A 278,308-nucleotide genomic window follows, 5' to 3' on the forward strand; every position below is an offset into this window, starting at 1 on the left:
AGTTGGAGTTCAGTTGCAGCCTTGGCTTTCCTGGTTTGGTCCCTGCAGGACCGGACCAGCGTGGAGTAATCCTCTTTGGAGGTGAATCCCGTCCTCCATCCTTTGAAGGCTTTCCTTTTTAGCCACAGTAGGTCCGCTAGGTCTCTGGAGAGCCAGGGGAGCTGCTGTGCTTTCTTGCTGCCTTTCCTCCATGTAGGAATAGATTTAGCTTGTGCACTGAGGATCGCTTCCTTGAGAAGCAACCACTCTTCTTGAACTCCCATCTCCCTGGGGTCACGGTCCCTGAGGGCCTGACCGACAAGCCTCTTGAGCTTGTCACAGTCGGCTTTTCTGAAGTCAGGATCTCTTCTCTCATTTCTCTGCTGGCTCTCTATACCTCTCTGTGTCATTCCGCAAGAAAAGCTCTGCTGCTCACTGTTTGAAATCCAGGAAGAAAGGAAGAAAATCTGTCCTGCCAACAGGTGGTGAGAATGTGGGGATTATCTCCAGGAGAACCTCCAGCCACCTTTATCCTGTATTTTCACATTAGGGTAGGCAAAAGGTCTGAGTTTTGCCACTACATATAGTTGTCTCGATGTTGCTTCCACGCATGCAAGCTAGAATTCGGTGCTGTGATAGTACAATACTTGATGCTTTCTGGATCAGCATTTAAGGAACAATGTGCAGACTCAAACTTAGAGTCCAGATGGTAACACTCCTAGCCTCCAAGAGTGCCATCCATGCCTTTTAGATGGAAGCATGACGTTGAGATAACGTGGCATGGATTTACCAGAGTGCTGAGCTGGTTAAATCTTGGGTACATTTCTTCTAAGTATCTAAACTTTGCAGTAGTTCCACGAACTGAGCCTCTGAAGTTTTATGGCGGTCTCCTCGTGACTAGAGGAAAATCTAATCTCTGCAGAAAAGGACCTTGGGGTTACAGTGGACAATAAGTTGAATATAAGCCAACAGTGTGCCCTTGTTGTGAAGAAGGCTGACAGCATAACGGGTTGCATTGGTAAGAGCGTTGCCAGCAGATCAAGGGAAGGGATTATTCCCTTCTATTCAGCACTGGTGAGGCCACATCTGGAGTACCATGTCCAGTTTTGGGGCCCCCACTGCAGAAAGGATGTGGACAAATTGGAGCGAGTCTAGCACAGAACAGTGAAAATGGTTAGGGGTTGGTGGACATGACTTGTGAGGAGAGGCTGAGGGAACTGGGCTGATTTAGTTCGGAGAAGAGAAGACTGAAAGGGGATTTAATGGCAACCTTCAGCTAACTCCCTGCAGGGGGTTGCAAAGAGGATGGAGCTGGACTGTTCTCAGTGGTGGCAGATGACACAACATGGAGCAATGGGCTCAAGTTGTGGCAAGGGAAGTTGAGGTTCAATATTAGGAAAATATTTAGCACTGGGAGGGTAGTCAAAAACTGGAACAGGGTACCCAGAGAAGTTGTGGGATCTCCATCCTTGGAGGTTTTTAAGACCCAGATAGACAATTGGGATGATCAAGTTGGGGGCGGTCCTGCTTTGAGCAGGGCGTTGGATTAGATGTGACCTCCTGAGGTCCCTTCCAGCCCTCATTTTCTATGATTATGTGATTCTGTGGTAATTCACCTTTCACAACACAGAGTCAGCTCTCTCATACATGTGTGCATGTGCCCCCTAGTGATAGGTCAAATTACACTGTTACAGGAAACAAGGTATATAAAGTAGTCGGTGGTCTAAAACAAGTAGATCAGGAACTTATCTTCGTCTCATAGCATGACAACAAAGGGACACGATTCGATGATATTAAAAAGTGGGGAATTTAAAGAATAGGGAGGAATGTTCTTTTCATACAATGTTTTTTAAGTAAGCCAGTTTCCATGGAAAGTTGCTGAGGCCAAGAGTTGATTCAAAAGGGATTGGACAATTATATCTGGATCTCAAGAATATCCAGAGCGCTAGTATTTATGCAGCAAAATTTTTGGAAGAGATATATTATGTTGTGTGTCAGGTTAGCCTGGCAGCTAAAGACAAGGATGAGATTCCTGGGCAGACAGATTGTCTCTCATTTTACATCTTCTGCTGAATCATCTAGTAGTGTCCAGGATTGAGGATTATATGGATCTTGGCTGGATTTAGTCTTCCAGTCACTGTTGGACTACACTTGCTAGACTTCTTAAGAAGGAAGGTGAGTGTGTATGTGTTTGAAGAGGGTGAATAAGCCAGAGTGGATTGTTAGCAGGAAACGTTGCATTCTTTGACAAAATCCCACACAATGCACCATATTAACGCAAGAGGAAAACACCCATTATTGAACCGCTGCCAGGATGGCGTTCCCACCCATGGAACTACCTAAATCCATGAGATCTAAATCATGACCCAACTTGCCATGATCACCCCAGCATCAGGCAGAATGCAAGATAAACTCAGCACCTATTTTTTGCACATCCAAAGTTTCACTCGTACCCATAACTGCAGAGATTGCATAGCTGTAGAGCTTCGCCATTGACTGTGCAGTGGCTGAGAATACATCATCAGTGCAAGGCTTTGTCACGATGAGGTTTCGTTCCAGGCCTGCTGAGTGACGGTAGCCAAATCACTTCCCTTCTCTGTGCCTCACTTTTCCCCAGCTATAAAATAGAGATAATGATACATTTTGAGACCTACGGATGAAAAATGTCCTGGAAGGACTAGGTGTTGTCATCATTATGATTACTGTATATGTGCAACTGCACCCAGTCAACCAAGATCATTCTTTAACTCCTTTAATTTGAACTAACACAGTCACCGTGGCTACTGGGGTAGACTTGGGAGGAAGGAACTGTGTTACAAGAACGCAGAGCTTCTGAATAACGCCAGGTGCCTAAATCTGTGCGTCTCACCTACTCACCTATTGACTGGCATGTGTGCTGAGGGTACTCACCCTTTCTGAAAAGCAGGCCATTTATTTGGATGGATATGAAGGGATTTAGACAGCTCCCTCACATTGGCCAACGGTGGCATTAGACACTAGAAGCAAATTCAGGGATTGTTCTGAGCTTTAATATGGCTACGCATTATCTCACACGGGGTGGAGGTATTTACCTTCAGAGCTGTCTTTCAGTGGTGCAAATTGGTGGTGACACCTTTCCACCTGCCCCTTCCATTGACGGAAACCAGGTCTAGCTTCATTGGGGCCAACTCTCCCCTCATTCACTCTGATGTAAATCATGAGTTTACCCACTGGGCTCGGTTCTTCTCTCATCCCCCCGGCGTAGCTGATGTTACGCTGATGGAAAAAAGGTGGCAATGGAGGGAGGCTTAGGCCCACCGTGTCAAGGTGGCCACGTGTATGCACGTGAACTTTTGCGTATGCCCTGCTTGATCACCGGCTCACCCATGGGTGCAGGGGCCTGCTCCGTGCATGGTTCCCCATGAGTCTCTGTTTCCTCTCTGGGTGAATTTTATGTACCTGCGTCATAAGCGCGGTCGCATCCGGGGCGGTGCGCCAGTGAAACGTTCCCTGCCTCGTGCTCCTTTGCATGCCTGAATCCCTGCATGGGGATATAGAGAGCGAGTCTTTCTAAATACATACGTACATAAATAAATAAATAAAGCTGGTTGCTGAGGCCCCTCTTTGCATCTCCTGGAGAGAGGCACATTGCCACCTGTTGCTATGGAGAAGCCTCTTTATCATAAACACTAGGTAAACAGCTCCTGCCGGAGAGCCCCTTTCTGCCGTCCCCGGGTTTATATGGAGAAAGTCAATAAGGAAAAATAAACATTCCTCGTCCTTGTGTATATAGATCCTGGGACTCGGCTCTTCCAGCGGTGCTGGGCCGGGCACGCTTGGAGGGCTGTCGGCTTCCAGATGGTTCCCAGAAGCTAGGGTATGGGGCGCTGGCTTTCCAGTCACCCAAGAAGCCGAGGGATTAGGAAGCTGAGGTTTCCAAACATAAGCAGCCTTTGTAAAGTGCCTTCTGCATCCAGATTCACTCATGTAGCTCGCTGAGATTGAGCCTCCACCTTCGCATTCAGACCCAGAGCTGGATGCGGATCATCCAAAGGAAACCCAGATGGGGAAACTCAGAGGCATTCAGGCTTTGGGAGCTGGGGTTTGCCTATTAAAGAGCTACCTGGCAGATTCAGATGGGCACATTCAGGTTCCAGGTCAGATCCCAAACCTTTGGACCCCAACACTGAAAAGTCTCTGAAATGGTGTGCGGTTATTTAACAGCACGCTGGAAGACCACTTAGGAGGCTCTGTCTACCTGGCTACCTATTGCTTTCAATAACTAGGTGGCGTTTCAGTGCTGCCCTCCCAACTGGGATAGACTGGCCAGAAGCTGAGAGGAGATTCTCCATTGTCAAGCGTATTATTTTATTTAATGCTGTCAAGAGTGCCAAGTAGGGCCAATGATGGCAGCTTTTATTTGCAATATGGTCTGGTGATATGGTCCACCTGTTTCACAAAGACTCCTAAGCAGACATTGGCATTGCCCCATGGCGACTTGAGCTCGGCCTCAGCAGAAGATCCAGTGAGAAACATCAGCCTGGTTTATTCTCTGTCTAGGATGTTCCCAGCCATCACTGTCGCCTGTAGGTGCCACCCCGGTAGTCTGCTAGGACTTCCATGCTACCCACTTTAGCCCATGCCAGGTCCTGGAGGTTGGTATCACAGTGCTAATGTAAAGACAAGTCTTTGAAGAGGGTCCCTGCCTGCACTCACTTCCTCCTGGCAAGAGGCACTTGCTCCCGTTCCTCTCCCACAGACATTTTCCTGGAGGCAAGGGAAAAGGCACAGCAGACAGGATCCCCCATTGCGTTGAGAGCTGTAGAGCTGGAGCTGGGAATTAACATGCTCAGGCTGTAATTACAGCTTCAGAGCGGTGACACCTCCACAAGTGTCTTTTTTTAAAAGCAGGTAAATTGAAGGCTTACCAGTTGGTACATGGGGGAGAGTGGGGAAGAAACAGGTTATTTTTAGTACCTCCCTTGCACCACCTGGCAATTCTTAGCATCCTAGGTGATCAGCAATGGCCACTGAGGGACATGGAGACCAGTGAGTGATATACAGACCCCATAACCAGAGCCCAGGTCAACCTACTACCCCATGGAGGCGACACCTGCTTGGCCTGAGATAGAAGAAATCAGATGAACTGACATTGTGTGACATGGGAGTGAAAAGAAGGACTTCTCTCCTTAAGTTGAGTAGATTGCAAATGAAATAGTTTTTGTCAGCCTCCTTTCTATTTGTCTCTCTCTTGACCTTGCTGTCTTCTAATCATGCACCTTCGCATCTAATTCATGGTCATGAGGATGGGCCCAGGGTGAATTTGAGCCACTTTGTCTTAAGCGCCCAGTCACGAGTTGCGAGAACATGTCGCGGGAAAGGAAGGAAGTTCAGATTAACCCACCATATGTTTAAGGGATGTGGGGAGAAGGGCCCACATTTACTGAAGGTGGGTACCTAAGCTACAAATTGTGGACATCTGTACCAACGTGTGGGGTGGCTGGATCTAGTTTGCTGGTTATAGGGAGAGCACCTCAAAATGTGGGTCCAGATGGTAACACCCCTAGCCTCCGAGTTCAGGGACCTTCAAATCTAGGCCCATCTCTAGATTTTTTTTTTTTTTTAAAGCAGCTGTGGCTGCCTATACTCTAGGCAAGGACATTAGTGCTGAGAGGAAAAAAAATTTGATTTTAATGCAAGCCCCAGTAATCAGCTATTTGTGATGGAATTTTATCTGTCCTGGTCTCTAAGGGATGAGAAGCAAGCAGAGAGGGAAGAAGGGTCAGAAATTAGTATGCAGAAATATCTGATCAGCCAAAGTAATTTTCTTTAATAATCGTATTCATACTGGCTGCTCTCCGCTCACTAGAAGAATTAAGTATTTAATAGTAATATATTTCATCTGGCAGCAGTTCCGTTTCGTTAGGAGCTGTGATGCCTCGTTGGGGTGGAGGGGAGGGGAGGGGAGTGGGTAGGTGGGGAGAGAGTGAGAAAAGGGACGGGGGTGAGAGGAGACTAAAAGGGAACAAAGCTCTAGGAAGGCACTGGCCTGCCCTTTGTCAGCGAAGTTCAGGGACCATACAGCCCACCCCTCGTTGAACCAGTGGTCTTCCTGATAACCTTTGTAATGGGGGCTGAGACCAGCTCTGTGCCACACATTACAGATATTGCTGACTTCCAAATCAGGCAGGAACTGTACAGATTTACAGCTGAAATCTTAAGCTAGGACATGGGGGGTAGTGGCACAATAAAGACATTGCCCAGTAATGGATTAGTTCTGGACCAGCAAGTACATTATTTCCAGACATTGGGAGGTGAAGGTAGGTACTGGTGAGAAAGGAAGGATGTATGTGTGTGTGTGGGGGCGGGGGGGGGGAGCTGTCCTTCTTCCTTCATATATATAATATGTATAATATAGACAATATTTATATGCACATGAGTTATAGAGAGATAACCGGCATACATTTGACATGTTGCCCAGTGTTGGAGATACTGTGCAGAATACTTTGGCCTCTGTCAAGCAAGGGGTCAAACTAGATAATCATGATGATTCTGGCCTCGGAATATACAGATCTATAATTTCCTAGGAGACACGCTATTATTGTTATTATTATTATTGGCTTCTATTCAGGAGAGCGTTTTAAACACATGCTTCACTTTAAGCGTGTGCATAAATCCCATGTGCATTAATAGGGCATAAGTACATGCTCAAAGTTAAACATATGCTTAAATGATGTCCTCAGTAATATTTTCCTGGATCAGGGTGGTGGTAGCATCAATATGGATAATGCTGGAAGAGCCCCAGAAGCTGGGCAGTGCAAATTTCTCTGACATGTACCCACCTTTGCGTGGAATGTGGGAGCAGTTTGGTAGCTGCACAGTGACTTAGCAATCCAGGACTGGAAATAAAAAATAAGAGTCTGGTATTCAGCTGGAAATACCTGCTGGGTACGGGCCCGGACAATATAGAACCATCTCGGGGTCCTTGTCTTAAACGTGGTTTCAGACCTTCTCTGAAGTTTAGAAAGGGTTGATATTTATTAAAACTACCATCTTGTTCTTTCCCATTCTCATTGCATGTATGTTCTAGCAAGAAATGAAGGCCCGTGGGGACATATGAGAGAGAGATGGAAAAGACCTATTGGATTAGCAAATCCATGTCTCAGGAAGGGCAGGATATAATCCCCTTCAGAGAATAGTACCACAATCCTTTTGTATAGCCAGAATGTGGCTTGGAAGTGGCAGGGATGTTCTTACAAGATGCAGCCAATTTTTTGCAGACATCCAAGAGTTTCAGTCAATTCAGAGACCCTTCCTGTTGTACTTTGACCCACCAAACGTTTAGTGTTTGCCTCTCACTAAAACAGCAACTTTCAGGGCTTCTTTTTGTCCTTACCTGACTACCTGCTAGAGCTCTGTCTGTCTACACTGGCTTTATTACTGATCTCACCTTAAGCAAATTGTGGTCACATCACATTTCTCAAATGTCGTTGTCTCTTCTGCCTGGGCTTGTGGTAGCTTTATAGAAACAGAGAACCCCCTGCTTCAGAAACACAGCTCTCTGCCTCTTAGACACAAATGACATGTCTACATGTGGTTTTAGGTATGCCTAAACTTAATACACATTTGCCTAATGCGCATTAAGGCGATTTAGACGCGTGTCTACACATGCATGCGCTAAGGTGCATTAATGTAGTGTGTGGACTGGCTTGGGACTAAAGTTAGTCCCAAGTCAGTCCACATACACAGCATTAATGAGCTTTAGCATACATGTGCATTAAGGTGCTTTAGCTATTCACACATAAATTGGATACCTCCTTTTGCAAGTATCAAATGTAGGCATCAATAGCCTAAAATCACCCATTTTTAAGGCACATTAAGGGCATGCACGTGTAGACCTGTGCCATGAATGCACTTTACAAATGGCTAATGTGCCTTAAATCAGCATGTGTAGATGCGCCCAAAGGGAATTTCATTTGTTCTTAGCGGTATAGGGCCTGTGACACACAGTTGAGCATGTCTGATTCCATGCACCAGAAGACAGGGATTCGAAACACATACAGTGCTAGGAGTTACATCACCCTCTCCAGTCATTGTCTCAGGTGATGTGGCAAAGATTTGGGGTGAACAAGAAGGAGGGGAAGCATCAACAGGCCAGGAAGAAGAAGCTCTTGACCTAAGGGGATTTGGAAGTGGGGTGGGTCTGGTGACGATCCAAAAATCAGGACCATTATCCATATATGTCCTTGTGGCCTTGTGATAGACTCCAGAGTTATCGTTCTCCAAGCTGGGCTCTCTTGGAGATGCCTTTTCTAATTCTCACTGGAATCTGCACAGGGAAGGCCCTGGAGAGAAATACCAGGGAGAAATTAATGCAGCTGTGCTTGAAGAGAGAGAGCGAGAGAGAAGCAGAGTGGTTTGCAAATTCAAATCTGAGTTCAAATCTTCTGTGCTCTTTTAACAGAGAACTATATAAACAGATGAAAAGTGGTGCTGGCATTTTGGGTCACCTGACAGGCTAAAATTAAGCACCAGTCCATTAAACTGATCTATCTCCGGTCATGGGGAAGAGGAGAACAGACCTCACAGTACACAGGGATTTCAGGATGGCTTGCTTCTGTATTCATGAGCGATTCTGGCTCTACAGTCCCATCCCTTAGTGATTCTGAGTTAGCCCTTCAGCCCCTTGGAGACACAGTGGCTTACAAGGGAACATCAGGGATTCATGACATACCTGAGTCAGAAATAATAGACTATTGCAGAGCAAATAATGGTAATTAATAAAACTTAGTAGTATTGTTGCTTTGCATGGATGTTGGATTGATAATAAATAGATAATGGATTCATAATAAATACTCTGTATATTAGTAATATATATAAATACTCTGTATATTAGAGATGATGCCCTTGACCACTGTAGTACCTGAGTTTCTCGCCATCTTTATCCTCATTACCCCATTGTGAGATCTTGCCCCAGATACAGCAATATCTCAGGGTCTAGATGTTAGAGTAGAGAGCTGGAAGTCAGGACTGTGGCTTCCTTTCATTCATTTATCCCATTTGTTTCATGGGGTGTTTCTCAAGTTTTCAAATCTGACCAGGTGGCTGCACATATTAGCTGCTCAATATTCAGAATATCAGCTGTGTGGCTGGTCATGGTTCATCAGCAGAGTGGCATGAAATTGTTTCTTTCCCCCAATTGGATGGCCATGAGAATGTAACCCACAGCAGACACACCTCGCTCCTTGTTCCCCTCTCTCGGCCAGTCCTAGATAGATGTAACATTTGGCATTTGGAAGTAGCTGTGCTCACTGCTTGGAAATTAGCTTTCTGCGTAAGTTTGTGCTGTTTAGACTGTATGTCCAAAAGTGTGGTGCAGACCAACACCAGAAGAAGCCATACAAAGAGGGAGGAAGCAAATCAACTAATATATACAAGCAGAATGTTTCTGCAGTTCCACTCTGGGTGACACTCTTACCAACTCTGATGATAAATATACTCGGGGATAGTAATACTTACTGAGACATAAAAGTAGTGATAATAAAGAGTGAGCTTTAGGGACAAAACTCTTTTAGTGATAATAATAGTGAACTCTAGTAATAAATATATTACTCCCTGGAGTGATGATGATATTCGAGTAATGCTAATAGCCCACCTGAGTGATAAAATGTCTATGGTGAGAATAATACTGAGCTGTACTGATAAATAGACTCTAGGTATGGCAATACTGAATGGTTATGATTGAAATATTCTAGCAATAATAAAATTGAGCTCTACTGGTAAGCTTCAACTGGAGTGGTAGTACACTCACAATAAATAACCTCTAGTGATAGTATTGGGGATGCTATGCACTTTCCTCGGTTCACGTTGCAGAGTGGTTGGGATACGTTGGTGGAAGGCAGCATATGGTTTCATAGGAGTTCCTTCCTAACCCAAGCTTATTTTCATTTGACTTCAATAAGGACATGTCTATGGTTGGGAATGCTCTTTTCTAAATGCTCTGCTTCAGGCCCCATGACCCTCATCTACAGTGATTCCCAAGTAGGTTTAGCAGCCACTAGGTGCAGACAGAAGTTACGTTTGTCATGTGATTGGCCCTTTGAAAGTGCTTTACAGCCAGGCACTGACAGAAGTGTGTGGCTACAGAGAGCGTTAAAAGTGCCCAATTGCGGGACAAATTAAACCCTCATTAAATGAAGGTTCAGATGAAGGTGCTTCAATTCAGAGCACCTTCATTAACTTCTGTTTGTCCCTGGCCAGGAGCTGGGCAGGGTTGATGCAGCCCAGTTCCACCCCCAGTACTGTCTCAGAAGGCAGCACAGGAGCTGGGAGATGGGAACGGAGCTGAGAGAGAGATTCTGCAAACACGCAGCCTCTCTCTGGATTGGCTTCACAGTGGAGCTCGGTCACCCACCCTTCCGACTCAACAGCTAACATCTGTCAGGTTGGGAGAGTCAGTCTAATTCATGACGCTTTCTGTGAAGCGCTATGAGTTAGGCTGAGGTGCTGCACATCTGTCTGCCCCTACTGGTTCTAGCCAACTGGTGAAATAATATTGTAGATAATAATGACTGCAGTTCATTACACACATTTAAATTAGCTACGTTGGGGCACACAAGGTAGAAATCCCATGCCCCATGGTTTCACATTGCAGTGGGTCCCAGCATTGAGAACCCTTTAAGTTATGTCAGACACCCCAAGTTTTAAGATTGTGACATGGCACCAGACTGTGTCTCCTTCCCAGTTTACCTTCAACCCCTTAGAGTAAGGTGGTAGCCTGACATTAGACTCAGTAGCTCTTGTAACACCACTGGGTGTGGGTAATCTTTGCTTTATACCCTTCACTGCATGTTGTAAGGCAGCTGCCTGCTTTTGCCCAGCTCCCATTGACTTGATACTTGAGCTCATTCAGAAATGCCTGCAGTGTTTTAAGACCAGGCCCTGAACACTGCTTCTCTTGTAAGACCTCAGGGAGCCCGTGCCGGCTGGCCAGCTTCCCAGAGAACTCCCTCTTCCCTCTCTGGATCTGCTGACCCAGGGCATCCGTCCCACATGCTTCTTCCTTCCTTCCTTTCTTTCCTTCCCCTCCTCCCCAAAGTGCTGTCTGCAGAGCGCGTGTTTGTGAGCTCACAAGGAACGACGGGACACGGGCCTTTCTCTCGGCTCTAATGAAACCCTTTAATCATATTCAAATAGGTTACTGTTCAGGGGGAAAATAGAAATATGGATTTGATAGCAATAAATTTCCCTGGCTGGCTAAGCCCAGTTCTTAATTGTCCTGTCCCAGGGCTCGCACATTTCATTGTTCGTTAGGTGCTTAAGTCCCTGCACTCATTTTGTGGCGGTGACATTACCGCTGATGGCTCTAATACTCTCATAATTTGAAAGGGGATTTGCATGATAGAACGCAGAGTATTAAAAGAAAAAGAAAAAAGGAGAGTTAAAAAAAAGAGGGAGGGGGTTGAAGAAGGAGTGCAGGGGGGGTGGGAGGACTGGATTCAGCTTTCACTTAAAAAAAAAAAGTCACTTTCTTCAAAGTCAAATCATTGTTTTCATTAAAGTAGGGGGGGGAAGTGTCTCTTCTGCACAGTGAGTCTGTCCGGCCACTGGTATTATCCTTATTGTTGCTAATGGTTATTAATTATTATTATCCTGCTGCACAGTGCACTGCGGACGTGATGTCCCCAATGTCCTTGGGACAAAAGGGAAAAAAAAATGAAGGAGGGTGCCCAAATGGGGGAGGACTCTTTGCTGCTGGCGATGTGCAGCGGGAGGGGTTTGGGCATCTTTTTCGGTGCATGTTGGTTCCAAAGCCACGGGGGATTTTAGGGGCGTTCATGATGAACAAGACCTCCTTCTCAGGGAGGGGTGGTTTTATTCCTCTTGTTCCTTGTTGCTGCGTACCCCTGGCCTCCTGGATTGGAGGAGCGTTGGTGGTTTGATGGGAAAATAAATACCGTCTCCCCCTGCAAACACCCCGTTTGGCCCAAACTGTGGCAAAAATGTTTCATTGTGTCCAAATACACAATCATTCTTCAACCTCCAGAAAGAATCGGGATCCAAACCCAGAGCTGGGCCCGACCTTTGCAGTCGCCCCCTTCTACCTAGCACGAGCGTGATCAAATTCCAACATGCAGAGGTGGATAGAAAGTCCAAACCATAACTCAGATCTGAATTTTCCTAGTCAGATGTTTTAAGGCCAGAGAGAACCATTATGATCATTTGAATAGGGCAAATGCCCCTCAACCCGAATGCCCTAAGCACTGCAGGGCTGTTTGAAATCCCGTTCTGGATTTTGCACCTGTCTTGGTATAAAAAGTGGGACACATCTCCTGGTTCTGAATTAGCAACCTACAGCTCTTTGTAGCAGTGACACTGTCTAGTTTGTCCTGAATCCTGAGGAACTTCCACCTCTATCTATGCGTCAAGAAGGTTTGGCATTTGACAAATAAAGGTGGACCAAAGGCAGAAAGTTTGGGACCACACTTTGGATTACCGCCAACATTTGGTGGACGTTTGGAAGTGGAGATCTCAGTCAGGCCCATCTCTGCTTTTTGTCTTGAAGGAAGAAGAACATACCTTGTTCTCACCAAGATACCATTTGATGGTAATAAATAATAATGTAGAATCCAGAAACCACAAACTTCATACAGGCCTCCAGATTAACACTGGGGTAAAACCTTCTTTTTGAATCTTTGTGGGGAGACAGTTGGTACTTCCTGTACTTAGCTTGGAATTAAATAGCTATGCTTTAACACGCACACGCTCACATTCCTATTATGCCGTATGTAGGAATCTATAAGACGGCTTTAACCGTCAGTCATTTATTTTCTAACTGATAAAGGGGATAATAGGGAATATATTAATTATTATTGTTATGTCTAATACCTTCATAGAGATCATTTTTTGGCTTCAATTCCTCCCCCTCCTCCTTCCACCCGATAAATCTGTATCTCTCATCAGTTAATTTAGTGTCATTCAAGATACAGAGGTCTCTGCTGGCATAACTCAGCATGGCTCCACTGATCTCAGTGAAGGTAAGGGTCAGAATCTAGCCCGTGGGCTAGAAACAAGATGCTACCCACACACTTCTTCTCATTCCATATTTTTAATACATTCTAGATGCTGGGCAGAGCTGGGCAAATCATTTATTCATTGAATTCAGCCACTTTCCTTTTCCTGATTTTTCTGTGAACGTATGTGCATCTTTCCTTATTTCAAATTATTGTTCAGACCATTAACGTGAATCTGTCTGAGCTTCTCAGTCACTCATCAACTGTTGCCTATGGCTGTGGTCTCCTGGATTTGCCAGATAGAATTCGCCTTTTTCTGTTATGTGATTGGGCAGTGAAGTCACATCGTCTTGGTCCTGCTCTCTGATTGGATGAGAGGTAAACCTACCAACAGCGTTCACGATGGCTTCATAAACATCCCAAGTGTGAAGACTCATGGAAGTGCACATTCATGAGAGCGTCTGCAACCTGAATATCTCGGCAAACAAAATTGCGCCCTGTGCCATTGAGGCCCTGCAACGCGGACGTGAACTTGATCTTAATTTGTATTCCAGTGATACTGAAAGTCCCCAGATAGGATCAGGGCCATGGTATGCCAAGGAGCATATAAAGACTTTTATGCCCCAAAGAGCTTCCAGTCTGATTCCCCAAATCAAATGAGTGTTTGCCATGCCGTGCTGATCTTGCCCGTTCAGTTTGAGCTGCAAGTAAATCCCCTGGCCAAGAACTATGGTAGCCGTCTTGCCTTCTGATTCAATCAGTGGAATCACAGAGGGAAGGGAGCTGTGTCTAGGAGAGGGAAACCTGATAGTTATCCCAGGTCTAGGTAGGGAAAAAGAAGAAGAGAGAGGGTTAAGGCACGGGCTTGGCTGTGAGCCTTGGTGCGTTGCATGGGACAGAGTTGACTTGTTTTAGGCGAGCGGTGCTCAACCTTTCCAGTTCCCTGGGCAAGATGAGTAGCCCAGGATGGACGTGCAGGCTGGATCTCGCATAGGGTCCGTCCATGGAGGCAGCCCAGCACACCAGCCTGGCCGCATGCACCAGATCTGATACCCATGTGAGCCCAACCCCATACGCCCAACTCTGACCACAAGAGTGACCCCATGTGCCAGCTGCCATGATCTAGCATGCAGGGCCATGTCATCCAGCCCACAGGGCTCTGCACGAGTCTGGAAATGTGGCAGCAGGGGAGTAGCAATTCATGCAGCCACCTCTCCCCTGCCACCACATTTCTGAACCCAGGAGAAGACCCGGGGGTCCTCTCTGGGCTGAATCTGGCCTGTGGTTTGGAGGCTGAGCATTATGGTTTTCGACAGTTCCTGGCTGAAGCAAAACTACCCATTTGCAGAAACAGCTTCCAGCAGGGTTTGAAGTAGGGATCCTGATCACAGTTGTCCGGCTTGAGACCCTAGAATAGAATAGAATTGAATATTCAGGTTCCTGTTCTGTGCCCATCACCCTGATATCAGGTCACCTCCCTGTAATGTATTTATTATGCGAGGTGACGATCATCTGCCTCCCCTCTATTAAAAAGCCCTATTATTTTCTCCCATGAGTCTTCGCCCTTGGGAGTGGAACGAAAGGATGTCAGTCAGTTTGAGGGAGGCCCTAAAAATGGGTCATACCCTCCAGGAGAGCATTCAGACCCGACAAACTGGAGCATGCCGAGAGTCCGGGGACTTGGCATTTTGGATTCAGCTGCGCAAATGATCCTGAGGCACTTTTCTGCCGAAAGCAGCAGTTTCAAACAGCCCCATGCTGGCTGCCAGCCCCCACCATGGAGCGACTCACTCCCCAATTACGTCACCCTGCATGAAAGGGGATTATTCAGACCTTGGTTTCAGCTAAAACAATACTGCAAATTAGCTAAACGTGTGTTCTCCTCTCCTCCCCCCACCCCGCACCAACCATCTTCTAAGGAACAAGGGCTGTGTGGTTCAGAGGAGGAGGGCAGGTTGAAATTAGACCTGCTCCAAGGTTCAGGGGATTAAGTCACTGAATCCGATTTGGTGGGGTTTAGAAAAACGCCCATTTCCTTTGGAAAAACAAATGACTTTGAAAACAAGACCCACCAAGAGAGGCAGGCAGAGCAGCTGCTTTGCGCCAGGGAGATCCCCACAGACCCAGTGCCTCTGACCCCTGTGCCTTCCCAGCCAGCCGAGCCAGAGACTGCAATGGCAGGATCCCCACATCTGTCCTGCAGTTCCCAGAGTGTCTTCTAGCATTGCAACACCTCTGCACTTCCTCATCCGTGGCATGCAGCGCCCTCCTAGCCTGGGATCTCTGGAGACCCAGTGCCCCGGGCCTTGGAGCCCTCTGTCTACCCTATAACCCAGTGCCCCTAGCATCCCAGGCCTTCCTGTCCAGCCCTCCACGCTCTGAGATCCATGCAGTCATTGCTCCCCACCTGAAGACCCCATGGATGCCCCTGTTCAGCAGACACAGTGCCCACTCACATGACACCTGGCGGCAGAAAAAGTGCTCCCCAACCTGCATCCCCTTACCCATCTGGCCAGCCAGCACCTTGGGACCCTCTGTGCCCCCGCAGCACACCCCACATCCCTCCTCCATCCTGGGCCTCCCCACCCCACGCACAAGAGCCAAAGTGAAGCTTAAATATTTTTGTTCGCTCCATTCACTTGGGGACAGGGAGGGGTGGCGTGGGGGAAAGCAAGAAGAAGGGGGGGGGGGACAAAGGGGGTTTAATAGGCTCCAGTGACAGCACAATGTCCACATTGGGAAAAGATTAATGACGAAAATTAATCGCATGACCTTTCTTTCGAGGAGCTGGAGGTGAGGCGAGCCATTAAAGCCTCTTATGTTGTAATTAACGTTTGAGGGGAGAAAAGACTGCCTTCAGAATGGATGTGATCATTTAATTAGGGTTATGCGTCAGTGCCACAACAGGTTCAGAGAAGTCATAATTTAACTATAGCTTTAAATTACACAGTCAGAATGCGGATGGCAGGGTTTAATGGCAGAAGAGCCCTGCTACCAAGGAGTAGGGAAAACAATTAAATAAACACCTCAAATGGGAGAGGGCGAGGGGAGACAGATGCCGAGGCAGCGCGGGGAAGCTGGGCAGGGAGCGCGGCGGCATTGACAGCTTGGGTTTGTTTTAAAGGGAATCCTCTAAAAGCAGAGAGGCGCAAATCCTGAGATCCCCATCAGCCAGGCACATGGGGGTGCTGCTGTAAATCAGGGTGGGCAGTGGGCTGGCCTCTCCGCTTCCTCACCCAGGTGTAAATCAGGAATGGTGGCTTCAAGCTCGGTGTAAATCTGGAACGACTCTGGGTAAATCCAAGGCAATGGAGACATAGTAGTGTGGAGCTGGTGGATGCCCAGAATCTGGCTCTTTGGAGCTAGTTGGCATCTGTGGTGATCTTTCACCTAAACTGGTATAAACCTGAGCACAGAAATTGTCACGCTGGATCCAAATGGCGTTCTGTCTCCTGTCTCGCAGGCTGATCAGTGTTGATCGACGAAAAATTCAGGGACAAAAAATTATGCAACAAGAATTCCCTCCCACTGGCTGGAGGGTTGTAAACACAAAAGGAAAGGCTGGGGACTGCGTGTGCCGTGAAGAGTATGAATAGTCCCTTGCACAAGTCATCCCATTATATGTTTTCAGTGTGCGTGAGTAACTTCTGACTAACAGCCTGGCCTGTCATACGCTGAAACTGCACCTGTAAAGTCCCATGCTATCTGGCAGGAACAGGATTTTTTCTTTATGCAGGGATGCAATGGCATTCAGTGTAATTCTGGCAGTAGCTTCCTAAGGCATCAGGGCTATATTTTACATCACTACAGCATGTGAAGTAGGGTTCATATGAGAGATGCTCTCCAAAAATAATGACCTGAAAGCAGAGGCAGAGTTGCTACCTATGATAGATTCCTTTTGGTGAACGAGACATTTTAATAGTTGCCCATTGGCATGTGCTTAGCGGATGTAAGCATGTGAGAAACTATTAGCTCTGTATATATATATATGTATATGTATTTTTATATATATATATTTTTTTATATATATATATATTTATATATAACATGCTAGACCCTGTGAAACGTATGAATTGTTTTAGACACTGAAAGGATAAATGAAAAATAAACACATTAGGGAGACTTTTTTTCTCCAGTATATATATAGGCATATCTAATACAGGAAACGCACCAGCTATTTCAGTGCCGTTGGTAAAAGCAACTCTTTTCATCCGGCAGAAGAAGAACTAAGTCTTGCAGGTCTGCAACCAATAATGTAACCGAAAAGGCTCATCACACTGATAAAGTCAGGATATCAGAGTCCAAGTCCTATGGGGATTTTTTTTTCTTACAGGGTCTTGTGAGTTTGGTTTGAAAGAAAAAGTAACATTCAGTTTGATTTTGGTGCACTAGCTCCTGGGTTCAGTTTGGACAGGGTGATAGGGTGGATTGGAGGAAGCGGTGGATGTGAAAAATCTTGAGGGCCCCTGTGTCAGAAACATACTCAAAGCCAACATGATATATATGAGACGGGTTCCTTAAGGTCTTAAAATTCCCATAATATGGCCAAAAAAATCATGAATCAGCCCTCTCTCCCCCAAAATCATGGTTTTGTCTTTAAAATGTTGGGATTCTAAGAATTTTTTTAAAAATTAGGAACCTGTTTATTGTGATTCTGATTCTTGGAGTATTCACTGATCACATTTGCAAGCTTTTATGCAACTACAAGGGTCAGAAAACTATTATTCCATTAATAATGTCAGTCGAGGTTCTCAGCGGATTCTGTTGCTCTGAGTTTTAAGAGAAACACCAGTTATCATGAAACCCATGATAAAATCACAGGAGTCAGTGACAGAGTTTCAGAAGTAGGGAAACCGAGCAGTTATGATCCCCCGAAACAAAGCTAAATCTGCCACGCTGCACAGAATAGACGGTTAAAAAAGACAATGGCAGGTTAAATATTATGGGCCGGAGCCTAAACTTATTAACATCGGTGCTAATCAGTGACTTGAATGGCACTCCACAGGTATAAATTTGGAGTAAATAAGTACCCAAATCCAAGCCTGTATTTAAAATAAATGTCTGCATGTGTGTTCCTGGTAATAATAGCGGAGCGTGTGAAAAGCAAAGGAATTGTAAACCTTTCTTTACTCCCAGTATCAAATCTATTTTTTCCTTTCATCTGCATTTAGTCCTGGGCGCTGTTAATGCGGTGGTGCGAGCTTCACTTTGTGTTCTTCTCAGTTTTACTTTTTGGTTTTCCTGCCCAAGCCCAGGGTCTCATGGGTTGGGGCTGGGGCTGGGGTTGTGGGGGTGGGGAGCATGTTTTGCTCTTAGATGGGATAAGCACTGAAATCCGTTAAACAGATTAAAAAACTGAAAGCAAGCTGAAGTTAGGCATAGTGGTATTAGGCTTCAGAACAGCCCTCCGGACAAAAAAGGTTGTGTGAAAGAGCCCTTATAACATGCTGCTCATGTGTTGGGGGGCAAGTTACTGCTCTGGGGAACTTTTGAATTGATGTGAGAAGCAGTTTGTCACTCTCTCACATTGCTTGAACTCTGTGCTTCAATGAGGCCACTCCAGTTTCACACCAGAGTAGGAGGAGAATAAAAGCCCCGGTCTTTTCCACATCATAATGCCACAACAGTCAATGGGAGCATTCCCCCAGGTGGCAACGGGAGCAGAACCAGATCTTTAAACTCTTAGCTTTCACGTTGCTTCCATGTGATGTTGTTTGGGAGGGGTGAGGATCATGCTGCCTTCGTGTTTTGCTTTTTTCTATATTGAAGAAAAGTGACAGAGAAAGGTGCATTTAAATGATAGTCGACGGGGGCCGCAGCCATTGTGCAGTCTTATGCAGAAGCACAGATGCTGCTGCTGTTTTCCCTCATGCTCTAAGCTGCCTACTTCTGTGTTGTTGCAAGACTTACTGCTCCAAAGCTGGGAGCGTGCCTTTTTAATTACTCTGCCAACCTGCATTTCCATCCTCTGCCTCACCACTTCTGTAACTGCAATGTTGCTGTAGCTCCAGATCACCTCTTCCCCCAGCTACCTCCGCCTGCGTAAGGTAAGGCCTTGCCTTTGCTAATCAGAGGCGCATCGGGAGAATGAAGCAATGAGATGCTGCCAGCTGTTGGGATAGACCAAAGGCACCCTGTGACAGCTTGGCATGTCTGATGTTGGTATCAAAACATGGCTCTGTATTATTCCATGTCACCATTCATGCTCAGAGATGGATGTCTGTATTTTCTCTGCAGTTTTCCTGGTTTCAAGGTCTCCCAGTCAGCAAAGCATGTGGCTTTACCTTTCCGGATGCGCTTAAGTCCCTGCACTTGAGTTGAAGTGCTTTGCTGAATCGAAGTCCAGTACAATTTTAGGCTGCTTACACAGAGGCATCCGGTAGAGCTCCTCACATGCTAAAAGACCATGCTTATGTGCTGTGATGAGCCAAAGCCTATGTATGAAAGAGAGTCTTGCTGTGCAGCCGCATTCACCGCGTCAATGGTTTGATTTAACTAGGTCCCTGGGACATAGCAGGTGAAAACCAGCCCCGTTCCACAGGGGATTGAATGTCACTGGCATCCAAACCACCTCTGGACCCAGCTTTGCAAAACCAAAAGCCTTCACAGCTCGGCCTGTCCCAGCAATCTTACATGGGCACTGACCGATCGTCCCCAGACTTGGCTTTTTCACTCAAACTTGTCAAGGCAGTCCAGGATTCAGCCCTGGAAAGGTCTAATCTGTGGCCTGGCCAGGATTTTTAGTTCTCACGTGGCCTCGTAACCACGATGCATGGCTGTGTTGGGAGTTTTTTCCCCTGCTAAATGAAAGTGCAAATATTTGGGGGGGGGGGGTTGTCTCTTCTCATAAACAGAATAAATAACACGCCAGTACAAATGTCAGGCAGTGGTCCCATCAAGAAGTACTGGAAGCTTTAAGAATGATAGCAATGATTTTCAGGGTACTTTCACTTACAACAGACTGGCTTAAACAGGGGGCTGGATATGAGGACTCCTGATTTCTGCTCCTGCTACTGTGTTGGAGCAAGTCATTTCCCCCTGCTGTGCCTCAGTTGCCCCATCTGTAAAATGGGGCTAAAGGAACTCACCTGCTGGAGGACGAGAGGTGCAGCTTCACTTAGTCAAGAGTTTTACATCCTTGAGCAGGAAGCAAGCACCCAGGGCCACACACTACAAGTGCAGAGGAAGCTTCATGGCTGGAGTGAGACCCCAGACAGGAGCAGTTGACTGATACCTTCATTAATTATCATTATTCAGTACTGCTGCAGCACACAGAAGCCCCAGCTGAGACCAGGACCCCACTGCATTGGGTGCTGTGCAGGCATGGACAAAAAGACCATCCCTGACCCCGCAGGCTTTGCAATCTAAATAAGTTAGGCAGAGGATGGGTGGGAAGAGTGGAGGCACAAAGGAAGTGACCTGTACAAGGTCAGCTACAGGTCAGCAGCGGAGCCAGGAACGGATCCAACGCCCCCGCTGAGCTGGACCATGCTGCCGCTGTGATAACAGGATGGGGGTCCCTGAAGTCCCCAAACCAGCAAAGCCTCTGAGTTGTGAGCTCCCCTGAAATGCTCAAATGCTTACAGTGAAGGACCTGCATTGGTGCATTCTTGGAGCTCAGCTTAAGTTCCCATTTCCTCTGAAATGCCCATGGGCCAGGGGGTCAACCTGGCCTGGAGGCCTCCCCGCATCGCCCCGCATTCCTGACATCTCAGAGGGGACTTAGCCTTGACAAGAGCCACCGTCAGGAATCAGTTGGTCGCCCAAGGAGCAGATGCTTCCCTGACCCCAGCTGAAGCTCCTGGATCTCCGGCCACCTCTGCCCAGGCCCTGGTGCTCCCCCTGCCCTCTAAGAACCAGGTTTATGGGTCCACATGCCAGCAGACGCAACCCTCGTCAATCTTCCCCGCTGACTGCCCCATAAACCCTGACGCCCTCAAAAGGGAAAAAAAAAAATGGAAATGACTTCTCTCCTTCACGGAGATCTCGTGTGGCCTTAAAACTTAATAGTCTCTCAAATGCCGTAATGCAAGAGGGGACTTTTATGGACTCGACAAGGGATAATATTATTAAGGTGTGTTATTATCTTAATTCCAATGTTTCACAAGTTGGGGGGGCGGGGGGGGGAGGAAAGAATAAAACACTTTAGTGGGGGAGTTCAACATCTCTGCCCTGGGTGCCAGCCTTGCAGCCGGATCTGGTGTAGATGGCTTTGTGGTGCCATCTTTGCTGAATGATCCCGCATCTCTTTAAAGCATGCAGCGAGGGTCCTGGTGGGAGGTTCAGCCCTGGGGCGGCTTGGGCACGTCTGAAGCATGACGGTTCAGATGAGAAGGCTGGGTAAATAGCCCGGTGACTAATGACCAACAATTTAAAGCTTGCAACCGAGGCAATGGGGAGCAGATGGAGCGAGCGAGTGGGGGGAGGAACTTTCTAGCCGTGTCAAGAGGGGTTGGGGCTCGGAGACATGCGAGGAAAGGGAGAGCAAGACACTTGTGGTTGATCCTCTCCTTGGTGCTGAGTCCTCGTGCCTGTCATCCGCTCCTCTCACAACGTGGTCCGCAGACAGAGGGGACTCGCCAGGCTGTAGAGAGCCACCGACGCGTGGATGGTCCTGGCCCAAGACAGCAGGATGTGTGGACTGGGCTCAGCCAGGGCTCCTGAGCCCGACTCCCGCCCTGCTCCTGATCCACAGCACGAGGCTCCTTGAGACAGCTCCCCCTTCGCTAGTCCCAGTTTGCTCAGCTGCAAAGAATAAAAAAGAAAGAAAGGTGGATGACAGCTCTGGCAAAATGCTTTGAGATCCTGCGATAAGCGACACCGTGTTGTAACCGCAAAGATTTACAGGGAGCAAATGCAGCGGTATCAACTGAGCTATCTCTCCTGTATCAAGAGATTAGCCTGGACGCAAAGGCAGCCCCAGCAATTTTCTGGTGCCCTGTTGTGTTTAATGCCTTCGTGCTTTACGCTCACATCCCCCTGCGCTTCCTTTTCTTTCTCGTTTCCCTCTGTCTTCCTTCCCCTCCTCTTTTCCCCCTTTCACTTTCTCTCTCTTCTTTCCACCTCTCCCAGCCAAAGCGCCTACTGGGATAACTCTGGGCTGCCGGAGCCCAGCCACGGCCTGGCTTTCGCCGTGTGTGGGCAACACCAAACAAACAGGCTGTAAATAAAATACCCTCTCTCACACACGCATACATATTTTCTCCATTACCTCCGCTAATACTGTCTTTCTTCCATCTTGAGTTCAATGTTGTTTTTTGTCTCTTTCCAACCCCTCCTCCTCCTCCTCCTCCCTCCCCCCCCCCCCCTCAATTTATTCCAGCTGTGAAAACCTTTTTGCCATCTCCTCTGTCACACGGGCAGATAGGTGAGTGGCAGGGAGAGAAGCCCTTCTAAGCCACTGTGGATAATCTATCCCACATGTTCTCCTGGCAGGCATCCCACCACCAGCGCTGGGCTGGACTGGACGGCTCCTGCTGAAATCAGCTTGGCCATTTGTAGGCTCTGGCCCAGACACTGCTCCGTCCCTCCAGTTGGAGAACTGAGGGATGCCGCTCTCCACCTTTCCTTTCATTTCCTTGCTCGTTATTTATTAGTCTAAAGTCTGATTGATTTGGGGAGCAGAGGGGGAATGCAGGAGAAAGAGCAGGAAGATGGAAGGAGGAGAACCAGGGGGATGGGGGAGACCCGAGCACCTCCCGCCTTTGCAGGCTCGGACTGACGTTCGCCACCTTCCCGGCATCGAGCAACGTGTCTCCGCTTTGCAGCCCCTTGCACTGCTTTCGACGTCCGAGTGCTTTAAGATTCCTCCTCCTGACAGCCCGCCGTGACACAGGTCTCAGCCTCCCAATTTCACCGGTGAGAAAACAGGGGTGGGGTGGCCTGTGGGGAATCTCACACAGCAAGTCAGCGGAGCTGGGAATAGGACCCTTGCCCTGCTGCCTTACAGACCTGCTCTGACCACGAGACAACGCTCTTCCTCAGCGGGTGGGGAACCAGGAGTCCCGATCCTTATGCTACGTGCCCCTGCAAACCCACCAAGACCCTTCTGTGGCTAACGGCAGTAGCAGAGAAGTGAACCACAAGCATTATAAGGACGGCAGGGTGCTATATTAGGCAATAACATCCTTGATTACAAGAACAGGTGCCTATAAAGATGAGACAATTGAGTCCTTCCCCTTTCTCGGTTTTTCAGACTGGTTTGAGGGTACCGAGAAATGAAACAAAAGGTGCGTTTGGCATTCAGCAGGACACGGTGCGCAGACCACAGATCACCCCTGCCTGCCTGGCCTTTTTATCCATCACCCTGGACCGGCAGTCCAGCTGATACCACTGGAAACCCAGAAGGGGCTTTAGAGCAATATAGAACAGATGGTATAGGCTTTAGGAGCTGCTTGTGAGCTTGGCCATGGGAGGAAGAGCGTTAAACCTTGTAATGAGGTCATTTTGTTCAAGGGATAGTTGTATCAAAGCAACAGCCTCTACCAATCTGCATCCATGGCTCCCATTACCAGTGTTTGAATGCCTCACGGGCATGTGGGGATTTTTCTTCATGGCAACTGAGCTAGGTGGGTGGGTGGGTATTAGCCTTGTCTTCCAGGTAGGGAATGAAGGGGGTGTCCGTACCACCTCTGCAGTGCTCTGGAAAGCACAAGGAAGCACGTCTGTGCCTGCCTACTCCTGCTCTGCACCCGCCAGATCCAGACATGAAGCAGTGGAGCTGCTCCTTGGTCACCCTTCACCACGGTCACGTCACAGACCAGTGATTCTCAACCAGGGTGGCCGTGGGGTGCCGTGAGATCTTTTGAAGGCCGCTGCTAGGTGTGAGGACATAACTGCAGGCTCAGGCTAGTCCCTGCCGAATTACAAATGGCTCCAGGTGCCAACCAAGTAAGGGGAGGCAGTCTTCAGGGCAGAGGCGTGGGTGGAGCCTGAGTAAGTCCCCCGTGGGGCAGTGGTAGATGGGAAGAGTCTCCAGGAAGAAGAATACTGTAGGGGAGAGCTGTACCTCAATTTCCCCATCTGCAAAATGGGGGCATGCAAGGCATGTCACTCTGCCACTTGTCCATGTTACCTGAGCAAGCCACACATACTGTGTTACAGTGGTGTTCACCTCAATGCCCGCTTTGCCCTGGAGTCTTCCCTGGGCATTTCCTCTGAGAGATCAGGCTGCTTTAGTGGCTGTTGGCTCAGTGAAGAAAATCACATGCCCAGACCTGTTTTCCCTCATTAGTCTTCGTTTCACGCTGGCTGCCTTCTTTCAGATGGAGGAATCCAGGGCCGCTGGGTGGAAGTGGTGAATCCCTTGGGGATGCACATACTCGAGGTATTTTCAGCCGGACTGGGAAACCCAAGAAAAGAAACTTGTCAAGCCCAGATGAGTTTGGAGGAGGAAGTGAGGTTCAGAGCGCTCATCCAAACTGCTGTGAACACCCAGCTGTGGAAATTCCCCGGTCGCTAGTGGAGACAGAGATGTCCGCTACATGCACACCCCCTCTCTTTGCACTTGCTGCAAAATGTACATGATGGGCATATACATCCCTCTAGCCATCAGTTGGGTAGTTACCTCCAATTTCATTAGAGGAAAGAAAGCCAAATCTATCTGTCTATCTGACTGAGTGTCCATCTGTGTATCTGTCCATCCATCTATCTATCTGTCTATCCGTTTATCTATTCATCTGTCTGTCTGGAAACCCTTTAAAATATTTATTTAGCAAACAAATACACTTCTATGAAGATCACCATTACAGGACGGCAACCTACTTCTTTGCAACTTGCTCTCCAAAAAGAAAAAAGAAAAAGGCGCTTCCGTTTCCACCAAGAAATGGAAGCTCCCCCAAATTGGGTTCCCAAGACAAGATAGAAGACTTGATAAGGAATCCCTCTTGCTGAAGGAATGACTGTAGCTCCTCTGTGAACAAGCATGTTACAACACTGCTTGTACACTGCTAAAGCAGTGTGTCTGCAATGTGTCTACATCTGCTAAATGAATTATATCTTCCCAGAGAAAAGTCCACCTGATGGAATAGCCTGAGCAAAGACATAGACTTGTTCCATGCTAATGTATTTAGATACTGTCTTCTGGATTCAAACCAAGAATATACACATTTGGTTTACCTTTAATCCATCCTTAATGGATCCCCACCCACACCTCTCCCTCCCCTCTGCCATGGACTCCAAAGAGGAGACAAGGGAGGCGGTTACACGGAGATCAGATAAAAAGCTTGGGTCATAAACTACCAGCCATGCTCTTTCCGCCTCTTGCTTTCCCACTTTGTGCCTTATTGCTCAGTCTCTGCAGCCAGGACGCAACTTTCTTTGCATGGTGCGTAGTGTAGGTGACACCCCTCAACCCCTTCACCCAAGTCTCTGAATGTGGTGTCTGGTATTGCCAATAGCAACCTCTCTGGTCGTTTCACAGAGCAGCAGCAATAGCTCTGAGATGAATCCGGCCCTTGCAAAGGAAACACTGGATTCATTCACTTCTTAGCTCTTCTGGTGAGAGAATCCACCAAATCCTGCCAACTGCAGAGGTGGACATAGGAACTGGGCTACAGGACCTGCTCATTTCCAGTGGGCCACCAAGGAGCTTCTAGAGGGCAATGGCTTCATTTGAAACCCTCTTCATACTCAGCTGAGTTCAGATCTATGGTTTAGGTTTCACTGTAACATTGGGAGGTGCAAAGCAAAGAGAAATCAATGGCCCCAGAGGGCAGCTGCAGAGCTGTATCAGGGCTGGAGGGTGTCTGCAGAGGAGACAAACGTCACTTAGCTGCTGTTGCAGTGATCCACGTTGGGATGTTGTCTATGGAGATACATAGAGACCTTGAGGCGGGGAGAAGAGAAGAGAATAATCTCTCTGAATTTCCCCCAGATGCGTAGTGGGCTCACATGATTGATGGCATCTGTCTTCTGCTTTATTAAACTTGTGCAGCCATGTTCAGCCCAGGATTTGCAAGCGGCTTAATAAGCATTAAGGAGGAATCTTGGGCAGGACGGAGCGATTGCAGAGGTTTGCTGAGCCACTGGCAGGAGATGTCCTATACACTGCACTGGATCCTGTGGGGCTCTGTTGGCTTGGGTCTTGGACCCTGGGTGGGAAAGGAAGGGCACATGGCGGTGGGGTTGCGGGGGGACCTCCCCTTCTGTAGTACCAGGGGCATTGCACCCCAGGGGACCAACTTGTCATCTTTGGCAGTCAAGAAAAAGCTACCTGTTGGCTGCAGTGGGATTTGAGTCCGTCTGTCTGTGAGAGGTCAAAATGCAATAGGTACATCCACTCCTCCCTAGCCCGGAGGAAGGGGTGAATGAGCCAAGGCGCTGATAATGATTGGTGAAGACAGCTCTTACTCCTCTACTAGGTCCCTGGTTCAAATCTAACCTAGACTGGTAGCAACTGAAATCGGTTACAGTCCAGTGACCTGCACTGGAATGAAGTAGCGTGGCACCGAATAGAGGGTGCTTGCAGAGGAGAGGGCTAGTCTCTGTCTTGGCCTACAGACCAGTGTGGGGGAGCGAGAGGGTGTCGGAAACCCCCACTTATAGGACGTCACCAGATCTTGGCTCATTTTAAAACAGCTTGGTGGTGAAGAGACAGAGCCTAGACTCTACTACCCCTTTGCTAAATAAGCCCATACAGGAGGTGATGTTGCACGCTGCTTATAGAGGCCATCAGCAAATTACTAATCCTATCCAGGAGGAAGGAGGGGAGTCTCTGCAGCATAAACCATCCTGGAATTACTCCCAGAGTGGTGCAACCCCTTGCTCAGGGATGTGACAAGGAACAGTGTAGCCCATTGATTTTAGCGGGATTATGAGGGTAATAAGGTACCACTTGATATGAGTTGGAGGCGAGGGGAGCTGTTCCTAATTTGCTTCCTCTCTATCACTTCTTTTTAGCTTCCCCTCCGTATTTTTTTGACTTGGGCCAAGAAAACATTTCAAAGCTGCTGAATTCCAAGCTGCAGTGAACTTCTGCAGCACGTGTTAGCCCCTGACTTTTGCAATAGGCATAATACAAGCACTCTGCCAACATGTACATATGGCTGTATGTGGAGAGAGAGATAGAGATATAGAACTTTTCATTTGCAAACATTTGCTAATTAATTAAAAATCTAATTAAATAGAAAAGTTACTCAGCTGAAGAAGAACTCGTGCCATTCCTTCTCTACCCTGCCCCAGGGAAATTACTCTGGGCTGTTTCTAAATAGGTTGCCTCAGAACATCTCATGATGTCAAACACCGTGGAAAACCTTGACCCGTACAGTACCTTTGCCCAGGGGACCCCTCATCGACGCTTGCTAAGTGCAATGTACCCATTTGCAAAGAGACCAGCACAAGGGCCATGAATAAGTAACCCCTTACACACACCCTGAACACAAGCCATGTATTGGCACCCGGATAAATCTCTACATGCAATTACACCCATTAGTCAAAGCTCCTTCACTAGTAGTTCACCTCACTCTCTTCCTGTCTGCTCCACTTCCAGGGACCTTCTCATGGTACTGATCTCTTTTCATGCCTCAGGCTTGAGTGCACGCTTTCTCCTTCTGTCCCCTTCCTCCTTTGCTGGGGTCACTGCTGTTTTAATTATTACAATATCACTATTGTATTATTACAAGACAATATTGTATTACAATATCACATGGGACTCCCTGGTCATAGGTCTGTTGGGCACCTTTCTTTTTCCTCTACCACTCTCTTTCATTTTCAGCCCGTTTTCTGCACCACACTCTTTGCTTTCCATCTTTCTATTGCCAGGCCCAAGCAGTTAAGAATGACGTATCAAGTGCTAGTCCCCAAAATGTCATCAGCTTGACTTAAATACGAGAAGATTTTGAAAAGAACCGGCTTTGTATTCATAGATCTCATAGACATCAGGGCCGGAAGGGACCTCGGGAGATCATCGAGCCCAGCCCCCTGCCCAAAGGGCAGGAAGTCAGCTGGGGTCATAGGATCCCTGCAAGATAAGCATCCCATTTGCTCTTGAAGGCGTTCAATGTAGGTGCTTGAACCACCTCTGACAGCAGGCTGTTCCAGACCTTGGGGGCTCGGACAGTAAAGAAATTCTTCCTTATGTCCAGCCTGAAACAGTCTTCTACTTCTGGTACTCAAGTGTTTGAGGGGACTGAGCTTTCTAACTTTTTTTGCAGCCACAGGAGCTAGAAACATTATCTTTCTTACCAAGCGAAAGCAAGTCACAGGTAGTGACACAAGTCCAGCGGCTGCTGCTTAAGGAGAAAAAAAAAACCCACCCCAAATTTGGCAGCCTTACAGTATGCCAGCCTGGGTTTCCCTTCTTGTCTCTGCTCCAGAAGGCCATGGGTGGATGCCTAATGTACGTGGGCATCTCAGGGCAGACAGCAGCAAGCAGACCTTGGACCATCTTGCCATGGGCAAAGCTTGCCGGGAGCCTTGTTAGTGGATGTCCAATAGATGAAATTCAAGTGGCTCTGAAATGTGCCCGTTGTTCTGTCATTTGCACATTGTCTTGCTTTCTTTCTTTGCCCTGCCTGTTTCCTTCCTTCCGTTCTTTGGCCCCAGCGTTCTCTTCGTCTTCTTTTAAGTGCCTCCCCTCCTTCTTGCTTTCTGCCTTTGTTTTTTTTTTGTGCCTCTCTTTGTCAGAATTAGTCAGGGCTCAACTGCCTCCACTCCCCAAGGAGACCCTATTTCACCCTGCCTAAAGTTCACCGCCTTGTCAAACCGAGCTAATCTCCTGCCGGGGAGGAAAAAGCCTTATTTCAAACTGCTGCACATTCGGGGAGCGGGGTGGGGGAGGAGCAGGTCTTCCTGGCTGCAGCCTGAAAAGACCCAGGACAATAATACCCCTTTTGTTCTAAGACAGTGGGAGGGGGGTAGGCGGTAGAAATGAAAGATGGGGGATATTAAAGGAGCAGGTGAAAGACATGTGTCTTCAGCAGTCACAGATAAGAACCTACCCCCTTCTAATCTGACTGAAGCTTATTATCTTACTGCCACAGTCATTACTATTAATATTAAATACAAAAAAGCAAACTGCATGAGACAACAACCTTAAGGGGCTGGCTGAGAGCACCAGCCGACGCAGAGGTAAAGCCGGGAACCCAAGCCAAGTTCATCACGGGGGTAAATGAAGCTGTGCTCCACGGTATCAGTGGAGTTACACCTGCCCTTGTGCATGGAGAATTTGGTCCCCCAGTGATAATTCATCCTGCTGGGCCTATGGGTGTGATACCCAGAGCTCCCTGGGTCTTGTTTCTCCTTCATACGGTGCATAGAGCAATAGGCCCAGGTCTTTAGCAGGGGTTCCTAGTCATATGCAAGGCAGCCACTGTATAATAAGGCCTCTGTTTCTGATATTGTGATTTCAGCAAAATCTTTAACTGGGAAGTGTGACTGGGAAAAGAGAGTATAAGACATTCAGGATCTCACCGCTCTGTGTAAGAATTAATTTTCTCACTTGAGGGGTTTCTTGAGAGAGACCAGAAAAGAGACAACATACTCTTGTATCTGGAGAGTGATCTGGAGGCCAGAAAGTCCTGAATTCTGCTCTTGATATTCCAGGGGTTTTTGGACCTAAAACATGGCATTTCCTGTTTAAAGTGGGGTAGGGTCCAAAAGCCTTCATCATAAGGGCCTGATCTCCATTTTGCTAGCGCGGATATGTGGATAACCTTGTCCAGAAAAGCTTGAGTCCATCTCACTTGAAGCCATCCATTTATTTTCTGTCTGTGGGGGCTTTTTACCATCTTTAATTTGCCCTGAGCCTGAGGACAGGGGCATGTGCCCGAAAGCTTGCAGAAAAAGTTCATTTTTTTGGTAATTTCTTAGTTGGTCTAATAAAGGGTATCCTCTCTGAACCAAGAGTTTTACATTTCCTTTTCTCTCGGACCAACACAGCTACCAAAATACATCCCTGAATCCATCTTGAGTCTTTCTACCTCCATGTCTCCATCGGCAAAGAGGAGACAGCAGTTCTCACCAGTGCTGGTTGAAAAGGACTGGGATTTCCACAACCTTTGCCATTTTAAAAAGTGATCTTTAAAAAGAAAGGAGGAACACGTTGACGACTTTTGCACAGTTTCTTTACTTCCCCCAAATTATTCAGCCAACCATAGATCAGGGTGAAAAAAGCTTCATGTTTCAAAACGTTTCTAATCCCCTAGAATTTAGGAAGGGGAAAACCAAGCGACAATGTGAAAGTTCTGCACACCTTTTCAGCTACGCACACGCTCCTTAGGGGATGGGTTGGGATACTTAATTAATTTAACAGGGATTATATAGTCCCAGTGTAATGCTACTAGCCTCCAGAGAGTTACAGCTGAGATGAATTTGGCCCATCACACGCAGACTGTGTTAAAGTTGCTCAAGAGGAAAAGGGGCCTTGTGGTTAACGCCCAACACGATAGGCCTCCGGAGATCTAGATTTTCTCCTTAGCTCTGCCAGGGTGACTTTTGGCAAAGACACTTCACTCCCCTGCATCCCACTTCTCTCTCAGTGAATAAGGGATGCTAATGTTAGCCATGTCTATTTAATCAGTGAGCTCCTCAGGGCAAGAGCTGCCTCTTCCCATGGGTTTTCAGGGCCGGGCTCTAGGGAGCCGCAGCCACCAGAAGGGACCTGTGCAGCTGGGCAGCATAAATAACACCAAGCGAGTGCTGAGCATCTTGAGTGTAGCTGATCTGGAGAGGAAGCTGTTTCATTTTAGGAGTCATGGCCTGGGCAGTTTGTTGGCGGCAGTTCTCAGCTATCGCAGCTCTGGTGAGTCCCAAGCCTTCTCTCCTCCCAAGCTGAGCAGGGCACACAAACAATGAATAAAAAGAGCTCTCTAGCAACGGGAGGGTTTGTTTTTGTAGTTGTTTGACAGACCATGTTTCTGGAATGCATATTGCCTGTGGCTAATGCTTTCTGAGCACTGGGGTATGAGCCGGAGGATGGGCAGCCGCACAGACGGGTTCGGGAGCCCCGCGTTGCGATGTGACAGTGTTTTTTTTGTTAATGTGGGAGGGGAAGGACAGCCGGGCCCCCTTGACGAGAGCTTCTGGGAACGGCGGGTGGCAAAATGAGTCGAGGGCCAGTGGGGCTGCATTAACCGGTGTGTCCTCTTTCCTCTGAAACCCTGGCATTGCCCGGGCTTGGAGTTGCCTGGAAGAGCTAATCTGCAGTAGGGGCTGACGGCCTAGGGAGATAAGACTTTGTCTGAGTTTTGCTGTATGCCTGAGTCTTGATGTGCTCCACCTCTGGCTGTTGTAGCATCCTTGCCCCATGGCTCTGCCCACGCAGCTCAGCCTGGACCCAGAAGCACCTTCTGCTCCCCTGAGGTCTTGCGTCCTCTTACCCTGGCACTGCTGTGCCAAGGCACTTCTGTCCTGGTGCTGTGGGTGCCCAGTGCCCCGCCGTCCAGCCTGGTCTGACTCCTGCTTTAATCTCTCCCTCCTCCAGCCTGTCCCTACCCAACCTCTGCGGTGCCCACAGCCTACCCTGGAATACATCTGCACCTGGAGCTGCTGCAGCGACAATATACAGCTGACCCAGCAAGCTCTGCAGCACCACAGAGGGAGGCTTCCTGCACTGGGGTGTTCGGAGCGGGGATAATGTCTACCAGATGTCCCCTTTTCACCAGCTTGAAGAGCGCAAAGGGGCCCTCAGGCGTGGATGAGCGGGACCCTTCGTGTTCCCCACTGGGGTTGCTGAAGTCCTTCCAGAAATCGGAGTTGTGAACCTGACTCCCCGAGCCACTGAGCCAGCTCCACAACAGCCCTGAGCTGGGGAGGCTGGGTTCAGAGGTGGAAGGAGGTCTGCAGAAGGGATTGCTTGTTGCTCTTCCCAATTCTGGAGCCCAGCATAGGAACCGAGCCCCCTTCTCCGAGGGAGGAAGACTTCAGCTGCACCCGGCTTCTCTCCGGGCAGCCTCTCCTGCCAGCACTCCGGCGTGAAAAGCTCCTGAAAAGCCAAATAATGAACTTGATTTCCGATGGGCTCTTTGTTGCACAGGCCGACGCGCACACAAGTGGGATTCCTGGCACAAAGAGGATGTCTGCAGTCCCCGTTCCTCCGCGTGTCATCTCCCTTCCCAGCTTCGCCCCGGGGAGTGGGGGCAGGCGCGGAGCAGGGGCATGCACTCAGTGGGTGGGTTTCCTTGCTCGGTGACTTTAGACAGACCTTGACTGTAGTGCATGGGCTGTAGCTGGGGGAAGACCCTGACAGCCAAGCGACAGAGTCATTATTAGTCATGTCCTCTGAGGGGTTTGATTTAAAGAGGGTTTTGGGGGTTTTTTTGGATTGTTGTTTCTGCTTCTTCCATAGCCTAGACTGTGCCGTTGTCTGCCTCAGCTCAGAGGGGGGAATAAAGGCTTACTCCCATATGCCCAGCTTAGCCAGTGACAATCTGCAGGCCCAGCTCTACCATGGAAACAACCTGTTGCACACAAGGGAAGGGGCTGGAGAGCGGAGGAGAGTAGGTGTTGCATGGCCACTCATTCACCAGGTAAGGATTTAGCAACGTGAGGAAGAGGGGAGCTGTGTGCGGCAACTCTTTCCCTAGCTACTCCTGAGAGGAGCAATGTGATGCTGCCCCTTGCTCAGAGCTTTTAGGCTCCTTCTAGTCAACGGGGCACTCAATGCTTTACAAGAAGAGAAGACCAGAAGGGTGTGCGGTTCATTGACTCCAGGCTTTTGCTGTTGGAGGTGATCATTTCCTTCCAGCTGACATTTCTTCATGGCCCTCTACTGCATGCAGGCTCCGTGTTGCCCTTGACATTGCTACACCTGAGAGCAGAGTCAAGCCCGTGGACTTCAGTCTGGCCGGACAGGCGTTCCCAGGGATACCAGGCTGGGAGGGCTTGAGTAAGGGTGAGGCAGCAACGAGGAATGCTTGAACGCGGCCTCCCTCTCCTCCAGTAAACATGAGCTGACCCCAGAGTAACAGGCTTGGGTTTGAAATAGTCTGTCTGCGCACTGCAGAGCCGTGGGAATGCAGAGCTGGTTACGTCATGCTGGCCTCCGGGACCGTGTTTGTAACGGTGGCTTGCGAGTCAGGGCTTTTTCCTGCACCCTCTGCTAGGACCAAAATGCTCCTGTGCCGTAAAGACAGCACACACGTATTAAGCTGATCGGATGAAAAGCATGTGTACAAACTGGCGGGGAGACTAAATGCATCTGCATCAGGGTCATTCACCAGTTCCAACTTTATGACATGGGTCCTTTAAGGCCCTGTAGATGCTCCCATAGATAAAATAGGTGTGTTGTAACGTGTTTGCTGCCTGAGATGACCAAATGCACGTTTCTTTTCTTTCCTTACAGAGTCTTGGATGGCTATCCACACAAAACCCAAACTCAGATCCTTAAGATCTGCTTTTATCCCGTGGCCCCTTTTGGACAGCATCAAGCAGGTTTCCACAGATTCAAGCTTTGAAATGAGCCCAGTTCAGGAAGATGTGTCCTGCCACAGAGCCAGTCTTTTGATAGATGAAGACTAATTGGATTTGGGATTCCAACTTTGGGTCTTAAAAGACCCACGTCATAAAGTTAGAACTGGCAGATGACCCTGATGCAGATGCATTTAGTCTCCCCGCCGGTTTGTACGCATGCTTTTATCTACAGGAGAATTTTTAACCTGTTAGCTAATATTTGAAACTACCCCTTTTGTTCTTAATTGTCCCAAAAAGCATATGCAAGAATATTCTTCAAACCTCCTTGGTCTTCCAGGTTGATCTGCCTGTCCAGAGGAACAGGTTTTCTCAAGGTGAATTGATGCTCTTGTTTTGGCCCTCGATGAAGTGTGTGTGCAGGGTGGGGGGAGAGGCATTTTAAACCTTAACAGCAGCTGGTTAAACTGAGTTTTGGAACAACTGCATAAAGTTTCTGGGAAGGGGCACGACCTCATGGTTACTACGCAGGTCCAGAAAGTAAGAGATCTACATTCTGTCTTTTGGTTTAATATTGTTTTATGTGCATTGAAAGGTCTGTGCTTGGACAGTAAATGGCCTCTGGACTCTTATTTTTATTTCATACATAAAGAGCAGCCCTATGATTTCAGTCTGGTTTAATTCTATTTTCGATTAATCAAAGCCACAAATAAGAATGCACAAATGCAACGTCTCCGGGAGAGAGCTGCAGCATGTGTGCATCTCTTTTCCTGACAGTCTGCGGAGAGCAGAACATAAAATGGCTGGCTGTCATTGAGGGGCGCAGAAAACTCCCCAAAGATGTAAAGGTGCACAGAAATGAAAAGGCATGGCAGTGATCATTTAGAACAAAACTACGTTTCACACAGCTTAATTTCAGGTATATAACCTTACCCAAGGAAATTCATCATATTAATATTATGGGACTCAAACTATAATCTGGACCCTTATTCTGTATACAGTATGTCTGACTCAAAAGGTCATCAGAGATCTTATGGTTCTTATTAAGTTGCACTTTGAAAGATGGCTTGTTGTTTAGTTTAAGACTGATGTATGTTTTCACAAAATTAGACCATTTAAGCAACTCTGGGGTCCAAAATAATATCATGCATGCCGGCAATTTTCCACCCCTGTTTTTCAAAGCTAGGTACATATTTTTTTGCTCTAGACAGTCTGAATGTGCTGTTCCTTATCTAATCTTGTATTGATGTGTCTGTTAGACAAGGTATGCAGCGTGTGTCACTTCTGAATGCTGGCATTCAGGACTGGCGAACTCGCCTGGATAAGCTATTAATACTTTGCATTTCTGCTGCACAGAGGTTTTTATTTGCAGATCTTAAAGCATTTAGTTAGTTTGTTAGTAAGTTGGTTAGTTAGTTAGTTATTCTTCAGATTTATAAAGCAGTAATAAGGGGCAACTGTGTTGACACACTAGGAGCCTCTGACACATTCATGAAACCACATCAAATCAAGCAAAGAGACTGCAACGACATACATAAAACAATGAGAAAGAACTAGACAGCATAGAAAATAAACCAAATTCCCTGTATTACATTAAACAGTGCCTGATAGGGTTCACTTTTTTAAGGCCACGGAGCCTTGAAAGGTCAGTAGATTTGCGCTATTTTGGACTTAACAGGCATTAATTAAGATTCCCAGGGTAGGAATTTGTTGTATCTATTGCTCCTTACACAACAAAAATAATATGAAGAAACCGCAGGGACACAGCTGGGTCCCAAATAACTGTGTTTAGTAAATACACACAAACATGCCAGGCTTATCTGCATATGCCCTGTTGCGCTGGCTGGATTTAGGTGGACTCTAAAATACAGAACACAGTGGGCACATCTACACAAAACATTTACTTGTGGAGCTGACTAATTAGCTCTGCAGTAAAACATCACCATCTACATGTTTGCTGCTATTAGGATGGAGTAAACTAATTAACTCTGCCATAGGACAGTACTGCCAGACACGAGTATTATCCTGTGGCAGAGTTTAGTGCACCACGATGCATGGGTAGACACTGCGGCTTGCTGGGGCACAGCCCTGCACCCTTGTGCCCCAGCCAGTCCCTCTGCAGCACGTTGACCTGGGTTGGAGCAGCCCCAGGCCAGCAGGCTGACCCCCAGGGCCCCCGCCAGTCGGGGCTGCTCTGCCCTGACTTAGTGTGCTCGGTCCTGGGAGCACGTGCAAATGTGGCACCTGGGAGCAATAAAATCCAGCGCAGACTGTGCCAGAGTTTATAAAGCCGCATTAATAGCACATGTACACGTATCCGATGACACCTAGTAGAGGGCTAATAAACTATTTAAAGCATGGCGGGCAATTATTTTGGGCGGAGGGCCACTAACTGAGTTTTGGCAAGCCATCGAGGGCCGCATGACAGGCAGCTGGGAGCAGATAAATATTAATTTTCTACATTTTTTAGAGGCCCCGCTTGCTGGACAGAATGGCCTGGTGGGCCACATCTGGCCCCCGGGCCGCATTTTGCCCACCCCTGATTTAAAGGGACACTACCCTATCCCAGTAATTCAGCATTGGGGTCTGTATTTTACAGATGTGGAAACTGCGGGGAAAAGTGAACAACTGTTCATTGATACCTGTACCTGTAGAGGATCGGCCTCCTCAGTCATCAGTGGACTCACCGATACCTTCCCTATTTCCTAGAGGACTGCCATCCTCGTATCAGGGGGCTGCTGACCAGATGCTACTGGTGCAAGTATGTACATATTTTACGTACCGTCTTACATGTCATTCTGAGCATGTGCTATGTGTGTTGTACGTTTGCTGAACGGAGTGGATGAAATCTTGTCCCAGTTAAACAGAACAGCCAAATTCTCACTGTCTTCAGCAGATTTAAGATTTCAGGGTCTAAGGAAATGAACCCCAAACCCCCCAGCCCTCCTCTCTGCAATCTTTAACACTTCTGTATGTAAGTGCCTGGCGTGTTCCTGTTGTTTCTGTTGTGGTTGTTATCACCACCGCCATGTACACAGTAGGAAGGAAGTCTTTGCTCTGAAGAGCTTGCACTCTGCATAACCAACGAATCACAGGTACGATTTGTGTGAAAGACTGCAGGCATGGATAGTTTCACCTGCCTGGTGTGTACCGTGCAGGTTTACAGCACAGCTGGTCAGCAAATTAGTTTTCTCCACAGAAAATGTTAATATAACTTTCAGCAAAAACAAATGAACAAGCAAAAAACCGAAACGCCGAAACATTAGCTGAAAATGCTTCAAGACATTTCAATTCCTGAATAATGCTGCGGAGCATTATGGGAGTTGGAGTTTTAGGTGGTTTGTGTTTCCATTCTCTGCTAGAGGCCACAGGCCTGGTCAGACTACATCTCCCATGATGCACCATTCTCTCTCTCTCGCCGGGGTCACTGAACATGATGCGCGGCGGGATTTTCATGGTTGAAGAGTGTCATGGGCACTAAAACCTAGCTGGAGATGTTGGCTTGCTGACGAGAATGGGGATGAGGAGCAATGAATTACACTTCCCAAGTGGTAGTAACATAAAATTTCTGAATTGAAGAATTTTGATTGGATTTTTCAGTTACAAAATGTCCATGAAGAGCGGGCGCTTTTCCCTCTGCCCACAAAAAAAAAAATAAAATCAGTAGAAAACTGAGATTCCATTGAAAAACAGTTTCAAGTAGCTCTTGCATACCATGCGCAGGGGCTATGTTGATGCGCTTTTACCTTGCTGGGTATCTGAGCCAGGGGGCCAAGGTTTTCCAATTAGCCAGTGAAGTAAGTAGCCTGATTTGTGGAGGCCCAGCACACCCGCAGATCCCATGAAAGTTAGGAGTGGTCCCTTGCTATGCCAGAGCTGAACTTGAACCTCTGTGTGTTTGTGCATGCCTGAGTGGGTGTGGGTTGCGTGCCCTGTGCGTGTTTGCCTGTACAGCCTGTGTCAGCTGCCTGTGCCCCGCTGCTCACCAGCTCCTAGCCGATCCAGGCAAAAGAGAAAAGAGAAGGTGGAATTAATAAAAAAAAAAAACCCAAAACTTTTTTTTTTTTAAATGCAGGCAAAGTCAAAAAGCAAAAAAGGAAAAGGAGCTTGACAAAGTGACACTTAATTCAAAGCCTTTACTTTGGCTTTTCCACCTCGGAAGCATGAAAGCAGCTAAATTAGCAAAACAGAAGTAAACTGTTGACTGCTTCATTGCAGGATTAAGTGTGATAAATGGAGGTTTTGTTCAGCCTCTGTCCAGATGTTGTGTCTACGCTGTGTGTATTTTTTTTAATTTTTTTTTTTTTTACATTCTTGGCCCAGGGCCCATATATATTTTGGATACTGCAGGGAGTATATAATATCATTGGAAAATGATGTGGTCTGGTAACCTTTTAAATAACATTTCCTCCCTCCTCTCTTTTCTAATAGTTTGTTTTTCTTTCCATGTTTTCCTTTTATTGGGGGGAAATTTTTTTTGGAAATTAATGAGGCCAAAGTTTGAAAACAAAACAAAACAAAAACTCCAACAAAAAACAAGGCTTGTTACTTTCCTCCATTTCAGGAGTGAGTAACGGGAGGCGTGGGCATGGGAGTGAAGAATGTGTTCTGGGCACTTTTTCCTCTGTCTAAAAAAACCTTCCTGATTATCTTATTGTATTTCTTTATCATTCCCAGTATGCCGGGGCCAGAACGCCAGGGAAAGATTTCAGAAAAGTGGTCCGTTTGGTTTTTTCTTGCTCACCGTTCACCTTGTGTTTGCATTCAGAAACCTTGCTGCCTCCTTGGTTTTTTTGGAGGAAGTACCTGCAGCTCCTGGAAGCTTTGTGTGAAAAGGGGCAGTGGACTTGCCTTTCCTGAGTTTCAAAATACGGTATCCAGCAGGAATTCAGACCTCCCAATTTTAAGCAAAACAAACAAAGGAAAGATTGTCAAAGCAGGCCCCAAAGAGCCAGTCTGCCGCCATGCGAGTCATTCTCCACATGTCTTTAAACCTTAGGTCTGCTCTGCTGTGCAGAATCCCCATCACCGCACCATTGCATCCTCGAAGCTGGGGAGAAGGTGGGACAGACGCCACGTGTGCATCCTCAGCAGAGATAAAGCGGGCAGGGACCAGCAAGGTGCCTCCACACATTAACACTTTCCACAGAGTTCTTGGCATTTTTCACTCCCCTTTTATCTCAGTGATTTCCCTGTATCTCTGCTGCGTTTTGTAGCCGAATTTTTCACGTCCGATCCTGCTCTACTTCTTGCCATTGCAGCAGGAGAGGCCGGGTTCTTATTTCTGAAACTGCTGTATCATATAAAATATTCAAGCCTTTCAGGCGTATTGTACAATGTTTTATAATGAACCTCCCATGCCCTCCGATTGCAGCACGGTGACCTCCCGCCCCACCGGGCTCGCTGTAGTCCACTCTGCCTTACCCGCCTGCAGATGCCTCTACGATACAGCAGTGCCGCGGTGGACTAAGGCACGTGCTTATGGGGACGAGACCAGCTCAAGCTGCCATCATCTTACTGAATCGTGCTCTGGCAGTGCCTGCACAGGGACATCACACGCGTTTTTAAGTCTGTCAGTAGGCCATTTGGTCCCATTTACCAAGAGCACATTGTGTTTTCATCATGTGAGGGCTGTACAGTATGGAGTCCGGTCCCTCAGTGAGAGCAAGGGCCTTTGTTCCTGTCAACACTGGGATTTTACTTATGACGGGGAACCATGTTTAAACACAACGTTGCTTTTAACACTGTTTGGATAGATGGTGGAGACAAGGCCAAAGTGTATTATAAGACTATGGTTTAACCCATTATACCAGCCAGCTGAATAGCGTTAGCAATCAGTTTACTTAGAAACAAATTTGAAGCAACTTCAGCAATACTTATGGCTTTCCCGTCACTCCCTTTGTACTAAATAACAATTTTCTCTCTCTCTACTGGTCTCTCTTGGAAGGTCTTCGGGGCTGTGACTGTCTCCCATAAGTACGTGTATGGGAGAACGGGGCTTTAATTGGGGCCAATGCTTCTAGATGCCACCAGAATATGAACAGTTAATCGTAACGACTCAAATATCCATCTAACAGTGTTATGACATGGAGTTCAAGACAACACTTTCTGACATGGAGTGAAATGATACTTTGGTACTGCCTGGAGCCTTAATCATTGCTTGCAGCGTGATACCACCACAGCGGGCTCTGGCAGTGGTTCTCAGCCCTTTTTCATGCCAGACCCGCTCACTCGGGACCCTCCGCCAACAGCAGGAGAGTGGCAGGATGTTTGCAGCCTGCTGAAGCCTGTTGGTCGAAAGTCCCTGGAGGATCCAGCCTCACAGGCCAGATCCCCCTTTCCCTCCTGCATAACATTTGGGCATGGTCTGCACTGGGGCTATCCCACATTCAGCGGGTCTAGGGTGAGTCTTTTAGTGCAGACAGCAAAGTTGCCAGAGCCAAGAGCTGTTTTCAGAAGCTGGCACCAGTACGGTTACCCTGATGGCAGGAATCGGGGCAAAGCCCCAGTTCCAGGCAAGGCTTCGACGCCGGTTGCTCAGGTTCGGGGGCAGTATAAAGAGGTGTGAATTTCGGAAGATAAAAACAAAAAGCAGCAGCTGTTTGCAGCAGTAAACACCTTGGCAACTTGCTCCCAATTTTTTTCTTTCTTCCCCCCGCCGCCCGCTCTCCCTTGCTCTCTCTCTTAAGGTAGCAGCATGGAAGCTCTGCCAAAACATTGCGGTCCCGTGGGGAAGCTTTCCTCTCACTGAAAGAGCCCTTGCGCCTGCCAGCCCAATTAAAACAACGTGAAAGGAAAGCAGCATCTGGAATTGCGCTGCCTCTCACAGCCAAGTCACAATTGTTTAGTCTGAAAGTCGTTTCAGGGAGAGCGGGGCTGGCTGGCTGCGCAGTGGCCCCCACATCTGGATCTGCGGCTAGACGGCCTCTTTGGCTGCAGGCCTGTGTGCATGTGCATTTTTAACTTTAGGATATGCTGACAAGTTAAGAAGTCAGAAAGTCAGTCACAGTTACAGCCTCGGCGGCCCCTTCCTCCCTCCTCCCCTTTCTAACACACACACGCAGTTGACTAAATACAATTTTCTGACATCCTTTCATCTGGAGAGAGTTTCTTCCCCTTCCAGCCTGCAGCTCTGGTCCCTCATGAGTTATTTGAGCTGAGCCAACACATGTGAACAAAAGTCGTCTTTTTGAGTTTGCACTTAGGGCCCTGTCCGTGCTACCCACGTTCCACCTACGGAGGGGCTCCTTCGTGCCCGCTGCTGTCCAGGTTTCCCTCGAGAGGATGGGCAGGGAGCCTCCGTCTGAGTCACCGGAGAGCCACATCAGAGAGGACCCAGGGGTATTGCTCAGCCCATGGTGTGACTAACAAAGTCCCCCGCGGAGCCAAGCTGGCACGGACCACGATTTGATACGACTGCAGCCAGGCGTCACAACCACAGACTCCCACAAAACACCACGGGCGGCCCCACAAGAAAGGGCAGCCCATGGTGCCTCGTGAACACAGCTGTCTAGCCACGGAGCCCAGCTCAGGCAGCCTGAAGCTACAGGACCCACATCTCTACCTGGGATCTCTTGAGCCTCTGCTAAAAGCCAGGTCACAATTGTTTAGTCATTTGAGCCCAGGTTTCTCTCCTGCCCAGGGCAGGGGGTCGGACTAGAAGATCTGCAAGGTCCTGTCCGACCCTACATCAATGAACCTATGAATAACAACCTTTCATAAAATCATGGTTCCCCTGCAAGGTGGGTTCGGGTGTTATGTTTTGTGTTATGTCACGGTTGAAGGTAGTCTTCCAAAGAATTTAGATTATGGATTATATAGGCTGGTTTGGATTGGGATGATCCTGCCTCAGGCAGGGGGTTGGACTAGATGACTTCTGAAGGTCCCTTCCAGTCCTTCTCCTCCATGATTTCTATGGTATTTCTACGATATCTCCTGAAAGTCAAAACACCAGCGTTTCCAGACTGAAATTTTCAGCTTTCAACCAATCTTTTTTTTTCTTCTTTCCTCCAGGTTTCTCACAGAAAGCCTCAGGTTTCAACTGACCTTGTTTGGTTTTCAGTATTTCGTCAAAAATTCCAGTTCTTCCACAGGGGGAGAAAGCAAAGGAAGGAAGCCATCTTCTAACCCAGCTGAAGAGGCATGCACCAAACACAACCATCTAATTGCAGTCGTGTTACTAGGTTAGTCATCAATGAATACTCACATGTTTATTTTCATAGCGTTCAAAAATATACCCCGGCTTTTATCCGTCGGGATCATCTCACCCTCCCCAAACTCAGGACGTGCCCACAGCAGGTGGCATTTTGTGCATGATGAGCCCAGAAAGCACCAGCATCACCAGAGGTTGGTATGAATGTGGCTGCGCTTGGAAAGATTTGGTGAGCCGTGTTCACTGAATCCGTGGCAGATCAGCTCGGCACTTCCCATGGTAGGATCAATGGGGTAGTCAGAGGCCTAGGAGAAAGCCCTTTTCAGGACTGAATTACTTTCCCTTGTGCTACCAAAATACATCAGCACAATCTAGCCAGCAGCTCCTTGCCTGGCGTTGATGTCGCTCCTCCTCCTTGCCCAGCTGTGCTTCCGTGGTATTAATCTGCGTGTTGTTTCAAAGCAGTAAAAAGGCGATAAAATAAGGAAAAGTTTCCATTTCAAGAGATGCGGTTGCTCTGGGCTGGGGGCCCCGTCTGCCATCTGGACCCTTACTTGGCAGCGTGTTAGCCTCAGATCCCGGAATAGTTGTGCTATGATTTCTCCGCGTTTCCAGTAAGGCAATAGATTTTCAAAAGCGGTCACTGATTTCTGATCACATCCTAGTCTTGATATTCAGATATGCTGAGCACGGAGGCCCCATTACTTCAGCAGAGTCAAAATCCCTAAGGCCAGCAAAGAAAACATAATGACTGCAGGATCTAGGGGCTGGCAAAACTCAGAGATTTCCCTTTGTTTGGATGCGCTTGTCTCAGCCCATTAGTTTTCACTGGTGGTTCATGTTGGAGACTCACCTGCATCCTCTTGAATTCTGGGTTTAAATGGACAATTGCACTTAGCGAGAGTCTTCCCTTCCACCTGGCCGGGCCTCCAAACAATATCAGACCTCCAAACGTTGCTTGGTTTCCATCGAGCGCAGTAAATCAACTCTCAGCTACCCTAGAAATCAGCCTCACGTTACCCAGTCCAGATTCACCCAAGTTGTGCCCCCAAACTCACCCTCCCCTCAGCTCAGATTCATTGGCACATTCGGGAACTGAGCAGCACGTTCCGGGTTTGTAGCAAAAAAGATCTGCGCAGCTCTAATAAAGTGCGGGTGGTTACACAGGTGGGCTCACATAGAAGGCAGGAGTTTGCGAAGCTCCAGAAAGTTTGGACTGATTTGTTAGTTCGATTAGTTTAAAAGTTTGCCTTGTGTGCGTTTCCTTGTTTGTGTGCTGTCTGCAATTACCTGTGTTTGCTTATAGACATGTATGCATATGTATCTACCAAACAGGTTTAACAGCTCTTTCTGGGTGAGTTATGTTGTCTCAAAAGTCTCCAAAATACATGTTGTTCACCAACCACCTCTGTATAAATAAATACCAGCATTTCTCTCCTGACCTTTACTCTCTTGCCAGGTTTCTTCTAAACGCAGGGCCTAGGAATTATCCTTTAATCTATCAAGGGACCTGAGTCACCATTCCTCTATTTTCTTTGTGAGTAATTATATCCATGGACAGTGGGAGTGATTTTCCCTCTTTACCCAGTGGCCTTGAAACCTAGCGTCCCTTAAGTTTAAGATCAGTGAGAAAAAACCTTGTAAGTCTTGTTCTGCGCTGCTTTTGAATCATCGAGAGAAAGGTGGAAACGGGGCCAGCCCTAGCGTTCAAACACAACCTATCAGCCCCCCTACTCCCAAAACCGTGACGTTGGTTTAGGAAAGATGGTGGGATGCTAACGTTGATCATTTATTAATGCAGTTGGGATTCTTTTTATTCACCTTCTGGTTTTTGAACCTTTAAGGCATCTTCAGGTCATAACTTCAGGCTTATCAGTGTAGTCAGTGGCAGCGATTCTGTCACAAGCCTCATGGTAGCCAGGGGTTTTCTTAAACCTCCAACTCCCTGGAGTCTTGTCCCTGCTTTTATCTTGAAAAAATACACTGGTGCCCTGTGGAGTTGTAGAAACAAAGTTGAAGAGCAGGATCCCTAAAGCTCCCAGAGGCAAATAGCAAATTGCAGCTCTACCATTTTTAATAAAATCTCGTGATTTTTAAGCTGTTCTCGTGACTTGGGAACTTGTCTCCCATGATGCTCTGCTGCCTCCTTTCTTCAGGAACTGTTGCCTGCAAGAGGAGATGTAGCCTACCCAAGGAGCTTAGCCAGTGGGTGGGGGGAGCAGGAAGGACCCAACCACAGCCCCCTTGGAGGCACTTTGCTAGCACTGCAGGAGCAAAACATTGCATGTTTTGCCAAAATATGTTGCCCCACATTTACAAATTACCACTGGGAAAAACCCCCCTTCATTTTCTGACCAGCTCTAATGCAGATTGTATGGATCAGCCCTCATGGTGCCCCATCTTCCCATCTGTAAAGTGAGGGGACTAAAAATGCAAGGCCTTATTCATCTACAGTTCTTAAGAAATCTGGAGAGCCCAGGTCTAGGAGAGCTGTACAAGAGCAAAGTCATTATGACTGTAGTGATAAAGTGAAAACCTTAAAGACCAGGCCTGATTCTGATTCCACCTGTGCTGAGTTTACTAGAAGCAAGACTAGTCACTAGAAGCAAGTCACTAGAAGCAAGACTAGAATCGGGTCCAGTGTCCTTGGCCACACGACGGGAAGCCCTGAGGATGCAGGATGGTGGAGCCTTTTTTTTCTCTCTAGCTCTGAGCTCTCACCTATCATCAGGCACCTCAGTTCGTTCTCCCTGTGGGAAGGCTTTGGGTTATTGATGATAACTTCTTGGCTGATGGCTGGGGAAACTGGTTTGCTCACCAATGCAGCGGTCACACTGGCAACATGCCAGTCTCCACCTGGTTTTGTGATATGCTGGGGAGAACTGTATATCAGAAACAACACGTGATACGGCAAAGCTGAGGTCCCCTAAACACAAAGGAACAAATTCCCAATGCCCTTGTTGTACGCTGCAGTATAAGCGCATGCACACCAGGTCAGCTTCTCAATGAACAGGGACAAAAAGGGGGAATGATTATAGCAAGACAGTCTAGATGTGTATTATCTCGCCTTGTTCTTAGATTGATTTAATAGATTTCATAGACATTAGGGCTGGAAGGGACCTCAGGAGATCATCGAGTCCAGCAGAGGTCAAAGGAGCCCGGCAAGATATGCATCCAAATGTCTCTTAAAGGAGTCCAGAGTAGGTGCCCTGGGGCAAAGATGCTCTCTGGGGCAGGGATCCTCTTCTCACTGTATGTTTGTACAGCACCGAGCACAGTGAGATCCCGGTTCATGAGCGGGGCTTTGAGGTTGTTTCACAATATCAATAATGGCATGATCAATCATGGATCAATAATGACGTGATCAATCATGGATCAGCCCATCAATCAGTGATGATTTTGCCTGTGTCTGAATCTGCTCTTAATTACGCCTGTATGAACTTGGAATCATCCCGTTCACGTCCGTGATGTTACTCTTCACCGTCATCCTGGGAATTAATGGAAAATACCCCATCAGGAGAGTTAGTCACTTTGGATTTATGCTGCTGTAAGCAAGAACAGAGTCTGGCTCCTTCTCAAGCTGCCTTCCTCTGTCTAATCCTCACCTTGCCTGGGTTAAATCAGACACATCTCAGCTTTTTTACCTGCTGCAGTACATTGCCTCTGAACACACCTTCATTATGTGTCACGTTTTCCTTAGCCAGTTGCCCCACGTCCTTCCTGCTGCCAGGACGCTGTGATCTCCCGCTGGCTCGTGCCCCATTCTTCAAGCTTGGGACCATTCACCTGGCTCCAGATGGGGAGGAGCCAGCAGGGAGGTTTCAGGTATTGAGAAGTCTATTCAGACCTAACTGCAAAAGTATTTCACCCCGGGGCCCATAGGTAAGAGCCAGGAACATGTCTGTGGACAGGAAAGGCTGGATGTTTGTATGTAAACAGTGAGAGTGAAAGCAGCTTCCGTCTGTTTGAAAGGAAGGGGGGAAGGGAGCTGGAAGCCACAAGGTTTCTTTCTTTCCTTTCTCCACCCCCCTCCCGCACATGCCCTCTGCAGAGGTGTCTTGTCAGGCCCAAAAGAGGCCCTGACCCAGAAAATCCTCTCCTTAAAACAAATCCGAACTCAGCCAGGGCTGGGCCGCATGAGGGCTGGCTCCAAGCTGGTTGACAACAAACTGGGGCTTTCCATTTGGTTTAATCGCTGCAAAGCAAGGAGCGTTGTCTAAACATAAAGTGACACTACTCTAAGTAAAGGTGGGGGTTTTAAAACACTGTAAATTAGTGCAGTCCCTTGTATGGACACTCATAAATCACTCTAAAGCTGGCTGTTCCCATTTGAGTTGTCTCCTTCTTACTGATTTAGGCTCGACTGCTATTAAAGCAGGCTTGTTAAAGGCCGGGTGATCTAATGGACTGAGCAGTGGATTAGGATGCAGAAAAACTGGGTTCATTGCATGGCTGGGCTAGTGGTTCGCTGGGTGACTGCAGTCAGTCCACGTCACCCCCTCGGGCCTCAGTTTCCCCGTCTGCAAAATCCAAGTGATGACGACACGAGAAGGCACAAAGTGCTTTGAAGTCTACAGATGAAACCCGCACTTGGAAACTAGGTGGCATCATCCTTCTTACTGATGGTGCCGCCGTGATTTCAGTGACCCAACAGGGATTTGCACCTGCTTTAATCAAAGCTGGTTTTAAAAGCCAGTTTTAGTTAACCCAGCACATATGCCAGGGCATAGGTTGCATGTTTGCCAGTAGATGCTAAAAATAAACTAGGAAACATCGAAGCCGGTTGCTGAGCTGCAAACTTTCCTTGGACTAGCGGAAGTGGAAAGGTAACAAGAGTCGGGAGCCAAAAAAGCAGGCATGCCGTGAGTAAAAGTAACAGACCCAAAGTTTTTATTCATCCCCCACCTCCGCGCCCAGTTTCTGGGTTTATTTTATATTTTCCCTCATAAAGAATTGCGCCCATGTTGCTCTGCTATCAAAGCCGGTGGCGGCCCCTAGAATAAACATGCGGTCAGAAGACAGAAAACTCCAGGCTAAAACACTATTCGTTTCACCCATCACAGCATAAACTGAGAGGCTTTTAAGAAGGGCGAATGGTTTTCAGTAAATCTCTCATATCAGCAGAAACCTTTGAAAGAGTTTGTTTAAAGGCTGTGGAGATAAACAGCCCAGCCAAGTGTTTGTTTAAGATGTATGTACTCTGTGTCGACTGGTAGGCTGGTATTTATATCAAGGGAGGGTGGAAGGGAGAACGAGGATCCTTTTGACCCTTTGCTAGCTCTGACTGCATGAACTGGGTGTTGAAGAGCTGGAGGGACACCAGCCTTCTGGCATGTTGCCACCAGCATGTCTCGTCTGGGTGTCGCGAAGGGACCCCTGGATGCTGCTCCGGGTGAAACAAAACAGCAGGAGCAGTTTCGGAGGGTTTTCAGGCAATCATTAATTCTCTTTATCTTACAGGAATGCAAACAGGTCCCAGCTGAGATCAGGACTGCGCTGTGCTAGGCGCTGTACAAACAAAGCCCATTTCCTTGAAAAGCTTGCCATCTAAATAGCAAGGTAGATAAAAGACAGGGTGAGAGGAAGCATCTTTAACCCCATGTAACAGCAGGAAACTGAGGCACAGACTTGAATTAGGCCATCTGCGGCCTCTGTGATCGAGCCGGGGGCTGAGCCCGCCTTCCTGCAGCCTGTTTGAGTGCCTTTTCCACAAGACTGCCCTCATCCACCGGCTAATGATGACGAGCAGCGCAGGGTTAATATAACTGGGGGGGTCGGGAAGTAGCTGCTGGATGATGCTAGACTTAGCATAAGAGCAAGGTAGTCAGCAGCCGTGGCATGAACAGGCGGCCTAACAGATGGAAGACAAGCTGAGAAAACTTGGTAGAAGACCAGAACATTATTATAATTGTGTGTGTTATGGGAGCAAGTAGGAGCTCCATTGTGCTTGGAGCTGTACAAGTACAGGACACAAAGATTTCCTCTAAGAAGAGGGATGAGAACGGACGTAATGAATGAACAAAGTTTCCATCATCCCAACCAAAGTACCAAAACCACCGACTGAGGAGTGCAAACAGGTCAAGAAACAGTAGGTGCCAGGTGGGGAAAATTCAGAAGTACTTTTTCTTTTTTTTCCTTTTTCAAATTCACAGAAAAATAGATCTTTACAAAAAAATATATATTTTTTTTTAATTAAAGAGACTAAAAAAAATTGAAGTGGGCTGGGTCGTTGTGCTTTGGGTGGGAAACTATTGGCGGGGTGGGAATGTTTGTTTCCATAAAAAGGTCGTTATTTTTCATACCTGAAATAATTTTGACCAGGTGAGCACAGCAAAGCTGCTGAAGAGGAAAGTATTTGCGAGTCAAGAGTCAGGCAGGTTCAGAGTTGTCTTTGAGCCATAAGAAGTGGCAAAGGTTTTCCCTCTTATTTGCAGTTTCCCTTCATTTCCTGCTAAATTTAGCTCTGGGAAGCCAGTTTCCTATTCTTTCTCTCTCGTGCACATGCATGCGCATGCACACGCGCACCACGGTGGAGCAAGCTGCTGGTCACAGCCCATTTAGCACCTGATCCTGGAAGTTACTGGGACTGAGTCTGCACTGCCGGGGCATGTTGAGGAGGTCAAAGTGCCCCAGTCTGACAGGCTGGGAAAGCACATCAGTGAAGACAAAAGGGTTTTAGACTTTTCTGGAGACACACCTGTTCCATCACCCTCCCTTCCCTTCAGACATGCCCCTGTAAATCATCTGGATGACTTTGGGGTTTCTTAAACAAATAGTAGATGCCTACCAATCTGTCTGCCATCTCTGCTTTCAGAGGAAATGCTGAACTGAGGATACAAACCAAAAACAAAAAATCATTGACAGTAAGTTAAAAGGGAACGGGGATTTCCTTTGCCACAGAGTTGGGTTTACCTCTCAGCGAAAGAGAGCTAAGTCACTTCAACTTTCTCACGAGGAGGGTAGTACAACACTGAAACAGGTTACCCAGAAAGGTGGTGGGATCTCCATCCTTGGAGGGTAAGACCTTGCTAGACAAAGCCTCGGCTGGGATGATCCAGTTGGGTCTGGTCCTGCTTGGAGAAAGGGGTTGGACTAGATGTGACCTCCTGGGGTCCTTTCAACTCTCATTTTCTATGATTCTATGATTTAACTTTCACTCACTACAGAGTGGGCACACGGACACTTAACTGACTATAATTTGTCTGTCACGTTAATTTAACCCGAATGGAGTTGACAGGATTTACCCTGGTATACCTAGGAGCAGACTCCCACCTGCTTGCTATAGTTGAGAAGCCATGTGGGATCTCTAAGCCTGTGCTAGGCTTGTTAGCAGTTGTAATATCTTCTCTTGCTTTTCGTTGTGAAGGGTCCCTGAAGCACTTATATAGCCACACTTCTAGGATGGGACACAGCATCCCTTTAGCAGCACACAGCAACATTACACATCATTTCAGGATATGAAGTGAAGGAATGCTACGCAGAACTGGAGTGGAAAGATGGAAGTTTAACGTGGAGGGCACCATGCTCCGCTAGCGTAAATCATTGGAGCCACTCCAATTTACCATGGCTGATTTGGTCCAAAGAATGACCCAAACTGGAACCTGGCCAGGACAGCAGGGTTAACACCCTGACTCCTGCAAAACCTGCCATGAGATGTCCAATGGCTGAACAGATAAGGTATCCCTTGGTTTTTAGTCTTGTGAGGAAGACAGTCGTCACCAGTCTAGTGACACCAGGGGCACTAGTGCAGATTGATGCTGCTACCCAGGGCTGGACATAGGCATGGGCAAACTGGGCAGTCACCCGGAGCCTGGACAGAAAAAGGGCCAGAAATTTTTTTTTTCCTTTGTCCAATTATTATCATCATTGTCTCTGGTGAACAGGGACCTGATACTAAAAGTTCTCCCTAGGCTGCCAGGAGTCTAGGTACAGTGCTGCCGCTATCCTGGTACACAGCTTACCGTTCCTGTATAACTCCAATTAGAATTATTGCGTTATTCATGTGGCATCCTGGAAACAAAGCCATGCTGGGGAGAGCAGGCTTGGAAGACCTAAAATCTACTGACTGAAGAGAGGCCCAAACACTTTGCATGGGAATCCAAAATACACGCTGTGCTTCCATGTGCTGCTTTACAACCATGAAATGTATTCGGCTAATTTCTCCCTCTGCGCTAAACTTTATTGTTATTTATTATATATCAATACACAGCAGTAATATCTAGAGGGATCCCACTGTCACGGGTTTTATACAGACACATAGTGAATGACAGTTTCTAGTGCTAACCCAGCAATAACCGCAGAGCACAGAGAAAAAGGTGGGAAAGGTCCAGAGCGCTGGAAGGTGCAGAATCCTAGGATCTCCCCTTTGGATCTCAGCACCGTGGAAGCAGGTAGTAAAGGAAGAACAGAGAGGTCCTGCCACAGGGGCAAGGAAGAGCATGGGGGATAGAGAGACGTAGAAAAGCCATGCTGCACGCTTACTGGCAGTTTGCCCGGTGGCTGCATCTAAGGGAGACAACTTTGAAACTAAAAGCAGCGCAGCAGAAATGAAGCAATCAAGCCGCTCTTTGCAAAATAATTCTGTGACCCTCCCCCGACTTACCATTGTCCACAGGCAACTCGCAATCTTTAATGTATTTATTAGAGTCTGGGCAGGCGCCAAGTTTTCCGTTTCATGGGAAATTCCACAATTTCCAAAATGTCTTCATTGTACCGTAGCATGAGAAAAAAAAATAAAATTTTTAGCAAAATTAAGTGTTCAGAATTATGTCTTAGTCTTAGAAAAGAGTGGAATATTTTGTTCACTTGTTGCACATTTTAATTTTTTATCTCTGTAACAGGGGGCTTTCTCAGGGCTGATCTTCCATTGGCTTACCCACCTGTTTCTGGGCCAACTGCCTGCCTCCTCGCCTGCCATGGCTTGTTGTCTCTTAATTGGTTCTAATAAGGCGGGAGGCTGCCCATTCTTGCCCCGATGCCAGGGGGCACTATCTGCGGCTCAGTTCCTCTCCTACACCACAGCCCAAGCCTCACAGATGGCATCCAGGTGACAGAATGCTCCCAGCCTACAGCTAGACCAAGCTTAGCTCTCGTTCTCAGGCCTCGGACACACGCTCATTCATACCGTCCTCCTCTCTCTAGGGCCTCTCATGCTCCACCCCCTATCACAGGGTTTCTTTCACACGTCGACAGCTTATACCACCTTGCTCCCTCTCGGAGCAGGCCCCTTTGGCCATAGGCTTTACCTAGCACACATTTTGGGTGGCAGATGTACCGTCTTTTGGGCCTCTCCCACAACCCTCACCTGGGTAGTGGCCCACAATTACCAGAGCCAACCTTGCCCTGACCCCTCCGGGGGAAACTCTACATGAACTCTCACATACACACTGGGCTCCCAGCCCTCTGGTTTTCCCCCAACTGGGGCTCCACATCACCCCCTCACTGGGGCTCCATGGCTTCCCTCCTTGGTGGGGACTCAGATGGCCATAGCCATGCCTGGCCCCAACAGCTACCCATGGTGATTTGGGAGCTAGAGGTTACTGAGGCACCCTGACCTACCTTCCACCAGGGTGGTACCTTGTCTGTTATTTTCCTGGAGGCTCCCACACCACTAGGAGCCCCACCGGGCCACCCATCCCCAACAGGGTGCGGTTTTAGGTCATGCCCAGGACCAGGAGCCTCCAAACCATCCCCATAAGCTCCTGCCCTTCCCTTCAAGATGTTCATCTCAAAAAGTCATTTCAAACTTAAAAATGGATGCTTACTCGCCACACACCAGTTACCTAGGGAAAGGCTACAGTCCCCACGTTGCAGTTGGAGAACTGAGGCACAGAGAAATATTTAGGCCCTTAACTCCTATGGATATTTAAACAGAGTTGTCCCATCTCATAAGGAAGTTTGTACTGGAGCCATAGTTAAATTCTGAATCCTAGACAACCTGAGTAGCTGGAAAAAAGTTTTTTGCAAGCGTTTGGGCGCAATCGCCCTTCTTCAGGCATAGAAGCGTGTTTGCACCTGAGAGCTTTCAAAAAACTTTTTTCCAACTACTCACTCTAATAAAAGGTATCACATCTACCCAAAGGACCTTGCCTGTGTCTTTAGCCCAACATGGCTACAGCCAACAACCCAGAGTCCCAGACAAGTGCTCCAAACAGTGGTCCATCTGTAGGGCCTGGTTCTGCATTTCCAGCTATATCACATCACACCCTACCCACTAGGACAGGCGGTCTGTCAAAGAAAGAAATTAGATTGACTAGATACAGTTTGTTTTTGATAGATCCATGCTGGCATTTTTTGTTGTAATGATCTTTTAATCATCTTTAGCTGTTTCAAGGTGCTTATACATTGATTGTTTCATAATTTCTGGGAATCAAGAGTAGACTGACTAGCCTACAGATCTGTGGGTCCTCCTTTTCCCCCTTTTAAAGATAGATGCTGTGTTTGCCCTTCTCCAGTCCTCCATGAATTCTTGAAGATAACTGCTAATGCTTTGGAGGTTGCTTGGGCTCATTCCTTACATGCTGTAGGGTACAGCAGAGTTCAGGCTTCCAGCATGGCTTTGATTTGGAGAGTCTGCCTGTATGTGTGAGGGGACTTGGTTTCCATGTACCAGTCCATGGCCTCTCTGCTAAGTATGGCCAGGAGATTAATTAATATGGAGATGAAGTTTATCAAGTACTTAGATGATGTTGCGGTTTGGTGGTGATGTCCCGGGTGTGCTAGGATAAGGGCAGAGACACATCGCACACAGTTTCAATGGGCCGCTTTAAAGGGTGATGGTCCCATCTCTGATCATCCGTATGCTTCGCTTCCATATGCGTATTTAAGAAGGTACATCCTGAGAAGCCCCTTTGCTCAAGTAACTGGAATTCATGCCTCCAGGGTTCCTCCTGCAGACCCCATTCCCTCACTCCTTATTTCTGCATAAAGGAAAACCCTGTGAAAGATATTGATTTAAAACCCAGAAGCCAATACTTTTCCTTTCAAGCTTTGCATTTCATCTTTCTCCTAAGAAGGGAGGAAGCCCCTTCTGTTGAGTATACAGCCTGCAATTTCCTTGTCAGATCCTAGCCAGCAGGTCAGTGTTGTGACTGACTGCGTGAGGATAGCTCCCTTAAGGGTAATTACACTAAATTTCCTTTTGAAGGACAGCTTTCTCTGGATATGATACAAGGAACCCATTTTTTCCATTCACTTAAATTCATGAATTCAGCGTCTGTCACTAAGAACCCAGCAGTTAGAGACTTACATCTATTCCAACTTCAAGGTGAGTTGTGAAGAGGAGGTAATGACAGTATGGGAGACCATAGGGCTAATCGTGTAACACCAGCTGAGTTTCTTGGAAGGGAAACAGGGATCAGAAAGCATGGAAGAGGGAGGCATCTTTTCAACGTTATGTCAGCACGTGTGGAGAATGGGAATATCTAAATTCCTGGACATCTTGGATTGAGAATATGGACGATGGAAAACCCCTAGCTTTCAAGGCTACTTGAATGGGACGGGTGGACACTGGAGTGCAAAGAAGACCCCCAAAGAGCATGCAAATAAAGAAGGAGGGAATAGAGGAGGGAAGAAGAAACCATTGAATATCCAAATCCTGAGGCAGCCCAGGTTGGGAAATCCAAGGGAGGGCTGGGAATGAAGACAATGGAAGGATGGTCCCATGCTAAGTGTCCCTTTCTTAAAGGCAGGTTCAGGCTGGGGTTTCTAATTGCAACAGGAAAATTGGCAAGGATGGAAAAGGGCTGAAAATTTGCTCCTGAAATTCTCCCTTCGTGTGTGTGCATGTATATTTATGTGTTTATATATGTATGTTTGTGCGTGGGTGTGTATATATATAAACTAAAGTGTATTGATATTTCCAGCCTATTTTCTTCCTTTTAACTGTTTGTTGTTGATGAGTGACTCCTGGACACATGGCACACACACACACACACACACACATATGTATATGTGTAATTCGTGCCCGTGCACACACATACACATATATGATGATGAGATATATACCTACACATATAGATATGGATATAGCTACCTATCTATATGTCTATCCATATAGATGTATAGATAGATAGATATTTTTCTTCCTTCCACCTGGGCGGCATCCCAAGACTTCATCCATTACTTTTCAGCAACCAAATGGTTCTTGCGTGTGCGCCCTGCCATGTGTCCAGGAGTCACTCATCAACAACAAACAGTTAAAAGGAAGAAAATAGGCTGGAAATATCAATGCACTTTGGTAACAATAAACCCTGCTTTTAATTTATGCTAATATGTAGGGTTGTGGTGACAGTAAGAACAAAATTACAGAGTGGCTTTCTAGCTGGTAATTATCCCCCCATTTTCGTTGCTCGGGAAGATGGACACACAATTATGCTCTCTTGCTGTATATTAATACGGATTCTTGACATCTTCAGCAGACCTGGAGCTGTCATCGGGCTTTTTGTCTACTTTAATTGAAAATTAATGGTTACTGTGTTACCACGGAAACCGTGGCAATGGACGCCAATAGCGCTTACATATCAAACAGGCACTGGTGGCATTGTCTGTCCCTGTTGACCTTGAAAGTTAAAAGAAAAACTTAAGGGGGGGGGTGTGGAAAAAAAACCTTGAAAACAGAGGGTTGAATATTGTGTATCAAAGGGGAAAAAGAAGGGGGAAAAGAGAGGGACAGGGAAAAAAAGAACTTGGTGCCTTTTGTATCTTGAAGGGGAAAGGGAAAAAAAAAAGAGCCCTAAAATGAAAGTGTCAGAGTGGCAAAGCGGAGAATTATGTTTGAGTACAAAAGCATTATGGTCCATCTTGTGAGCGGCTCTTGGTACGATAGTGATGTTCTGATGGGGCTGCGAGGTGTATTATGCCATCAAAATGCAAAGGATAGGCCCGGGCGAAAGAGTCACCGCAGAACTGACATAACATTGCGCAGACGGTAATGATGGAGTGAAAGAGTTGTGTCTGCCGGGCCATCAGTTTGAAGGCATAACAAAAGAGCTCAAATGAGTCGGGGGGTGGGGGGAGCTGGGGGAGGGAGTTAAGAGAGGGGAGTGTGGGAAGGACTGGGGAGAAAGTTAATGGTTTGTACGAAGATAAGAGATTTAAAAAGGGGAGGAAGAGGCTGGAGGGAAGAGGGTCCAGATTTGCTCTGAATAGAAATGTCTGAAAGACGGGCAGTTGCAGCAGCCTGGAGTTGAGGGAGGACGGTCACATCTCCGGAAAGGGAACGGGCGTTTGGCCTCTCCTACCCCCTCCCCATGCAAGACGCAACAAGAAAATCCCCTCTCCCAAGCCGGAGGAGTACTGCAGTAGCATGGCCCTAGGGCAGGCCAATGATCTTCGGTGGGGCCGCCATCTTAATTCATGCCGTAGGAGAAAAACCCTTTGTCCGGTAGGCCAAGATGAGCTTTGAGGGAGAACGGGCAGGAAATACGACCCTGCCCCTTCGGTACAGGCCAGGGTTTTTGTGGGTCAAAGGTGAGAGGCAGCCCCCTCCCATAGCGGGAAGTGAGCACCCGAGATGGAGAAACCCCCTTCCTGGGTTTAGAGATGGGAGCAGGGCCTTCCCCATACCCTGACATGTTCCTGCGGGAAGTGGAGAGCAACTGTTGGTCAAGGGCTGGTAAATCCTGCTGTCTTTTAGCCCCCAGCACACCTCCTTCTTCGCTGACCTTCCCTCTCCTCCCACACACTGAAGACCCCAAAGTACTCTTTTTTGGCTGCCTTGCGGGATGCTTTAGCTGGTTGGGTTGGGGGTTTTTTTTGGAACTAGGGAAAAAAGGTCACGATGCACCTGAACCTAGAAGGCCCATCAATAACTAGCAAGGCTAAGCCACGCTGGCTTCTATAGCACAAAGGAAGGACGTGGCGAGCTTTCAATCATTTCATAGCTGGGATGACTTTCAGCACAGGTCACACCTCTGGACATATAGCCGTGCACCTAAACCACTTTGCCGCCTCGCCCTTTGAGGGGGGGAAGCTACTGCACCCCTGTGGATATTGTGAACCCCCTGAAAGCTATTAACCTAGCTCAGCTTGTTGGAGGCTGAAGAGCTGCCGCTGTCTTGGAAAAGCTGCCTTTCATTACAAATGACGTCTTGGTGCGAGCTGTGATGCTTAACGTTGAGCGGAGGAGTCTGACTTTGCTTCCATTAAAATCATACGGTGCTTTGCCGTGCAGGTAAGTGAGAGAAAGGGGCTGTCCCTTAGGGATTCAAGACAGGCCCCTGCTAGAGGGGTGGGTCAGCCGGCAGGAGGCCAGTATGAGGAGGCCCATGGTGTTTCTGCTTCAACCCAGTAGGTCTTGTGACCCAGAAAGGGAGCAAGCAGCAAGTGGGAATGGCGGGGATACCAAATCACCCACTTGTCATGGTGGTTACACCCTCTCGGTCATGAGGAAGGTCCAGGGGTTTGGACACCGGCTTGGGATTTAAACGTTATACGTTTATTTCCTTGCGCAGTTGGAAACCTCTTGCACGACCTGTCTGTGCTTCAGTCCCCATCTGTATAATGGGGTGCTAACACTTGCCTACTCACAGAGGTTTTGTGAGGCTAACTGCATGAAAGCTTAGCTCAGGGACTATAACAATGGAGGCCATATTCATTCCTTAGGTAGACACAAGATTCATTTTAAGGGCACTCTGTCCTTGGATCTCAGCATGGCCCTCCAGCTCCTGGGGGAACATTTCAGGTCAAGTACGAACAAAGTCAGAGTGAAATGGTTCCCTGCCCCAAATTTTGTGGAGGATCTCAGAAGTTTGGGAAACTTTCTCTATCCCCTTTTCAAGCCTGTTTCCTGCTTCCATGTATTGTGGTTGTGCCTGGGAGTCTAATCATTGTCAAAATAACTGCTCAGAGTGGTTGTCCTCCTAGTATTCCTCCCAGCCATGTTAGACGCAGGGAGCCTTGGAAAGACTAGAGAAAGAGGGCCCACGTGAGGCCTTGGTGTGTAAAGGGCCAGCAGTGCATGGCGCTGAGTGTGCCTATGGCTCAGCCCACACTAGAGCCTGAACCGTGTTTGTGACATCTCAGTGGCACAGCTTGGGTCCCCATGCAATGACCCTTGTATGTTGTGTCTTGACCATCAAGGCTGAGGGTCAGATGATAGGCAAGATCCAGGGTTGTAGGCATGGGGGCAGGGGTCAGACAGGAGGCAAGCTCCAGAGTCCTAGCCCAGCTTAGGGATGGGCAACTTGGAGCAGATCAGCGCTGCTTACCTTCAGGCCTCTTAAACGGCCAAGTGACTTCTTGCTGCCCATGTGGCGTGTACCAATGGGAGTCAAAAACTAGACAGGCAATCAGGCAGCAGTGCCTGGCAATGAATCCTCATACAGGTGAGGGAAAGGCCTTCCTCGTGGTGAGCCCTCCCGTGCAAGATGAGAGTGAATCAGCCCATCAATCTGACCAACGACCTAACCTGGCACTTGCTGTCTTCCTGGGACCTGTGCAGCACAGCTCCCTGGCACTAGGGTTGGCAAGCCAGTCAATTGACCAGTCCAATATTGTCAATGGACTGCAAATTTTTCAACCCGTCAATGATAACAATTTTACAGAAAAACCCTACTGGTTGTTGTGGTCATTTTCTTGGCATAAATATGATTTTTTTATTCCTTAATGGGAAAATTGTGCTTTTTCTGTACATTAGTTGGGCCGATTGGCAATTTTGTACAATTTTTGACCCATATTTGACCGGTCAATTGACTGAACTTCATTTGACCCGTCAAATACCCAACCCTACCTGGCACTACAGATAGGAGCAGTTAACCCTGCTGGGTAACGGCTGTGGCCTGCCGACCTCCCCCCATGAGCTCTCTTTGAGGCGGCACCTCCCGGACTGCCTTGCACCACGCGCTGCCAATGCTGCTCCATGCACTCGGCTTCCCGATGCAATACAGGGGAGAGCAGCGGGCTCGCAAATGTGACTGACATATGCCCACGGTTGTGGGGGGGAGCTGCCATATGGACACAACTCGGCTGAGCTTGTTGTAACCTGCTTGGGTGAAGAGGTCATGACCCGGTTATAGAGCGTGATGGTACTTACAGAGCTCTACCGATGACAAGAACCGGGATCATTATTTATCATACTACCAGCGGGGCTTTGGGGAATCTAAATGGGTGCAATTTAGATGCGGAGGAGCTGGAAAAAGCCAATGTTTTAAATGCTGGGGTCCAAATTAAGCTCTGGGATGACTTCAGTGGGGTTGTATCAAGAATGAATCAGATTCTTTCTGGATCAGATCACAGGTGACGTGGAACATGCACATCCCTTCCCATACATGCAGTGCCGTACCTAGACTCCTGGCAGCCTTGGGCAAACTTGCAGAATCAGGCCCCCCTTCGCCAGGGATAATGATAATAATAATGATAATTGGACAAAATAATTGCCATTTTCGGGTCCCCTTTCTGTCCAGGCCCCTGGCAGCCTCCCGGGTTCACCCATGCCTGTGTCTGGCCCTGCATACACTCATCCACCAAGGGCATCTCTCCAGATGCAGCAGGTTCAGATAGTTCAAATAAGCATCTGGGAGTTGGACGCTGAACTTTCGGAGGGTTTGCCTGCCCTTATGTTAATAAAAAATCTTCGGATGCGGCAGCAAATACATGGTGCGGAGGTGAACACCAAGCCTTTCAGGAAGGTGATCTGGGGCCTTTGAAAGTGGGATGCCCAGGGAATCAATCTTCCTTAAGAACAAACAACAAGACAAACACAATAGAGGCGCGCCTGAAAGCCAGCATCTTTTTTCATTTTCCCTGCATCCCTGATCCCAACCTTAATCCCCGCTCCGAATCCTGTCAGCCCGACTGTTCTAGAACTGACATTGCTGCAGGCATCTTCTCCGCTGACTTCCCTCAGATCTGCCTCCTCCTGGGACTTCTAAAGAGGACTCAGAGATTTCTGTGTTACTGGATGATTCACTCAGTGCCCTCAAGCAAAGCACTTGGGCTCCCTTGGGGGAAGAAGCGGGTGGAAGGGAGGAGGGGAGAGGGAGGAGAGGAAGGAGGGAGTGTAATGCCATCCCTCGAAAGGGGATAAAGGTTATGCAGCGTAGTATGTGAGATGCCTGATTGCGGAAGCTGATCACAAGAGCTGGCACTACAGTGCGAACAGCGACTGCGCGCTCCGCTCTGGACCTGTATGTTGCCCTCCCTCCTGTGTGGTTAGGGGAGGGGGCTAGGGAAGGGCAGGACAAAGGGTCTGGTCCATTCTGAAATAATCGGTACCTGGTTTTGAGAGCGGAGAAACTGTTATCGTAGAGCCATGTGACCGATTTTGCTGTCAGGCAATGACAATAACGATGCTTTGCCCTTTTCCAGAGTCCCTCGCTCAGCCACCTCTCCATCGGATGCTGCAGACGTGCAGTGTCAGATGGATAAGCGTGCTAAGGGCTCTAACTAGGTAGCAGATCTCAAAGGACTTTATAAACAGCCATTCATTCGGTCTCATAAACCTCAGGACTACACAGCTGAAATGGATACCTGCTATTATCCCCATTTCACAGATGGGGGAGGATGAAAAGTAGAAAGGTGTCGCATGACTTCCCTGTAGCCACCTGGTGAGTTGAGGCAACATCAGGGCTACACCCAGGTGTCCTGTCCCTAGGTTTGGACTCAAATAGATACCACTAATGCTCGGGGGTCTAAGGCATTGAAAGGAAGGATGGGCTTGTGGTTAAGGGTTCAGTTCCTGATCTGCCTCTGTGACGGAGGGCAAGTCACCAGATCTGGGGCCAAGAAAAGCTCTTTCCCCGCCCAGGTCAGGCTGGCAGCAGTCCTCGGGGTTTTTGCCTTCCTAGTGCTGGGTGTAGTTCTCTTCCTAGGATACCCCGAGGAAATCCCATGCCCTTGCCCCACCCCGCTCTTTACCCGAGGCACATTGCAGCTTGCGTGTGTGTGCGCGTGCATGCGTGCGCACGGGTTTTTAATTGGGTGCTGTGTGGGTGAGGCGCATGAGATCCTCCTGTCTCTCCTCAGACAAACAGTTGTCCCCAAATGCCAGGAACTGGGTTTGAAGGCCCAGGTTGTCTAGGCCTCCTAAATCTCTTTGATGATCTGCACTTCATTTCCCTGTTTGTAGGACCCTCTCTCCTGGGGCTGTTGGGGAGCCAGGCGAGAAACACTCGGCAGGTTCACAGATGCTGCGATGATACGGTCCGTGCAAATCCTCAGATAAAAACGCAGCCCTTTCTGCTGGCATGGGATCCTGCTGCAGGTAACCCTGAGACAGAACCAATTCTAGAGATTTGGTTGAAGGTAACCTAGCATTGGCCCCAGAGACGCATGCTTTGTACATCCGAGGCAGAAGCTACCTCCATTGGCAGTATAAAGAAAACAAGTGAAGTGCAAAACCCCACACCAAAACCGTGCAGGTTTGACCCTGAGGAACAGGACTAAAACCAAACAAGCCTCTTGCACCAAAGAGCACTTAACTTTCCAAACTCCAGCACCAACGCTGTGTCCAAACGTTCCCACACTGTGGGGTTATTTGTATGCAGCACATTGGTTTGGAGCATGGAAAACCACAGTCATTCTGTAACTACAAGAAGTAACAAGCTCATGATCGGAGCAGATTTCCTCAATAAAAGCCAGCCAACCTGAACTTGCAAACTCCCCAGTCATATGTCATCTCAGGCCTCGAATGAAATGCATATTTTCCGCAGCCACGCTCAAGTTCCACACATTCCCCGCTGTCCTGCCTTCGGGAGCCCTTTGCTGTTTCCTGGATCCGCTCTGGAAAGCAGTGGCACAGAACGGAGACCAGCCGTAGATGCACAGACAACGGTGGGGGCCAAAAATGACTGAGCATGGTGAGGCCTTAAAGATGAAAAAAAAAATTAAGCCTATTCTGTAGGGGGGAGATGTGGCATTAGCATCCCCCTTGATAGCAGGAAGACTCAGTTCTGATGAATATAAAAGGAATTCTTTATTGAGGCTTTTTTAACCAGACAGGCCCTGGAGGTTTTTTCCTAGCTTCCAGCCTATGAAAGCTAGTGTCATCACCCAGGATCTCCCTATGTCTTGGCCTAGCCAAAGCAGGCTCCACTTACAGGATCAAGTCCTGAAAATTTGAGCGACTTGCTATGAAGGTCATTCCAGCGGTGGAGTGGTGTTCACAGATCCCAGCATGAGGTGCGGATTTGATCCCTGAGATACAGCACCATGAAAGGTTTTCTGTGACGGACGAGTGTGCTGGGAATGTGTGCTACATGTATAATCAAAACCACTCGCAAATGCTGATTATCAGATGCCCTGTCTCTCCCGCTTTGCTCTGATTTGTGACGCTTGGTCTTGGTGTAGTGTCAAGTGTCTCCTGGGCTTGCCACGCCTTAATCCCCCAACCCCTGAGGGGGGCTATTTATTCTCCTCTTCAAGGGAACCTAATTGGGCCCATTAAGAAGCTTTTTGCTTCTGCGCTGCTGATGCTTTGCAGTACTACAGGGAATTAAATGCAGTGAGTTGTAAGGCGGTGTACCTGCCCTAGAGTTGAATTTGGCCCCTGGGAGTACGCAGGTGGGAAGGAAAAGAGGATGAAGGAACAGGTAGGCTAGTTATGGGAAATGAGAAGAGGTCTTTCAGGCAGATTTGCAAAGAAGCTTAAGGCAGTTAGGGGCTCAAGGCTACAGTGGGACATCTTTGCACGTCTGTGCACCAAGTCAACAGTCCAAATCCAGTTCAGGACAGTTGCGGCCAAATGTAGTTATTATCAACTGAAGGCTGCTCAGGTACCCAAGCGATTAGCTGCTACTACAGAACAAATAACAGTTATTTGAGGAAAAGGCTACAAGGAAGCAATGGTTTTAGGCTAGATGTTAGAGTTTGATGCCTCCATCACCACACCACTGCAAGGGTTGGCTGAAAGGCGTGTCATGCAGGTAACAGGAGTACTTCAGATTCCAGCCCGGCTGATCTGATATTACAGCAATGGGGATGGCGCACATATTTATAGCTACTTTTTTTAAAAACTTGGTTGTATCCTAGTTAGGTTCTTGTGCCATGGACATCCTTGTGGTATCTGGACATCTAATGCAGCACCCTAACAAGGGTCTCTGTATGGCTTCATGCTTATTTTGCCCTGGTAATATTAAGATCCGATCTGCTTAGCTTACACGTAACAAGGTGCTTCATTTTTTTCCTGCCGTGCCTGCAGATCCCCCCACAACCTTTGCCAGGTTGGCTTCTTCTCCTCTCATGAGTCATCACCAGTAGTTTAAATCCAACAGACAGAACTTCCATGAGCAACACTCTTGCCTTTAGTGCATTGGTAGATGAGTAGCTGAAGGCGAAACAGGACAGCTGGGATGCATGTAAAAATATTCGAGAGGATGCATCAGCCTGATTACAATGCAGCTTCCTCTCCTGTAGCCATCCCGGTTCCATGCTGTCAGCCAGAGGTGGAACAATGGCCACTTGGGCACGTCAGCACTTGAAACTCGTTGCGGGTATCGTGTAACTGGGTTAAGTGATCTGCTTGTGTGAACAGATCACCCACGCCTAATTATTATACTGCAATTAAGCTACTTTCATTTCCTATCAAGGCTGCACAGCAGTGCGATGTTTCAAAATCAGCACTCGACGTTCTTGCCGAACCTCCCAAGCCGAATTGCTCCACTGCTGTGCTGTGTACAGGCTGGGATGTTTCGTGCCACGCTGTACAATGTGTCCCAGAAAGTAGTGGTTGTGGTGTAGTTTGGGGTTACATTCCTAGGATACCTCTTGTCTTATTCCCACCATCCATTGGGTTTGCAAGAGCCAACCCGTGCCATTTTCAAATATAGGAAACACTGGTGAACATTGCTGTCTTCACATGGATGAATATTTAAAAGTTGAGGTAAGCATATTTAAATGAATGCTGTGGCTTCATGACCAGGGTGCTAAAAGCACCTGAGAATCAAGAGGAGGCTGAAACTTCTCCTAGGCTTTTCCTAGATCAACTTCCCTCAGTGGAAAGCCACACTGGGGTTAGGAGAGAGCTAGGTGATCAGCAATGTCAGTGGGACGTCGGGAGTCCAAGATCCACTTTCCTTGAAAGCAGTGCAGAGCTCACCCTGGAGCTGCAGTAGAAAAGCAGTCGCAACAGTACTCCCCGTAGCGTGAAGAAGCACATGGGCAGCACTCTGCGGAAGCTCTGCACAGCTCCGGTTACCAGGAACCAGCCAACTAGTTGTGTGCTGGCAAACCAACTGGTGGCCCTGTTGCATTGGAGGTGTGGGCTACCATCAAGAAGATGCTTCCACCCCATGCTAGTAGGTTACACGATGCACAGTTGTTCGTTAATGCTCTTGCAGACTGAGCACACCAAAGTGCAATGGGGCGACTAAGGAGCTCCATGTGCTTATTGCCTCTTACATGAAACTTTGGAATTCATCACCAGAAAGGGCACTGCTCGGCCTCTTTTACCACCATGAAGTACTTAAGGGAATTAATGTGGGGTGGGCTGGAGATGGGCAGCATGTCAGGATCGTTAGAAGCGCTGCACTGTTTTTGCAATGAGAAATGGAATTTTTGCGGCTGTGGTCCGCGTGGACATTGCTGATGTTGCTGTTCCTCCAGTCCTCTGGAAGATGCCGCTTTCCCGCTGCTTCTCCAGCTGATGCAACCTTTTACTGGTCATTTAGCTGTGAGAAAGGGTACAGCTAAAAAGTGCCTAAAGTATTTGCAGAATAAGAGTGGGATGTGCCTTTGCAAGACTGAAACTGGATGTCAGGGGCTGGAGGTTGATAAGAAATATCTGCCTCTTATCATAGGTGCTTGCTGTGTTTCACAGAACCATCATGACAACAAGGGGGAAAGCCTTTTGGATGGATGGATGGAGGGAGGGATGGAGGATGCTGGATCTTTTGAGCAACCTGAAGTTTTGATGAAGCAGTGCAGCTATGTCGGAGTGTAGTATCTGGCATACACATTGTGTTCCTACTTTCAGGCTACTGGCCACTTGCAGATAATATATATGTTTTTCCAGGGCCTTGATCATAATTGCTGCACATGGTGTACGTACCGTAGTGCAAAGCTTTTACCGTGTTTAGTATGGGGATTTTTGTCAGCTTTCTGTGGATATCCGCGGATGCTATGACAGCAAAGGTAGGGATTTTCACGAATTGTTCAAAGCACAGAACCAAGATCATAATGACATTTTCAGGGGATGTTGACTAAATTCTAACGAACACGCTGTGGCAGTGCACTTGCGGTGCCTGCCACTTTAAGGGCTGAGTCAAGCAGCCAGCAGGTGCTTGACTGCCACAGCCATTTTAACACACTGGCTGCCTATGTAAGCACAGCAGTTTGCTCCTGACAGCAACATTGTCTGGCTGAGCTGCGGCAGGAGTATCTTGGAGGTAAGAGCAGGAGCTTATCTAGATGGTTTGGAGGCTCCTGGTCCTGGGGAAGGGTGGCGTGGTGGTGTGGGAGTCCCTAGGAAATGCCAGGCTAGTTGCCTCCCTGGTGAAAGGTGGGTTGGGGTGCCTTAACCTCTGTGCCCAACAACACTGGGTACAAGGCCCCAGGCACAGCTGCGGCCACCTGAGCCTCCACAGGGGAGGGAAACCCTGGATCCCAAAAGAGTGGGTAGAGATGTAATCCCAGAGAGGGGTGATAGTGAGGACCCAGAAGAGGGTCTGTGCATTAGGCTGACCCTCAGCCTTACTCAGCCAAGGGGGTGTGCTGAGTAGGGCTGTGGGACTGCTTGAAGGGCAATGCATGGGCCAACCCCAAGGAGAGCAAGCTGAGGGCAGTGTGGAGTCCCACAAAGGGGGAACTGAGAGCTTGGAGCCAGGTATGTGGGGCTGGGGACCCAGTGTGTGTTTGTGTAGAGTTATGTAAAGCTGCTCTGGGGGCGGCCAGGGCAAGCTTGGCCCAGGTCAGAAACTTGGCTGGCCATTGCTCAGGTGAGTTCTGCAGGGGAGGCTGTATGTCTGCCACCCAAGGTGTGATCTGGATAAAGCTTGTGGGAGCTGCTCCAAGAGGGAGCCGGGCAGGACAAGCTGATGCATGAGATCCTTTTGAAAGCAGGGGGTGCGAGAGGCCCTAGTCACTAGGGCGTAGTGAGAGGAGGGTGGTGGGTGTGTGTGAGAGAGGCCTGACTATGAGGGCTGAGCTTGGCCCAGCTCCAGGCTGGGAACATAATGTCACTATGGATGCTATCTGTGAGGCTGGGGGAGCGGGGGGTTATGGAGCTGCAGATATCTGCCCCTATACCAGGGGCACTAATGGGCAGACTCTTGCATTGTCCATCAGGTTATGGAACAGCAAAGTTGTGGCAGGCAAGACAGGGTGGCTGGGCTGGCATGAGGCATGGCCCCTGTCACATGCATGAATGTAAGTTGGTTTTTTTTTTTGGTGTTTGTTTGTTTTGTTTTTTGTTTTTTACTGCTCAAAAAACAAACCAAAACAAACTATACACAACACTGGGCAAAGTCCAAAACCCTACTAACCTAAAAACAAATAGAGCGCAGTATGCGGGCAAACTTCTGCTTGTTTTCAAGGTCACCCATGCATATAGATAAGATACAACAACAGTTCTGCATGGGGGGGATGGTAGTAGGGATGTCTTCAGTAGATGGTGGAGTAAGGGGATCTTTCATTCTCTGCTGTTCTCTTTCTTAACTCGGTGGTGCAGAATGTCCTGTTCTTGGATGTGTTTCCAGGCATCCTGGCAGTGAAGGGTGTCTCGGGATGTGGATATACCACAAGGATAGGATGGGAGTACACGTCTCGTCTCTAGAGATCTACCATGCTGTCTGGGAGAACTGTTTCCCTTTCATCATCCGTGATGGCTTTGCCTGTGGTGATGACCCTCTTCTTTTGTGTCGTCTTCTCTTTCTTTGGCTTCAGGAACCTTCACTCTTCGGTCGTTTTATCTTTCTGTTTGGAAGCCCACAAGAATTCCTTGGACATGGCATCTCATGAGCTGGCCTACAAAGATGGGTCTGCAGCCAAGGAGAGCACCTCTGCTTGTGGTCATAGGAGTTTGTGGTCACGCAAAAATGTGAGTTGCTACAGGAAAAAGGAGGGAGTTATTGTCCAAATTACTGCTCTTGGCACAAAGTCTATAAAAGGATGATTTTTGCCTTCATGTTGCAATACCGTTCTCATGGGCTGTTCCCAGTCTTGTGTGAGTTTGGTACAACACTTATTTGTGTAGGTCACCAAGGCTTGAAGCAATGACTGGGGAAGTGGTGTCTGGGATAAGATGGTGAAGGGGCTAACTAATACCAGGTAGACGATTGTTGAGGGGGAGGGGTAGCTATGTAAAGAGGATGCAGCAGATATAGATGGTACACTTAGGCAGGCTGTCGCTTTAGGATGTTACTGAGACCACAAGGCCCAGAAGAAATTGCTTTGGAGAAGCAGTGGGCAAACCGTACCACCCTGGCCATGTCTACATACATGCTTTAATGTGCATTAGCCTATCTTAATGCACATTGGCTAAATAGCACGCTTTTTAGTAATGCTTTAATGTGCACTAAAGTGGGCTAATGCATATTAAGTGTCACTTAAAGACTAGTACTTGTACATGTGCTGGGGAGGGGGTGGGGAGGAAGGGTGATGGGACAGGACACTTAATTAGATCAACTCCAAGAGTTGGTTTAATTGACTGCTTGCTTATCAACCAAGCTTTTTAGTTAAAGCACCCCAACTGTCACCTTTCAGCACAGGGATACTGATGCACCTGATGCTGGAGTCTGCTGGAGCACAGTAACTGCCATGCTCCAGCAGGCGTGATTAAATGAGTCTTGTCTGACATGCTGTAACTACAATATGCTGGAGCTGCACATGTATAGGTGCATGCTCTTCAGTTAATGCATATTAGTACCATGGAGGTACTAGATTTAATGCACATTAACTAAAGCATGTAGATGGCCCCTGTTGCTTGCCTGGTGGGCAACCTTAGGAGTGGTGCAAGAGTGGAAAGGAACCTGAAACTGGTCCGTGCCAAGAGAGGTGGATTGCTGTGCAATCTCTGCCAAATTAAAGTGCTGTCCTTAGCTTGTTTTCTTTTCTAACAGCCTTGGCTTGGCATAAAGTGGGCTGAGAAATAAAATTTTTCAGGACCTTGGGGGAAGATGAGTGAATTCCTGAAAGTGCCTCAATTTCTGCCTGCCTCTCCTTCCTTCCTTTTTTTTTTTTTTGTTTTTTTTAAATATGTTTGTTTAGTATGACTTGGCTGACTTTTTTTTTTTCTTCATAATATCTCAGCTTGGCTAAAAGCGGAGGGCATTAATGAAACAGTGAGCCAGATAAATGACACCAGTGCTCTTTTCCTTTCCGTATCAGCTGCCACAACAAAAGTATTTTACCTCCTGACTGTTTCCATGTTAACCCGCACGGTGCCACCATCTTGGCTGGGGTGGGGAGGGGAAGATTGCCTGGTGGGGATAACTGGATGAGTGAACACGCATCGCATCTCCAAAAAAAAAAAAAAAAAAAAAAAAAACCCTACCAAAAAAGGTGGAAAGGAGCTGTGTGGTAGGATGCTTCACCTAGCAGATCTGGAGCGGGGTGGGGGAGAACAGAGTTTGTCCAGTCTCTTGCCTGAAACACCTTTTGAACAAGGGGTTGTTGGGGACTAAACACCAGGAGGCAATGGGGAGCCAGTTCAGCATGGCAATACCAGCATTACATTGTTTAAATACCCCTGTGCCAATATTGTACTTACTAGGAGTGGTCCCATCAATAAATCAGTGTGACCTTTCTGGGATTAGGGAGGTCCAGAATGTGGGCATGTCTACGCATAACTACTTACTGTGCAGTATATGTTTTGGACCACCATCTACACGTAGGCATTGCTGTGCAGCAACACTGCTCTGACTTGGGAGTATCCCACCTCAGAGCGCATGCAGTATGCCTGTGCAGTAAGGCATCTTACCGCGCAATGAGGCGCACTTACTGCATCCCTCGGGTAACAAACTTCTTCCTGGGCTGGTGTAAATTGCCATAGTTACTGTGCAGTATGGGCATGCACACCTGTACTGCATAGTAACTTTCAGTTACTGCACAGTAACCCAAGTTAATGAGCAGTAACGATGCACATGTAGATGTACATGTGCCCTGCATCTGATTCTGGTATCAGTGGGTCGGCAAGATTGAGAATCTCATTAATCCAATGAGGCTGAGGATCCAGTTCCTCCTTGATTGCGCCCAGGCCAACGGCACTGGTTTTGCTACTGACAGAATCCTTGAAATCTGTGGCTGGGTGGAGGTGCTTTCACAGACATATGGTTCAGGGCTTCAGAACAGCTGTAGGCCTTACAGGGTGTCTCCCACAGGTCCTGTTACTGTCCTTAATGCTCCTATAACCCTGCTGTAGGTCTTCTTCTGTACTGTGGATCCTAGTAGCATCCTGCCCCCACCCCTCCTCTAGCTGCTGGTGCATTGTGCTGGACACGATTCCCACAGGAATGCACAGGCTGCTCCCCATAGGAAGTGCTGCAGCCCATGCTGAAGTACCAGTCGCAATAGCTCAGTAACCAGGAGTACAATACTGGGAGCTAACGGGAAATGCCAAGAGCAGTGCCTGGCAACGCACCAGCATTTCAGGGGGTGAGGAAATGATATCTAGTTTGGGTGACCCTGGGGCAGTACAGGGCAGAGGGCCAAACAGGCAGGATTGCCCCACTGCACAGAGAAGCAGGGGAGTGGGAGGACTGCAGATGCTCACAGTCATTTGGAGAGATTAGGCATCCACATCTCTGCGGAGGGTAAATGTGTTCTCCATCTCTGTATACCCCCTCCCCAACTGGGTCCAATAATAAAGTTTAACATCCCAAATTAGTTGTGCCCCAAAAGATGTTGCTTATGGATGCAAGTCACTACCATAGAAATAATTGATGTTAACCCACAACAAATCTCCCAAGGAGACAAGCCCTTACTTCTCCCACTAATTTAGCAGAGCTGACTCATGATAGCTCCAAGGAGAGGAGCTATTCTGTGAAGTCAAATACTGAAGTGCAGAGAAAGTGAGCCCGAAGTCCAAGGTTGCACTGAGCAGCACTCATGAGCCACCTTCTCCCACCTCAAGATTCAACCCAGTCTTCAGTGAAAGTTTATTGCATCACGGAGCAAAGGGGCTATTTATTTTAGCTGTATAAAAATAAACACTTAAATGAAGATTCCTGTGTTGAGAGAACCAATGTTCCAGCCTTTAACCTATGGGAAAATGATGCATTCAGGAGTCTTAAAAAAAAAAAAAAAAAAAAAATCTGATGAGATGCTATAGATCTCATCTTGTCTGAACAAGTTGAGATTTGGCTTACTGCTGGATTGCGCATACCAGATATACACTAAATGGTGGTGAATGTATGAATTGAGGTTTCTTTTGACCACAAATGGTTGTAAGATGGCTCAGACCAAAAAGGGAAAACTAGCAACATAATCAAACCTAGGCTACCCACACTTCTGTCCTTCTGAAGATTTTTGTCTCGTGATTCTTCAGAAGTCCAGGGTTCTTGATGCTAATAAAACACACTTAAAATGCTTGAAAGCAAGTCTTGTGGGGGTAGGGGGGGCTTCCACTTCAGAGCCTAAAACCATGGAGATGCTCAATTCATTAAGGGAAGCAGAGAAGCCTAGGGTAGAAGAACCACAAAATCAGAAATGTGTGTGTGCCTGCGTATGTGCAAGGGGAGGTTATATTCCTCTGAGACCCTTCAGGATTAATATATGTGCAATCTCTTGGAAAATGTTTTCATCCATCTTAAAATTTGATCAGCATATGGGGAGGTGTATTTTCTAAATTTAATTGATGCAATTCAAACACAGCCGAGGCTTTGGGCTTGTGGTTATACAGATTGGATATCCTATCTAACACAATGTACAATTGTGATTTTTATACATGAAGTAACAGTGCATGGACCCCTGCCTGAAATAGGCAACATGATGGGTCAGTGGGTCCTTTTTGAGGAGGCCCTGGCTGAGGAGAGACTGCATTTTTAGAACTATTTCAGGACAAAGGACTACGTTCAGCCTAGTGTAACTCTCCTGAAGTCCGTGCAATTACATCACAGACGGATATTTCCAATCGATTTTTATCCAGTCTTTGGACCGTTCCTGTCACCATAGGATCTGAGCTCCTGATATCTGATTTGGCCATAAAACTGTGTAACAATTCGCTGGCTGTTTATCCAGCCGTGGGGCCAGACTCCAAGCAACAAGTCGGGATGTAGAGGAGTGGAAGGGGTGATCCAGGCTCCCTGGCACAAATCCTCGGGAGTTGCCTAGGTGTAAGCCTCCAAGGAACAATGGTTACCTCATGCTGTAGACATGTATGAGGTCATCCGGATAATTGCTTTCCCAAAACTATGCATCTTGTGGGAAGAGGGTGTTATGAGCTGGAGAATTTGCTACGGCAAAAATGTACTGCCTGCCCCTTGCTCTGAATGCTCTCTGGCCACATCTATTCTTCCTTCCTGCTAAGCTTGGGACTGCTGCGGAAAGATGGACTCTACCCACTTGTTCCCTGAGTGCAAGTGCTCTCTTCCTGGCTTAACGTTGCCCTGAGTGCATGCTCTGGCTCTGCTCTGTGGCGTTGCTCTGTCTCGGGTGTGTTTCTTGGCACGTGCAAGGGGCTGCGCTAAGCCAGCTATACTGCTTAATTGCCCCGGCTTTGGCACGTTTGGGGAGGGTAGGAGCATGTGGGTAGGGCTCGGTCCTTGGCGGGGTTCCCAGGCTTGGCAGGGAGGCAGCCTAGACATGGCAGCAGAGGCAAAGTCATGAGGAGGGGCGCACCGAGACATCCGTCTCCAGGCTCCTGCAGCGCTGCAGGGGATAACGCCCCCACATCTAAGCTAGGGCAGATTGGCAGCCTGATAGGAGGCAGAGAGCATTTAGCATGGTCCTCTCGCAGGAGGGACAGATGGGAGCCCAAATACAGCACGAGAAGCTGCATCCTGCCATCTCTAAGAAGCTTTCCCACTGACCTCAAAAGGAGCCAGCTCAAGCCTAGAGTGCCTGGAGACCGTTCAGAGTGAAAGGAGCTTTATAAATCTAAAATTTTTTGGTTTGGGTTTTTTTTCCTTCCGGATTATCATGACCACCACTCTTCTACCATGCAGCCTCCTCCCCAGCTGATGCCGCAGCAGCTGCTGGCTCTAGTACATTAGCACAGATTGGTTTCCAGCCTGGTGAGGTGGTCTGGAAGCCAGAGCATGTGCTGGATAGCCACAGAGCTTCGCGCCCTCAGGAAGGGATGGGGTGCTGCCCAGAGGATGGGGCCGGGGTCAGCAAGCTTACCCAGTTCTTCCGCTGACTCCTTATATTCCTTTACACCAATCACTTAACCACATCTTGCATTAGTTTTGTTCCCTGCCAAATGGGGATAAGGGTAGTGACCTGCCCTGGTAAAACACTTGGAGGCCTTGGGATTTGAAGTGCTCCAGAAGCATCTTGTATCAACTCTCATCTGATTCTCCTCTCCGGTGTCACAGTTGCTATGTAAATCAAGTATGAATTTGGTGATATCAATGAGTTACTACAGTATAAAGATGAAATGAAGCTAGCACAGAATTGGGGCTCTTGCCTCGAACTATGCCTATCGCTTGGGCGCCCACTTTCCAAGTGGATGTCTTCTTTACAGGGCCGTAGCTCTGGAGGGATCCCCAAGAAGCATTTTGGAGAGAAGATGTGAATGCATCTACCAGGAATGTGTAGTGATCGGGGCAGCAGCCCTCTAAGGAGACAGGAGTCTAGGTTTAGAGGAATCCAAACCAAAACCTTTTTGTCACTGAACCAAAAAAAAGTGAGGGGGGGGGTGGGGGGAGAAGAGAGAGAAACAGCCACTGCATGGAAAAAATCAACTCTTTCCTGAAGAAAAAACCCAGTAGAAAAAATGCCGACGTATTGAGCTGTGACATATGGTTACACAAATAGAAACCACAGAGGGGAAAATCATGTTTTCTCTTTCATTATTTATCACTCTCTAACCATCTCCAGCTGGGTGAGTAAACAGCCTCATTGGTCCATAATGAGAACAGCCTGCTGCCACTGTGCTCTCAGCTGCCGGATTCCGATGGTGCGAGGAGTGTGTGCGAGCGTGCATGGGTGTGCACGTACGTGTGTCTGTGTTGCCTCGCCCAGCCACTGTCTTGGAAAGTAAAGAGGGCCCACAGGGCAGACCTCCAGCCGGTTTGCCTCCCACTCATGGCTACTGCTGTCCATTGTTCCCCTGGTCCATTTATCCTCCCCAACTCCCTTGTTCGCCCCCAGCTCTCCATCCCGTTTCCTTGAAGGCATCCACCCCGCACTCCTCCCTGCTCTCCCAGGCGGGCCGGGCACATCGCAACCTGTGCCACCAGCAGACCGCAGCCAGCTGGAACGTGCCCGCGGCACTCTCCTCTGATCGAGTGCTAACTAGCTGCAGACTTGGAGTTAAATTAACCACGCAACTCCCTGTTATTGTTCTGGGGAATTATGTGCCCAATTTCCCCCCTGTGCCGCATTGCAAATTGCCTCCTAAGTGTCCCGTGAAATGGCTGCATAATTTGCACATTTAGGAACTGGTGGCACAAATGTGTTCCAAGCCGGGAGACAAGTGAGAGCCAGATGCTTTTTTTCCCCCCACCTTTTATAGCCTGATTCACTGTCTTCTCTAACCCAATCCCCCCTTGTATAAAGAGTTAGAGATGGGGGTAGTGAGCACCACTTATCCCAGCCTCCTTGATGCATCTTCTCTCTCAGGATCTCAAGACACATTAAAGATCTTAATAAAGTGTGCTTTCCAGTCTCCCCTTTCTGTGCCATGGAGGAAATATTATTATTATCCCCATTTAACTGAAGCCTGGGGGAAGTGACGGGTTTGCTTAGGGTCGCAAAGAGGGTCAGGGTCAGATCCCAGGCTTTTAACCTCCTGTGCAACCCCAGAGCTAGGGATAGACACCATGCAGGCTGGTTTTCATTCCTGTGCTGTCACCACTGCCCCACACTCCCTGAGAGCACAAGCCAGATCCATCAGCTGTTGGATTGAACTGAAAGACTTGTTGATCCATGGTAGCTAGACCAAGGCCTGTGGGTCCATCCAGTTTTACCACTGCCCTCACGAGGAGCTGAGTCGAGCTGTGAAGGCCAGATCCAAAGCCTAGTGAAATCAGTGGGAACATTTCCAGTGGTAACAACATGCTTTGACTCTCTGGTTATGTTAAAACTAGGTCAGTTTTGAATGGAAACTGTGAAAATATTTATATACGATTCTCAATGGGAGCGTTGTCTTTTTACAATGGTAATCGCCCAAAATTATCCACTAAGATGTAAAAATGTGTGATCCATTCTCCCCAGCACGGGACTGTCTTAAAAGTCCAGTGGGAACCAGTTACAAAGCTCATCTGTTAATCCCCATAGCGTGTTGGAAGAAAAATTGACTCGAGGTATCTTTAATTCAGATCTGATTTTTTTTTTTTGTCCCAACGACATATTCATCTCCTCTCTGCTCAGTCAGTGGGCCTGACAGGGGTAACTGGGTAAACAGTGATCTGGTGCTAAATGACATTTGTACCTACTGCAAAACCCCTCTGCTGTGAGAACAGTCTACAGTAGGTTCAGTGTCAGTGAAAATCAGATCCCTCATCTAATGCTAGAGACCCAAAATTAATACCTGTGTCAGCTAGGTGATTTGGCCGTGGCTCTCTTTCAGGAAATCTGCTTGAGTCTTATTGACTTGGCATATAACCATGAGTTTTGCTGAATCTGGGTAGCCTACAGTAAGGGCTACTGGCATAGCATATACCTCTCTAAATGACATCCGTGCAGCCATGCCACTGGTCTTTGGCACTTATGCACAGCTTGTAATTCAGCTCTGGGCACACAAGTGCTCACCCACCTGTTGACCATGGCTTGGCTGGCCTGGGCTGGGCTCTGACTGGGCAGCCATGGGGCAGTATATGATTATCCAGGTACATGCCTCGGGCCCGGAAAGCCCTGCAATGGTAACCAGGCAAGACCCTATGGCTATAGGTGAGAGGAGGCGGAGAAGGAGTGCTTGAATCTGCCATTACCCAGCTGTGTAAGTGCTATTTAGGTACATAAAGGGCATGTCTACCCATTCATTAATGCACTGGAGTTGCTATGCATTATTTTAGTACTTTCTTAATAAAGTATTAACTGAATGTGCAGTAACTACATTTAATGCACAGTAGTGCTGACGGAGATGTATATTTTTTGTGACAGTTGCCGCGCAGTAGCATATTAGCACAGTTTTTGACCAACTTGCTACTGCACAGTGTTATTAGGCTGCCATGCAATAAGCATGTCACGTAAATGCGTCCAAAATGAACTAGGATTTAGCACTACGTGTTCATTGTACCATCACGTGAGGCCTAATCATGTCAGTCATTCCTTTAAGGGGATCGATTGCAAGGTCTTACGTGTTGCTTCTGAGCTCAGTGGAGATCAGACGAGCAGCAAGTTTGGAAACAGGGAAGGGGAATCCAAACCAAACCTAACAAAGGAAGGCCAGACCAGCATTTTTGATAGGAAGATCTGGTTTTCAATGTGTCAAAGTGTTATAAAGAAGGACACTGGTAGGGATGAGGGCCCTGAAGTTTGTGGTACATCATGCACTGGAAGGCTACTGCCCTCCAAGTTGTGCCAGCAAAGATTTGTACCCAGCTGCTCTTCTCCTTTTGCCAGTGGAAGACTGAGGGTCTCATTGTCCCTCCTGCTTGTGCTTTGTGCCAACAGGTGCTGCTGGGCCAAGTGGGTGTGGACTCTTTGCCTTCTGCTCCAGTAGCATTTTATACTGGGCACAGGTATCAGTGATGAAACAAAGTGCATGCGCGAAGGAGGGAAACAGTCTATTTTGCTTCTGGGCTGTGGAAAGAGCAAAGACCCAGGGAGATCTGACAGATTCTGGGATGAGAATGATTGCTCATGACACCGGTCCTTTATTATTATGATGATGATGATGATGATGGAAAGCCTCCCGCAACATCTGTTTTTCCAAAATTCTCCTTTTTTTAAATTTTGCACAAATAAACACCCCAAGCTGTAATAATTTACATGCTTTTCCATCGTTTCTTTATAGAGCTTGGTCAAACCAATTTGGTACAAGAACAGATGCCTGAGGACCTGACCTGTTTGCTTGGTGCTCTTGATGAGAGGGCTTGTGTTCACTTCCCAGCTTGATCCTTGTGTTTTAGGCCTTACCAGCCCATCCCTATCCAGCAAAGCATTCAAGCTCAATGCCTAGCTTTAGGCATATGCTTACGTTGCATTGAAAACGGTGAGTTTTAGGTAGGCGTCGGAGTGCCGTGTTGAGTAGACATGGATTTAAGGATGTGCTTAAGTGCTGTGCTGCTACCATGTATGCTGCTGGGAAGAGGTGTATTGTGGTTGTGTAACGTTTACCTCTGACACTGCCTGTAAAACTGCTTGGATTAATCGCTAATAGGCAGCCAGGAGTTGATTCCGATCTCGCAGTGGTGCACATTTGGAGTGGTGCCAGAGAATTACAACACTGCAAAATCAGTTCAATGGAGAGCAGAGTCAGGCCTCTCCCTGCAGTTAGTAGCTGAACCCCGGTGGTCACTGAACAAAGCACTTGTGCACCACCCCTCTCTGATTGCTGCCTGCCACATTGCTGGTGTAGGGGATATTTGACTTTTTGCAGAGCAATCTGTAATATTAGCAAGTCCCAAACTAACTGGCAGTTCCCCCAAAAGCTCCCGATCTCTAGCAGCAGGATGCGATGGCATGCTGATCGTACACTGATGTAGCGTCACGGCACTGTATGGCAGCATAGGATCACAGTGCCATAACAGTGCAGTGCTACATCATTACATTTGATCACAACCAAAACATTTGCATCATTGGTGAGAGTCGCACATGGGAAGGAGGCAAAGTCAGGTAGTGGGCTGGGAACTAATCTGGGTTGTATCCTTGGCTTTGCTACAGACCAGCTAGAGGACTATGGGTGAGTTGCTGGGTGTCTCAGCTCCTCTATTGCCAAAAAGAAGCTTGAGACATTTGCTTGTGCTACCTGTTCGACGAGCTTTAGTTCAAAAGGCCCCCGCCACCATTTTTCAGCTGGGGACACTGATACACAAGACGCTCTGAGTGCTTTAAATGAATGCAGCTCTCAGAGCTGTGCTAATTAAAGCGCCCCCCGCCTCCTGAAGCATGCCTATAAATGCCCCGTGCTTTTGAGTTAATGCACGTTAAGACAAGCTAATGTGCATTTTCTTAGTAGTGCACAGTGGAAGGCATTTATACACATACTTTTTTTTCCTGGGACGTGCCAGAGATCCCCCGCTTCAGAGCTGTGCGAGCTGCTCGATTAATTGAGTCTGCCCTGTGTGCAAGCTGCACTGCGCCGCGTGCAGTTGTGTAAGTGGCAAAATGCAAGTCGAAGTGCAGAAAATGGTGGCGGTGCGCTTTTGAAGGAAAGCACCTCTGAGGTGTGTTAGTTCAAAAGTGCGCCACTGCCATTTTCTCATCACTAATGCACATTTTTTTTGACTACACAACTGCACTCACCGCAGCGCCGGGAGCTTTTCAAAGCTCCCAGCACTGCACTGCATGCATGTGTAAAACTGCCTGGAGGTACTAGATTTAATACGCATTAACTAAAGCACGTTGATGCATGTGCAGACATGCCCGGCTCCCAGGCAAACCTGGAATAACTCCAGTAATTTGGGATTATGAGAATTTGGCCCCAAGCGTCTCAAGTGTGGAGGGTGTTGGAGAACCAACCTGAATCGCTGTTGCTGGGTCTGGCCTCCCCCGCCCCCCTCTTCTCTTAGTTGCACTGTTAACATTCTCTCCATGTAAATTTTAATGAATTGTCCTCAGACAAAAGTAATCACCAATCAGCAAAAGTTAATTTTACAAAAAGACAAAAAGAGGCTTCGCTCTAATTGATGGAAAATTGGTCATTTCTTGTCAGGTTATTGTTCATTTCCTGGTCGTTAATGACTATGTTTCCCACCAATCAGGACACTACCTGGGGAGTCTATAAAATATCACTTGAATTTCTCTTGTTGCTGAACTGTACGTTACTTGCTGCCCTTTAAAGGTACCTTGTCAGGTTTAGTCCGAAGTGGAGGTCTTGCAAAACCTGCGCTCGAGAGAAGTATTTCTACCAACAAACTTTATTTTTAAAATTCTGATGGAAACATTTAAAAGAAAAAAAGGATCATTTCCTTCACTTCTGTGCACAGCCAAGCCATTGCAAGGTCCTGAGAAGGCAGAAGTGAAAAAGAACGGAAGAGAAGCTGACTAATCGGTTATCAGCTGGCAAAACAGCAAACAAAACAGTGTCAATAGTGAAGAGTCAATTAGATTTTTACATTCCTTTTCTGTTCTGGTAATCTGTAGTCCAGAAGTGAGTTGGGTGGAAGAGTGTGGAGGTACAATCCTGATCCTGCTTGCTCGGGTGTAAGTCAGGTGCATGTTCACTGATGTGTAAGATCGGGATTGTTTCTCAAAATGCGGCATTTCTAACTAGCAAGTGTCCCTTTATTATAGTGTTGTTGGGGGAGAAAAATAAATTGTGCCCAATGTATTCTTTTCCTTCAAATATTAACAACTCGGAGGCCCGCGCTTGAGTTTTCAAGATCTGCCACACCCTGTACCAATCCTTTTGATTTATTAATGGTATTAACTGTCTTTTGGTAGAGCCCAAGAACCCCGATCATGCCCTTTATACTTTGTCTATGCATGTGCACGTGCACGTGCGCACACACACACAAATATTCATATATGCGTAAGTGTGTGTATACACACATGCAAACATATATTCTCTCTCTTTCTCTCCTATATATTCACATGTATATATACACACATAGCATCTCATATATGAGAGACAGTCTCAGCTGCAGATATGGCAGGTCCAAAACGGGAGAAGCTGTCTGTGTTACGTAGCAAAGAAGTAAATAATAGCCAGAACTAATGTTGTCTGGGCCATCTCCAATGCGCCCGCCACATACGTACACAACCGCTCTGAAGTGCATGTTCTACACAGGCTATTATGGTAATTTGATAAGCTCGTCCTTCGTGATATGAATCTTCGCCTTCGTTAAAGGGAGAGGGAAAAAAAAACCCATTGCATTTTGATGGCTCACAGGGACAGTTCATTAAGCAATCAACTCTTTTAATGAAATATTTCTTTGTTAAAATATTCATTGATCTGCTGCAGCTCTGCATGGAGAAAGGAAAGGACTGTGTCCCAAATGCTTTTCCATTGAGTCCTCCCAAGCACGCACTTAAAACAGAGAATTGTGCCCTGGCATTACAAACATGGTAATTCACACATCAGACCTTGTCAGGCGACCTTCAGGGAGTCCAGCCAAAACCCTTGGGTGAAGAAAAGATCCAGGTTTTTATTTTTCCTGTGTTGCACTGCTATGCCTGATGATCACTGAGGTTTAATATGCCAGAACCTGGTCTTCTGAGGACAGCAAACATCAGCTCGTCTTCAGTGGGGAGAGAGACAGCAGAAGATGGCTGTGAGCTGATCTGTTTTGTAGAGGTCCCTATTTACATGGTGTAAAGTGAGGATGCAGGGGCCAGGAGCTCAACTGGTGTAGACTGCCAGCAGCACAGGGAGGTCAGTTTACACCAGCTGGTGCAACATGATCACTCCTGGGCATAGGTGAGCCTGACCCCCAGCTGATGGACGGCCGCCGAGTGCCGGTCGGGTTCAGTGGACGTTCTGCTCCGAGGCCACAAGCCAGGTCCTGGGCTGGGGCATGTGAGATCAGTGAAGGGACATCACTTTCCACCCTCCATGATTTGGCCCAGTGCAGTTGCATCAGCGGCAATGACGGGACGATCGGACCCAAAGAGCAGGAGGGAGAGACAAAAAATCAAAGAGAGAGAAAGTAAAAAAAAATCCCTGACAAAGGGCCAGGTTTATCCCCCTCAGGCCCCCTTACTCACTCCTATTAGTCCTCTCCCCCATGAGTAATCCCCCTGCTCTTTATAGGGAGCAAGGCACTTACTCAAGGCACGTAAGGCCCTAAGGAAACCATGCAGACAAACACCATGAGTGGTGTATACAGACATCCCAATATGGATGAGTAACATTATTTGAAAAGCAGATAAATGAAAAGGGGGGAGGAAGAGGGAGGGATAAAAAAGCCCAGGCGCTCTGCATCTAAATGAGCGAGTGGTAAAGCATTCAGGGCTCCAGGCGGGTGGTACTGTGGGTCTTGGTCTCTCTCCACCTGGCACGATGTGAGCATTAAGCACAGGTCAGCTGTACATAGTTCTGGAATTACATTGTTCTCTCATGTTCAGACGCAGCCCCCTGAAGCCCTCTGGCTTCTTTATTTCTTTGTTTTTCCCCCTTTCAGGCTGAGGGTTTAGCTACGAGAAGTGTCTTTGCCGGCTGGCAGAAGACCCTGAGTTGGAGAGGACCCTCCTGGTGAAGTAAGGAGGGGCGTCTTCCCTGGCATTTCCTTCTGTGCCACAGCCCAGGACTGGCACCCTTTGGGAGGGTGAGGGAAGGGGGGGTGTTGCTGGAAGCCTAGACACCAGGGGCATTTATTATTAAAGGGAGAACTGCTTGAGGCATATTCCCCACTGCTCTACACAGCATAAACCTGGTGACTGTGAAACCTCCACCTACGATATGCAGCTCGTCCCAACTCCAAAACCCTTTATAGGCATTAACTCCTTAAACCTCCCTTCTACCGTGGCCATTCAGTGCTACCATTTTACAGACAGGGGCACTGAGGCACGTGGCAAAGGGACTTGCTAAGGTCACAGAGGGAGCCTGTGTCAGAGCTGCACATGCTGAGTCCCGGGTCCATATGCAGGATGCTACACATCCCTCTCGCTTTATCCCGTATTACCAGGGGTCAGTTCAAGTGCAGCTTGCTGGATTCTCCCTGCCCCCACGTCTCCTCTCTGGCTCTGAACCTAGGGAACTGCATCCCTCGAGGATGCTCGTTTGGGGAAATCAGATGGAGGTTTGTTGTTGACTAATGTTAGTGGAAGGCAGACGTGGAGGGTGGAGAGATAAGCTTTCAGCCCAGTGCAAATAGGAGTTGGTCCCTTTAAACGTGGAGCCGGGAACGTTTTCATCACTTACAGGAAAAAGATCGCCTCATTTCACCGCCTTGCGCAACACGAGCTCACTGTCCAAGCGGCAGAGCACTGGCCACAAACCCAACTGGCAGATCCCAGGCAAAGGCAGGGATTTCACACCACTCCACCGGGGCAGGAAGGAGCAGCCACCCACTAGGACTGCGCGCACGCTCCAGGCTCGCAGGGATGCCCGGCAAAGACACGGGCCACCTTTGCTTTCCTGCAGCCCCGGGAAATGTGAGGTGCCCCCACATCACCCAGGGCCCCAGCGACTCTAAACCACCCCTCGTTTCTCCAGTGGGTCTAAAGTACACCCAGTTCTTTTTGCGTCCAGTGGTTCTGTGTTTCATCTTCTCTGGGATCCTGGAAATTGTTTCAATTTTCCCTAGACCCAGTCATGCTGGTTTTCATGGGTGACCACCAGGACTCCATGTACAAAGCTCAGAGGGACCAAATCTCCTTGCTGTCATAGTATCGTAGTGCTTAGGGTCGGAAGGGAGCTAAACAGATCGTCAGGTCCGACCCCCTGCCCCGGGTGGGACATGCACGTGCTCTGAGGACGCAGTAAAGCACAGATGAGGGCAAGGAAATGGGGTGAATGTTGAAGAAGGAAGCAGAGGGGCTCGAAAAAACAGTCAGGTGAGTCTCCCAGGAAAAGGAAGTCACATGGTTCAATAGGATTTTCTTTTAGAAAAAAGAGAAATATTGTGATTTTTCTGATGAGTGTCTCTAAAACAAGAGTTGTCCTATTTGAATGGAACAAAAAATGAAAAGTTTGGTGGTTTTCAGTTACATTTTTAATGCTTTCCTCTCTCTTTTTTTCCCCTTTTCTTATTACTTTTTTTTAAACTTTTTTTTTGCCAGTTGTTCCATTTCAGCCCTTCGGACTGCCAAGGGGAGAGGGAGAGAGACCAGTGGGGAAAACCCAAGGAGTTGAAATATTTGGCGGGATGCAACAGAGTGTTGGGGTTTGTTTTTTAAAGCAAACAATCAACATCTTTTTAATGCAAATTTTCCCCCTAAGTTTTTGTTTTTGAAAAAGGTGTGCACTACTTCTCACTCGTTTACTCTCCATGGCATATGAGACTCGTCACCCAGCAAAGTCTCCCACGTAGATGTTCCTAACCTAGTGCAGCCTACTTGCTGAAGTGCTGCACCTGAGACTCGGGAGACCTGGATCCTATTCCCAGCTCTGCCACTTCAGCAGGTCTTGTCATGGCTCTGTGCCTCAGTTTGCCCATCTGTAAAATGGGAACAGTGACACTGGTACCCCCCCCCCCAAGTACGCAGTGCTTTGAGATCTCCTCAAATGTGGAGAAGTAGAAGAATTCTTCCTCCGCCTCCGCCTCAAGGAAAATTTCCACGACCAAACTGAACCCACTCCCAACAACAACTCATCCTCTGTCAACATTCAGGAAAAGATCAATGCCAAAACCCCCCAAAAAACATCAGATTGGACACCTCACAGTGGACAAAACCCTAACCTGGACCGCTACGTTGACTCCTTCAGGGAAAGAATGACCAATGAAATAATCAGCAACACACGCCACCATAACAACCTCTCTCTACCAGAGAAAAAGGCCATAGCATCTCTACGATTTAACCGCCAAATAGTAATAAAACCGGCAGATAAAGGAGGAGCCATAGTCATCCTAAACCGCGAAGACTACGTGAAGGAAGCCAACAGACAGCTCTCTGACCACCTGCTACAAAGAACTACAAGAAGATCCTACTCCCCTTTGCACCAAGAAACTCAACAATACCATCAAATCATTTCCAGCAAGAGTACAAACAAAACTGCAGACCTTAATCCCCCCTCCACCTAACCCGGGGACTTTTTACATGCTCCCGAAAATCCACAAGCAAGGGAACCCTGGCAGACCTGTCATAACCAACCATGGGACCCTAGCTGAGGAAATACCGGGTTTCGTTGAATCAATCCTAAAACCACTCGTCACCCACAGAGCAAGTTTTGTACAAGACACTACAGGCTTTTTATGGAAACTTGAAAACAGAGACCATCTTCCCAGCAACACCCTCCCAGCCGCCATGGACGATACCAGCCTATATACCAACATCCCACACCAGGACGGCATCCAAGCCGGCCTCACATATCTACAGGAACAAGATGGCAACTCCGAATACAGACCCAAAGATATTACTGACCTTGTACACTTCATCCTCGCACGCAACAATTTCACTTTCAATAATTAGCACTTCCTCCAGATGATGGGAACAGCTGTGGGCACCAAAACGGCCCCACATTATGCCAACCTTTTTATGAGCCACCTGGAAGAAGACTTCCTGCACCATCAAACCCTTGGTAGACTTAAGATATATCGATGACATCTTCATCATTTGGACTGAAAACCTACAATCCCTGATTGAGTTTAATCAGAAATTCAGCAACCTCCATCCCTCCATCCGACTTTCTCTAGAGTACTCCAGCACCAACATCTCCTTTTTAGGCACGATGATCAGTATCCAGAATGATGAAATACAGACCACGCTATACAAGAAACCCACAGGCCAACATACATATCTGTGCAGAACCAGCCATCACCTTACACGCACCAAGAAAGCTGTGATATACAGCCAAGCCTTCAGATACCACCGAATTTGCACTGAAGAGAGCACCTGGGATTGCCACCTCACCAATCTTAAAAAGGCTTTCACCCAGCAAGGACACTCCTCCAGAGAGACAGATCGCACGTTTGAAAGAGCCACCCGGATACCACGTGAAGAACTGCTGCAGTACAGAAGAAAACCCCCCAGAAATCGCACACCGCTGCTTATGACCTATCACCCCTCCCTCGAACCTGTATGGAAAACCCTCGAACAATTGCAACCCATACTAGAAAGAGACCTTACTCTAAAAAAGATCATCCCAGAGCCACTCATCCTAGCCTTCAAACAAGCACCAAACCTCGCTAACCGCATCACCAGAAGCAAACTTCCTCAAGCCCAAACACACCAAAAGGATCCAGACCATGCCAGGACAAGAAATGCAAAACCTGCCAACACATCTCCACCGCCCGCACAAGTGCTACACCCCCCAGCAGAGCCATCCGCATTCCCGGATCTTACAGCTGCACCTCCAGAAATGTCATGCATCTCATCCAATGCACCAAATGCCCTGAGGGAAAATACGTAGGAGAGACCAAACAGCAACCGCGCCAGAATGAACGCACACCGGAAATCCATCAAAGACAGGAATACCCAATGACCGGTGGGGGCACATTTCTCACAAGAAAACCACTCTCTCTCCAACCTCTCTGTCCTGATCCTCAAAGGAAACTTGCACAACACTTCCCAGAGACGAGCCTACGAACTCCACTTCATCCACCTCCTGGACACTAAAAATCATGGCCCAGATATAGACACTGGATTTATGACACATTATAACCTGCCAGACACCTGACTCCTTAGGTATCTCTCCACTATTCATCCCCCTTCTCTCTCTTCCCCCCCGCCTGTCTCTCACCCATTGACTCCTCAATCTACATTTTCACTGCCTACCTGTCTTGCGCGCAGACCAGGCCAGCCTCTGGCCTCTTCACTTCTCATGCCATCCAGGAAGAGCACACACCGACTGCTAAAACTTCCTTAGGCTGACGAAGGGTTTTTGAATCCGAAAGCTTGCTCGGTAATGGTTTTCCAGCTATTTAAGTTGGTCTAATAAAAGATATCAGATTCACGCAAAGAACCTTGTTGGCCTTGAGATCCCCAGCGCATGGAGACCTGACTCCTCGCTGTAATGACCAAGGACGTTTTTACGCTGTCCTGTTTGCAAACCTTAACTAGCAACCCCAGTCTCGCAGCCACGCAGGGAACCCCTGGTACCTTAAGGTGCAGCTAAATAGGGAACAAGAGCTACCAGCTGGTACACCAAAGCTGAGAGGGCCAAGTCCTGATCCCTGGTGCAAATCCAAAGTAATTCTGTTAGCTTTGGTGGAATTCTTCAGGGAATCGAGATTTCGAGGGTCAGCCATGATTGCAATTCATTCTTTGAAGCCGCTATCGTCTATCCCGGCATGCTCTGCAACTCCATTGTTCTCAGTGGGAAAGGAACAAAGTTCTCTACTTCCAAAGACTTCACCTTGCAAACTGAGTCCGTTAGATACAAGCAATAGCTGGCGGCTCTCCTTATGGCCGAGGCGCTGTGAAAGACGTACACACATTTGGCGATTGTGCTATACGTGGATCCTTTGGGACGAGCAGTCTGAAATTTTCTCCGAGACTACATAGACCTTTCCAGGAGCCAGTCACTGGGGGTCTTTTCAGGCAGTTACAGCAGTCGTCCATTGACTACAACACTTTGAATCAGGCTCCAGTTAAGACCTGGCCTGAAGGAAGAAGGTGCCATCTTGTCTTTAGCTCCTTTGCCCCGAGAGGCAGTTAGGGTGAGCTGAAAAAAGGGAGAAAATTTCTACTTTTCTTTTCTTAACCCCCCACAATCTTAAATAACTTTCTTTTTTTCAGGTTTTAGCACTTGAAAGACAGTATTTGGAGCCAGAACGGGACAGAAACTCAAAAAATATGTCATTGGCTTGGAATGCTCAGTTTCCTGCTGGTTTTCAGGAAAAACGATGTTCCGTGAAAAATGTCATTTATTCATAAGCTCAGTTTTCCATTGAAAAAAGCTGTCAGAGAAAACTTTTGGCCACACTCCTGGTGTTGACTATGACTCGTGTGACTGAAGAAGCTTGTCCTTTTTGAAAGAGCTGGAATAAGCAACTCTTCTAGGAAAGGACACAGTTGTGTCTGCCTTCGGGAGCAGGCAAGTTCTTCAGTTAAAATGATGCTCGTGTTTTGCTGCTCCAGCTGAGGACTGCAAAGCCCTGCTCAGCTCTTAGTGAATGAAGTCTCACAACGTTTCTGGGTGGCAAGTTAGGCAATTATCTTTCTCTTTTATGAATGAGTCAAGTGAGACAGAGAGGGGTGGAGTGAATGGCCCCAAGGCCTTACAGAAAACCTTCTGGAGATGCTTCATCTGTCTGCTGAGGTCAGTGGGAAGACCTTTGATGTCACTAGACCACCGCCCACCCCTTCAAGTACCTAGTCTACTCATCTTCTGTTTGGGATAAATCAAACTGTTGTTGCTAAATTGCCAGCTGTAAATGTTATTCATGTCTGAACATCTTCTTTGTCTTCCTCTTTGGAGGAGCGAAAGTACGGCAACGAACTTGCACAGTGATCATTTCTTTATTCCTTCTTTCTGTGCTTCCACAATGTGATATATGAGCACCTATAGAGTCCCCTCTTAGTACAGCAGTTGAAATCTTGTAGATCAGTGGTTCGCAACATTTTCTGTACCAGGACCCATTTGTAAACATCGATGGCCAGTCCTGACCCAGTGCCCCTCACTCCCGACCCGCTGCCCAGAGCCCCCAGTCCCCCAGTGTGTGGGGCATGGGAGGCCCCAAGCAGCCCCTTGCAGGCTGGACCTCTTACAGCCTGCAAAGGAAATGCTGTGGCTTCCCACATTTTTCTCTTTTAAAGGAAAGTCCATTTTTAAAGTTTGCGACCCTTCCATATATTCTTGCGACCCACTTTTGGGCCACAGCCCGTGGGTTGAGAAATGCTGCTCTAGATCTTCCTTTGATCAGCTTTCAGATCCAACTATTAAAGGATGTGTTGCAGCTCTGTTGGTGGTGGGGTACGTGATAGCCCCTGGGAACCCCACTCATAGGCCAAGATCCTGCTAGGTGCGGTACAAGCACAGACTAACGATTTCTGTCCCCAAAACCTCCCACCCCCCACCTTTCATCTCTAGTCCAACATTGAACTGACTGTGTTCATACTGAGAGATGGGGCCAATGTGCCTGGTTTTGATAAGAATCTTCACTCGGAGCAAGGCTATTTTCACTTAGAAACAGGGCCTGTTCGGGTTAAAAAATTCAGCCTGTTTTCACAGGACAGTAGGCCCACATTTAAACAAATAAATTTACAACCACGTATTTTATTCAGAAATGTATCCTTTCTAAGCACGTAAAACTGGGAAACAGCTTGGACTGTGCAACGTTTTGCATGTTCAGAGAAATACTTGGCACCTCTCTGATAAGAAATGCACTCAGTGCTGAGCAGGACACAGCTCGGGACAGGAGGAAAACAGGACTTGAGTAGGAACTGTGGGAACACACTAGCAACCCCAGGGGTGGGCCTGAGTGGCACAAGGTAGGAAGGTCCTTGAAGTGGGTTTGGTCTCGCCCCCAAACTCTGACTACTGTCTGCCTTATAGCTAAGGAGCCTGAGGCTGGGGACCAAGTGACGAAAAACATCAACCGGCAGCTCAGCTGAGAGAGAGACTTGCAAAGGGTGTATAAGGGTTTTGGTAGTCGAGATGGGGCTGTTGGTTTGTTCATACTGGGGAGAGATCAGACCTTGCTGACCACAGGGTCTACATTACGGCCAATGCTGGGAGCTTTATCTGATGCCAGGGTTGGTGAGCAAGTCTGACTTGGGTTTTGCCCAACTTCTGGGGCATGATCTAACTCAATAGTGCCTGCACGTGAGACGTAGAGTGCACCCGCCTGCGATGCCTGGTTGTGCCAAGTGGGTTGATTCCAAGAAGATTTTAATTCCCCATCTGCGTGGGATTTGCTTCTTGCTCCTCTGGTGTCTGGGAGTCAAACAGACTCCTGAGGAACGTCAACTGCATGCAGCTTCCCCGTTGTTAGACAAGGAGAGGTCAGTGAGGAACGCGTGAAGTGAAGATGATTCTTGCTCTTGTGCAACGGGGTGTCTCAGCGTGCTGAGCTGGGACAGACAGAGAAGAGAGCAATGGACTAGGGTGCCTCCGCACATGATGCCAGTCCTTACAAGTTGAGCTCAGGTTGTGGGATTTCTGGGGTAACTCACTTATGGCGACAGGTAGCTCGCACATGTCAACCCTGATTGCCGTCTGTGACCAACACCCACCTCTCCTTTGCGGGGGATGGCAAGGAAATGCATCCTCTCAGTCCCAGCAGGCCACAACGCTACAGTGCGGGGGCGGGCAATTATTTTGGGCGGAGGGGTGCTTACTGAGTTTTGGCAAGCCATCAAGGGCCGCGTGACAGGCAGCCGGGGCACATAAATATCAATTTTCTAAATTTTTTAGGGACCCCGCAGGCTGGATAGAATGGCCTGGTGGGCCGCGTCTGGCCTGCGGGCCGCATTTTGCCCACCCCTGCTATAGTGCGTTGGTAAATTGAGCTGTGCGTGTACTTTCTATGAAGCTCTGCTGAAGACAATATGAACTTATTCTCTGCCAGGGGGCAGCTGGCCCAGATCCGACCTCTTTGTAGGGACTGAAGATGACCATTTTGTGGTTGTTGGCTTACTATGATGAGCTGAGATGCAATCTGCCTTCTAGAAGTTAGGAGTTCATGTTAACAACCAAAACGCAGGGTATTAATTGGGGTCTCTGTACTAAATCCATGGACTAAATGAATTTGAATGTGGCTTCATGACCCTGAGAAGTCAATCTGCCCCTAACTTGGGTCAAGGTTGGGACAGAGGAAGCTAGTAGTGTTGATTCCAAGCCTGTGTCTGCTCTGTGGTTAGCCAGAAACCTACTGTCCCCTGGTCTGTCCTTGAGGATACCTTCTTAGTGGCCTGAAATTCACTGGAGACTCTGAAAATGCATTTAAAAACATTTAGTTCTGGGGTGTGATCCTGCCAGTACTTGCTACCAGGTGTGGTGATGGTGGGGTTGGCCCAGATGCTGGTTGGAAAGTCATTTTCCATAGAAAAGGGAAACTCGTGCAAAATTCAGCTCTCCCTTCCCCCCACTTTCTTTTTTTTTGAAGAACACAATCCACCTAAAATTCAACTTCTTGCTTGTTCAACAAAAACATGACAAATATTGAAAAGGAGTATCTGTTTTTCATCAACTTCTCCAGCTCAAGCGCTCTGGAGTTGTGAAGGATCTCATTGAGCTCAAGGGCTGTTTTAACTTGTATCAGCACATAATGGCCCTCCGGGGACCGCTCTGCTAGCCAGGACCACTGGAGCGCATCTGACTCTAGGCTTGCCCTAGAATTGCTGTCTTTGCAGAGGGACCAGGGACAGCAAGGGCTGGCAGCTCGGGAGTCTTACGTTGGCGGAGAATCAAAGGCAGCTTTACGTCTCACTTCTACTGCTAGAGTTGCATGAGGGGCATCTCTGTGGCCTTGAGGATCTGGACGATTGCTATTAAATCACTGGATGATACAGTCCCCTGTTCCTGCTAGGTTAGTGCTCCATCCAGTGTTGTCCTGAATGCATCCTTGCTGTTTCTGGTTTGACTGGAGTAGAGAAAGTTTCCCATCTTATGGAATTGGGCTGTTCAATAAAACTGCAGACTAGCAGCTCTCCAAACTTAGGGTAGCGCAGATGTATGTGGGTCACCAGGAAGCACCTCCTAAGAAATCAGCATGCCTGTCATAGGTGAGGCTCTTGGTAACAGGGTTTTCCAGCAGATTGAGGCCTTTGAAGATCCTCACCAGTGCTTTGGGTCATCCCCAGAAGCAAAAGATAATAGCTCCTGTATAGCACGTGACAGAGGAGGTCACCATTGCTATCAAACACACACACAAAAGTGAAGCGATTTACCCAAGGTTGTCCAGCAGCTTAGTGGTAGGAGTGGGAATAAAATCCAAGTCTCCTGGATCCCAGTCCAGTGCTCTGGCCACTTCCATACTTCTCTTAGAAAAAGCAGTGCTAACATGATACCATGGCCCCAGCTATAATGAAAGGACTGGGAGGGATCAGATGGGTAGATATGAATTAAGAGCTTTTTCCAGGTGGAAGGGACAGCGTAGCTAAAGCACAAAGAAGTGAGTAGAGAAAAAAGAAATGAAGGAGGTTACGAAGATGGAGTGGGGGGGAGCACAGGGAGTTAGAGCAGGGGAAGCAGGAATGTGCTGGGCCTAGGAAGCGATGAGGAGGACCTTGGACTTCCTCGCAGGGGAGGAGAAGGGAAGGTCAGCGGGATGTGGGTGGGTGCGTCAGAGAGCTCCCTCTGCACCTATGGAGACGTGCTCCTTCCTCCTGTTCTCTGGGGATGGGGCAGAGCGGCAGGGTGTGAACACAGATGTTTCAGGAAACACCTTGTACTAGGGCAGGGAACTTCTGCTCCTGTTCAGCACTGGCTGTATCCCAAAGAGAGCGGTAGAAACATGTTGCTTTGATCCCAGAGCGCTCACAAACATCTTATCTATTGCAGTTGTTGCGTCTCCCACTGAAATGCAGCCACTTCTGCAGCAGGATGCAGCGGCTGGTTAGCACGGGCGTTTTAGGAGAGGGAATGAAGAAGGTTTCTGCAGGATTGGACTCAGGATTTTCCACGATTCCCTACAAATCTTTGGTGTGCCTTGCTTTTCCTTTTTTTTTGCGTGTGTCTGATGCTTCAAAAAGGCCTGTTTTAAAAGTTCTTAACTCTCACATGCACAAAACTGCCCTCGGGGCACAAAATGGGTAAGATGGGTTCACTCGGACAGATCCAGGGTGCAGCCCCCCTGCACTCGCTGCTGGCGTTGTGCAGCCAGCTCCTTTCAGAATAGGGCTCAGCATTAAAAACTTTCCATGGGCTTTACATCCACTGATACCCACTTGCAGGGGAAGGACCGATGCAGCTCAACTGGGGAGCAGACACTACGGAGTTAAGCACCTGATGATGATTTTCTTTTCTTTTTTTTCTGAGCACCCACAGCCTCTGCTGGGAAAAAGGTTTCTATGCATGGTTGTGCAATTGCCAAGTCGTTTTGGTTCCACGAGGTTTGAAATCATCTTTGAAATGTTTGGTTTCCCAAAAGTCCAGTTTCCAACAAGTTTGCAGGGAGCTACAGCTGCTTAGTAAAAGAGAAACGATTAAGTGTAGGACAAGACCTACCGGTGGGTGGGTGGGGGGAAAAGATTATCCTCCGGTTACTGATACCGAAGTTCCTGCCCCTTCATCTGTAGCATCTGCTGCTGCCTCCTGTGGGACAGAGGATCGTGGGCTTGCTGCACCGTGGCCCTGGTCCAGTCTGGCCAGTCCTGTGTTCCTATTTTGTGAAAAAACAGGAAACTTGGATAGCATTCGCTTCTTTTCCCCTGAAAGTTTGTTTTGAAAAAAGAGCTTTTTTTTTTTCAAAAAAGGGGGAAAAAGGTGATTCCCCACAGCCTCTTCTCGGGGGTGCTCTGCTTTGAAAACCATGCCCTCGACTCCCATTTCCAACAGGGCTTGGGTCATGTGGTGGGCGCTGGATTTTTAGCAGCACGCTCACGTTAGACACTACACGTGCACGTTAATGTGCATTGCAGCTTATTTTAATGTGCATTAAGTGTCACTTAAAAAACGTGCTCTTCAGTTAATGTGCATCTTCCTAGCACCTCACAATGGAGGTCCTAGATTTAATGCACATTAACTGAAGCATGTTAACGAACATGTAGACAAGCCCTAACTCTTGAAAGGAGCCTGAGGGCGTATCAAGGTGACCCGAGTCCTCCTGAGGATCTGACCCCCAGTCACTTGTTTGAGACTTCAGAAAGGGCCCGTGGAAGAACTGGGGTTGTAACTGAGACGGGCCTGGCTCCCAGCGCCGTGCAGGCTGTTCCTCTGGGGAGGAGTCTTTGTGCTGTGTCTTTTGTGTGGAAGAGGCTGGGGGCGAACAAAACAGGCTCCCCAGACGCATTCCTGCTAGGGGGTCCAGAGATGGCACCTATAGCACGTGGGAGCTGGGTTTCCTGTTGTGGGGGGAAGTCTAAAACTCTGAAATGTGTTTTTTCCATTTCGAAAGATATATCTATATTTATTTGTGTATATGTGTGTGTGTATATCTATATCTATATATAGCTATCTATATTTCTGTGTGTGTATGTGTATATATATATCTATATATAGCTATATGTGTGTGTGTGTATGTATATCTATATATGTGTGTGTATATGTGTGTGTGTATATATATCTATATGTATGTGCATGTATATAGAGAGAGATATGTATATGTGTGTGCATGTATATATAGAGAGAGATATCTTTGTGTGTATATGTGTATGTATATATAGATCTATATGTGTCTGTATATGTGTGTGTGTATATCTATATACAGCTATCTATGTGTGTGTATAAGTGTGTGTATACGCGTGTGTGTATATATAGAGATATCTGTGTATATATGTGTGTGTATATATCTATATATAGCTATCTATATGTGTGTGTGTGTGTAGAGAGAGATCTGTATGTGTGTATATGTGTGTGTATATAGATATCTATATATAGATATAAATACATGTGTATATAGATATCTATATAGATGTGTATATGTGTGTATATAGATATCTATATACAGCTATCTATATCTGTGTGTATATGTGTGTGTATATATATCTATAGCTATCTATATGTGTGCATATGTGTGTATGTATATACATATAGAGAGATAGTTATATGTGTGTATATGTGTATGTATATAGAGAGAGAGATATCTTTGTGTGTATATGTATATGTATATATATCTATATATAGCTATCTATATGTATGTACAGGTATGTGTATACATGTGTGTATATATAGAGATATCTGTATGTGTGCATATGTGTGTGTATATATCTATATATAGCTAGCTATATGTGTGTGTGTATATATAGAGAGATATCTATATGTGTGTATATAGATAGCTATATATAGATATATATAGTGTGTATATGTGTGTGCATATAGATAGCTATATATAGATATAGATATGTGTCTATGTATATATGTGTGTATATATGTACACACACGCATAAAGAAAAAAATGCAAAAACATTTTCTGAGGGGGAAAAAAGAGTTTCAAGTTGATTGGAAAGCTCATTTTCCCCCAATAAAACCCAAATATTTTATTCCAACAGCACCTCCTAAAACTGGTTTTACATTAAAAAAAAGGATTTAGCTTCAGAAAGTCAGTTTTAAATTAAAAGGCAGAACTGTTGCATGCTGACAATGTGCAACCAGGACACTTTGACATTTGGCAAAACATTTCATTTTAATTTTTTTTGTAAACAAGGTTTTGGGCCTTGACACGTTTTTGGTAAACACTTCAATGTAGGTGTAAATGGCACATTCTTGTGGAAAATCCATTTTTACTCAGTTCGACTGACACTACTTCCCCTGAGCTCCGCTACAGCGACCAGGGCCTGTGGGGAAGCCTGCCAGGATTTCTGTGGTAAGGGTCAGACTATGGCTTGACGGGCTGGCAGCTCCTTTCCCCCGCCAACTGCCTGTGTATCCTCTCCCCAGTGTGAGGAGAAAAGCAATATGGGGCTAATGCAGATGAGTGCAGGAGTAAGGAAAACAGACTGGCTCTTGGAGGTGTTGAATGTACATACAAGGAACAACAGTTTGGTAGGACAATCAGTTCTTACTTGGCAGCAGCTTGCCTCACTTTTCCTATCTGTAAAATGGGACAATAGACCTTCCTTGTCAATTGAGACCGTGCACTCCTCAGGGCTGCTGACTTTGTCTGGGAGGCCCAACACCCATTCCTACTATGCTCAAGAACCTGCTCTGGGACATTGGACTGGTCTCTGTGCCTCAGTTTACTTGTCTGTAAAAGAAACCTCAGTCCTTCTCCTGGCTGTTTCATTTCTCTCTCTCTCTCTCTCTCCTCCTTGCTTGGGGCATGGGCTCTGGGTTATCACACATGTGGGTGCCGCGCCTGGCGCCGCGAAGCCCCGCTCTCCAGCCTGTCATAGAAGTCATTGAAAAAGAAGAAAAAAAGCAAAATCCTGGAACAGCTGCGGAGAGAAACAAAGCGGCTGCCCGGCTCGTCCACTTGAGGTTCCTTTCCCTCTCCGGCAGGCTCCAAAACGCACACCTCCCAGCTCACACACTAGCACAAAGGCTTCCTTGGAGTTTGGCCTCTTTTTTTTTTTTAACACCCCCCCCCCCCCTCACTTCTCATTCCCTTAGACTGCAGCCACTTCCTCTTGCAGGCAGGACCTCTGGGGTTGGAAAGCAGCTGCACCTGCTTTAGATGAATTATGGTAGAGCTGGAAGTAAGTCTCCCTGCCTCCCCTCCCCTCCCAGCTCTCAAGTCACATCCCCAGTGCAGGCTCAGCCCCACTGATTAGTCTGCTCTCCCCTTTGCATGGGACACAGGGAGGAGGACTAGCCTGGCCTCTCCCCCCCCACCCCTGGGGCTCTCCTGGAGCAGAGGAGCCAGAGCAGCACAGGGCAAGGGGGGGAGGAGAGGGGAAAAAAAAAAAGAAAAGAAATCAGGGAGACAAAAAAAAAAAATATCCAGGCTTGAAGAGCAGAAGCAAGGGGGTGATCATGCTTGAACTGTTTTAGGGTCTCTGCTGGGGGGGCCTGGGACCTGGACAGGGCTGGAGCCAGCAGGATCTGCAGCCACATGCCCCAGGCGGGGGGTTCAAGTTGCTTCCAGCAGCTGTAGATCCGGACAGGTCGGTGGGTGAGATCTCTCTCTTTTATCCCCCCCTCCTTTTTTTTTTTCTTCTTCTTCTTCTCCTCTGCACGGATGGGACTTTAAATGCCTGCTCCTGCCCATCTCCCGGCTGGAGGATGGGCTCTCCTGAATGCACACAAGGACTCTGATTTCATTTACCCCCCCTCAACTCCCCTTCCCCCTATTTCCACCCCAGAAAGTTGTTCAACTAGCCCAACAGCTGGTTGGAGTGCCTGTCCATGGATGGAGCAGGTGTGGGGCACAGGGGGTGGGTGCCCTGTAGCAAAAAGAGGGAGGGGGGTTGCCCAAATCATAACTGCCCCCCCCATCACAAATGTGCTCCTTGTTTGCAAGCTTGCAACCTGCTGGGTTGCACTGGTTGCGGGGGGAAGGTGCAGGGGGGTTCTTGTTATCAGGACTGCTCATTTTTTCCCCCTTTTGGGGAGGTGGGTTGAAGCTGGGGGGGTTAAAGCTTGATTCCCCCCCCAACCCCCCTGTAACCCTTTGCAACTGCAAAGGGAATCGCTTTAAGTTGTTGCAACAGGGAAAGCTGAGACAAAGAGAGCTGGGGGGAAGCAACTTTGCAGCTGGGACTTTGCATGGAGGGGAGGGTGGGCTGCCAGGGCTTTAGGGATGGGCGGGGGGGGGTGTATGGAGATCTGTTTCTGTAGGGAAGGAGGGGTGGGGGGGTTCCCAGGATCTGGGATCTTGCTTTCCCAGGCTTGGAGGAATTGGGGGAATGTGTGTCTGAGATGGGGTGGGTGGCCTGAAGGTTTGGATCTGCTTTATTTTGTGTTTCTTTGGGGGGAGAGTGGAGTGGTCAGGGATTGTTGGAGACTTGCCCTGGGGGTTGTGGAAATCAATCAGCCCTGGGTGTGTGGGGTGGATTTGGGATTGGTGGGGGGGAGCTCTGATTGACAGCCTGGGCAGAGACAGACTCCTTCACGTTTCTGGGGCTTGCACTAGGAAGCTTTCATAGGGGGTGTTGGGCTGGGGGTAGGTGGGGAGAGCTGTATTTCAACCTCACCAAAGCAGCCTTCCCTGGCAGACTTGGAGATGGACGGGAAACTTCCAAGAAGAAAACCCGCTCCCTGGCAGTGTCTTTCTTGACGGATCCTAGACTCCAAGGAAACTTTTGCTATTTCTTACCCCTCTTAAGTCCAGAACCTGCTGTGCTGCGTTGGCCGGGGCAGCAGGAGTCTTTGGAGAGCAGAAAATTGTTTTCTCTTTCCTACAAAATCTGCTTTTTTTTTTTTTTTAATTTAAATCTTGGGAAATAGGTGTTTCAACAGGCTGGGGGGTTTTTTGCTGTGGGGGGAGCTTTGAAACGCCTTCTCTAGCTCAGCACTTCGATGCGCTTCGCCGTGACAAGTTACTCTCAGTCTTTCTTTGTTGGTACCTCTGTTTCTTTATTGATAGATTTAGTTTAAATATTTGCTGGATTTTTGTTGTTAAATAATTGCAACGTAAGCCTTGCGGATCTGTGCCAGGGAGCATCCCCACAGATTAACTATCTCCCCCCCCCCCCCCCCCCCGGGTAAAAGCAAAACTCTGGTTTTAAAATCTGGGGGGAAAATACTTAAAAGAAGCAACCAAACTAACCAACGAGCCTTGCTGAATCAACCTGGAAAAAAATTGTCTTATTAATTGAACGTTGCCTCGACCAGGGTATTGAAGAAGATAGACTAAGAATGTAATGCAGCCCGAAAAATAAATCTGAATTATATTGAGGATGGAAAGGTATTGGGAGTGAAAACCAGGGGATTCTTGCTCAGCCATTGAAATTCCAAGTTCTGGTTTGCTTGTGCGGCTATTTCCCCAAGTTGCCAAGTTTGAGGGTCTTTTATATTGCTTTGTTTAAAAAGTGTGGCGAGGCTTTTTCTATGTTTTTTTGGAGTCCCCGTAACTTTTATGTGATGCTTGTTGCCTGTGTGGGGTCTAATCAGCTTGGCTGTCCAGCTCAAGTCCTGTAAACAGTAGCTAATAATAACAACAATAATAATTTGGAAAGAGTTTATTATGAAGTTGTATTCTTCAGGGAGTTCACAATCCCAGGCAGGACGTGTTTGAAAACTGATGGCTAGTTGGCTAATTCTGATCAGCTTCTTTCATCACATCCCCAGTGGGGCGAACTAGCTTTGTTCGGGAGTTCCCAGTTCAGACCTTGGCAAAATTCGGATTTCTGCCTGCTTCCAGAATTTATCCTTTTCGTCTGTGCCATAAGCAAATGCTCTTTTATTTTTCCCCTTTCCGAGAAAAAAAAAAAAGTACTTAAAAAAGTGCTGTGTTAGTAGCAGATTGCTCTGTTTCTTTTGGTGGTAGGAAAGCTGTTTTGTGTTGGCAAGCACATTTTGAAGGTGTACATGCAGAGGAAGAACAAGTGGAGTGTAATTGTTTTTGCATTTCCATTTGGGATTGGCTTTTTCTTTTTCAAATGAGGGGAAAAAATGATCATTTGTATTGTCCCTCCTTGCCTCCCTTTTTTAGTTCAAATAAAAACCTAAATGGAGAAGGGCAAGCATAATTAACAAGTACATAAAAACTTAAGTTTGAATTGTTACTGAAGTCAGTGTGTATAAAAACAAAAACAAAAAAACAAAAAAAAGGAAAAAATGTATATTTTGCAAACAGCAGCTGTGATTTCCCCCCCCCTTTCTTTTTTTTTTTTCTTTTTTTTTGTTAGTCCCAATATAGTCTCAAGGAATTTCAGCACAGGGGCTGTTGCCGGCTTGAGTCCACTAATCGGTTCACATCAGGTTTGCTTTGGAAACTAAAATATATATATATATAGAGATTGTCATTTACCACAGTCAGAACCAACTTAGCATCAGCTTAAGACCTCACTTTACAATGAAAGGCTGTGGGGTATACAATAAAAATGTTATTAGTTTCTGTATTAAAAGGTTGGGTTGTTTTTAACCTAAACCAGAAGTAGGATTTACTTTTACAAATTTCTTCTTGTGTGTTAAAAATTTACACAAGCAATGTGTTAGGCTGGAGAATAGGCCATTTGATGTTAAATCAACACAACATGTGTCTTATACAGGCAACGTGACCCCTGGTAGTTGTGTATTTGTGCGAACATGTTCACTTTCATGCCATACCACAGCGTCAATTAAATCGGACTAAATCTCAGACTTCTTAAAAAAAAAAACCCAACTTTTACAGGCATCTAACTCAGCCCTTAATGATTTGTTGTTGGGGGGTTTTTTAAGGAAAGTTTTTCTGTATTGGGAAAAAAATATTAATCAGACATGCCTGGGTGGGCAGAGCCAAAAATTGGGATTTCTAAAATTTAGACAGCTTCTGCGTCAAGGTTTTAGATGGCTGGTGAAGGGGGGACAGATGCAGCGAAATCAAGGCACAAACCTTTCCTGGGCTGGCTGAGTCCCGGGGGGTTTTTTTGGTGTCAATTCTGTAAGGCAGTCAGATGCTTCTAATTCCACTCTTTATTCCTCGTGGAGCGAGGGTTGAGGGGGCTGAGACTTTGCAAGCCCCAGCGTTTCCTATATTTCAAAATGTTTGGGCTTTGTTTTGGAGCTCCTCTTTATTGGTTTTACTCTGCGTGCGTTTCGCTCCCTGCCTCCGGTGTTTAACACCCGCTTCTAAAGTGCAGAAGTGGAAGCACCTTGGTGAAAATCTGATGCAGCTCATTTGCCTTACAATTTACACCAGCGAGGAGCGCAAAAGCAATTCTCTTCTCTGGGGGGAAAAAAAACCCACCTGGCTTCAGATGAGAAAGTTGCACTAGTTTGGGCTGGGAAAAGAAGAATCTGATCGTTGTGGAGTCTAGAAAATCCCACCCGTGCCCCATGCAACCTGTCCTGATCCGTTCGGTGTCTCGAGCAACAGAGATGAGACGCCTGCCCCTTCCCCACCGGCTCTGTAGGCACCGGCCCCTGGTGCGAAGTGCAAATATTACGTTCGCAGCGAGACGCACAGTGGACTGGTCTCTCCCATCCCTGTTGTGTGCGCCCTTGTAAGGGAGGCAAAGCCAGCAGCTGCTGGCCCTCAGACCCATGGTTTCCCAAAAAAAAAATTAAAAAAAAGCAGGGAAGAAGTGTGCGCACGATGCCCCTCACGTTCGCAATGCCGCACCTTTCCGGATCGAAGTAGAAAAGTTGTTTGCACGCCTGTTTGGGAGGTGAGAAGAAAACGAGATGCTAGGTGAGGGGATGCAAAAATGTGTGGGCTAAATAGGTTTCCTCTCCACTCCCTCGGTCGGCTCACCTGGGTCAGCCCGTTTTGACCCCAAACCCTCTGAAACTTCTGGTTGTTCCTTGAGAAAATGAACTGCCGCCAAAAATAAAATGAAATGACCCCCCCCCCCCCATTTAAACTTGCAGCCTCCGAGAGAATCTAGACGATTCCTCCTCCGCCTTCACCCTTTTTGGGAAAGAAAGAGAAAAGGGTTCCTTTAAAACAAGGGGGGGGGGGGGAATCTAAAATCAAGTGACACTAAAATCTCCACTCCAGGCGCTTTCTTTTTCTTTTCTAATAACCCGGCCAAAATCCATGTGCACTCAGTTGTGAAGTTCTTGCCTATAGATCCCTAGGAGCTTTTCTTTTCTCTTGGTGGATAGGGGATGCTTTGAGTCTGATCATGTTGTGCCTCACTGTGGGGCTGGAGGGGGGTGGGGGCTGGCTTTGAGTTTTTCTTTTTGGCCGGGTGGGTGGAAGGGGCGGGGGGGGCACACGCAGGGGGAATATCAGAGGGAAAGAGGTGCAGCAACGAATTTGCCTTTGTAGCAACAAGGTGGGGGGTGAGCGCTGGAGGGCGGGAGGGCCACTTTTTATTCTTCATCTCAAAGAAAGGAGGGGTAATGCAGATGTCCACAGCTTTTTTTTTTTTTTTTTTTTTTTTAACTCTTCCGCAGCTTATTTCGGCGCAGCTTTGTCCGTTGGCACGGGATAGAGTTTTATAGCCTGGATCGCAAGTCTCTTCTCATTTCTTTCCAGCCCAGATGACCCTCCCTCCCCCCCCCCGCGCCAGCCTCTGTATTTCAGTGGATTTAAAAGATCTCTGTTGTTCCTCCTGAGGTCCCTAGTTTTAGCTGGCAGGTGTGTTGGAGGGGGTAGGCAGGTATCTAATGACTGTCCCCTCTTGCAGCGCGGCTTCGTGCCAACTGGGTTTCCGTGTCCTGTGTTAATAGAGACTTATTGCCATGGATGGAGGGATGTCCCTGGCACCATATTGCTTCAGGAGAATCGATCTGTGCCTGTCTGTGTGCTTTGGCCTTCGGTGGGGAAACTGGATTCTCACCTGCTCGCTTTTGGGTGACTTCAGTTTGGATCCCCCCCGCAAAAAAAAAAAAGGATGAAGTGCCCTCCTATTGCATGACTACCTCTGCAACACCTGCCACTTCTTAAAGTAGTCCCTTCCGCATCCCAGTGCTGTCGTCTTGGGTTGTCATCTCCCACCCCAGAGTTAAGTAGGGCAAGGTGGCACCTTTGAAATTCGGGAAATTTTGTTGCCTGAAGGGCTCAGGGATCCCCCTCCCCAGAGGACCGGCCACCCAGGAGGTTAAACACCCCCCCCCAGACCTGGTTTGCAAAGCAAAGAGTTCAGTGGTACCAGGGGAGTCTGCACGCGCGCTCCCTGCGGGGAAACCTGTTCGGATGCTGCTGGAAAGATGAGGAAGCCCCCCAGACTCTTAAGGCAAGGTGGGCACTGCACTTCATGCCCTAAAAAAAAAAAATCCCAGAAAGCTCCAGCTAGCAGAATTACTTTCTGCCCCGTTGTCATTTGTATCCCGATTTCCTGCCCCATCTCAGTCTACGCTCTCATCTGCTTCATTCGCCTTCCTGAACGAGCTGGTGGGTGCCCATTAGCAGACCCCTTTGCTAACTGGTGACTGAACTTGGCGGGGATGATACGCAAAAGGGTTTCAAAATTTTTTTGGGGGGGTGTCAAGAAGCCCTGGGGTTTGGGGGTTTTTTTAGCCCCTGTGAGCTTCCTCCATTAAAATGCAACTTGCAGAGGTGGGAAGTGTGGAAAGAGGTTTTTTGGTCCCAAAAACATGCTTTACATCGTCTTGAAACCTGAAAGTAATCGGCAGGGATGTCAGATGTGAGGGAGCCGCAGTAAGTTCAGCTGAGTTAAAGCTCTTTTTTTTTTTTTTCCAGTGCCAGTCAGCACCACTTCGGGCGATGGGGCTGCTGGTGTTACTCATATGATGCAACTTTGTATGGGAGAGCATCACTTTGTCATCCGTCTTCCCTGAAAAATGGTTTTTTTTGCGGGGGGGAATTAAGTGACATCAGGGAGTGGGCAAAATTAAGAGGTAAGAACTGTAAAGAAAAAGAGGCAATTTCTGTTGAGATCTGGCATGAGATGCTGCATAGGGCACAATTGATATCTCCTCCTCTTCCCCATTTTAATTTATACTGATCTTGCTCCCCTGGTTGAAGAGAGATTATAGATCTGGGAACAGGACAGAAGGGAAGCTGTTTGCAAGGATTACAATCCAGGTGCAGAAGACTCAGGTACCACTGTCGTTGTCTTTGTACCTAGCTGCAGAAGGGAACGAGCCCCACGAACACTGGGCGGTTTGCGCAGTAAGTCTGACTCTCTCCAAAATGATGCGCCTGAAACGGGCTTCACTTTAGCCTCCCACTTAAATCAAAATGGTATCGGTGCTCTCCATCTCCTCAGCCCTAGGCTACAATTGCCTCGCCGGGCTCGTGCCTTTGCAGGTTGGCAGAACGTGAGCCCTTTGCTCTGCTCGCGGAGGGAAACCTTTCTCGGTCGTTGCAATCCTCAGATTCAGCGTAGCGGCGATGAAAAGTCTTTTCTGTAATGAAGGAGGTTTGCAATGTGGAAGGAAATTTCTGCTGCCCTACGGTTCAGTCTGAAGCCGGGAATTCTGGTTCCCGTTGTATGGATCCTGTGTGTATTTGTCATAAAGGAAAGGTGGAATAATAAAACTTTTTTTTTTCTTCTTCTTACAATTTACTTCCAAAAACAGAGGCAGCTGTGAAAACACGGGAAAGATTTTTTTTTTTTCCCTCCCCCCTTTGAGGGGGGAAAAAAATTCCATCGGGGGCCCCGGTTTGGAGGTAATTTGAAAACTGTTTATTCTACCTCATTGGCAAGGCTTTTTTTTTTCACGTGATCTCATGTGGGTAGAGCATTGGCATGGTCTCGTGGTTCAATTGCTGGACAGAGTGTCAGGAGACCTGGGCTCTGATTTTGGCTCTGGCATGAGATGTCACATAAATTTGCTTTGCCAGTCTGTCTCGTGGGGAGAAGGGTGCGTGGTTCCTTCTGAAGGAAGGCAGCTCCATAGGTCCAAAGGGGATGGGGCGCATAGAAAGGGAGAGAGCCTTGAATGTGATGCATTCCTGTTTTATATGTACGTTACGCAGCCCATTAGACGCTTGTCTGTGAACGTATGACACTTACTCGGCATTTACACTGGCGTCATTTGGAACAGGATTGAGTCCAAATAATGACTAGGTGGGTAGCATTGTGCCAGTGAAATATGTGCGTGTAGGAGTATGATATAGGGTAACACAAAATATAGACCATGGCTAATGCGCATCAGACAGAGAGGTGTAGGGTTTTTCGGAAGGCAAGGTGGGGGCATGCTGGGTTTGAAGTGCCGGTTCTGGATCTGTTTGTGCGTGATGGGGTTTATACGTGCCCCAGTGAGCCAAACACAAGCAAAAAAGTTGCAGTCCCACTTGCTCCGGGTGTATTTTTATTCAGGCACCAACGTTCCTGTTCAAACAAACAGAGGGAGAGGCCAGGTTCTTAAAAATCATGAAGAAGACAAGTCCACAGCAGGAAGCTTTGAGGAACGGCCTGTTCAGGCTGAGATGAGCTGCTCGCTGAATGCAGGGAGTGTTGAAATAACTTATTTCAACACATCTCGGGTCACTTGCAGAAGAGTGAGATTTATCTTAGTGGGATTTTATGGCCCTGGGGTTACTAGATGCATAAAGCTTCAGACTTGCACACACCCAGGGCAACCCACTTTCCATGTCCTTCCCTCCTTCCAAACCTGTGGTCCGATTTGACTCCAAAACCATTGCAAAGCCATTGGGGAGCTGGTTCTCTTAAGTGGCCTCCACTGGTTGGGATGTGGTGTCAGGTCCCCTCTCTGGCTAGTTGGCTGCTGGGTGGTTGAGGCTTCGCGCTGCCAGAACTGGTGAGGCTATTGAAGGTGAGAGACTGCCCTTAAGACACTGGCTTGGGACTCAGGAGGTCCCATCTCTGCCACCACCTCTCTCTGCAGGCTTTGGCACTTCGTTTAAATGTCCTTGTGCCTTTGTTTCCGAATTGCAAATTGGGTTTGAGGGGGAATTTTTCGTGCTGTATGTTTTAAACCGTGGAGACTCTCCAGGTAGAGGGGTGTTTTCTTTCTGTGTGTGTGACCCGGGGGCTTGGTGAGGACAGATTGGTCCTGCCATAATGCATGTCACGAAAGGTTATACTGGCCTCAGAGTGGAGGGAAAGTGGTAATCAGGTGGAGCAGCAGAGACCTGAATAGGTTGCCTAGCACAAAATATAGGCCAGGACCTGTCCACGGGGAGGTATTCGACTTCGGGCACCTGGGCATTCGTACCAGCCTCCTTCTGCTGTCTGTGCCCATCCTCTTGGTTGTCCTGCCCACCTGTTGTCTGCAAGTGCTAGCAGCTATTTCCCCAGCGCGTCCATTATTCAGAATCAGTTTGCCTGGTGAATTGTCTCAAGTAAGGCTTGGCATGTAGCTTGTTTGTGAATATTTTGGAATTCCAGCTCTGCTGGTGCTTTTGATTGGGCATGGCGCATCACATGCGATTAATCCTCCTTGCTGATTTGGTTGAGCCGCCCGTGAGATCAGGTCGTTGGCACGAACGCTCCCATTTTTTACGAACGGGTAGTCAGCTCTTGGCGAACGCTCTTGTGTCCCATGAGCGCTTCTGCTAGGTGAACACATCTGCTGCGATATTTGCAGAAAGAGGTGCCCGGCTTTGCAGCAGAAGGTCTGTCCCTGAAGCTGGCTGTCTATGGAGATGGGCGTGGGGGCTCTGGGTAGCGCTGGGATCCTGGTTTGGCTGCTTGTTGGCCTAGAAGTGGTGGCAGCAAGCGGACTTCAGTGGTGTAAATCTACCGGCGTCTGCCAGAGGGTGAACGCAGGGCGGCCAAGCAGAGATACCCGTGCAGAAGCAGGACGTGGTCCCCATGTCGCTGTCTCTTCCATTGCCCAGTGGAAAGGACATCCCTTGCTGGAAGGTTTGGGACAATTTTACATGCCTTCCTGCCTGTTTGAGGAAGCTGTTGCCCAAAATGGGCGGCAGCAAAATACGATGCTCGCCACGTCTTGGCAGGAGGGTCCGGGGGCATTCGTTTTCTGTGCATTTTTGGGCTCTGGTGTGGTCTTTCCCTTCCCTGTGCTGATACCCTTGGTTGTGTGATGGTGTCCCTGAGCACTGAAGGAGTTAACGTGGGCATTGGTCTGCGCAAGGGGAGCAAGGAGGCCCACCAGGCCCCTTGGCGGGATGACTTATGGCGAGAAATACCAAGCAGAGCAGTTTCTTGTCAAGTGTCAGCAGAGCCTTTGCCTCCTCCAGCCCCGGCTCTTGGCAGTGGGAGCTGATGGGAGAGAGACAGGCTGGAAGAGCGCGGGACTTGGGGGACAGGTGAGGGGAGACCAGGGGTGCTTGGGGCAAGGGGGGGGTGTGGAGCTCCTATAAATCTACCCCCTCCCCCCAGCAAACATGCACAAAATATCTTAAGCCTGGCCCAGCTGCAGTGTCGCTCTGGGCTCCTGTTCCAGGCAGGTCCCCATTTCCTTCCCGATGGCTGTTTCAGAGCTCGTGGCCGTGACACCTGCTTGCTGAGATACAGGAGGTATATGGCAAGGATCCGTTCCCCTCCAGTAATCCCCACATCCCACCTGCCCTATAAAACCCTGGCAGCCACTGAGACCCGTGGCGGTGGGAGGCGCAACTTTTTTGGGGTGTTTGAGAGGAAGGGGGGACTCGCGCGCACACATTTGTCTCCTTATATCCTCCTACTTTGTTTTTTTTTCATTCCTAACTGCAACTTGGAAGCGAGCGGGAGCCAGATGGTGGTTTTTTTAAAAAAAAACAAACCTCCAGCAACACTAAATATTTTATTGTCGGCGCTCTCCCCCTTTTCCAAAGGCAGCCGCGGTGGCTGGCCCCAGGACCTGACAGGTTGCCGTTTCTCAATGACTGCAGCGGTCCTGGATCTCGTCCCCCTGCCCCTTGCCTGGGGTGGGGGTTGGCGGTTCATCGAGTGAGCAGGGAGAAGGCGCTTTATAACGTGGAGATGTTTTTCCAGCAGGCAGCTTTAACCCAGTGCTTTCCACCCCTGCTCCTTACTCCAAAGAAGTTGGCTCCTGGCTGATCCTTTCTGTAAAAGGCAAGGAGGAAGGGGGGGAGGGAAGTGGGTCAGATTCCCTGAAACGAGTCATAATCCACGTGAAAAAAAAAAATCCCAAATAGTCCAGTAAAAAAAAAAAAAAAGTCCAATAACTTTTGTGGCTAATGAGGCAGGAAATGTGGATTTTAAAACACACTGTGCCAAATGCTGCCATAATAAACACTTATCTTGCTGAGATGGGCTCAGATCGGAGGGGGAAAGCCACAGACTTTTAAAATTAAGGTTCAGGCTTTGCCTTTCATCGGTTTGATTTCCAGCACATTCCCACTTTCTCTTCTTCCCTCCCAGGCCCTCTTGACTTCCCCTCCATCCTCTGCCGGGACATTGCTTTCACACCACAGTGGATAGACCTCTTTCTTCTTCACTTCCACAAGGAGAATCGCCCCGCTTTGTTTTTTATTTTCAGGGGCATAGGCTGGCTTTCCCGCTCCCCGCTCAAAGAGCTGATGCACGGACCACGTTGCACATATAATCAGAGAAAAATCTGTCGACTGAGCCTGAGTGTTTGCTTCCCGGTTGGGCACAGATGTTTGCCATTAATAAATTAAAACCTCAAATAAACGACTTCTCATTTAAAGCACAAAAGGCGCGGTTGTCTCCTGTCGTGCTGGTAAATCTGGGTTCAAGGCTTGTGTTGTGCAGGGATCGGGAGAGCGCATTGGTCGATTTACTTTTTCGGTGCAACTTTTGTGCGGGGGGGCATGCGCGTTCCTGTGTTTCCCGGCACCGTGACTTGTCGCAGCGTTTCGACTTTCCTTTCAGCCTGCCTGTCCGGAGATCTTTATTCTCGTATGGCTTATGGGTTTAAGTCCTACAGATTCCTCCCCTCCCCTCCCCTCCCGCCTCCCTATGACTTAGTGGCTCGATTCGGGTTGTGTTTTTACGAGAATCCTGTTTAAGCAGCGAGACGGAGGGAGCCGGCATGCCTCGCTGCGATACAGGACGTATAACGGACCACGGCGAGAGGTACCATAGGAAAGCAACCTTAAGATAGAAGCAGGTGGGAGCGGGCGCATCGAGATCACGGGCCAAGTTCTGTGTGGGTGTAGATGGGAACTATTTCATCAACGTCAACAGAGTAGCTCCAGCTTAAGCCAGAGGAGAGTTTAGCCCCCTGGTGATGGCCACTTTATAGACACTGCCTAATATAGACACTGTATTGAGTTCTGCTGGAAAATCCTCTTTTCCTGGCTCTGAAGTATCTTCAGCATAAAAGCTCCCAAAATCAAAAGGGGACTTTAGTGGATTTTGGAAGAAGGATTCCCCTCCCTCCCCTTAACTTCCCTGATTCAGTTGGCTATTGTCAGAGCTGGATTATTATTTTTTTTATTTTTCTTATTTTTATTTATTTATTTATTTATTTTGGGTAAACTTGCATCAGATGGACTTGATACTGAATCTGGGGATCCAGGGCTGTGTTTTAACCATCAAACCCTAATGCATTTATTGCGCTGCGGGATGCCCAAATACACTTTACTTGGTCACAGTGTGGGGCGGGGGGGGACCCCAGTGTAGCAGCGCGACATCGGACCAGCTTTGCACGCGAGCCAGAAATGCCCCCGGTGCCTCCTTGTCCCGGGAGCGCCGTTTCGGGTCGCTCGGGCCGGGAGAGCCGAGCTGCAGTTGCTGAATGGGGCATCAGAGGAGCGATCTCTGGGCTGGTCGAATGTGTGTAGAGGAAGGTAATGAATTGCACTTAACGGAGGCCCCAGCTGGGTGTAATTCAGCTGGGAGGGGGAACTAGCTCTATAGAAAATGACTGTCTTGCCGGCTAAATTTGGGAGAAGGGAAGTGTTGGGGGGGTGCTCTCTGAAAAGTGAGATCATTGCCTTGCTGTAATGGGGAGAGACTGGAGCTGCCTCGGGGTTTCAGCTCCCAAAACCGAACCCCAAAGCCCTCCCCGCGTGTGGGACGAGTGGGGGGCACGGGCTCCCCTTGGGGAAGGGGCCGGTCGTGGGGGGGCGTCCTGCCAGGTCAAACATTCCCCTGCCTTGCGGCTTCTGCCAGCATCGCCGGTGATTAATTAATACCAAATAAAGCAGTGGCGCGCTCGCCTCTCTCCCCACCCAGCCGCTGTAAAGGAAACGCGGTCTCCTGTCCACCCAGGGAGGAGCCAGCTGGGGAGAAAGGGCTTGTCAGCGCAGTTGTACTCCAGAAAGGGAAACATGCTGCTTTGGAAGAGTTCCTAATCCAGGACTCCTGTTTGCCTTCTATGTGAGACATCCATGTCCCGCAGCAGGGGCTGTGGTGGAGAACGATCCCAGGATAGGAAGCCTCTTGGTGGGCTTCAGTTACTTGGATGAGGCTCAACCCCAGATCCAAGTCCCCCATTCTCCCTCCCCCCACAACATCCTTCCCTTGGCCCCTGTTCAAGCGTGGATCCAAATATCCGCTTGCTTCGGTATCTCACCACAGGCCCGAAATCAACCCACAGCAATTTCTGGGAGTGGAGCTTTGGGTTTGAACCCACCCTCCCATCCCCATCTGTAGTTGCTGCCCAAAGCAGGGGGGAGAAGTCAACTGAACTACTGCCGCGGTCGACCTGCCTGCCTGCAGCTGGACTGATTCTTCTAGTGTAAAGTTGCTGTACAGTCCCCTTCACTGTCACGTCAAAGGATTAAGGTTGTTCAAGAGCTGTCTCCTACCCCACTCAGCTGGGCTGGAAGAGAAAGCTTAGGGTTATTCCTACTCCTGCTTGCTCAGGCTGGTTCTGACTTGGGACCTGTTTGAGTTCTCTTTAACGTGGCTTGTCTTTGCAACTAAATGCAGTGGATCCTGCTTTGAGGCCTGATCCAAAACTGAGTCAGGTCCATCCCTTGACGTCAGTGGGTTCAGAGCAGTAATGAAACTCTCCTTTAAGGAGCCTTTGACCCAAGTCTTGGACTTTGGATCTCCAGCCCTGAAGTTGCCAGATGAATTCATCCTCAGCTCAAACCCTGCATTGTTCCAGCTCCTTGCACTTTATCACTGATGTAGCAAAACCTTTGTCACATAATGTGGAGCTGGGTGAAGCTAAGCAGCTTCTCTGCAGGAACAGTCCCCCCTGGGTTATAGAGCTGATGGTTTTAAAGACTCTCTGATGAAAGGTCAGTCCATTTAGCAGTGCAATATGAGGAGTTAACTGGGGAGGAGAATTGTTTGGTGGCTTTGGGGAGGTTGGGACGGTCAGAGCCAGCTGGCCAATTACCCGTGTCTAGGAAGCATGCTGGGGAGCTGCAGTTGGTGGTGAGGAGCATCCGTGAGGCTGGATTTTCAGTCTTGTACGCCCAGGCCCCTCTCAGATAAAAGCAACCCACAGCAGCGCAGCTTGCGGTGGCGTGCGGGCTGGAGTGCCGCGCTCGTGAGAAGAAACTGCAGATCCTGTATGGAAACATCCTTACAGAGGACGCGCGTCTCTGCTTAATTTCTGACTATGGTTGACGGCTGGTCAGGATCTGGGGTTTCCACCCCTTTGGGCAGTCTGGTAGATTTACGGTGCTGGGCTGTTCCTTCCCTCCCCTCCCCAAGCGTTTGTGGAGGCCACGAGTGAGCTGCCTTTAGCAAGAGGTAAAAATGTCCCTTTTGGAGCGCTGGCAACCCTGGTTGTTGGCAAGCTGGCCGGAGAGCTGGGTGGCAGGGCATAGGTCTGGGAGCCAGGGTTTCTTTGCACATCTGTCTGGACTTTTCCCACAGGGGGAGGTTTTGCTGTGGAGGCGTGGGAAGCAGGGGTTGTGTGTGTGCAGCCCACACAATGGTCCGGTTTGGACCATTCCCACCCCTCTTTCACAGGATGCTCTGACTTCTGTATTTCCCTGACCTGTTGTCAGGGCTTCCCAGACTAGTCAGGCTCTCCTTGGGCAGCAGTGAAAAAAGTGATCTTGCCCTGGATTTTTTCATCCCACATGCTTAGGTGCCAGGCGTTGCCAACATCACAGGTTCAAGCCCATCATGTAGCAAAACAGTCTCCAAATAGCATCCTGTAAGGTCCAGTTCAGCAAAACAGGAGCTTTCCTGCACTGGGGCCTCTTGGGTTTTCAAGACCCTCCTGTTTCAAGTAGTGGATCACAGAATGTCTCCCAGAAGCTGATCTGGCTCCACCTTCAAGCAGGTTATTTTTGACCCCGCTTGCTGCCGCCATGCCCTTTTTGGTCTCATGTACATAGGCAAAGATTTTTCTCCTGCTTCCAGAGGGCTGCAGTTAGGAGGCTGGACCAGCTTGAGAGGCCCCTTGCCATATGGCTGCTATTGTACGAATGCAGGCTGCATCTGCAGGAGACCTTCCAGTTCCTGCTTTCGGCGTGATGCCACATTGGGAGTCTGATCCCACAGGCCTCACACACGTGACTGGGGAGTGTGAGCAAATGGGAGATGGAGACTGGTTTTATGGAGGATCCAGAGGAAGGGAGCCCTATTTCCCTCTTCTGACCGCTTTACAAAGGCTCAGATTTAGGGGTGCTGTGCCTAACCCTGTTTCATTTGACAGTTCTTCCCTCCCATGTGTCCTTGAACCCTGTTTACCCGTTTCATCCTTATGACACATCCTCTCTTAGCACCCGGGCTGTCTGGGACAGGAGCTATCTTTATTCACCTGCCCAGCATGTAGCAAAGTGGAGCTGTGATCCTGGATCGTGACTCCCAGCGTAAACACCCGTGCTCGGTCTCCCCCTGCTGAAGAAGGTGAAGGATCAGGCCCAACGTGCTGCCTTTAAAACTCCAAGCCCCTTTCTGGCCATGGCATCCTGCATGTTTGCAGGGTTGGCAGGCCTGGGCAGGCCTGGGCGTGTGAGGCAGGATGTTTCGGCTTGCCGTCTGTGAATCATAAATTCATATTTTAAAGAATGAGCCGTTTTTCTTCGAAGCCGGATTCTTCCAAGTGTGCTTTGCAATGAGGATGTATCTGCGACTCCACACGGCTGCAGTTCTATCAGTGACGCCACATTAATAGTAATAATCGCCTGGATTTATACAGTGCCTTCCTTCCCAGGGCATTTGATAAACTACGTGCGAGAGAGGGACCGCTGCGCTCGTTGCTGAAATGCAGCTGCCTCTAGGGTGGCAGGTTAGTAACGACAACCTTCCCCTGGTTTGTTTAAGGCTTGTGCGACATTAGGTTCAATGTGGTTTTGGCAAGGGAGGTGGTCTCTCATTCTTGGGAGAGAGGATGATCTCGTGGCTGTAGCGTTAGGCTGGGATTTGGGAGATCCAGATGTTCAGTGTGACCTTGGGCAAGCCATTTGGTCTCTTTGCCTCTCGCCCTAGCTGTAAAATGGGTGTAATAGCACAGTCCTACCTGACAGGGGAATTGTGCGGTGCTTGCCTCCGATGGTGCATGGACCACATTGGTGAAGAGGCAGCCTGGGATGGCTGATGGGGTCTGTCATGCTTTGGGCTTCTGTAAAGCATTGAACACTGCCGTGGTGTTTGAAGGAGGGGGTGCCTCGTCACCCGGCTCCACCGCCTGCTCTCAGCAATGAGTGTAGCAGCCAGAGAGTCGTCCCGGAGCGCGGAGCCGAGGTGCCAGATTGCAGTTGCTCAGGGGAGGGCTGATCGGTGACGCCCTCCAATTCTGCAGCGCCTTTCCTGAGCGCATGGCAGAGAGCACTCCATCATGGATTGCATCTCTCTTGGGTGCCAGGTATTTTTGTCCCCATTTTAAAGACTTGGAGGTGGGGCCTTGAGAAACAAAAGCTGGGCGGTAGGTCACACGTGGCGCTGTTGGCAGAGGTGCACCCGAGAGGCCAGACTCCTACTCCTCCTGGCATAATTGCCGCGTGCTCACGCCGAGGGAAGGCAGGGAGGACGGGAGCAGACGGTCAAAAAGCTCTTGCCCTGAGTCTGTCCCTGGGTCCTTATTAAACAGGCTGGATGGAGACCCTCAATCCAAGCCGCAGAGGCGTGACGCCCATCTCACAGACCACCACCTTTGACACGGCTGAGCTTTCCCCACTTGGAGACTCCTCTCCGGGCCAAGGACCGAATGGGGCGTGGGGACTGCGTTCCACTTGCATCCCTCTGGGGCAAGGCCGAGCCATGTTGGCGGGGGGGAAGCTTTCCCTCCTGCTGCCCATGCTGTCTGCGCTCTGTGGATAAACCGAGGCCTGTGCTTCCCAGTGTGGTTGATTTGGCCCCCTTCTCTCTCTCCTGTCTCACCCTGGCTCCGTTTTGCGTGGCCCACAAGAAGGTCAGGAGTGAAATGCTCCCGGTACCTCGCTGTCACTTGTGTGTATGGAGCCTGGGGCTGATGTGTGGCAGATTTGACCCCTGCTTGGCTGCTCCTTCCCAGCCACGCTTGCAGGAGAGAACTTAGGAATGGTGCTTTAGATGAGAAGCTGAGTTGGTGAGTGAGAGACCTTAGCAGTTCAGCTCTTACAGGGAATCGGAGCCCCCACATCCTGTTATTGCCAGGCATGAATCCTATGAGCTTTGTTGGCCCCAAGCACTCTGGTCCCTACCGATCCACAAACCAACCCAGCGTGTCTGAGGCCAATAATCACTGGCAGACTGTTGAGGGAGGCAGGAAACGTTCAGTCCCCGTGAGTTACCACCTCCCCATGAATGGCTTCACCCAGCTTCTAAGATGCAGCTACCTCTGGGGTGGAACGTGGCAGCTGGTGTAGACTCGTGCAGTGCCTGGTTGCAACAGGGCAGGGTAAGAGCAGAGACAGTACTAGGGTCCAGCTGAAATGCCACAGGAAGACTTTGGGGAGATGGGATACCGGCACCTACAGATTCTGCTCTGGATAGAGAGGCCTGATGCTCACCTTTTTCTTTATTTTGTGGTTATGTGCAACTGCAGCTGTTCGCCTGCTGCCTTGTCTAATTTATTGTCACAGATCACAGAGGTTTTCCTCTCCCCTCTGTTACCTGCACCGTGGAGGTTTTAAGGCAGCCCGCTGGGGAAAAACCGCACTTAATGCTACAGCGATATTTCCACCACCCCCTCCCTCGAAACAGAAGCTGGCTCTGCTTCTTCGGGGACTTGCCAGCTCCTTCAGCAAGAGAGGGGTGCAAGGATCCTGCTTAGTGCTGAGGCCTAGTGCCCAGAGGCTGGAAGTCGGGGAGGGAGCACTGCGCTAGGTTTTGCCAGCAGTGCAACCCCCTGTGAAAGTGCGGCTTGTTAATGAGGATAGCGAGGACAGAGGCGCTGGCAGTGTGGGGTTGTGTAGTTTTTTCTTCACTGTCCCACCGCCTTAGTGGTCAGGGTGAACCAGTCGAGTGTCCAAGATATGGATGCAAAATTGGTTTTTGAATAACGGGTTTTACGATGGCGCGTTTTGAAAGCTCTCAGCATTTCTTTTTCTCCAATAGCTTAATTTTTTAATGAACAGTGGGTCCCTTCCTGTCTGGCAAGTGTCCCGAGTGTGGGGCAGGGGTAGGCAAAATGCAGCCCACCAGGCCATTCTGTCTGGCCTGCAGAGCCCCTAAAAAATTTAGAAAATTAATGTTTATCTGCCCCTGGCTGCCTGTCATGCAGCCCCAATGGCTTGCCAAAATTCAGTAAGCGGCCTCCACCCAAAATAATTGCCCACCCCTGGTGTGGGGTCTAAACCAGCCCAGCATTACTGGGGTTGTCTTTTTATCTTCTGTTTTGCAAGAACACTTTGGGAAAGCTTCCCAAGTCAGAGCTCTCAGGTGGTAGGTGCAACGATGTTTCTTTTAAAGCTAAAAAGGGGCCTTTTTTAATTTTTTTTTTCTTTTACTCTCACTTTGCCTGACCTCTCCTGTCACACCGGTGGTATAATTTCACTCCACAACTTCCTGCATTGAGCCAGTGACTTTGGCTTGGACGTATTTGAGACAGCCCTGAGCCTTGTGCACAGTACACAGGGATCAGGTACAGCAGTGTCCTTGGTTGTTAGAGGAGCCAGGCTTGCTACTCCTTTTCCCAAGCCGTGCATTTTCTGTGCGCCGTCTTGCCGTGCATCCAGCACTCACAACCCAGCGCTTCCTCGTGTGATGGAGCCTCCCTCCTGTTTTTGCTGGAGTGCCGGTTCTCAAGGCAGGATTTTCCCTGTGCCCAGCAGCTCCCGGTGTGATGCGAAAGCTGCATTTCTCCAAAGAGCTCATTGCTCAGTGTGCTGGGAACTCCTGAGATGCTGGTGCTAAGCGACTTTCCATTTTCCCCCTTTTTTAAACCTCTTGCTGCATGTCTCCAGCCTTTTCCCCACCTCCCTTTTTGCCTCTCTCTCGCTCTGCTTAGATTTGCTCCTCCGTAACGTGCTTTCCACAGGTTCTGCTCTTCCCTGTTCTTCAACTCCACCCGCACCCCCGCGCTTGTAGTTAGGGGACACAGATCTTGCATTTAAGCACTTCTTCCATGAACATACCCATCGGCTTAGGCTCTGCCTGAGAGCTCCCAGCTCTTTGGGCAACTCGGTGCCAGCCCAGCGCCTTACGGGAGCAGACTTGCCAGGCTGTCTGGGAGCAGCATGAGCAACACTCCCACAGTGCAGGGTAGGAGGATTCCCAACGGGTCGACCCAGGCAAGCTGGGACGCTTCATGCGGCACTTAACTACCAGCTATGGTGATGCGTAGCTTTGGTCAGCTCCCCTGTTGAGATGCCTTCAGCATGTCTTCATGTGGCCTTGTGGGTCACAGAGAAGCCAGTCATTAAGTAGCCTGGTAAGAACAGGGCTCTCCTTTCTCCACTGGTTTTTGCTTGGTGGGAAGAAAGGGATGTTTCCCTTCTGAGCCATCTTGGGAGAGATGCATCTACCTCCTTTCCCTAAGCTTTCTCTGGAGTCGAAGAGAATTTGGGCCAGATCCCCATCATGCACGCCCCATCCAGTGACACGACGTACCCTTATTTGTCCAGTGCCAAGTGACCTGGAGAGGCTGCCAGGTAAGTGCCACCTGCGGTCTGCCTGGCGTGGGTAGAGCTGCGGGAGTCGGGTCGCCTTGTTTCGTGGGGAAGCCGTTCTGTGGGAGGCCTGAGCGAGGGGCAAAGGGAAAGAGGGTACGGGGGAGGGCAAAGCAGGGGGCACCCACTTTTGGCATCGTTCCCTATTGACAGTCCAGACAGTTTCTCTTGACGTCACCTGAGCAGCATCGGGTTCGTTCAGGGTCTCCACCTGGCAGCCCAGGAGCTGCTGCCCTGACTATGAGGGAAGGGTGGACTCTTCCACTAAAACATTTGCGAAGCTGGACAGGGTCGGTAGTAAAAGCTGAGATCCTTCAGGCCTGATCCCTCTGGAGCTCAAATCAGTCGTGTTGGTGACCAGATGGTGATACTTCCACCTGCAGCCTCTTGGCCACTTCCACTTACCCCAGGCCTTTCTGCGGTCAGTGGATGTCAGCCGTGGCCTGTACTTGAAGCAAAGCGGGCGCCGAAGAGCTTTGCCTGATCCAAAACTCTTGGAAGTTGATGCAACGACTTTGCAGGCTCTGGCTTGGGTCCCCCGAGTCCCTTAGTGCATGCACGTGTCAGTGATGGGAAAGTCGCGTATTGTGCCACGGCATTTAAACGCGGGGCTGGATTTATAGTGAGCGGTGAAAAGGACCTTTGAGTGTTGTTCTAGTGCTGGCTGTATGCGCGTACCGCTCTGGCCAGGTGGGCACAGGGATGGGTGGATTTTAACCTGTAACGTGGCCACCAGAACATTAGGAAACTTTTTTTTTTTCCTTTAAATGATCCAGGCATGGAAATATTTTTCGTTTAAAAAAAAAAAAAAAAAAAAAGGCTGCTCGTTTCAATTTGACTTCTGACTCGTATCTCAGAGAAGGATATATTTTAAGGCCTATGCCAAGCAAATCTCCCTGCCAGATCTTGTGTGGTCCTAGGATGAAGTATACTAAAGGGAAGAGGAAAGCGTGGACAAAATACTCAAGAGCAAAGAGCAGAGTGTGGGTCTGATATTGCAATAAAGCAGGAGCTTGACTTTGTGAATCTGGACTCTCAACTATGTGTGCTTTTTCCATAGAGCTAACAGCTGCGTACCTTGAATGTCTCACGAGAGATGCACACAAAAAATACCCAGTTCTTTACATGCTTACATAGGTGCACTGGTTGGTATTCTCCACTCTGTTGCATTTGGCCATGAAATGGCTATTAATCTTCCTCTGGGATTAGTCCAGCCTCAGCTGTGAATACGGCCCTTAAAACATAAGCATTACTACTGAGTTGTTTTTAAAAAACAAAACCAAAAAAAGAACTGTCTTTTAAATTTAATTTAATTTGGGGCAGCAAGTGTGCGTGTTCTGCTAACTTCCTGCGTCTTAACAATCCCTTTGCGATTTGCGGGTGCAAAGAGGAGACCGCTGTGGCTGGGTTTCTGGGGTACCTCAATGCAAGTGGCTTGTGTGCATGTCAGGAGATTGCACTGGGTTTTTTCCCCACTCCTGGAGTTCACTTGTGTTTTTGGTTTTTTGGTTGGCTTTCTGTGATTTCCTCCCCCCCCCCCACCCCCCTATTATCATTTTTGTTAATTAGGTCATGATGGGAAGTGGTCTCCATTCAAACGAGGAAGCGTTGAGAAATGTTTTTACAACTGTGCTCTGGGGAGAGGGGGGTGAGATGGTTGGAGGAATTTTTTTTTTGCATGTATACACGCGTGCACGCACACGCACACGCATGCGTGCGCACACATTTTTTTTTTCATAATGCTCCTTAAAAGAGAGACCCAGCTCCCCCTCCCCCCTCCCCCCCAGACACAGCCACCTCCCCTCAACCCCCCCCTAATTAAACGATTTGAATTTTCACGTTAACCGCTTGGCGTTTCTTCAGTGCCTCAGATGATTAGAAAGGGATATTCATTTATGCCTTTTAAACGCCGCCCCGATTAAAATCAGAGAGATTTTTTCCTTCATCAAAATCTAACATCCTTGAAAAATTAATTTGATGCCTCTTGTTATCAATTAATTGAATCTCGTTGGGAAAGAGGCTTGTACGGCGGGTGGTTAAAACCGGCCCTTCTGTTCTTAGCTGGTTTTTTCCCTTTCTCTCTCTCTCTTTTTTTCCCCCTTCTGCTGCTTCTTCCAAACACTGTGACATTATAAAACTCTCTGTCTTTTTTTTTATTACTATTTTACTCATAAAATAAAATAAATGAATAAAACTTGGTCTTTTCCCCCACCCTTCACTCCCACACTCTTGAGTTCTTCTCGTATGAAAGGAAACAAACCTTTTTTTTTTCTTTTTCCCCCATCCCTCTTTCCTATAACTTAAGAAGAGAGGGGAGAAATAAAGTTAGTGCTTTAGCAATTTCTCAGCGTAGCAAAGCGGCCGAGGTCTGTCTTTCTTCCTTTCTTTAACCAGGGATATTGGATATTTCATTTGAATCTCCCTCTTTTCAATTAAAAGTGCGCGGCTCCTTCTCTTAAAACCCGCTCCATTCTCCTCTGTCTCTGCTGCCTGAGAAGTGATTTTCCTTTCTTTAATATTTCAACTCTTCCCGTGAGACGGGCTGTCTGCATTTTTTTTTTCTAATAGACTCTCTCCCTCTGTATTAAACTTTTCCAATCTTCAACCCCCTCCCCCCCCTTTTTTCCTCCCACCTCCTTAAAGGAAAAAAAAAAAGGGGGAAAAGTTAGAAAATTAAAAGAACTGGGTTATTCACAAGTTATTTAAATAATAATTATGAAATAGAGGAATTCACTTTACTTTACTCCCTGTGTCCATATGGTGACTATGAATCCACCAGGTTATTTTAGACCTGGATCCCTTCCTGGTGTCGACACCTCTCGTGACGGTAGAGGGGGGCGATTCAAGCGGCGTAGATGCCAAGTGACTGCTCCCGTGCTTCCCCGGTGGGCACCCCGCTCCCAGCAAAGACGACCGAAGTGAGAAATCTCCGTGGCTTAACCGCTGGTAGGAAGGACTGCTCGCCACGCTTGCTCAATGCCGTTACCTTTCCGCTGGTCAGACCCTCTTCCTCTCCTCTAGCTGACGGCAGTGGTTTTAAAGGAGTTCAGCTGCATCCTGAGCCAGCTTCCCCCCTCATGGCATGTTTTGAAAATCTCTTACACGACTGAGCATGTTGCACGGTCGGCGTGGGGAGTATGGCATTTGGGGGATATTTATGCTTAGGATTTAGGTCTAGCAATGGGAAACGGAGAGCCCTGACTTCTGGCAGTGTCTTGTTTTTCTTCCAAATAAGCACAGCTTTCCTTGTGCTGCCTGCCTGGTGTTCCTGCAGCCCGAGGGGTAACTCGTCCCCCTTGCCTGTTGGGTGCTTTTGCTGGACAGAGCCTGTGAGAGTGGTGGATTTGGGACCAGAGCACCTAGCGGAGTTGTAGGTGCACGTTGCCAGAGACCGGCTCCGTCTCGAGTTTCTAATCCAAGTTGGCGATTCTCAACCGGGGTGCTTTGCAAGCCTTTCGAGCATGCCGTGCAGTGTTAACACGGTTGTATCTGCAAGCATGATTCACAAGAGCAAGCCAGAGGCTTCAAACAGAAGTCAGTAGTGTTAAAATCATTCTGGCCTGTTACGGTCTGGTCCTTCTGAGTTTTTTTTTTTTTTCTTTTTTTGCAGCAGAATTGCTCCACTGTGCTTCTGTAGTCAAAAAATGAGGGAAAACTAGGAGCTGGCAGTCTCCAAAGGGTGCCTCAAGTCTGTCGCGGGGTGTTTTGAGTCTTAAAAAAAGGTTGAGGGGCACTGATTTAAGTGGGCAAGACTGGGAAAGGGCAGGAAACAGAGGCACAGAGAGGGGAAGTGGCTTGTCTGGTATCATGCAGCAAATCCATAGCTGAGCTCTCCTGACTCTCAGTGCAGTGCCTTATCCCCAGATCCTAGAGGAGAAAGGCCCCATTTTCTTACTAACCCACAGTGGGATGTCTAGCCTCCTATTTTTGTTTCCCTTCCTGTTGTTAGGTTTTGGTGCCCAGAGGTTTGGGGAGGGGGCGAATGGAGACCCTGTCTCATTAGAAATGCAGGGGCAACTGGGGTAGATCCTGCAGCTTTCATGACATGGCATTTGATTTCTATTTCTGACAAATGGAGGAAAATCCCTGGATGGAGACAAGCGGAAGGCCTAGCTGAAGTCTACTCTGAGCTCCTCTCTGTCTTCTGAGGATGATGGGCCGGGCTCATCTCCGGACATAGCAATGAATTGAAGTCGACGGAGAGACACAGAAGTGCTATTGAGACTAACGCCCTACCGTTTCCTGCCCTTCCTGCTCCAGATCCAACTTTGGACCCAGCGCCTTGGCCTTTGGGTCTAAAGCTCCCTTCAGCTCCTTCGGGCCAGACCAGGTTGGGGTTGGAAAGGCACGAAGCTGCGTCAAATAACCCACGACCATCGGTGATGAGAGAGAAGTGGGCCGCTGTGCAGGAGGGGAGTCGGTGGGGAGCAAACAGTGTCATTCATCCTCCCGATCTATCTGCAGCTCAGGAGGTGAGGGGCTGGGTTTTCTTGACTTTGGTTTCCTCTACCATTGTCTGAGGCAACTGTCAGCTTGTAGATGCCTACAGAGGAGCATTGCAAAAAGTGGCAAAAGCAGCATTTTTTCCCGTCTGTAGACTGGAGGTCGACTGAGGCACTGTTGAAGGACCTGGTGGAGTTCAGGGAAAGCCAAGAATACAATTTAGGGCCGTGAGCTCTGCCCTGCAGTCCCTACCCTGGACCCTGCAGCCCTGTTATCCGGTATGTGCTAAATGGGGTGAAGCTGTGCAGGCGGTGACTCTGTTCTAGGCGTCTCTCTCTGTAGATGGAGGTGTATCGGTCTGTGGATTGATGGACGGGTTTGAGTTTCCCTGACTTGCTGACTTCAAGACCTCTCTCTCCCAGTGTAAGTGAAAGCAGCCTCTCATGCCGGAGGAACGGTGGGAGGCTGCTGGGTGTTGGTGCCTGCTTACCTGGCTGCGTGGTGCAGGACGATGGGCCGGTTCTTCCAAACCAGGGCAGAGTTGTATTGCTTAGCTGGAGTAGCGTGCCTGGGTCTCTGCTTCAGGAGAGGTCTCAGGAGGGAGCCACTGAGCAATTTTGGGCCTGGAGCCATCTTTTTGTTGTCTATTTGTACAGCTTCTAGCACAGTTGGGCTCTTACCCTAGGAGCTCCCTACCATAATATTAATATTAATGCCCCTGGTATCTGGTCAGTCTGGCTCGTCCATTGTTCCACAAGTCTCCTGGGTGCTGGATCATTTGCATCTCGCAGGCTTGATATAGAGTCCTGTGCACGCGGTCTAGTCCAGATGTTGGATGGGGTGTCGGGAGGTCTTTCTGTTCCCAAGTCTGCCACTGACCTGCTCTGGGGCCCAGGCAGGTCATTTCACTTCGCTCTATGCTCCCCTGCACTTTATTTGTATGCTGAGGCTTGCACTAGCTCTCCCCACTTGTCTGTCTAGCATGAGCCTCGTCGGGCCCCTCAGTGTGATGCAGTACAGTGGTTTTTCGTACCAGTTTGTCTCAGGCTCTGAGCCTCAAGGTCGCTGGTACCTTGGCTTGTGGCATTGACCCTCCCCTGTGCCTGCGGGTCCAACAAACATCTGCATGAGTTGGCAGGTGGAAACTGTCAGGTGGGGCCTTACATGAGCAGCAGGCTTGTATTGCAGAGACGGGCTGGGCTGGAACCCTATACTTCCCTCGGCCTTTGAGAACGGGGGGTCTAGGCCCTGGGCTGGGCTAGTGCTGATCACTGCAGAGCTTGGGGTCAACCCAGAGCCAAATCGAGGCCTTTCTCTGGACCCAGTCTCCAGTTACCCTGCACCTCTCTGTTCGGGTGAGTCCTTCTCCTGTCTTCACATGGGTGCATCCGCCCCCGGGTGCCCACGTAGCCTTGGACAGAAGCCGACTGTGGCTCTAGAGCAATGAAGCAAGGCAAAGGCAGCTGATTTCAACTGCACAGTGGTGCTCATGGTATAAAGCACCTTGGCATGGATGGAGGGATCAAACCGAGGAAACCTTTGGAGTCCGGGTCCGGGCCTTTCCGAAGAGGATGGGAAGGGTTGGATGCCAGCAGGAGCCTTGCTCTACAGCAGGACGGGGTAGCCGCGGTGCCCCGTTCAAATACAGGCATCCCTCCAGTCGCCCAGGAAGACAGGAGCCCCCGTGCGCAACGTCACTATTTAATTAGACGTCCCTGATTAACAAAACTTGGCGTTCGGCTTCCTCCTGCCCTCATCTTTCCTGGCTCCGAATCAATGGCTTTGATATGCTAATTAGGGAGTAATTTAATTTCAAAAGGCCGCAATTAACAAGGGTGTTGTGGACATGCTGTAGTTAAGCGGCGTAATCTAATTTGCATTAGTAACAAGCAGGGACTAATTAGAAGCTTAATTAGACACTTAGATGGCTCTTGTGTTTACTTTCTTAATGAGATGGAGTGGAGCTCTTTTTTTAATCTTTTCAAGAGCTCAGCAGAGGGAAGTGGTGGGTGATGCCACCGTCTCAGTGCCTGGCACGTGCCCTGCGCCATCTCTGGCTGGGTGCCCATGGGGAGGGGGGCTTATCCTCTTACCCTGCAACCTGGCATGGCTGAAAGAGCCTTGCAGCCCGGGCTGGCGGCACTGTGCCGTACGCAGGGCAGCCCAGGCGCTGGGAGGGTTTTTGAAGTTGGGTGCATGATGGGAGGAGAGCGCGACGTAAAGGAAGGAAGGAGTTAATTAATAATCCAGCCAATCAGCGTTTCTTAAGGCGCCTTCTCGCCAAACCGACATACAAGCTCAGGGTTGCCTCGCTGTGGGAGCGTGTCTGGATTTTGGGGGGGGAAGGTGGCAGCTTCTCAGAGGCTCCCAGGCGTTTGGGACAGGAAGTGAAGAAGCAAGCAAAATGTCACTGAAGGAGCCGTGTTGATGTTTGAGGTTTAATTGTTGGAGCTGGCTTGCGATGCGATTCGGCCCGGACTTCACCCGTGGGGAAAAGTGCCATGGGATATCGAACGGGCCCTAGGTGTCGAGGGCATTGTGCAACGGGGGGCATCTCCTGAGGCTGGGCCCCTTGCAGGCTCAGGGAGAGCAGGTGTTGCTGAGCGAGTCACCGGCGCCGGGACGTTTTCCAGGTTGCTTCAGAGGAGTCTGGGGAAGTACAGGGCTGAGCCTGGCGAGAGTTTCCTGCTGAATCAGAGGCGAGTATTGAAGAGCAGAGGCAGCCGTTCCCACCACCCCTCGGGGTAGGGCCTGGGTTGAGTTTCCTGACCTTTCCAGCGGGGCCAAGCGCCCGACTGGCCAGCAGGTTCCTGTAGGCCAAGCTCTACTGCTTTCAGGGGTTGTGTGCGGTGCCAAGGCTGGCTTTGCAGGTGTGCCCCTTGCAGTTGTACCCAGCTGTACAAGGGAGAGCTTCCTGCAGCAGTTCCCGCCCCGGCCCTTTACAGCAAGGAAAGCTCAACAGTTGCATGGGGCACCTGCGCGCCCTGCTGCTCCTTCCCGGCTCCCGCTCCCAGGAGGAACGGCGCCGTCCGCTTCCTTGAGAGCCACCCCAAGAGTGAAGGATGCCAAGTAAGGGGTCTTGGGCGGGCAGGGGTTTGCTGTGTGCTCGGAGAGGGGCCAGGCGGGCAGGGACTGCCAGTGTCTTGGGTCACTTGAGCAGAGCCAGGTGTGTCCGCCGGGCCTCGTCCTCCTCCGAAAATGGCTCAGGGCTCCTGAAAGTGCCCAGCACCTGAGCTGGGGAAGGGCATTTGCTGGCAGAGCTCAGAGGCTGGCTCCGTCCAAAATGAGTTGCTGGGAGCGAGATGAAAGTAGAAGATGAAAGTGCCCGTACGTGTGATCCCATTAAAGAGGGTGCCTGGACTTAGCCAATCCCTGGCTCCTTAAATCTCTTCTAATTTACTGTAATGCTTTCAGTTCGTTTGAGCTCCCCCAGACTTTTCATTTTAATCCCCTTTCCACATTTCCATGTGTTTGTGTGCTAATTAAAGGGTAAAAAGCCACTCTCTGAGCGAGCCCGGCTGCAGCTTCTCCACCTTGCGTGAAAGCCTTTCAAGATTAGCGAGTTGCTTCCTCGGGAGTTCGTCATGCCCGGGCCCGGGGAGGCAGGTAGCTCACCTTTCTGTGCCTCAGTTAGAGAGAGAGGAGAGACTCCAGCAGACTCCTCTTCTTGTTGAGCATTTTTCCCCGCGCAGTGCGCTCGAGCCAGAAAGCATCCCCCTCGCGGCACCGGGGACGCGGGCTTCCAGCGCAGCTAGTTATCCTCGTGCCCCGGACTGCCTGAGCCCTTGCGGCCTCGTGAGATGCACTCTCCTTCCCTCCCCAACCTGTGCATTTGCCTAGGAGCGCTCTGATTGTGTTTTGTTCAGCTAGCGCCTTCTGCCTCCGCCGCCAGGACCCGCCAAACAGGTCCCGGAGATGTACTTGCTCCTTGGAAACCGTCGCTTCAGGGAAAGACCTCTCCGTGCTAAGAGGCGGTGACGCAGGCACGATGCCCAGCCTCGCTCTCTTCCTGTCTGCCTTGCCTTCGGGTCTCGCTGCGTCTGGAGCCTGAAAGAATGCGTTAGGCAAACTGGTTTGGCTAACGCCTAGGGATGGGCCGCGGCGGCCGCGAGGATGCGACGGGGAGGTGTTGCGGAGGGCGCTGGGGCTCTGAGCTCCGGGCAGCGTTCCTCTCTCTTAGGGAGATATCTCGGGAGAGGATATTGCTGCTTCTGGCCTGACCAGCCACCCCTCTCTCTGGAGAGCCACGGGCGAGTCTTCAATACTTGGCAGCGCTCCCTTTTTTTTTTTTAAAGGTTGGGTTTGGGTTTTTACAGAGCTACAAAACCTGGATTATTCCAGGAGAGCAGCTGAAATTCCCCGTGCTTACCTTAGCTTCGAGGGGAAGGTTTGTCCGTGCTCCTTGCTAACAGGCCCCGGCCTCTTTCTGCCAGCTTCCTTCCCTTTTGCATCTGAGGCAAGCTCGGCCTCTCCCCAATGCTGATGGGAAGGAGGTCGCTGTGATATTGTGGGAAGGGGCGTGGGAGGGCCGGAGTTTGGCCTGCTGATCCGACTCGGTGCTTCCATCCGTGAATCCCAAAGTGCTTTTCGCAAAGAGGAGGCCAGCACCCATGTTCCTGGTGGGGAAACTGAGGCAGGGGTTACCCCACCTAGGGGAGCGTGGCTTTGGCTGTTGCACTGCTCTGCTGTGCACGGGGCTTGGGCACGGGGTGGCTTTCTGTTTGCTCTGACTCGTGTGAGGTATTGGAGGTGACTAGGTGGGGTAGACGGGTTTGGCATGGGAAGTGCCCATTAGGGCGAGTGGCAGAGGGTTTTAGGGTACTTAAAGCCCCTCTCCTGGTCTTGAGGGGTGGGAAAGTGCTTGTGTGCATCTCATCTAGTAGTGACAGAGTTCATTTGCCCGCCCGTTGCTGAGGTGGGGGGTGAATAGCTGCACGTGGGGGGCTCCAGCAGAGGTGCGTGTCACCTGTGCATGGTGGGCAATGCATGCGTGCGTGCCTCTGGGGACAGGCGGCGGTTGTCAGAGGTCTGTCCGAGGAATTTGGAAGTGGTGGCTATGGAGCGGAGAGGCCTGATAGGTGGTAGTGGTGCAACCAGCCAGCCTCGTGGAGCTGTGCCTCGGGGTTTGCCGTTTGGCCAGTGGCCAGCGCCTGTAGTATGGAGCAGAGCAGCGAGCTCCGAGCCTTGGCTCCCCTGGAGCACGTGGGGACAGAAAGCAGAGGACCCCTGTGTGAGGCAGGGAACAACCTCCCATCGCAGGGGCAGCCTAATGCATGGCCGAGTGAGATCTAGGCCGAACAGCCCCAGAGAAGTCGCCAGTCTTGGACCTTGGCTCTCCCCATTTCCAGGGCCCACGCATGTTATGCACATCCCCTGCCAGGGCTTTCTGCCAAAAACACTTCGCCACAGCTTCTGCCACCGCTCTGTAGCTAATAAGCGACATTGCCCTGTATCCGTCTGTAAACGTATTGGGGATTTCTCTTCGATTCTGCATTTGCTCCCATTCAGATTGTAGGCTCCTCGGGGCAGGGTGCTGGTTCTTGCACGATGTGCGTACCCTGATCTGAGAGGAGAGAAACGCTGCTCCGCCTAAAGGGCTGTGTGAAGTTACAGAGTTTCCAGAGCTCATTGTGGTAAAGCTGTGTAAAACGAGAGGTGGGCGAGAAGAAGAGCTAAGACAAGGACATTACAAAGGCCCCTCACGGTCTTTATTCTCAAAATGTCCTGCAAAGCAAAAGCTGTTTATTCTTGTTCGGCATGCAGATGGAGAGTGCTGCACCATCCTTCCCTTTTCATAAGTAGGTTAGGACCATTCAATTTAGAAAAAAGATGTCTGAGGAGGGACACAATAAGGGGGGCATGCAATAAGGGTTTACCCAATGTGAAATGAAGAGAAAGTGGATAGGGATTTTTTATTTGCTCTCTCCCACAATGCAAGAACTAGGGGGTTACAAAATGAAACTAGTAGGTAGCGAGTTCAAAACTAGCAAAAGGAAGTTTTTTCACACAGCAGCTAATTAAAGTGTGGGACTTGTTGCCGCCGGATGGGCTGGAAGCTGACAGCTTAACCAAATTCAAAAAGGGACTGGACAAATTCTTGGCGGAAAGGAACAGCCTTCGCTGTTGAGCACAAGAGTTAGGGGCACGGCCGCTGAATGAGAACTTCCTAGACCCTAAATGCTTCCTACATCCTAAATGCAAATGGTGGGGGCGGGGGGAGAACGGAAAAAACCCTGGTCATCATAACCCTGTCCGCTCGCTCTCCCCTTCAGCAGCCGCCTCCCGGCACTGTGCGACACGAGAGACTGGGCAAGCTGGACTTAGGGTCTGACCCGTAGTTCTTACGTTGATGGTAAACTTGGTGGGGAAATGCAGGCGGATTTCCGGCGGGGGCACCTGCAAGTGTGTTCTCTCTTTAAATCCTGGGGGAGAGGAGCGTGTGTGCGCTCAGCAGGAGATCCGTCCATACAGCAAAAACAGCTGATCTGCGCCTTCTCTCCTAGGGAAACTCTGGGCATCCATCAGTCTGTTAATTGCACTAATTAGAGAGTGCGGAGGTGTTAATTGGAAAACCCTGGTATTGTGCCTGTTTGGGGGAAGAAAACGTCAATAAAAATTAATTGATGACTTGGCATGGCTTGTGCGCTTTACAGGTTAGCAGCAAGTCAAAAGATGTCAAGGCAAATGTTACTGCTCAGATTAAGCAATTGTTAATTAAAAAGCAACGGTAATTAATATACTCTTTGTGCCATATGGTGCAGTGAAAGACACAAGGGCTCTCTCTCTTCACTCCTGGACTAATTCCCTGCTTTGGTTTGCTTTTCTTTGCTGTGTGAAAGGTGTGTGTTAGAGGGAAGGCTGATTCTGCAACCAGCATCTCCATCACTTGACTGAACGGAGATGGCGATTAGCAATCCACTTGCGCAGCTTTGGTTGCTCCTTGTGAGTGGGGGTTTTTTGATTTCTTTTTTTTAACTCTTTCTCTGAGGCTCAGCTTCTAAGATGGCCCCTTGGGGCAGGGCGTCTCTTTGGCCATGTACAGATATTACACTTTTACCAGCAGAAGTGATTGGAAATGGGTCTATGCCCATAGCAGAACAGAAGTTCATTTAAAATTGGTGGAACCCAGCCTGAGATTTGTCCCCCGACCACCAAAGGGCGAACGTGTGCCGTCTTCCTTACTGATCTAACCTACGCCGCTTACAGAAGACCATGCCATTTAGATTGAATCCGGCTTTTTGAATGTCTGTACCCAGCCTTTGTGTCTGTACATTTTCTCTACAAGATGTGGGCCTGATCCTGACTGGGCCTGGAGAAGCGGCTGACCCAGAGCTGTTTAAATATGTGCGGTTGCGCGAAGAGGGCTAAAATAGAGGAGAGGTGAAGGCTCTGATTCTGCTCGTGCTTCGCTCGTGAGTTATATGTTTGCTTAAGCTTTTACGTGTGCCTTCAGCGTTTGCAGAGGGAGCCTAACAATGTCTCTATCAATAGATAGACTTGTATAGATTTCTCATAACCTTCTAGCCTTAGATGGGAATCCTCAAATCCCAAATCAGCCAGCATGCAAAAAAAAAGTGACTTGTTCTTAGTTTCAATCCGTGACACAAACCCTCAGCTTTACTTTTTCGAGGTTTGTCAAAACCTGGATCTAGAAGGAAATATTTTCATTGTGATAATTATTTATTAAGCCCTTTGCTGCTGTGTTGGGAACACAAAGGCCACAGCATCTCACTAGGGCTTGAGACCAGGATAGTCCTGTGTACTAGAGTTGGAAAGTGGAAGTGACCCGTCTTTTGCCATCGATCTTAGAGGAGTTACGGGGCTGGACCAAAATGCTGGGTTTGCTCAGTCCCTGGCGGTGCCCGGTAGCAGATGTGTCGGAGGAAGGTGGATGAAACCCTGGTTCTAGCCTGCCTGTGAGAAACAATTTCCTCCTAATTCCCCATAGTTAGGCTACAGTTTATACCCCGAAGCCAGGAAAGTTGATATCCTTTTCAGAACTTTCCTTTTTTAGTACTTCCTGTCGTAACTCTGGATAAGCTTATTCTCTATAGAAAAGTCTAATCCCGTTTCGAATCCTTCAGAGCTATTAGCCCCACAGATACCTTCTGACTTGTGGGCACAGATAGGCCCTGCGGTCCTGTCTGCTTCCCCCAGCAGGACTGCTCGCTTGTTTAAGATTAAGGCTGTTTGGATAATTTTTTAAGGGGAAACTGGAAAGAAATGCCATTGTATCTCCCTTCTTCCCCCCCTCCCCCCCCCTTTTTCTTTTCCCTTTTGAAAACTGCAAAGATCTTGTACGTGATCAAAAAAGGAAAGCTGCTTTTCTTTCGTTTTTGAAATGGGAAGGGAACTTGTGGGTGTCTGCTTGCTTTTGAACGGAAAGCGTAGACCGGGTTTGGCTAGCCTTAAGCCAGCAAAGCGGTCCGGCCTTGTGGGTTTGAGCCCTTGAAGCCGGATAGGACTGGGATGAAGTGCTTTGGGATGGGGATGAGACTACACCTCGGAAGAGCTGCCAGGTGAGAGAGAGCGGAAGGAGTGGGGTCAATGGTTTTTATCTAGATTCCTGTTTTGGGTGTAGGGACCCAAAACACGTCAAGCACCAAGCAGAAGGAAGGGTTCCTTCATAGAAGAGATGAGACCGTGGTTGAGAAAGGGTTGAAGAAAAGGTGTGGGAAGGATGGAGAAGGGCTCGAGTGTTAAGACAGAAGCCTCAAACTTGGAAATTGCACCGCCAGAGACTTCTTGTGTGATCTTGTTCCTGTCCCTTAGCCTCTCTAAACCTCTCTGTAAAATGGGGAGAGCAGCCATGCCCTGCCTCACAGGTCATTTGAGAGTGACTGTGTAAGAAGTGCTCACCTACTATAAGAGAAGCACAAATGGCAACCTGTCCCCTGCTCAGATGCAGCGGGGATGACAGCTGTATAAGAACCGGTATAAAGCAGAAGAGTGGAAATGAAGGCGAATGAATGCAATGTAAGGGGGAGAAATTGTGACCCAACTGATCATTCAACTGGGAGCAGCATGAGCAGGATGTACGGGAATGTAATAGTTGGAGCAGGTTATAATGTAATGCTCTGGTGCGTACGGGAGTCCGTGAGCTACGTCGGTAGAAGAGAGGGCTAGGATTCAGGACTTCTGGCTTCTTTCCCTTTCCCCTGCTTCTGACTGGGTCTTTTTAATAGGGACCAGTCGTATCATCTTCCTGTACCCAAGTTCCTCCATGTCCCATGTGGCCTCATTACCCGCGCTTCAACCCCCTCAGGGGGTAGCCACACGGTTTATTGGTTTGGAGACCACCCTGAGCAGCATATCAGAGCTCAGCTCTAGTCAACACATGGATCCAGAATCGGAGTGGTGCCTCCTTCCCCAGTCTTTCTTTTTTGGTTGCTAATGTAGCGTCATCGGTCTCCTTTGCTGATGATCTCTGCGATCTCTTCCCCGAGAGCTCCCCTGGCTATACAGCCGTGTTTCCCCATCTCACCCGCTGCCCTCACCTCCCTGCTCGCGACTCCTGCCTCTTAAGGAAAAATAAAAATCAAGTAATCCCTTTAACCTTGAATTCTCCTGTAGCTACAACCATGTCACTTGGTGCGTGTGTGTGTACGTGTGCGAGCGCGTGTGTTTTTGATAGTGTGAGGACTACAGGAGGGAGCCAACAACTCCACATGGGAATTAATGTCATTCATACACCCTGCGGAAATGACTTTTGAAATGCATATAATCTCCAACATGCAAATGAGAAGCTTGCTTCACCCTGTTTAAAATGAATGATCAGCTCCTGAATAGCTATTATTACACGCCACATTTCAGCAATTATGTTGTTCGCGGTTTGTCTTTCTATCTTGGAAGAAAAAAAAAGAACAGAAAAGAAAGAGGGTAATGTGTGTGTGTGTTGGGGGCGGGGGGAGACGCAGGCTTTTTCCCCCCCCACCTCCCATTTCATCCCCTTTTTTCTTTTCCTGTTTCGAACCTGCTGACCAGTTCTCGGATCAGCAGCCAGGGAAGCACTTCAGTTCTCTGCTTGGTCTGTAAAGGAGCAGGGCTGAACAAAGTAAAACTGCTGCTCTTGTCTCCTTCCTTCCAGCAGTGACACTAGCATCACAGGTGGAGACAGGTAGGGGCCGTTCCCCTCGGCGCTCCAGCTGCTTCCCATCTCCTACTGCAGAGATCCCAGGTCCAGCCGCTGTCAGTAGTGGAGCCCCAGGACCAGTCCCTCTTTGGCTGTTTCAGCTGGTTGCATTCGCAGATCTCAAGGCCAGAAGACGCTGGCCATCGTCTCTGACCTCGCACATAACGCAGGCCAGAGAGTTTTGCCCAGCAGTTGCTGCATCCAGCCAGGTAACTGGTGCCCTCAACTCGCTGATTAGAGATCACAACTTGTGAGTGTTTTAAAGTGATGTGTTGCCACTAGCCGTTCTCGGAGCCCCCCGCCCCAAAGGGATCGACCCCATGTATCGATAGCGCACCTGGCTTTGTCCTCGCAGCTCTCGGCAGTGCTGAAGAGCAAGGGGCTCTCATCCTTTTCCACACCAGGAGCTCTGTATCCAGCTGCTCTTTAAGCCTGCGCTTGGATAGTTGAAAGCTGCATGTCGGTGCCTCTCACCCTTGGCTCTCAAAGTGCATTATACAGAGTGATAAATAACAGGCATCCTGCTTTCATAATTAAGGAAGCCACCTCGTTAAGAAGGGAAGCATCTTATTTAAATTTGGGAGCAGGGAGAGACCCCAGGAGTCCTGGCTACTCTCGCCTTCCTCCTTGCTGGTAAAATAAGGTTATACCCCTGCCTTATGGAACAGAAAGTTTGCACTTTAACAGCGGTCTGTATTGTCGCGTACAAGGAGCTGCCTGTGATCACTGTTCACACGACCCGTCGGGGTACACAGACTCATCGGTGAAGGGGAGCGGCGCTATGTGAATGCCCTGTCGTAGGTGCCCTGTGGTTTGAAGAAGGGCATCTCTTACTGCTAAGGACTTGCTCACTGGTAGAGCCCGATCGATTTGCAGATTAGCCCAGTCCCTTTTTAGCTGGGTGCCTGGGTCTTCTCAGACCCACACCCCAGGCTGTGCTAACTTAAAATGCAATGCTAATGGTAGACAACAAGGTGCCCACTGAATTGCAGATCTGGAGTTAAGTTTCTGCCTCTACTACAGACCTGTGAGGACCTCAGAGAACTGATGTGGGACCAGGTTATGTAGAACTGGGCTTTTAAGCAACCAGGTAAGGAATCAGTTGTGAAGCACATGGCACTCGGCAGCTCCCCTTGTCACTCTGTCGCCAGACTTTTGGTAGGGCTCCTTACCCTGGTGTGCAGGATGGAGAACCAGGCGAGCTGTTTCAGTGCCCCAGTGCAACAGTTGCCCGCGTGTGCAAGGGAGGCAGCTGTTTCCCAGCTGTATTGTGAAAGCCGTTAATGCTTGCAAGGTAGTGGGACGCTGCGATGACAGCAGCCATAGGCGAGCCAGTAACGAGACCAAATCAAGCCTTTGGGGAGAGGGGGCTCTGTCACGACAGCTCGCTCACAGCTGTGGCGCGGAAGAGAGAGCGAGAAGTTGGTCATTTGCCTAACCATGGCTGCCTGGCCGCATGCCCTCAGCAGCGATGCTGTGGTGCGGAGCAGCGGTGAGGTGCCTTCTCCACAAGCAGTGTCAGTCTCAGCACTGCTGCCGGACGATGCGGAGCGGAGATGAGTCCAGGCCGTGCGGTTTAGCTCCGGGTCTGACTTTCCCCGGGCGCACGGAGTTTGGAAGGGCTGCGAGTTGATTTCTGTTGCAAATGGTGCAGTCGGGGCGTGGCGGGGTGTTTGGGTCCATCTCTGCACCTGAACCCCTGCTCTCTTTTCTCTATGCTGCTTACCTTGGCAAGGCTGCCTGTCTGCATGCTCTGCTCAACTCGGTTGTGCTAGCAGCAGCGCCTTCCAAGACTCGTCCTGGCACTGCTTCAAACCAGGGGTCATTGTGTATTGCTGCTCTTCATCTTTTGGGACCTCCTAGGTACCCAGCACAGAGGTCCATGTCTTGCAACTCCTTTTCTCTCTCCCAAGGAGCTGTAAGATCACTCCCATCATTCCTCCCAGGGTGATCTGGGAGGAGGGCAGGCTGTGCCAGGGAAGCTGCACAGATGCATCAGGTTGTAAAAGAGCTAGACCCAGCTTGTGCTATTGAGATTGCCGGACTCTACAGGGATCAAACCTGGAAGATCTCTCCCCGTTGGGTCCTGCCGGAGAGCTCGCCCCAGCTCTCCCTGCAGGACCCTTGAGGTTTAAGCCAAGTGCCAAGTTCTGCCACCCTCAGCTTTTCAGAAGGGAAGGGAGAGGGATGGGGATCACCGATGGTGACGGAGCCCAGCAGGGGCAGGATGCTTGCTATCTGTGCTGGTGGTATCTCTGTTTTCCCTTTGCAGGATTTGGGGGTGGGAAGAGGGGCAGATTTCTTGCCTGGGTGTGGAATGGATGAAGTTGCAGGATTGGGGAGTATTAACATCTCTGCAAATGTTTGCGTATGTCTGCTTACTGCTTGTACACTCATACCTGTGTGTTTAAGGGGAGCAGACACAGGGAAAGGCTGTTTTTTTGGTTGCAGAGTGATATGGTTTCATCTCTCAAGGGTATTTCTATTAAAGCTCTTAAGGAGCTCCTTTAGGACATGACACTCCACCTTTCCCAGCATGAGAGCAAAGCGGGTGGTGAGAGTTTCTCTGTATCCAGGTGCTGAAGACTGCTCAAATTCACTTTCCCTGTCCCGAGCCTTTCCTTGTTCAGGGTGCCATAGAGGGAGGCAGGCTTTGGGGGCTGAGAAATGGAAACAGAGAAGGAGCTGGCAATGTTGGGGACAGTCTGAGTTGCCAAGTGGCTGAAACAGAGACCAGAGAAGCAGTCTGGTCACTGCTTGTACACTCATACTTGTGTGTTTAAGGGAAGCAGACGCAGGGAAAGGCTGCTTTTTTGGTTGCAGGGTGATGCAACCTAGAAATTTGGAGCCTTTAGGACAGACTTTGGTCAGGTTTTTCCAAGCCTTTTTTTTACAACCATGATGGCTAGGAAAAATAAAGCTGGCATTTCCTCACAATCACCTGCCTCCCAGAGCTGGAGCTCTGAGAGAGAGACAAAATATTGCAGGCCTTGTAACACTGCAGGCTGTCGATCGCGTTCAAACACACTGTTTTTCCCAGGAAAAATGCTGATTCAACACAACGGAGAATGCCAATTGGATGAAATGGCAACGTTTCAGGGGAACGTCTCAAGTTCATCGAAAATGTTCAGTGGCAAATTATCAAAACATTTTGCTTTGATAAGGTCAAAACATTCTGTTTTTCAGTCTTTATGGAAACGTTTAGGTTCGACGTCTGCACAAAATACAATCAAAGCATTTCAGAGCGACTGAATTGAAACATGCTGGAAGTTTTCTGTTGGTTTTTTTTTTTCCCCCTTTGTGATGGATCCTGAGATTGCTCCTGTAGATCTTGATGCAGGCTGAAATAAAAGTTTCAGCATCCAGGAATTTCCCATGGGACTGCGGTTCTGCTTTTTCAGCGACCTCCATTGGTTAGAATAAATGCCCATAAAGCCCATGTGTAGCACTGGACAGACAGGAGGCACTTCACAAACGACTGGTGGTTATTTATGTGGCAGTTAGTGTGAGCACTCTCAACTGGCCGATGCACGGGTAGTAGCGTTTTAGTTTGAGCGGGTCATTTTAGTTTAACATCGACTGATTCCTAATCAACCTGAACTAAGCTAGAGTTGGTTGCTCTTAGAGTAAAAGTGACACTTCCACCCGTCTTTCAATGGCTTAGCGCAATGGGTTTTTAAATGACCAGCATGTCTTTGGACTCGCAGATTAAGGTGCTATCCTGGAGAGTGCCGCCTAATGAAATGGAGAGAGAAGGCAGGGCAGTAGAGCAGGTGCAGGGCAGGCTGGGATGGCGGCTGCTGTAGGAAGCATTTGTGGGAGGGATGGGGGCTTTGGCAGGGGGAGGTGGAGGAGGAGAGGAAGGGAATGGCAGAGATTGCAGTGCCCAGTGGGGAAGGGGATTGGATGGACAGTGTGGTGGAGGGACATGAGGTGGGCATGCGATCTTACAATGATACGCGTCACAGCCAAAGACGTGGCCAGTGCGGAGTGGGAGGACACGAGTGTGTGTGTGTAGGGCAGGATGCATGGCTCCAGTAGGCGTGAGCTCAGCAATTCAGTGGTGATGATGAGATGCTCCCTGGTGTTATCAGGGCTGCTGCAGACAGGGATGGATCAAGGGAAAACAGGACCCTGGCCTTGGGGAGGCCGGGGCGGCTGAGTAGGCACCAGGCCGCGGCGAGCCCAGGGTGGCTGTTATAACCAAAATGTCCGTAACGCTCTGCTTTACGTGCTGCTGCTTCTCCTTGCTCGCCCAGGTCCTGCTAGCGAGTCATGATGGTTGAATCTGCCTCGGAGACTATACGATCCGCTCCCTCCAGCCAGAACGGGGTCAGCAGCCTCGCCAACCAGACGGACGCGGGCAGCGGTGGCGGTGGAGGCGGACGGGAAGGAGGAGCCAGCGGGGAAACGAATGGGGAGATGAGCCCCGTGGAGCTCCTGCACTTCCAGCAGCAGCAGGTAGGGCAGCGTTTGCTCTTCTCCTCTTTCTTGCTCTTCTGCCTGTCCAGATCCTCCAGGACTCCCAGAGACGTGGAAACAAGGGTATTAAAATCTGGGGGATAGGGGAAGGTACGCTACCCCGTATCCGCTGGGGAGGTGGCGTGGGACAGCCGCAGCGCTCCAATAGCTTCAGCTGTGTGCCACCTGGAAAACCTCACCCTTCGTGCCCACGTGCCCAGATCGTTTCATGGCCTTCCAGCCGCAGGTGCCAGGTCCCCAGGGTCACCGTGCGCAGGAGTTCAGATCTCGTGGTCTCAACCGTGTGGCTCTTGAAGTTGCATACACACGTGCTTTACCTGAGTCGCGGGGGTTTTGCACTCCTGCCCTGGCGCCGTCCAGGCTCAAGTGATTTTTGCCTTTCTCTCTGCTACCGTTTTCCCTTGTTGGGTGCTTCCAGCCCTTCTCTGCCATCGCGGTGCGCTGCTGGGAGGTCGGCCTGCTCCGTCCCAGAGGCAGCTGTGTTCGGTGCGGTGGAAGCGATGTCTCTGTGGGGCCAGCTCTGCAGAGCGCTTGGGAAGCCCGAATGTGTCTTTTGTGACGTCTGGGGCCAGAGGCACAGAGTGATGTTACAGACCTGCTGGCGCTTCTCTCTGTCCGCCACTGCTTGCCCTCCTGCCCGCAGCTTGCTCAGTTTTTCCCTGCTTTGGGGCTCACCGTGTGGAAGTGAGGCCAGCGCCTCTGGGTGTGCACATTGGCCTGGGTGCGCAGTCGTGTGTGACCGCACCTGTTTGCGGACAGGTGTACTGGGGCCAGTGCTCTGCGTGCCCGTGTCTCACGCCAGGTGTCCGTCACTTTGCATTTCCCCTGCTGAGCCCTTTTAGGCTGTCTCCTGTTTTCTCTCTCTCTCTCTGCAGTCCTCTCTGGCCTTGCGCCCGCACAAGTGAGGGGGGTATACCCAGCACTTGCGCACGCGTTGCTCAGCCTCTCTGAGTGTGCCCGCACACGCGTGTCATGTGTGTCCCTGTGTGTGCAGCTGTGGGTGGGGGGGGCGCGTGCCTGGAGGTTACCTTTCAAAACAAACCCCTGCGAAAACATAAATTTTCCTCCTCGGATACTAAATAAGGCAATGATCCCAGCCTCGCGTGGAGATCGCCTCCTGCAGCCATAAATTCCAGCGTGAAAGCTGTAAAAAATTGCTGTGTCTGATACTTTAGTAGCGAGCGCTGTAAATCCATTACCTGAATAACAGCCGTTTCTCACGCAGTTAAGCCACTGTTCCCCTGATCTGAAGGGTAATCATGCGTGTAATGCTTCTGTGAGTCACCCCTGCCGAACGAGACTCGGCCCGCTCCCTCCGCTCCCCGAGAGGTGCGTGTGTGTGGCTGCGACAGTGCCGCGGGGGGGTCGGGGACGGCGCTGAAATTCACTTAGTGGCAGCGTGCGCGCCAGGCTCGCCCACCTATGGTAAATAGGAGACACTTGTTCGTTCACGGCCGAAACAAGGCAAATTGGAGGCCGGGCTGCGTGCTTGGAAAGCAGAAGCGAAGCCAGCCGGGCGCCCGCCGCCGGGGAGCAGGTAGATGCCGTTTGTTCCCGGGTGGTGCCGGCTGTGCGCCTGCCTGGGACACGCGCTGGCTCTGTGCACGCTCGCCCGCCCCTTGTGTGCGCCCCAGGGTGCTCCTTTCTGTGGCACGTCCCTGCACGCTGCACGCAGGGGCTGCTTGTTCTCAGAGGCCCGCCTCCTTTTCCCTTGGAGGTTTCCCAGGCACAGGAGGAAGGCGGCTGTGCCAAGCCGTGTAACTCCTTCCCTTGAAGGAAGGGAAGTCGCCTGGTTCCAGGTCAGAGACAGACGGGAAAAGCCCGGCTCAAAACGAAGCGGTGAGCGGGTGGCAGCCATCCGAGCTCCAAGTTCCTTGTGCTAGCTGCTTGCTTGCAGGTGTCCTGGCATTTTGCTGTAGCCATTAGGCAGCCTTTTCAGGGTCCTCTCCACACCCTACCCTGCACCAGGTAATAGCAGCGGTGGAATTGGCAGCTGCTACTTGGCTTCGCTGCTGGTAATTCAAGGAGGGGCCCAGGTTGCACGCTTTGCCGTGGGAGCAGGCTGGGGGATCCCTAAACCTGTGAACTCTCTCCAGTCATGGCGTGGTGCTAAGGTTGGTGGTTCTGGATCTGTGTTTCGTGCCAGGAGCACCCCCTGCCCCTCCTGTTTAGCCGTATGGGAAGGGCGGGGTGGTCAGAACTAGGTAGACGCTGCGTGATCCAGACCCTGCCATAGCGAAGCTCGGTTGGATGGAGGGCAGTGCAGATGCACTTTGAACAGGACAGGAAGAGGAGCAGGCCTTGTGGAAGAAGGGGGTAGGCTTTGGGATACAAATCAACTTGGCTTGGGATCTTGCCCAGCAGTTGCGGTTGTCTGATTGCTGTACCACCGAGCGCATTACGAAGTGCTCCGCGGGGACTGGGTTGTGGGCTGAGGCAGAGAAAATACCCAGCCTCGATCCTCTTCCAGATTCCACGGTCCCTTAGCCTTTGCACAATTTCCCCATGCTGGTGTTCCAGCTGTGTTTGTATCCTCGTTGCCCCAGGCTGGTGGGACTTGTAGCTGATCTGGGTTGCTAATAAGGAGTGATTAGACTACCGGGAAGGCCGGCGTGGAGGGTCCATACCATGCTGGAGAAGGTATGTCAAGCTGCGGCTCTTATCCCTCCCTCTGGAGGTGAGAGAAGGAATTGTCTGCCCAGAGCAGGGTAGCTGGCTCCGCGCACGTTAAAAAAGCCACATCCCAGGGGGAAGAGTGCAAAGATGGAGGAGAAACGGGCAGAGAATCTTCCTGCATCTCTGATCGTGGTTGGTGCCCAAGGCAGATCAGTCGAACGGGGGATTAATGATTCCCCACTCCTACACCTGAATCATGTCATCCCAGAATGAGAGAGCATAGGATGACTGACTCGATCCCCTGCATCATTGCACCGAGGCGCTCGCTGGACAGGCCGCGGCTAAGGCAAAGGATTTGGTAAACTTCCAAATCCAAATGACATCTGCAATGACAGTAGCTTGGATAAAAATTCCTAAGGCCCATCAATCTTCATGCTTCAGGGAACAAGCTGAGCGCCAGCTGGGGTCAGGAATAAATGTCCTCATATATAGAGTTTTGCACAATTAGGTGCTTTATGAAGGTTTTCCACCTTCCTCAGAAGCATCTACCATTTTACCCCTGTTGAAAGCAGGTTACTGGACCATTGGGCTGTTCCTGTCTGACAGTTCCTGTGTCCCGATTTGAGCTGCGGTTCTTGAAATGCCGTCTGTTGCTCCCCCCGCCCTTTTTTTTTTTAACCGTATGAATTCACCGGAGGGTTTAAGGAAACCGTGCATGGGCTAAAACCCGCCAGCGATCTCTTGTCCCAGGTCTTCAATCCTTTGTTCCCCACGCGGCTTCCAAAGAGGGCTTGCAACATGCAACATCATCTGGGATTGCAAAATACTTGGGAGGTTTCCAGCACTCTCTCCCCAGGCTAGAGCCAGGTACTTGCATTGTTAGGGCTGTACAAGTCTTCTCCCGATGATAACTCCCAGGGAGGGTACTGCGAGTTTTGTCTGGGTAGGAATGAAGTGGCTTTCCTAAGGCCAAAATGGGGGTTGAGATGGAAAAAGGTCAGAGCTGGGACTAGAACCAGGGAATTCCTGGCTTCCGGCCCGGTGCTTGCATCGGGAAGCCATGCCTACCTCCATCTGGAGGGCACGTGGCCCTGGAAGTCGTGGTGGGGTCAGGAGGAGGTTGCTGGCAGGGTCCTTTGGAGAAGGGACATCGATGCCGGGGCCGGAACGTGCTTGCAGCACCGGATGTCGAAGGCCCCAGCCGTGGGTTCGAGCCCGGCCTCCGCTTGCTCCTTCGTTCTGGTCATGAGGCGTTCTTCCGGGCAGCGCCAGTGCCCATCTCCTGAGCACAGGGTAAACAGGGCCTGGAAACGTGAGCCGGGCTGTGGAGTAATGAGGTGACAGAAGGAGAGAGAGATAAACAGAGAGAGTCAGAAGTCAGGCATCTGACAGGAGTTTAGACTGAAACAAACAGGGCTGGAGAGAGCATGCACGTCATTTTTTAACAAGACGGAGTGTCTGTTTCCACGCAACGGGCAGAGCTGAAGAGCTTGTTTAAATAGAGATGAAAGGACCGAGGCGGCTGGGCGACCTGCAGCCAGCACTGGGTCCCGTGGGGGAGGGCGGAGAGAGGAGGCAGGGGATGGCTGAACTTGAGCGCTGGCAGGGGGATTGGTCTGGGCCAGGGGAGAGCCGGCAGCGCTCCGGGAAGCTCGGCCCTCCTTCCCGCTCTGAGCTGGATGGGCCTGCTCTTCTGGGACCTAGCAGATCCCTGTTGGCTGGGACCGCTGGTTCCCAGCCGCCCACCCGTTCCTGCTGGTGATCCTCCCGTTCAAGTGCAAAGCAACTGAACGGGGCACTCATGAAAAGGGGAAGCCTTTCCTCCCTTTGTCTTCTTACGGCCCCAAATGAAGTCCCGGTCCTTTTGCAATGTGCCTTGGCGTGGTGGGAGCAATCCTGTGTTCCCGTGATCCTCTAGAGACCTGCGGGGGTCCTTGCCTTGGCACCAGGCGAGATGAAGTGATGCCAGAAGCATTGCTGTACAGCGCGTGTGTCCATCCCAGTGTGCTCGGGCGTCTCCTGAAGCCTGGCAGGTCCGATCCCTCACCCCTTCCTTTCCGGAGGAGGGCGGGAGGCTTGGTTTCTCCCCTCCTCAGCACGTGCTGGCTCTGATTTCTTTTGCCGAGCTTTATCTGTGTCTGCTTCTTTCCTTCCCTTTGCAATGCACCCACTGCTAGGAGAAACTTGAGGGCTGAGGTGGCGGGGAGGAAATGGAGCAGCCACGTCTCTCCTCCTGTTTTGGGGAGAAACTGTTGGACTTCTCTCAAAGGACAATGGGATAGTCAGGGTCTTCCACCTGCCTCAAGTAAGAAGGGTGTGGGGATGCTAAGGTTTCAGCACCACAAAGTCTCTTTTCCTGACCCGAATCACGTAATGGTTGGCCAGGGCTGGGAAGCGTGAGCATTAATGCACCTGTGGGAAAGGCAGTCGGGCCTCGTAGTAGAGATGATCTCTTTTATTAAACCAACAAGATTTTTGCAAAAAAAATTCTTCCATTGCACGTTTGTGGGCACAATCGCCCTTCATCAGGCATCGGAGAAAAGATCGTAAAAGTTCTCCCGTTGTAAAAGCTTACAATCTTTTCTCCGAAGCCTGATGAAGGGCGTTTGTGCCCACAAGCTTGCAATGAAAGAATTTTTTTTTGCAAAAATCTCGTTGGTTTAATAAAAGATAACACCTCTACTATGAGTCCCGACTGCCTTTTCCTCTAGACCGATACTGCTACGACCTGGGTACCCAATGCACCTATGTCGGCTTTTACACGTTCTGCTCGATAGCAGAATATGGCAAGCTGAGCTGAATCCTCCCCAGAGGAGAGTCGAACGCATGCTCCTCTGAGCAGAACAGATGATCGCACGGGAGAAGAGGGTGTTTGACTATGTGCCATTGGCCTGTCCAGTGGGTGGGCACGCGTGTCCTGCCACGGTAACGAAATGAAGGAGGTGAGAGTGACTTTGGCCCAAAGATGCGGCTTGTCTTTGGTGGATCGTGCTTTTCTCTTCAGAGCAGCCCTCGGCACCTGTTGCATCGTATGGGTGCTACAAGTGGCGTAAGATCTGTGTTGACCGGCACGGCTAACCGAGACCAGAATCCGGTCCTTGTTGGGCACGGGATGCGAGCACCCCCTGAGCCTGACTGCTGCAGAGCGGCTCGCTGTCGAGCAAAGCAAAGGCTCGCTCCAGATGTAGCCCGGGGTCTGAGTCGGGCTCCCAGGCGGCCGAGAGAGCTTCCCGGCTGGTTTCCGCAGGCCGTGTCTCAAGGAGGTGGAGGGATCTCTTCCTCACCCCACCCCCCCAGCCAACGTGATAGCGTTAGGGTTAAATCCCTGGATTTCAATGGTGGGGCCCAGTTGAAAAGCGTCCTGGGATTCAATAGCGCGCACTTACATTGTCGCGGGGGTCACCGGAGGGGAAAGGTCAGCCGGGGTCATGGGAGGGTTGCCTAGCGTCTGGGATCTCCCACAGTGGTTGCTGTGGGAACGTCAAGAGACCTCCAGCATGCTAACATCCTGTAACGAGATTCAAAAGGGCCCTGGTCTTTACACATTAATGAGTTTTTAACTTGGGGGCTAGTCCCTGCCCTCCCTACCCCTGCAAGATGGCTGGGAGGACTGGTGCACGGCCTCCCCATCCATAATCCCGGCGGGAGGAAGGTCCTGGTGGAAACTGGTGGCCAGGGGGGCTGGGCAGAGGAGAACCGTGTGCCCACCGCTTCCCGCCAGCCTTTGGTTGGGAAATGCTGGTGTCAAGTGGCGTACGGCAGCGTGATCAGACGCACCTCCCTGGAGCACGCACAACTCGCTCTTCAAATCCGTGCCAGGCCGGGGCTGCAAGCAAGCAACTCTCCCGCCTGTGCAATACCGAGCACAAGACCTGTGACGTGATGGGTCTAGGGTGCTGCATTAGCTCTCTCCGAATCCCACGTGCCCCCCAGCCTAGGTTCCCAAAGTGCCCGGCTCGAGACACTCGGCTCCCACCCAGGAAGGTCTCTCCCATCGAGCACCCGAAGTCATTGCACACTTTTGCAAATCTTGGGTCTGGAAAAGCTCGGGCACTGAGGTGCGGGGCCCGCTGCTTCGGCCACAGTCGAGTCATTGCATTCGGCCTCCCTCCGTTTCCCCGCTGCTGGTCTTGCGAGTTGTCGTGAGCTCTTTTAGCGGGTGCCGAGGCTGCTGCGTTCCTGCGGTGAGTGACTTCTGTGCGTGAGCATCTAAGGTACAATGGAGATGCAAAGCCTTTTTTTTTGGCAAGCCCTCAGGGTGGAAGGGGCCGGCGGAGCGCAGGAAACCTGGGTTCTGGCCCGTGCTGTGAGTTCAGCTCCGTGCTCCTGAAGCCGCCCTCTTTGCCCCCGCCCCAGGAAATGGCTGGAGGTCAGGGAGTGACTCCCGTCCGTGGATGTAGTGGCCCAGCCCATGGGGAAGCTCTCCGCTTTCAGTGTCAGCGGCTGTGTCTGCGTGGAGCACCCGTGGGGCGGCTTTGTGCGCTGTCTTGCCTGGGACGTGGGCCTGGAGCAGGGCAGAACTGCGGCAGGAGGGGGAGATGACCCAAATGGCCACTAGTCACTATGCAGTTGTAGCCAGAAGAGATGCTCCCACTAGCGGCAGTGGGGAATTCGGCCCTTTTTTAAGCCCGAGCCATTTGGAAACCTAGTTCTTGTCCTGGTGGAGTTCAATGGCGACCAGGATCTCTAGCCTTGGAGCAAAGGAGAGACTAACCAGCTTCAGCCAACTGACCTTGGCCAGATGAGTCCAGCCCCTGTGACAGTCTGAGCCAAAAGTAGGGCCCATCAAAGAGGGGAGGGGGGGCCTCCCGCCAATCGCAGGGCTCAGGAGGGGCAGCCTCCCGCCCGGGTGGGAAGATGGGAACTTAGGACACTCGTCTCCAAGCTGTGCCGGCGCTCAGAGGTTGACCTAGAGGAGTTAGGGAAGACTGGAGCTGCTTGAAGTCTCTTTGTTACAGGGCGGGAGCGGAGAAGCAGGGGGAGAAGGGGGGGTCTCTGCCATCCCACGGGTCACTCGTCACGGGCAGGCGCTCCTTTTGTGTGTGGGACTCACAACAGACAAGGGAACTTTCCAGCTTCGGGCAGCTGGGGGAGGAGGAGGGGATGGGGAGTCTGAAGGAGGAGGCTTGCAAGCAAGAAGGGGAGGCAAAGGGACTGGACACAAGGGGCGGGGGTCAAGAAAGGAAGATGACGGGGACCGGGATGGATGAGGAGGAGGCATGAGAGGAGAGGCTGGGGAGAAAGGAGTGTGGGAGGGCGAGGGGAAGGATTTTGTCCTGGACAGGCCATTTGGAGACCTGTGCTTTCAGACTAAAACGAGATTTGATCTTTGTGAATTTTTCAAAAAACACTTTTTTAAAGACCAACCCAGGCCCCAAACCCAACCAGCTCCTGGCGGCTCACCCTGGGGCGGGGAGGTGAGTTTCCCCATCTTAGATTGACTTGGGAGAGTTTGTAGGGGAGATCAGGGTCTCCAGCCCCGGTTTACCCCAGAAGGCAATGGGAGCATCTAAGCTCGCTCTTGAAAGCCCCTGCCTCGGACCGCTCCACGCTGCTCGCCGTCCTGTGATCGTGAACTTCCCACTCTTCCTTCTGCGTCTGAACCCACCCAGCAGAGGCTTTCCAGTAGCTTCGCTTCCAAACTCCATCTGGAAAAACCATCCCGTCCGCATACTCTAATATTTGTTCTGGGGGTTTTTTTAATACAATTTATTGCAGACATATGTAAAATAAATGTTACGTTATTAAACAAAAATAAGGCTTGAAAATAAAACCGAATCAGCCGTTTTTCATATTTCAAAGGAGACATGGGGTGGGGGGGAGCTTTCTGGTATGAATGATACCTTGCTATAAAAGCATGTGATCGCATTTCAAATATATAGTGTAATATGCTATTATTAGGGTATTTAAGATAAAAATGAGACCAGAGTACTTAAGTGAAACTCATCTCTCTATTAGGTTTCCTGATTTATATTTCATCTTTGAATGAGCATAAACGCTGATATATGCATATATATATTTATATGCATATAAATATATATATATATATATAAATGTGGGGTGGAGGGGGTTGTCAGGAGCTAAGGTCCGGCTTTGTCCTCGTATTCTTCCTTAGTGGAAATCAGTTTAACCCCTCACTTAAGAGGGCTGCAACGTTGCAAGTGGAGGAATAAAGTCCAGAAGCATTAGAGTGGGTGCATTGAAAGGAAGAAGAGCTGGGGACTAGTGTGAGTTTAAAAGGACCCCCCCCCCCCCCCCCCCCACACACACACACACACACACCCCTTTTAGTAAAGAAGTGTGTCATTTTATTAATTCTGATCTCCTGGAGCCATTTGGTTTCAATTAAGTTGGGATGGGATCGAAGGGAACACTCTTCAACGTGGCATCATTCACAGTTAACATCCCTCTAAACGTGTGTGTGTGTGTGTGTATGCACACACTTTATTTGAATAGTCCTAATTCTGGAATGCGACAGTGTCATTTTTATGAGGTTGGTGTAAAAATAATTTATAATGTCCTTCCCCTCTTCCCCCCAGCTCTTTTTTTTGGGAGGAAGGGTGAAAAAGAGGGGGGAAAAATATATGTGGAAGCAGTTTTTATAGCCCTTTTTCTTCCCCTTTCCTCCCGCTGCCCCACCACCTTCTCCGTTTAATACAATTTTTACGGCTGTTTCTTTTTTATTATTATTATTTAATCATTAGAGGTTAAAGCCCCATTCAAAGCTTTGATCCCCTCCAGGTGGAAATTCCCTGTAGTTATTTTCGGCCTGTGTCTCACCATCCCTGTGCTCTTTGGGAATCTGTTTTCTTCCTGGCATGGCAGACAGCAGTCGGTCTCTTGATTTGCGCTGCTGTAGAGTCTTGGCGTCTATTAGGAGTCCAAAAATGTGCCATTAAAATAAAAAGTACCTTGTAGAATAAATGCTTGAAAGTATGAAGGCCAAGATTTTTCCAAAGCATCTCATGACTTTGGAGGCCTGACTTAAGGCACCGTAAAGGGGCCTGCTTTTCTTTTCCTTTTTCCCTCGAGGGTTGAGCACCTATCCTGGGAAATCTAAGGTTTTTCAGGTTGGGCTTTCGCAGTCATCAGTCACTGCGGGCCTCGCAGGTTGTCTAAGGGATGCTCCATTTAGGTTGTGTATATACCCGTGTCCTTCATTATAGCGTCTGAGCATTTTAACATTACTCTGTGCCCAGCAGCTGTCTTGGCTATTTGATACGGTGCTTTTTTATCCCTCGTTCTTAAATTTGCCTACCCGTTTTTATGCATCATGTTGAGCTCGAAGGGTTTTTGAGGTTGGGGAGCACTGTAAAGAAGAGAGGTCCTTAAGTGGGAGGGCTCCTGGCCCTTAGATCCAGTCAGTCGCCTTACCCCAGCTTGGGCGAGCTACTTTTTCATGTCTCCAAGTTGGCTGGCTCCTGGGCTGCTCAATCCGTGGGCCTTCTGGGTACCCAGCTCTCTTCCAGGTAAGCGAGTGGATTTGCCAGATCAAGACTGAAAAAGAAGAGGAAGCCTGGATTGTAAGGAAGCTCTGTCTTCATGTGGCCCTCAATCTTGAGTCTCTGCTGGGGCTATCATCAAGGAGACCAGGCAGATATTGCTAGGGGTGATTTTTATCTTAATGGATAATCCCCCTCCTCTGGAAGGTCGAGCTGAAACGCACCAAATTGGTCTCATGCAGGGGCACAGCTTCATTGCTAGGCTAACCTGCCCCTTGACTCGCTTACTCGGTTGGACCAGGGGATATGAAGTCTGGCCTCGAGGAGGGTCAGCCTCTTGGGGAACCTGATGTGGAATTAATCGCCGTATATGTTGAGTGAAAACCCAGATAATAGACTGTTTCCTTCTGGATCCCCACATCCTGACTTGGGATGAGCTTCTGTAGTATGGGGGAATATACTTTATTAATCAGACGGAAAGCAACTGTGCTGCGTGTGTTACCCGACAGCCCTCACGTACAGCATCTACAAAGCGTCCTGGCAGGGATTTTTTCATAGCCAAATTCTTTCTCTTGGGAGCGGATGCCGGCGTGGCATTTCTGCTGCCTGGACGTTGTGTTTGCCACACGTGGGATTAATCCGCTGCTTCTTTTTCTTTTCCCTTAGCAGTTCTTGTTGCATTGGCATTCAGCAGCCTGCCTTCATAGGAACAGCTGAAAATCAAACGTGAAGTGCACAGGAAGAGCTGTACGTGAGACTTGATCCAGACGCCCTGATCCTGGGCAGCTTGGGACCTGGATCCAGATGGGAACGTTGCAATCGGGCAAGTCTTTCTTGCTGCAGAGAAAAGGGACTTGTCCAAAGCAGGGGTGTCAAACATACAGCCTGCGGACTGGATCCATCCCACCGAGCTGCTGTGTCCAGCCAGCTGGGCTGGGAATTGAGGGGCATGGCTTGTGGAGCCATTGCACCTTGTTGGGCATGGCCACATTGCTGCCACCTGCTGACCACCATTGCAGCCACTGCCGCAACCATTGGGCCTGTAGACCTGGCCAGGGGTCTGGAGTGAGTTTGGCACCCCTGGTCTAAATGCTCACCATCTTGAAACTGGTGTAGTTCAGAGGTAACGTGCGCCCTTGCTGTGGATGCAGTAAAAAGCTGCTTAAAGTGCATGAACAGTGGGAGCTGCAATAGGATGCTGCTATGAATGCATCCCGACTCAGGGCTTTAACCAATTGACTTTCTCAGTAAAAGCCAAAATAATTTCATGCGGCACAAAATTGCTATGAAGATCAGGTTCCAAATCCACCAGCAAGCCTCCCTGCCTTTCCTCCCTTCAGGCTCGCAGCAGAAGTTGCCCTGCTCTGGTGAAAGCCGGAAGCCAAGTCGTTTGAGCTGTTGACATAAGTGTCTTAGATGTTACAAACTTTTTATGGGATAATTTGCTGATCAAAGGGAGTCATTCAGGAGCATGATGAATTTGACACAAACCATTCGTTCCTAATTACGGATATCATGCTAATGACTCTTGAATAACCCCACAGAGCAGGATACAATTAAAAAACAAACACTTTCCCCGTTCATAGATCATTAACAGGAAGCAGGGGGAAAAAAAATCTGTTGGAAGCTGTTTCTTTACCTTGGAAGTTTGCTGCGGAGATGGCAGCGAGGGGTACGAAAAGATCGTACTCTCCCCGCAGCCGACATGGCTCTGCTGAGTAAACCCTGATGTGGATGCAGCTCTTTTGGTAGGTAGGACAAGACTTCTGCTGATGGAGCTTCTTTGAGGGAAAGTGGTGTGGCTCTGGGGAGCAGAAATGCTCCTGCCCACCAAGCTGCGTCTACGTTACAGAGTCTATCTACCTTACAGCGACAGCTGTCTTTGAAGTGGTAACAGCCTTGTGTAGCCATAGCCCAAGTCAGGAGGTTTCGCTTTCACATATTTTCCAAAGGAGGCTGTGAAAGATTATGGGTAGCCGTCCTCTTACATGCTCTAAGAGTCCCAGGGGCACATAATGTTGTCGACTGGCTGCTAATGTTGGTGTTTGAGGCTTATCTTCTGGCTCATTGAGAGGGGTCAGCGAGTGCAGGTCAAGGAGGCCCCCAGAAGATCCCGGCTCACAAAGCTGCCGGTTCGCTTCATGCCTCCGTGACTTCGCCTCCCCAATTCAGTTCCATCTATCCGCTCTTCAGGTCCTTGTTGGGGAGCTGGGCTTTGAGATGGTGGAGAAAGCACCTGTTATGAATCGCGCAAGGCTTCTGAGCGGGCAGCATCACTGCCTTCCCTATGGTGGAAACTATGGGCTGAGACGGTCGCCAGGCGTCAGCGAACGTTCGGGGATCTCCTGCTTTTCTTCACTTGCGGGGCAGCTTCTTTGGATTTTGCTAGAAAGGGGTCCCGGCTGCATGGTCCTGCTCCAAGAGATGGATGTTCCTCATCGTTGGATCTCCTCTTCCCTCCCGCCTGTGGTGGGCGAGCACAAATAAGGCGATCCCATCTCGTTCCTGATCTGCAGCCGTTCCAGATCGGGGTCTGTCCCGAGCAAGGGGCTGAGGTCAGCTTCCACTGCGGCAGCGGACGTCGACTCCTTGACCTGAATGCTGAGGCGCCCCAAGCTCTATTGCATTTTGTAGATCAGAGAAGCGCATTGTTTCTTCTGAAACAATGGCCAAAGCAATGGATCCCCATCCTCCCCGGACCACTGGCCCAGGGAGCTGCATCGAGACCTTGATTTCGATAGTAGAGCCTGTGGTTTCCGTGCAAGTTCCCCTTTGGTTTCCAGCCATCAGGCTGAGTTTGGAGTAGCGCAAGCATTGCGATAGCTTAAACTGCACACGTTCAGGCAGCATGAAGGCTTGGCTCATCCTGGGTTGGCTGTGGTAGGGGGATCTGAAAGCACCCAGTCACTGTAGCCTGGGGGATAGAGGGAAGCATTTCCCAGAAAAGAGTTACCTTGTTGTGGGGTTTTGCCTACACGCCTCTGATGTTGCTCGTGTCCATCCAAGATGGACACTGGCCTGGGGGGACCCTGATTTCTGATCCAGCCTTTCAATCCCCGCGCACTCTGAAGCGAAGAAGGGACTGTGAGCGGTGCGGCTCGTCCACCCTCTCCCAGTGCACCGAGTGGGGCTGGAGCACCCTGGCCAAGCGGTTGTGTGTGCATGCCATTGCCTGTCCGGGGTTGAAAAACGCTTGCCTCTCAGCTGAGCCGAAACAACGCTGGTGCCCGTCTCCTTGAGCAGCAGGTGGCTGGAACAAAAAGCCGTGTCCTCCCCCCGCAACCATGCACACGCGTCCCTGCCCCGCCACTGCCCCGCAGCTCTCTCTGCAACTCGGCTGCTGGCTTCCCTGCCCTTCCTGGGCGTCTGGCTGGGCCAGGGGGAGGGCCGGGAGGGGGCGGGGGGCTCCTCTGGGTGAGCTGCGTGGCTGTCATGGGGAGGCCCCTGTGTGAGATTGTAAGGCCATGTCATTTTTTCCTGTAAATCTTGTAATTTCGTGCTTCAGAGCACAACAAAGTGAGAGAGTCAGCAGGGAGTGAATTAAATTCCCCCATGAGAGCCCGGGCGGGGTGGCCGCCTGCATTCCAGCCGCGCCTCCTTGCCGCCCTCGGCTCCGCGTGCCCGCGCGGCGCGGCGTCCCCGTCGCCAGGTGGCGGGGGCTCGTCCCGGCTCCCCCGGGCCAGCCTGGCTCGGTGCCCTTTTGACACGCGGCCTGGCCCTGGCACGAGCCATATTCTTCTTGTTCAGGTCATTTGCCAGCTTAATAAACTCGCGCAGACTTTACAGGGTTCCCAGTGCCTCGTAAAACCAGGGGCTGTCCCCACGTCTCCCCGCAGACAAAGCTCCCGTTGTGTGGCTCCTGCCGTTAATGCCGGGTCTAGCGGAGACCTCTGCTGCTGGCTCGAGAAACGCGCTTTCCTTTGGCGGGCTGGGCTTCCGATCTGCGCCGTGTTCAAGCCGCAGCGGTGCCCTCTCTTGTTCTCTCTCTCGCTGCGTCTCTTGCCTTTTCCTCTCCGTCTCCTCTTTAATTTCTAGAGAGCTTCCGAGTAAATTTATTGGGAGATTTAAAGAAAAGATTGGGTGGGGGCAGGGCAATGTTGTCTGGCAGATGAGGGAGCAAGCCGACAAGACGCCTGCGTTGTTTCCCACCCTCTTGCACCAGCTGGTTGCAGCTCCAAGAAAAATCATTTCCTCTTCTCTCTTTACCTCCTTTTCCCCATCTGAAATAAATCACCATGCTCATTTTGCCACACACCGTGACTTTAGCCTTGTGGCTTCCTTGCCAAGGAGCGATGGTCCCATTTCACAGACGGAAAAACCGAGGTACAGAAGTCACCGGATTTCCCGAGGGCCAGGCAGCAGCTCAGCAGAGTAGAGACTAAAAGGCTGTCGCCCTTGAAGAGGTCTCCTTGCTCCCAAACCAAAAGCCTGCCTTTCCCCTTTTTAAACTTCAAGTGCAGTTAAACGGGAACTAGGCCCTTGGGCCCAAGCAACAAATGGGTGGGTCGCATGGATTATTGTAGTAACCCAGCGAGCCAAATGTTTGGAGGTGACAAGGCTGTTCTGTGCACCTCTTGGAAAGGGGCTGGGAGGCTGAGTGCAGACAAGTGTGAAAATCTGATTGTGCAAGTGTAAGTAATTGCAGGATGCTGCCTTCCCTCCTGTGCTCTGTGCCACGCTCGGGCAGGCTTGCTGAGGTCCGATTGTTTTACAGTGCCCCTTTTTTAAAACTCTTCCTGCAGCTGACATTGAATTCTCATTCCTTGAGAGAGGAGGGGCAACCCTGGAATACGCTGTTTCCAAAAAAGAGTTAAAAAGGCAGCTTTAGGTCCTAACCTGCCCAAGTCCCCAGGTCATTGCGGGCTCTGCTTTAAATTTTTTTTTTGCCTTTACAATAATATTTTCCCGTTGCCTTTATAAAAACTAATTTTTCTCTGTCCTCTGCTGTGTGAGAAGCCAACATAAAACTCTGCAAACAGCAGAGGAAACAGGCTCTGCAGGGCAAACGGTGAAAGCGAGCCTACATAAACTGCTGTCGAATGGGCAAAGTCAACAGATGGAAAGAATAGAGAGTCCAGTGTTAAGCTTGCATTTGTGCACATGTGCACAGACTGTGGTTACAGTGATGTAGCCTCCCCCAATGTGGCCGCAGGTATACCGGTTTTTCAAGGATGCTTTGTAGCTGTCCTGTTGTGTCGGTACTAGAAATGCATTGAGCAGGTTTATACCAGCTGCAGCCACGCAAGGGATTAAATTGGTATAACAATTTCATTGAAAAACATCACACCTTTTAATTAATAGAGTTAAAGCATGGATAGCTCAGGCTGTGTGTGTTATCAAGCAACAATAGTAAATACTTACATACCATGATTTTCTTTTTCTCCAAAAACAGTGATTTAGGAGAGGCGGGTGTCTTATACGAGAAAACTGATTCTGAACAGTTGAGTTAAAAAGGATTTTTTTTTTCTCATTCTGCCTTCCCAAAATGAAATGCATGTCCTTTTTTTTGGTCTTTTTTGTGGGGGGGGGGGCAGAAGGGAGTATATGAATAAATGTGGTATATTTAAAGAAGAATTGTACAGAAGTGTGATTTTTAATTAATGATGCTCCATCCTCTGGCTCTGGCACAGACTGGCAGGGATTGTGCAAGTAGTTCTTAACCCTAGCGGGATGCTTACTCTCACTAACATGCAAGGATCTTCAGGGATTGATCTCCCCACTGCAAGTCCCTCAAGCCCCCTTCCCTTTTGTTTTTTGTGCTTTGAAAGAGCTAAAAAGCTCGAAAGCAAAATGGAGATGGACCTGCCCAGAATTTCCATTTAGAAGCGGTTGCTTACCGTGGAGCTTGGTAGCAAACCACTGGTCAGCCCTGGATTTCCTTTTAAAAGTGTCTTGGTCTTTCAGGTCTTTATCTTCAGGAGAAGAAACAAAGGTGTGTCCTGGCCATGTGTGAGCTATACCAGGTAAAGGCCAGGCAGGCTGTAGTATTCACACGTGAGAGCTGTCACCCTGAAGACTCAGTGGGTTACCTCGACCTACTCCAGTGCAAGTGGAAATTAGTCTGCCTTGTTGTACCGTGGATTTTAACTCACATGTGTTAACACAGGGGCCACTTGGAAGAGTGCTGGAGGTGGAGCTCATATATATATATATATATATAAAACATAATAATTTTTTTTTCCAAAAAAAAAAAAAGAAGTTAGTCCATATTGGTAGACACAAGGTAAGAACAGGGCTTCGTTGCTAGTGAAGATGCATCCCGCGAGGTTTCACATCGCCAGCTTTGTCTTTGCGGCTGACCCTTAGCTCAGCAGTCCCAAACACAGCAGGACCTTGGCAGCATTTTGATCTGGAAGGAAACGGCAGAGCCAGGCCTCTCTTTCAACAAACCTCGGCAAGCTTTTATTTCTGATTCTGAAACCTGCAACCAAAAGACTTCAGAGCCTGGGTGCATTGTGGCACTTTTACACTACTGCCTACCATTGTCCTAGTTCCCATCTCTCTACAGCCCCCTCTCGTGAACCCCTCCTTTGCCCTTGAATATGTCTGATCTTGCCCCGGCAGTGCACAGAGGCACTTAGGTGGATCGGTCGCTACTCAGTTGGTCGTAGTTCTTGGACTTTTTTGACTTTTCATTGATGCAGCAGCTCACACGCTTTGCTTCCTCTCTGTGCTGCAAAACCGACTGGCTGTTAGCTGCATTTGGGGTATGACTGTTTTTTCTAGGTCCCGTGATGTGGTGTGTTTTTTACACAGAAGCTGAAACCTTGCACACTACAAGGAGCTGTACTGTGCTACTGCCTGTGTGCATTTACTGGGGAACACTCTCTCTTTCTCTGCCCCTTCTAGTCGATCAAACCTATGCCTAAGGACCCTCCCTTCAGTAGCCACGTTAAAATAGCCTCAGTTTTGCTCTTACATTTTAGGGCTTGTTTTGGGGTGGGGGGAATTGAATAAAATACTTTTTGCCCAGCAAGTCGTTGTGCCATAGTTACTCCACGCCAGCTCCTTGTGTGTATGCTTTTATTCTTTTGAAAGCAGGCAGAAGAGTTCACACTCTTCCAGAACAAATGTGCTCAGAAGGAGGGATTCTGCAATAACTATTTGTTCTTGAAATCCATACTCTTACCTTATTTTAGAGTAACTTCCCTGAGTTGGCGATCGCTGAGCTTAACTAATTATTTTGGTTGGTCCATTGGGTGGCTTTTAAAGCGGGGTGCGCGTGTGTCTTGATTTAAAACCTGAGACCGATTAAACAGATGATTGTGCAGCTGGTACGTCTGTACTAATATGTAATTATACCGTAGCTAGGCATTTGCAGCAGTGTCCGATGGGCGTGCGTTGTGTGCAAAGCGCACGCGGCCCGGCTTACGTTGCAAACAGCGTTTTCGTCCTTACTCTGCGCCCGTGTAATCGCACGGGCAAACCGCGCCCGTGTTATGCCGATGCACGTACTTCGGATGTGTAACTGCTCTCTGCATATACGTGCGCGCTAATGTGCCCGACCCCTGTGTAAATTCAGCTGCCCCTCGAAACCGAGAGTGTACGGTATCGAAGGCCTGACGGAAAGCAACTTTGTTCTTTATAGCTGGAAATGTGGAAAATTAACAAGCGGCTCTTTCTTTGGGACACACCCTGCCAGTGCCTCTGCCGACCAGGGAGCGCGCAGCCGCCTCTTGGAAGCCAGAGCCTTGATTTACGGCCCTGGTGTTGACAGCCCGGTGGAACCCACATGCTGCTTGCAGCACTGCCAAGCTGGGCTATGACCCTCCGACCTCTCCCCCTTCGCTCCCCCCCTCCTGTCTCTGCGCTGTAATAAAAACCTGTCTTGCAGGCAGGACTACAATGACTTTGTTGTTCAGAAATGTACCCAAAAAAAAAAAAAAAATTGAGTTTCTTTAAAAGCAAAAATAAGGAACGTATGAGGAAATGGGCCTGGGAGCAGCAGCTCTGAAGACTGCGGGATTGTTTTTGTTAGAACTTATTCCCTCTTGCTGCCTTCTCCAAGCTCCTGAATGAAACCTCTTTCTCCCTGGTGCCTGCACACATGGCCTCGCTCATGCTCGCGCATGCCTCTTCTCGCACGCTTGCAGGTTATTGCCAGTCCTGGTGACCGTTTGGGCTCCTGGCACATGGGAGCATGTGCTCTTGTGCACTTCCACGCTTGCTTGCTGTTGTCAGTGAGTTGGCGCTCTCCGGCTTGGCTTCCCCTTCAGGGTACTGGCACGCTTGTTCTCACACTTGCGTCCTTGCATGTGGCTTGACACGCGCATGGTTTTTTCCCCCCACTTTCCATTCAAGAGGCCTGCGGGTTTCAACAAATGCATCAGGATGACTTACCCAGTTTTACTTTCAGGACTAGTTATGTGAAGGAAATGAATAACACTTTCCAAGCAGACCTGTATTAAAAAAAAAAAAAAAAAAGGAAATGGATCCACCTTAGGTCAGCCATAAATCCTGCTAAATGGCTATCTTGAAGTGTTTAAAGTGATATGAGATTCTCGCACTGGTTATTCAGTTGGGGTGAGAACTCACGCTCAATAGTTGTGTCCCCTGCCTCATTAGGGCCCTGAAGCCTGACCAGGAGCTGCAATGCTGCAACTTGCAAGTAACTCTTGAATTTAGTAAGGCCACTTTTATGGACCCCCAGGCCTTATCCAAGCACCTTGCAGTCAGTAAGCCTTTTTGGTAGGGAAGACTGATCTACCCTATGATGGAGACCTGAAGACAAGATCTAAAGGCCAAAATTTTAAGCATCGGGTGCCTTGCCCCCGTTCCTTTCAGCTGGACGCCTAAATCCCTTCAAAAATCTGTCCCTGGGCGATGCCTCGGGTCTGCCAGAGAATAGAAATAGAGTTGGAGTCCCTGTCCTGTCTGTTCCCCTCTTCACCTTGTTCTGTGTTTTCTTCCAGGCTCTCCAAGTGGCAAGGCAGTTCCTTCTGCAGCAGGCCACGGGGCTGACCTCTCCCAGCAGCAATGAGAACAAGCAGCCGGCAGTTCAGGTGAGGCACAGAGTCACCTTCTCCCAAGTCCCTTGGGGAAGGGCTTTACTAGCAGGGGGGGAAATCTTCTGCTGGGGGTCAGAGCCACTGGTGGCCGTGACCGGCGTGCAGCATGGCAGGGCTGCTCAAACTGTCAATTCGGGAGCACAGTTGACTTCCAAAGGGGACCTGGTGCTGGTGAATGCTTTTCAGCCCTCGCATACACATGCATATACGCGAGCACACGCTCTTTGCTATGAATTCTTCAGGACCGCCGGAAAACACGTGCAGAAATGGCCTCATGCTCCGTTACAACGCCGCATGATATCAGAGAGTTTATCCCCGATGAATCCTGGTCTGTTTTCCTTGTGTTTTACTACGAGAGAAGGCAGCGGGACAGGAAGGGGGATGATGCCGTGGATAGTTTGGATGCAGATTTAGTTCCAGGAGATGAGTTCTCTCTTTGTTGCCTATACCTTCTTTCGGGCTGTCCACCCACTTGGGTCCTTAGCGCCAGGTGGGCAGTGCTTAGCATGAAGGCAGCTATTGCAAATCCAGTGTATTGCCCTGAAGGAGAAGCACTTGTCCTTCCAGCTGGGGTGTGATGTGGGGTCTGGAGAGCTGCCTGTGGCGGGTAGTTGCTCTTCAGAAGGCAAGTATTTATGAGCTGCGTATCAAGGCTTACCTCTGTGTTGGGAGAGGGTTGTGTAAGGGAGATGTTGGCACGTGGGTGAGGTCTGGGTCTGGGGGTGGGGGGGGAGAAGGCATGAAAGAGGAAGGGATCCGTCATGGGGCCACATTGCAGGCTGTCACCTTCTAGACCTTTCACTGCTTTGCATCAGGGTGGGGGTGACAGGAATGGCTTCTTTTACAGCTTGACCTAGAATGAAGGGCAAAGGCCTGGGAAGGATGGAGAGGAGCGGGGGGGTGTTGCCAGATCATAGCCCTGGGATTCATGAACAAGACTTTTGTTTCTGCAGCTCTTTTTGCTTCGTGTTGTGAAGTTTCCACTCCAAACGGCAAAATTCGATCTCTCCCATGTTGCAGGGGTGTTGGTTGTAGCCGTGTTGGTCTAAGGACATACGCCACGTGCTGTTGGTCATTCGCCATGTGTATGTCCTTAGACCAACACGGCTACAACCAACAACGCTGGTAACAAGATGGCTTTCCCGGTCACGGCACTCCCGAGGGAATTTCGGAGCAATCGTAGCTGGCGCCCAAGGGGGAAAGCCCAGGAGACGTTTGTGGTGAAGTTTAAACCCAAAACGTTCAGAGCTGGAAGAGAGCTAAAGCAGTAATTCATGGGATGATGGTAGTAGTAGTAGGCTCTTATCCTATTGTGTAGAGCAGCCACTAGATGGACAAAGACCTGTTCTCTACTGGGACAGAGGCAGCACCGGGCAGGGGGAAGCCCTCAGTTTTGTGGAGGGATTGCTGACCTCAGTGCTAGTCTCAAACAGGAGGAAAATTACCCCTGGAGAGAGAGAGGGGGTTTGATGGTCTGCCCCTGCCACTGTCCCCCTCCATGGAGTGGCCCTCGGCCTTGGCTTCACCCTGCCCCCTTGCAAAGGAGAGGTGCCCTTCCCTCACTTCAGCGGTCTCCCTGCTTTCTAGCTGCAAAAGTTTCCACCAGGTGGGAGGGCAGGAAAGGGGCATAAATCCAGCCAGAGGAGAGGACTGGGGAAGGGAGGAGAGGGAGAAAGAAGCAAAGCCCACGCGAATGTAAAGTGACAATTTAAATAGCTGTGTGGAGGGGCTCTCCCTTCAGGCTAATTAAATTTATCGGAGAACAGCAGGTTACCTTATTAGAGCCACGTGGGTTTAATTAACAAAGGAAAGTAATTAGCACGAGCTCTCTCAGAGCTGGAGGTCCTGCGTATACCAGGCTGAGCCAGCTCCAAAGCCCACTGGAGGTGGAGGGGACCTGGTGGGCGAGCGGCTGGGGGGGGAGGGAGGTTGGCTTCTGTTCATCCGGACGACCCAGAGAGCAGAATCCGCAGGACGGTCTCGTCACCATTTGTTCTTCTCTCCCCGCCTGGCAAAATGCGTCTGGGATGAAACAAGGGGATTAAATTGCTTTCCTCTGCATCGTATTTGTTTTCTCCGGCCTCCCCCTGGTTTGGTTCTGAGCGGTGGAAGGATGTCCCGCTCTCCACAAAAGCCTTTTCGACTCTCTCGGGCCCGTCTCGTTCGTTCCTTCCCTTGGCGCGGCCCCTGCCGTGCTCGCCGTCCCCGAGTGCAAGGGTTCCCTTCTTTGCTGCCTCCTGCCAAACCCCTTTTTCAGCCCAGTGAGACCCGAAGGGGCCATCTCCACCACGTCCCTCTCGTGCTCTGGGTCAGGCTTGATGCAGAGTCCATCGGGGTCCCCGGACATGATCCTGTTGACTTGCATGCGCTTTGGATTGGGCCTGCGGCGCGTGGAGAGTTGGCGCGGCCCCTGCACACAAGTGGCACAACTCCCGTGTCCTGCAAGCTGTTAAATTTAGACTGGACAATGGACAGGGGGAAAGCATCCCGCCTTGGCAGGGACCCGGCTCTGGATGACCTAATATGTCTTTGACTTCTGCAGGCTCACAAGCGCCCCGTAAAGCCACCATCCCCTTAGGGCAGCACAGTTGGTGGGACGGTGTCCAGAGCCACCCTAATCCGGCATCTCCTCAGACCGTTCTCCCCTCCCCCCCGCCCCTGCAACACCATCACACCTGTTTGGGAGGCTCGGACCGGCCTCTGAGACCACAGACCTGCTGCCACCTCTCCCGAGCGGCCTGGGCCGCGAAGAGGCAGCTCGCGAGGGGAAACCGCAGCTGTGGTATTAGCAGCAATAATTAGTCAGGGCTTCTCTCGCGCAAACGGGCAGCTTTTTCCAATAGTGTTTTCAGGAAGGAAATGCAGTCATTGGATGGAAAATATCTTGGAAGAACAAAGACAGTAAGAGTGAAGTCAGATTCCGGTAAAGTGTGCGTGTGTGTGCGACTGGTGGGTGTGCATGTGTGTATCTGCCTGCGGTTCCCCTTTTTCTTTCCCACTCTGCTTTCCCCCCGTTTCTTCTCCTGATCACCCTCTCTCTCATTCTTTTGCTGCCTCCTTTTAACTTTCCTTTCACCCTCTCTCCATTTCTGATCTGCTTTCTCTCTCCGGCTCTCTTCTTCCATGTCTTCTCTCTCTCTGTCTGGTGTCTGCTTATCCATCTGGCCGGCTTTTTCACAGTTAAATGGGGCTGGCTTGCAGCCTTATCCCCCCCCCCCCCCTTCCCCGCTTTTGTGTTGCAAAAGAACTTGTGAAAGTTGTAGACATGAGTCAGGAATAGCTCATAATTCAGCAGCCTCTCTCCCTCCCTCCCTCTCCTCCCCGCTTGCCCCTGGCCAACAGCTGGAGGAGGATCTGAACGAGGGGAGATAGAGGATTAAGCAGACTCCTTTGAAAGGAAGTTTATCTAACAGGGGAATGGTGTGGATGAGATTGACCAGGAGGGTTCCTCCAGACTGGAGCGGGGAGGGCGGTGGGGGGGATATTGTGCGCTGAGAAGGCGGCCGGCGTAGAGAGCTGTGTTTCTAGCCCAGATCCCGGGCAGGGGGTGGGGAGAGGCGGGGAGAGCGCCGAACGATGGCGGGAGCTCTCAGCTTAGAGCCGGGGAAGAAATCTGTGCCGCAGCCGAGCCCGTAAATGGGCCGGCGAGTGATGGGAGAACGAGGGTTGCAGGAGTGTTGGGGGACTTGAGCATCTGTAGCCCCCCCCCCCAACTATTATAGCACATGCAAGTGTGCAGCACCCCATCAGGATTGGGTCCTAAAGCCACTCCTACAACCCTTGTACTGCCCATAGGTTTCAACGGGGCCACCAGTGAGGTTTGAATTAATGGCTTAAGATGGGGTACAGGATGGAGCCAGGACTGGCTTGTTCCCGGTCTGGTCCTGCGGTGGTTGGCAGACGAGCTCCCATTGACACCGAAGGGAGGTAACGGTGCTTAGCACCTCGCTGTGGGAGTGCAGGCCAGGTTAGCATTGCCCCAGTGCTCCCATTAGGTGACCCCAGGAGGGCTGGCGAGGAGGCCTTGCTTCTGGAGAGCGCAGCCCGTTCTCTTTGCATGGGACCCCGCAAAGCCCCACGGTTTCAGTCCAGTTTCTGCCTCTTCCCCTTTGCTGTGACTGGGCCAAAACAAGCTCCCCCAGTTGTGGGGTGGAAGCACAAACTTGACCTGAGCGGTGGCTTTGGATCAGAACCAGATAGAAATCCCTGCCCTGTGAGCTGTGTCTCGCTTTGAGATGTTTGTGGCCTGCTCCAAAGGAAACATGCAGGGGGTGGCAGGGTCCCCCCTTCAGTCTGACACCAAAGACTCCCTCTGGCCGCTGCGGCCTTGATTCAGCAGCTGGCAGAGCCCGTGAGGTAGGTGTGAAAGGTCTGTGTCTATCCATCTCCTCACTGTGTGTTAGCTAGGCTTGCAGACAGACCCTTTCTTTTTTTTTTGGATCTCATTTTTTGAGTGTCCAGATGCAGTCGCTCTTGGCCTGGATGCTCACAGGCAAAGCAGCTACTGGAATCAAGGGGAGTGCCCGGGGTCTGTCACCTCCTGGAAAGCCAGGAGTCAGGGGGCCTTTAGGTGTTCAACTCGAGACCCCAAGGCAGCCCAAATCAGCTGCGTGTTTTGGCAATGGTGTGTAAAGACGCAGTTGCTCTTCCGAGCTTTCTTGCTCAGAAGGGGACGCGGGGCACCAAGCCAGCTGGGATATTAGTGGCTGTGATTGGAAAGATAATGATGATCATGTGCATTTAAAAACAAATACGTAGCTGCTGAGCATGATAGGAATCTCGGTTTCAGATGTTAAGCTTCACTTGCAAACCTCTCTCCCTCAAGATAACCAGAGAGGCAGTGCAGTTTGTTTGCAGGTGATGCTATCACAACAAGGACTTGCATTGCAGATGCTTTCTTGCCTTCCAGCCGAAACAGGATAGGGTTTGTAACAGCTGATATACCCCTTTTCTGCCCCTGGAGAGTAATAATGGACCTGCCGATAGAGCCTGAGCTTCGGTGACGTGGAGAAACATCGCTGGGACTAGCCTATGAGGTGGTGATATAACACCAGATGTGTGGTACCCCAGGGCTGGTGTTTCCTGAGGACCCAGCCGGAGTTGGGAGCTGTCTGTCTCCAATGGCATTCTCATCTCCATGCTCCTTTTCTGATTTGAAAGCCTGCCAAATCTCCGCTTGTTGAGGAGATTCCTCCTGGCAGGTGTGGGACACCTGTAATCCTAGCTGACATGAGCTGGGAGCTGCATGTGCTCTGCATCTCTCAGGATCAGTCTCTTAGCTTCAGGGGCAGGTCACTGGGGATGAAATATTCAGGTCCAAACTCTCTCTGCCTGGAGTCTTCCTCTATTATGAGCGTCCTGGATCTACTGCTAACTGCTCCAGCTGCTGAGGGGGTGCAGAGGATGCTCAGAGGCCATCAGAGCCCAGCCACTGGTTCCAGACCAGTCTGTGTCGCCAGGCGACTAAAATGTACCCTTTGGCGGCTGGTCACCCACTCTGTGTGGGCTGAGTTGGGGGTTGTCAGGCTGTATCTCAAGGGGGTGGCATCGTGCATTGCAAGTAGACATCTGCAACTGCATTTAGTGCTGGGTAGAGTGGACAGACAGATGGATCTGGAGATCAAACTTTCCTTTGCCCCATCGAGTGCCCAGTGATGGGCCTTAGCCCTTGCTTGGAAGGGATGCCTCCAGGGATAAGAAAACCTCTTCCCATTCTCTCTTTGCTGAGACAGCCAACAGGCAGCAACCAGGGTGGGGCAGTTTGAGATGGATGTCTGCCCACTGGGATCTGCTCTGAGACCTACTCAACTCCTTGCGTATCAGCGGCTGAGCAGCCATTAGATGTTAGCTGTCTCGTGTCGCTGTCACCCTGGGCCAGTTCTGAGCCTGTTTCGTAGGAGGATAGGTCTGCGTCACCTCTTCACATGCAGCATAAGCAGCCAGGGGCTTTGAAGTGCCGCTGCCCTGTTCCACGTCTCGGCTGTGCCTGAGACAGCGCCTTCAGCTCCCAGGTGTGCCCAGCCAAGGTGTCAGGTGCCTGCCGAACTGTGTGTGCCCCCCTTCCTTTTCCTCAATCCCTTCCCAGCATCCAGAAGGCAGGTGGCCAGCTCAAAGTCCTCAAGTCGTGCCTTGCCTGTACGTGGCGAGGCTTACAGTGACTGCGAGAAGATCTGGTAGGGTAAGAAAGCCTCTCTAATGGGAGAGGGGAGAAAGGGCGCCGAGGAAGGAGAGGAGAGTTTGGAGCAAACTGCGGGAAATTGCTTTTCTTTTGTCTGCTGTGGCGGGGAGGGCGCTGGAGCGGAAAAGTGTATTTTGTTGATTTGAAACTTGAGTGAAATGGGTAATGAAGACAGATCAATACCAGTCCCTCCGCGTTCTCTCTCCAGGAAAAATACAGCGGCCACTTCCATCTCTGCTGGGGCAGTGCTGAGATTTTTCCAGTTGAACTTGCCGCACCAAGAGCTCTCCCCCCTTTCTCTGCTCCCCACCACTTCCACGCATCCGGATGCCCCCCAGTAAGTGATCCTGCCCCACCAGCTGCAGGAAGGAGGCAGAAGCCCAGGGTCCAAGCTGCTCCAAGCAGAGCAGCAGTGTTCAGGGTAACGGGTGACCAAAGCGTCACTTCAGTTCTGTACGGCTTGATTGGCATGACAAGTTACACCGTCATTAACGGAGTGGAAGAAAGAGGCGGCCCCCCTCAGGTACCTGTCAGAGGGGGGCAAGAGAGATGCTACATATGGGGGTCTTCTCTGTGGCATCCATTCCTGGGGTGGCATGATGCCCCTTCTCCCTGGGGTGCCACATTGGTGGAAGGAAGCAGATCTTGAAAGGGCTTGTTGGGCCCAGGCTGCTCAGACGGGGCGCGCTCTCCCTGGCAGGAGGGATGCACAAGGCATCTCCTTTCCAATCTCTGTTGACTTGCAATGCAAGCATGTACTGCCGGGTCTCACCTAGTGGGGTGTGTCACACTAACAAGGATCATCGCGATTCAGTCACTGTCCTATTTACAGTTTTCTCATGTGACAAAAGCAGCAAACATGTGCGTTCTCCTCCACCCCCGTGCGGACTCGCTCCCAGCCGCTCGGCCCACCGAGGTGCTCGCTTGCACACCTGCTGTCCTGCGTGCACAGTTTCCCCGCTGTGGCTGCTGGTTGTGCGGTCATTTGTGGCAGGGCTGAGGGGGGCTGGAGAGGGGTGTGGAGAGGAATAATGGCCCACTGGTTAGAGTATAAGTTGGGGGCTTGGGAGATATGGGCCCAATGCCGTGCTCTGTCTCAGGCTTTGTGTCTGACCTGTGGCAAGTCCCTTGGAGCCTCTGGTTCCTATCTGTGCAATGGGGAGCGCAGAACCGCCAGAGTCACAGGGGTGTTCAATGCAGTAAATGCATGGTTGTCAGTGGCTCATAAGATAGGTTGTATAATACCTAAAATACCCTGCTGGATAGTGCCAACCCGGGAATGTGCCACACGATCGTAGTAGGGCACGGAAGAATCCTGCTCTCAAATATGTGCCCAGAGTCTGCTGTGCCTCGTTCCTGTTCCCCACGCCTGTGCATGCAGCTTGGCTTTCTAACTGTGACCTTGATCTTGCCTACTTTTACTATTGACTTGAAGTTGGCTTTAGCCCTATGGGGACTGATAGTGTGGTCAGTGGAGGGGGGCTGATGGCTGCCCTGCTCAGTTTGGGGCGAATCAGGGAGCTGGCTCCAGGGAAGTCCATAGAGTTAAATCAACGTTAAGTATTTTAGCCTTGGGAGTTTCAGTGCCTTGAAACAAAGTTGGGACCAAATGGCTTGAAACGCCGGCATGAGGTTGGAGTGAGGTTGTGGTGTGATGCTTTTTGGCAGTCGGTGGTATAAGCAGCCCAGGGATGGGGCTCTGAAAGACTCTCACTCAGCTGCGGGATAAGTACATGGTTGGGAGAAGTTTTCATCTGTAGCTAAGTTGAATGTACAATGCTCACTGCATCTTGTGATCACATTGTACATGTGATCCTTGGGCATGGAGCGATATCCCAAATGGAGAAGGGGCCTGTATGGGGGGAGGGGATGCATGTTTCTGGCTTCATCTTGCTCATGCAAAGTTGGTAGTGGCTACATATGCATTTCCCTGTTTCTAGCTCTTCTCACTCCACCTGTACTCACTGTCCCCATGGCAGACCCGCTTAGTCTGTTCATCTCTGACTTTGAGAGAGGGGTTTTGTTTTGTTTTTTAATGACATCTTTTTTTAATTGCCTCTTAATTCACCTTGGGTTTTAGTTAATGAAGGTGCTCTACGTCCTGGGCTGTGTGGGCAGGTACACGATCTAAAATAAGGTGTGCTTGTATGTGTGGGTGCTGGTTCTGCTGCTTCATACGCTTGGTTGGACTTGCACGGTTTTACGTGGTGCCATTGAAGTATGTGGCACGTGGGGGCCTTTCTGTGTGGGTCTGCTCACAGGGCGCAAGGCAAGTCATGTGCGTGTTTCGGCTTGGACTGAGGAATATGGTGAAGGGCTTGGCTTAATGGCGGCAGTCGTTAAAGGCGCTTCTTTAGATACTCCGTCCTAGCTCGCTCATCATTGCACCTGATCCTCCCTCATTTGTGTCCGGCCCTTAGAAATCCCCTCACCTGATACACGCTGTTTTATGCACGAGCTGAGGATCTGGCTGTCAGCTCTTTGCTGCTGAGCAGGTCTTTGGTTTTTTAATATGCCACGTACAAGTGGGGAAATGTCCTAGCCCTGATGTGGGAAGACAGATTGTATTTATCAGCATTCAACCTGGGGGGTATGAAGAGCATTCACTGTGTCATATGCTTCTCCACTTATGCAAGCTTCCTGGAAAAGGGAATGATTTCCAAAGTTGAAGGGGGCTTTAATCGCCTTGTTCAGCAAGTCTGGGGCTCCCGCACCCTGTTCCAGTAACCCTCAGACCCCCAGGCAAGAAGGCAGTGCAGTCAGCAGCATAGTCATTCAGTCTGTGGCTTCTCCTGTTCTGCTTCGTTAATGCACCTCAGTTCTGATCAGGAAGTAACGTTTTGTCTGGCTTCCAAGAGAGTCCTCCTCCCCCAGCTGATCGTGCAGCCCTGAACGCTTGTTCCCGTAAATACTTGTCACTCCTAACTCCTGCTGCGCTACGCCGTGACCGATGCTCTTGGCCTGCACCGGCTTCAGCCACCTTGCTCCGTATGGACACCAGGGGCACGGACCCTCCCTTTTAATCTGAGACTTGCTTCCGCCCACTGGCTGACGGCTCCCCACGCTCCATCTCTGGTACGGTAGGATTACAACCGAGACAGCTTGGAAAACCATCCCCTTGAGACTCTGTTCTCAAATCAGAGATACGGTATTGAGGCTTTTGTTAGAGGGCCAAGGCTGTTAGTAAGCAGTTTTGTGGAGTGGCACCAGGCCAAGGAGTGAGTCATTGCCTTCTTTAGCTCAGTATCTGGCAGATGCCAGCTCTGACACATAATACAGGCCATTCTTGGAGGGAGAAATCCAGCAGTCTGGGCTGCCCAAGCCAAGCTTTTGTTGTGGTGGTGGCAGTTGGGGAGTTAATGTGCCGAGAGGGAGCGAGACGTTCAGTCCTCATGGAGGAGCTGGCGATGCTATGCGTCACTTGAGTTCGTGGTCCCACTGAGCGCTGTGTAAACTTCCTTCCAGACAGCCCTGCCGGTCCATTCACCTCTGCTTGGACTTGCTGCATGCTGTCATGATTTGCGGGTGTTTTTCTGTGCCATGCTAAGTGCTGCACAAAGCATAAAAGAAGACATCACTTCTGCTCCCGAGCGCTCTGTGTAGAGCCACAGCGGTTTTGGGACTGGCCGTAGATACTAAATGGCTTGGTGGCTTTGCGGCTGGGATCGTCATCCTGAACTGAAAGGTCTGAGCGTTACCCGACCGTACCCCTGGGATTATGTGCTTAGTGATCAACATGCTTCGTTCCTCGCAAGAGTTCACCTTTGGCCGTGCCGAGCTTCTCCAAGGGCAGTGTCTGCAATGGCAGGTGCCCCAGCGCCCTAAGCATCATCTAGCCGTTCCCCAAGGCGTGAATCGTAGCGTGCACCAAGAAACCCCAAGTGATCGGTGTACTGCAGTAATTGCCTGAGTGAGCCAGTCCCGGACGGGGGGCGTATGTGAACTCGTCTCCCCTTGACCCTGTCCCAAGCAGTGCAGCTGCAGAGGGGACAGTGCAGGGCTCTTGGGGAGTAAAGCCATCCATGTTTTGGGCATCTCCTGGGTCCACATTTATCATACTTTCCTCTTTTACTTATTAGATGCTTCTCGAAGGGGCTGCAAGGAAGGCCCTCCTGTAGATATCCACTGCATGTGGATAGCAGCCTATTGTCTTGTTTCTGCTAATTTAAGCAGCTGGGACCCCAGCTGGGCCCCCTCCATCAGGAATTTTGGTTCCAAAAGACAGCTTGATATAGCCTCTGCTAGTGCTTCTCTTTGCTTCTCCCAGTCCACTATATCCACCTCCAGATAGCCTCAGCATCCTCCTCCATGCCTGCACACTTGACCTGGGTGCCATCAGCCAGCTGAACATGTTTCTGCCCATATTGCCTTTCCAGTTGTCTCAGTCTGGGAGACGCTGGTCGTGGTGCCCCTCGCCAGGGAGCCTCGCATCCTAGCCCTTGAGATCCGCATCGGATCTCCTCCAAATCCAGGTTTGACTATGAAAGCTTGTCGTCCCAGGAAAGTCCTGACTTCGGGTGGTTTCAAGTCCTGTTGATGCATCTTACAACAATTTATGGTTGTATTTGATGCCCCACCTCATCTTTCTGTACCTTGGTTTCTCATCTCTGAAAGGCAGGGCGCTGGCGTCCACCTTTCAGAGGGACTCTAAGGCTAACCTCAGAGCAGCATGCGTGGGCTCCCTTTGCTCCAGGTGAGGGCGATTCCTTGTCGGTACCCAACAAAGCTGGCTGAACATGTTCTGCTTTTCGGGGGAGATGTCAGTTTTCAAGTAAACCAACTTCTTTGGGAAACATTTTCTGTTTTCCCCTGGAAATTTTAACTTTTTGATTAAAAATAAAGAAAGAAGAAAAAGCTCTAAAACAGCTGGCTTTCAGTTGGAAAATGTCTGGGTTTTGACGAAAATCAGAATTTTTCTTGGCAAGAAAAATCCATTTTTCCAACCAGTCCTGATACCCATACAGAAAATACCCTGGAGGGACTAGATGGATTGTGCGAGCTAATGGGACGGTGGCCGTTTTAGCTTTTCCCCCCCTCGGCCTGAGAACCAGCACAAAGCCAAAGCGAGAAGAAAATCGGCAGCCGCAAAAGCTCGTCTGGCGCACAATCCAAGCCAGGTAGCTGACTCCCTCCTCTCCGCCCCCACTCCTCAAGAAGCCACCACCGTTCCCAGTGTCAGCTCAGCATCTTAGCGCAAAGGAAAAAGCCATTTAATGCAGACAAAGGTTGTATGAAAATATAATTCTGCTTTTGTTAGCAGCCATCAAGCTCTAAAAGGCGTCGCTTTTGTTTTCTTGTAACGTTGTGAAAACCTCGTGTCGGATCGAGAGCTGCGGCCCTCACGACTAATCGCCTCTCCTTTGTGTTTTTAGATTATAGGGGCAATTAGTGTTGTCAAAACCTCTGGCAATTCTCTTTGCTCTTGACAGGGTGTCAGTCCGCCGGGCGAGAAATGGAAGGTGTTATAACTCTCCGGTAATTAGAATGCCTCCGATTTGAAAATGCCAGCAAACGTGTATCAAATAGGACGCGCCGCGCGGCGGTGGGAAGAGGGCAGGCGGAGGGAGTTTGGATGGAAGATGCAGATGAGCAATTAATTACGGCCTCTCATTCCAAGCACGTTGCTGGCTGATGAATGGCAAAGGGAAATTAGTGTGATGCTTCGTTCCCAGCAAGTGGGCATGGACAGCTCTCTCCTGCTCTCCTGGCGCTGCCATATGGATTTGTGTCTTTGCAAAGCCCCAGGTGTTCCCTGCACCCTTGCAATGCCTCCCTGCGATGGAAGGGAACATCTCACCAGCCAGATAACCTACCAGGAAAAGGGGTGACAATAGCTCTCCTGGTGGTCAGCTCCATTGCTGCAGAGGTAGCAAGGCTCGTGACTACCCTTAAGGCTATTTATTGGCTGCTTTGCCGTGGTGATCTGGATTCTGCATCGCAACACGGTGGCTTTTCTGTGGTGTCGTTCCACTAAGTCAGCGCTATGCCTTGGGACACCTGGTCTTGTGTCTAAACATTTGCAAAGGTCCTAACATTGGAAAAGCGAAGCGGTTTCGTGCAAGGAGTAGGGACAGGGGCTGATTTGGCCCTTATTTTAGTGTGATAGCATCTATGAGCCCATCTCCTCTGAGCACCTTGTTGTGGGAGCAAACCCGGAATACCAGGATGGTTCCTGCCGCGAGGAGTGGCCTTTCTTCCTGTCGCAACAGAGAGGGCAAGCTGCCTGGCTCTTGCATGAATGAATGAAGTGCTCCGGTGGCCCGGATTCCCCACCCGATTTTTCCTCACCGGTGCCTCGGGCAGAGCACGCAACCATTTAATAAATAACTTGACAAAAAGTCAACAGGTACGGTGGGGGGAGGGAGGATGGCGAATGACAAATGAAACTGGGCCCACTTGCGACACTGCCCTTCAAGCACAAAGCCTGAGCAAACAGATAAGCCTTGCAGCCTGCCTCGAAGGTCAACAAACAGCAGCCGGGTTGGTCCGGCAGGGTGGAAGGGAGGCAAACTCTGTGGTGGGCGACCCTCTGCTGATAACTTTTTGCCCTGCTGCAGAGTCCAGACCTAGGGGCTGCTTGCAGAGGTGTTCGCAGCTCAGCGCACCTCCTGCAACGGGCCAGAAGGAAAGGAGTTCATTCAGATGTGCATTCATTCCCAGGTCCTGACTTCATCAGCTCCCCTGGGTCAGGATTAGAGAGACAAGCCCCTGGAAACTCTCCCAGGGGCATTTCTGACCTGGGTGTCATGGCACTGTCAGGGGATTCCTGAAGTTTTTTCAGGCTTCAATGTTCCTGCCTCCAAATCGTGTCCAGGGCAAGACCCATTTCCAGAGCAAAGATCAGGGGCCAGTCACCCAGTGCTCGCCCGCACATCCCAGTGGTTTGTATATGTGTGTACATTCACTGAAGATCTCCGGCAACTTCTGACCCCCTCCCAGGGACCCTGTGTTAATCACTTGGGGAAGCACAGCTGCTTTATTTCAGTAGCTCTGGAGGCCTCTGAGACTTTCAAAACTCCCATCTCTTTGTGCCTTTAGTGGGGGCAGCTGCCCCGTGGAGAGCCTGGAAGCTCAGTCCTTTGCCCTTTCTCATTCTCCTCTCTCTATCACTTGCAATAACTTCTGTTGGCCTGGGGTCACTGCTCACCCCTCCTTTCTCCCACTCCCGTAGTGATGGGAGCACTTGGTCCCCACCTGCTTGCAGCATAGGTTTTAGTGCCACTACTGGAGCCAGTATTGAAGGTGGGAGCAGTGTCATTGGATTAACAGGCCCAAATTCCTCCCCTCTCTTTCCTTCTGGGGCTGAAAGCTCGTAGGTGCGTTTGTCCTAGTTGCACAAAGGAGGAGGGAGGAAGGCTGGCTCTCTTCTGGCATTGAACTTGCCCTACTGCTATTGAGAGAGCTGGAAGTGGGGAAGCGGACTGTCCTGAGCCGCTCTGTCCTTTCCCACAAGCTCAGGTGGGTTGACGACATAAAGGCTCTGCAGGGGATTAGGTCTGGGTGCTTCAGTTTACCTGGAAAAGAGGCAGCGTGCCCTGAGCTGAGCACCTATGATTTCCTCCATCCTGGAGCTTGGTCACGCCTCCCGGAAGGCGCTCCGCATGTCTCCGGATCAGAACTGCTCCTGTGCCAGGCTCTTCCCAAAGTATACACCGCTGCACGAGCAACTGTCCTGGCTATTGCCGAGCAGTCACTCGCAGGCTGAGTCAGGCTGCACCACCCTGGGCGGAGCGGTTATAGGGGGCAGAGTAAATCCTCGCGACGGGAAGCACCGCGGGGCTTCCAGCAGTGGGCAAAACCCCGGTGTCTGTGCCCTGTTTATCTGACCCCAGGTCCCTCCGTCTCCCTTCCACCGCTCCGCCTGGCTTCTGGGTTGCAGGTAAAACAGAGCTTGGATTCAAGTGCTTGGCTCTACAAAAGCTCTGCTAGTTTTGCTAGGCTGTGCAAAGCAGGCAGGAGCTGCAGGGCTATCTCTCAAAGGTACAGAGCATTAATTTCCATTGATTTTTTTTTTTTTTTTTTTTTTTTTTTTTTAAATACTGGAGTTCTGGGCAGGCAGCACCTCTGAAAATCGAACCCCTGGGCGATGTTGTCAGCGCTTGCAATGCTATCTTGAGGCTTGTGATGTTTGGTGGGGTTCCCCCCAACCCTTAACGCCTCAGTTCCTGCAGTGGCCTGCGCTTCCGGGGGAATTCATTAAGAGAGAAGTCTGTTTCTGGGTCTCGTGGTTGCAGAGAAGAGCTTGAAAATGTGTCCCTAGAGAGTTGAGTCTCCTGGGGGTGTCAGTCTGGAGTTCCCAGAGAAGGGAGGTGCTGCAGCCCAAGTGCCTGAGACCTCCCACCAGCCCTTCCCTCTCCAGCGAGGAGAGGATTGATCTTCACTTGATGATGCATCCCATCCATGTGCAACTAGGTCCTCTCCCAGAGGTGACCCAGGTACTGGCAGCAGCTGTTGCCACGCTTGTGCATCATAGATGGCATTCGCTCCTCTGCTTTGGTTTTGAAACGGGCCGATGGGATGGAGGAGGTGACGAGGGGCAGCGAGCTGGGGGGCCGGGGTACCGATCGAGTGGAGGACTTTGGAGCGGGGTGTGCCAGGTGTCGTTCAGGAGCACCTTGTCTGATTCACCATCAAGGTGTTTCGGGCCTTCCTGCCTCAGATGCAGGCTTTGTCCTGCCACGTGTGGGCTTGTTAAGGAGCTGATGCTGAGGAACCTCCCTGGCCACCAGAACAAGGCAGCAGTCACCAGGACCCCAAAGGACCCCTCCAGCTGCCACCTCTGTGCAGCGCTCCCGTTGACGCCCGTTCTCTGTCCCTGCAGGTCCCTGTGTCTGTGGCTATGATGTCGCCTCAGATGATCACTCCGCAGCAGATGCAGCAGATCCTCTCTCCCCCCCAGCTCCAGGCTCTCCTTCAGCAGCAGCAAGCGATAATGCTGCAACAGGTAAAGCGGCCTCAGCCTCACCCACCCTTCGGTGCCACCATGAGCTAGGTCCCAGCTTTGGGAACAGCTGGAGCGGTCCTTGCCGTCTGGGCATCGCCAAGGCTGATGTGACCCACCCTCCAGGTCCTTCCCTGTCCCCGTGCAGGATCCGGGGCCTCTCTGGGTCAATCAGGCAAGCAGTCTAGGCCTTTTCCTCTGCGATGGCTGTCTCCAGCCCCAGCATTGCTTGTTCCCCCAGTGCTGGGGATTCCCACCACGTCGGTAGCATGGAATGGGAAGAATGGTGTTTATAAATAATCCCAGCGAGGCTGGATTCTGCTGCAGTGAGTCAGGGTCCATGCCCATAAAACGCGGCCTACACACAAGCCAATTCAGGACTTGGTTTTCAGCGGAGAGAGGCCCAGGCCAAACCCCTGCGGCTGGGAACATTTGGATCCGGGGCTGAGCATTGCGGCTAGCCCTTGTCTAACGGTCCCCAAGCTCAAACCTCCTCCCTGAGCTTGGGGCAGATGTAGACCTAATAGCACAGCTCGGCTCGGCTTCACTCTGCTTGCCAGAGGGCTGGGTCCTTGTAAAAGGAGTGGAAAAAAGGGTGGAGGAAAAGGGAAAAAAACAAACCAAACTCCCAAACAAAACACAACTGCTTGGGTAAACACCTCCTCCTCCCCGAGGGAGGGAGGGAAGGAGAGAGAGGGAATGCAACATCCCCCAAGCATCCTCCGCACCCTTCCTCCTGCCATAGTACCTGTTTACTCCAAACACGCTGATAAGGAGTCAAGGTTGGCCCCGGGGAAAGAACAAAGGGTAAACACCAGCTTGGGTGGGGTCTTTCTCAGAGCCTCTTTGGAGCCGGATGAAGAAACATGTTGGACGGCAAATTAAACAGGCCAGGCCGGAATAGCTCGCATTCTCCACCAGGAGAAAACCAAACATCACACCTCTCACCTCTTGACCCAATGTTCTCAGAACCGCGCTCAACCAAGTTACAGAGCCCTGCTTTTGATTGGCTTTCGGGTAAACACGCAGCCTTTCCAAACCTGTTCTGCCGACAGAAAAAAGGCAAGTTGCTGCTGTCAGCGCCGTCAGCCCCGGAGCTGATAAAGGTTTCCCGGCCTCCAAAGGGGCGTTCCGCAGAAGCCAGAATTGTCCTGGGTTTTTGGAGGCTTTTGTTGACCTCTGCCAGGCTCCGGGCTGCTCTTTTATGGAGAATAAATCAGTCCGTAAGTGTTAATTTGTTTACGGCGGGGTAGGCCTGAAACTTGGAATTAACCCTTGCTTCAGAATCCAAAGCGTTCCCTTTTTTATTCAAGGAGCTCGGTTACAAGCGTTAAGTAAAGTTTCCCTGTGCAACAAGTTATTATTGTCCTCCATTTTACAGATGGGGAAACTGAGGTGCCAGGAGGAAGTGTCTGGCCCCCTATCTCACTAAGCATTGGCAGAGCTGGGGATGGAAGAGAGGAGTCCTGACTCTTGGTGTCCTGCCACAGCCACAGTTTGCTCCTTTGTCATAGCAGCCAGTCTAATTTGGGGCAGGAAGGCCGTGCACGGCATAACTGTGACTTGCATCGGCTAGGAATGGGTTCCCGAGGCTCGTTCCAGCCGGAGGAAGTAGGGAGAGGTCGGCCCCTGCCCCCTTCCCGGCATCCCTAGTGTGTGAGCTGTCTTCTGCTGAAACTCGGTCACTGGGACCCTTCGCTGAAGGTGCCATGTTCTGGGAACACGTCTCAGCTGTCTCGCTGTACTTCTCTTGGACTCTAGACCTCAGCCCTTGGAAAGCAGAGGAGCCTTCTCTGCTATATAGAGCATGGAGCTGGGAGTCAGGCCATGGGGGGTTTTCTTCCTTCCCGTGCCATTAACCCACTGTGAGCACTTGAATGATACAACTTCCTCATGTCTCAGTCCCCACTTGAAAACAAAGATAACATGCTATCTGTGTGTACAGCACCTAGCGCACTGCAACCTTCCCCTGATTGAGGCTTCTAGGCTCCTCGCTGACACAAATGATGATTAATATTATACAAGGCTTAATTAGTATGCATAAAGAAGCTTTGAAAGCTTCAGGGAGAGATGCTCGTGAAGGGGGAGCGATCAAAGAATCAGCACCTTGGGGTCTTGGTTTTACCTTGCAATTTGGTAAGGGCCTTCACAGTACTAGGGCTGTACCTGGTGGCTTTTTTCCCCCCCTCCAGTGCAAGCCAGCTAGATGCAGCGAAGGATTAAAGGTGAGGATCCTGTCTGTTGTGCTGCTGTGGTGATGGTGGCACCGTCACTCATTCCCACTTAAAATTCAGGGTGTTTTAAAAAAAAGAAAAAGCAGCAAGGGGTTGTTTTGTTTGGGGGTTTCAAAGGCTCGTCGAGTGCACCCAAGTCGCGTGCAGCCTGCAGCCGTGACTGCTCGGAGGCCTGTTTTGCCATTAGAGGAGAGCTGAGAGCCTCATGTGATCACATCACTCTGGGAGCTGGGGCAGCACATACCATGAGATTTGCAATAAAATCATGAGATCTGCCTGTGCTTGGCACAGCATCAAACTCAAGGGAGCTGGAAATGGGCAGGATCTTCCAGCGGCCTGTCCTGTGCTGCGCTGTGCTGATTTCTGCTCTGCCTCTCTCCAGTTGCAGGAGTACTATAAGAAGCAACAGGAGCAGCTTCACTTGCAGCTACTGACGCAGCAGCAAGCCGGAAAGCAGCAACCCAAAGAGGTGAGCTTCTCTGGATGGGCCCATAGGCATGGAAAGGATCCAGTGCAAGTAAAAGGGAGTTTGTGCATAAATCCTAGCATGTGGGACAGCAGACTGGCAGGGAGGGAGTGGGGTGCGGGGGGCATGTGGCTGTGGGGTGAAGTGGACTACTGTGGGGATGGGTGGGGACAGCTGGGCACAAGGCATTGATGATTCCTTCTCTGGTGGTTACGTGTCATGAGATCTGATGCAGTCCATTGTACGGTTTGCAGTGTGGCATTGCTGCACGGACAGCTTTGAAGTAGACGGGGGCTCAGCAAGTGATGGGGTGTGAGAGCAGGAGCTCTGTGTAGGGTGGCAGTATCACTCCCTGCGTGGAGCTTGGTACTGCCCGGTGTTCTCCATCCCACAGTTAATGCCCTGTTGGGAGGCTTTTGCGCCAGGTGGATTCTTGGCAAAATGGGTTTCCATGCCCTGAGGAGTCCTCACCGCCTCTGGCTGCTAACCACAGACTGCACGTGTGTACTCGCACTAGTGGAAGGCGTGCAAATACTACCAATGCTGTCTCCACCTTTGTCCTTGTCCACAGGAAGAGGACAGGAAAACCCCTTCCTCCACCCCCAAGAAGGCATTTCTCCCATTTAATGTTAGCCCAAGAGAGAGAATTGAAAGAACAAAGCAGGAGGGAAAGGCTGAAATGTTGTTCATTGGAGAGGTACCACATCAAATTGACCCAGGGCACACAGGAGGGGGACTCTTGGCCTGTGTCCACCCTGCAGAATGGTCATGTTTGCAGCAGTACGCCCAAAGGAGAAGAGGAGCGTGGTTAGGGGAAAACCTGGATGAATGGTGCTGTGAAAAACTGGCTTGGGAACATGGCCTTTAGGGATGGATGATGGTGCCCAAGCACAAGCTTAGTGAGACTGTAGTAGTGTTGTTAGGTTCTTGCAGTATTTCTGGCTGAGCTGGAGGCAGAAGGGGAAATGGGACGGGAAATCCGTTGTCCGCGCATCCCCAGCCCAGCTTTGCAAGTTAACATTAGCCGAGTCCAGAGTTTGGGGAACACATTTCTGAATCTCTTGAAATTTCATCCAGGGCTTGTGATGGTGCCTCCATCTGTCGTCTTCTGCTATCGAGTGGTGTAGGCCAGTCTGAAAGAGCCACAGTACATGATGGGGGTATAAGTAGGGTCAGGATTTTCGCTCTGCATTATTTTGTCCTTCCGCCTGTGGTGCCAGCTCCATCAGGATACACATTTTCAGCTCACTTTCTTGCTCTTCTCAGGCTGTGGAGTGTTTCCTGAAAGGGTTTTAGCTGCCAGCCTTGTTAAAACTTGTCTAGAGGAGAGAAATTTGCCCTAACCTTTGCTCCGCGACCTCTAATGGACTATGCTGTCATGTGGTCCGGTGGGATGCAGTGTGGTCCAGTGGCTAAAGCACCTGGGTCCTATCCCCAGCACAGCCTGCTGGACACTTAGACAAAACACCTCCGCGGCTTGTCTCCCTTCCCAGCGTGAACTGGGAACAATGGCTGCTTTTTTGTGTAGGGAGAAAGGTGCTATCTGTCTTCATTCCCACTGGGTGGGGAGGTTGCAGCAAGAGCACATAGTTGGCTCACATTCAGCTTACAGTCCACTGTAACCCCCAGGTCCTTCCCTGCAGTACCACAGCATTGCCAGTCTATCAAGAAAAACTCCCCCCCCACCAAATCTCCGAGTTTCTTTGTGTTTAACACGGACCTTTCTGAAGAAGAGGATCAAAAACGCTGTTCATGAACTTCCTGCCAGTTTTCAACCTACGCGTGGTTCTGTCCGACCCGAAGAAGAGCACATCACCTGATCAATAGGGCTTTGTGTCGGGCGAGTGGATTCCCTCCATGGGGGTCATGCGCGACGTCCAACAGGTTGGGATCACCCTGCTTTTATTGAAGGGGAAGAGGGTCCCAGCAAAGAGCGAGGGTGCTCTTGGTATGGGAAGAGATGCTGCAGCCTTGGCAAAGGCAGGAGCCACTGCCCTGAATGACCACTAGAAACAAATGAGCTGGTAATTTGAATTCATGGGGAAAATAGATTTGTGTTGGGTATGCTGCAAAGTTGTCTTGGCCCTAACGATTGCTTCTTGGAAACGAGCTCTGGTGCCTGTTTTGCTCCAAATACACCACCTATCCAGAGGTCAGCGTGAGGCTAGCTTGCAAGCGAAAGCTGCAGGCACCTGTTAGCATGGAGCTTAAGTAGCGCGTAGGCCTCGCGCCGGCCCTGTGAATAGGGGTGGATTTCACCGAGTGAATGACAGAGGTTGCTATTAATAAGTTAGTGTTTGCCAATAGTAAGTGCTTGCTGGTAACTGTGATACCATTATTTCTCAAAAGGAATAGGGAATGACTACCGTCTCCCGAATACCCCTGCGCGGGAGCTATTGGCGAGCCCCGATCTGTAATGGCAGTCATGGTAGGATGCAATTACCAGGCACTGCGCCATTTGAAAACCAAGCGGAGTAGCTCCCTTCTGCTGATTTCAAGGGCAGACACGATGCAATTGTCAGTCAGAGACTCGCCGAGTGCTGGGGGGGGATCAGCAGGTGGGATTTTCTTTCCGCCCGTGTCGTCGTGCTGTACGGTGAGGTTCAGAACCGGTAGCAACTTCTCACGTTGGAGAGTTTCAGATCTCTCCAGGTGGATCAGCGAAAGCAGGGCACAGCTGAAACTCCCCCGGGGACCGCGGGAAGAACAGGAACAGGAGAAAAGAGGAGGATGGAAGAGTGTGGGAAAGCTGTGGAGCCCCGTATCCTGTCCAAGAGGATGCTGTGCAGTGCCACAGATTTATCTCTCTCTTCCAGAGGTCGCTCACGGTGAGAGAGAGAGGTGAGGGGACCCTGGGAGTTTGTTCTCTGAACAAAGCCGAGGCCTCTGTCTCAACTTCCTTGTTTTGTGCCACCGAGGTGCAAGCGCGTGCATAAAAAATGCGGCGTGTGTGTGTGCGCGTATTGGAGTAAACAATGGGATGACCCTCCTGTCCGGTGATGCTGGATTTTCCACCGACCGCCCTGAAAGGTGGCCGAGATGGGTTTCGCTAACGCTGCCCCTCTCCTCAAACCTCCAACCAAGTAACTTTATTTCCGTCCCAGGCGTCTTTGGCACGCACCCCTGCCTCGCCGCCGGGGCGGGCCGAGCGGATGCGATGCCGGGGCAGGCAAAATGTTCCCTCCGATGCCTTTTAAGCAAAGCTGCTCGGAGCGGAGCGTGGGTTCAAGTAGAGCGAGCACGCCTCATCGTTATGCGCCCGCCCGTGTTGTGCTCCCAAAGACCCGGGGAGGGAGAAGGGGATTCCTTTTTTGGAGCAGCGTCTCCACGCCAGCCGTGGCCCCCACGTACCGGCTGATACTGCAGAGCCTGGCGGGAGCAGGCGGGGGGGCAGCCGGCGAGGATTGGCTGGCGAGTAACCTAGGCGTCAGATTAATGAAGTGCTCCTGTCAGTCCAGAGTGTCACGCCGAAACTCCTCTTGATGTGCTCATAAATCAAAGTGACGGCGCCTGTTACCCCGGTAGCTGCACCCACTCAGCTGCGTCTAATGTAAACAGAGCGCAGACAAAATGTGTTAAGGAACTCGGCCCCCTTTGCTGGGGAGGAGAGCGCGGATCAAAGGCGTGCGTGTGTGCGGGGGGGGGACAGGTCCCCGGAGGGTTCCCTAATTGGACCCATCTTTCATCCCCATCCACTCCCTCCCCTGACCCCAGGCGAGGGAGAAGGGAGCACCCCGATGGGTGCTGGTGACTGGCAGAGTGAGGATCAGTAATTACTTTCTTTGTGTTTAAGATTTTTATCTGTGGGCAGATAAGCTTCATACTTCATTGGTTCTATCAAAAGCAGGCGGCGGATGACCTCTGAAAGTGAAAGCGTCCAGAGAAACCCACAGACTGTGGCAGCGGCAGGGGAGGAGGGGAAGGGCGTGGGGGAGGCAGAAGCTGGAAGGCAACGCCGGAGTCGAGCTCCCCGGCTGCCCCCCCGTGCGTCGAGCTGGGGAGATGTGGCGGTGGGGTGCAGGGTGGATGGGGGGATAGCTGGGCACGCTCGATGTCTTTGCGGGAGCGATACTGTGTACGAGACTTGCGGTTCTCCCATATTCGTCGTGCCAGACGTGGTGCCAGGGTGCTGGAGGGGGCACTGCAAACTTCGAGAACAGCTGAGGCTCACCAAGCATTTTTAGGGAAGCCTGAGCCCGGCTTTGGCCTACAGCCCTGTAAGGCTATTCCCCTTTAATTGAATTGAAGCCAGTCAGATTCCTGGTGGATTTTTTTGGCCCCAACTCTGCCGCTCTTGTATGAATCGGATTTGGAGGAGATTTGGGGTCAGGATTCAGATGTGAAGCTGTGCTAAATGGCAGGGGAAATGGACTCGGCCTCTGATCTTCCAAGGAGCAGATGTGCATCATTTCACCCACCTGGTAAATGATGGAGCAGAGGGCTGCGGGTCTATAACCAGCTCCTGGAGGCGGTGGTGCCCGGTGGCTCTAACAGGCTGGGGGTCAGGACCCCTGGCTTCTGTGCAGTCAACTCCAGGAGACGGCTGGGTGCAGGAGATAGAGGTTAGAGTAGGCACCCCTGGGTTTTTCTCAGCTGCACTGCTGGGCCGTGTGACCCTGAGCCTGGTGCTTCTCCATGCTGCAGCCTGTACAGGGGCATGATCCTTTGCTGGCTCGTGGAGGGGCGCAGGGTGTGCAGCACTGTGAGATCCTCTGAGGATGGGTGCCATAGGGGCGGGCTTTTAGATTGAGGGGGTCTCCCCTGCCAATGCATGGCCTTGGCCCTCTTGCTCACGCTCTCCATCCTGCCTGCACAGTAGATCCCCTGAGACATGCAGCAGCAGCTGCCATTGCCACCGCCACCGCCAAGGTCCCCTCCGACCCTGGAGCAGGTAGATGGGGAAGATAAAGAGCCCTGTTGAGTTACGAGGTGAAAGCAACTTGCCCTGGGGACCCTAATGACTTAATCTGCTCCCAATTTCCTTCTGCGTTACAGCCGGGAAGTTGAGTGAATGAGGCAGTGTTCGGCCGGCCTGATGGAACAGGCAGAAACCTGCACTCACCTGTGGGGAGGGTGGGAACGGAGCAGGGCAGGGAAGGAAACGAGCCCTCGCTGCGGCGTTTAACAAAGGCCAGGGTCTGGCTCCCCACCTCTCTGCCCTTACACATGCCCCACACCTTCATGAAGCCCTTTCCATGCAGAGGGCTTGGAAACCAGGGGTAGCTGCTCTCAGGAGACCCTTTGCCTCTATTCTGGCTTTCAGGGGCTCCCTCTTCTCGAGTCTGTTACCTGCATTGAGGACCTGTGGCCTTTAAACACTGTCGTCTGGTCCCAGGGTGAGGAGCCCTCCTTATCTGTCAGTACTGCTGGTCTTCCCACGATGTGAGCAGACCCTCTGATGTGCCTTCTCTGCCTGGCTCCAAAGCGTTAAAAGATGCCAAAAAGTCGTGACCTTTGCCCGTGCCTTTGTTATTAAGTCCTGGCTGTCCCAAGTCTGGAGTGAAGCCAGGCCGGATAAGCCCCTGGAGACGATTCCTTTGGGCATCTCCCTGCAGCGATCGGAGGCTCAGTGGGAGGGGGCTGAGGTTGGGTCTTCAGCCTAGAACCTGCCTTCCCACCAGCAAAAGACGTGCAGATGTCCATGTGCCATCTCCCGGCTGCTGTGGTCCTTTCAGCAGGAGGTGGGTGCCTTCCCGGGGCACTCGGGCTCTGGCAGCACAGTTGCTGAGTGGGACCATGCGGGGACACCGAAAGAGCTTGGTGATGATGGCTGTTGTCTCCCACCGGAAGCTCTGCCAGCAGGTGAGCGCAGCCGAGGCCCGTATCCGAACCAGCTCCTCATCCACTGCACGAGGCGAAGAAATGAGCCTGTTCCACGATGGCTCCGAACTGTGATTCCCTTTCAGTGCAAATCGCACGGTTTCTGATAGCAGCCCAGAGCCCCAGTCATATACCCTGGCCCCACTGTGCTAGGCACTGTACAAACACAGGCCAAATAGATGTCCCTTGCTCCCAGAGAGCTGGCAACCTATGTCAGCATGCTGGCCCTAGAGAGCCATTGCCTCAGGCCAGCTAATTGCACTGAAAAGCAGCACCTTGCTCTAGCAAGAGGCTCTGGGCGTGGATGGGTCTTAGGTGAGGGCCAGCACTTGAACATGAATTTGAGCGATCCATGCAGCAAGACCAGGACTGCAGGGTTTTTACTGCTCCAAGAGTGCCCCGTCTCATGGCTTGCTCAGGTCGACACCTCTTTCATGAGAGACGGCTCCTCTTGCAGCAGTTGCACCTCCTCTGACCCACTTCTACCTCTGCCCTCAGTACAGATGCCCCTTTAATGCCTGATATTGGCCTGTCTGCCAGATTGTTGGTGACAGCGAGTCCTAGCCGATGCCCTCATGGGCTGGAGGACTCAAAGGGTTAAGGTATGAAGCCATACCCCACGTCCATGATGGGAACAGGCAGGTACAGACAGCTCCCTCTCTTCCCTTCACCCAGCAGTTGCCCTTCCCTCTCCTCCTTCAAACCTCTCCCCTCCAGGTAATTCTCACCTGGTGCTTGCCACCTCCCCAGAGATGTATCCTGCCTAACAAGTTTAGGGCTGGTTTTACCACTCGGAGTGTAGTCAGCTGCTCGCGGGAGGTGCGTCTTACCTGGATAGTACTTATGAAGGAAACATAGCATTTGTGGGGTCTCATGTGGAGGAGCCGTGGCATTTGTGAGGTCTCGTGCTGCTGCTTTCTCTTGCTGTCTTAGTCTTTGCCCCTGCAGGTGGAGAGCAATGGGCACGTGGCTCTCTTTGCGTCCTGAAGTGTCACAGTAAAGTTTGGGGTGGTTCACCTTAGATGGGAGGACATTAGCACCTCTATATGCACAGCACCTAGGTGCTGGTCCATGTTTAGAGCTTATAGGGTACGTCTTTAGTGCATCACCAGTCTTTTCAGGGGTGGACTCTGTCACACCGCACCCACCCTCTCCAGTTTCACACCCAAATACTGGAAATGAAGTGGGGAAGCTGCCAGACGAACCAGCTCCTCATCCACTGCACGAGGCGAAGAAATGAGCCTGTTCCACAATGGCTCCGAACTGTGATTCCCTTTCGGTGCAAATCGCACGGTTTCTGATAGCAGCCCAGAGCCCCAGTCATATACCCCGGCCCCACTGTGCTAGGCACTGTACAAACACAGGCCAAATAGATGTCAGGGAGGTCCCTGGTGTGGCTTCACCACGGCGTTCCCAGGTTTGGGGGTGTGTTAGAGACCAAGAGCCCCAAGGACATGGCATTACAGGGCTCACAGGCACCACCACAATACAGCTGATGCCAGGTGCTTCGCAGGGTAAGGTCCCTCACCCCTGTGAGAAGATGAGGGTTTGCAAAGTATCCAAGTGTACACAGAGCTGCAGCAAACAGCTATGCGGGCTGGCCGGTGAGCTCCAGCAGATCAGAGAAGCAGCATCCGTGGAAGTGAAAGCCACGGCAAACAGCTGAGCAGCTCATCTTTCACTCTGCAACCCCAGATGCAATTTAAGTGGGTTGCGAGCCGTTCTCTGGGCTCTGCCGCCTGAGCCAGAGTGAATGGGACAGAGCTGGAAAAAGAGGAACTTGGGTTTCTCAATTTTGTAACACAAGAAAATAGGGAGGTTTGATCGCAGCAGCGTTTGTAAACCTTCCTCGGAGGCATAGGGTGTTGGCTGCCGCTGAGACTGGGGGTTTCGACTGGGCTGTGCCAGTGCTTCTGCTGGGACCAAAGCTGGAGGTTCCTGGCTGGAAGGTCTTGTCCCTCCGCTCAGGGTCAGACTAACGCCGTCTTTGGATTCAGGAAGAAATGGTCAGATTGGTAGGGACTGGAGGGCGTGGGGGGCTGCCTTCCTCTATGGGGGGGGGCAAAGCCAATACTTGGGATCTCTTAAACGTATATTGACAATCTTTGATAGAAGCAGGACGTTGGCAGGGGTGGTTCCTCTGCTTTACCTGTGGCAGGTTAGGGTGTTGTGTGGACTTGGGCCAGGGTTGACTGTAGTTTTGCTAGGGGGTTAGACAGTGGATTTGTATGGGACAGTTGGGACAGGGATGACTAGGGTTGGACTAGCTGTGACCACTAGACGTCCCTCCCAGGCCCACTTCTCTATGACCCGATGACCTGAAGGTGGCAAATTTCAAACCACTGGCCTGTGGAACTGACTGCCACAGGACACCGCTGTGTTGCGGGGATTCAAGGAGACTTTAGACTTGTGAGCAGCAAGCGTCCAGCCTCACAGCAGCAGGTACAAGGAGGGCAGGAAATAAGTCTGGGAGAGCATAAAGGACTATTTTGCCTAGGGGCATAAACTACCCATGTGCCCTGCGGGTATGTGGAAATTTGTCTTGAGGGCAAGGTATGTTTTATGCTAGTGCCCAGAGGTGTCCCCATGGTGCCCAGCACAGCCGGTTATCCCATAACCACCTCTGCCATCCAACCTGGCAGGGGGCTCGTGATGGTGTACTGAATATACCTTGTAAATAATTAGCTGCTAATTGGGGCTGCTGTGTTGCCCAGCCTTCTTTCCAGCTTGCAAAACCACCCCTTTTTAACTCCTGCTTGGCTTCCCCATGTATCATACAGGGTTAATCAGAGCTTTGCCTCCTTTCCAGGAAGCTCAGTGCCTTATGTCTGGGGAGTATTTGGAAAGGCTCAGAGAGGTACAGAATAGCAGTGTACGGCAGCTGCAGCCGGCTCTACCCCCATGGATGCATGGATCTGTTGGAAATACACAGCTAGCAGATGGAGCCGGCTCTTTTCTCCGTGCTCCAAGCCAGCATTTTCTCTCGCTCGCTGTCTCCCTCTCCCTCCTTTTTCCTCTTTCTTCTCCTCCTCTTCCGATAGATCAAAGCCTCTGTCTGTCTGGGCCACGTGCTGAGTGGGCACAGAGGACCAGAGACCGGGACGTGAGGGTCCCTGGCTCCGGCATGCAGGGCTGAGGCTGGGCTCTGGCTCTCTGCCGCTGCAAGCATCAGGCCACCTTGTTCCCTGCCAGGCCTGTGCTGCACGGTGGAAAAGGATGTGGTTTGATTTTTTCCTTTTGTCTCCCAGCAGCCATTAGGGAATAAACAGCTGGCGTTCCAGCAGCAGCTCCTGCAAATGCAGCAGCTGCAGCAGCAGCACCTGTTAAACCTTCAGCGACAAGGGCTGGTCGGCCTTCAGCCGGGGCAAGGCACCGTCCCCCTGCAGACCCTTCCGCAAGGTAACGCGCGCGGGAAACCTCCTTCCCCCTCTCCTACGCTCGCAAGGCTGATAGCTGAGCTCGGAGGCAGCCGGCGCTGGGGGTGGAGGGACTCGGCCAGTCGGCTCCTAGGGATTTTGGCCGTGGCTGGGCGCGCTCGGGTGCCCTGCTCGGTGTCGCTCACAACTGCGGGCGCGGGCTCTCTGGGATGGGCGGCAAAGATTCGTAAAACAGGTAGCACTGAAATCGCCAAGACACGGCTGAGTTTAGCTGTATAAGTTCAGGGCTTGCGTCTGCTGCTGTTGAGGAGGCCGCTGGGAATGGGCTCCTGCTGCTGTTGAGGTTGCAGGCGGGTCCCAAGTTTGCGGGTACTGCGCTGACTGACAAGCTCCAGTGGGGCTTGGGAGCAGGCCGGTGTGCGGGATGCGTGTGCAATGGCTGCGATTGAACGAGCTCTGTGCCAAGGGAGGGGTGGTCCTTTCAGGTTGGGGCAGAGGCCAGAGCAAGGCACAGCTTCCTCCACAAAATCCACATTCACCCGGGACCCCTGGGTTTTGGACGTACGCTGGGAAATGCCTCGTAGATGGCTGTGAGAGTCGGGATCCTTTTGAGCCAGGCCTGAGCCGGCTCCTTTCTGGAAACTTGCAGGCCCCACGGCTGGGAGGGGAAGCTTGGGCGACGCGGGGCAGCGCCCACAGAGCATCATTGGGGTTTGGGATCAGACCCCGGTACTTTTGGGGTGAATGGGTGAGCCTCATAGAGCAGGGCCTGGAAAGAGGGTTCCTTCACATCCTTTGCAAACCAGACCCATGTGGACCTAAGACGAAGCAGCGGGTTGGGGAAGCCAGCACTTCTGGTACCTCTTCTGGGGTAAGACTGTGCTCAACTAACTAGCTCCCTATTAGTGAGCAGTGGCAGGCTATTGGCAGCGCCCTTTTCTCCCCTCCTTTTACCGAAGGGGTGTTCTGGGTATTTGGGATAATGTTTCTTGTAGCTGAGGTTCCCTTCTGTTAACAATTGCCGGCGATCGCAGGGGCTGGATTCCAAGGCTCAGAGGGCCCTTTCCAGCCCTGGGTTGGCTTGCTAGCCAGCCTCTTCGCCAGACTTCGATTCAGCTGCGAACCACATTTCATTCACAAGGTTTGACAGATCTCGATGCAGGTGGCCTGGATTCTCCCAATGAATATGTCCCCCCTTTCTGTGCCTACAACTGTTGTTTTCCTTTCTCCCCTCCCAACCCGCTGCTCCATGTAGCTGTGTGTCCCTCAGACCTCCAGCAGCTGTGGAAAGAGGTCACCGCTACCCAGCCTGTAGAAGACAGCATCAAACAAGAGGGCCTTGACCTCACCACCAACACTTCCAATTCTACCTCGTTTTCGGCCGCCAAGGTCTCGCCTCCCATTTCCCATCACTCTCTTCCCAATGGACAGAGCACCATGCACACACCGAGGAGGGACAGGTATGACCCGGCAGGCCTGCTCTTGTGTTTTGCCAGGTAGGTGTGTAAGAAGGTCTAGTTAGCTAGGAGATGGATGATTTATGTCATGGGGGGATTCTGGGCACCCGGCTTCCCTTTCCAGTCCTGCTAGTCTTGGGCAAATCACTCGACCTCTGTGACTCCCGGCTCACCCACCAAGAAAAATGAGCTATGGTGGTGCCTGCCAACCTCAAAACCTTGAATGGTGGACTTGGAGGGCCTCAAGAAAGGAGACAGGAGATGACTTAATATCATGGGGTGGGCTCTGGTCCCAGATACTCCCCTGGGATTTCTAGAAGCTGGTCTGCCATGTTGAGAAACTGCAGCGTGACCCTCTCTCGTTGCAGCTCTTCTCACGAAGAGATCCCTGGCTCTCACCCTCTCTACGGACATGGAGAATGCAAGTGGCCTGGTTGCGAAACCCTCTGTGAGGACTTGGGACAGTTTGTCAAGTAGGTCGCCCTCCTCTTGCGCATCTCACTTGTTGTCGCTTCGTTTGTGCATCTCAGCCAGGTCCAAGCAGCTCCTCTGGCGGTTTGCAAGTCCCCTTGTCCTCAGGAGCCCTTACCTGTTGCTGACACGCTGGATCTCAGTCCTGTGTTAGACAGAAAAGACGTTGGCAGCTGCTGTAAAGCCAACTGAGATAGGTCAGAAAATCCATTATCTTCCTCCGCGCTCACTTCTTGGCCTAGGCTGAGGTCATGGTCTCTTCAGAGACTACAGGTGTCGTTAATTCTCTGGCTAACGTTTTCCGGCAGTGGCTAGTGATTTGGGGGTATCCAGCTTGACACCTGAAAAAGAGGTGGATTTCCGGACGGACAAGTGTTCCCTTGTCTCTGAAGAATCAGGCGCCCAGAATCACTAGCCACTTCTGGAAAACCTTAGCCTCAGTCTCTCTACCCAAGTTCCCCCTGTGAAAATGGGTATGATCATGTTCCCTTCCCTCCCACCTTGCCTTGAAGTTGGTATTTTCACAGTTGAGCCAGCCAGCCAGCTTCACCATAGGCTTTGGTGCATAATAGCCATGTCAGGGCCCCCCCACCCAAAAAACCGGAGTCTCCCCGGGATGTGTAGGAGTGAGGTGGGTGATGGAGACGGTCTGTTCTCGGGTAGAAGACAGTGGAAGGGACCAAGAAAAATGATGGTAGTTGAGCAGGAGCTGGGGGCAGGGAGAGAGAAGACAAATAAGGAAAGTTTGCAGCTCACCCTTGTCTGGAGAAAAAAAAAAAAGCGAGAGGAAGCACGAGCACACGAGAGAAGAGAAAGAAGCAGATGGCAGCGCGGCAGCCTGCTGACACCGTTTGTGGGCTCTGTCACTGACTGATTAACTCCGCTGTCTGAGAGCCCTCTGCTAGCGTCAGGGTCAAACAAATTGTTTTCACGCTTCGTCAGAGGTTTACTTAATTAGTTCATTTGCAATTAGATCTCTTTGTAGCTGGGATTTTTAGCAAAGACATCAGAAGAAACTGACGGGTTTTCTTTTCTTTTCCTTTTTTTTTTTTTATTTCTTTCTGGCGTGGTGGGGGCCTCTATCTCCCCTCCACGCCCCCTGCACTGAAGGGGATGCTGTGGGAGTCGGGGCTGAGATGTGCGGTACGTGCGCGTGTCTATTTGTGTCGGAGAGATTTTGCTTTGCAAACAGCACATCAGCTGGTTGCTCCGGCAAAGCAGCCTGCCCGCTCCACCCCCCTCGTTCAGACAGGGGCCAGGGGCCTGGGCGGGCGGGAGAGGCGGGTAGCAGATAGCAGAACAGGTGCCAGCTGCAGTGGATACCAAGGCAGACTCTAGGAGGTGGCAGGCAGCGAAGATGTGACGGTTGTGTATCTAGGGAGGAGGGATAATAGGGAGGGAAAAGCAGCTTTCTTCAGAGGAAACCAGCCTTTCCCTCCCCTCAGTGCCTCCTACAGCCAGTGATGCCATGCTGAAAGGGCAGGGGGCATGTAGGGCATGCCTTGCAGTATGTGACAAAGTGGGGGAGAAGCCACAAGGCCTGCTACCTAGACGTTAAAGCAGGAGGCGGGCGAGTCAGGACTCCCAGGCATTATTCCTTTCTCTGCCCCTGACTCGCTGCATGGCCTTGGCAGAGGATCCTGCCATCTTCCAAGCTGTAAAACCCATCTAGTGCTTAACCTGCCTTGTGGGGAGGCAGCAAATAGCAACAGGCCCTACCTGCAAGGTTTGGTGCATATGTAAAATGGTGCGTGCGTGGGGGTGGTGAAGCTAAATTCATTCACATTCGTAAAGGCCTTTGAAACCCTTTTATATAGAGCCTTTACGTAGCACAGTCATGTGAAGAGCTTCTAAAGAGCTGACAGGTCCTGCCAGTATCAAGCGCTCTGATTTACTGAAGCGCCGAGAGATTAAGTGACTAGCCCAGGGTCACATGGCAAGGCAGTGGCAGGGCTGGGAACATTGCTGTATCTCTAGAGAGCCCATCTGGGGAGCTACGGGGCACGCTGGAGGCAGCAAAGTATTGACTAGGCTGAGGCCCTGTGTTTATTTGTAAGCTATGAGAAGGGAGTGAGATCGGAGCCTAGTGGGTGGAACTGGCCGAAGAGAAAAGAAAGGGCAAAGGTGCAAACAGGGGAAGGCAGGGCACGTGGCTTCCAGCTTTGATAGTGCTGCTGGTATTAACAGCCTATGATGGGATATCTCAGGGAGCACAATTTGCCCTTACCCTCAGCGCCCAGGCAGGCATAAACCCACTCTGCCTTGTTCTGTAGCTCTGCTTGACATTAGAGCAAGAGGTTTGATCTGCTGAGAGCCGCAGAGCTGCGGGGGGGTGGAGGGACTGATGGAGAGCCAGCGTGGCTTGAGAATAAGGGGAGGCAAGTGCAGGCCTTGGAGCTTAGGAGAAAAAGGTGGGTGTGGGGAGAAGAAGACAGAAGTAGGTTGCAGATGGGGCAGGGCGCTCGCCGTCCGGGGGGAGGGAACCGGAGAGTTCCCTGTGCTCGCTTGCTCACCGATGATGTTGAAGATCTGCCTGGTCTGCGTCTTCACCCGCCCCCTTTCAGCACCTGCTAAAGAGCCTGAACCAGAGACCCCAGATTTGCAAGGCCAAAGGCCTCTTGGAGTGGCGCTGGTGTTTGCCATGTGCATTTAAAGCTGCAAAAGTCAAGGCAGCCTTGATGTTTCCTTGCACTGAGGTGAACCCGGCTGTGAAGGAACTGGTGCTTGGGCAGAGTTCACTTGCACCCCAGCTGAACTCGGCTTGCCGGGGAGGCAGGCTCTGTGCTGTGCTTCAGGGCTCAGAAAGCCACGTCTGCATTTGCCTTCAGGTCTGTGCTTTCGTGAGATGGGAGCCAAGGAGGGATAATGCAGAAGGGCACGGTGGGGGCAGGATTTATTCCCGGGTGGTGGGCGATCCCAGTCGGAGATGGAGGACGAAGCAAGGAATCCTATTCCAGGGCCAGCCGAGAGCCAGCAGCTGTCACAGCGAGAGCTCCCTTCTCCTGAGCTTTGTGCCAGCAGCAAACCCTGCCCATCTCGCCATGCTGGTCTGCCTTCATGGCTAGTACCTACTGCTTCCCTCCCGCTGAGCGATGTTCGCTGGCCCTGGAACATTGTGCCTTATCACATGTCGGCTTGCCCCGACTCACATTTATTTACACAAACAAGTAAGGGCCAGTTTCGGCTCATCCGTGAGCCCTGCCGGGTATGCTGGCTTCATCACAAGAAGCTCTTTGCGGGGGAGGGTGTCACAGGTTTAACGTTGTGATTGAAAAGAGAGGAAGGCTAATAAAAGTCCTTTGCAGGGGAGGGTGTCACAGGGTGATTGTTGTGACTGAAGAGAGGAAGGCTGGTCTTGTGGCAGAAGCATGGGACCGCAAGTCAGGAGGCCCGGGGCCTGCGCCCAGCTCTTCTGCTGACCTCCTGTGACCTGGGGCTTCTCACTTCCCCTCTCTGGGCAGCTGATTCTGCCTGTAAAATGGAGCTTCTTGCCCTCCCAGAGAAGACAGGCATGGGGCGGAAGGCATTCACGTCTGTGAGACACCGAGGAGGATGAAATTCATCCACTGCCTTTGGCGAGTTCCTTCCAGGCTGCAAGCGGCTCTCCATAATGCTCCTTTGTCTGCCCTGGAAACCTGTTTCTCTGGTAGAGTCAGTCTTGCAAGGTGCATCCTAGACGCAGGGTTTCTCCATTGGGCTTAACATGCCAGTCGTGTGCCAGCACGCTAAGCACTCGCACATCCTGCTGGGCTCAGTGTGCCAAGCACAGATGGCAAACACCCACCCCCCCTACAGGTACCAGATTATCTTCTGTTTGGATGGATGCCATTGCACGCTGCATCCAAGGTACTGTTGGGCCGGTGGTTGAGAGGTGTGGTCCAGCAGGTAGGGCACTGGCCTGGGGATTGGAAGACCTGGTGTCTAACACATCTGTAAAGCAGGCAGCAATCCGGGGCACCTGGGTGCATCTGAAGTGCATATAATAAGTTCCTGTTGGCTATAATAGGATGCTTTGTGTCGCGGAAAGCTCTGTGCGTGGCTCAGCTATAAAAAAGTGGCATTTCTTTTCTAGACACCTCAATACGGAACATGCACTTGACGACCGCAGCACGGCTCAGTGTCGAGTTCAGATGCAAGTGGTACAGCAGCTGGAAATACAAGTAGGTGCAAGCCACAGACACTCAAAAGGATGGTATTAAATCAAGGTTGTTTTCAACTTTGGATGACTCTAGCTGCCATTTGCCAATGGCTGAGCTAATGTCCATAGTGAGGAACTAGGTGGGTCAGGGGATTGGTGGTGGGATAACCACCAGACCACCACCATCTTGACTTCATCTAGAGACCCTACTGGCTGAAAGTCACTGAGGTCCTTGCAGTGGGTCCACATTAAATTGCAGTACTGCAATTGGCCATCTTTTTTGGTAGTCTCAGGTTGACCAAGGCTAAGAGGATGCGATACACTCCATATGGTGGCTCACTGCCGCTCCTGCTAATATGAGCTGTTGCATGAACAAAACCCCTCAGGCCATAGCATATTAGCCTAGCACGTTTTGCCAGGGCTAAGTGAATCTGAGAAATAAAAGGACCATTGTCTATTAACCATGGTGATGTGCCTGGGAAAGGATCACTTCATATGGAAAGACACCAGTTCTGCCTGCAAATTAGGCACACATTTTGCTGCATGATTGTTTAATATGCCTCTTCCAAATTTAACATCTGATATGCCGCTGCTCCATAAGGCAGAGGAAGAGGGGCCTATGCAAGGGAGTGCAACAGGTGTTATTTGTGTAGAGAGGGAGGGGATCAACTTCTCAAACACTGGTTGTGTATAAGACCTACCAAAGTTTGAATGCTTTGACATTTCCCCCACCCCAAACTATCCTCCCCCATCTATATAGATATATATACGTTGACCTAGACCAAAAGAAAGAAGGTAGCAAAGTAACCAACGTAAGGACGAGAGGGTCAGAGTTTCAAGTTGAAATGCTGTGCAAGGTGGATACCTAATTCCTCCGAGGGCCTTCACAAGTCCCAGCCAGAGCACCCCATGCATCGCGCGCATGCATCTACAGCCTGGCGGCGGGGGAGGAACAGATGCTAGCACGTAGTGACCGTACATATAAATGAGAGAGAGAGAGATTGTGTTTGTGGATGTGGTAGTGGAGTGGTCACAACCCATGGGATATGCAATATTTCATAGGCAATTCTAGAGCTAGATCTTAGTCCTGCTGAAGTAATACTACCTGCTGGCTGTTCAGCTCTTTGGAAAATCAGGTCACTTATTTAGGTGATTTTTCTAACCTAATTTTAGACTCCTATTTTTGGCAGTCCAGACCTGCGTATAGTGCGGTTCATACAATCTTCTCTCTCCCCAAAGTGCTTTACATAATTGGTTAACAGAAGAGACAAATTCAGAGGAAGTACAAGTTTTCAGGCGAGGTCTGAGAAGGGATGGGAAGTCAAGGCAAGAGAGAGACAGGGAGGCTGGTGAGACGAAAGGGCTCTTTTCCTAGTGCAGGCAAGGCTGTAGCGGGGGGGCACTAGTGCCAGAGAGAAAGGGATGAAATCTGTGAGGCCTTTTTATGCCAAGTACAATATTGAAAGGGCACATTTGTGGGGCATAGGAGAGTCATGCCCCAACCCCCTGGTGCCAGGGCTGTACATAGAGATGCATGATACGTGCAGTAGTTCCCAGGGAGCTGCAATGGGCATTGATTGCCCAGGGGATGTACATGTTAATTGCTGCTGTTCCTCCGTCTGCACACCCGTACCTGGCAGATCACAACACTGGTACTCCTGTGGCTCGCTGTGGAGGGCATGGGAGGCTGTGTGGCTGCTAGATTATATAGGTGCTGCAGGGGCAGGAGTAAAAGATCCGCCTTTATCCCATGGCCTCATGTGGCTTTTGGCAGCGGGGGTATCAGTCTGATCTGTGGGGAGCCAGCAGGAGTTGATCCAGGCTCCTGGCAGCCTCCAACAGGAGCTGGAGCAACAGAGGGCAAAGTCTGGGAAGGTCAGGGGTGAGGATAGGGAAAGAGGGCTGGACTCTGGGGAAGAAAAGACCCCAGAACCCGGGATCACTGGTTGGAAAGCAAAGTCAGGATCCTAAAGCAGGCTGAGTCAAACCGTGCGATTCCAGCCTGTTCCCAAACACTCACTAAAGCAAGAGGTTGAAAGCAATTACTGGAGCTTAAAGAGAGAGAGGAGGAGGGGGGGGGGGGGGGGGGGGGGAAAAAACCTGAAGGGATAGCAGAAAGCTCTGTGTGCGGAGAGGAGCTGCCACCAGAGCTACCAATTATAAAGTTTTCAGCGTGGAGCTCCCGCTGTGTCGGTGGAGAGAGTGTCTGCATCACGAGGGTAGATCTGTCAGCTCTAATGAGAGCCACGACAGCGCGAGCGCGTCGGAGCCGCTCAAACTTCCAGCAAACTTCGCTCCGGCTGCTGCTTTTAACTCATTCCTCACCTGCTGCCACCGCTCTGCTCCCGACTGAGGGTCCTCGTCGCCCAGGTCGGGGGGCAGGGCGACAGGCAGCCTCTTCGGGTGTAAGCGAGGGGCCCATCGGGTTGGGAAGCGGCCAAGCCAAAGCTTGAGGGGCCGAAGCAGAAAGGGAAGGTGACACGAAGAGAGACAATGTCAGATCCCATTGCCTCTCTAGAGCTCAAAATCTCTCCTTGTGCCACAGCGAATATTTCACCCTTCTCCGCACTCTGAGAAATAAACACACACAGAAATACACAATTAAAGCAATGTTGCACATCTGGGTGGATGGATGGGTGGGTGGGTGTGGAGGTTGGGGTGGGGGGCTGGGAGGGAGTGACAGACGAGGTGGGAAGCCAGGACTAGGCTCTGGTGCCTGGACAGTTGGTGAAGGGAAGTACGGGCACGCTGGTAGGGCAGAAGGATGGGCAGTGAGGGATGGGGTTTGCAGGAGATACCAGCTGAGGAAAGAAGAGGGCGAGAAGATGGATGGAGCGAAGGAGACAAAGTCCTTAGAGGGAGAAGGGAGGCAGAGCCAAGGGGCAGGCCAGGGGGAGTCACAGAGATGTGGCCCTAGAGAGCGGAGGAGGAGAAGGACGGATCAGCAAGGGCTCGGGCAGGCAGGGATGATGGATGGCCAGGTGATGGGGAGGTGTTGAAGGATCTAGATCTAAAGATGCATGGAATTACTTCATTTCGCAATAGATTTTTTATCCCGCTGCACATGACAGCTCCTTTCCTGCAGGGGGGCCAGGGCCACAGCGTTCCCGCGTGGCCGGGGGAGCAGGAATCGGCCGGCAGCAATCAGCATGCGTCCGTTCTCGCTCCCCGATAGGGAAAGGCAGCTCCTGAGAGGGCCAGAAATGTGATACCACCACCGCGTTCACGGCTTTCAGAAGTGTTCAGTGTTATCGGGGAGATGCCTAGAGGAGGGGAGGGGGCTGACGAGGACACGGGCAACCTCTCCATCGGCGAGAGCGCTCTGGGGAGCAAACTCAGCAGGACTAAAGGAAACGGCCCTGCTCTATCGCATGGCGACATATGGGGGAACGTTAGGCAGGATAGCACCTGGCGTGTTGGCCCGGAGTGAGAGATGGGCACGGCCCTGCATGCGGTGGAGCGGAGGGGGGCTGAAGGAGGCTGTGTCGGTGCAGATCTGATTCAGTGAGTGTTTGCAGCTTAGGGGTCTCTGGCAATATCTCACAGCAACAAGTAATCACCTCCCCTTCCGTCTTCCCATAGCTGGCAAAAGAAAGCGAGCGTCTCCAAGCCATGATGGCCCATCTCCACATGAGACCTTCAGAGCCGAAGCCTTTCAGTCAGCCTGTAAGCACCTGCCCACGTCCATCCTCTGCCTCCCAACTCCACGAGCTCCTCTCTCTGGATAACCAGCCCCTTCATCCCCAGAAATCCCATCTCTGTCCAGCCTCCATTCCTGTCTCAAAGGGCATTTGTGCTCTCTCGTTTCGACTGGAGGCTTGGCCCAGGCCATTCAAAGCAGCCAAGAAACTGTTCGTGGTCACTATAGGCTTGCTTGAGAGGCCTTGCGGTGATGCTCCCAGTGTTTCTAGGTACTTTTACCGTAGAAAACATGTGCAAGGATGTATGCTGTAGATACAGTGGTGTTGCCTGGGATGATCCGACCATGAGCAGGCGGTTGGTCTGAACCTCCTGAGGTCCTTTTCTGTGGTGCGGAGGTCTCGCCCAGAGTTTCCTGTGTATGCTGCTTCCCTAAGTATCCTTGTGAGGTTGTAGCAAGACAGCCTCATGTACAGCCCAGGTGCCAGCTCCACATATGTGTGGCACTTGGTTCCCCCAGTCTCCTCTTCCCTGCTTCAGGCCAGCTCCCCAGTCTACTACAAGGGTTTACTCATTGTAAGGTGGGCCTTTCTGCTCTCGCCGGGTCCAAGCAGCTGCTTCTGCTCCCGCACGGCTGTGAGCCTGGATGGGGGGTGACAGCAGTTGTAGCCTCATCAGGACCCCAAACTAGTCCTGCCCTATGCCCCTTAAGGGGTCATTGCAAGGTAAAGGGCACTGGCAATGCTGATGACTTAGGATCTCTTGGGTGCGGCAGATAACTCATCGGATGTCACTCTTCCTCTCACGTCAGCATCCAGCCAGTGCTCGCGGTATGCCGCACACATGGTTTGAAATGGCAGCTGTCCCATTGAGGTTTTGGGGATCGCATCTTGCTTTCCCAGACCTTGCCAGTTGCTTCAGTTGGGCACAGGATTCTCCACTGCCTGCCCTGAGCTTTTCACAGCCTGTCCTGTTCAAGAGCTGCAGTGTTTCACCCCAGAGCTGGCTGCATTCTGATGCGGGGCAAAGCAGAGAGGCCTTTCCTACCCGATGTGTTGGTATGAAGTGCTTCAGGATGAAAGCTTGGGGAGGGGTGTGTGTCACTCAGGATCCAATGGGACCCTTCCCAGTGACTTCAGCAGGAGCTGCGCTGGGCCCATACAGACCTGTAGTGTTTCCCCGAAGCTGGTTGGATCTGGGGAGGTCCATTGGCGTTCACTCCCCTTCTTGGGTGAGAGGGCCCGGGGCACCCTCCGGAAAAGCTCTCCCTCACCTGCGCCCACTTCTGTGCCCATTCCCAACCATCCTCTGTTTCTTCCTCCCTGTCTGCTCAGCTGAACCTGGTTTCGAGCGCCACGCTCTCCAAGAGCACTTCAGATACCTTCCCAGACGGCTTACCTCATCCCCCCACCTCCGCCACCGCCCCCATCACGCCCCTGCGGCAGGGCCCGTCCGTCATCAGCTCGTCCACTCTGCACAACGTGGGGCCCATCCGCCGGAGGAACTCGGAAAAATTCTGCACCCCGATATCGTCAGGTGAGCAAGCCAGTGCCTTCTGGGGAGCCCCAACCTGCGGGGTGGTGCATGGTCACAGAGTCCCCGCGTCCTCTCCCTCACGCTCCTGCTCTCTCTCCCTCTCTCCAGAGCTTGCACAGAACCACGAGTTTTACAAAAATGCAGATGTCCGCCCGCCCTTCACGTACGCCTCGCTCATCCGGCAGGTGAGGAATCCCCGCATCTCTGTGCTAATTGCAGTTTGGCCGGGCCTGAGACTGCAGGACTCCTGGCTTAAATCCCCAGTTCTCCCACCAATTTGCTCTGGGACCTCAGTGTCTTGGCATCCTCAGTGACAAGATCAGGACTGCAGAGCGCTATCCAGAGGGTCGATTCCTATGGGGCAGATCCTGGGGTGGAGGGAGCAGGGGCAGCAGAGTCTGAAATCTGACTCTGCATGGGGTCCTAGTGGGTGGGGGATCCTGTGACTAATATCTCCTTTGGGAGATTGCTTCCCTTGGTGATGGCTCCAGTCAAGACCACCATTTCATCCCAGGCGTGGTGATCTGTCAGGGTTAGGACTTGGGCCTGAGTTTTGGGGAGGGCAGCAGCAGAGAGGACGCTTGTCTTGCCCCTTTACTCTTCCTGCTCTGTGGATAGTCTGAGAACCTCAGTCACCAGAGCCACCAGGAAAGCACCAGTCACCTTTAAAGGTGGCACTGGCTAATTCTTCATACCCCAGGGCACAGGCAGTCCAGGCCAGTGAGCAACTCCCACAGCAAAGGCCAGGCTTGGGGTGGGTTGGGGTGTATTGTCTGAGCTGCTCCTATCTCTGTGAACCCTTCAGTGGATTGAATGTGAGCTCATTTGCATATACAAATATGCCTTTGAAGCACGGTAAATCATATCAGCCCTCTTAGGCAGGCTAGTGCAGACTCCTCCCAGAACCAAAGAAAGACTAACCTAGATGAGATGGACTTAGGAGGGCTCTGGGGCATCTCTGCTACTTGGACTCCATTTAAGTCCCCTTTAAGCAGCTGGGCTGGCCGAGCTTTCTCCAGGCTCGATCAGCCATCGCCTCTGGCAGCGTAGCCGGGGCACGGCCCTCAGGTTGGCAGTCAGGGGACCCTGCTCTGCCCTGACCTTTAGGCAAGATGAGCATTTCTCTGCCTGCCACAGTTTCTCCATCTGCATGGCAAGGCCTGCAGTCCTCCTCTGTATCTGTACAGTGCTCCAGGGTGGGCAGCAGAGCCCCTTCGTGGTCCTGGTAGAACATCTGGGCTGGGTACAGCTCGCCCAGCGTTCATGAGCATCCTCCAGGACCACTGCTTTGCGTAATTCTCTTTTCCCCTCTGCTCCAGGCCATCCTCGAGACCCCAGACAGGCAGCTAACGTTGAATGAAATCTACAATTGGTTCACGCGGATGTTTGCCTACTTCCGGAGGAACACTGCCACCTGGAAGGTAAGGCCTGGCCTGCCCTTCTGGTCGTTGGCTGCAGAGCCGAGGCACCTAATGCCAGACTCAGCTGCAGGGTGTATTTCACTGAGGGGGCTCCAGGTGCTCGAGAAGGCAGCTGCACAAGGATGCTTGCTAAACGCCATTCCTTCAGACTCCTGCCTGTGGAGGAGGTGCTTTAGGGGGCTGTGGATAGAAAAGGGTGCGTCGGTTATTAGGTCTGCTGCAGTTACTAGATTGGCCTTGCTTCCAGGAAGTCCCCAGCTGACACCGCGTGCAGCCACTTGCTCTCTAGTCGTTTTGTCACCTCACCTTGTGACGTGAGTCTTCCTTCACAATGCACTTACCTGGTGCTTCCCCTGGCATGGTCGCATTGCTCTGCAGTGAGGTGAGGGCGCTGCAGCATGCCGGGACATGAGCAGCTTTGTCCCAGAAGTGGGGGAGAGAGGAAGGATGCTGCATTTCAGAGGCAGGGTACAATTTGCGTCTACTCAGGGAGCCAGGACAAGGCCAGCAAGCCACTTCATCGCCCAGGACATGGTGCATAGGAGCAAATACCCCCTGACGTGGCTTTATTAACAAAAAAGAAGCTCCCATTTCCCGGTGTAGTAGGATGTCGCCGCTCCTTGCTTATTAAAGGGCAGACAACCCCCTGCTGCCACTTCCCCTGCTGGTTCAGACATGTCGCCCCCATGGCGTGCGCCAAAGAGAGCGCCACTTTTCATTTCCTGGGCTCCGGGCTCTTTGCAGCGACCATCAGGGTTTGCTTTGTAGCCGCAGTCCCTGCCGCTCTGCGGTCTCCGTGGAAGCCCCTGGATTGGGTGCAAAAGGGTCTCGCCCCATGGCTGGATCGCAACGCGATAAATGGTCCAGCTTGTGCAGGGGCATTGGGGATTCTGGACCAGCCGGTGTGCACGTGCACTCTGCTTCCCCTGATCCCCCTGCCGTAGGATACTCCACAGAGCCCATCACTTTGGGTTGACCCCCAGAGCGGGTTGCACCCACAGCTCTAACTGGAGCCAACAGGAGCTGCAAGCACTCAACTGTGGTGCAAAGTCAGATGCTTGTAAGTGATTAACACCCTCCTGCGTCCTCAAATGGGCCGTCCAACTCCAGGGAGTTCCCATGTGCACAAAACCTACTTTCTGCCCTCTCCCTGCCTGCCCCGCTCGGAGGCAGCAGCAGCTCGGCCTCCCAGGAGCTCCAGGGCAGGACCACACAGCTCCCTCCGAGGCACTGGAACTAGGTCTGCAGCTGTGCCCATGCTCCTGGGCTACAGGAGACAGGTAAAAAAAAAAAAAAAAAAAAAGAGTGAGACTAGAAATAGAAAATAAGGTTAATGATAACCTGGGGGCTGGTGTCTCACTGCATGCAGCAAATAGGAAAGGCCTCTGCCAGACGTTCTGGCTGGGTCTCCTGAGCAGCTCCAGTGCATATGTTCATCCAAAAGGGGGAGGGGATACTGTATGAGCCGGTGTCCCACTTCGGTAAAGGAGAGCACAAGAGCAAGCCTGATGGGGGAGAGGGCCTGGTGTTTTGGTTCAGGGACTGGGGTGGAGCATGAGAGATGGGTTCAGTTTTTGTCTCCACCACGGACTCGCTCTGGCGTCTGGAGCGAGTCACCTCAGCTCCGGTGTGCAGAGGGAGGGGGATCCCCATTTCCTCCAGCCCGCGTATTGCCCAGAGGGCTGGCTCTCTGGGCAGGGACTCTTGCTGTGGGCACGTACAGCACCTGACGCCATGGAGCCGTGATGTCAGTTGTGGCCTCCAAAGCCATCAAAGTACACAGAAGAACAAACTGTCCTCTTCCCATTCGCTGTGGTTCATGATGCCAGGGCAAGAGGGGCACCTTCCAGACGCCCGGGGGGCGTTGATCTGCTCTTGATGGAGAAATGCTGGTTGCCCTTAAGTCAAGTCCATGCGGGACCCTGTTGCTGGGTTTCCAGGCACTTCCCTGCTGCAGGCATTTCCGACCCCATTGACTTCAGTAGACTTCCACCCCCTTAGGCCAAGTCTGACCTTGGCCTCTTGGGTCTGAGGGTCACTTTGCTCCTGCTTCCCTAGGCCCTGGTGGTTCCTAACACCTTTTCCACACCTTTCAAGGTTAGACCCAGGTGGGGGGAGACCGGCAGAGAGGCTGCAAGGCAGGAGCAGGCCCTGGATCCGTCTCCACTGGGAAGACCAGAGCCGTGTTCCAGCGGCAGAGCCTGGTGCCTCTCCCGCAGCCTTCCCTCCCCCTGCCCCGATAAGATCCCATCCTGCAGACATGACATAATTCTGCCAGTGTCACGGGCGGACCCTGATACGATCACTCCCTCAGACGGGAAGCCAGAGTCATTGTGTAGCCGTCAAACCCTGATAAGAGCTCAGCCGAGCCTGCTGCCTGTTAACTGGAGTCCCAAGACAAGCAGGCTCTCTGCAGGGAAAGGGGAGAGTAGATGAACCAGGGGGAGCCAGCTCAGGTGGAGGCTGGCCTCTGCGACTCCCCTGCGAGCGGCAGGGGCTCTGGTTATTTGGGTGTCGTACAGGAATGCTTGGAGACCCATCTAGTTCCCTCCAGCTGGCATGCACCTCTCCTGAGCAGGGGGCTGCCGGTGGTCGTAGCAGTAGCTAGCTATGGTTTGTAGGGGAACTGGAGAGCGGGATCTTGGGAGAGGTGGATTTTGGTCCGTCTTCTGCCACAGTGTCCCTTTGTGACCTTGGTCCGGTCAGTGAATGACTTTGGCCATAACACCTGCCTTTCTCCCATTCTTCATCTGCCTTGTCTTCGTTGACGGTGAGATCTTCGGAACTGCTTCTCACAGTGTATCTTCAGGGAGGGCGATAACGGTATAAACCTGCTCGTGCTGCCAGTAGCCAAGGGCTGCAAGGAGCCAGCTCGGGTTTAGAGGTTGTCTGTTACTGGTCTTTAGAAATCCCACGGGGCAGCTGAGAGTGAGGGCTGACCATTCGCCACCAGTACCAGCTCCCAGCGCAATACCTCAGCGATACACTGTGCCCAGGAAAGCTTTGGCACGGAGGATTTGCTCTTCACCACCTGAAGCTCAATGCTCAGAGGTGCGTCTGTGCAAGGAGCAGTGCGAGTTCAGGAAAGGTTTCCCCCTTTGTTTAGGACTTTATGAAATCGTAGATGACAAGGGCCAAAAACTGCCTATTGAGCAACACAGGCTCTGTTCACCTGTCAGGGCACGATATATTTTTGCCTAGTAAGTCTTTACTGACAAATGCCATAAAATGTAGCATCCCGTAACCCAGAGCAGCATGGATCAAAGGAGGACTGTAATGTTCTTTTCAAGGTCTTTAGCTGTGATGAGAGTGGTGCCTCTACACATGCACTTTCATAGGGTTAATAAATGATTAATTGTTCTGGATTCTGGCGGCTCAATACTTTGCTTTTTAAAGGGAGCTCAAGACGGAAGCCGGTTAGAAAATGGTCTGGTTTCTCCGCAGGCCCGTTGGACTTCTTGATGACAGAGTCAGTATTTCAAGTGCAAAATGCCACCACAGAGCTTCGTAGGAGCCGTAGTCTGACACCCGTGTGTCCCGATTTTTCCCTTTTGGCAGCACCACCTGGTTGGGTTGCCTTCCCCATGATATGCCACGCTCTCCGTTTGATGAGAACAAGTAGCCCATCATGGGAGTACCACAGACCTATTGTATTATGGCCAGTAAGTACCCTTTGGAGCATGGCCCCCGGAGAGGAATGGCACTCGAGTCATCCAGCCCCTACTCGTGCTATTGCCAAGTAAAAATATTTCTGTTCCCTGGCATTCATCTTTTTGAGGAAAAAATGAAGTTGTCTACCCGGAGACTGGGTACTTGTCAGGAAAAAATGGTTATTTGCAATCATAATTTCCATCCAAAAAATATTTTCAGTAGAAATTTTTTTGACCAGCCTTGCTCATAACACCATCTACTGAAGTGCCTTTAACCATCTCTGCACAGATTACCCATGTCTTTCAGGCTTCAAACATGTTACTTGCTTTTTAACCCTTCAGAAACCACGAATGTACCTGGGGGAAAAAAGAGCCCTCCCCCTTTGAGATTTATTTAGGTTGAAAGTATGTTTAAAAAATCCCTCGGGCTTTTTTATTTTCGTTTCCCTTTTCTTGCACTCGGTTGGGAGGGTGAGGAATAGGTGGGGTCATTTCATTTTTGCAGTGATTTAGTGTTTATTCATAATGTACCGTCAAGGGACCTTCTCTGCGAATGCACACAGCATATTAAGAAGAAAAACCCCATAAAGTGATACAAGTAGATCAGATGCTATTTCAGCTGGTAAATGGGAGTCCTTCTTCAAACTTATCCCAGGCTCTCAGAGCAGAGAGGTTTGCAGATGAGTGAATACTGTGTCACCAAACAGAATTGAAAGCAGCTGGCCAAATGGCAGGGACATCTGGTCTCTTGGTGTTTCACTAGTTTGAGATGACTCATGAGCCATACCAGGGATGTTTCTGGGTCATAGTGAGATCACAGGCCCGTTTTGCCTGGTTTCTAGTAATGAGGACTTCAGATAATAGCAGGTATGCTGCCCTGGGGCCCTCTTGATGACTCCAAACTTGCACATAAAAGAGCCAGGTCCCCAGCCGGTGTCAATCAGAGTAGCAGTATTGGCTTTAGCAGCGCCAAACTGATTTATGTCGGCTGAGAACTTGGCCTGTAGGTTTCGTGGCCAGAAGGAGCTCTCCTGATTATCTGGCCTGACCCCCGATATAGCGCAGGTCTTAGAGTGTCCCTGATGCAGACAAGTGTGGGTATCTGTGGCATGAAGTTTGGAGGTGCAGCACCCCGCGCAGTTGCACTCAGATCCGTGGGCACATGCTCGCTCACTCTTTGTTAAATCCAAAGGCTGGGCCCAAACCTAGCTGACAGGCATCCCCTTCCCCAAGTCGACAGAAATGCCGCTGGAATGCGGCGGCCGTGCCCGGATGACTGACCGTGAATAATGGTGTCGGGGAAGGGAATGTGGAGCTGGGTTGCCCCCTGCGCGCGGGTCCTGTGGGACAGGCTCCTTGCCTCTCCTCACTTAAGCATTTGGGATTGTGCTGTTGCAGGCTGGCGCGACCAGCATGCAGGGGCTGTGGGACTGGAGCCAAGGCTGACCTTGCCATCTTCTGAGCCTCCGTTCACTGTGTCACGTTGTTATGGTGGGGTGCAAGGGACTCAGTAGTTAACCCCCCTGCCTCATATGCATGCATCGTTCCTGGGGGCAGAAGGAGCTAAGTGCCTGGTGTTGCCTTGCTAACTAGACCTGGGATTCAAGTTCCGGTTCCCCCTGGTTCAGACCTCCCTGGCTCTCCCGTAGCTGCGTCTCCCTCTTCCCTTTTGCTCCTTCCTTAGTGTACTCTTTGCACCCAGCTTCATCACCCCCACCCCACCTGCTTATCAACCTCAGCATCCTATAACCTAAGAGGGGACAGCCGGGTGGTGACAGCATGAATTTAATACCCACCTGCCACGGGGGACAGGGTGTCATACAGTTAATTGTCTCAACTCAATGAGACTCCTGTGCGTGGAGCATCAGCCCGTGTGCAAGTGTCCTCCAGCCAGAGCTGGCGGTGGAAGAGGGAGGGTGGTGTCAGCTGGGGAGGGCAGGCAGTGGTGCACCAGACTGTGCCCGCTGTCCAGCTGACCCTTTCACTCCCTCTGACTGCAGAGAGTGAACTGTGATATTAAGCAGCTCCGGAGGGGGAAGAGATCAGCTAAACAAGGCCAGGAAGGACCGTGGTCATTTCCAAGGGCTCCGGGAGCTCCTGCACCGGTCATCAAGTCCCCCTGATGGCTCCTGTGCAGTATTGCAATGGAGCAGCGTTGCACGCCGCACCGGCACGGTGTGAAAACTCAGCCCTGCGTGCCTCACACGTGGGGTCTTGCTGGGACCATCGCCACCGCGGGGCTGGCAGAAGCACCAGTCTTGGAGATGCACCCACCCTGCCTCTCCTACCAGCACCCTGAGCGAAATAACAGCCAGGACACAGCTCTGGGGGTCGGGAGTCCTGAGTTATCGCTTGCTCTGGGAGAGGAGAGGCCCCGGTGACCAGAGCAGGGGTGGGAGGCTGGGGGTCCGGGAATGAGGTCCAGGGGCAGCGGGAAGTCGAAGCCGCTGGTTTTGGTTGTCGTTCTTCTGCAGGAGCAACGTCTCCTGGGCCTCAGTTTCGCCGTCTGTTAAACTAAAAACGAGGATTTGAGCCGAGCTGGTCCCAGATTTCCCCCCTGACAACATCTGACAGTGACACAATGCCCTTTTCTTGCCTTCTAGGAAATGTTCATAGGAAACTTTTCATTTTTTTCCCCCTCTAGCTTCGATTTTTCAGTTGAAGATTTTTCTCATTCGGAGGGAACCGCCTTCATTCCCTTTCACTGTTTTTTTTTCCCCTTTCTTTCATCCCCTCCCCCCTTCTCCTCGTTATCTGTTTTGAAAGAGGAGGCAGTCTGGGAGTTTACTGGGTTTTAAACCCCCCCACCGCCAACCACAACACGCCCTTGTGGTGAGGGGATCAAGGACGTATTTCAGATTTCCCTCCAAACATGCAGCTCTCGGGTCCCATCTTTAGATGCTTTCCTAGAGGCTGGTGCGGGTCTCGTGTGCACAGCACAAAGAAAGCAAAGGGGGGGCGAGAAGAGCGGCGGTGTATGTGTTAGCACGGCAGAGCACGCAGCAAGGACCCCAGAGAAATGCAGAGCTCGAGGGGGCAGGGGTGGGGGGGAAAGGCAGGGCCAGGGCCATAAAGCAAACATCATTAGAAAAGACAAAGATGAGGAGCAAACAGAACAGCCAAGCCTGGCGCTAAACAAATACGTCCTCAAAATACAAAAACCACATTAAAATGAGGCAGGCAAGGCCGCCTGCAAGCCCAGGACAGGAGACCAGGCGGGAGAAACGCCCCCATTGTGGCACCGCATCTCCTTTCGGTGCCCTATTCCCCTCCCCTCCTTTCCCGGTTATTTCTGGATAGACTGGAAGCGCCTTGGGGCAAGGCCCCTCCTGCACGCTGTGTTTGTCCGGGCCAGGGACACCCAGGCTCGGATCCCCACTGCCGCCACGGTGCAAATCACGGTAACGCTAGCGAGTCTGCACTGGCTCCCCGTCGGCGCCTCCCGAGACAGCTCCGTTAACTTCGGGGGCTTTACATCCCTGCCAGAGAGACGACTTTCCATCACGGGACATCCCAGGGCATCGGATAGGAATGAAAGTACAGGAGAGCATTAGAAACCTATAAAACCAACAGGGAACACGGCTCTTTCGTGAAGCTGTTTTGAACCCTCCTGTCCAACTCTGGAAGACCATTCTCTATTAAATTCTGTGGGATGCTTTAAAAAAATAATAAACCTCCTCCGGCGGCCTTTGTGAAATTCTGGAGGACCTACCCTCAAGCCTGCTGCGCCAAATGGTTTTGATTTAGCTTTTGCCTCTGTAAAAATAATGTGCGCACGCACACGCGGTCGGGTGTTGTACCATGAGGGCAGGACGATGCTTACAGCAGGGTTACTGAGTTATTGCTGTACAGTGCCATGGTATTATTTTTTAATAAGGGTTATGTCCTCGTTGTGCCTTTCGCCTTTAATCAGGTCTTTGTTTGAAAGAGGAATCCCGTTTACTCACAGGAAGGGAGGAGGTGGGAGCACGCCAGCAGGGTCTGTCCAGCAGGTTTATCCATAAGCTGCCTGCAGAGGGGGGAGGAGAGGGAGTCATTTCTTTGCCAGATGGAGGGCATGGGTTCAAGGGCAGCAGTAGGGCCTAGGGTAGAGCAAGACCTGCATCCTTTGGGTCCTGTTTGGGAGGGAGCTGCAGCTGCTGGAGTGGCATCTCTCCAGCAAGGCATCGCAGGGATAGGCAGAAATGCGGCAGAGGCTGGAAGCCCGTTACCTGCTTGGCATAGAGCAAAATGAGAGGAAGTGCAAATGAAGGCTTGGAAAAATTCGACGTAGCCTGGTGCTGTGGGTAGGGCACAGGATGAAGAGCCAGGACGCCTGGGTTTTATTCCAGGCTCCGACACCGATTTGTTCGGTCACCTTGGGCACGTCCGTCAGTCTCTGTTTTCCCCTCCTGCCCATTGTCTGTTTAGATCGCTGCTTCTCATGCGGGGTGCCGCGGCAGCCTGGGGTGCCTTAAGATCCTTTTAAGAGGGTGATACGGTGTTAGCGCTGGTAGGTGTGCAAACATGACTCACAAGATTAAACCCAGAGATGTCAAACAGGAGCTCATGGGATGTAAAGCATTCGGCCCTGTTGTGGTCTTTCTGGGTTCCTTGCAACAGAAGAACTGCTCTCTGATTTTTCTGTAGTCAAAAAACAAGTGAAAACCAAGAGCTGGCATTTTCTGAGGGGTGCCTTGCATCTAAAAAGGCTGAGAAGCACTGCTTTAGATGTTAAGCTCCTTGGGGCACGATTTGTCTCTCACTGGATGTCTGTACATCTAGACCTTGATGGCACTGGTGTCTCCAGGTGAAGATGACCAGAGTTTGGGCCCAAATCAGCGAGCTTTCTGGTTTGGACACCTCTGAAATCTGAGGAAAGACTTTGTCTGGACTCAAGCCTCATGGATCTGGCCATGGATGTGCACCTCTTGGCTTAACCCTCATTTTAAGAAATGACTGTCCCCAGGGGAAGCAACCCGCCCCCAAGCATTCAGACTTTTCTACATGGAAACCCAAACCCCGCTCCTCAAAGCCACTTGGACTGAGTACCTGTCACCGGCATGTGCTGCTGTACCCAACTCTGATGAGCGATTGCCCGGGTAGGAGAGGAGCCTGCGTACAAAAGGAGCACCTGGCCATCCCATAGCCCTCAGGGCAGAAGGGTGGACCCCACAGTGGAGCTACACATGGCTTCATAGGAATGGCAGAGGCCTCCAGTATGCGAAGGGCAGGCCAGTAAAAGGCAGGGTGGATTTGCATCTTCTAGGCTAACCAAACTAGAGATAAGTATATATCTATAGATATATATATTACTACATTTTCGTGGGCTGAAACCTCCTGCATTAGATGCTGTGAGCACAAAGCTGTGTGTATGTGAGAGAGAGAGAAATGTGAATGCAAAAGCAGAAGGGGGGGTGTGTTGGGAGAGACAAACAGGCAGGTAATAAACCCATAAGAACAAGGGACTCACCAAAGCTACTCCAGGTCATGGGCTAAGAGTTCGTAGTCCCTGCTTAAGCCACACTTAGCACAGTCCAGTCTGTGGGTGATTTCTTGTCCCGGTATTGCCCGTTCAAATCAGTTCCTTGAGGTTTGCTGCCTGAGAGATCAGCAATGGAGGGTCCTTTCTAATGTCAGCGGCGGCCCCCTTGTTGCCAGAAGCCACCGCATCCGAGAGCCACGCTGTGATCTCAGCGGCACCGATGGAGACCATTTCCCACTTGCGTTTGCCTGGCTTGGGCAGGAGCGGGGACTGATTTACGTGCGAGAAACCAAATGCCAGGCCTCCATGCCAGCAGGTCGGGCTGGTAGCAAAGGGATCGGCGTGCAGCTTAGGGGAGATGGATTCGGTTCCCTGCCTCCTCACGATCTCTCTTGTGACCTTGACTTGGGTGAGGCGCTCATGGGCATCTGAGTGACGGAGGAGGCTGTGTGCACACTTGGAAGACATTACTGGTGTATGACTACTACGCTGGCGAGGGCGGTCGGGAATACCGCCTCTTCACACCCCTGATCTCCCTCGTTGTGCTGGCAAGTGTCTGTAGGGGAAAGGCGGTCTGGGCCGTGTTTCAGCACCGTAGGGCTTAAACTCTCTTGACTTGGCCTTAATCTCACTTCCAAAGGGCTGGGGGGGAATTTCCCATATTGCTTTGAAGCCTTGAAACATGTTACCCTTGGTGTGTCCCTGCCTTCTTTTCCCCGTCTGTAAACCAGAAAGAATAACCCTTCCTATATCCGGTGAATACAGGCTGTCTTGGGACAGGGCTGTCTCTGGTTTGGTGTATGTACAGCTCCTAGCACGAGGGAACACCGGTCTCAGCTAGGGCCTCTGACCTCCACAGTCTTGGTGAAAATGCCACAGAGCAGCCACTGACCCGGTACCCCTGAGAAGCAGCCTTACTGGGGGGACTGGGTGTGCCAGCATCGCTGGTGGCATCACGTCAGCACAAGCAGATAAACCTGTTCTGAGCTGGGGAAGAAATCACGCTTTGGTTTGTTTGGGGCTTTAAATGGGGGAAGAGGAAGAAAAAGTCCAATCTGATGCGTTTCCGGGAACCGTAACGCTTTCCAGCACGGGGCTTTCGTCCCTGTCTCTCCTTTTGCCTTGTTGTCTTGGCCAGCTTCTTTGTTTATACGGCCCCCGTTCGACCTTTTAAATTGCTGTTAATGTTTTAGCGTAACGAATTAGTCTCTCATCACGAATCAGGACTCGAAATAAAAAAAAAAAAAACCCTCCGAGGCCAACTTCCTGAAATTGGGGTCATTCTCATTTGCAAGGCAGAGAATCTGAGAACCTTAATGCAAGGAAATTTATTCAAAGGCAGAGCCCCGGCGTGATTAGGCCCTTTGTAATTATAGCTCGGAGAGATTCCACTCCAGCCTCCTGCCTCCCTCATGGATTAGCAAGTGAGTCGGAAAAATACACAGGATTTAATTAGAGGCAAATTAAAATTGGTAATGAAATAGGGGCAGTAGCAAATGGCAGGGAGTTGGAAGGGGAAAAGGGAGCCGGTCTCTCTCGGGGCTGCGCCGTCGGCCTACGTGTGCGTCTCTTTTTATTTTACATTTAGAAATGTAAAGATGGGGCGACGTCAAGAATAAAGGGAGGGAAAGGACCAAAAATAAATAAATAATGGCTCGCTTGGCGGCGCAGCTCCACGTTTTGCGGTGGACGAGGCTGCCTCGTGGATCTCAGCCCCTTCCCTGACCCTGTCTCGCCCTTCCTCGCACTTCCAGCCACCCCCTCGAGACTGAGCCGAGCAAAGCCCGGTGAAGGGGTGGACGGCTCCTATCCTGCTATCAGCTGATGCCCTTGGGTTCCCCTTGGCCCTACCGGGAGGTGATGCCAGCCAGTGCTTGCAGGGGAAGCCGGTAGTTTCTTGGGGAATAGATGGTGGATTCTCCTCGTGGTCAGGAGCCCGCGTAGGCACAAGCTGCTTGACGGAGAGGAGTGGAGCCGTCCCCACCCACCTGTGCCCTTCCCGCCTCGTTCTTCTCGTGGCAGGCATAATGTGCAGCCAGGTATCTTTGAGGGGGGAGAGGGATAGTGGAGGGAAGGAGGAGGGTGCGGTGGTTAAAGAGCGTTTGCTTGGGACTCCTTCCTCCACGACTTGCTTTCCGTGTGGCTTTGGACAAAGTGCCGCTTCCTTCTCTCTGCGCTTCCAGTCCCCACTGGGATACCGGCTCTGCCATAGCTCCCGAAAGAGCTGTAGGGAAAAGCGCATTACCAGGTCTGAAGTGTTCAGATGCAAGCACCTGTAAAAGTGGCTCAGATGAGGCTCCAAGACTGTGCTGAACGTATTAGGAGCCAGGGAATGTCAGCACACCCTGAAAAGAGATCTTGGATCTTGTCTCTTGGAGCCTGCTACTTCCTTGGGTTTCCTGTGACCTAAGGGCCATGAAGAAAGATGCTCCCTACAGTGGGCAGAGACCAGCAACTGCAGGAGGAGATGTGCAAAGCAATGACTGAGACCTTGTGCAGATCATCCTTGTCTTGAGTAACATTTGGGGCTTGGCAACTTGAGGATCAGTAATGGGATATGAAGTATAAGTCACCAATAACTCAAGTAATACCATTTTTGGTTTTCTGCTAGGTCCCTGGTAGGGCAGTGGCTATGCAAGTTGAATTAAGCAGCACCTTACTGTGGGCATGTTCCCCCCGCCCTGCCCCTGCGTACACGCAGTCTCTTCAGGGGAGGTGAAAGGCAGCACCAGGAAAGCCTGCACCGGCACTAGGGCTCACTCCCACACTGTTTACCAGTGCTACAGTCATGTAAAACCTACCTGCGTACCCCCGCCTCATCCCTGCTTGCAGGGCAAACCTCTCAGAGTTAAGGAGCACTCTTCCAGAGGTGTGGGCCGGCTCTGCGAGCACCGCAGGATGCCACATGCCCTACTCGTGGTGAGCGGGATGTTTTCAGATACGCTACCATGTGGCTCTGTTCGATCATGGCTCGTTAGAAAATGAGGGGGGGAAGGGACCTCACCAACCCCTGATCAAAGCAGGCCCACCCCCAACTAGATCATCCCCGCCAGGGCTTTGTCTAGCTGGGCCTCAAAAACCTCCAAGGATGGAGAGTCCACAACGTCTTTGGGTAACCTGTTTCTGCACTTTACTACCCTCCTAGTGAGAGTTTTTCCTAATATCCAGCCTAAACTTCCCCCTGCTGCAAATTGAGGCTACTGCTCCTTGTTCTGGCATCTGCCCCCACTGAGAACAGTCCAGCTCCATCCTCATCGTTACCACCCTTCGGGGAGTTCAAGGCTGCTATTAAATCCCCTTTCCGTCTTCTCTAGACTAAATAAGCCCAGTTCCCTTGACCTCTCCTCAGATATCATGTGCCCCAGCCCCGCAACCATGTGATTTGGTTCCAGCTTACAAGCCTGCCTTCCTGGATAGGAGGCGGGAGGCCGTAAGCATCCTCCCCCACCACTGCCTGTTGCTCATCTGCACGAGGGATGGGTTTCGGGGCTGTGAGGTTGCGGTGAGCAGCAGGGGAAGAGGAGCCAAATGGCTAACAGCAGGGTGGGAGGGCAGGGGGGCCTCAGCTGTGACCCTGTGCCCTGCTTTAGCTCTCCCCTCTCTTCTGCCTGCAGAATGCCGTGCGCCACAACCTGAGCCTGCACAAGTGCTTTGTGCGAGTGGAGAACGTCAAGGGAGCCGTCTGGACGGTCGACGAGAACGAGTACCAAAAGCGAAGGCCACCAAAGATGACAGGGTGGGTCTTGGTATTTTCTGCTTGCCCCGGAGCTGACCTGGCCGAGAAAATCGCCTCGTCAGGAGCTCCTCTGGGAAGGCAAAGTTTGGGGACCAGCTCACCTCTAAAGCAGTCACTCACTGGAGTTAGAGGGAATGAAAGACAGCCCCAGCCCTACAGCAGCTCTCTGGACACCTCCGCTACGCTCCTGATCTAGCCAATGCTCCCTCCAGTAATCTGTAAGCTAGCCGCATCTGGTAAACCTAAGGTGGACTTGAACTAGGAAGTCTAGATCAGAAATCTCCCCCTTCCTTCCCGTAAGGACATTCAGATCCAGGTTTGTGCCCCAACGCCTACGCTCAACAAAGTCTTTCAGTTAGACTGTGCATTGCCTGCTTGCACGCAGCCCCCCAGCCCAGGTCTACAGCTGGCCTGTAGGTGCCACAACTGCCCTCGTGCAGGCACGCCTGTCAGCGTGCAAGTGGAGCCTTCACCAATACACGTGCAACAGTATTCCATAGTGCAAGCCCATATGGGCACATGGTTGCTTCTCATGATGAGATCTGCATCCTGGAGGCACTGCCATTGCCTCTGGGGGAACGCTGTTGCCCAGAATCCTGACTGCTCATTTCTTTTGCCCCCTTTCTGGAGAAGGTAAAGGGACAAACGAGAGAGGAAAGGAAACAGGGCAAGGGGACAAGGGGCAGAGAAGAGATGCAGATAAAGAAAGGGATTGGAAAGAAGCTGACTGAAAAAGGTGGGAGGAAGAAAAACCTAAGAAAAAAGCATGGGGCTGGGGAGAGGTGATGCAGATGTGTCTGCTTTAGATCCCCATGCTTCATGCTTCCTCTGCCTCCCCAAGCATCTCCGCAGGAAGCACGGGGCTGTGAGGATGTTGGAGTAGGAGACTCTGACGCTGCCTTGCCCTCAGTGGGTAAACTCCCATCTCCTGCTTTTCCCAGGCCAGGAGTGTTAAGCAATGCCTCTTTTTGGTTTCTCTCTGCTGCAGGAGTCCAACCTTAGTCAAAAACATGATTTCAGGACTCGGTTACGGAGCACTTAATGCAAGTTACCAGGTAAGGCCTCTCCAGATGGTGCCAGCCTCTCCCCACCTTCTCCCTGCAGTGCAATAGCCCACACCACACCTTGTTTCTCAGCCCACCACAGCCTGCCTCCATGACGTGAAATCTTTGAGTGCAGCAGCAAATGCACCTGACAACCATGGGATGATTAATCTTACTATGGCCTTATCCCATAGGGTGAACCTCTGAGCAGTAACGCCAGTTGTCACATAGTCCCTTGCCCCAAGAATGCTAATTGATCCAGCTGGTTACCTTTCTCTTCAGTACCAGTGACTTGAAGAGCCCCAGCCCCAGGGAACAGGAGGTCTGGAGCTGCCTGATCTCTGTGATCAGGTTCTCGGCAACTTTGCCTATTGATAAGCTGAGCATCGGAGCCCACCCTGTCTTGTATCGCAAAAACATTGCCCCTTCTGTGCCTCACTTTCCCCTTCCTGGGTTCACCTTGAGTTGGGAGTAGTTGGGAGCAAAGGCAGATTGTGGCTGAGCCCAGTTTCCAGCTGACTTTTGTGTGGTTACAAATGTGCCTGGTCTCATGGGATCAGCCAGGGCTGCCTTGTGTACTGCTCCCATCATCACCCCACTAGTTGTCTTGTGTCTCCCTGGTGCAGGCTGCCCTGGCAGAGAGCAACTTCCCCCTCCTGAACAGCCCCACCATGATCAACACCAGCTCCACCAGCGGCATGCTCCACGTCGGCCACGATGACGTGAGCAGCACCGTGGAACAAGTCAACAGCAACGGCAGCAACAGCCCGCGACTTTCCCCGCAGCAGTACAGGTGAGCTGGCGCGTCGGCATCTCCTGGGTGCGTCTGCGGTGTTTAGAGGTAGTGATGCCTGGGCTAGGCCTGGGTCTGGTCAGCAGGCAAAGCTGCGGCGGAAGCGGGGAGACCCTGGTGACTCTTCTGAGACTGCCCAAACCACAAGTGTGGAAAGCGCTGCACTGTCTGGGTGGCACGGAGGTGATCGGTACCCCCTTAGGGCTCTGGTCGCTGACCTCGGAGCTGGAAGGCAGAGGTCCAAGGGGGTGCCCAGTGCCAGGGTTTTGCCTGAAGCTTGTATTTAGTGTGAATGAGCTGCCATAGCCTGATAAAGCATTTTAATGGACTGACAGGTGAATGGCAGTGACCTGATGGCCCTGCTCATGGGACTCCACACAGCCCATGCATCCCTCCACACCACCCTGGGCTGACTCAGAAGGGCAGTCCGGCCGTCGTGTGGCTGATGCCCACAAAGAAGCCATTTGTGGGGCTCGGGGGGCGCTGGTGCCTGTTGCACTGTGACCTCCAGCCGTCAGCGCAAAATGGCTCTTGGTTGCAGGCCCTGTTGATGTTGGCTGGATAGGCTCCGCACCCCATTCCCTAGCCCACCTCGATTCTTCAGCGTAGGCTTTAAACCGCAACCGCCCTTGTCCCCCTGCAGCCACCAAGTCCACGTTAAGGAAGAACCAGCTGAGGCCGAGGACGACAGCAGGCCCGTCTCTCTCATGGCCAGCACCAACCAGAATGTGATGATCCCCGACGACAGGGACCTGGAGGAGGAGCTGCCGGTGGAAGACTTGTCTTAAGGGCCCTCCCTCCTGTCCTGGGGGCAAGCACTTCCCCCCTGCCCGGTCAGAGACATGGCAACGGCTCCCACCTCCTCGAGGTGACCTTCAGCGTTAACCTGTTTCTTAAAGGCACTTCCACAAAGCAAGAGGGTTTCTTCAGTGCGACCTGTTGCTGACGGCACGTCCCTCCTCCCTCACCTTCCCCGTACCCGTCTCGGTGACTCTGACAGGCTCCCAGAGCGGGGGCCGCGCAGAGCAGCCAGGGAACGAGAGAGTGTTGAACCCCCACCCCCACCCCCCGGTTAGAGACTGGTGAACGAGGATGGTAGGTTGTTCCTATCCGAAAATTTTCTCCCTCCTTTCCCCACGCCCCCAACTCCGTGGCAAAAGGAAGACGGCTCCTGTCGCATCGGTTCTTTCTCAGTATTTTGCCGGGTCTCGGTCCACGCCTGGGCTGTTCCAGTGGGCTGCTTTGCACCGTGTGGTTGATCTTTTCCGTCACCGAGCCACGTTCTGCCCTCCAAGCCTCGCGCCCCCGTCAGCTTTCCCGGCGACGCCTCCCCGCTGCAAAGAATCAGCTGTGAAGTCAGAAGCCCGCCGATTGCCTCCCCTCTCCTCATTGCACTAGGAGAAACCTTGAACTCCCCCCTCCCTCATGCACGCCACCTCCAGATATCCTAGCAGCGGTGGGACACGAGACCTCTGCAGCGGCCTGGAAGTTCACCCCGTGCCCATCTTGGTTTGCTTCCTGGCTGGAGATGAAAAGCAACAGTTGGGCCCGTGGGAACTTGAGCCTGCTGTAACCTCGCGCAGCCCTGTTGCGCCGTAGCCTCCAGTGGGTCTTAGCGCCAAATACTAAACCACTTGGAGAACAGAGTAGCCAACCTGTGTTTGTCTCCCCTCCCTCACCCTGTCTGTTCCCAGTCCCGGCCTGCTCCGGGCGGCAGTGAGGTGGCGGTGGTCATGACCCGGTTGAACACAAATGCTTCACAGTAAGGGCAGACGCTCAAGACACAAAGAAGGGGGGGATGCCTTTCCCTTCCCCATCCCCTCCTGTGAAAATGTCGGGAGGCTGCCAGGGGCCCGGCTAAAAGCCAGTGCCTGGGCCCCAGAGAGCAAAACGGGGGGTCAAATGGGAGTTTGAGTGCGGGGAAAGACTCGAGCCCTTCTCTGCAGGATGCTGTACCTGACCATCCCCTGCCTACCCTCCATCCCCCTTTCGTCTCCCTGTCTGTGAAATGTTCTCACGGGGTGAACTGTAGAGCAGGGCCTCCGCCCGCCTTGTTGAGCCTTCCTCTGCCCTTCCCTGCTGCAGACACGTCAGGGAAGGGTAGAGCATGGAAGGTGTGTCTGGTGAGCTGTCCTCGCCCGGGTTGTCCGGCGAGTCCTGGTTTGTATTGGCATAGCTGACCCATGCCAACCAGCCGAATCAAAAGGAGGAAGAATGGGGCCTGGACAGGTTCTCTGAACTGAAGCAGAGCTTGAGCTGCCTTAGCTGACAGCGCAGATCCTAAAGCAATACATACTATAATGCCACTGCTGCAGCTTGGGAGGAGAGGACCCTTTGCTTCAGTAGCTCGTGAGTGTTAAGCAAGCCCCAGTCTCCCGGCTTGTGCAGCGCGGAGCCTGGAGTCCTGCCACCCTTCCCATGTTGGAGGCTCGGGTACAGAGTATTGTGAGCTAGTCGCAGTCATCCGCTTTTGAGCTCTTTCTTTCTTGTTTGTCACGATGGGAAGATACCAAATGATGTCTAGGGGTAGAAGGTCCGAACTTCAGGTGCACAGACGGGATGTTAATGCCAAAAAAAAAAAAAAAGCAACCAAACGTCACCCCCTTTTTTTTCCTCCCCTCTTGTTTTTGTCAGTCGTGTTTGTTACCTCACGTCGCACCCCGGGACGCAGCACACCCAAGGGCTTCCCTCTTTGCAGCAACCTGCCAAAGGTTTCTTTTGCTTGGCTTAGCCAAAGGGGCTCCCGGGAGCGGTGGGCGAGATGAAGCTCTGGTTACGGGGGTGGGTTCTCACGTTGAAAGATGGGCATGTTTTGAAAGGGTTTGGTCTCTCGCTAGGTCATCCCAGTGGGTCTTCTCTAGCCTTTGCCCAGTCCTTTGTGACTTCTGCAAGCCTCGGTGTTGAGCACAGCGCAAGAGCTCGCACTCATCGCTGGCGCGCACAAAGCAACTCTTGCCTCTTCTCTCCACACAGCCCTTGCCTTCGCTCCCTTTCCCATCCCAAAGGCAAACGGCAAAGAAAACCTGGAGAAAACCCGACAGACGTTCAGCATCTCCCGCTTGTACTATGGTTCCCCGTGGTGTGGGTGGGCTGACGTTCGGCCACCAGCCATAAAGGGGTGTCCCTGGGGTGATGGTGGCCCCAGGCTGCTCAGATCCAAGCATTCCCACAGCAACGCCTCCAGAAACCTCTCCCCATCCCCAGTACATCTCCATGGGGCTGAAAGCTGTCCCCGCTATTTACCCACCCAGCCCAGCTCTAAGGACTAGCAGCAAATACCTGGGTGCTCCCTGGAAGTCGGGCCTCATTTCTCTTTGCAGTTTCCCCTTTAAGTATGCCAGATGGAGGCTCAGTTCAACAGCGGAGTCTGCAGCACAGGTTGTGCAGGGGAAGGAGTTGGGGCCAAGGGAGGGGAAGGCACTTGGGGGATTGATTTAGGGTCTCAGGAAGGAAGTGGGTTGGGACACAGGCCCATCTTCCGCTCAGGCAGCAGCTCCATAACGTTGCCTGGTGCTTTCAGATCCGTGGGGTGACATGGCACTAAGGGGGCAGGGAGAGAAGCGTGGCAGGCCCTCAGCTGGGATAGCTCCCAGCAGGGGCTGTCCCTTGCTGAGGACTCGGTGTTGGGATCCTTAGGGCAGCATGTGCGCTGGGTGCCTTAGAGCTTGCAGGTGCCCCTTCCTTTCTGGCTACCTCCTGAGCCTGCTCACAGGCCCTTAGCTGCGGTCAGCGAGTGGCATCTCATCCCATGCTGTCAGCAGAGCCCAGAGCAGATAGCTCCAAAAGAGGCTTCCCAATCAGGTTTGGCCTGACGATCCTTCCTGTTAAATCCCATCTGAGGATCATCTTCCTCTTCCCTCTCAGATGGTGCCCAGAGCCTCAGGGTCCCCCTGTCCATTGCCAGCCCACCCAGACTCTCTCCCAGATCCCAGAATGACTAGTCTGGAGGGGGGCAGAGGCGTCACTGCAGAGCAGTGCTAGGAGTTTGCGCCCACTGCATCCCCTGCCGGGCCATGGGCAGAAGGCAAGGTTGGGGCCAGACCCCTTCTATGAGAAGCTGTTTGTTGCAGTCCTCCAAAAGGAAAGGTCTATATAACAGCTAAGTAGTGTAGCCCCTACACTGCTGGCCTGGCAGCCTGTGCTTGCTCAAAAGTATTTCATTGTTCAGCATCAGCCCATAGTTTAACCCAGCTGCTGGGTGAGGCTCCCAGGTCTTCGAAGTCTTGAAAGGCGTTTTGAGTTCGGAGGTGGTTGCGTTCCCTGTGAAAATGGCTCTTCCTTCGCCCGGATTTCCTTGTGCTCCCCGTTCCTTCAGTTCTGCCTCCTGTAGAGCCAGGCCCTGACTACTTTGCAACAGGGATTTCTTCTGTCTGGACCAAGTTGGGGATGAGGGGAAGGAAGAGCAACCTCTTCCCAGTATTGCAGCTGCAAGAGCTGAGTCGCACGGAGTCGGTCGGCAGTCGGCACTGCTGCCAGCACGCACAGCTTCGGTTCCCCAGAGCCCACGCTAGATGTCTCCACCGAACATGCCTTTCCCCCGCTTCTCACTTGTGTGTGTCTGAGGCCGCGGGAAAGTTCAGTCTTCCTGGGAGGTAAAATGTGAGGTTTAAAGGGAAAGAGCCCTTCATTGAGATGAGGGAAGGGAGAGGAGGAGAAGCAAAGGCAGCTGCGGCAAGTGGCAGAAGGCAATAGCAAATGTAACTTGGTCTCTGGATGGCTGTTTGGAAAACGGGGGGGGGGGGACCAGATAGCCACACACATCAGCAAAAGGGAGGAAGGATGGGGTCTGGGCTCTTCCTCTACCTCCCAAACCGGTGGTGAGGTGCAGGAGCTGGGAATAAAACCAGAACTTTGCTCCTGGTCTTCCCAGCGTAGCTGGACCGCAGGTGGATCCCAGAGGCAGCAACCAGGCAGGGATACCGCCCCTGTTCTCAGAGCTCCTCTGCACCATCCCGCCTTGCCTCTTCTCTACCCAAGTTCACGCTGGTGCCGCCTCGAGACTGTTTTGCATTTGGCTTAACTGTTGACCAAAGAATTTTCTTAGGCCAGAAGCATAAACCAAAACATTTTGCTTAACCTGTGCATGTGCATATGCACGACGGCTTTATTCTGTTCTCTCCCTGCCAGCCAAAAAGAGAAGCCCATCAGGACTTTTCCCCAGAGGTCGGTTCCTTTCTAAGTTATTGTTTGAAACCAAAGTTTACAGGCGCTTTTTGTACACATGGATGAAGGTAGACCAAACTTAATGCTTTAGTGCTCTGCAGTAACAAAGCTCGCGCTAGGGGCGAGCAGGGGTTGGAGACGTCTGTCTCCAGAGTTTCTTTGCATCTCGCGTCCCTCGGCCTCTTTCCTGCGGGAGCTCTTATCCCCCCCCCCCCCCATCTTATTTCAGCCTCAGACCCCCACTCCATTGCATTCACTATACAAATCTAAATCTTGCACTGGGGACCTTGTTCTGTTTTAGGGGACTGTAGCTGCTCCTTGATTTCATAAAGGGCTTCCCCCGTTCTTTGTCCCCAGAAGTATTAGAGTCCCTTCCTCTCTTTGCCTTTGCTCCGTAGCAGAGATTCCTCTTTGCTCCGGCACCCAAATGTGCAGATCCTCTTGAGGATACAGCCAGCCTCCTAAGTATTTGAGTTTGCAAAGAGGAATAGGATGCCGAGTGCTACGTTAGATGCACTGACCACTTGGGTGCTTTATCAGCTGCGTGCACTGGGGCTGGAAGCTTGTAAATTGTGGGCATCTTCCAGGATGAGCCAAAGTCGTAGCGCAGTCGCGTTCACTTTGGCGTGGCTATCTCCTTCCTGGTTTTAAGCGCCCTGCCTGGTACAACGTGTGTTCGTCAGGCATCCGCAGGTGCCGCTATGGACGTGGGCTGCCAGTATTACCGTGGTGTCTCTCGGTACTGTACAGTCAGGATCATGAGGGTTTGACTTGTTCACTGTCCCTACCTGAGGAAGCCGTCTCTCTTCGGAAATATAATTGTCTCTGTTCAAACCAAAACCTCTGCCTCGCTGTCTGGGTTTGTTAACTCCAAGAGTCAAGGGGATGGGAGCACGTGTTGTTGAAACCTTCGGGGCCATCACCCACGTTGTAAGCCATCAGGAGAGGTTCAGACCGGCAGGGTGGGAGCAGTCGTGGATGCGTTCTGCCTCTTGAGCGGAGATGCCGACGCTTTATCTTAGTGACGTGGCTGTATTGGGATTTTGTGAGGAGCCTTAAGGCCCGATCCAAAGCCCCGATGCATCTTGTGAATTCAAACAGGCTGTGGGTCATGCCCTTCGTCGGACTGAAATGGAAACAATCTTCAGTCACTGTTAACATTCAGAGGTATAAAGTGGGTGCTCCAGGTCAGCTTCAACTCATGCCAAGGACCTGTCCTCATCACAGAAGTCAACACAGAGCAGTCCTCTAGCATCAGGTCCATTCTTGGGCTCCAATCCTACTGCATTTGAAATCAGTGGGAGTTGTCCTGAACGGACTTCATGTTTGCAGGCAGATGTTCCTAGAAAGTAAAAACTCCTTTGTGATGGACCGCGGAGAAATCGGATGCAAAGCTTGGTTCATTGTGAGACCCCCTAGCTTGCAATACCAGGGATGTGTCATTCTGACTATAGCTGGCTAGCTTTACAACACATTAGATGAAGAGGAGGAAAAAAAACCCTCCACTCACTCACTGCCTCGGAGACGGAAGTCAGTGTTTTATTACCAAGTTACTTAAAGTCGTAAGTGGAGTTTGCGTGCGTGTCTCTGGGGGTTCATGCCCCAGGTCTCTCCCGTCACAACTCCCTGCTTTCAGTCTACTGATAACCCGACTTGTGTGTGGTACGCCGGCTCGGTGTGGGGCCAGAGCAGTCTGGTGTGCGTGTGGGGTGGGAAAACCCCAGCCGAAAAGCGGATGTACTCTGGGAGCGTGAGGCATTTTCCCAGCCGCAGCAGACTCTTCTCTTTCTTCCCACTTTGTTTGCTTTTATTTTAAATGACCACACATCCCCCATGAGTGACTTCTTCTCATGGCACGGTCTCCATGTCTCGTGTCACTCCTTGTAGTATTCCACCGTGCCACCGCTGCGTGGCTGTCCCCACAGACTGGATATGCCCCAGAGCCAGCTGAAGTCTTTGGTATTTGGGTTTTTGGTTACTTCTAAGGAGAGTATTTTGTAAGAGGGTGCACACGAGCAGTGCCTAGGTCGCGTTGAAAAAAACCCAGCTTCCATGTGGCCTCAAGGGTTTGCTTGCAGAGACTTAGTGGCAAGGTCTGACCTCTGAACAGACCCATGTGTTACGCTGCAGGCTGAGATTTCCTGCCCTGCCACCCAATAAATGCAGCTTGATCTGGAATCTCACATTGCAGCTGGATGTTAGCAAGCCACCTCTGTGTCGCAGGATACAGATTTCCTGGCAAAGAGTCACCGGGATTGTACGCGAGCGTGCATCGTGAAGGGATACAGCTTGGCAAAAAAAAATTGGTGTTTAGGAAACAGCGTGGTTTATGAGTCTCTTCCTGCATCCCGCTTCTTTAAATGACTAAACTTGTAAAAGGGGTTTAAAACTCTTAATGCCTTTTGCTCACTGTTGATATGGTTTGTTTGTTTTCTTCTGCACTTTTCCTTTTGAGAGTGAAACCGGCCTGTTTGGTGTTAAGAAAATATCTTGAATGCTCCACTTGCAAAACCGCACGTGCACAGACAAGCACTTAGGTTCATAGTGAGGTTCACTTCGTAGCTTGGATGCTGGGTTTCTCGGAGGAATAACCCACCCCAGTAATCCCACCCAGAACCAGTGGGAGCTGCCCTGCGTCTGAAAATCTGACCCACAACCAAATGAAAATCAGCCGGCAACCAAAATATGAAAAACTGATGCCACTGCTTTCAGGGTTGACTGCATTGGGAAAGAATATGTGCTAGTTAGGATGGCTTAGCTCCTGTTATAGGCAAAGATGGTTGTCTTGAAGTGCCAGCTGGTGTCATTTGGCATGGCTCCAGGGCTCACTTGCGATCAGAGAGTCAGGACGCACGTCTGTCTGCACAGACAGCCAGACTGACATCAGGGACACCAGTGACATCCAGTGCGGTCTGCGGGGTTCCATCAGCACGAGAGAGGGGTCTTGGGTCCTAAGGGTCCTACTTCATGTTAACTCTCCAAAGACGTCTTTGCCAGCGTAGACCAGTGCCCCTCAAGTAAGCAACACTCAGCCATAGTAATGGCGTGAGAAGTGCTCCCTTACTCTTTAGAATAAATGAGATCCATCCAGAGATGCGCATAAAGCATAGGGAACACCACGTCCCTCTTCTCTGCCATGCAACTGGGTATAAAGCTCTCACTTCCTCTGCTGAAGCCTGTCCATCCTGGTGTTATCCTTGTGTTTCAGCAAAAGCATTAGCCCGATCCTGAAATTTCACAGCCTAAGCCTTGACACCAGCACCTCTTACCATACTGGGTAAGCCAAATAGTTCCCTGCTGTCCTCAGTAGATGGATCACACTGCTTCTTAAAATATACACCTGTACGCCAATGCATGTGTCAAACGCATACAAACACACGTGCACGCACACAGCTGTCTAGAGGACGTGGATGAGAATGATGTTACAGAAAGAAAAGACTGTTTATTTGTGCTCCTTCCTCCTCTGCTCCTGAAATGTGATGTCTTTGATGCTTTTTTGCAATTCCTTATCCCTGGCTCAGAAGAGCGCCGTAGAAATGTATATTTAAATAGATGTGATTTGTTTTGAATTGTGCCCACGTTTGGAAGGTCAGACAGCTCTGAGCTTACCCCTTGTCCATCTCCGGCCAGCCGAGAAACGTGAAGCGCCTGTGCCACGTTAAATGAATCCAGTTTGACACTCAGGGGTAAATGTAGCTCATTCTCTTTGGTGCCTGGCGTGGCTTTTCCTGTTTATGTATACTTACAGTACAGTCCTGTAGAGACCACCTCATGGCTTCCTCTGCTTTCAGCCGAACGACGTACCGTACTTATGTGGGGGGCGCGTTTCTTATTTTCACCCATTGCATTTTTTTTTAACGGTTGTGTACTTTACCTCAATAACGCGTCTAACGTGGAAGGGAGGGGGAAGGATAAAGGACCAAAAGCGGTATGTGGCAGAAAGGTGTATGTCTGTATATATTGAGATATATATACACTGGTTTTAAACCTACTAACACGAGTGCTTTTTCTTTTCCATTGTTGGGTCCTTTAGCGCTCATTGCAATATTCTGGGCAGGAAAACATCCCAGGAGGCTTCTGGCTCCTTTCTCGGAGCTGGGGAGTTGTTCTGCTGCATCCCACTGACTTTCCATGGAGTTTCTTCGCTCTGTCACTATGCCTTGGGTTTTGTGCTTTTTTTTTTTTTTTCTTCTTCTTCTTCCTTTTGTGTGTAGTTAGTATTGGTAGAGGTGCAGGAGAGGGGAGGCAGAGACAAACCAGAACAAAAAGGGAACCGGCATCCCAATCTAATCCTTTCCAATCTGTGCTGCTTTGGAAGGACAAAGAGGTGGAAGGCGGGGAGTTGCGACAAAAGCAGCGGTAGTCGAATTAAACCAAAGGTTCTGTTTTGTTTACATGGGTATCCAATGTCACCATTTTAATTATTATTAATGTTGTTGTTGTTGTTGTTTTTTCCTTGGAAGCTTTGTGGAAGTTTAGAGCCGGGGCAAAGCTGTGGCTGGACAGGGCGGCTGGATTACGAGCTGCCCACCGAGTCCCCAGGTTTGGCCCGCTATGACCGTAGGTGCCGTCGGCAAAGTGCGGCTCACCAGCGGGCGTTCGGGTGTTGAGCGCTCGGAGGGAGGGTGGCGCTGGCTTGGCGGGGTGGCAGAATGGGGTTACCCGGGAAAAGCAGGAAGTGGAGCAGAGCCGGAACTGGTGGTCCCAGGGGTTTGCTGATCTAGGAAACTCTCCGTGAAATTATCGGCAAAGGATTGTTCCCCCACTGCCCCCGCGCACCTCTCCGTTCGCCTTCGGCACCAGTCAGAGCGCTGCCTCTCTGGCCACCACACAACCTAGGCAATAGTCTTCCAAATCTCTCACTGAATCTCAGGTGGCGGGAACCCCCCAAAACGCACGACTATAGTGACTTCTAATCCATATCGGCTTAGCTCGTCCACCATGCCACCCAGCCCCGACGTGGCTTCCTAGCGTGGGTATGTGGAAGGAGGAGAGGGAGTGTTAAGCGCATCCCAGGCCGGCCTGAGCTCACGTTTGCGGTACTCGCTGCCGTCAGCTGGCTCCCAGCTCTGAGCACGCTTGGTTGCAAAGGGACTTTGCTCTCCCTGCTCACGCTCCCCAGGCTTGGGACAAGGTGGAGGTCTGTGTCCGAAGAAACTGTTCCCGCTTTCCAAGTTTGAACCAAACTCCCGTGCGAGCTTCATGCTCGGCAACTTCTCCCCTCCGCGATTCTGACCCTTGAGACTGTTTCTCTTCCCTCGTGGTTCGGAGGGAGGCACAGGGGGAAGGTTTAGACCTCCAGGAACTTTATAATTTTATTTTATTTTTTTTTGTCTGGCATTTGTCCGCCTAACGATCAGATCCTTCAGGAGGTGGAAGGTGGGAAGCGTGTGTGAAGGGGGGGGAAGGGAAGGTGGGGGGAGGATGTGTATAAACCTTGACCTTTTCTCTCCCCCCGTCCCCATCACTGCCATAGCCCCATGCTGTATAAAGGAAATAGCATTGCTGTGTATTTGTACTCTGAACTTCCGTGTGTCTGCTTTGGCAGACGGTAAACCCTTGTACAGTAGAACTAGCTGCATGTAATCTGTATGGACAATGGCATTATAAAATGCAATAAAATAAATTACCTATCCTGCTGTTGTGCTGCCTGTTATTTTTTCACCTCCCTCTTTCTCTCTGTTCGTGGGGATGGTGGGCAGGGGGTATAAATGCCAGCTTGGTCATCGAGGAGGAAGAAAATGACTCCTCCTGGTCTTTTCAGTGTTTAAAGTTATTTCTGGTTGGATGTCATAGTAAGGCCTTAAAAACTCAGGCATTTGGTAATCACCCCTGCTGCTTACATGTGCAGGACAATATGTACCTCTAATGCTGCCAACCAGAGAGATGAGGTTTGCCTCTCCAGTACCGCTGGATGGTCTGCATCCATCTCAAAGCCACGCAGGCTAGAGATAAGGGAAGGTGCATCTCCTTGAGCTTAAATCAAGATTGTTCCCTGCAGGACACTGCTGTGTCTTGCTTCCCACCACCTCCTAAAGGTGCTTCCTCCTTGGCCTATCACTAAGGTCACAATCCTTAGCTTACCTGAAGCTGTTGTGGGAAACGTATGGCTTGGGTTGATTTAGCACTTGGAGCTAGTGCTTTTAACTGTTCGACTATAAGCTGTTTGCCAAGGCACGCGAGACCATTTTTGTCTGACCTCCAAACCATCATCCAGATCAGGAAGGTGGCAAGTGTGGAGCCTCTGCCCAGCTCCTTCACCACTGGTGCCTGCAACGGCATCAAGGGTTGACAATGGCAGCAGAAAGGCCTGGACTCCTGTCCCTGGAGCGGGGTATCTGCCTGTGATGGCTGCGAAGAGACCTTTAGTGCCGAGGTCTTGTTTGTGTGGGCCGAGGCAACACCAGTGGAAGTCCTAACCCTTGGCTCCAGTGGGAGCCGAGCAGGGCCAGTGCCGAGCCCTTTACTTTCTTCAACCCCAGTTTGCGTCTTTGGCCAAAATCCCCCACTTCATACAACCCTCGAGAGGCTGTTATCTGTTGGCCCATGTGCACCCCAGAGGTGGCTGCGTGTTGGTGGCAGAAGCCTTTGGGGAACCTCCATGGGGCAAGGCAGCGCCGTGTTGCAAAAATGTCATTTTGCTTTGTGTTTGAACGTGCAGCAGAAAAGTTAGACTCGGGTTTGAGCATAGTGCTGGGGTGGTTCTTGCTTCATCCGAACCAGTAACTTCATCGCAGCCCCTCAGACACATGCTGCTAATATATTTTACTGTGATCACTCAATTAATAAGACTAAGCCTGTAGTAACAAGTAAGTGCCAGTTGCAATCTAGGACGCTTCCGACTTCAGGCTCAGTCCCTGCTTAGTTAGGAAGCATCACTTCTCGCTTCCTTTCCAGTCACAGGGTCATTTCTTCCTGCTTTCTGCTGAGGGACACATGACGTCTTACCGGTCTTCTGCCTTTCGGACACTGGGACAAGGTTGTTTCTGTGGTGCAATTGTTGGTCTTAACCAGTGCTGTTTCTAGAGACGCGGAGCAAAGAGGAGCAGGCTTCGTGTTGCAGTGAGCAGATCTGTAAGCAAGAGCAGAACCTTGTTGCTGTATCCTAAGGAGGGAGGCTTTTCTGGGAAGTGCCTTCGGGCCCTGAGTGGATCATGTTGAAGCAAGGATGTTTCTAAAGATAAAAATCTCTCATTTTAAACATATTGGGAGGAACCCAGTGAACTTCAGGCTGTTACACTAGGGGTTATGTGCTGAGATTTTTTCCTCCCCTGCTCACCAGGCAAGTGTACAAAATAAAGGACATATGCGCACAGGCCCTGAGCTTTAGCTGGTGCAGATTGCCCAAAATTTGCAGCCATTGGTGAGGCTTTTCTGAAGCGAGTCACCAGATGGCGCTGCTACATATCAGCTTACCCGTTCCTTTGGCGTGAGACTTGCGATGGGTTTTTGAAGACCTTACCATTGTTGTTTTATGATACGGTTTTGCAGGGAGCTGTTGCAAACAGCACGAGTGTTTCCTCTCTCTATTTCTCTTAACACCAGTCAGTTCTCAGAGTAACCAACTAGGATATGAGCACTGGTATCTGGGCTGAGATTTCAAAAAGAGGGGATTGCCTTTTTTAGGGTTTGTGACCACCTCTGTTCAAGGACTAGCGATCCAGTTTAAATAAGCAGTTTTCAAAAAATATATATATCCGGACTCTCTGTCAATGATTTTTATTTTTGCCATTCAGAAGCTGCCCTGCAAGCCTCCAAACTTTGCTAGTACCCCAAAAAGGGCTAACAGAAGTCATGCCAACTGTGCCAGCTATGGATCTAAGCCATTTATGTTTGCACGGTGTGATGAAGCTATTTCCATTACTTCTGGAGTTTGGTAAGAGAAGATTGGAGATATTGCAATAGGATTTGAGCATTATTGTACAAGGTGTGTGTGTGTGTCTATATATATGTGTGTGTGTGTGCGTGTATATGTGTGCATATATATGTATGTGTGTATGTATATGTGCGTGTGTGTGTATCATAAATGGGGGCATGTGCATATTGTGTCTTGCTAGGTGTATATAATGATGGGGTTCTTGTAGATGAAGGCTCTGGGGGCAAAGCAAAGGGAGCGCTCACTGCCACTTGTGCAACAGAGAGAAATGAAGATCTCTCGGAAACTTACAGCAGACCAGTTTTTGCTTTCAGCTGCACCATTGTAACCTGGAGTGATCCAACTAGTAAAATACAGACCCTGTGGTGTGATTTCACAGGGGATACAGCTAGGAGCAAAATTTGATCCATGAAACCAGCAGCAGTGAGTCGCATCTAGGGTCTGCAAAGTTTAGACCCTTTGTAAGAAAAGATGATGGGAAGAAGAATCACCTCTTTAGATTTTATTATCCATTAAAAACATGGTAAAATATGTATGACATGGATAACACGGTCAAATGAATGTGCATAAATACCTTATTTCATCATGCCCCAAAAGCTACAAATAAACCCCCTGTGAGAAACCTAGAAAAATAACTAAACCCTTGCAGTTTCCTTGCTATGCGTGGAGCCTGGAATGGGGAGAACAAAGGGCTTCTTGTATGCTATCACAGGCAACCGCATCTCATAATCCCTTCCTAAATTTATTAAGCTGCAGTTTAAAACTAGCTGTCTGTGTTTGTCTCCTCCTGCTCCTGGGAGGAGTGAGTTAAAAAAAAGAGAAAAGAAAAAAGTTGCTCTGAAAATCTCTGGGTTCTGTAAAAATAAGTCACTTTAATGTGTCATCACAACTTCAAAATTGGTCCTTTCACACTAGTTTGTGTCTTCTTTTCAGGACAAACAGGCCCATTTTTAAGTGATTTCACTTTGAAAAGAAGAGAAATGCCTAAATTTGGAAGCCGCACTACTGGTTTGCACAGAAATGGGCCAATTTGGGGTTGCAGACAGCTGAAAATCTGCCTGTGGTTTTGCACCAACGTCTCCTTTCCAGTGATTTCCACTGGCAGTAAAGAAGCTGACCGTTCCCCTACGGTTCATACTGCACAGTACCTCCCGCCGGTACACAGGCAAGGGCTGGAGTTTCCTGCATGACTCCTTGTAGGAAACTGGGACCAGAATATTTGTGGATCGCTAACACTTGAAGGTTGGTCTTGTGGTTAATGGATCTAATGGATACTCAGGACACCCGGGTTTCTGTCCCAGCTCTCTCATAGGCTTTAATTGATGGGGTTCAAATCCATTAATTTCTGTATGACACTATGGAAAGAAAAAAATGATTTTATCTTTTCTTTGCCCATTCTCTGTCCTGTGTATTTCCAGTGTAAGTTCTCTGGGGCAGGGGCCCTCCCAAGTGTCTGTACAGCGCCCTGCGCCGTGGATCCACCAGGCATGACTCTAATCCCGTATCCTGATTGCTATGGAGAACAGGATAGCTGAGAGTGCCTCCCATAGCTAGTCATCCCGGGGGGGCACGTTCCCACAATGACTCCTACTGGGAATAGCTGAGAGCTGTTGCGACTGATTCAAGTGCAGTGATCAACCGTCTTTCCATACGGCTTTGTCTTTCCTCTCTGATAATGAAGATTATGCACAGAGCCACCAGGGATAATGAGCATGAGTTCTGGGTAAAGGCTTGAATTTTTCCATTTGCAGAAGATGAACGTTTTTGGTTTGTTTGGGGTTTTTTTTTTTAAAAAAATGTCCGTTTCCTTTTTTTCTTCTTCTTTTTTTTTTTTCAAATATTTACAAAAATAGCTCGTGACTCATCAAAATCTTTTCGCAGAAAATATAAAACACTGGGGTCATTGACTCAAAAAGTCTCGCAAACCACATCCCCTCACCCCCTCCTTGAGCAGAATGATTTGAGAATATTTTGTTTAGCGATTTTCTTCTGCGTGTGCAAAGGACGGTAATTATGCTAGACAGATCAGGAGGTTATGGCATTGGCCCTAGTCAAACACGGCTCAGTCTGTTACAGCTTGGCTCTGTTCTGAGACGTGGGCTCAAATGTACGGCCCCATTCATGTGAGGGTAACCACTTTGCTGCAGCACAGCTTTCCAGATTGCAAGGATTTATTTTGATTTATTTATTTTGCTTTTTCGCTTTAAGCTGCAAAGGATCTGCCGATGGTCAGGACTGTGGCAGAACAGCCTTTAAAATGACAAACCCGGCCCGGTCCAATCTCTGTCCAAGCTTGGAGGGGTCAGATTCTCAGCTGGCATAAATCTCGCCTCCACGTGAGCCAGAGGAGACAAACCTTCCAGGGAGGAAAGACTGCAAAATAGGGGAGGATGGGCTCGTGACTAAAACACAGGCAGGAGTTGGGATAACAGAGCTTGATTTAGTTTGGGCACAGACTTCCTGTGTGAACTTAAACAAATCGCTTCTGTCAAAATTTGCTAGCGTGGGTCAGTAAAGTTGGATGCCTACTAAGTGGCTTAGTTGTCAAGCGTGGCGCTGAGCTCCTGCAGCTTCTGTTGGCTTCAGCAGGAGGCCACTGGTGCTTGGCCTAAATAGAGGTGCCTCTTCACCACATGAGCAGTTTGGTAAGAGAAGATTGGAGATATTGCAATAGGATTTGAGCATTATTGTACAAGGTGTGTGTGTGTCTCTATATATGTGTGTGTGTGTATGGCTTTAACTCCTACTGTTCCTCAGGTGTTGTCCCTAACTCAGGGGTGGGCAATTATTCTGGGTGGAGGGGTGCTTACTGAGTTTTGGCAAGACATCAAGGGCTGCATGACGGGCAGTCAGGGGCAGATAAATATTAATTTTCTACATTTTTTAGGGGCCTCGCGGGCTGGATAGAATGGCCTGGTGGGCCGCATTTTGCCCACCCCTGCCCTAACTCATCCTCTGTCCACACACACACACACAACCCTCTCTCCCAAACCGAATCGTGGCTTAACCCAGGTTCTTAAGCCAGGCGATAGACTGATGCCCGAGGAAAGTTTTCGCTTGAGCTGGTAATTTTGCAGTGAGGATGTTGGTTGACCCACTGATAGACCTCCAGCACCTTCCCACCACCTTTCCTGTCTGTCCAGAAAGACTCACAAGTTTTCCCACATCTCACTGGAGCCAGGGGATGTACTCCTAGAAGTCCTAATGGTGTGCCTGGGAGCACGGCACCCCTGAGGACACAGAAATGCAGGGAAAGCTTTGCACGGGAGCTGATTGGGGACCGTATTTTCCATTTCAGGGGGAACTCATGAGTTTGACTGGGACAACATGAGTTTGAAGGGAAGATTTAGGCTGGACTCTAAAGGAAGAACTTCTTCTCCGTAAGAGCAATCCGAACCTGGAACACATTCCCGGCAGAGGTGGTACAGTCGCTAGCCTTGTAGGTGTTCAAGAGGAGGATGGATAAGCACCTGGTTGAGCTCGTTTGAGCTCCGGCCCGTGGCAGGGGACCAGACTTGATGATCTTCCAGGTCCCTTCCGGTCCATTGATTCTATGATTCTAACGCCCAAAATATTTTAATTTCCCACAAAAATGAAATTCAGAGCTGGGAATGTTCCACTGAGTGTCTTGGGAAGGCTTTGTTTTGATTTGCTACCTTTTTATATTGAAAATACTGAAAAATGGCTTCAAGATCAATAATCAAAATGTTCTGTTCCCCGACTGTGGAAACGGACCATTTCAAGGAAAAGTTCAGACGAAAGGTTGTTGAAATCCACGCTCTCCAGGTAGTGTGTTGCTTTCCATGCACTGGCATTTGCTGATGAAAAAGCGTTTGCTTAAAATTTTTTTAGCAAGCCCTTGGTTACTCATCTCTGGGCTAGTTAGCTGAGGTGCCAGTCACCTGAGTGAGCCGTGGAGAGCAGACATGCCCTAAAAATCTGTTTCTATATGCCAGTATTTCTCACCAAGTTTGCAATGGTGACGCGTCCAGTCCCTGTCCTGTGCAATAGGTGGCCTGTGCTTTGAGATCTTTACGTGAGAGATTGGAGATATGGTGAGCGACCTTCGCTGGGACACCAATCTACTAGTGCTGCCAGCTCCTAATTGGACCAACTCCTGTTTAACTACAATTGTACCTAATATGGTTCTGCCCCTCGGGATCCTTTATAGAACCAAAGTCCTCGGTTGTCCTGTGTATTAAACAGAAACAGGGCACCACTGTCTTCCACTGATGCCCACCTCAAATTTATGCGATTCAAGTTCTTCCCAATATTAGTGTGCAGGAGTTCATGTTACAGTAGTGCTCTGTGTCTGTGTAGTCCTGGCTAGGTGGTACCTAGGGGAAGGGGCCAGTAGATGGTCCTCAGGCACACGTGACACTTTTTACTTCTGTAGGCTCAGGAGTGTTTGGTTTTTACTCTGCAGTGCAAGCAGCTTCTTTTGGGGACCTTCTTACATCAGCTCTTGGCATGCACAACATCACTGCCACTGGCATTGGCACCAATGCACCCAATTTGCTGATGGTGCGAATGCAACCTGCAAAGTAGGTCCCATGCAGCACCAGCTCAGCCTCTGAATAGGCCATTGCAGAAGGGCCTGTGCTAATAAGTGGCCCTGAGAAGAAGCAGGTACAGGCCAATTATCCTCATTATTTCTTGAGTGAGAGACCGTTTCAATCAATCTGCTATGACGTACATCCCCTAGACCTGTGTCTGATGTTTCATAGGCTGTATTAAGTTGTGGCTTCTACCCCTGGGTGCTTTTAAACTTGATTTTTCTTTTCCTTTTAAATAAAGGAAAATGCAACTGGGTTCACGAGATTCTGACCCTTATCAGGGTGAGTAATTCTGGCCCGTATCAAGCCACAAAAGCCAGGAAGCTAAACACAGTTTCTTTCCAGAACCTCTGTGTCATCTGTCCTTCAGTCATGGTTGCCGAGAAGGAAACAAGCCCAAAGTAGGTAGTTGGTGTCCTTCGGAAAACTCATAAAAATTATGTATTAGAGCTGGCCAAAACCAAAATTAAAATAAATGCTGTTGGAAAAAAAACCCCAAAGCACCCCGGAAGACAATGTTAAGTCCTGCTGGTTTTCTAACAGGATTGATTTCATTTTCTAATGAGGGGGTTTATTTTAAATCTAGCTTTGGAAAAGTTCATAGATTGATAGATGTTAGGGTTGGAAGGGGCCTCAGTGGGTCATCGAGTTCAACCCCCTGCCCTGGGCAGGAACGAGCGCTGGGGTCAGACAACCCAGCCAGGTGCTTCTCCAGTCTCCTCTTGAAGACCCCAGGGTAGGGGAGAGCACCCCCTCCCTCGGGGCCCGTTCAGTCTGCAGAGCTGTGCTGGGTTAATCTGTACTGAACTCCCAGAAACCCCCAAGCACTGGGGGGCAAGGGAAAAAGGACTGCCCTTTACTCCCGAAAGCTTGTTTGGGGACCCCTCCAGAGGTCTGGGGGGGGAAATGAAGGTGCTGAGTGTGTTACCACAGCGTTGACATTTCTTTACCTTTTACCAGTTCCCTTCCTTTGGCCCATTTGCTTGTGGCTCTCTAACTCCTATGATTTTCTATACAAAAGTAGGAACTCCTCCTTGCTGCTCGTGCCAGTTTCTGGGGCTGCAGGGTTGGCACAAAATGTGAAGTTCTGTCCCCACTCCCGTGTTGACTGAACCTCCGCAGTGCAACTGGGAACGGGAAAAGAAAATGATCTGCAAAGCCCCCCAAATGAAAACTCTGGGAAATGAGCAGAAACAGTCATTTAAAAACAAAAAATCCCGAACATTTCTGGTTTTCAGTCAAGCTCAGGTCTATGTGAAAAAAAGCCGAACCCAAAATCCACTTGCTAGCGGCTCAGCCTAGAAAGGAAAAGTGAAAATCTAACAAGGGAGCTAAAGTAAATTGCTCATCTAGCTATGTCCAGGATATGGAGTGAAACGCAGGTGCAAGCTAAAGCACGCATTGCGACAATGTGGATGGCCTCTTTCCCGCGCCTTTTCCCTTAGGGGAGCAGACCAAACAGCTGGTACTCCAGTGAACTCGGATGTGAGAGAGGCAGGTAATTAACCCTCCAAGCACCAGGTTAAATGGTGAAATCCAGGCCAAGTAGGGTGTGACGCACGCTGGAGTAAGCAGTGTTGTGGGTGTGAGTCACTCCCAGGCAATGGTAATAATGAAAAACATTATTACCGGGCCCTTCCTGTGAGAGCCTTGGCGTTCTCGATGGGCTGGGTGGGATGTGTTCAATAAGAAGCGATGGCTGTCATTTTTTTTTTTTTAAATACAGTGACCTTAGTGGGTTAATGAGGAGCTTGCATTCAATGTGCAGGGTCGCGTGCTCTGATATGACTGGGTTAGCCAAGTGTCGCTTGAAACCCAGTCAAAGAAGAGGCTGAGGGAAAGAGCCCAGCACCCCACCTGCCAGGGGGCAGATGCCTGGGGAAACTTGGGCAGGACTAGAAGCAGCCCATGCCGAGCGGGCTCCACTGCGGATGGATCCTGATGGAAGCGAATGTGGCTTTGGCCTTCGCTCCCTACATTAGCCATACATGGGTCACTTGGTCCCACCCAGCTGCCTCATGCTAGCTCCTTTTGCCCACTTGGGTAGGTCTGCCTGTGAGCGATCCACGTGCCCTGAACTCAGTCATGCCTGCACCCACCTGCCAGCCATATTTCCAACCCGTATCCTCATGTGTTGGGGTGAAAACAGCCTGAGGGTGCCAGATACGCCCTTTCCCATTTGTTTCCCATGCTTTGCAGCATGGTTGCTATATAGCCACAAGTGACAGGGCTGAAAGCAGCATTTCTCATCCTGTGGGTCGCAACTCACAAATGGGTCACAATCTATGAAAGGGCTGCTAACAAACTTTAAAAATAGATCCTCCTTTAAAGGAGGAAAACATGGAAAAGCGTAGCTTGTCCCCTGCAGGCTGGCAAAGCTCCAGCTTGCAAGGGGCTGCTTGGGGCCCCCTATACCCAACACCCATCCCATGCCCCGTATCTTGGGGGCTGGGGGTGCGGGGAAGCAGGTTGGGAGTGAAGGGCACTGGGTTGGGACTGGCCATCAGTGCTTACAGATGGGTTCTGGTACAACAAAAATTGTGAGGACAACTGATTTAAAGTACAGAGAGTCTTCCAGTGGCATTCCCATCATCCCTTGCACCTGCATCTTCCAGCCCTTCTGCTCGCTTTTGTCCTCTACTCCCTGGCACCTAGCATCAGCTGTGGGCCTAGAGAAGCAGCTTGTCTTCAGAGTGGGTTCCTCACCCCAGGGAGCCCGGCCAAATATACCTGTCCTGTTCCTTACAAGGCGTGCTGAGTCCCTGATGTGCTGTACTGTTGTTATTTATCTGTCCCAGCCTAGACTGGGCTGTGCCAGGTGCTGTACATGCACAGTGAGAGACAGCTCCTGCCCTAAAGAGTTCACAATCTAGACGTGGCGAAAGAAATTTTGGGAGGGGAAAGGAGCAAAGTGATTGTTTTCAGGCCAGGAACCAGATCTGATTCCTAGACCATCGCCTTGTAACCCGGAGGCACCTGGGGCTGCAAAGCCTCCACCCCTTCTCTCCCCCAGTTCTCTCCCATCCACATGCAGCTGTTTCCCCCTTGGTGACTGATTTATCAGCTTCCTCCCAGTTAGTGCCTCTGCTCTGATGTGGAAAAGTGATTTATGGCCGCTCTGCAAGGATGACTTTTACTATGGGAAACCCACTGGAAATGGCTGGGCTGAGGTGTGTGGCTGCGTACCAAATTGCCGTTCAGGGGAGATGCACTGGAATCCAGGTTCATGTTCCAGACCCCCTTTTTCTGACCTGCTGGGCTTTCGTCACCAGAGCTGGAAAGCTGGTGCATCCTGCAGATCCTGCACGGGCTCTGCCTGTGGGAGGTGATCAGCTCAGCCGGAGCTCTGTTGGGCACCCGGTCCTGCTGTCAGGACTTTTAAAAACTCTCCATTCTTCGATGACAGAGAAACCCAAGATGAGCTGTATATGCCTGCATGGCCAGAGGGATAATGCTAGGCTTCTTGCCAAGGCTGAGAGCAGCACATGGATTGGACATCCAGGTGACAGGTGTCTGAGATTAGATTAGATTAGATGGAAGGGGTGGTGAGGGGGAGGGCTGGCTGAAACACTTTTCATTGGGATGAATCCTGCTTCATCTAACACTTTTGCAGCGCTGTTGAACTGAACTGGGATAACTGGGAGAGGCACAATCATCTGGAGTGAAAGGAAGATCGTTGGGAGAGAGTTGCTAGCAGTGGGGAAGATCAGGAAAGCATTTGGGATTGGTGGAGACATCAGTTGGGATCTGCTAAAGAAATGAGGGGACAATCGTTGGGAGATTGGAGGGCAAAATTCATTGGGAAACCAGTGGAAGGCCTTGGGGTAAGACCGGCCTGCGACGCCCAAAGAAAACTAACTCCCATTCTTTTTTCTAACTGCTGTACCATTTACAACGAATGAAAGGGGGGTTGACCCCAGGGCAGGGCAGCTCATGTGTGGATGTTTTCTGCTCATTTAGCTCTAAAGCAGGGAGCCAGCTGTGGGCATGGGGCACCTGAGGAGGGTTTACGGAGTAGCTTTCAAATAATAGTGCTTTCTGTGTTTGGCGTTTGAAGCAAGGTTTTCTCTTGCATCCCCTGTGCTGTATCAGGTTGTCTCACATTTCATGCGTCACCGTCCATCCCAAAGGATCCTGGGTGTGTTGCCAGCTCAAGTCCACTTGCCGATCACTTCTTCATGCCGCCAGCGAGATCCTGTGGTGAGGAGGGGAAGCGGAGTGCCCATATGAATGGACTGCAGAGCAAGGCGCTTCCCAAAGGCCACTGGGCAAGTGCGACGACAGGCAAGAACCTGTGACTTGGTGGGTATTTTTAGGAAGGCTGCAGCATCAGCCTGAGCTTTGAGCTGGAAAGGGAAGAACAAGCCACGGTGGGAATGGAGGACTTGGCATCTGGACACTTTGGGCTTGTCAGTGCTGTCACCATGCAGTGGGTCCTGCCCACTTGCTCCACTGCAGAGCAGATGCCAAGTCGCGCACACAAGGCTGGGGAGCAGATATGGGGACAGTGGCCACGTGGCCTCATTTTGGCATGTGTGGGGTGGGAACGAATGGGTGGCACCTGGCTCATGGAGATGTACCTGCATAGTCTGTCCCCAGCACGAGGCGGTGGTTTGGAGGGCAATGGTGCCTTCTAGTTTGAGCAGAGACCAGGCTTCCTGAGCTCCCTCAGGTTGGGGATTAACTAGTTAAAAGAGGCACTGGAAGACCAGGACTCTTGGGTCCTGTTCCCATTTGTGGGGGGGCGTGTACTAGCAGCCCGGATAGCTGGGTTGCATTCCTAGCTCTGCCCCTGATCCGCTACGTGACCTTGGCCACATCCTTTAGCCACTCCATGCTTCGGTTTACCCATCTGTAAAACAGGGCCGAAAAGCCTCGTCTTCCTTCAGGGGGCCAAGGGGCCCAAATGGTAGGTGCTGTGTCACTGCATGTGAGGGAGAAGCTGAGCACAGCCAGAGTCCTTTCTGGGACAAGAATATTTGACTGCAGTTGCCAGCCTGTCGGCACCCGTAGGAAGTGACTGGTGACGAGGCAGAGCTCACATGTCACCGTCAAAGCCTCTTCATTCATGTGGCCAAGCCCACCTCCCTTCAGGAGCTCCCAGGGGGTGCGGTGGTTGGCGTAAGGGCCTGTGTCCCAGTTAGCCATGGCAGGTGCCAGGAGAGCGGGTGCACTCCTGTCCCCTTCTCAGGTTCACCAGAAGAAAGCTGGGGGTTGCTAAGCTAAGTGGACAGGTAAATGAACAGGAGCGTGGTGCTGCCAGAGCTCAGGCTGATGCATTTCCAGGGTGAATCAGAGCCACGCTGCCTCACCACCAGCCAAGCCAGGGCACACCCAGTGAGACTCTCATGCCCTGGCTCTCCGGGTGTCACAAGCATGGGAGGCTTCTCTGCCATAGCTGTTTCCACAAACCCTTGTGCAAAAACTGGCTTGGCCACTGGCAACAGCAGCTGGGGGCGTAGAGTCAGGTGGGGGCATCAGGGATGTCTTCACTGGGTCCCTGCCACCCCGTTGCTGTTCTGTGGGGACTGGGGGGTGGCAGAGAAACACAGCCCCTGTTTGGAGTCAATAGGATGCCTGATTAATAGTAATGAATGGGAAATAATCATCTGGAAGGTTCCCTTTACCTTTGTCTAAACACCCAGCTGCAGTTGGACCTCTGAAGGCAGGAAATGCAGCCACAAACACGATGCCCCGCTGGACAATTTGCTTCCTTCTCCATGGCACGCACTGCTACAGGCCAGGTCCCCAGCTGGCACAGACATTGTTCCACTGACCTCTCTTGAGATGTTCCCGTTCATGCCAGCAGAAGGGCTAGCCCGTTAGCCAGGCATTGCGGTCTAGTGACTAGAGCAGTGGGGGTTGACGGGAGGCATCTATTCCCAATGGACAAACCATTTCCTCTCTTTGCACCATAAGATTTGTCTGCACTAAGGCTAGGGTCAGAAGTTGCACATAAACTGGTTTTAAGTGATCAGAAATGGGTTTAAACTTGTAACAGAACAGAAACTTGGTGCACATAAACCAGTCTCAAAGTGGCCAAAACTGATTTTAAGAGAAACCTGGTTGAATGTCTGCAAGGGGGGACTGCCCCACCTAGGCAAATCCCGGCTGGGGCTGGGGGGGAGGGTTAAACACCCTTTCCCCTGCTCATACTTACTGCTGGCTGCAACTGAGGACTACAAATCCCAGAGGCACCTGGACGCAGGAAGAGGAAGTTATGAGCAACCCTGCAGAGTCCTGCTGGTGTGATTCTGGGCCGCAAATCCCAGAGACCTCTGGGGCAGCAGGAAGAGGAAGTGAACACACAGCCAGAGAGCCATGCTCTAGTACCTCTGGCCTGAGCCACTGCAGTCATGTCCTCTGCATTTCCTCAATCAAAGGTAAATGTCTGTTCACTTCTCAATTTAATCTGTGTAGTTCAGACTAACCTGCAAAGACTGAATTGATTCAGCTTCAGGCTTTTTGACTTTCTGTGCTTCACCTAAGAGTTCACCTTGATTCCTGCCACTAGTGGCCAGTTACCAGGGTAGCTGCACCACTACATCCCCAGAGAAGGCAGGCAAAGCTGCTGTTGAAATAAACCTCCTAGATAGCTTGCAATGGAGCAGCTTCAAGATGACAATGGTTTCTCCTCCCAAGCAGGCTGCAAGGATTAGGCCAACCCTGTGGCTGGGGTCCATCCTCAGTGAGCAAGCACCAGGCCTGCTTCCTTCCGTGGTGATGATAATCCTAAGTAATAATTGTGACATGCCGTGGAGGCGGAGGTGTGCCATCAAGGCCAACAAGGTAACCACCCATCTGTAGGATCAGTGAGGCTGTATGTGTTGTAACGGTGTTGTCACCTTTCCCCTGTGTCTTGCCTGTGATGGCAGTGCTGGGAATGCTGTCCCTAGTGTCTGCCTAAAGCCCCTCTCGTGTTCCCAATTGAGATTTGCATTCACTTGCTTGGGCTGTCCTCCACTAGCCATTCACAGAGAGCACAGAAGACTTTGTACTGTCATGTACATCAGCTGTGCCAGGATCTAGTGTGATGAGTCTGACATGGGTTTTTTTAGAGCCAGAACAATCTTGTCATTAAGGACACTTGGAAGGGACTGTTGGATCTTCAATAGCAGAATATGGACCAGGGAATTCACATCTGGGGCCTTGCGAGAACTGGGCTGAATGCTCACCCCTGCCACAGACTCCGTGTATAACCTTAGGCACATCCCTTTGTCCCTCTACGGCTCCTCTCCATCTGTAAAATGGGGCCAGTAATCTTCGCCTCATCCATCCTGTTAGTTTAGACTGTAAACTTTCCAAGCCAGGTACTCTGATGTTATGTTTGTACAACGCCTAGCACAGGGTGGGGAGTGCCAATCTGGCCAGCATTTTAAGTGCCACTGCAATACCAATCATTAAAAATAATGTGTTGCTTTCAAACTTGGACTGATCACTAGGGAGTGGTCAGCTTTGCAGATTTGATGAACTTCCTCGTGGAACAAAACAAAAGGATCCTACTGTCTGCGACAGGTCACCCCTGCAGAACGAGTGTCATTAACTCCTCCTGGATTTTGAAGCCCTTTCAGACCTATCACAGGTGGGTTTTCTTCGGGATTTTCAACTCGGAGGGAGAGCAGGCAACTCACTCGAGCCCACCCTGAGCTCTATAAAGTTATGCCCATTTCTGCCCTGTTCTCCTGTATATACTTGTCTCCTCCGTGATGCCTACGAGCTTCTTTCTACTAAGATCCCTCTCCTGTATATTGTGTGTGTTTGAACTGGATGTTGTGGAGAGCGGGGGCCAGACCATAGACCCCAGAGCCAAACGATCCCAGCCAAGGGGCTGGCTGTAGCCTGTTGTTCAGTTTTCAGTTCAGCAGCTTCAGCTCATCTGGGAACTTAAGCTCTTCAGGCTAGGCCAGTAACATGGGTCTTCTTGCATGTGAACTATTTGTGCTGTGGGTAACCACTGCATTCGATGCCATACAGACATGGAATAAAAGGCAGTCCTTGCCTCAGCACTTGCTGTCTAAAACGCACAAGAGCAGGCGTGGGAATGGACGGAGGGACACAGAAAGATCAAGTAACTTGCTTAGGGGCACGCATCCAGGTAGTGGCAGAGCTGGAAATAAAACCCAGGTGCCCTGATTCCAGGCCAGCACTCTCTCCTCTGTACCGTGCTCACGTCTCTCTGTAAAGAATAAGTCTCTTCCAGCCGTTGCATACAAATGACTCCTATGCTCATTCCCCTATTTGATAGCAGATCAATTCTGATCTGTTTGCCTGGGTTTAAATCCAGAACAACTCAGTGAAGTGACTCCAGATTTGTCCTGACTTAAAGGGAGCAGAATCCGGTTGATCCCATATGCTTTGCAATATTCAGAATCTAGTGCAGATCTGCCAACTTAAAAAGATGAAACGTTCTTTGAAGAGCATGTGTCCATGCATAAAAAATATTACGGGGACAATGCCTCTGCAGTAAAATATGCTGTAATACTGAGAGCGAGTGTGAACTAGTGAATCCAAATGCAAATTGCTCCTATAATTACATTAGATCACTGGAGCAGTATTTTGTTGGTCATCTGGACACCTCAAAGCGCTGCAAAAACAGTGATGAGTTCAACCTCGAAAGCCAGCTCAATGCTGGGGGAAAGTAAGGCACAGAAGAGAGGAATGACTTTCCCAGGGGTACATACAGCAAGTTAGTAACAGAATCAGGACTAGAAATCATTTCTCTGGATTTCCGGCCCTGTGCCCTCCTTTGATGTAACCCACTATTTGGAAGCAGGCTGATTGTCAGTACCTGAGGGTACAATCCAGGGTTTCTGATCCTACAACAAAAGGTGGAGGTTTGAATTATTTTCCAGACCTGCGAAGTCAGGTGTGCTGGTATTTTTCGCTCTCCCTTGCTGCTTTTGGAAAAACAATCCTTGGGTTTCAGGAAAAGGAAACCAATCTGGTTGAATTTTGATTTAAAGGTGTGTAGAGCGCAGATTTGGGCAGCGGGGCATATTCAGTCTGGGACTGTCTTGTGTTTCCTTGCCCCCAGCTTCTATTTATCCCTGATCTCCACTCCCTGCCCCCCCGCAAAAGAAGCAAAGGTCTCCCCCACACCCCTTCCTTTTTCAAAATGAATTTGTGGATTTTTGTGTTTGTTTGTTTGTTCTCGCTGCTTTTTTTAAACCGTCGAGCTAACCAGCTTATTATAGGTTGCAAGGGCTCCAAATATCTCTAGCTTGAAGGAAACTGGGTAATCAGCCCTGAATGCAATTTCCTGTGTGAGAGACGGGAGGCAGAGCTTAGAGTCTGGAGATAGACTGCAGAAACTTGTCCAGTTGTAACCAAACACTGCAATAAAGAAAGAGCTACCAAGATAAAGAAGTCAAGCGTCCCCTTTATTTGAAAACCACAAGACATTCCTGAGAAAGGAAGAGGTGCTGGGCAGGACACTTGCTGGAGTACGGGAGGAAAAAAAAGGGAAGGAAAGGCAGAAAGGAGAGCTGAAGAAGAAGGCTGGAAGAGGGGGAGTGTTTGGAGAAAGAGGCAGCTAGCGAGACCTGGGGAGACCTTCACATGGAGAGGACAGTACGATGACACTCAGCTTGCGGGAGCTCCATTAAAGACCAAAACTGTGAGTGCCCCCTAAGATTTGTGCACGTCTTTTGGGAAGTGGGGTGGGAATGGCTGATCACTGATTCCTCCCTGCAGCTCAGGCTGAGAGGGGTGTGTAGGGAAGCCCGTGTGTGGAGCTGGAGTTTCTTGCGGTGAACAGTCGAACAAACTTTTGCGCCTGCAGACGCCACGTTCGGGGCAGTGGCGACCTGCCCCGTGCCGCCTTCGTGCTGCGTGGTTGCCTTCGTCTCTCTCCACCTAAAGGCTTCGCGCTGATTCATTCCCTCCCCGCGTTCTCCATGGCTGGGGCTCTTTAGCCACCTTCAATGAGTGTCCCCCTCTCTCCCTCCCTGGCTCCCTCCCTGTCTCTCGCAGGTCCCAGGCAGATGTCCCAGGTGAGCAGCGATCTCTCAAGCCATTCTGATTCGCTCAATGGAGACCCCGCAGCGGATCAGACGCCCTTCCTGCCCCCTCGCACAGGTAAGCACCCGGGGCTTTTGTCCGGCTCTGCTTAGACTCGGAGGGCTTTGTCTTTCCGGTGCCGTCCACAGGAGCCCCGAGCATCCTGGTCCCTTTTCTGGTTCACGTGCATCATGTCTGTCCCCCTTTCTCGCTGAGCGTGAGAGCACGCCGTGGGCCGCACCCTCAGGTGGAGTAAATCGGCCCGGTGTCGGAGGTGCGTGTAGAGACACCAGTCTGGATCAGACGCGTGCGCCCCAGTGAGTCTGCTCCCCGTGGGTCCAACAAAGCTCACTTGCGCCGGTGGAGGATCCGGCCCTGGGTGCGGATGTACAGGGAGCGCAGGAGCTTCCGCGTGCGGCTGTAGGATAGATCTCCAACCCGAGCGCCTGCAACTTTCTCATTTCTCACCAAACTTTGCAAAGTGCCTGGAACAGCTGGAGCAAAGGCACTGGGGGATTTGAGGACCGGGCTTGGCTGTTTTCCAGGCATAGAGGGGGGAGCGAGGGGGGAGGCAACATTTACTCAGCAAGGCCTGAAAGGGTTAAAGAGCAAGCAGACCGAACGCTGCAGAGACTGCCTGGCGAGGGGCTCACCTCCAGCCTTAAGCCCACCATTTCCTTTCCCGTTTTCACTCTCTCCAAAGGCACTATTGTGCGCACTCCCCGCTCGCTGGCTGGCTGTGCAGGACATAAAACGCTTTGGAGGGGGAAAGGGGGCTCAGGTTTCTCCCCCGCCCGGCTCTCTGCGGTGCTGGGGGAGCCCTGCTACAGCTGCCCTGGAGCTCCTGCGCTTCATAAGAACTTTTGTCTTCTCTCAGACACGGCGTGGTGTTGGGCCCCTGCCAGCCCCGCGCAGGATGCAGCCTCCCCTCTCACCCTGGGTCCTGATCTGATGAAATGTATTCACATCCTCCCACCCCAGCTGTTCACCAGAAAGCTTGTGCTTGGAAACCCTTCAGTGGCTTTAGGCCACGGTCCACAGAGGGGCTCTGGGCTGCTGGCTGGGGAGGGATGTTCCCGGTACCCCTGCACAAGCTACAGATGGTGGTTCACGTCACGGGAGATGGGCGCTCTTGTAGCAAATAATTCTGGGGTGAGGGTGGTAAGCGCCTGGTCCTTCCCCCTTTATAGCAAACCGCACTCGGTGCTCTAGATTTCAATGAAATGGCTCAAGTGAGTAAGTGCTGCTCTGTAAGGACTGGGCATCACCGCCGCCTCCTCCTCCCGTGTGGCTCGGGGCTAGAGCTGGTGAAATGCCACGGCTCGTGAGAGCCTGGGACTGTTCTGCTGCATCACGGTGTGTCCACTGCAGCACACCGGCTGTGATAAAATCTTCTCCTGGTGAGAAGCTGTGGTGCGCGTGAGGAGGGGATCCAGTTGAGCGTTACAGCCTAGTAAGGGATGACAATGAGTGAGTTACTGGATGCATAAGAAGCATTCCTCTCCTCCAGTATTACTTGCTGCCTAATTGCCTCTCCGCTGTGCGCGCGTCTGGGAAAGCTGTCCCGTCAAAGATACAAGGGCAGCGCCCTCTCTTTTTGTATGCCTCTGCCGCAAAGAGGCACTGACTGGGCTGGAGTCTCGGGGACTTTTCCCCGGCCGCTGCGTACATCTGGAGGAACTTGGCTGTCGTTCTGTGGTAATAGACTTCCACAGATAGTCGGCTGTGGAAGCGACGCTAGAGAGCTGATCGAGAGAGAGGATTTGGGGCAGGAAGCTGACAGCTAAAGGTGAAGCACACCCTATTGCATATACTGTCAAAGCAAGACACAAAAGGGGCCAAGTTTATCCCTGGTGCAATGCACTCTGCATGCTTTTGCACAGGAGTATTGAATATGCATGATCTCGCTGGTTGATACCTACTCTCATGCGTTGAGCGAATGCAGGTTGTTTCAATGCAAGGAAAATTAACTTAATGCAAACTAAAACTTACTTTGTGGGCTAACAGTCTGGAGTGTAGCTGGGCCCACATTTCAGAGCACGCATACTTTTGTTATACCCCCCTTGCATTTCCAGCTGGAGGTTGTATTCTTCACTCCTTGACCTAAACTCTTGTGGGGTGTTGCTCTTTGCTGGTAAACTGGTGCCATGTTCCACCGCAGAGGTGGCCGCAGAATTCTGGACCCAAGCAGCCACTCTTTTCCACTCCAGATGTGGACTGATTGCAGCGGCGGGCCGGCAGTCTGACTCTGCTGCTTTCCAGAGGCGGCTCCGTTTCAGCGGTGGCAGAAGCGATCCCTGTGCAGGGAACATATAAAGTGTTTTGGGACCTTTGCAAAACTACTACATGTTGTGGGCCATGATGCGATTGCTAGTAATCTCACCTTTAACTAAGGCCATCCTGCTTTAGCTATTAGGTACGATCATTATTCATTTACTTGTCTTGTGGGTAGCACTTGTGAGCCACAATCCTGGACCCGGTTGTACTAGTGGCTGTACAAACAGAATAAAAGCAAGAGTCCTTCCCCCAAAGGGCTGACCACTAAGTGACTCTGTAACAGCATCAGCTACATTTTATTCCCTCTACTGCTCCGGCGTTCTGAATTTCCTCGGTTTTGCTTTTCGTGTGTTTTTCATTTTTAAATATTAGCATGTCCTGTACTGTGAAGTTGATTTCCTCCTGAAAATTTGTCAGAACCAAAATGCTACCTGCCTGGCATCAGAAGAAATCTGGGCATGAAATAATCTTAGATCAAATATTTGCAGTGTTACAATAATGATTGAAAAAGTCATTTTAAAAAATCAAAATGGTCAAAGCATTTTTTTTCTTGTGCTACCGTGTAGTAATTCTTAAAGAAGAGATGCAGTACAGTTAATAAAGGGGAATTCTTAGTAATATCATTTTGCATTAAGGTAGCAGTTAGGACCCCCTCTGGATACAGGGCTTTTTCCTGCTAATCATTGTACATGTCCATAGGAAGAGACGAGGCTTGCTGCAAGTTGTCAACGATGCAAACAGACAAAACAGAAAGATGAAGTGACTTGCTCGAGGCCACACAGCAAGTCAGTGGCAGAGCCAGGAGTAGAACACAAGGGTACCTATACACCTGCATCGAGGCTGCTCCGACGCACTGTAATGACAGCACATTGGAGCAGACTCGATTAACTGAGCATGGTAATTATCATGCTTCAGCAGACCCCAGCATCATGTGTATCAGTGTTCCTGCACTGAAAAATGGCAGCATCCGATGAGCTTTAGTTAAAGCGCCTCCACCACCATTTTTCAGCACGGGGACGCTGATACACATGACACTCCAGGCACTCAGAGCTGCTGTAGTTAAAGTGTCCCGTCCCCCGCTCCTCCCGGAGCACGTGTCCTGAGTGTCTGTGAAATGCCTTACCCACTAAACAATGCCATTGCTCACATCTGGCTGCTAATCTCACCCGAAGCAAGTCACTAAGTCCAAAATGGAGCCAGGATGTCTAGAGGTGGATCCCTGACACTCCTGTTTCTGCAAGTTGTCCCGTGCTGTCCCCCTGAGTCCACACAAGCTTCCCCTGACTTCCAGGGGCTCAGAAGTGGTACCTGGCAGGACTGTGGTCTTCATTATCCAACAAACCTGATAGTATCTTTCCACCTTTCTGAACACCAGGCTCAGGTTTCTTAAATGGAGCATAACATGGACACCACATAGGGATCAGAGGCCACTTTAAAACTTTTTTGCCTCTGTTTTACCCACCGGCAGTGTTGGGGCTGATAATTATACTGGGCCCATGCCATAAAGACAGGTGCTATTATTAACCTGCTAGGGCTGGCTCTAAACAAACTCCAGCACACTGTCTTCAAAGGAATTTGGAGGGGAGCTTGTTGTAAAAGCCCTTCCCCGTGGAGGAGAGAATATAAATGGCACGGTACTGTAGTTGCCTGAAACTAATGCAGGGATGAATCCTGGCTGCAGCGGCCGGGGTGGGGCTTGCGTGCAGGATTCCTGGTCGTATATTCAGGCGCTGAGCTGTTGTTCTCTGGAATGCAGGGTGGGACTTGAAAACCCACCTTGGGGCCAGCCCCAGAGGGGTGAGCTCTGCTTGCTCAGTGCTGCTCTCCAGGGCATCAGCCGTCAGATGGGATAGACGTGGAGAGGCAGTGAGTACAGGCACACGGCAGGGGGGCGGGGGCGAGGCACCACCCTTGCCAGTATTCAACACATGCCTCGCATTTAGAAGATATAACAAGCACTTCCATGAGTTACAGCCTGGGGAGCCAGAAAGCACAAGCTAAATGGCCTGTGCTGTCCGTGATTTGAGACCTAGTTTGGGTCTCGCGGGCCACATCTACACATGTGCTTTACTGGCTCATTAGCTGCAGAGTAAAGCGGCACCATCTACACATGCAACAGTATTAGGTCATGGTAAACTAATTAATGCCACAGTAAGATAGTACCGTCGGGGCCAACACTATCTCACACCGGGGTAATTTACTGCAATTAAACACATGTGTAAATGCTGATCGTGGGTGTAACTTGCACCCAATCAGCCATCCAGCTGGGGGGCCAGACTCCTGCCTGCTGCCTAGCCACACAGCTCCGCACTTGCAGCACTCTCATGCCCAAGCCATCCCTTCTGCCACCCAACACCACCACCCACAGCCTGGGGCTGACTTCTCCATGGCCCCTGCCAGCCTGGGCCTGCTCTGCCCTCACTCCAATTGCTGCTGTCCTGGGTGCTTGTGTAAACAGTGCTCCTGGGAGTAGTTTACTCCAGCTCAAACTGCTGCAGAGTTTATTGCTTCACATGTGTAGATGCAAACGGTGATTTAGAGTCGAGCTGTGACTGACATGTTCTAAGTCTGTCTTCGGCATCTGACTCCCATTGCCATCGTTCATGGGTACATCCCGATCCCCAGTATATTGATCCTTGTATCTCCCTGTGAGGAAGGAAGTTTTGTTATCCCCATGTTACAGAAGGGGAACTGAGGCGCAGAGTGACTCCATGACTTGCCCAGTGATCTGGAGAGGTTGGCAGGGGAACATGAATTCAAATCCAAGCCTCCCAAGTCTTTGCCTATCACCGTGCCCAGCTTCCTCTCCCCAACTGCTGTCAGGGGAGTCTTGAGTGAAAGTTTGTCCTTAGCCCTCGGTTGAATTCAGTGCCTGGATGTTTGCTGCTTTGTATCCAGCAGGAGAGGGGCAGCTATTCTTTATAGCCCTGAAGCTAGGGGTCTGGGACAGACATTGCATAAACCAGTTTGACCCAAATCAGTTAAGTCTGATACCACATTCAACCAGGTTTATTTTAAACCAGGTTCAGTCATTTTGAAACTGGTTTATGTGCAGTGAACTTCTGTTCTGTTACAGGTTTAAACCAGTTTCTGATGACTTAAACCAGTTTATGAGTAACGTCTGTCCCTAGCCATAAAGAACAGGCCTTTAGTTCTTGTTCAGATGGCATTTTGTGGACAATGAATGGACGCGGTCCATTGATTCCAGGCTTGTTTTGCCTTGTGACGTTTCAGTACTGAAGAATTTGCTCTCGAGTGGTTTCCAGAGGTTCTGGAAGGGGGGATACTGTCTTCCTGGTAGCTACATGTAGGATTTGATCGTGGGAATGTGAATCCAAATATGACAAAGAAGCCAAAATGACTGGGGTGTACTGAGTTGATAAAATAAGATAGGGAGACGGAGGCAAAGGGCGGTGAAATGTCCTGGCTCAGGTGATCGTTGGGGCTTGACGCCAGATCTCCCCACTGAATCCCATTCCCTCTCCCCAGAGCCATGGTGTAGCTGCCTTGTGCCAAAATGAAACCCACAGGGGATTTCCTTGGGGATCTGCACCCTATTCCCCCCTCTTGATCCCCACTCTATAGATGGGTCGTGTCTTATTACCACCTTCCTCTCGCAGCAAGGAGACCTGGATGTAGGGTGCCATCAAGCAACCTCTTGAAGGAAAAATTGGAAAGGGCTCCATGACCAGCACTGGGCCCATACTTAGCAGCTACCACATAACGTAGCAGCGTGTGGGCCCATATGGGCCCGTATTGTATGACCTTGCATACTTCTCTCAGACCTGCTTCAAAAAGGCCAGTGGTTTCCTTGTATGAAATTTAGGGCAGAAATCTGGGGGTTTGGGGTTGTTTTTTTTACAGGTTACAGTTTTCTGACGGGGGGGGGGGGGGGGAGACAATTTTCACCAAGCAAATTTTCAGTTTGTGGTTTTGTGATTCCTTCCCCGGCTTCCAAGACAGAAAAAGGGGCTGAAAAAGGCTTGGGTGGGGGAAGATGGTATAAACACAGAATAGAAACACAGCTTTTTAGGATATTTCGAGTGTGTGGGGGGGATTGTTTTCTGTCAAAAACCATTTTGGATGGAAAGTTTCCAGTAATTCTCTCTCTCCTTTCTCACCCCCTATTTTTTTTGCATGCACAAGACTTGTCCTTCCCTCTCTTTCTCCCCCTCTCCCTTAGTTGTTCACTGGCACATGTGTCCCAACCCCCGTGGGTTGTTGGGGGCCTGCCCAGCTCCCAGTGCCTACCCAACACAGCTTGGCCCACAGCGCACAGTTTCTTGGCTCCCCTCTGCCTTCCACTTCCCCGCTTGGCTACGGCAGCCGGCAAATCTGCAGCTTCATCAGTGTGAGCGGTGGATTCGGGGAGGGGGAAGAGGGAGCTCGCTTGACTAGACACAGTGGGGTTTTTGACCATTCACAGGGAGTTTGCCCTGAGGTGTAACACGAGGCTGAAAGCAGTTCTGTACAGCCCCACCACGCTGTGCAGCCGGCCCAGCCCCTGCGACAGGCCCAAACAATGCATCTTTCATAGAAGACCCAGCAGATGCCTCGCTCGAGCCTCGGCTTCTCAGGCAGAGAGCTCTGCTGACCCAAGAGGTTTTGGGCACCAGGTCCCAGGCTTGTTCTCCCCAGTCAGGACTTAGAAGAGCAACATATTCTGCCCCAAAGCCTCCTCTTAACCCCTTGCCAAAGGCAAGTTCAACCATGGAGTCACTTGAGCTGGAGCAACCGAGGGACCATTTCTTTCACGGCATCTACTATAGGTGTACTGGCATAGACATACTGGGCCGCATGCCGCCGTGCTCCTCTGCTTCCAGCAGCTTAAATTACTTCACTTCCACTAGATCATTGTCTTTGTACAGCTCTGCCCTTGTTTGAAACGACAAGCCATTCTGGGCAGATATCCCAAGGTGCAACTTTCTGCTGTTGCAATCTGTGCATCCTGGGATTTTTCTTGCGGTGCCCATTATAACACATCCGAACCCGGGCCCTGTGGTCTTGGATTCAAGCTAACAACTCCCGTGATTCCTTTCCTGCTATCCCATGGGGCATCTGGTTTTAGCAAGCCAGCCTCGTTTTCGGCATCATGGGGTGCCTATACACGAGCAGTGAGGCTTAACGAATCGAGTTTGCTGGAGCATGGTAATTACCGCGCTCCGGCATCTCATGTAGGAACATTTCAATCCATGGGCATTTATACATGTGCTCCAGGATGGGAGGGGAGGGGCACTTTACTTAACCAATGAGCTTTAGTTAAAGCGCCCCTCCCGCCATTTTGATGCGGGGATGCTGATACACAAGACGCTTTAATTGGCGTGACTCTCAGAGCCTCTCTAATTAAAGTGCTCCTCCCCTCCCCTCCCGGAGCATGTGTATAAGCACCCCTGGGTTGGAAATGTTCCTGGCACCATGACACGGAGGGTCTCTTGATATGAAGAAGTGACCCCAAGTGATGCTGCCATAGTAGACCATGCTGAAGGGCATGGTCCAGGCTATCGTATGGGAGAAGTTTGCATTGCTGTCGCCAGTGCTGAGGACTACGGTGTCTGCACTGTCAGTCCGGCTGGTTTTCCATCCTTACGGGTAGACTCAGAGCCCCTCCTTCACCTCCGGGTCCAAGTTTTGGTGGACTCAACATCTGCAGCTCAAATAGGCTGGAAGACCCAACATCCGTTCAGCTGCATGAAATTTGTACGGGGGACTTGGTCTGTCTGGACAGTCCCACCAGTTTTACTCAACGAGCAGTTTTAAGCCCAGCAGTTGAGGGGATCCTACCACTTGTGAGGGTGTTTGCAGTTCGCGGTAGTTCAAGGGGATTCTGCAGCATGCTGGGTGAGGATTCAAAGCGGTGATTTGTAGTATACCTTTGGTTAAGAAGGGCCTGTGAACAGCACAGGACTGGATTCGACTCCTGGAGCCCCCTTCCACTCTTATGTCCCTCTGAACAGGAGAAGGAGGGTCAGCTTTGGGGAGAGACCTCCTTTTATGGGATATACAGGCTGAGAGCCATGGGACTCTTTAGCCTGGAAAAGTGCAGGCTCAGGGGTGATCTGAGGGCCACCTATAAGTTTATCAGGGGTGACCACCAGGATCTGGGGGAACGTCTGTTCACCAGAGCGCCCCAAGGGATGGCGAGGTCGAACGGCCATAAACTCCTGCGAGACCGTTTCAGGCTGGACATGAGGAAGAATTTCTTTCCTGTCCGAGCCCCCGAGGTCTGGAACAGCCTGCCAGCGGAGGTGGTCCAAGCACCTACACTGAACACCTTCAAGAGTAAATTGGATGCTTATCTTGCTGGGATCCTGTGACCCCGGCTGACTTCCTGCCCTTTGGGCGGGGGGCTGGACTCGATGATCTCCCGAGGTCCCTTCCAGCCCTGATGTCTATGAAATCGGCAGTTTCCTGGTGGCCATGTCCTTTTGCATATAGCACCAGTGTCTCAGCAGGTTCAAAGAGCGCTGTCCTACAACTTAGGTTTCCTGTCCCATGTTCGGGGTCAGGAAGGAATTTTACCCCATGGTTGGATATTTTATGGAGCTTTCTGGAGTGGGCTCTACCTGGGATCTCCTGAGCGAGTATTTAACAACCTTTTGCAGAAGCAGGACATGGGCTGCCAAGGTCCCCTTGCTTTACCTGTGGGAGGTTTGGCTATTATGTCTTGTGCTGTGTCGGGGTTGATGGTAGTTTCACAAAGGGGTTTGATTATGGATTTGTCTAGACTGGTTTGAATAGGGATGATCCTGCCCCTGGCAGGGAGTTGGCCTAGATGACCTCTGGAGGTCCCTTCCCGCCCTGCCTCTCTACAATCACTGATTGCAAACGAAATCTCGCGCAGGAAGAGCGTCCAGTGAACCACTCGCACGCCAGGCTAAGGGTTTGCACCCACCTAACTGCCCCGGGTATGAATTGGTGGATAAACCGCCTCTATGGAAAAAATGCAGAGGAAAAAAATAGCCACTTTTATTTCCATTTTGCCCTGTAACAGCCACTACAAAATAGCTCTCCACTGATCATTTTCTACTCTCCCCATTTTGTTGCCATCCGGGAAACTGCTGCGTGTTTATATCTTAAAAAAGAAAAACAAGCCGAGAGAGAAAATAAGAGGCAGCCCCTCTGGCTTTTTTCATCAAAGGCTCCAGTTTTGAAACGAAACAAAACAATCCCCCGGCCAGGATCTGCTGCTTGCCACTAGAGCGTCACATTCTTTGCTTCTAATTGAATTTCCTTTGAAGCTGCCTGCCTTGCTTTTATTAGTTGCAGAGATGGGGGGGTTTATAGTCTCCCAGAGGTGGCACCCCATGCACATACCATCCCTCTGTCTGCGTGCCCAGCTGGACAATCTCCCTTGGAGGCTCCCAGGCAGGACCTGGGTCCAGTAAGGGTCCCTGGCATCCATTTCTTTTGCTTTGCAGAAAGAAATTTGCCTTGCCCTATCCTCCACTTGCAGCCTGACTCAAGACGGGCAACAAATGAGTTGCAAATGATAGGCTGTACAGCTGTGAGTTTCTGAAGCTCGTGGGACGGCCCCTGGCACTGCCCTCTGGCATCTGCACGGCTCTGGGCGAGTCGCAGCCTGTTCAAAGGTGGTTAGTGGGTTTGAGCGGTACTATTTCTCAAGGCCTTTATTTGGAAACTGGATTTCCAGGACGTGCTGAGCAGCTGCCAGCTGTATGATCAAGCTCTTTTGTAGGTGGTTCTAGTCCGACACCAAAAAAAAAATGCTAATCTATTTTAAAATCTTGGCCTAATTTCATGCATCTGGGCCTCAGCTTCCTATCTGTAAAATAGGGGTGATAACGCTTCCTTTCCCTCACTCCTTGTCTTTGTTGTCTGTGTAGACAACATCGCTTCTCGGCCTCTTGAAGGCTCAGATCAAGCGTGAGGGTTATGGAGTAGACGTTGCCCTTTTTCTGTGCATGTGGACAACGCCGAATGCCATGGGGCCTTGTCCTTGGTTGGCCTTGGTGAAATTTAGCTCAAACTAGAGACTCTCTCAGCCATCCAAACTGGACCGCTGGTGATGCTTTGAGGTGCTCACATGATGTAGACATCTGTGTTATTTTAATTCTTTCTTCTGCTTTTAGCTAGGTCTTGAGAAAAGCCTAAAGCAAAATCACTGAACACCGGCTTTGAACCCACAGGAGAGTGGGGAGCGGGAAGTCAGGCTGGGGTAGCAGATCTGTTGTTGGCTGCACCTCCAAGAGAATTAGACCTGGGGCAAGACCCTGAAGTTCGGCAGCCTTCAAAACAGCTCTGCTCATTCACACCCACCAGAGATCTGGATGATACTGGACAACTGTATGGATCTAGAGGCAGGTACAGATCCCAGCTGCCTTGAAATCCAGACCCAGAGTTTTGGTTCGAGCCCATGTCCTGTGGCAGAAACCCAGGCCTGCCTGGGAAGGCAGGAGACAAGCTCTTTGTTGGGTGTTTCCAGCCGGCAACAGAAGTGGCTGGCAGGGATTGTGTTCTCCCATCCCTACAAGAAAGGAAGAGAAAAGGAGCTTCTGTTTGATCTTCCTTCCCTTCCCCAATCTCTACACCCAAGACAGGTCCTGCCCTTATGCTAAGACCACGTGGGAATTTTTACTGCCTTGTTGCAGAGGAGAGCCGTGTACACACACACACACACACCCTGCCTTGTAAACTCTAGCTTGGCTGTACAGTCTGCTCCCAGGGGAGGTACAAAATTAAAGACAAGGCTGGATGGGTGGACACGGTAGATACAGATCCTGCATTAGGCAATAGCCCTGCTGTGCACTTTGAACGATGAGGATTTTGTACCGAGCATCGTAAGAAGATTTTGTACCTTGACCACCATTTACTGTTGTTTTTGCTGATGGGAACTCACAGGTCAGCATGGTGCCTTCTGCTTCGTAGCAAGATCAGTCGTGGGTAAATAATACAACTAAAAGAGGAACGCAGAGAGCCTGGGTTGATTTCAGGAGCCCTGATTTCTAAGGCTGAGCTTATCCACACCTGGTAGTGACTGACAGATGATACCAAATAACTGTGGTGTCCCTGGGTACAGTGTGTATTGGTCTCTAGTGGACCACTGACCATAGAAACTGGCCATCTCAAATGACATGGAGCGTCAGCCTTGCTGGAGACTGGACTTCTTGTTCATCACTATGCACGGCCCCTCCAGATCAGTACTCAGGCACTTCAGGAGATACCCGTAGTGCATCTGTTTTGTGCCTGTACAGATGACCTCCAACTCTAGGGCTTTCAATCCAGCCTGCCTTGCAAGCTGGATGCACTAAACAGGAATGCACTCACCTAGTTTAGCAACTTTCCATTCTGAGATGAACATCTTGGTGCAATACGTTCTCAGGAGCGGCTGGGAGTTTGTGTTGAAAGGCAAGGAGGATGAGTTACTAACGCCATGAGAAATTCCTTGCCCCACCCAAATGGTTTCATCATAGGCTGTGCTGTAGTCATTAGGTCAACTCTCTGTGCTGTTACGCATGAAGCTTTAGGCTGACCTTTGAAAACGAGCTTGCTTTCATGTCATCCTGACCCAATTTAGTAAGTGGAAGGATCCAGGCCTGGATCTGCACTTGATATAAATCCAGACCATGTGGATTAGCTTCCATCTCTGAGAGAGGGGAGTGTCTGCAGAGCAAGAGGGTGGCTGGGAGGCAAGCCTACAGAACTGCATTTTCAGCTCCGCCACTGTGCTGTCTTGCCCTGGGAAACTCTTCTTTGTGTACCTTGGTTTGCCTATCTGTGCAGTGAGAACAGTAACAATTACCAGGGGTTCGGGATAAGGCTCTGCTCATGCAACATATGTTGTTTTTGCACAGAACCCTCATCTGGCTTCCCAGCTTGCTCTGAGGATGAAAGTTGCTGTAGTAGTACAAATTATTATTCTTGTTAATAATGATGTCCACCAGCTCACATTTATCTGCTCTTCAATTAACTTTTTCTAAGGACTCTTAACAGGTTAGAAAGACACAAATTTTCCCTGGCAGCACCTCTGCTGGTTTGACCCTGTAAGGTTGCACAATTACCGTACTGCCTTGTCCTTAATTAGACTCTCCGTGATTGATCCCAATGCTGCAGTGTGGTTCATTCGGTCTGTAATTTCCAGAATCAACCCAGATCGGAGAGGTACCACAGTGTCAGCTCTCCAAGGTACAAGGACAGTTGCTTTTTTTGAGGATGCATTGCATGCCCCAGAGCCCCATCCTGATACCTTCACTCAGGCAAAGCTGCCGGTGAGATTGGTGAGGGCTTTTGTCTGAGGTTTGCAGGATCAGTTAGCTTGATCCTGAGAGGTGAGGAGCCTAAAGCACTCTTTATACTCAGTGGGGGATGCAAACGCTCAGGACCTTTCTGGACCTCGGGCTGCTTGGTGTTATCAGAACCTAGCACCCTCTGATGTATGCCCACATCCAACCAAAGGCTTAGGGGTTGTTCACCAGCTGGATGTGTGCACAGGTGCTTTGCTGGATTGAGCCCTGTCTGCATTTGGTGGCACTATAGCTGTCTCTCAGAGGCAGCCTGAGCTGGTGGTTAGGCCATAGGGCAAAGGCTCCGGGAAGCTGGGTTCTGTTTCTGACTCTGCCACTGGCCTGCTCCAGGACCCGGGACAAACCACATCATGCCTCAGCTCTGTCTAGATTGTGACTTCTGTGAGCCAGGGCCTGTTTCTTACTTTGCATATGCTCAGTACTTAGTAAGTGGAGGCCTCTGAGCACCTCTCTAATACATATATAGATAAGGGCACACTCTGATCTCCCCTCCTTGTTCCTTTGAACAAGTTTCTACAACAAACAATAGACGCAAGAGATTCAGCTGACTTCCATGCTGCTTCTTCATCATCCATACCTGCTGCTTTTAGTGGTCCAGAGCCCCACCCCTTAACAGACAGCTTTATTACCTAGCAGGCATCTTTACACAAGATGTCTTACTTTGCAGTAGAGTAAATGACTGCACAGTATCACCGTCTACACGTGCAGACCTTTACTGCACGGTAATTTGCTCTACTTCGCAGTTAATTTGCTACCTGTAAGCAGGTAGCAAATTCATTGCTGAGTAGTTACTGCGTAGTAAGGCATGTGTTGACGGCCAACTGGGAGCAGATTTGCTCCTCATTGGCAGGGCAGCAGGGGGCAGGAAATTGCTCCCTGCCCCTGGGAGCTGCCTGCTGCCGGGATGGGCTCTGGTGGTAGAGCCCAGGTAGGAACAATGTTCCCCTGCCCCGGCAGCTGGGAGCTCTCAGCCCCAGCTCTGATGGTGGAGTGGGTGCTGGGAGATTGCTCCCTGACCTCGGGAGCTCCCTGCTGTTAAGGCAGGGGGACATCGTCCCTGCCTGGGCTCCGCCGCCCTGTGCCCCTGGCCCCATGCTCCTTGCCAGCCCCTGGACTAGCACCCAGGGGTAGCCTGGAGTTCCCCCTGGCTGCTGCAGGGGGGCCGAGCAGGGTAGGAGCAAATCTGCTCCCAAATGCATGCATGTGTTGATGCCTGCCCAGGGTGGGTTTACTCTGCAGTAAATTCCAGGGGAGTAAACCCATCCAGCTGCATTTGCATGTGTAGACATGCCCAGTGTGTCTTAAAGAGCTGAGACTCAAATGCTGGGATCGTCAAAGCAGCCTAAGGGAATTCGACTCCCAGATTCCATTTTCTGTTTGATAAGAGAGAAAGTCCTTTGGCTCCTTTGAAAATCCCAGCCCAGACTGGCAAGGCTGATTAAGGAGAAACCGGAAATATCACTGCTTCCCTTACAGGCTGATATCTGGTTGCCACATTGGCTGTGGCCAGGAATTGTGCTCTCCTCTGGGGCAGCTGATATATATAATAATAAGGCCACACTCTGATGTCCCCTCCTTGTTCCTTTGAACAATAGTTTCCCCATCGCCTTCTACACCTTACCGGCCTCCACTGCAGACTGTATTGTATGTGCCTGGTGGACTCCTGGTCTGATCCAGTCTCCATCTTCCTGTTTTCCTACCCACTAAATCACTAAATACGACAAATAATAATAACCCGGATGTGGAGCTGGTAAGCTATCGTATTTGGGTTGGCTTTTTTTTCCCCCTAGGGAAGTAACTTCTCATGGAAACTAGCACTTGTGACCAAATTGCTCACTGTCCCATAGGTGAACTTTTTCTAGCCCATCTCGCAGATAGTCCGAGAGACTATAGCGAAATTGTGAACATAACTGGCGAGGTTTGGAGGGCTTTGAAAGCAAAGCTGCGCAACGTGTCTGGAGCTCTCTGATTAGCTTATGCTCCGCTGTGACTTTCTGGGCATTTCTCTTCCCTTCCTCTCATCCTTTCTCTGAATATCTTTGAATCTGAAATGCTTTAGTGCATTAATTTGAGACTGAATGTAAATACGCCATTTGGATTTCTCCCAGTTGAGCAAACTTTCAAACCAGAGCTCTTCTTCGCTCGTCTCCTCTTCAGCCTGCACTTGGGATTGGAGGGATTTTCTCCAACACTGTCTCTTCCATGCTCCAAACCACTTAATCAAGTTCTAAAATATGCATCTGGGGGACCAGTAAAGCACCTGATTGGCCCAGACAGTGTATGCATGAACACCAAGAGACTGCTCACTGATTTTATCTGTATGGAGCAAGCTAAAACGCTCCCAAGTGAAATATTGCTGCCAGGTAACACGTTAATAGCAAGTGGCTTGCTAGGGTACGTCTTTGTTTATCTGTCTTTCCAGCTCGCTCTCCTTTGACTGGCCATCCCAGGGAGATTAAAGGAGACAGAGAGATGAAGATTAAATTCCAAGAAAGATCCTGTTGCCCTTGTTTCTATCAGAAAGGGATTCAAACCAAAATACTAGACTCAGGCGTGCTTCGGTTTAGCCATGGATCCAAGTACATTGACTTCCCCCTTCCCCTGTCCCTTGGGCAAGGCCCAGATCCAAGCAGCCCATGTCTCTCCAAAAGCAGCATCTTTGCTTCTGGGTCTTGTAGTCCGAACACAGCTCCAGTTTCAGGGTGTGCAGCAATCTGTACCCAGGCGGTTCGAGGAGAAACTTATTCTGTTTTGTTTGGGCACTTGTACACGCTATCTGTTCTACTCTATTTTATTCTCTATCATGGGCTGTCGTGCTTTAATAACTGCATGTCTGGGCAACTTCCAGTCATTTGTGAAGCAATGTGACCAACATCTGTCACATTAGGAAGCTATTTTTAATTCTCCACTGCAAGATTTGTATCATAGCACATGGAACCACTCTTAGGCCAAGTCTGCACTGCAAAGGTACCGTGCAAGACAGAGTTGCTAGGCTTGCTCTTTGCTAGCTTCTGAACCAGAAACAGTACAGCTCTGTGACTGTGTGGTACTATGGGCGAGCTAATTAGCCCTGCTCAGTGGCGGTACCAATTAGCCCAGCCATATGCAAATTAGCCCAGCTGCTGCACTGCGATGACCCAGCTGCAATATTTCCATTCCCAGAGCCCCAGTGCGGTAAATCTGTGGTGTAGACACAGTTGTAGAGGTGGGACAAAATGGACGCCAATCTGATCTTGCCCGTTGCATTGTCAGATTGTTATTTGGTGACACTAAGAACGTAGCAATAGTGAAGCCTTTCCCAACTCTTCCAAACTGGATGTGGACCAGGGAGCCTTTTTCGGGAGTGTCCTCCCTTCACTGTTTCATAAGAACAAAAAAACCCACAATAAACCAGGAAGCTAGGAAAGTGGGCCACCCCCCCTCCCGCCCCCCGGGGCCCCTTGATTTGTCTGATGTCCATAGTCATTCTCACTTTCCCCTGAAGTCAAAGCAAGAGTTAAAGCCAGTTCACTGAACTGGTGCTGAGTACAGCTTGTCCCTTGCTTGCACTCCGAGCTGAACTCTGAGGTTCAGCTAAGCTGACTGCTGACCACTTGCTGACATGGTGCAATTCCCAGTTGCTTGCTCTAGAGTTTTTGGATGTGTTGGTTTGTTCGTGCAAGCGAAATACTGTCTAGCCCTACAGTCATACGCTATTTTAATCTACTCAAGACGAGGCCTAAGCGCAAGGCCACGAATGATATAGATCCAATGGAAGTTCAGAACCCAAAACATGACTCTCGCCGAAACAAATTTCCTCAATTAACTAAACACCGTCTTCTACTTGTAGGCGTTGTTTTTCATGGCTTGCGCTGAAGAAATAGTACAAGGTACCCAGTGAAAGAAATGAAGGTTCATGGGCTATGTGTATCTTCGGTGTTGCCAGAACTCAATTTTTCTTACGTTTTCACAAGTTTTGCAGTGTTTGGTCTTTTTATTCCTTAAAACCCTAGGTGCTGGAGTCTGGTGATTTCTTGAGAATCTTAGCTGTCGTTTTATTTTTATTTTATTTTATTATTTTCAAAAAAGCATGTTCCAGGCCTTATTTGTTGCCGCAGAGAAAAGCCAAAAAAATCTGATCCAGGGACATCTCAAAGGCTCAGAAACAGAGACAAGTGAAAAGAACCTGATGTTTTTATCTCTTCTTTTATAGCTTCATGACCCTTAAGTCTATCTTATAATTTATTGGGGCTTAAATGTTTCTTGCATCCTGTTCCCTCTGTGCATATAACAAAATGTGGAGTCCATTTTTCCATGTAGGGTCAGTATTAATATTTGCATCCAACATATTGAACAATTCTCAGTCAGGAAATTGTGCTGAGTTTATATTGTTAATGACATGACACAGCTCCATGCAATTATCCAGTGCATGGACTCAGGAGCGCTCTGTAGCATGGAGCAGAAATCTATTGAATATATTGTTTGAAATCTATGTCCAGAGCTGGACAGTGGCATTTCTCTCATGTTGGTCCTGATTATGAGGCAGAGAAAGTATTGGAGAGTTGGAAAGAAATTACTGTGCAGTACGGGCACGTCTACACGTGCACGCCCATACTGAGCAGTAACTATGGTGACTTATGCCTATTTGGGCATAAATTTTGCTACCTGCATCATGCAGGTATGAGAATTTATGCCTGATTAGTTACTGCGCAGTAATGCCCATGTAGACGCCTTACTGCACAGCAACACTGTGGGTGTCGACTGACTTGGGACTAAATTACTGCACAGTAGACATGCAGTACAGAATTACTGAGCTTTAATAGCTGCATGTGTAGGCACCCACCTAAAAACCTCTTACTGGGCAGTAAATGTACATGTAGATGTGCCCAGTAGGTAGAGCAGGACTCTGGAAGTCAGGAGGCCTCAGTCCAGTTCCAAGCCCCGACACTTGCTGTATGCGACGGGGAAACTCACTTCTCTCTGTGCTTTTGTCCGCCTTGTCTGTTGACAATGCAGCGTCTTTGGGGAAGGCACAGTCTCTCTAAAGAGCTTGAAGGCGCTGCCACAATGCAAAGAACAGCCCAAGGGTCAGTCTAAACTGAATCCACTGGGAGTCGAGGGTTGCTCAATATGTGATGCATCATTCTCCGCCGAATGCTGTGCAAAGGGTTATGGAGTACATACTAGTCCCGAGGGCAATGACAGCATTGCTTGCTTGCAAGGCCTATGCCTTGCTGTACCCACATGGCTAGATACTAATGAACACCTGCTCCAGAAAGGCTTGCTGGGGACTCTTTGCAGATGGGGTTCAAGTGGATGCCTCGTTATGCCATGCTGAAGGGTTTTAGTGGTGCAGTTACATTCCTTGCAGCAGGGGGTATGAGGGCTGTGCTTGAGGGGGCTGAAATGTGTGCTGCTTCTTCCTAGAAGATGGAGAACTCCTGGGGTCCCTCACCAAAGACGTGAGTGGAGCCAACGGCTGATGACTTCTGGAAAAATTAAAGGAGGTCTCTTTATCGCACTGGGCCGTCTTGTCAAGCAGGGACAAGAAGATCTCCCTGCCTTGCCTGCAAAACGCTCAGAGATCATTTTGTAAAAGCCGCTTTCAGTTATTATTTCATACGCTGATACTGTTTTCCTGTGGGACTGCTTGGATTTGAAAATCTCACAGTCCCAGCAAGGAAGACTGTGCAGGCCTGCTGTCAAAGCAAAACCCACGGCATGAGCACGACTGGTCGTTCTCCCCGCCCTGGTGCCAAGCTCTGACGCAGGGAAATCTTCCTGAGCTCCAGAAAGCGAAGGTGTCCAGCACCTACCTGAGGCTGCTCGTACTAAGAGATGCCCTGACCCTGCACCGTGTCAGCAACTCTGCTTCTTCCTTCTTTCGGTGCTATGGGAGGCTGTGGATGTGGGGTTGGGCCCCTTCACTGGCTCGTGCGCTGTTTGAAACACGGGTGAGCTGGCTTTCGCAAGCCGCAAGGCTGCGTGCATAACCCAGGGACAAACCAACTTGTCCAAATTTTCCCGTTATTTTTGTCTGTTGTCTGGCCGGCTTGTACCAGTGGGAGTTGATCTAATTGCCAGTTTCCTCCCGCCGTTGCTGTGTTTGTCTACAAGACTTCTCGTTGCGTACCGTATAATTATATAAGTGAGGTGTCTCTCTGGACAAACGAATAATTAACTGTGTATTAATAGTATACCGGCTGGCAAACCTTCGCGCCGTGTTATTTGTGCTGTATGGAGCCTAGGGGGTTTCGTTGCGCTAAGCATTGCCCAGACGCATTGCAAGCAACAGCCCCTGCCTCAAAGTTCGTGTACAGCCTAAGCAGACCGAAAGGGCACCTTGTCCCCATTTTGTAATAGTGGAACCGAGGCACAGAAAAGCTGAGTGACATGACCATGGGTGACTGGAGGCTGTTGTGAACTGGATCCAAATCTTCTGAGTCCTTGTTCACAGCCCTAACCATAAAGCCATCCTTTCTCTCATCTTGTGGTAACCCACGTCTCAGCTGAAAGACTTCATTTTTCATCTGTCAGGCCTTGTGCTCTAGCCACTTGCACCGGAGAAAATCAGGAAGGAGTCCACTGAAAATCAGTGCAGTCGCAGTGGTCTGAAACCATGGGATGAGAGGAGGAAACAAGCCCCCAGTGAATACTACATGGTAGGCTTTTTTGAGCAGGCATCAGATCTTGTGTACCAGTCTTTCCTTGGAGCTGCCTTGGGTAGTTTGGGGCTTACAGAAAAGTTTGTGAACAGTCCTCCCAGGGCTAGCTCTGGCTCCCTGATATCCAGCGGCATCAAATCAGCAGTTACTCCCAGATCACACCCCTGCAACTGGGAACCTTATGATCCGTGGTTGAAATCGAGGGGATTTTGCCATTGTTGCTAAGGTGCTTTGGCTCAGACCTGTGGACTAAATCCTGAAGGTCCTACTCAGAGCAAACTCCCAGAGGCAGCACAGCTGGGCCCGGGGAAAAGACTGCAGGATTTATCACTATTCAGCTACAGTTTATTTCCACCCACCCACTGACTTTCTTTCCCTAGTTTCCTCTCTCAAACCAGCATGTGGGTTTTAAGAGAGCATTAGAATATGTTTTCCCCTTCCTGCCCTTCCTACTGGGGTTCAGCCCCCCACACTCGTTGCCCCAGCTGTATTTTGGTTTTGGAACCAGCATCTCAGTACAAAGTTCAGTAGGCACTCACAAGCGTCTTGTAGTTTTGCATCAAAACCAGTTGAAATTGCAACACAAGCCCCAGAGGATGAAGCTGAGACCAGTAGGACTCTGTAGCAATTATTTCAGCAGCCTAAATGATTTCAAAGAGCATGAGGGTGACTCGCTTTTTTTAACCAACGTATAATAGAGAAGTCTGCAGGAGGTAGAAATTTCTTTGCTAAATTATATTGCGTGGTGCAAAAGCCCTGTAGGAAGATCATTGTTCTCCATTAAACTTTGTAGGGTTGTTTTACTGACTTTCCTGATGTCAGTGTAGAAACCACAAACCGGCCTAAGTTTGCTGGTACCAGGAAAATGGCTGTGAAGCAAATTCCCTAGCACCCCCCCTCATCCTCTGCCAAACACAGGAGTGTTTACAGTCTGGAGCTTACATCCACCTCTGTTTGAAAGCAGGATTTAGTTAGCCCAAAAGACGTGAGGAGTCTGAGCTGCGTTTTTGCAGCCAAGTTAGGGTCTCGTGTGTTTTTGCCTTTCATAACAATAGTGTGCTGACTACCTCAGTGTTTAAATAACCCCCGGCACCGTAGTTGTGAATGTGGTAGATCCTCACAACTCCCCGGTGAGGCAGGGAAGGGCTGTTTCCCTTCTGTAGGAACGAGGGGGAAAGCAGCAGGGGAGTTTGGGTGACAGGCCCAAGGTGACAACAGGAGTCTGTAGCAGAGCTGGGAATTGAGCCCATGTCTCTTGCAGTTAGGGGAGCCTGCTAGCTAAGGGACAACCCTCTCACTCTCTGTTGGTTTGCGTGTTCCCTATAGTCATGTGCCTGAGGTCCTGCTTTTCTTTCTCTCTCCGGCTCTCCATTAGGGACTGCTCCGTTGCCCCCTGAGGTTGACGCCCAAGCTGCTGCTGACTCCAGCAGGACTGTGGATCAGGCCCTCAGCCCTTGTGTGGGGCCTCTTGTTATAGCCACTCTAATTATATGTGTGAGGTCTGTCTCCCTTCCTCCCCGTCTGCCTCCTTCTCTGCCTGCTTGCATGTCGGACTCCTTGTTATATTGAGTATAATGATGAGCCCAAGGCCTCTCTCTTCCTCCCCTCTGCCCTTGCCTGCCTGCATGTAGGATCTCTTGTTATAGTCCGTGTAATTATGGGTGTTTGGCCTCGCTCCCTTCTCTAGGGTATAATTTAGTTTTATATAAAGTGCAGTCCCACCCCCGTCACTCCTGCACCTTCAGCCCCTGTTGTGCAAACCGTTGCTATTCTGAGTGCCAAAATGGGGCTGGCAAGGGACCTGGGGGAGGGCAGGAGGTGTGGGGGGAGGCCAGGAGGTGGAGAGGTGGACTGGGAGGCCTGAGGAAGGAAGCGAGGGAAGACTTGGAGAGACTGCATGCTTCTTGGTGCCTTACGGCATCTCGGTGCCTGAGCTCCCCTTCCTGCTGCTGTTCCTCCGTATCGAGAGAGGAGCCTGGAGAGCCTCACCATTGTCTATAGCCTCCGCCAGCCTGGGGCCCTCTCCCTTCCTGGCACCTCTGGCACAAGTGCCCCATCTCCTTGTCTGAACCAGAACTCATGGTGGAGGCGATATCTTCTATTAGACCAACTAGATTTTTGCAAAAAATCATTATTTGCAAGCTTCGGGGCACAAGCACCCTTCTTCTTCTGTGTGCCCAAAAGCTTGCAAATAATCCTTTTTCTTGTTTTGCAAAAATCTAGTTGGTCTAATAAAAAATATCACCCCTACCACGAGTTCTGATTCCTTTTGCCTCTAGACCAATAAGGCTACAACCTGGATACCATCCCCTTTTCTGAATGCTAAGTCCTCCTCCCTGGGAGCTGCGTAGGGAACAAAGACTCCTCTCCCACTTTCTCCTAAGTCTAAGTCCAGCTCCCGCTTCATTCCTACCAGGCACGCAGTGTTATTGCCACGTCCAGTGTTACGTCCAGTGTTATTGGCACTTTTGATGGGGGGGCTGTCAAGAAAAGCCGAGCGAAGGTATTTCAGCATCCCGGCAAGCTGCTGGGTGCTGCTGGGTAACAGCAATGCCACGTCTGTCCCAGGAGTGTCTTGTCAGAGCCAGCCGGGACCGTGGCGGTATGGGCTGCCTGTCACTCAGTGCGCAGTGAGCTCCATCCAGGAGTCCAGCAGTGGGAGCTGCCTCAGTACGGTGGCCCACTAATGCCAGCGAATGTTCCTGTGCACATCTTTATGCAAGTCCCCCTTAGTCCCTGCCATGGCTGAAACCAGCCATAAAGGGACTGTAATGCAATCCTAATACAACGCTGCAAGCTTCCACACAGCAGTGCCCTGTCCTGGCTGGCTGGACCCCCTGCCCGTGTCAGTGGTGACCTGTAAGGACATGAGCTTCTTCCTTGCAGCGCCCTGAGATGCAGGCTGGACGTGATCCTACCTGCACAGCAGCGCCCTGTCCATGCCCAGCTGGGACTCCAGTGCCACGTGTGTGAAAATGCCGTGTATTTCTTTCCATGCACTTTAGTGGGAAACAAACAATATGGCCAATTTTATCCCAGGCCACTATGTAGCTCGGGAACGGCTCGTTGCTTTTCACGAAGTAGCCAGCCAGCCCTCAAAGCTTATGCCTGTTTTGAATTTGTAAGTCTTCAGAAACACACCGACCCTCCCAGGTTTTCACTTTCTAGCCTTAGAAAATTGTGAAGTTTTTAGTTTTTTAGAGAAATGGCCCATTTTTCAGCAGCCTCCCCACAAAAAAAACCTGTGAATTTTTGTCTGTGCTTGAGTGCAACCGGCTCCTTTATTTAAATACAAAATCTGAAAGCCCGGCGGGGATGTTCAAAATTATTATCACCAGGGATCCAGGTTTTCTCTGATCAGAGAATTCTGGATTTTTTTTTTTAATTAACTCCCCCCAATCCACTTTTTTCTGTGATTAAAAAAAACAAACCAACAACCCCCAAATCCACATTCTTCTGTGATTAAAACAAAATGCCACTATATAGTATTTGGATTGATATGGCATTTTGTTTTAATCACAGAAGAATGTGGATGATGGGATTATTGTTTGTTTTTTTAATCAGAGGATTTTGGAATTTTTTTTTATCAGAGAAAACCAAGATCCCTGGTTCTCACTAATTGTTTGTATGTGGCAGCACCTCTGAGCTACCATCTGGATCAGGACCAGCATGGTGCTAGGTGCTGTACGAAACCAGAGCTAAATAATGGCTTCAGGAAGCTCAAAAGGGCTTAAATCTGCTCCCAGCAAAGCCAAAGGGAGTTTTACTGTTGACTGTAAAAGGCACAGAGTTAGACCCTTGCTGAGTGCTTTGAAAATGACTCTTGAAGAAACATGTCTGCTGTTGGGGTAAATTGGCATAGCTCCCTTGGCTTTGCTGGAGCAGGGCCCATTCATACCAGCGGAGGGTTAGGGGAGAGATCTTTTTGGATAAGGAAATCAGTTTGTTGCCAGTATTAAGCACAGCCTTGGAGCCAGCTGATCCCATTGCCCTGTGTGCTGTGGAAGGGTGATGGAGACGGACGGGATGAGCAGCACCGAGGAGCAGAAGCTGATGCTGCCTCCCTGCCATCTCTTGCAGACCAAGATGAGCCCTTGCGCCCTTCCTCCACGCAGAATCCAGCGGTAGCAGCTCCTCCGGCCTGCCCCACCCCAGCCCTTCACCCTCAGAGCCTCGCCGCGGATGAGAAGCAGAAACCATCAGGAGACGATGAGCCCCCGAAACGCCTGGCGAATGGAACGGCACCCGCCAAGCCTGAGGACAAATCTGAATTCAAGGTCGCTCCCAAAGCTGTGACACGTAAGTCCCTGCTGGCTGCGGTGGGAGCGGTGAGGGTGGTCGGGCTGATACAGAACTTCTCCCCTCCGCCGGGGCTAGAAGGAAACCTGGAAGTATTTACGGCAGAGGTTGCTGTTGTCTTGAAGAGCCTAGTGCAGTGGGGCTGTGGTCCCTGGCTGGGGCTTGCACTTGCTATAGCAATACATAAGATGAATAAAAATAATAATAATTCTAGCAAGAGTAGGCAAGCCCTCCCCTCTCCTCCTCTTTACAGTAGAGTCCCACTCCCATGCAAAAGCAAATGTTGTATTTCTATCCACCACTGGCAGTAATCCTGCTGGCAGAAGTAGGTGTTGCATCCAATGATGGGGTAATTACTGCTGAAGTCGGTGTTAACGTGACATGCTGAAGTCATACGCAGGGCTGTCTGGAGAGAGAATCTAGATACACACCATTAGCTGAAATGCATGGGGCATTGAGAGCTTTATGGCAGACAGAAAGAGAAGGGAAGAGGTTTTTGCTCATGCTGAAAACTCTCTGTCCTAAAGCAACCTGTCGATGAGTTACTCAACTAGGGGTTCGGGCCCGGAGACCAAGGAGGATGAGCAGCCTGCAGGAATGGTGGGCATAGGACTAAAGTGCTTCTTGGCTGACAGCCCCAAAGGCAGCCAAAATGCAGAGGGGCCGAGGATCTGCAGTTTCAGAGGGATGTCCACTGACAAATGGGGCCTGTCCTTTGAGTGGTCCTGTTTGCATAGCATACATTGGGATTTTAACGCATCCATGGTACAGCTCAACTGGAAGTAGCAATGAAAGAAGCCAGGGTTGCAGATAGGGGCATGTTAGCGTAATGACCTCCGGTCTGAAAAGGCTCAGCAAGGAAAGTGTTGGAGGATTCCCTGCCTGTGGATGCTCAAGCAACCCCATCATTGCACTATGACAGGGCAGACCACCAACTCTCATCTTGAGAGCACCAGCAACGGACCTACCGAGATCAGGAAATCCATCCTTTCCCTGCTCTTAGACCCCATCTCTGGCCCTCCAACCCCAGGAGCTTGCTCTGAACCAGCCCCTTTTATTGAATACTTCACTAGGCTCACTCCTTCCAGGGGGCACGGAGGGGATTGGAAAGAAGGGGGAGGCTCTAAGTGAGCTCCCTGAACCTCATGTGGTAGAAAAGATCCAATGGAAGGAAGAGCAGCCAGGGAAAGACGAGTGAAATGTGACTGATCCTGATGGATGGGCCCGGACGGGAGTACGTGGAGGTGGGAGAGCATTGATTTCCTGTGCTGTAGCTCGCAGCCCTTGCAGGCATCTGTGAGCTGGGCAGCTTGCCCACAGACATTCTGCACCTATGAGTCATCCCACAGTCATGCTGCACCCTGCGTGGAGAGCAGACTCGCAGCAGCCATGCTGCTCGTGGCTACGTTGCCCTCCTCTCCGTGGAGCCATTGGCCTGTGACGCCGCATGTGCGTCAGCCCCAGCTCCGCTCCCCACCACGTGGCTTACCTGGCGAGCGAGTCCCCAGAGGTGACGGTAAAACAAGGGCCGATCTCCAGCTAGTGATACGGCTAATCTGGTCTCAGGCTTCAGGGCATCGTCTGATCGCAGCAGGTGGGAGGAAGGGAAATAATCCCCAAATGATGCAACACGTGTTAAGTGTGTTAGGAGGAAACGTGGCCTTCCTCTTAACGTCACGCTCCAGGCACCACTGGTTGGGTGGAACGACGATCTTAGATAATCACGCAGCCCCCATAACTGTGATATCTGAGCCCTTGGTCTTTAATGGATCCATCCTTCCTGCTCCCTAGGAGATAGGGAGGGAAATGCTCTTGACCCCAGCCTGCATATGTGGAGAACTGAAGTCTAGAAACTCCAGGTGGCATTTTCCAGCATCTCTCCTTGAGAGAGGCAGGAGTGAGAGCCAAGTGCCTGAACCCCTGAGGCACACTCAGAAGCTCACCTCAAGTGACTTGTCCAAGGGCACACTGGGAATCTGTAGCCAAGGATAGTGATTAACTGCCTCACCGCTGAGCTGGCCTTCCTCTCCGACCTCATTTACCCTCCTCCACCCCTGCATCCCTTATTTTGCTGCTCTGCCGGGGTGTCTCAGAGCCCGTCAGGGTGGACCCGTGAGCAGACATTTGCATTTATCACTTGGGGGTTAACCACAGCAAGGCCTGTTTTACTAGGTGCTGCACTTACAGTGTCACCACCACCCGACTCTGCTCTCCAAGGTATAGAGCTGTTTCTGCAATTAGAATAATACCTGCAATATCTCCATTGGGATGGCAAATGTTGGTGAGCATGGACAATGCGTGCTAATGGCCGGCCAAGCTGTCATCAAAAGGCTCTTGCCTTGAAGAGGTCAGTCTTTTCTTAAGTCACATGAGGCTGAGCCGCAAGGATCTTCAGATCTTCCAGACGTGGGGCTGAATTTTCAACAGTCAAACTCCCCAGGGCTCTGCGCTCGGAGCTGGAGGCAGATTTTCCAAACAGCACAGCTCTTATTTAAATACTTACATAACTTGCTTAAAAAAAAATGCCCAGCAGACAAGGTGCTGCACTTCCTAGCAAACTAGCAGGACATGTCAGCAGGAGAGCAGCTGGGAGTTCTTGCAAATGTGACCCCTGTGGCGTGCAGTTTCCTTGTGCATGTTCATGTGTTTGATGCGCTGTGGACTGCATCAAAAAGAGGTGATACGGCCTGTTCTGGTATCTAGGTAGGGGGTGGCAGCTGTATGTTTGCAGTGTCAGCCCTTGCAGGGAAGGCAGAAAGCAGGGAAGCTGGTGAGGAGGCCTTGATGTTGTATCATCCTTCCATGGCCTCCATTTCACCCAAGCACAGTTTACTGAGTCACTAGCGTGACCTTTAGCAAAGCTGCTGATTGTTCCTGAAATCCGGTCTTAGCAGGGTGAGATACTGCTGTGGTCAGATCTTCCATCCACTCTGAGTTTCTGGTGACACTGGGAGAACTGAATCAGGACTGGACAACTGCTTTCATATTGGTGCTGGGGTCTACTCCGCCCTCTGTCCTGCACACAGGTAAAGATCCAGGGGCTGGCCTCTTCCAGTCATTACAGCTAGGGGCAGATGTTCAAAAAGCCTGAGATGATTCGATCTCTGCAGGTTAGTCTAACCTGGCTAGGCTAAATCAGTTTGTAACCATCAAGACATCCCAGAAATGCAGGCACATGGCTGCAGTGGCTTGGGCTAGAAGCTGGGAGGTGCTGAAGCAGCCCTTCCTTCTCTTCCATACTGCTGAGCTGAGGAGGGCACTCTGATTAGAGAGGGGTTCCTTCGCCTCCTGACAATCCCAGTAGGGAACTGATAGCACAGTGTTTATCACCCCATTAAGCAAACATTGCCAGCTACTTGCTGACTCTCCCTTTGTCCCGTCTACCACCGCACAGACCGTAGCCAGCATGTGGTCTGCTAGCTAATGCTGAGGCACGTCTGTGTAAGGCGGAGGGGAGTCGGGGGAGCAGGGAAAAGCCAGTCAGACCCCTGCGGTCTCTGCTGAGATGCAGCCAGGGAGCAGAGCGGGGGGGCCAGCCCTGCTGTGGAGCAGAGAGCCCCATCCAGCCCAGAGAGCGTGCCGGGATGCTGGAGGAGTCTGGTTTAACTTAAACCAGCAAGGGGTCTGAGACAGATGTTGCGTAAACCGGTTTGACCCAAATCAGTTAAGTCTGATACTACGTTCAACCGGGTTTATCTCAAATCGGTTTCAGCCATTTTCAAACCGGTTTATGTGCACCGAACATCGGTTCCATTACAGGTTTAAACCAGTTTCTGATCACTTAAACCGGTTTATGTGCAATGTCTGTCCCTAGCCTAAAAATCCAGTGGCAATTTCTCCCGGTGGTCTTTTAACCCACTTCAAACTGGTTAATTGCATTCTGACACCCTTATATTTCCAATTGGATACACGACCCTTCATCCCTTCCTGCTGCTTTCTGTCAGAGGTACAAGGAAGCCATCCTTGTATCTCCTTTTGAGTGTGTTGGGAGCCTCTGAATTGAAAGTCGCCCCTAAAAACATGAGATGTTTTTCCTGACTCAGATAGGAGGCTCTGGCCTGGTTTCCTTGCTTCTCCTCTGCAGTGGAGAAGGATTTTGATTTACAGGCAGTTTCACCCAAGGAATGCAAAGAAACAGAGACAGCCTAAGCCCCGTGCCCCAGGTGCGCTTGTGGCTCCTGTCATTTTAGAAAACATCTAAGAGCCGAAGTGGCTGCATATTTGTGCTGAGCACCTGGGGGAGCATGTCTGAAATTCCTGCTCTGTGCTTCTGATTTCCTCTCTGCAGTGCAGGGCAGGCTTCTGTGCTCGACGAGCCTTTCTTTTATCAGACTAAAGTGAGTGGGGTTTTAAAAGCCTGGCTTACTGGTATCCTACCGGCCTATGGAGTACTAAGCTTTACCTGCCCCACAACCGTGCTGGAGCTCACAGCACCCGCTTACAGAAAGGCAATGGGGTCATTTCCCCAGAAGCGAGTGAACGAAGACGGCTGCATTGTGAGTGGGTGGGCTGGTGGGTATTTGCACTCGGAAGACCCAAATTCAATTCCCGGATCTGCCCCAAGCCTGCTGTGGTTTGGGGCAGATCACTTTTCATTTCTGTGCCACTCTTTCCCTCCTGCCTGTTGTCCGTTGCTGTCAGCTCTCAAGGGGCAGAACAGCCTGCTCAGGGTGTCTGGCACCTGCCTTGCAGAAAGCAAAGCTGCTGGGTTATTGCAGTCAGTGTTGTAACCGTATCGGGGGACAGCCGCGGGGCTAAGTGGGTCCCCGGACTCTGGCCTTGAAAGACTTCCATGGACTGCAATGGGCATGGGTTCGTCTCCTCCAGTAGGGTTGTGCTGCACGTGGGGCTTTGAGGAAGGGTTGTGAACAGAGATGAGTGCGTGCCCAACAGGCTTTCAACATTTGGCCTTCTTTCATCTTGAACGGTGGAAATACTAAGCTCACACCAGCCCTGTCCCTCCCCCACCTCAGGCACGTGTGTCATACCTCGCACATCTGGAAGAGATGCCACGCTAACCAATCCCAGCTGTGGCCGGTGTGTCTGGGAGAAGGGCGATGAGCCCAGCCCAGCCGCAGCAAGGAAGAGAAATGGTAATGAGCAGCTGGAAGCAAAATTCTTATCATCAGCACAGTCCCCACCTGTAATTTTCTGATTAGGATACTTGGCGCTATGTAATTTCACCCCCCCCAAAGTAATGATGATGATCACGGTTCGCTCATGCTACTGCAGTTCAGGCCATGTCAGAGCAACCCCATATTTTCAGGCGTGGATTTAAATGCCATGGTGGGAATTTGCAGAGCTGACACTTAGGCTCCGACTGGGCATCTCTACTGAGCAGGTGCCGAAATGCCCATTAGTGCCCCCATATGCTATAAGTATTATAGTCACCTCTACAGGCCCCAGCTGAGAGTGCTGCATGGTTGTGCTAGGTGCTGTATGTACATACGTTGTAGGTGCAGTCCCTCTCCTGTCCCAAACAGTTTAAACAGCCATGGGGCAGACAGCCCAGAGCCCTGGAATCGCACACCATCCTCCTCTTCAGTCTTATAGCTGTAGATCTGTTTGGCTGGCTCTTGTTACAGCATAATCAAAAATACCCAAGAGATTTATTGGAGTTGGGGCACTGCAGTTCGAGCTCATGCAGGTCCATGGTGGTCTAAGCTTTAAAAAGGAACTCACAGAATGGTTAAACAAGATCGGGTCCAATTTCATCTGCAGCCACTGATTTTAGATGCCCAACATAAGGTAGAATGAGAGGGCTCCTATACATGTGCAGGGAGGTTGCTCCAACGGGCTGTAATTACAGTGCATCAGAGCAGACTTGACTAATTGCATTCATCAAGCTTTAATCGAGTCTTCTGGAGCATGGTAATTACTGCCCTCCAGCAAACTCCAGCATCATGTGTATCAGCATCCCTGCGCTGAAAAATGGTGGCAGGGTGCTTTAAACTAAAGCTTGTTTGATAAGTATTAGTTCAAAGTGCCTGTCTGCCATTTTCAGCACAGGGACATTGATACATGTGATGCTTTGGGTGCTTTTAATCAGCACAGTTCTCAGAGCTGCATTAATTAAAGCACCCCCACCTCCCGAAGCATATCTATAAATGCCCTAAGGAGCCGTCTTTTGGTTCTTTGATGGTACAGTGCCTGGCACAAGGGGTCCTGTCCCACGACTGGGGCCATGCCTAGGACAATGTGGCCATTTGTAGACGTGCTCAGCATTTTCTAAACCGTGTTAACTGATTTGCATCGTGCAGTTTGAATCAAATTTCAATTCAAATTAAGGGTTAATAGATGATCATTGATGATCATGGCAGGGGGGCACTGGCTATATGCAGTCTATACACTTGACAGCCCCTTAGCAGAGGTTGGAAGTACTTAGGAGTTGATAATAAGTCTGTGTAAACACTGCTGCATTGGTGCCGTTATCTAAAGTGCTGTTCCAGAAGCTGTACTTGACCTGATACGGAGCGGGGTGAAGTGTTGTTGGCACATTTGCTTTTGTGAAGGTGTTACTTTGCGCCTCATACCTCCTGTTGTTTTGCAAAAACCCAGCTGAGGTTCCCTTGCTGGGCCTGATATTTGCAGTGCTGATCTGAGTTCCTAGGGACTGTTTTTCCTAAAAGCAACGCTGCCTGTACATGTTAATTAATATGGTTTAAATTGCCTAATTCAGACTGCCCTAGCCTGCGTTAATTTTAATGCTTATTCAATGAGGATTAGTTCATTCAGATGGGAACCAATTTGAATTCAGACTACAGATGTTTGCATGTATATAGTTACAGCTGTAATCCAGATTAAACCTAGAAAAACATAACTTCTATAAACGGCTCGTGATAAATAATGATAGAAAACTTGTTGGGAGGCTGATTTCCAGAGGCGCCAAGTCCCATCAGCTCCCGCTGACTTCAGTGGGAACTGCATACAACCGGCACTGCTGGAAACCAGACCCTGGCCATCTTGAGCTGTGGCTCCTTTGCTTCTCTGCCAACACTCGTTTCCAAGTTATTCCGCTGCGTGATGTTTCAGGCCCACCCCCACTTCCACTGACATCCATGAGGACATCTTTCCCATAGACTTTATTCAGAGCAGGATGGGACCTTCATGGTAACAGTTGAGGACCTTGCAAGGGCGCCATGTGATACCAGGCATGTCTACGCCTGACTAGACACCAAGGGCCTCCAAGGGCCAAAAGCTTGGAAGAAGGGAATCTGCTTTTACCCAAACTCTGTTTGCTCTTTCTTCCGTTTCCCTCGTCACTCTTTCCTTCCTCCTCCCCTCCTGCTGCCGTGCTCCTGCGCTCCATCTGGCTGTTTCCACCTGTCTTCAACCATGCTCTGAGATGGGGCTTCGCACCCAGCACAGCCCTCTTCATGATCCAGTTACTTCAGCTGTCTTCACGGCCCCGCAGAGGAGGAACCCACTAAAAACAGCCTTCAGCCCCTGTGGCAGCTTGGGACATCCCTGGCTTGTGTAGGTGTATGTGAGAAGGGTCAAGTATCCTTTGCTGCCCCCTTTAAAAGAAATTTTTTGTGTTCCCAGCCAAATCAAGTCCAAATCCATGAGTCAGTCCAAAACCATAAGTGGCCCTACAATCAGCAAACATCCTCCACCCCCACCAGGTATTTCCGAAGTCTTTTGGTGGGCATCCTCCATGCGGGCCAAAGCCTGGAGGCTTGGTGTTCGGATGCCCCCACGTTTCACCTGCCCTCAGCCATATGGCGCAGGAGCAAGCTAGGGAGGAGCCTCCCATTTCCATAAAATGGGCATTAAGCCCCAACACCTCGGCAGGTACTAAACCACTCCAGAAGAACAGTTATCCCCGGGAGCACTTAAGGAGAACAGTCTTCTTGGGCCCAGATACATGGTGTTTCCCCTGCCAGGTAAGTATCCTTCGCTGGCCACGTGGCTGCCAGTCCAACTCTCTTGCCATGTCCCTTAGCAGGACCAAGGAAGCGAGGAGCCCCTGGACTCCCTCTCCCCGCCATCCCCCCCACTGCAGGAAGCGACAGCTCCCTCCCTCGGCTTCCTGCCCTGCATATTCCCCCGCCTCGCGGTGCGGCTGCACATCATAAGGCCAGTGCTGTGCGAGGCTCCCAGCCCTCCCCAGCTTACCCAGGCTAGAAAAACAAGATGCTGCTTTTCTACCGCCGCGGCTTTCAGCTTTTGCCCGCGAGCGGCCTGCTTGCTCCTGGCGCAAGACAGAAGCACCTTGTGCTTGGAGGTCTCGCTTGATGTTTGCAGCATGACTCAGTCCTGCCCCTTCTCGGCCCCGGAGTTCAGGCTCCCTGTCCCACCGACGCCCTGAGCAGAATACGGCTACTGTTCCCCTGCTTGGCTCCAGCCCCTTTGCCCTCAAGCCTTTCTGCTGAATCATCGCGTGTTTGCCGAGGAGAGGGGGAATCGCAGTTTGGCGGAGATGACACCAGGCGGCTTATTTATTTATCGTTGCGGCTGGGGAGAGCGGCGCTTGGCCCTATCTGATCTGCGGCCCAAGTCCCGTCTCCGGTCGATCAGGAGGCAAATTTTACCATGGGTGGAGAGCGGAGGTTTAAAATCCACTCCAGCCCCGCTGCACCGGGCGCCTTGCACCACCAAGGTGAGCCGTAGAGCCAGACAAGCCTTTGGCTCGTACTGGGAAGACCGGCAGGGCGCTGGGAAGCTGGCCGGTCTCCGTTCAGCAGAACGTGAGGACGAGGGGGAGTCGCAGATAAAGCCGATATTAATTTTCCTCCCATTAACGTCCAGAGAGAAGTTCAGCCAGAGGTTGTGAATCCCTTTAATTAAAGGCCTGGTTTGCTTTTGCTGCCGGGATGCGTTTCAAGTGACGAACTGCATGGTGTGCGTTGTCAAGCGCCTTTCTCACCGTCCGTCCCCGGCTGGACCGCAGGCGAGAATCAAGCATGGGCTTTCGGCCTCAAGTGGGAATCAAGCCCGGGCTTTCAGACACCTGACCGGGGTGGCCTGGATCTGTGCGGCTGGTGCTCGGGATCTCGCCCGGTGCAGGCAGTAGTGACGTTGTAGCTTGCAGCATAGATGTTTCTCACCTACGGTGTCTCCCAGGCTGGCCCAGCACAGCGGTACCAGTCTGTCCACCTCCCTGCCACCACCACAGAGCAACCTGTGGCTCTGAAAAACGTCCCTAACTCGGTTAAAGTTGGTGGCTGTGGTAGGCCCTCGTCTCCCCAGTGGACCGGGTTTCCTGAAGTGTTTGGGATGCTGACTTCCTGCGCTCCCTTTTGGGACGACTATCTTGTAAGACCCACTTTGCCATAATAAACAAGCGTGTAACCAGGACTTTTGGGACAGATGGCCAAAAGTCCCGAAGGGAAGGGCAGTGTTGCTTTCAGCACCGCAGCTTGGAGGTTTGTCCGCGGTCACTCAGGAGATCTGTGATGGGGCAAGGAATTGGCCCCAGTTCTCCTAACTGTAGATGGATGTCCTAATCATTGGTCTCTCCTTCCCTAGGTCTCTTCTTGCTTCTCCACATCTCCTTTCACTGTTCTTTTTTGCCTTCCTCCCCTCCTGCCCCTCTGTAGCTTTTGCTCCATGCATCTTTCCTCTTCCTGGGCATTTCCCTCTTCTTCACCGGTGTTGTGCCTCCCTTTCCTTGCACCCATGCATCAGGCCAGATCTTCAGCTGGTGGAAATCAGCATCACTCCTTATGTCCTGAACCACCAGCCGAGAATCCTAGTTTCCTTGGCCTCCTTATTCCTCCCTAGCTCACGTGTGTGAAGCTGCGGGAGGAGGGTTGGTCAGAACAGACCAGTTTCTCAGCAGAATATAACCAGAGGGCGTAAAGCCCCGAGAGCTAGAAATGCAGAAGGTCTCTGCTAGGGAGGGTCCACAAGAGGAAGGACCTCTAGTACATCTCAGGAGCAATGACCGATGCCTTCAGGAAGCCCCAGAGTCCACATGGCTTGTGCAGACTGCTCCCAAATGGTCCCATCAGGCCAGGCTGTTTAATTGTCTCCTAGTCAGAGCTGTTCAGTCTCAAGGAAGCCTGAGAGAGCAAACTTGTGCCCCCTGCTCAAACGTTTCTTTGCTAGAAATGCGTCTCAGCTTCACACTGGCAACTGGTGGAAGGTGAATATCCCCAAGCCTCCCCTTGCCTCTTCCCATGCCCGCGCTTGCCTATGCTTTGTTTTGAGATGCTTCCACCAGCTCCAGCAACATCGGGGCTTTATCCTGAGGTCCCCTAAAAGACGGCGTTTGCTGCCTGCAAACACCAGGATGTGTGCAAGCCTTGCTCGGGATGTGGAGCAAAGAGCTTCTGCTGCCTCCTTCCTGCCCAGACGCCATCCTCTGACCCTGCAACCCCCCACGCCCAGTTGTATCATTTCAAATAAAGGCATCGTCTTCAAGCAGTTTTGTTAAGTCTGTTGTGAACCTCTGTGACAAGTGACTCCTGTTCCAGCCTGAGCAAGTTATTTCAGGGTGGTTGAAATCTGGGTGTGACTGATTTAAAAGAGACACAAATAAGCCTGGTTCTGGAGCAGATCCATACAGAGGCCTGCTGCACCCCTCTTTTAAATGGCATTTTCCTTTGTCTTCATACACGTACACAATCACATGCTTGTAGATGGGTTTACTCCCCATGAGGACTTTCTTCTTCATTCGTCTCCTCTGTTGGTCCACTGGAGGATAGCAGCCAACTACCGCTGCCAATCCAAGGAGCTACTCCTTTGGTTCAAGCAGTGAAGGTCTGTGGTGTGTTGCTGAGGCCCCTGGGTTCAAATCTGGCTGGCCGTGGGACATTAGCATATAAGCAGTGCCACGCTGAGCCAGGCCAATGATCCATCTAGCCCCATGTCCTGTCTCCAGCAGTGACGAGAAGAAAGTGCTTTAGACGGTGAGCCTATGAACCCAATGCATTCAGGCTAAAATGTTTTTGTTTCGGTTCCTAAACTGCTGCAACCCAGGAAAACCCTTGGCTTGGTTTGACATCAGCAGGCATTGTGGGTTCCCAGCCCCTTTGAAAATCAGCTGCTTATCTGGGTACTTTAATGAGCTCCCTTACTCTCAGGCACCCCAGCATGAAGGAGTGGTGGAGGCATTTCTCTCTGGGAATTAAAAAGGATGGCTCTCAGAGATCAGTTAGACTCGCCTCATTCTGTGTGTAGTGTATTATTAATTATGATTTATTATATGCAGAGGCCCCAGGCAAGGATCAGGGACCCGTTGTGATAGAAGACGTGAAAATGGATAATGAAGAGATGGTCCCTTGCCCAAAAAAGCTAATGATCTAAGTGCTTAATGAACTGCTGCCTTGCTAAATCTCTGTCTGTGCTTGCTCAGTGACTGGATGCAATGGCGCCGCTGCCTTGGGAGAGCCCAGGAGATGGGCTGCCCAGGCAGGAGCAGGCGTACCTCTTCCAGAGCATTGGCAAGATCTCAGGTTCTCGTTGTCCCCAGTCCCCTCCAAAGCTGCATGGTCCTTGTCAGGCCTTGGGGAGACTTGTTGGGGTGGCTTGGGGTAGGACAGGCCGAGAGCTTAAGAGGTGAGGAGAACCGCAGCCCTGTCCAGATCCCTCAAGGACAGTCAGGACTCGTCCTCTCCACCATGACAGACGGCATTGTGGAGGTCATGCTGTCTAACGCTAACCTACTGCTCTCTCTCGACGCCAGGCCAGCCCCAGGTCCGAGCAGCTCAGCAGGGTCTCCAGCCATCCGCCCCCAAGGACTGCACCCCGCTGCTGCAGAACGGTGCTGGGCACGTCCCGGACCCAGGCGGTGCTAATGGAGAGGCGGGGAACGGCGTCCTTCGCTCGCTACCCAGCTCCCAGAAGCCTCACCGGAAGCTGCAGTCCCACCACTCCATCAACAGCCAGAGCAGCAAGAAGAGCAAAGGCAGCTCCAAATCGGCCTCTTCTCAGATCCCCATTGAGGCCCAGGAAGGTACTTGCTGTCCCTGTGTCCCTCCCTCCCTTGTCCCTCAGGCACGGCTAACGCTAATGGGAATGCAAGCACTGCTGATCAGGGAACGGGGAGAAAGCACGAAGGGGCTGCCCAAACCAGCCAGCCGGCCATGTGGCTCACAAGAGCCTAATACCGTTCTTCCCTCTCCTTCCTTTTTCCTCTAAGCTGATCTCGCCCCTCAGGTCCTCTGCTCCCCCGAGCCTTCTGCTTGTCCTGATAAACCCAGGTCCTTCCGCCTCATGCCACGGTCGTCGCACACCTTTAGGTGCCTTTCCTTTTAGTCCACAACCTCCCTCCTGGCGCAGTGATAACCTAGGCACCCCCTGCACCCGGCCCATTCTGACCCCCAGAGAGTCCCAGGACCCGTCGTCTTCCCAGCCCTGCTTCCCTCATTCAGGCGTACCCCTGCACAGTGGAAACAGCCCACTGGGCCAAAGTCCTCCTTTCCCCAGTGCTGAGGTGCACAGGAACTAAGAACTGCAGTTTACTGGGTCAGGCCATAGGTCCATCTTGCCCCATCTCCTGTGTCGCTTAGGGGAAGAGAGTGGATGCCGAATGGGAAAGGAAACTGGGTCTGACCAAGGGTTTTCCTCTCTCACTTGCAGCCTCCAGCGCTGAAGGTCTAGGAAGTTTTGATTCAGAGGCTGTGTCCCTAACTCCCATGCTTAATAGCTACTGAAGGTCTGAAGGCTTGTCTCCATTTGCCCTCTGTTTTTTTTTTTCTCTCTCTCTGAGAGCTTGTGCTGCCAGCCACCATGGTAGGATCTGTGCACCTTGCAGCCAAAATCAATAGTAAAGAGCTAGATCCTACGTGGAGTCTCAAGGGCAGCACAGGTTGGCACTAATGCCATTCAGAGGCCCCATATCCCCAAAGCCCTAGGTATTGGTGTCAAATGTCTGTCCTCAGACTGGGAGGACCTCCCCTGCTGTTCGTGCTGTTCTCTGTGGAGCTGGGAGCTGGCGACTTAAGCCTTGTACCTCTTAGGAGTGGCGCTGCCAAAGCCCCGGAGTCCTTCCGGGGGTTCATGGGCCTGGTGTCCACGCCTAACAGTGTCCTTCACTCCTGTCTCTTCCCCCCATCCTCTCCTTCCCATTCATTGCCATGTCTGGTGTGTCCCCCGTCTCTCTGCCCTCCTTCCCTCTGTCCCCCCTTAGATTGCTGCGTCCACTGCATCCTCTCCTGCCTCTTCTGCGAGTTCCTGACCCTCTGCAACATCGTGCTGGACTGTGCCACCTGCGGCTCCTGCACCTCCGAGGACTCCTGCATCTGCTGCTGCTGCTGCAACTCCGGGGAGTGCGCCGACTGCGACCTGCCCTGCGACATGGACTGCGGCATCATCGACGCCTGCTGCGAGTCGGCGGACTGCCTGGAGATCTGCATGGAGTGCTGCGGCTTGTGCTTCTCCTCCTGAGGCACGGCAGGAAACCAGAGCCAAAGCCCCATCCCCAGCATGACCTCCACAGGGACTGGGTGGAGGGAGGAGGGAAAGTACAAGGGGGCTGAGAACGGGGATCTCCCTTCTCCTGTCTCTGTGTCTCATTCCTCTTGAAGACGCCACTTGTCATGGGCTGGGAGGATCCCGCAGGTTTCCTGAGCCAATGCTGGAGAAACCCACGTGGAAATGGAAGGAATCCAGAGCCCAAGAGACCAGAGGCTGCTCTGGAGCCAGCAAGCTGAGCCTGGACACTGCCCAGGGATGGGTGAATCTCTCTCTCTCCCTCACTTCGAGCCTCGGGGCATCATGAGACTTGTTGGATGCCTGCAGGACACTGGGTGATGCTCATTCTCTACCTCCCCTGGTGCTGTCTGACCAATGGGGCCGGGGGCCGGCAAGCCATCGGCTGAGGGGTTGCACCAGCAGCCCGGGTGCTCCCTGCCGCCTGAGCCAAGTGCGGGAGAACCATCCTCCCACACCATGCAGCCATCCCCTGGGAAGCTGAGCTGCCTGGTGAGGCCCAAGCTCACATGCCCAGGCTAAGCTACCTGCTGTCTGGGGACGTCTGAATGCCACCTGACTGGCTGCTCCAGGGCCCTGTGAGCTGATGCCTGCTGCTGCAGCCAGCAAAGGATAATGCCCAGGTGTGCTGGTGCCCTCGTGTGGCTAGTGGACAGCTTGGGCAAAGTCTCAGTGCCCATTCATGGGTTTGTGAACTCTTCTCGCTGGCTTCCAGTGGTACGGCGTGCACTGACATCACCTGCTTGGCAGTTAGGTATCCAGCAGCCCATGTCGAGGGCACCAAGAAGAGGTGTTTGCACAGGGCTCTGGCAGGCGTCCCTTCTCATGGTGGGACACAAGAGACTACAAGGCACTGTGCACCATGTGAAACATGAGCACAGGCCCCTTCCCTGCTCTGCTCCTGTCCTCGCCGGGAAGGGAGCTGTGGCATCAGAGACCAGTTCCAGATGTCGGGGCTCTCCGAGTTGCAAAGGACCAGCTGGAGGAGGGAGCATTAGGGACCAAACTTTTCCTCTCCCCTTTGCTGTTGCAAACAGCTTTCTACCCCTTGCCCCTCTCTCAGTGCTGAGATCAGCAGCCAAGTGCAATAAATATCGCCATCTCCTTGCGGCTCCAATGCCTGCACAGATACAACCACATCTCCTCGTGCCGAGCCTTTCCTTCGCTGCCCCCACGGTGGCTGACAAAGGGTGCCCTACAGGGCTTTCCCATAGCCCGGCCTGCACATCCATGCTCAGGATCTCCCGACTGCAAGGTGCCATTTCTCCTTGCCCCCCGGTTACAGGAAAACTTTGTCCTGAATCAAAGGCACAACCCATGGAGCAGCAGCCATCGGGACTCCGGGTGAAGGCTTTGTTGACACGGCCTCTGGAGTGACGGCTGGACAGGAACGGACACCAGTTTTCCTCTGGCCCTGGGACAGCACCCACCGTGGGCTTCCCCCCATCGCCCTGCCTGGCCATTAGCTGGAGGGCAGGGCCGAGGGGACAGGGAGAAGGAGCCCCTCGCAGGGCCGGGGCGTGGAAGGGGGACGTGCGTTTCATCTGTTTTACTTGTTACTGTAAATAAATGTCTTTTTCTTCATCGCTGACCCTCGTGGCTGCTGTGTCACGTGCTTGGCCCTGGGTGGTCCTGGAAGACCCCGGCCCTTCGCAGGGAGGCCTGCATGTGGACAGTAGTCCCCGGAGGAGAAATTCAAGAGTGCATTCCTCCGCACTTTCTCCTTAGGAGCATGGAGGGAGTCTGGGGAGAGAAGTTCCCTAGGATGTATCCCCTTGCTTGGGGTGTTGAGACAGGACTCCCTGGCCCCAAGGTTAGCAAGGAGGGTGTAGAGGGGTAGATGCCTCCTGGGGTGCATCCCCTTGGCTACAGCTGGATACTTCTGTAGGCTTGTTCCACTGGGATTTAACTGTGCTGGGTTTAGAAAGAGGAAGCAGCCACATAGGAAGGGAGGGTGGTCAGTGATTTTAATGATGCTGTGAAATAACTGGCCTTTTCTACAGCGCCTCTCCCTGCTTGGTGCTTCATCGGCTCTGCCCCTGGAGCAGGATTGTGTCCTCCACCTTGGGGGAGGAACGCGGCGGCTGCTCTGTGCAGTGGAGCTGCACGTCAGTAGGGGAGAGGGGTTTTTTGTTTGTCTTTACAATAGCAAGGGGACCTCCAAGAGCCACGAGACTCGGGGACCACCACTCCTCAGCATTCAAACAGCAGCAGCAAGTCCCCCTCTCCATCTCAGTCACGGGATCGTCTTTCTTAAAATCAGTGAGACTTTACAAATGCATGTGAGGTTTTATTTCCATGCTTTCTGGCTTTTGACTCATTAAGGCTCCTGGTTTCCAGCTTTTCTCTGAGGCACGAGGCCTGGAAAATGACTGGAAATGGAAAAGGTGCATGTGGAGATGCTTATTTCAAAAGAAAGTCCCATGACTCCAGGAGCTGGAGCTTTAAGAAGCCAGCAAATACGGCAGGGTTCACAATGCAATGGCAGGAGTTGGCTGGGGTGAGATTAGGCCAGATGCCGGGGTGACTGCTCAGATTGCTGGGATAAACCTCGCACGTGGTCCAAGTCGATGCTCCTAGCGCCCGGCTGTTACATTGGCTTTGACTCAAGCAGGAAAGCACCCCTTACTAATTCCCCAAAAACACCCGCAGTGGCACAGCACCCCATAGCATTGGTGCAGGATGAGGCAATTTGCACGGTTGTGGGGGGCAGGGTGCTCCCTCCAGAGTTACCCATGTCACTCCCTACAGCAGCCCTCCCACCCTGTCAGGAGGCAAAGGCAGACCCGGCAAAGTGAAAGCCTCGTTTCCAGCTCATTGAGGGGAAAAAAAACTTCCAGGCCAAATGGGTCAGTTGGTCAAAAGGCCAGATGCTGCCGTTGTGATGTTGGCCCGGCGCCCCTGGAGGAGGAGGCTTCAGTAATACACTTATTTTTAGAGTTGCTCTAAAGCAGCTTGGAGCCCAGGTCTCTCCAAGGCCACGGCTCTGCGTGCACGTGAGAGCCTGAGGTCCGGGGAAGGTTCCCCATGACTGAAGTGGGCTGACGACCAGGTCCCAGCCTCTGCATCCAAGAAGGAGAGGAATCCAGGCCTCCTGCCTTGAGCAGCTCGCCGGGAATGCGATCCTATCCGCAATGCAGCCTAGAGGAGCTGGGTGAAGCGTGCGCCGGGGCCGGGGAGCGCCCGTACCCGAGTGACCGACCGGGTCGGAGAGGAACCCAAAGAAAGAGAGGGTGGGAATGGAGCCGTCACGCGGCTCTCGCTCCGGACGGGGAGGGCTGCGCCGAAGCCCACAGCAGTAAGTGGGAACCTGCCCAGTTGGCTCCGGATCAGATCCTCAGCCCAGAAATTCTGCATCCTTGGCAAGGGGGCCCAAGTCAAAGGCCTCCCCAGCCCCCAAGCCCAGGCCTCACTTGTGGTGCTAATTAGCGACTGCTGCAGCTGGCAGCTCCTGCCCCGCGCCCTCCCCCCTTCCTTGGCCAGCTTGCCAGCTGTGGTAATGAACTCTGCCGGAGACGCTAATGGGGAACAGATTCTTCCAGCTGAAATGCAGCCCCGCCGTCCAAAAACACAGTGCACGCTTTTGTCCGACGGAGGAGAGAGGAGTGGGAACAAGCACATACCGCAGTGCTTCCCCCCTCCGCTGCCCCCCCCACGCACACGCACTCCCCACCCCCGCAGCCCATGCTGCTCCCTGTGTCTGCACATCTGCTGCTGCTGTGCGCGGAGGGAGGCACTCACACGCTAGCCTAGCCCGCCCAGGCCTGGCTGGCGCTGTCGGTTCCCAAGTAGCCGCTTGCTCTCAACTCCTCCCGTACATCTTAGAGGCCAGATTTTTCTGGAGAGCTGGAGATCTTGGGTGCCAAGCTGTTTGGGAAACCCAGCCCCTCTGTAGCCCTTGAGCCCCACTCCCCCCCACCCACAGATCTTCATTTGCACACATGCACACACCTCGTGGTTTATCCACACTTTAAATGAGCAGCTTAAAATCCAGGGGTGAGGACGGGGAAAGCGCCTGGCTCCTTTCCTCCGCGAGGAGTGATGTATTCCTGAACGTATGCGATTTTAACGCCTCCATATGCAACGGTGACGGCCGCATTAGAAAATGCAAATAAAACATCGCTCTTCACTGGCGCGGGGCCTAAGCTAAAGTGCGGTTCAGCTCTGGAAAAGGACGCTGTAAAAACAGGGTTGGAAGCCTCCGCGTTTATTGTGTCTCCGTGCCTGCAGCTCAGAATTGCTCGGTTTGCCGGGAAACTGGTGTTTATTCTCTACCTGCAAGCTCGTGCTGGAGCTGGAGAGGCGCGTGGTGGTTTCTTTCCAGCCATCAGGACTTGGCGTAGGATGCCTGCTGCTGGAGTGTGAGGCGCCAGCTTGTTTTCTCACAGCTGGGTTGGCTCTGCAGGGCTCCGTGGAGCGGCGAGCCGAGCTGGGCAGGCATCTGGCCCTGAATGTGCAATGGAGGGGAGGGTGTATCGCCACTATTGGGCAACCCAGCTCGTCGTGGCCACCTGCACAAAGTAGGTGGGGGAGCCCGCCACCTCTCTGGTGGGTGTTTTATGCCCACTTGGACCTGGGGTGAAGGGTGACACCACGCCCAGAGCTTGTAGGCTTCGGAGGACTCCTCAGCGCAGGTACCACTGTTTGTAGGGTAAATTCCCAGCTCTAAGTCTGAGAACCCGAAGGGGCGCGAATCCCATGTGCTGGCATGCAGACTCCCTGTAATTTCTCACTGTTATCTCTTCAGGAGCTCTTTTCCCTTTCATCTGCTTCCTTGGCTCCACCACTCCTACTTGCATTTCTCTCCTTCCAAATCTCAGGTGGCTTTAGGAAAACAGACTGTTAGATGTGGGGAAACCAAGGCACGGAGGTCAGGACTTGCTGCAGCCAAGGCAGTGGGAGGCCTGGAAATAGGTCTAGAGCCCCGCAGCCCAGTTGCCTCGTTTCTCACCACATCCCTCATTTCCCATCTTTTCAAAGCCCGGTCTCACTTGCAGCTTTACCCCTCCTGCTAATCCGGCTCGACATCCTCCCTGCTCTTTCAGCAAACCTGTCCCTGCTCATTTCCTTCAGAGCGGCTGCTGGAAGTGGATTCCTGCTTGGGACGGGCTGAGGCGGGACGTGCAGTGGGCTGAATATGAAACAGAGAGCTACAGAGGCTGCGTTCTTGATGCTGGCAGCAGGTCACCGGCTGGGTTCGGGAGCAATTCTCCTTCTCCCTCACCCCCGCAGCCTGGTGGGCTGTCCCAGAAACCTGGGGCCGGGTGTACTTGGCTTGCCAGGTTCTTCTTATGTATAGGACCGGCTGCAATGGCAGAAATATCAGAGAGGCCAGTCCTGCCCAGCAGTGATGATGTGTTAGCTGCCCAGTGCTGGCTCTGAACAGAGACCACTGTGTCTTCACCCCGTTTCCTCTTTGCAAATGTGTGGTTTCAGGGGCTCTCCTTAAGCAGCTGTGTTGTGGCCTGTTCTCAACCAGGGGCTAGGACTCAGCAGAGAGGGAACGAGCTCCCCTCAAAGGGAGAGTGTGTCAGAGGGCATCGTGTACACCACGTCGTCTTACCCCCATGGCTACGGGGCCTGGCAGAGGTGCTTTCGACCGTGCCACAGTCACCCACTCCTGCTTGCATATGCCAAACGCAGAAGAGAGCCGGGGCATCCCCCCGGCTGCTCTCAAGCTCACGAGGGGCAGAGACCTCGAGAGCAACTGCAACTGCTGGAACAGCAGAAGGAGCAAAGCTGCAAGTAAAACTGGGCCTTGAAAAGATGGGAAATGAGGCACGTGGTGAGAAGAGAGGGACGTGGGCATCGGGACTTCTGGTCCTATTGCCAGGTCTCCCGCTGCCTCGCTGTGTGGGCGTCACCGTGCTGCCTGCCTTGGTTTCCCCACATCTAACACAGCCACAGGCTGCTTTCCTAAAGCCTCCTGAGATTTGCCACAAGACAAAAGCAGTAAGAGAGGAGGAGTAAAGGGAGCGGCACTGCTGTCTTCCCACGTTTGGCCTGTGTGAGTGAGTGGGAAGGGAGAGCTCAAGACCGTCTCTGCTGAGACATGCTGGGAACAGTGTGGACGTAGACGGAGAGTCCTTATGGAGGTGGCTTTCCAGTGAGGGAAGAAGGGCATTGGGGTGCCCACCTCAGCACCAAAAATCGTATCTCTGCTGCATGGTTTCCCTGTGCTACCAGTTGGCTGTGACCAAGGACAAGAAGCTACAGCATTTGGCACCGAAGGGTGAACGGGGGGCGGGGGATGAATTCCTCCCCACCAACGTCACTGGGCTTTTCTGGAAATCGGACCACTTATTTAGATGTCCATGTGAGAGCGAAGCACTCACAGGGACCAGGCCGGGGGCCCCCAGGAAGGTGAGTGGAGATGTTTGCAGAGCTTGTGAGAGAGAGCGCGCATGTGAGATGTCCTTTCTTGTGGAGTATGCTGGGGCTGGGAAAGAAAAAGGAGATCAAGGATTTTTGGAAGCAAATTGTAGCCAGGTAGTTGGAGCAGCCGCAAGGAAACAGCAGGCTGCCAGCACTGAGAGCGCTCTTCCAGCACACGAGCAGGGTTGGAAGAGGAAGGATGCAGGAGCCGGGCTGTGCCGGGGGCGTTCTGCACACCAGCGGAAAGAGGAAAGGTAACACATGGCGGTGAGCGAATTGGGGATGAGATGACAGTAGAAGTCCCCACAAGGTGACGACATGCCCTAGGCAGCTTAGCTTCAGCCTGAAGGCCTGCTGCTTGGACCAGACTCTTGAGGTTGCACCAGGCTGAGGCTCCACCGTGGCCTCGCCTGGTGTCCTGGACCAGTCGCCACGTGTCAAGCAGGCTCCACTCTGGTCTCCACCCTCAGTGACAGCCCCTGCATAGCCAATTGCCTCCACCTCCAGACCTGGCTCTGAGAGGGGAAGAGCATCCCACGGCTCCTCAATCAGCTTCCCCGTCTCTGCCCAGTTCCTCCCCTTCCCCTTGCTTTGCTTTCCCGTAATACGAGGTAGCAAGGAGCCAAACTGGCCTAGATCTCCTCTCTGCCCTTGTAAAGCACCGCAAGCCTGCAAGCTGCCAAGCCAGGAAAGGAAGGAGTTAACCCTCCTGCCTGGAAATTAATTAACAACAGCTGTGTTCAGTTTCAATTAATTAATCTCCTGCCATGCCTGGTTTTTACAGTTGGCTGGGAAGTGACTCCAAGTCAAGTAGCTGACCGGGTGCCAAGGCAAACGCCATGCCTAAAAGTACTGTGGGGCATGTGATAGCAGGGCTGCCAACAAGGGCAGGGGTGCAGAGTCCGGGGGCTCCTAATTCTCCCATTCACCATGGCCACAGCCGGCCAAGGTACACACTCATCCTGTGATGCCGGCAGCGCTGATATGTGCCGCTTCTTGGATGGCTTCTCGAGGACTTGAGGGTCATCGGCTGAGAATTACCTCCAGGTGGGGGTGTGCATGCATGGAAGCTAAATACCCCTAATAATGAGAATCTTTTTGTTTTGGAATGGAGTTAAAAAGAGTGTTTGTTGGCACTGGTTTTGGAAGAGGCATGGCTGTATTTACTCCATCCTCCAGGACAGGGACGGCCTTTGTTGCTTGTCTGTACAGCACCTTGCACCAAGGTGCAATGTCCTTGAGCCGGGCTCTTACGTGCTACCTTGATACAGAATATAAGTAATGAGACACCACCCAGTGAGATGGGACAGCTTTGTTATGTCCCTGGCAGCCACTTCCTTCAAATCTGAGAGCCCAGAACATGACTCCAAGCTAGGGCTGAGCAAAAAGCTGATTGTTTTGGCTCACTTTGCCTGTAATTCAAAAAAAAAAAACTAAAGAAAAGAAAAAGTTGTTGCGGGTCGACCTCCGGGAAATTTTTTGCAATTTTTGGCAAAATTTTCAGCTTCAAAGATGTGTTTTGGGCTGAATGAACGTTTCAGAGCTTGGCTTGAACTTTTTAGTAGCATTGAAGTACATTCTGCAGGCAAATCTTGTTTCGAGTGAAAGAAAAAAACAAAATATTTTGACCTGTGATTTCTTGGTGGGGTTTTTTTGTTGGTTTTTTTTTTTTTTTTTTACTGAAACACTTCGATGAAACAGACACGGGCTGGTGGAAAGGTTCAGTCAACCTGAATTTGTTGGGGTTTTTTGGTGACGAGTATTTTAGATGTACCTGGCACTCCTGCAAGTAGTAATGACCACGTCTGCACGATGTGGGTACTGATATATCGGTTCTGATGTGCTTGATTTACATCCAGGTGATGCCGGGCTTTGTTCCCCTCTAGTGGCAACTGGCCTGCAAAATAGTCTTTTGTGGCAACCTTACCTAATGGAAGAGGTTCTCTTCATTTATGGTCTGAGACCTAGACATCCCAGGATCTGACCCCCACTTCTAGCAACCAAGAGCATCATGCAGCACAAAGCACCATGTTCTCTGAGTCCTGACCCAGCCTATGCCAGGCTCAGTGTTGAGGTTCCTGGGCAGGAATTTGGGTGTTATGCCCAGGCAGTGCAAAGCACTGAGCTCAGTCTCGGGTATTCTGTGATGGAAGCCGGGTCCTTCCAGGTACGTTGTAGCTGCTATTGGAGGAGCGATTGGGAAGCCCACGGCCGAAGGGAAGTGGAGGGGAGCTCGTAGTGTTGGTCAGATCGGATACGTCCGCATCCCACATTGATGGGCCTGTCCATCCCTCATCGTCTTATTATCTGAGTGCCTAAGATGTTTAATAGAGATGGTTAATTCTTCCCTTTCCCCAGAGCCATCACAAGGATGAATCTGTTAACATCCGCACTTCGATGGTGATCAAATAGAGATTAGTAGTTAGACTTTTTTTAAGCTTTTGGCTCAATGAAAATAAGCATGGAGACAATCCCCAAACTTAATACCCAGCCCTACACCCAGTGCATCCAACGGGAAGACTTTTGTGGGTGTCATCCGAGGTTGGATTAGGCCGCGGATGTACAGAGGATGGAGGGACGTTGCCTTTCTGAAGCTCTGTGCGAAGAGCGTGAGCTACCTCAAGGTCACAGGGGAAGCGAACTCCTGGCTTGTCTGCAACCAAGAGGTCCCTGGCTTCGGCTGAACGCTGGGGTGGTTTGTATGCATTGTGATGGGTACGTGCAGTGGGTGTGCATTTACTCTCTGCAACCCAGCCAGACCTATTACACGTAGGGAAAGCACAAGGGAAAATGGATCACACGAAGCCTTTCCCTAGCCAGTCTCCCGGAGAGGCCCTCTCTGCCTGATGATATTTAGAACTTTAATTTGCATCAGGTTCACCACAAGTAA

General features: G+C 50.7%; 2 protein-coding genes, 1 long non-coding RNA gene and 1 pseudogene across 12 annotated transcripts; all 4 read left to right on the forward strand.

Annotated features, from left to right (window-relative positions):
• Positions 1–31,272: 31,272 nt before the first annotated feature.
• On the forward strand, positions 31,273–43,099 carry LOC149853767 (uncharacterized). Its single transcript, XR_016439000.1, has 5 exons — positions 31,273–32,437; positions 33,253–33,694; positions 35,917–36,078; positions 37,995–41,059; positions 41,331–43,099. It is a non-coding gene; the product is annotated as an uncharacterized LOC149853767 (long non-coding RNA).
• A 38,213-nt stretch (positions 43,100–81,312) lies between these two features.
• On the forward strand, positions 81,313–82,181 carry LOC149853768 (uncharacterized; annotated as a pseudogene).
• A 10,339-nt stretch (positions 82,182–92,520) lies between these two features.
• On the forward strand, positions 92,521–215,385 carry FOXP4 (forkhead box P4). 10 transcript variants are annotated; one of them, XM_090026376.1, is made up of 18 exons: positions 92,522–92,862; positions 111,971–112,082; positions 130,935–131,136; positions 150,128–150,217; positions 165,223–165,345; positions 167,959–168,045; positions 177,111–177,261; positions 178,495–178,699; positions 179,065–179,169; positions 183,240–183,327; positions 186,888–186,971; positions 188,279–188,480; positions 188,589–188,665; positions 189,800–189,901; positions 202,630–202,751; positions 203,740–203,806; positions 204,397–204,587; positions 205,231–215,385. In XM_090026376.1, exons 3-18 carry the CDS (start codon positions 130,951–130,953, stop codon positions 205,373–205,375), a joined length of 2,025 nt encoding a protein of 674 aa, XP_089882502.1. In that variant the 5' UTR covers positions 92,522–92,862; positions 111,971–112,082; positions 130,935–130,950; the 3' UTR covers positions 205,376–215,385. The 10 variants fall into 10 exon arrangements, with proteins under 10 accessions (XP_089882507.1, XP_089882502.1, XP_089882503.1 ...); XM_090026381.1 differs by lacking the exon at positions 111,971–112,082 and having other exon boundaries at positions 92,521–92,862; positions 178,510–178,699; XM_090026377.1 differs by lacking the exon at positions 111,971–112,082 and having other exon boundaries at positions 92,522–92,870.
• Positions 215,386–231,440: 16,055 nt separating this feature from the next.
• Positions 231,441–270,627, forward strand: MDFI (MyoD family inhibitor). The gene is made up of 5 exons (XM_090025294.1): positions 231,441–231,798; positions 232,155–232,259; positions 255,445–255,663; positions 267,296–267,565; positions 268,742–270,627. Exons 2-5 carry the CDS (start codon positions 232,166–232,168, stop codon positions 268,996–268,998), a joined length of 840 nt encoding a protein of 279 aa, XP_089881420.1. The 5' UTR covers positions 231,441–231,798; positions 232,155–232,165; the 3' UTR covers positions 268,999–270,627.
• Positions 270,628–278,308: the final 7,681 nt, after the last annotated feature.

Source organism: Crocodylus siamensis, chromosome 13 (genome assembly GCF_052110815.1).
Source record: "Crocodylus siamensis isolate JL-2025a chromosome 13, ASM5211081v1, whole genome shotgun sequence".
Lineage (NCBI taxonomy): Eukaryota > Metazoa > Chordata > Crocodylia > Crocodylidae > Crocodylus > Crocodylus siamensis.

Bases quoted from the DNA above. Each gene is read 5' to 3' on its own strand.
- FOXP4 (XM_090026377.1), top strand. From the start codon at position 130,951: ATGATGGTTGAATCTGCCTCGGAGACTATACGATCCGCTCCCTCCAGC. The intron at 131,137-150,127 runs GTAGGGCAGCGT...GTTTTCTTCCAG, and splicing joins TGCACTTCCAGCAGCAGCAG to GCTCTCCAAGTGGCAAGGCA. The intron at 168,046-177,110 runs GTGAGCTTCTCT...TTTGTCTCCCAG, and splicing joins GAAAGCAGCAACCCAAAGAG to CAGCCATTAGGGAATAAACA.
- MDFI (XM_090025294.1), top strand. From the start codon at position 232,166: ATGTCCCAGGTGAGCAGCGATCTCTCAAGCCATTCTGATTCGCTCAAT. The intron at 232,260-255,444 runs GTAAGCACCCGG...CATCTCTTGCAG, and splicing joins CTTCCTGCCCCCTCGCACAG to ACCAAGATGAGCCCTTGCGC. The intron at 255,664-267,295 runs GTAAGTCCCTGC...TCTCGACGCCAG, and splicing joins CGCTCCCAAAGCTGTGACAC to GCCAGCCCCAGGTCCGAGCA.